We start from the raw sequence: 288358 nt of genomic DNA, 5'->3' as shown, positions 1-288358 counted from the left end.
TTGTGGCATGCAGGATCTAGTTCCTTTAACCAGTGGACCACCATGGAAGTCCCCAGATGCAAATATTTTAACAAAAGAAAAGTTAATCAAATGCAACACTGTATGAAAAGAATAATACATCATTATCAAGTAGAAATTCCCCACAGTGGAAAATTGGTTTAACAGTCAAAAATCAATGGATGTAATTAATCAAATTTATGGCATAAAAAAAAACCATATGATCATTTTAATAGATGCTACCTAGAATTAAGCAAACTCAAGGTCAAGGGCACAGTCCTCCAAACTGGCAAGTTGGCCCAAGACTTCTAACACCAACTGCAATGAGTTTGGCAAACTGCAAAGTCTGAGAGAACAGTCCCTATAAGACTGCCCTCACTTCAGACACCAGCCTCAAGTTCAGGGGTCTCCAGTGTTGCTCTCACTTCAGACCAACGGGCTAATTTCGGGGTCCCCATGGATTTCTCTCAGTTTTCACATTCACTAAAATGACTCACAGAACTCAGTAAAGCACTATACTTACTATTACAATTTTATTACAGCAAAAAGGACACAAATTAGAACCAGCCAAAGGAAGAGAGGCATAGGACAGTGTCTGGGAAGGTTCTAAATGCAAAATTTCCATCATCCTCAGGGAAAATCATACTTTCAGCAATTCAGCAAACTGATGTGTAGCAATATGTGTGCAATATTGCCAACCCAGAAAGCTCATCTGAACTTTGGTGTCCAGAGTTTTTATTGGGGTGTCATTATATTGGTACGATTGATTGAATCATTGCCTCTGCTGCCCAAAGTTTGGGCTGACATCACATGGCTCAAAGTTCCAGCCTTCTAATTACATTTTTGGTCTTTCTAGAGTGGCCAGCCCCAACCCTCAGTGATTTCATTAGCATAAACTATCAAGTGTGGCCCAAGGAGCCCATCATCAACAACAAAGACATTCCTATCACTGAGGAACTTCTAGGATTTAGAGGTTACCTTCCAGGAGCTCAGACAAAAGCCAGATCACTCTCTGGATGAAGCCACATAAACCTTACTAAACAGAGGTAGAAAAAGCATTTGACAAAATTCAATATTCAATCATGATGAAATCTCTCAGCAAAGTTAGAATTACAGGGAATTTTCAAGTTGCTAAAGGACATCTACAAAAACCTACATCCAACGCTATACTTAATAGTAAAAGACTAAATTATGTCCCCATGAGATTAAGAAAAATACTCAGATACTTGCTTTCATCACTTCTCTTCCACATTGTACTGGAAGTCCAAGCTATTGCAATCAGATAAGAAAAAGAAATAAAATGCATAAATCTCAGAAAGGAGAACATAAAAGTTTCTCTATTGGAGATAATACAATTATTTGTGGAGAAAGTACCAGGGAATCCACAAAACAACTGGAAAAATTATTTGAACAGGCATTTCACAAAAGAAAATATACAAGTGGAAAATTAGCTCATGAAAAGATGCTAAACATCATTAATAAGCAGGAAATGGAAATTAAAACCACATTAAGATACCACTACACACTCATGAGGTTATCTAAAATTAAGAAGCCAGACCACACCAAGTGTTAGTGAGGATGTGGAAAAACTGTAACTCTCATAAACTGCTCATGGTAAAGTAAAATTGTACAACCACCTTGGAAAACAACTTATCAGTTTCTTAAAATGTTGAACATATACTTACTTAGATATTTATCCTAGAGTAACAAATATATATATCCACACAAAGATTTGTGCACAAATGTTCACAGTAGATTTATTTGTAATAGCCCCAAACTGGAAACAATTCAAATGTCCATCAACAGACACATGTATAAACAAACTAATATATTCATTAAATGGAATACTAATAAAGAATTTAAAATGAAGGAACTATTGATACACATAACAATGTGGATGAATCTCAAAATCATTATGATCAGTTTAAGAAATCAGGCAAAAAAGTACACACGCTATATTGTTCCACTTATACAAATTCTAACAATGAAAACTTATCTATACTGACAGAAATCAGATCTGTGGTTGACTGATAAATGCAGGTGGAGGAAGAGATGTATTACAAAGGGTCCCAAGGAAACTTTGGGGGTGATGGAAACATTTATTATTTTTATTAACGTCGATGCTTTCTCAAGTGTATACATACGTCAAAACTGATCGGATTTACACTTTAAATATATGCACTTCAATTACACACCAATAAAGTTGGGAGAAAAGGGCAAAAAATAAATAAAGCTTGTTTTGTCAGATCTGTCAACATTTTCTCATACATATCTTCTGTTTCCAAACTAAAATATTTGTTTGCCATCCAGGAGTGCAATGTTTATTTGTATTTTCTTTTGTTTTTTATCACTTGATTTTTGAAAAATATTGAACTCTTTACTCACATTAGAATTTAAATGAGAACTTTAAAAACAAACTGGATTTAAAAGTACAGTGGGAGAACACAGAAACTATTAGGTTGTACTTGTGTCTTATTTAACATTTGGAAATAAAATTCCTAGTGAGCTAAATGGTGTCAATGAGGACAGTACACCTCTAATTGGCTAATTAGAAACACAGTCAGCATGTTTTACCCTCAAAATGAGAGGGAAGTGTCTCAATTACCCAGCAAGTGCCTGAATGTGCCACAATTAGCTAATTATTGAGGACGTTAATTCTGTGCTTGATCAGTCAGGCAGTCACTAAGAAAGCAAATGCTAGCATCAAAAATCCAAATCCAGGGCCTCCCTGGTGGCGCAAGTGGTTGAGAGTCCGCCTGCCGATGCAGGGGATACGGGTTCGTGCCCCGGTCTGGGAGGATCCCATATGCCGCGGAGCGGCTGGGCCCGTGAGCCATGGCCGCTGAGCCTGCGCGTCCGGAGCCTGTGCTCCGCAACGGGAGAGGCCACAACAGTGAGAGGCCCGCACACCGCAAAAAAAAAAAAAAAAAAAAAATCCAAATCCAGAACTTCCAGAAGTTAATTTTAGTTTGCATGTTCAAGTAATGGAAAAAAAGTACTGTTTGGGGGTGGGGATATATATTTCTAAACACCAATCACACTTGGTTGAGGAAATTTTTGCTTGAATTAGGAACGAATGTCAACCGTCCTTTTTCAAATATTCTATTCTACTTCATCTATAAACCATCAAAACTTTTCCATGTTTTAAGTTCTACCTCCCCAACTTTTTCTAGCACCCAGAAGGGAACAGAACCATAAGCGAAAAGGTAATATTAAATATATTCCTACATAAAAATATAATGGTGTATATAAGGCAAAATGGTACTAAGCTCTGTTAGAGAATCCCTTAACAACAATATATTATCTGACATTTCTTGGAGTTATGATGTCCCCAATCATCACTGGTCATTACTCCTGACAATATTATTGGATCTTGAAATATTGAAATTAGAGGTAGTTTGGTGAGCCTGGATTTGTCTCACACTGAGCTGCACTGTCACAACAAATGGAACCTAAGAAGACTCACGGCACACGGTAACGGGAACCTTTAGGATTTGGCATCAGACAAAACAGAATTAAGTTCACGATTAAGTCCTTTGCTTTTCAAAATAAATGTAATTGTTCAGCTCTTAGAACTACAATTTTCTCATCATAAAGTAGATATAATGCCTGCTTTGCAGTGTAAGCAAACTATGGTAGCTGTCCATCAATGAAGGTTTACTGTGTTGAGTTTCAGGGAGAGATAACGCATAGTTTTGGTATATGCCTCACGTCCTCCAGCATTTGGGATCACTGATTACTTTCCTATTAGAAAAAAAGTGGGGAGGGGAATTCCCTGGCAGTCCAGTGGTTAGGACTCTGCGCTTTCACTGCCGAGCGCCCAGGTTCGATCCCTGGTCAGGGAACTAAGATCCCACAAGCCGAGGGGTGCAGCAAAAAAAAAAAAAAAAAGACTCCTCAACATTCTATCCTATGTGAGTACAGAAAGCCCAGACCCATATTAAGTATTTGTGATAATTCCCTAGTGGTGATGGCTTCCATTGCCTCTCTTGTTGCCTGTGGTCCATTCCCTTGAGCACTCTCTCCAAGCTTCCTCTTGAAACCTTCCCTCTTCCTCACTTCCTGTGTTCAACGTCCCTTCCCTCTAGCCTCCGCCTTTCATCCAAGCATGGAAACACCCCCTTGTCTTTCACTGCCACCAAGTACTACTGATGCTGTTGTGTGCTAATAAACTTTCTTTCCAGCTTTAAGTCTTCAAGTATTAAGTTGTTATAGTTATGAATTTATTCTCATATGTGAACACCATGGACTGCTAACCTCATAATCACTATCTGAAAAATATTCCCGATTGTTATTGACCTTGCTCTAGCATTTTTGCCCAAAGACTCAATTATAATAGATTGATTAATTCTCACCCCATGCCCGCTCTGTGGTGTTAGACTGGTGTCCTTACCCTCTTCATTTTTATGAAGAGGAACAGAGAAACCATAAAACATAAGACCAAGTCATAAAAATCCACTTGGTAGCAAAAATAAAACCAGTCCATGGGTCCCTTCATTAGATGGACTTTTAGTGCAACTAGACTATTTATTCATGCAAGAAATATCTGTGGAGGTCCTGCTAAGTGCTGGGGACTGTGCTAGGTTTTAGGAATAATGGTGAACAAAATTGTCATGATTCCTGCTTCACAGGGCAGGGAGTCAAGTGAATATAGACATAGAAAAATAAATCTGAAAAGGACCTTGAAAATCATATAACAAAAGTGCCTTGTTTTACCAACAAAACCCCCAGAAATGAAATTACTTGCTAAAGGCTACACAGTCGGTGGCTAAATCCAGATTTCATTATGAAGGATTTAATCTCATCTCTGACATTAAAATATTGTGTTATATGATCTCCAAGTTGCACACAGTGATCTTTCTAGAACGCTTTCATGTACTTACATGGAACATGAGCCCAAAATGACTACAGTAGTAGTAGCAGTAGTAGTAGCAACATGTCCTGAGAGTTTGCTAGGTTCTGTGCACTCTTAATGCATTTATTCATTCAATCATCACAACTCTTCAAGGTAGATATTATCCCCACTTACAGATGAGAAAACTGAGGTTCAGCGAGGTAAAGTAACTTGCCAAGGTGCCTCAAAGATAGTAGTACTCAAAGCTTGCCCTCAAACATGCTCAGGTCTTTCTTATGACAAAATCAATATTTCAATCTCCACACAGATATTATACAGACTAAAAGTTCATGAAAGATTTCTTTGGACTTCTGATCAGGATATGAAAAATGTGTAGTGTAATTGAAAAGAAAAGAGGTCCCACAGATGACACAGTAGAAGCAGCTTTGTAACAAGCTCCCAAACTCTTTGGAAGGTTGGAAACCATGACATATCTACATGGATTTGGTTAGCTCTGGACTTTGCTAAGTGCATTTTGGCACTCATAATTTTTTTGTGCTTTACCAATTAATACGTTGTTAAACCAGTTGAAAGTAGATTTCAATGGTTTCTTTAGCTCTTCATATTGAGCACAAAGGTCGACACTAGTATTCCATAAATAATGATTCACTCATTCTAAAATTTTTTATTGAGTGCATACTATGTTAGCAATGCTTGTAGTGCTCAGAATGTAGTGGTGAACAAAATCAACATGATGCTGATTCCCTGTTTGCAGGAGTAATGATTTTAGTCTCTCCTTCCAGTGAGAGTCCTATTAGCTCCTTCTCTTCTGTCTATAGACTCTGGTCTTCCCCAGCTTGAAATAGGCACCCTTCCTGCCCTATTCTTTCACCACCCCAAAAATATATTTTTTCCTTGACATCTCCTCTTTCTCAACTTCCAACTTCTTCCCATTTCTGCCTCCAAACACTCTGCTGAAGCTGTTCACTCAATGACCCTTTGGTTAACAGAATAAACCAGGTAAAGGGGGGTATGGTAGGCTGAATAATGGCCCCCAGTGATATCTAAATTCTCATCCCTAGCACCTGTGACTGCTTCCTTATAGGGTAACATGGACTTTACAGATGTGATTAAGTTAAAGGATCTTGAGATGGGAAAATCATCCTGGATTATCCAGCTCAGCTCTAGATATTATTACAAATATCCTTAAAAGAGGGAGGCAGAGGGAGACTTGAAGACAGAAGAGGAGAAGGTAATGTGAAAATGGAACAGAGAGAGCTTTGAAGACGCTACACTGCTGACTCTGAAGACAGAGGAAGGGGCCAGGAGCCAAGGAATGCAGCTCTAGAAGCTGGAAAAGGCAAGGAAACAGATTTTCTCCTAGAGCCTCTGGAGGGAACACAGCCATGCAGAAACTTTGATTTCAGCCCGGTGAAACTCATTTCGGATTTCTGACCTCCAGAACTGTAAGAGAATAAGTGTATCTTGTTTTGAGTTAAGTTTGTGGTAATTTTTTTAGAGCAGCATAAGAAGCTAATACAGGGAGTCGGTCCAAGACTCTTCACCCAAATCTATGTTCCCCTGGTCTTCCTGATCACACAGCTAGATGATACTTCTCAGCTTCCCTTACAGTTTCTCTTGCCCGGCTTTATTAAAACTCTCTACAGACTTGAAAGATGTCACGTATCTTGAAATTCTCTCTTATGGATCCCTTGATTCTTCACTACTCTAATCTCTAGGACCACACTATCTCTGCCTCCTCTGAGTAGGTCCTCACTCTTCCTTTTCTCTACAATTTCTGCTCTTCTCTTTGTATATCTCCTCTGTGACAATCTCATTCTCTCTGAGAGCTTTATGTATCACGGTGATGCAGATACAACCAACTCCACAGACCCACTCCTAGTCTTTTACTTTTCCAAATAAGTTTACCCATCTATTGACCCACCAGAAATTCAAATTTATATTTATTCAAAAAATTCAACTTTCTTTTTCTTCCCTGTGTTTGCACCTGGCACTATCATTCTCTCAGTCAGATGGAATCAAAACTTAGAGTCGTCTTTGTGGAAGGATGGGGCTTCGCATTAATTTTTGATATGAATTTCTCACAGTCATTCAATTAATATTTAATGAGTATATACCATATTCCAGGTACTATACTAAGCTACTGATACACTGATGTACTAAACAAAGTATCTGCCCTAATGGAAGTGATTCTCATGCAGAAGGTATACAATAAACAAATTAACAAGTAAATATGTATAATGAGGGGTGGTAAGTACCACAGAGAGCAAGAAAGCAAGGGAAGAGGATATGGCAGAGACTGCTAGCTGTTTATCCAATATGTATTCCAGAATAACACTTCCCAGTTTCCCCTGCAATTAGATTTAGCCCCGTGATTAAATTCTACTAAGTGGAATGGAAACAGAAGTGGAATGTGTCATTTTTAGGCCAAAGCACTTAAAAAGAGGTGTATCCTTATGTTTGCTATAGATTTTTTTCATATATACTCTTAAAGGGATCCAGCATATACCATTGTAGCATAAGGATTATTTTGAACTGAAGACATATGAGAATCAATAGATGCAGGAAGACTTGTGGGGGTTTTTTTCTTTTCTGAGCTTCCCTTGGCAGCCCAAAAGCAAAGCCTCCCAAAAGAATTCAATGGTCATAAATCCCTTCCGCAGGAGTTTTGCAGCCAGGGAAGATTGTCTCCTATCACCCGAGGAGCTGGCACTGGGATAAGAAATTGGCCTGGACAGGCAAGGGCTACAAAACTGTCATATCTCCCACCTATTCTCCTAAAGCCCCATTTATCTTCCTAAAAGCCACTTATTTTCCCACAAGCACCCTTCCCCTTCCTCTATTAAGATGGTATATGAGCCCCAAATTCTATCTGCCTCTTTGAGTCACATTTTTCACGGGCTCCCATTTACACACATGAATAAACATTGTCTTTTCTCTTGCTAATCTGTCTTTTGTTGATTTAATTCACAGGCCCTCTGTGACTTAACCTAAGAGGTTGAAGAAAAGTTTTTCCTCCTAGACACTATCCAGATTCTTGTTCTCATCTGATAACTGAATTTGTCATATATGTATATTAAATGTTATCAGGTACATTTTCTGCATCTATTGAGATGATCACATGTAATTCATTGCATTAATTTAATCTACTACTTTAATAGATTTTTCTCTTTAGGTCATTTATTTAATAGATATTTATCTATCCTTGCATTCTTAGAATGAATCCTACTTGATCATTGTGGCAGAAGCTGCTAATTGGCCACCAAAATTTACTCTCCCCTACCTCCACAGCAATAGCGTTGAAGCTGGGACTGTGGCAGCTGAGCTATAGACAAGAGTGCTGGTAAATGTTTAAAAACTGGTCCTTGGATTGGGGGAGCCATGATTTGTAGCATTTGCCAGTTTCTGTGCTGTACTTACACTATGGCCAATTTCAAGCTACCAGTGTGACATCACTAAATACAGAATTGGAAGAGATTTTCCCAGAATGCCACTGTCTAGCATATTTTCCAGACAGACTGACTTGCAGTTAGATGTAACTGAGTAACTAGATTCTTGCCAGCAATATGAGAAAGAAATTGATGTGTGCAATTTCTTTTACTTTAAGACAGCAATCAAATATATCCCATACTCTCTGCAATCAAATATATCCCATACTCTCTCTTTTCTGTCACCTGGAACCCACGGTGACCCATTTTTTACAATACCATGCAGATGATACCGATGTTCTAGTACAAGTACGGTCCTGGACCAGTAGCACTGTAATCATCTGGGCATTTTTTTAAAGGCAAACTCTCATGTCCCACTCAAAACCTACTAAAGGGGCTTCCCTGGTGGCGCAGTGGCTGAGAGTCCGCCTGCCGATGCAGGGGACACAGGTTTGTGCCCCGGTCCGGGAAGATCCCACATGCCGCGGAGCGGCTGGGCCCGTGAGCCATGGCCGCTGAGCCTGCGCGTCCGGAGCCTGTGCTCCACAACGGGAGAGGCCACAACAGTGAGAGAGAGGCCCACATACTGCAAAAAACAAACAAACAAAAAACCTACTAAACTAGAAAGTCTGAGGGTGGGACCTAGCACTCTGGATTATTTAAAGCTCTCTAGGTGATATCTGATTTGCACTAAAGTTTGAAACCCACTGCCCTAAGCAATAATAAAGCAACATAATTGAAGGAACCTGGGTCCCTGAGTGAACACATGGAACAGCCAGCAAACCTGGAGCCTTGTAGCATCAGCATGAAAGAGGAATAAATGTTTATGTTCTTTAAGCCACTGAGGTCTTTTTAGTCCAGCAGCTTTGCTTCACTTTAATTAATATAGCTTTGATTTTTTTCATCAGTGCTGAATTTTATTAATAATGTATTAAAATCATTTATTTATGATTTAATCTACAAAAATTCCATTTAAAACTTTTGCATTTACATTTATAATTGAGACTGATGTATCTGTTCCCTTTATATCTGCCCTAGTCCAGTTTTCATATTAAGGTTATACTGACTGTTATAGGTTCATTTTGTTTATTTATTGTTTTTCTTTCTCACTCTGCATACCATTCCCTGTGCAGGATCTCTTATGATTATCTCCACCTCCAAGACTTACAGTGTTGGTGTGGAGTCTCTGTTCTATGAAAATATGGGTCAGAGCCCCTCACCTGCCAGTGGCCAGCTTGGTTCATTTCCTGGTGATGGGGTCGCATCTGTGGTTTTCCACCTCCCAGGCCTCCTACTTGCCCAAAGCTGACAATGGTCAGCAGCGCTTTTCTTGTGAGAAATATTTTAATGACATTAAAGTGAACAATCATAATTCCCTACATCAAACATGATTTAGAAATGTAAGTTGTTAACTGGATATATTTACAAGTCTGATTCTTCTTAACCAAAATTTAACTTACAGAATTTTACACTAAGATTTTTACTTAGATTTTTATACTAAGACAGCAAAATATGCTTAATCTTATAACATGTTTGCCCTACCTGGCTCCTTATTTACAGTAGCTATGTGCAATAGATTGTAAATATTTTTTTAACATTTCATTCCTTATTTTAACTGAGAAAGGTAATTGACCAGTTCAGGAGTTTGGATTTCACAAAATTCTTATAAAATACTATGCATTCTTACATTTCCATAATGTACGAACAGACCAAGAAATCAAGGCTTATAATTTTTCTTTCTACATTTTAAGCCTATGCTGTTTCCCAGATTTGGGCATTTCCTTGATTCTATTAAATTCTTCTGTAATGCGTCTGCCCCTCTTTTGCCTGCCAAGACTGTGATGATCTGCAAACAGGTCTTCTTGGTCCATTTTATTCTCTCTCTAAATGATGTTACTTTCTACTACCATAGTTCTAACCATATACCTATGTTGCTGATAATATCTGAAAGTCCCCACTTTCACCAGTGCCTAAAGAGTGCATTCTTAGTGTCAAATTCAAGGTCCTCAAAGGTCTGGTTTATCTCTAAGTCTTACTCACCCAAATACATGTGAGCCCAAGAGGACGCTTTCCCACTTCATGCCTTTAACACTGCCTTTCTACTCACCTCCAATGTCCTTGCCCACCACTGCTTATAGATATCAAAGTCCTACCTGTCCTTTGAAGCCCAGGTCAAATGCACTGCCTGACATCTGTCTTCCATAAATGTTCTAGCTGACAGTTGTTTCACCTTCTGAAATCCTATAACATTTTTTGTCTCCCTTCTGGCAGTTTTTAGTGTTCTACTTTGTACTTTAGCTCTCTGTGTCACTTCTGCTTTTGTACACCGATTTGGGTCTCTTTACCCTTGATACACCCCAATACCCAATGCTTGTAGAAGTGGTCATGAGTTGAGTGTATAACTCACGTATTTTCTTTAGTTAAGTGGGAGAAAAATAACCATCGCCACCCCTAACCACCACTGTGGTTTGCTCTAGTCAGACTGGGGACTCTAAGAATTTGATCCAGGACATACTCATAAATTTCAAAGTTCAAATTTCATAGCTTCTGGCAGTTCTTTATACCACTAAAGGTATCTCAAGGTTAATAATTTAGCTAAATTTAGCATAGCACATTGGTGAGTTTTTAGATATGCAAATGATGGCTATTATTGAAAGAATTTTTACCTAAGGCTGATTTTTAATGGGTCTCTGTTACTCAAAACACTTCTGTCTTATCTTTTCCTGTTTGGGGCCCCTGCGCAGTAAAATTTTTCCAGATCCCTGCGATCTTTGAGTTATGGACTTCCTCCGTTACCTTCAATCTCTCCTTCCAAACCAGCCAATTCTTTCCTTAGCTCATCCCTTTCTTGCAATATCTTGATAATGGCAGTCAAAAAAACCCAACATCCACTGCTTTTCAGTCTTGAACTTCAGAACTAGACGTTCGGTAGACACAAGATCTGACTTCAAGTTCTTTCATGGTGGTAATTTTACCGAAAACATCAAGACGGAACTCCAGGGTTTCTGTCTGTTGTACCAGTTTTCTCACCACCCAACTGCTAAGTCAGTGTCACACATCCTAGGTTTCCTTACAACAGCACACCACTTAAATGATATAGGAATTCATACCTTGAAATCCACACTAGCTGCTGCAACATATAAATTCCAAAAATTTCACAACAAAAGCTTATTTCTCACTCACATAAAATCGAGTGGCTGCCAGGAGAGAATTCCATTCCATGTAGTCATGCAGGGACCCAGAGAGAGCAGAGAAACAGGCTCTCACAACTTCCACACAAGGCTTGCATGGCTTCCAAGGTTACCCTGGATGTTATCATCCCCTGGAATATGGGAGAAGAAAATGTAGGAACTTCCCTGATGGCGCAGTGGTTAAGAATCTGCCTGCCAATGCAGGGGACACGGGTTCGAGCCCTGGTCTGGGAAGATCCCACATGCTGTGGAGCAACTAAGCCCACGCACCACAACTAACTGAGCCTGTGCGCCTAGAGCCCGTGCTCCGCAACAAGAGAAGCCACCGCAGTGAGAAGCCTGCGCACTGCAACAAAGAGTAGCCCCTGTTCACCGCAACTAGAGAAAGCCCACGCGCAGCAACGAATACCCAATGCAGCCAAAAATAAATATATAAATTTATTTTTTTAAAAAAAGAAGAAAATGTGGAGTCATACAGAAGATTTTATGGAACAGGCCTGAAAACTATATATATATATATATATATATATATATAATTTCTCTGTGTACAGTCTATCAGCCATAACTCTATTAACTGGCCATAACTAACTCCTCAGCAGACTTAGAAATGCAGTCTGGCCATGGCCCAGGAGGAAGAGGATCCAGGTTTGCTGAATCCATCACTCATGTCATTGATATGGTGACTCATGGACTTGCAAGGAAATTTGTAACTGTAAAGTGAGAAACAGTGTCTTAAAATGGAAAGAACTTGGTCTTTGACATCAGACAGATTGAGGCTTAAATCTAGGCCCAGGCACTTATTACGTATGTGACCTTGATTGATTTTATTAACCTCTCTGAAACTGATTTCCTTGTTTGTAAAATGGAGCTATATATAGTCCCTACTTCATATAGAACTCTGATGAAAAGTGAAATAATATATTTAAGAACATAACAAAGAACCTGCCAAAAGCATCAATTAGTATTTATATCAGAATTATTGAAAAAATTGTGTGAGGAATTCGAAGTACAACCTGATATCAGTTTCACATTCCTTATTTAAACAAAAAATTTTAACTTAGAACTGATATTTATGAAACTTCCAGTTATCAAATAATTCCTTCCTGCTATGAAGAAATACCTAGGCCTCCAAAAGTCAATGAAAGGGAATTCAAAAGATTTTATATAAAAATAAATATTGCTTCACAGATGTTCCAAGTAGAACAAAACAATAAGCCACGTGAAATACTTGTGTAAGGATCAGATTTTATAATTTGCAGAGGTGTACCCCAAAGGTAGCAGAGCAAGTTTCTTCTTGGACAGGGTTCATTTGTTTGTTATCTTGCCTATGTCAAGACAAAATTAATTTTAGACCCAAAACTAAAACATTTTCCACCTTCCATTTATAAATAGAAATTTTCTGCCTATGAGCAAGTGCAGGCTCGAAACACACTGAGTGTGTGCGACCAAAGCTTCAGGTGTCTTTGTAAATCGCCAGAAAAGGTTCCTGGCATGAAACTTGCCTGTAACCACATCCTGCCAAGGAATGTCACTACCTCTTCGCACCAAAGCAATATGCCATCAATATTTTTCTCATTTTGCCACATTTAATCCCCAATCCTCATTGTGTCAAAAATCTCTCTGAAAAATCCAAAGTTCACAAAATTGGAAAACATGTTAGAAAGTTTCAAGCAACGAAATAGAATGTGGTATGTATAGTGTGTGTGCGTGTATAAGGAGTGATTGAGAAAGTACAGCGAGTGAGCTTCCTGGAAAATAAATCCAAAATATTAAAGTTGGCCCATTGGAATGTGGAATTACACATACTCTTAAGTGCTGTTGCCACGTATAGATTTTATTATTCATATTGAAATTTCAGGAAGATCATTTTCCAGAATCCAGTGTTTCTCTTTTCTGTCTATAGTCTGGGCCGTTTAGTTCCTGATTTTTTGTAAGAATGGTTACTCATGCCCAGATGCTGGTTTTGTTCCATCTGGCAGAGTAGAGGGATAGAGGTGAGTGCTTAGACGTGAGGGAGGCAGAGGATGTGGTAACGTTTGCTTTCTTTCCCTGCTTTTGGTGGTAATGTCCACACACAGTTACTAAATTTATGGAACTGTTTTGACTCATGAAAATCATAGTTTCTACCTGCCTCATGCTTCTTTCTCATTGCTCTAAGAATCAAAGTTTAAGGTCTATTTGGGATCACCTACTGACAATAATTGTCTCTGAATGATCTTAAAATACCAAATGTCAATATGTACAGTTGAGAACTGGTATCTAAGTAGGAAATGAGCCCCAACAGGATGTGAACATGAATTTATCCTGATCATGTTAAGTAGGAAAATCCAGCCACAGAGTGGGGTGAGCCTTGCCGGTACAACACAGGGTTGGCAGGCAGATCCAAGGTCAACCACCTGGCAGTCAGGCAGCAAGAGCTTCACTCAGGTTGGTTATACCCAAAAAGCAACTATTAGTATGTTGGGGAATCCCTACCCACTGAAGGTTTTAATCCTTTATAAGAGCTAATAAATAAACCCCTCATGATATGTTTCCCTTTACAGTGCCTTACAACTGTTAGGACTTCTTCATGAATATATTTCATTTGTTCTTCACAAAAATCCTATGAAATTTCTTATTAGGCATCACTAACCCCACTTACAGGTGGTAGAAACTAAGTCTCTTAAATTTCCAAGGTCACAGAAAGATCCAGAGCTAGAACCCAGCTCTCCTAATTCCTAGCCCAGGGATTTCAAGCAGTTGTCACTCACTTATAAAGGGAAAGGGCCCTTCCTTCTCCCTGGATGCACCTGATATTCAATCAGGCTTGAGTTCCACTAAAATCCCACTTTTCTGGGTGCATGTTATTCCAAGGAGTCAGGGTTAGAGGCCAGGGCAACAGAAATCATGACAAAAGAAAGGAGCAAGGTATCATGTCATTTAACCTCATTACAGGCATTTGCTTTTTGCAAGACCTTTAGGAATCCCTCAAATTCAATTTGGTTCATTTCAACAAGTATAGAAGGAGACTTTAGTCTCTCATCCTAACATCCCAACCCAGTAAGGCACACAGAATAGGTAGAAAAGGGAGGAGATCTTAAGAAGTAGTATTGTTTGTAAGTCATCTATGGCAAACTCTATCTTCCAGAGATGACCACAGCAATACCTCCCACTACATATGCTCTTCTTACCATGTGTTATGGACTGAATGTTTGTGTCCCCCCCAAATCCCATATATTGAAACCCTAACCCCCAATATGATGGTATTAGGAAGTGGGGACTTTGGAATCTAATTAAGTTTCAATGAGGTTATGAGGGTGAGGCTCCCATGATGGAATTAGTGCCCTTCTAAGAAGAGGAGCAGACACCAGAGCTTCCACCCTCTGCTATATGAGGATATGGCAAGAAGGCAGCCATCTGCAAGCCAGGAAGAGGGCCCCCACCACGAACTTGCCAGCACCTTGATCTTGGACTTCCCAGCCTCCAAAACTGTGAGGAATAAGTGTCAGTTGTGTAAGCCACCCAGTCTATGGTATTTTGTTATAGCAACTGAGATGATTAAGACACTGTGTAACCTTGACAGTTCTCCCATTAAGTGGTAGTCTGTAGGGTTCCCATTCCCTTGAATATGGGTGAAAATCTGGGACAGCTTCTACCAATAGGGTGCAACAAGAGACAAAAGTGAAGCTATATGACTTGTGACGCTATATCATAAAATGTCATAAACACCTGCCTTGCTCTCTTGGGATGTTCACTCACAAAAATCAGCCTCCGTGCTGGGAGGAAGCCCAAACTATCACAGAGGAAGATTCGGTGAAGAGGCCCTGGGTACATATTCTGGTCGGACAGACCAACTGAGGTCCTAGGCAAAGGTGAGCGTCAACTATAGACTTGTGGGTGAGATGCCTGAGACGATTCTAGTCTCCAGCTATTGAGACACTCCCAGCTTTGTGTTTTCCCAGCTTAGACCCTAGAAAATGTGGGACAGAGACAAGCTATCCCCATTGTGCTCAGTCCAAATTACTGACCCAAAGAATCCATGAGCAGAATGTTTTATAACACTAAGTTCTGGGGTGGCTGTTGCAGCAGTAGCAGCCGGAACACTGTCCCTAATGTGTGACTGAAAATGGTTCCCTACCTTCATATCCCCAACATGCAAATAAGTGGACAGGTGAGGTGGGTGAGATGCTTACCAGAGACCAAACAAGCTTCTACACGACCTCACACACAGGAAAAGACTGTGTCCACTGCTCGATGACATCAGCGTACCTTGTTACTGCCCATCAGTCACACTGTACATTATTTGAACCATTGTGTGAAAAATCCCTTCCTCTCATTCTAATAATTAAGTCCTTGCTGAGTCAGCCCTTCCTTAACTGATCAACCACCAAGGGAAGCTTTGATCTTCCCCAGAACCATGGTCCAGTAGCAATTTTGAGCAAATGACTGCAGTAGCAGCATTTCTTTTCATCCCAGGGACAGTTACACTCACTCATTATTTGCCAGATAATTCATGAATTTTGAGAATCTTGCTCTAAAGCAATATTATGTGGATCCCACGTCAGTGGATCAAACATCCTGTAAGACCCTGGATAGTGATACTCTCTGAAGCTCTGCAGTCAGAAAACACAAATTTATACTCACAATATGTATTGATCTCAATCAAGATGAATCACTATCCCTTTCGGGATAGAAGTCCAAAGCAGTGGACTTGTAACCTAATGCCTGGTTAGTTTTCCTGAGGGATGGAGCTGTATAACAGCCATTTCTCTACTGCTGGCAGCTTGGGCATTTGGTAGCAGCAGTAGCTAGGTCAGCCTTGGTGGGCAGGAGCCCATGCATAGCCTCCACCTCTGTCACATTAAAGACTCCAGTCATGTGTCCAATTAGAGGGTCAATGACAGAGGTTGACTGACTTTAAATGGTCAAGGTATTCTATCGACTTGGTTGCTCAGTGCCAGTTCTGTGACTGATGCTCTGTGGTAGGCAAAAAGAAAAGTTTTCACACATTATGATACTTCCAAAGGCCCATTCACATGCTTCTTCCTCAGTCCTCCTTGTCCCCTATCCTTCAGTGCTTCAGGTCATTTGCTCCACCTCATGAGTCCATGTGTAGTCTTACCTTGGACTATCTCCTTCCACACAAAGTGGATGACCACATAAACAACCCAGTGCTTTGCCCAATGGGAAGATTTCCCCCCACTTATATCTATCAAAATCACCCCACAGTGGGGCTTAAAGTAGCATCAGTCCATTTCAAGCTCATACTGACACATCAGGCTGACCCAATAGTGAACGGAGCTTGGCCTTTGTCATCATCTGTGATCAGTTCATAAGGTACACGCCAAGTGGCCATGGGTGTGAGCTGAAGGAGAGGCCTCAGTACTCAGTGGTGGATGGCATGCAGTGGGTATAGACCATCTACTCATCAGCTAACTCAGGGCCACTGGCCCTTCTCATGCCTAACCCAGAATGGACAATTTACTATATCTTATTGCATCTTATTACAGATTATTGCTGGGCCCACCCAAATTTATGACTCAATGGGTGAGAGAACCCAGCTCACAAGGAATAGCTGTGGCCATATAGTCACTTATGTGACAGCCCCCTGGTCATATACTCTGTCTCTACCATGTCCAAGCAGCAAGCAGGAGCTGCTTTCTGAATGGTATAAATCTGTGCAGCAGATGAAATGGACTTGCTCTAGAACTGTATTGCCCAATATGATAGCCACGGACCACATATTGCCGGAGTCCAGCTCCAGCGAGTCCAGGGATACCCAAGGGATGGATAGCGTCGGCGAAGGAAATAAATCTATTACACTTCTTAAAGTATCAGCATCGCATGTTTCTCTCTCTCCTTATTGTTTACAATCACAGGTTTATATATTGTAGTTGATTACATTACCAGGTACGTGACCAAACAATCTTAGCACAATCAAACCTCAAAATATTCAATAAAGATTTTTTTAAAAAAAATATCCCCTAGTTTCTAGATGTCCTATTAAAATATTTCCCCAAGTTCCCATTAATCACAGGTTATTTCTTAGTAATCAAGTCAAGCAGTTATATGATTATTTTAATTGTAGAAGTTGGAGCTACTTGTTCCTATTTCTCTTCTTGCATGGGCAACCTTTTACAATGGTTCCATGAAAATATTTACAATATACCCTGCATGCCCTTTCTTGTTGTTTCCTCCAACTGAGACAGTGTTTTCTCCTTATCCTAGCAACCAATTCTGCTCTAGGCATTTGCTTTTCTATAATTAATCTTCCTTTATAATAGAACCATAAATTTCCTATGTCATCAGGAACTCCGGCCCATGGCCATAACTCCATACTAGCGGGAGTTTTTCATAAAAACATCCCCTTAGTTCCAGGCTCTTAATTCTTTACCCATTTCCCTGGGGCTTTAGTGGGTACTTCCCATTCTGTGGTAGTTTCAGGAGGGGGAGTCCTTAGAGGAATTTTTCTTTCACGTGGAGCAACATCCCCCCAAAATTGCCCCTATATGTAAATTTATTATCATAAAACATAACAACAGAGCTGTAGTCCACCTTCCTGGCATGGCGCTGCCTTGCAGTTTCGCCTTCCGTTGCTTCATGACTTTGTCATGGTGCAATGGCTCCAGGATGGCTTCCGACAACATATGGCTATTTAAATTTAAATTTAATTAAAATTAAGTAAAATGATAGGTAGATAGATAGATAGATAGATGACAGATACAATAACAGTGGCCACATTTCAAGTGCTCAATAGCTATATGTGGCTAGTAGCTACCATATTGCACAGCGCAGATACAGAACATTTCAACATCACAGAAAGGTCTATTGCATAGCACTATTCTAGAACCCCAGGGTTCTACAAGGTGATTCTCCTTTGGGGCCTGCTATAAACTCTCCACAGTGTCCTTGCCCACCACAGATGCTTTTAGTCCTACAGGATCTGCCAGGTTGTATGGTCTAGGTGGCAGGGCTGTTTACACCATAGCCTAAACCTGCTGCAGACTCCCCTAGACTCAAAACTGGCAGCTTCCTATGTTTTTCATTACAAGGAATAGAGCAGTGTTCTCAAATACGGAATGTATTGCCTCCAGAAATCAAAGAAGCTTACCAAGTATTGTGCTTCTTTCTTAGCAGTGGGGGATGTGAGAGGCAACGTGTCTTTTATTTTGGATGAGATGTCACAGTATGCCCTAAAACTCTGGATCCCCACAAACTTCACTGAGGGTCCATGAATTTTCATAGGTTTATCACACACCCTCTGGAGCACGTGTCTTATCAAGTACTTGTCACTTCTTGCTTATCTGGTTCAATTACCATGTCATCCATATAATGGATGAAAGTGATGTTCTACAGATGGCCAGATGAGACAGATTCCTTTGGACTTTGGTGACCGAAGGTGGAAGAGTTAATAATACTGACCTGGGGGAAGACCCTAACTAATGACGGTCATTCAGTGTGAATCATTTAGTTTCTGTAGGGGTCAGACTAGGGAATTAAATGGGGATTTAGCAGGACCACCACCCCTACATTCATTAAGTATTTGAAAGAGTGGCATTAATATTCCCCCCAGGATATAGGCTTTATTTTGATTTACTATCCGGGCTAGGGCTAGGGAACTGGGAGGAGAGGTAAGGTTTAAAGACTTCCAATTGGCCTTCTCTTCTATGAGATGTCTTACCCATAACAATGAACCAATGTCAGAGTTCTGCCAACTGTCAACTCTGTTCCTTTGAATTATACATGGGGGATCAAGGAAATAACATCTGTGTGGGCCCACGGACCACGTGGACTCACAGTAAGCCAGTCCTGAGCCAAGACTCCATTCACTGCCCAAGGAGGTCATTGTGACACCGGGTCTGCAAGCACCAATGAGAATCAGACTCTGTCCCCAACGCAAGTTATCCTCGTAAATGTCTATAAGTCCATTTGGGGGAAGATGCAGAGAATTACTACGGATTAGACGTGGCATGGGGTTGCAGGGTCCTTCTTCATAGGGCTTTGGCCTCCCCTTCAATCAATGGTTCTTGAGTATGAGAACTGGCCTAGATCCCAAAACTAAACAATGGATCTTGCGTCTTGTTGGGGTGCTTGCCCTTAGCTTCCTGGGCATCCATCCTTGGTTTGTTCTGATTGTATCCTTGTGGGCTCCCATCTGTCTTGCCTCTAAGAACACTGTTCCCATTCAGCATCTTCATAGCTGTCTGCAGATTGAGACCCCTGGCTGCAACTCTGATTTTGCCACTTATTGTGAGCCGTTTGTATCTCTATTCTGACGGTTATACTGCCACCTAGACTCTAATAGTGCAGATTTTTATCACCCCCATTACTATCAGGAGCCCAGTTCTACAACATCATCTACTGTCCACCCGGTCTACAGAGCTTCTGAGCTTCTCAGTGATTCATTATTACTTGAGAAAACTGAGTGTCTTCCGGACTCTCCCACAGAATACTGTCAGGTATTGAATTTTCTGGCCTTAATGGTTAACCCACTATCACATCCCCACTTCTATTAGTCTTTTGACCCCTTCCTCCACCATTTGACAGTAAATCTGAACTTTTATTATCATTAATCAACTCAACATCAGTCTCCTACCTACTCCTAATTTCCATTAGAAACTCAAAAGGCAGGATACGAAAACAAAGGCAAATACTTTAGAAAATAAGCTGATAGAATGGGTAGATACAAGTAAAACCAATTGCCTAAGAAAATTTGATTTCTATTTCCACATATATTGCTTGTCCCTATCTCTACAATTTGAGGAAGATGGCTACCTACCGCACAACCATGCAAATTCGATTTAATATAAACAAACTGATAAAGAATCTTTAGGTCCTCAGAGAGCAAATGTCTTGGAAAATTTACCAAATGGGTCCTTTGTATTAAGAAATCGTGTCACTATTTGTTGATGTCACAATGATAATCTAATAGAACTCCAATCTGCCATATAAAGAATAATTACCTTCCAAAGAACAGAGGATTTATGGATATGCAGCTACTATTAGAAACTTGCTGTAGAAACTGCAAAATTGTAGAAAACCACCTTCCACTCTGCAAAAATTAATGAGACAAACGTTTGCTTTACCCTGGAGCAAAACGGGAATAATTTATTTCCTTGTCTCTATTGGACTTGCTGTTGAAACAGGCCCTAATTTCACCCTTGTGGGAGGCCTGCTCCATTCTGGTACTGGGTTAGATACTGACCGGCAAATTCCATTTGTAATCTTCGTGGGCTAGCATCTATAGTACACCTCCAGCCCCAGCCTAAACAGAGGATATCCAAACTTGTAAATGGTTCATTCTGCTCCAACCAAGCAGAAAAACAGATTCTCATAGGAAGGTGCTGCTTAGGCCTGTAAATTAGATTTTAAAACTCAGTGATTCTTAACTTTTCCTGAAAAGAAAAGTTAGCTAGTGGAAGATGGCTCCAGAAGAGATTTGGGCTAAAAGGGCTGTACCCTCTGTGACCAGATTTGAAAAAATTTAGGTATATATATCCATTGTTTAGAGCAAATTTCATGGAAAAAAATAGGCCATTTGGAGATCTAACCTCCTTTCTATAGGTAGGGGAATGAACTGTGTATCTAGATTAACGTACTCTCCCCACCAAAACGTAGAATCATCTCTTTTAGTGTCCATCTAGCTTTCAGGTTAAAAAGAAAAGCTGACAAAAATGTGAGTTCTGTCTGTTTTGCTGATCAGTCATCAAAGCCAGACTCCAGCTGTCATATGTGAACAGAAAGACACATATGTGAACAGGTTTAGTCTCATAAAATGTATTCTGGAATCATTTTGGCTTGGTTTTGGCAGGGGATGTTGTGGGAGCTGGACCAGACTTGGTAGAAGCACTGATAACTTCCTGTCAGGTTCTCAATGTGGGTTAAGAAAAGGAACTAGTAAAGAGATGGAAGGAACCCTTTGGAAAAACAGAATAAAATAAATAGATTTTTTTTTTAACTACCATACTGTTGGACTCAGTGGAAATATGAACATTATACAGGCAAAGGAGAACCTTTCAAAGGATTGTCTGTTTCCCATATTACTTTTCTCTCCCTTTAAGCTTCAATAAAATAACATTCCTATTCCTGGCAAAGTTCAAGTGAATTTTATTTGGGGTTAGTTTGCCACACTTAAATTGCTTCAGGGTTTCTATGATTGGAATTTTGCTTCCTCAGTAGCGCCGCAATAAAATCCCTATCTCCTTCAAGTAGTAATTATCAAAGAACCAGGACCTTACCATCCAGCCAGCACAATGCGGGGATTGTAAGAAGTACCTTAGCCTTCTTATACCACTCTCATTAACACGAGATAATCCGGGATCTTTTGATGCCTAGGAAAAAAAAAAGTCGTCAGTAGGTTACCTCTATCTCCTGAGCTGAGGCTTCCCAGTGGGTCTTTGGAGAGGACTTAATCACTATGGCCCTCAGCTCCACATGTATCCTTGATGACAGTCAGATTTATCTTTTCCCTCCCTTAAGACATGAGTGATGAAGATGAAAAATGAACAGTCCTTGCCAAATGCACAGTCCTTAGAGTTCTCAGAAAGTAAATGCTGTGTTTCCAAAATAAGAACTACTTCTGATAAAAGAAGATAAACTTGTTGCTTCCCTCCAGTTCCCCTCATTCTCACTCTGCACACTCCTTCTTTGCTCTTTCAATCATTTCACGTGCCAGTATTTGGACACAGTGCCTGTAAATGGGAGACATTAAAAGGATTGCTTTGATGTCACCAAAGGGCAGTAAGCTGCCTTCCAAAAAGAACGGTTGTTTTCCAGGCCTAACACACCTGACTGAGTAATCTAAAGGCAGGAAAGAAAATAACCCATTGTGTAAAGTGGGGGTGATTTTAGCTGCAAGTAACAGAAAACACAACTGAAAGTAACTGAAAGAAACAGCTGTAATCTGTTCTCGGAATTAACTGACTGCTGATATAAGGTCAGCCACTCGATGCTGTTTGGGCTTGGGTCTCTAAGAGCTCCTTGACCTTTTACTCAGTTTCAAGATGACTGTTGCAACTTCAGGTATCATGTCCATACTCAGAAAAGGAAGATGAGAAGTCAGTACCAATAGACTTGTAAACTTTCCCAGAAAGTTCTCGTTGGCCAAAACTGTGTAACAGGGCCCATCCTAGCTGCAAGGAGGCTGCAAAAGTATTTCACTTTCCTGGCCTCTGTAATGGAAGGTGACAAAAGGACCATTTTGCCAACCAATCAACAGTTTGCCACATCCCTGAAGATATTTTCCTCAGCAGTTCAGCCATAAGAGTGCCGTATGGTTTATCTTTCAGGATGCTTCTGAGTAAAAGAGGAAACTGTTAATAATTATGACAAGGAAACAGGAGCTAAAGGGACTGTCCTGGAGAAATTGGAATATGTAGCCACCTCCATCATAGACGAAATGTTCTGAGAAAGTAACCCCTCTTCCTTCAACGATTTGACCAGGGAATGGAAAACCTGCTTCCCAGGTGAGTACAGTCTCTCAAGCTGGACCCAGGGTCTCTCAATGTCCTTTCCTGTTTATGCCTCCTCCTGCCCCCAGTTTTGAAGAAGGCCAGAACACTTTCCTATGGGAGGCTATGTTAAGATCATTTGGCAAATAATGCTCAGAGGCACTTTCTTCTCTTACCTCTGTGCAGATGAAGGCTTTTTAGACATTTTGTCCCTACCTGCCACCCTGACCGTGGGAAAGAAGATGACATTGCCCTATAAGGCAAAGAGATTCTCAGAAATCAGACGGTTTTTTCCATTTGAAGTGGGTGGCGGTGGTGTCCCCCTGACCCCAACTGATTTCAGAGTGTGTTTCCAAACTGATGTAAACAAAATGTTTACCAACGGTAGACATGGAAACCTCTCAGAGCATTTGACTTTTCCATCCTGAGTTTACACCTTTATTCATTCAAAAGGACAGAAAAATAATCTGGGAGTGAAATTTGTACCTGGCACTCTGACTATAAGGTACAAAAGGTTATTTCTAATCTTACGAGTTAGAAATAGTTTCTGATGCCAAGGTGAGTCCTAGAATACTAACAAATGGGTGACTCTACGACCCTGAATTCTAGTTATTTTTATATGTCTTATCTTTCCAACTTAAGATTTTTCCTTTCTTCCTTCTACTTCCGGCTTTCCAAACTTTCTACTCTAAACAAAATACAATGTTACTTTTATTTTTATTTTCTATATGCCTTTTCCTGATTTTTTTTTTTTCTTTTTTTGCGGTATGTGGGCCTCTCACTGTTGTGGCCTCTCCCGTTGCGGAGCACAGGCTCCGGATGCGCAGGCCCAGTGGCCATGGCTCACGGGCCCAGCCGCTCCGCGGCATATGGGATCCTCCCAGACCGGGGCACGAACCCGTATCCCCTGCATCGGCAGGCGGACTCTTAACCACTGCGCCACCAGGGAGGCCCCTTTTCCTGATTTTTGAAGGGATACACACTTGCTGGGAAAAAATCAAATATCACAGAAATTAAAGAGTAAAAAGTGAAAGTTCTCTGTAATCATAAACCACCACCTTTGCCAACTCTTAGAGAAAACCACTGTTAACATTCTATGTGTGTGTATCTTCTTATTCTATGCATTATTAACATATATATGTATAAATAATTACTGAGCATACACGCAAAACTTTTTTCACTTAAGTGTCTACTAGTATATTCTACATCATTCTCTTTAATGACTGTATTGTGTGCCATCACTTCTAATGGTGTGAGAAATACTTAAGATATGGAGGCCATTGTGGATTGTAGCAGTTCCTTGGATGGAAAAAAAATGGAGAATTTTATATAACTATACTGAAAAAAGTATTAGGAAACAACACTTTACTATGGAGCAAAGTATACAAATAGGCTGCAATATTCTCACATAAAATATTATTGTGAAATAAGACTTCTCCAAAAATATCTTCTATTTTCAGAGTGAGGGTAGAGATAACTTTGCATGAATGTCACACTCCATGGTTTGGGGAAGATCTAAAAATAAACTTAATTGATTCTTTTATTAGAATGGATGTCACTTGAAGGATCTTTTATCTTTAAAAACAAACCCCGAAAATGACCATTTCCATGGTCTAGATTCAATCACATACATTAAAATAAGTCATTGTTTTATACAGAATGTTAAGATTCTCCACATATTTGATATTTTTCTCTATGAATACATTGTTGTGATGGCATTTTCCCATAAGGTGTTACTTTAAAGCCTTCTTTTTTCACCAACATTGTGAATTTAACAAGCACACGCTAATTAAGGAGCTTAAGTTAATCTTCCTTCCTCTCCAAATCTTAACTATCCATCCAGATTTTTACAGTTCATTCTTAGGCTTTAAGACTCCCTAGAATTTAGAGAACGTTTTCCTTCACTGCACTGTGACTATTTACCTACTTATTCTAATCATTTACTTTTTCTACTAATTCATCTATAACACAAAGATCACATATTCTGTAATTCTATACTCTTTTCTTCTAATTCCCCAAAGCATAAACTGAATGAATCTGAAATATATGTATCTGTGTGAGGTTGATTCTGTTTCTCTCACTGGGGGACAATCTTTCTCCTAAGTTTATGATGCCATATACCCTGGAACACCTGACATGATAGTTACTTAAAATTACACAGTAGAGTTTAGGGAAGATCGAAACAGAAAATACTCAAGGAAGTCTACTTAGGCTCTTAGCATCTCTTTTAACTTTTCAATAAGGTGCTTTTGAATAAAAAAGTGTTTGCTTTTTAATACCTTCACTCTTGTCACCCAATCTCCAGTAACTGAAAGTGTGATGCAAACACAAAAGCTTAAGGGTCAGTGTGCTAAAACCTATACCTACCCTCTAGGGCAGCAGTTCTCAATGTGTGGTCCACAGAGCCCTATGGTTCCCAGGAGACTTTCAGGGACTTTGTGAAACACGTACAGGGGATCCACAGGGTCAAAGCTATTTTCATAACAAAACCAAGATTTTGGGACTTCCCTGGTGGCACAGTGGTTAAGAATCCACCCAACAATGCAGGGGACACGGGTTCAAGACCTGGTCTGGGAAGATCCCACAAGCCACGGAGCAACTAAGCCCGTGTACCACAACTACTGAGCCTGCACTCTACAGCCAGCGAGCCACAACTACTGAAGCCCGTGCACCTAGAGCCCATGCTCCGCAACAAAAGAAGCCACCACCATGAGAAGCCTGCACACCACAACAAAGAGTAGCCCCCGCTCGCCACAACTAGAGAAAGCCCACACGCAGCAACGAAGACCCAACACAGCCAAAAATAAATAAATAAAAATTGTATTAAAAAAAAAAACTAAGGCATTATTTGCCTTTTTCATTGTGTTGACATTTGCACTGAGAGTATAAAAGCAATGGTGGATAACAATGTTGGTGCCTTACAATAAACCAAGACAGTGAGTGGCGTCAAACTGTACCAACGTCCATTGTACTCTTTATCAAAATGCATTTGCAAAAAAAAAAAAAAAAAAAGCCAATTCCACTTAAGAATGTCCTTGATGAAGCAATACTCTTAATCTTATTATATCTCAACCCTTGAGTACACTCTTTAATACTCTATGTGCCAAAATGGTAAGTACCCATAAAGCTCTTCTGCTGCATATCTACTGCAATGGTAGTCTTGAGGAAAAGCACTTTTGCAATTAAGTTGCAACTGAAACCAGCTACTTCTTTCCGAAATATCACATGTACTAGAAAGAATGACTGACAGACAAACAATGGTTATTTAGACTTGAGTATTTTGCAAAACTTTTTCTCAAAAATGAATGAAGTAAGCCTGTTGCTTTGAGGAAAATGGACTGCATTTGTTCCTGATGATAAAACTGTAGCTTTCCAGCAAAAATTGGAATTGTGGAAAATGTGTCCATCATAATGACCTTGACCTTAAAGACTTTTCTGATGAGGTCAGTGTTGATATTCATGAATGTGACTTTTTCATATTTTATAATGAAATGTACATTTTGAAGATCCAAATAACTCAGTAAATCAATATTTTCAACAAATGACCAAGACATAATGTTACAAAATCATGTATAGGTAAAAGGTCTATTCAAAGTGTAATATAGACTAATGGATTTTAATATAACAGAGTATTAAAAGTCCATTGATATGGTTTTAGAGTCCATTTTGCAATTAATCTTTAAGAAATTCTCATCTGTCAAATTTTGAAATAGTATCAAAGCAGAATACCACAACTATCTGAAACGACTATTAAAATTCTCCTTTTTTGTACCTCCAGGTTGTGTACAGCTGGATTTTCTCCATATACTTCAATCAAGAGAACATACAGCGGGGCCTCCCTGGTGGCGCAGTGGTTGAGAGTCCGCCTGCCGATGCAGGGGATACGGGTTCGTGCCCCGGTCTGGGAGGATCCCATATGCCGCGGAGCGGCTGGGCCCATGAGCCATGGCCGCTGGGCCTGCGCGTCCGGAGCCTGTGCTCCGCAACGGGAGAGGCCACAGCAGTGAGAGGCCCGCATACCGCAAAAAGAAAAAAAAAAAAAAGAAAAAAAAAAGAGAACATACAGCAACAGATTGAATATATATGTAACAATCCAGTTGTCTCCTATTAAGTCAAACATCTAGAAGATTTGCAAAAATAAAATGATGGGGCTCTATTCGCTATTTATTTTCCTGGAAAGTATAGTTTTTTTTTACCATAAAGTAAATGTTATTTATATTAGCAGATAGTGCACTTATTATTTTTAAATATAGTAATAAGAGAATATTTTTCAATTATCAGTTTTAATTTAATACAGTAAATATTGATAGACAAATATTGATAGATAGTTCTGTAAACAGAAACTCCTCAATCTTTTTTTAAATAAATTTGTTTGTTTGTTTGTTTTTATTTTTTGCTGTATTGGGTCTTTGTTGCTGCATGTGGGCTTTTTCTTGTTGCAGCGAGCAGGGGCTACTCTTCGTTGGAGTGCATGGGCTTCTCATTGCGGTGGCTTCTCTTATTGCAGAGCATGGGCTCTAGGCGTGCGGGCTTCAGTAGTTGTGGCACACGGGCTCAGTAGTTGTGGCACGCAGGCTCAGTAGTTGTAGCTCGCGGGGTCTAGAGCGCAGACTCAGTAGTTGTGGTGCATGGGCTTTGTTGCTCCACGGCATGTGGGATCTTCCCGGACCAGGGATCGAACCTGTGTCCCCTGCATTGGTGGGAGGATTCTTAACCACTGTGACACTAGGGAAGCCCCCTCAATCATTTTTAAGAGCATAAAGTCCTGATCAAAAATACTGAGTCCCCAGGGAAAACTCCATAAAATTTTTTTTAAAGTGAGCGATTTCACTGACCAATGCAGAAACTAAAAGACAGAAATCGAATCAATTTTTACTATATCTCTATAATACTTAATCTAGATTAGGTTCTTTCGGTTTCAAACAACCATCTCAAGGAGAGACCACATCAGCATGACTACCAGTCATTTCAGTTCCAACAACCATCATCAACTAAAAACATCCCTGTGGATTCACTGGTTCAAATATCTGAGAGATCAAGACCATTTGTCTCAGCTGACAATTATCGTCTCTGTGAAGATTCCTCCATCTAAAATCCTGACATGGGTCACTGGTCAGCCTATGGATACCCAGAGTGGTTCAATAAGTGACCACTCTAGAAGAAAGAGCCTCCTGACACTGCTTTGGAGAGCAGAAAACTTTGAGTGAGGCCAGTTAAAGCCAGAAAGAAACAGCTAGTGTAACAGGAAAATGGAGTGACATGTCCAATAACTCTATTCCATAGCCTTAGGCACCAGAGACAGGACAAGTTATTGTGACATCGACCAGCCTCACAGAATTAATCCTAGGACCGAGAATAGAATCTGAGTCTCCACTTGCATTCCAGAACCCTTGCAGTTAACTCACGTTTTGGCATCTTTCTCAGTGTTTGATGCATGAGAGGTCATCCCTCTATGATGACTTCCCACCCCAGCATCCACCAGCCCTGCCATATGCTGACCCTAAACCAATCACCTTCCTCTGCTTTGAATTACACTACTCCTCATAGTTCTGTAGAAATAAGCCAGTCATTTGCATCCTCTCTTTGCCATAACTAGGAGAAGGAGAATAAAAAAATACAGGGAATCTCAATTCACCAAAACTGGAAGATGCTGAGGTTGTATATAATCTTCCTTGCAGCTCCTTTCTTTCGGAAGCCTTTTGATCTGCACTCTACTTCTCCCTCCTTCTCTGCTGTCTTCTTACAAATAACCTGGACTTTCCATCAGGGATGTTGAAGAGAAGACACATGGATCTACTGATAAAACAATATTGGCTTTGTTGTACAGCAGAAACTAACACACCATTGTAAAGCAATTATACTCCAATAAAGATGTTTTAAAAAACAAAAATCAATATTGGCAAAAAAAAAAAAAAAGTGTTGGTTAGCAAGACTGTTTCCCTTTTTCTGGGAAAAAAAATCTTATTGTTTCCAAGAGCTTTAGAGGCACAATTGACTGCACAGAGAAAGCTACAGTCAAAGCAAAACTTTTCAACCATTCTGTAACTGACATGTCACAGTGGTAGGGAAGAGAGTATTGGAGTCTTTGACCTTTAAGGGTCTCCTTCCCTTTCATTCACTCCTTTCTGGAAACATAAAATTGTTTCAATTTGACGCTAAGGCTTACCAAGGCCCAAGCAGAAAAAATAAAATAAAGGTCTTTTGAGGACTTAAAAAAATGACACCAAAGCTTTCCAATTGCACTTCAGAGTAACCCGTTAACCCTGTTCCAACAAGTCCCTCATTCTTCCTTCTCTCTCTGTAGCATACTCCACTGTGTCAAGTGTACATCCGTCCTCAGCTTTTGCAGAATTGCCCAGGTGAAGGGCATTTTGTCCCCTGATCAGCACGTAGCCCACTGCCTGGCATGTGGTAGATACAATACGTGTGTGTAGAAGGTAAGGATTCAATGTATCACTCATTCTGATTAACCCAGATCTCACTTTCATAAAAGAAACATTGAAGCTGCAAGTGAGACAAAATTATAAAGAAGAGAAGGTGAAGGCTTACTCAGGAAGTTTTTTGTGTGTTTGTGTAAACCAGTCTCATAAATGACAAAAAACTATTAATTTTTAATTTAAAAAATTAATCAGCATTACTCCTTAAGCAGGCTACATTTTTGCAGATATCTTATTTCCTCAGCTATAACATCAACTTCTCTAAGGCAAGAACTGTTTCAAAGCACATAAAAACCATAGGTCCCAGATTCTCTAGGGTTGTCCAAATTTCATATAACCACATTTCTTTTTCTGTAAAGTCAATATACTTAATACATAACCAAGTGTTATTTAATTTTTATCTTTCCTGGACTTTTAGTTTAACCGAGAAAAAATTTAAAGGATCCTTCAGATTGTTCATCTATCACTTTATACCCTTTTTCGCTTCCAGAGGAATGAGCACAGAGACCTGCATAAAAAAGAAGTTCACCATGTTTATTGATTACTTAATTAATCACTTAACCAATTAGTGGATGAGTTTGTAATGAAGTGACTTCCCTAAAAACTCTTTCCTGTCATGGAAAACATAGAAATTCAAATTTTCTTTCATTTTAAAATATCTTTAAGGAAGATAATACTGTGAAGACTATCCAAGATAACACAGTAAAAATTATCAGAGCCAAGAAGCGCTGAACTGAGAACTTGAAAGAATTTATGTGCCATCCTATCCACCTGCCATCAAAAAAAAAAAACCCTTAGAACTATTTTCCTATACCTAATAAAAAGTTTATTCCCAAAGGGCCCAAAGTGGAAGGAAGTGGAACAAAAGGTGATTATAAAATTTTGGCCGAAGGATTCTTATCATTTTTTGCAAAATTATAGCAGAGAAGAAGGAAGGAGGGAGGGAGGGAAAATATGGTAGACTTATGCTCTAAAATGGTATTTAATATTCCTCCATGCAATCATTCCCAAATTTCCACCAAAATACCTATGAAGACACAGAAAATGATAAAACTTCTGAATATAAAATAATGAGGCTGACAATCAATCAATTGCCAACTACGGGAGGAATTTTCACTGTCTAGGAAGGTGATGGTATGAAAGCTGACCCTGCAGCCCCCATGGCTCCCCTCCTGGTCAGCGGAAGCCACTCTAAGAGCTGCACTGTCCAACACTGTAGCCACTAGTTATGTGTGATATTTAAATTTAAAGTTACTAAAATTAAATGAAATTTAAAATCAAATTCCTTAGTACTCGATAGCCACAGTGGCTGGTGGCTGCCATACTGGACAGCTCAGCTACAGAGCATCCCTATCATCACCTAAGGTGTACTGGCCAGGTATACTTTTAATCCAGGATCTGGCTGGGCTCCGCCTCTTTAACGTATCACTCCCTTTTATCAACTCACTAAGGCAAAACTTTTTCTTGGATCTCATTCTTGGTCTCTACTGAGTCCTTGGAACCAGACACTTCAGATCATCCCCCCGCTCCTTGATCTGCCCCTTTCTAGGAAACTGGCTCCGATGTCCCTGTGTTCATGTCCTGCCCATTCCCACACAGAGCCCAGAATGTCCCTGCCACCGCCATCTGCCCATTACCTCCTGCATGGAGGATGGTTAGACAACAGTTCACAGAGGACTTGGAGTTTGAGACTTCCACTGGATCCCGCCTCAGTGGCCTGCTCTGCCCAAGTACCTGCCCCTGTGCTGTCAAGAAACACATCCCTAAAAGCTTTGAGGTGGAGTTTCCCATCCACACAGGAAGAATGCAATCCTAGAGCAGAAGCTCCCAGAAACTTGCTGTTAAGAGTGAAAATTAGAGGGGGACATCCTCAATGGTTAAGACTCTGTGCTTCCACTGCAGGGGACACAGATTCGACCCCTGGTTAGGGAACTGAGATCCCACATGCTGCGTGGTGCAGAAAAAAAAAAAAAAAAAAAAAGTGGACCTCTAGAACCCCATAAGCCAATAATGGGTATTAAAAACTCTGAGGGAAAAACATCTGAGAAAAAAAATACAAAGTATATAGATGCAAAGGGCTCATCACATATTAAGAAAAATTAATGAGAAAAAGACCCACATCCAGATATTTCATAATTATTGGTAAACAGGAAGAAATATGTCAAGTATCCAGATTTTTAGAAAAAAGGTTATCTGAAAAGAAATAAAAATCAAATTGGCCTCAGACTTTTATGAAATAAATACCAGATTTCAACAGAGCCATGTCAACATAATTTTGGCAGGAAAATGTTTTAATCTAAGAAATATTTCCCTATGTTATTATTCATGGGTAAAGAAAAGGAAGACATAAAATAAACTGCCCATGTTACTGTTTTAAAATAACTTTAAATAATTAATGGTTATAAATCTTGTTTGGAAATGAACATTGTCAATAATGTATATATTTGTTTATATACACAGTGTAAATATATACATTATATTTTATATAAACACCCAGTATATTATATGTATTTATACATTTTATTTATTATATCAAAAATGTAAAGAAAATAGTGATAAAAATAAACTAGACCAAATCTTATGTTATAAAAATAAATTCTACCTTTGGCTCGAGAAAATAAAAGTAGTATAATCTTGTCTTGAGTCTCAAAAGATAACATTTTATAGTTTATTGACAAATTTAAAAATACACAGCAGAGAATCCTTTTTAAAATTTAAATGGGTTGTTATGTAAATACAAGTCACAAATCAAAAATAAAGCAGTACTACCTTAATATTTAAAGGGGTAAAGAAAATTAAGAAAAAAATATTCAGTCTCATTCTAAACCAAGGAAACATACATTTTTAAATACTACTTTTCATTTACCAAATCGCCAATTTAAAAATAATAATTACCCTTCCATGTGAGGGTGTGGCTTGCTCATAAATTGCATCTAATAGACATGCACTGGTACAACTTTTCTGGAAAGCAATTTGGAAATTCATATTAAGAATCTTAAAATGTTCATACACTTTGATAATTCAATTCTACCTCTAGGATTCTATTCTATGGAAATGATCTCAAATACTGGCAAAGACTGAATCTCAGAGATGTAACCCCCTAACAAAAAAGAGAAAAAAGAAAAGAAACATTTCTAACAGAACAAGAGAATAATTAATACAATATAGCACATCCATAAATGAAATACTGTGTTTCACATCTATTTAAAATGTAGTTTTTCAATAATTTAAAAAGAAATGAGAAATTTCTCACCATACAATGTAAGTAAAAAACAAGCAGGATACATACAAAATATGTATACATTTTTTAAATATTATAGTGGTTATCTCTAGAAATGAATTTTATAGTTGATTTGACTTTAAACATTTCTGTATTGCTCATATGTTCTACAATGTGTCCATATTGCTTTTAAAATCAGGAAAAATATAAATACTTTTTACCTGATGTAAAACTAAAATTATGGAGTCAGCATCCAAATGGCTGCAGCCTGACTGAATCCATGTGAAATTCATTACCCCAATGTGACAGCTAATTTTTCATCAAGCCCACTTGTGAATAACCCTTCATGACTTCCTCCACTGTGTTCCACACAATTTAGCACTTGATTGTATGCTGTCTTTTGTGCTGTTTGGGGTTCTTTACTATTAATGCGTATGTGTTAGTGTTCTGAATTTGGTAAACATTTACAAAGCACTAGTTCTGTTCCAGGCTCTGTGTTATGCTGCTATGTTAGTTTGTTTTTTATTCAGTTAGCACAACAACTTTAAATATTCTTAATATTAGCCAATTTTCAAAGATGTCAAAACGTTAAGTGACAAACTCAGAGTGGCAGAACTGAAATTTAATCATGGGTCTCCTGTTTCCAGCACTACATGGTTGTTCCACTAAATAGCTTTTGCATTCCAAGAGAATATGTGTTACATCTTTTACTTTTTCTTCTCACCTAAGCTGACCAGAACACTTAGCGCATACTTGTGGTTTATTTAATTTCCTAACAGAGGTTACCAGATGGAAGGAGTGCCACAATCCTCAACTTTCCCATCTGTGGATAACACCGAGCAGTGCTTATCTAATTCTGGATCTGTGCTGCTTTGCTTACACACCTGTTCAGAGGTTGATCCTGAACATTTGCCTATGTGCTGAATGCTATGGAAGATGCACATGTAAGCATGGAAGGATAGAGAAAAGCACAAGTCAGGCGTGACTTTATCAGAGAAACTTACAAGCACGGGGTGTATAAGACTAGGCACACAGTCCTCCAAATTGTCAGCATCCCGAGGAGAGGTTATGTGGAGGGCAGGACATGACATGGGTTGGGCTCCAGGAGGGGTTCCCTGTCCCCCTAAAACCCCACCATCTTTTATAAGACAAGCAAGAAGGCAGCCTTGCAAATGTAGAAGTAATCACATGCCAGTCATTCCTTGAGAGGAGAGGAGATTTTGTGCAGCGATACCCAGATGAAGGTAGGAGGTGGGGTCGTTGGTGCCGTCTAGAGCTTTGTCAGGCTTTGCCTAACCAAGCCCCTAGCATCACCTAGAGGATAATGTTCTCCCTGCAGAAGACGTAAGACAATGTTTTAGGTGATGTGGAATAATTCACTTTACCTTTCTGCTCTTCCACTGTAAAGTGAGAAGGTTACACCAGCTAAAAGCCTTCCATGCCCCCCCAGACTAGATTAACTGGGTGCCCCTCCTATGTGCTTCTACACACAAACCCCTATCACAGCTCCATGAGTATCTGTATTTGTCTAACTCTTCTTTCAAGAACACAACTCTTCCTTCAACTTGCTCTATTTTTTTTCACCAATGTATCCTCAGCACCCAATGCAGGCAAATAATAGAGAATCAATAAATATTCATTCATTAGAAATGAACATGTAAATGAATGGATCCCTTCCAGCTCTTATATTCATATGTCAATCAAATACTACGGTGTAACAAAGTTTCTGGGGGCTGTAGGCAGCCTCTGAGGCAATTTAATAAAATAACACTTGGGCAGCTATGTCCCTGATCCTGTTTACCTGCCTGCAACTTCCCTGCCCCTCCAAGTTCTCCTCAACTGAAGAAGGCTCATCCACCCTCAGGGTCTGGAGAAACCAAATTTGAACATGGTATCAAATATACTGGTCTACCTACTTTGCACCCTAAGTCCTTATAGCTTCTGATCATATCCTGTGTCAGTAGCCCCAGGCAGGGGCTGGAGAGAGGTCTTGGTTAGGACTCAGAAGCTGTAGGCTAACCAGAACCAAGGTGGGCTCATATCACAGCTGGGTGGGGCAGAGAAGGCTGTCTCTGATCATATAGAGAGTAGAGACCTCAAGTAACAACAGTCACTTCAATAGGGCATGAAATAAAGACAGATGCCAAAACCTAGAGACGAGGGATAAAGCAGATGTCAGCAGGGTCTGGCAGAGAAGCGCAGCACTTGTACCAAGGAACTCTCTCCCTACAGACTGTGAGGCTTCTCTATGTGTGCAATGCCAAACTGCAACGGCAAAAAGATAAAGGGAGACTTTTTTGGAGTAAAGAAACAAACAGCCCTGATAAGAAATCTGACTATTAAACTGACTGAAGACCTTTAAGGATAAGTTTGGTTTTTTTTCTACTAGTAGCAAAAATAAGGGTTCTGGTGACTTTTTCCCACCATCCCCAACTGTAGACAAATGAGGGATACTAGCTTTAGCACACATCTGAGATACAATGTAAAAAACTGAACCCTGCCATATATCCATGGCGTCCAATTCTCTCTACCTCCTGTACTATTTATTGTTCTCTGTATTAGCTCCTAATATATCCTTCACTTCCAATCAGGAGTGATTTCTATTTCACGACTGTGAATTATTGAGATTGGAAAGATGAGGCCATAAAACTAGTAACAACGAAGACCTTGAATATCAGATTCATCATGAAATTGGAAGTCTTCCCCCTTTCAAAAAGAATTTTGGCATCTTTCTTGTAACTGACATGCCTAATCCAAAGCCATGTTATTATTCCCATTTTTCTCTGCTAAAACTAGGAAAAGTTTTCCTGAAGCATCTTTTCTTACTTTCTTTCTTTCTCTGTGTCCTTGTTTTACATGTTTTAGATGCAGTGGTTTAAATACTGATTATAATTTTGGAAATCTCAAGCATTTTAATAAATTTTAGAGGAAGAAGATTTTCAACAGCTCAGCCCACATTGCTCAAACCTTGTAACATAGAAACTTATCAACTGGCTTAACCTTAGGCCACAATGTACGACTGCCTTGGCAGGAAACTAGAATTTCCTTTTGACAAGGGATGGATTAAAGTTTCCTTTCTAGGAAGCATGCTCACAATGGCACTCTGTTCAGAGTCAGGCCAGTGCAGGTGTGACCTGGCAGGATTTGGGAGGCATAATAATAGAAGATATTGTTATAATTGGAGTCATTTCATTCAGATTGTACAGGATGAGCTTCTAATCTACTCAAGCAATAAAGATTGAATAAACTGCATATTCTCAGGAGGCCCTAATTCCTATGAAAAATAGTGTACTTTTGAAGCTCATAAGTTATCCCACTGTTAATTTTCTTCATCCTGCCGTCTCAGCTTAGTCCTACCTTGGGGCTTGCATTCCTTCTCAACTAGACCTAATTTTATGCTCTGACAATTCCCCCAGAAACGTACACATGCATTTCAAGTTGTGCTGCCTAAATACTTCCCTTGACAAAGCATCAGCTTTTATTCTAACACAAGTTTCTTCCTTTTTGTAGCATTTACCCTTGGGAAAATTTGTGTGAAACAATCTCGGTAAAAGCAAGATAGATACTTTAGGCTCTGAAGCATCTAAACAAAGATGAGAGTGTCTTGAGAATATATGAAGGCGTTAGCAGAGAGCTAGAAACTCTGACTCAGGCTAGTCTTGGCTAAGTCTACAGAACAGGAATCAGCAAACTGTACTGTCCGTGGGCTAAATTTGGTCTGCTGCCTGTTTTTGTAAATAAAGTTTTATTGGAACACAGTTACTCTCATTTGTTTTCATTTTCATGCTGTCGATGGCTGCTTTTCAACTACAATGGCAGCGATGAGTAAGTGACCATACTGCAAAGTGACCAGCCCTGCAAAGTCTTAAATATTTAGTATCTGGCCTTTGATAGAAAAAGTTTGCCAACCTCTGATCTAGAACCTGGATAGTGGACACACCACACACTGCCCATACCCCTCCCTCCTGACATCACTAATCAACCAAGGCCTTTTTTCCCAGTGAAACTGATGTGACCTCAGAAATCCTTCTCAATATAGGCAGACACCAATATTCACTCCAAGTTGCCACCGTTGGCTTGGAATAAATAATCTCTTAGGGTCATGCAGGGCAACAGAAAGGAAATCTCATTCCTCATAAACTATATAACCTGAAAATTAAATTCAGGTTGTTCTCTAACAGTCTATTCTTTCTAGATTTCTATTAAGTTAGATATACTATCTACATATGTCTGGGTTTATAAACTAGATCACTGGGCCGGTAGAAATCACAAGGGATCATTTAGTTTTCCCCTTCTATCTTTGAGATTCCCTAGAACTTGGTAACCATACTGAGCCATTTCCAAGAATGGCTAAGAATTTTTCCAATCATTAGGGAAGGAAAAAGTCACCTTCCATAGCAACCTTAGACTGTCTAATGAATCTCTCTATTTATTTTTGCTCTTTTTTTTAACTTCAAACCAATTTCATCTTTCTCTGTCATTGTAGAAAGGTCATCATGCTCAATACTCTTCCTCTTAATCAATTGCCTTGCCACAAAGCTTTTTTGTTTTTTAAGAATCAGGCTTACAAGAACGTTTTCACACTGGTGCTTCCTAGCCATGAAAAGAGAATATAATTGCATTTTTCCTTAGCCACCCTCCCTTCCCTAAGCATATGCCCAGAAAAGCTACAGGGGAGCAATAATTTATCACCAGGTCTTAAAATGAAGATTCTTCAGCAGCTACTTTACTCTTCTCTAACTAAATGAGAAAGCACTTAACAAAAGCACTTAAAAGTGCCATGGAATCCCATGATACAGGAAGAATTATTTATCCTCCACTTAAGGACCACATAATGAGATATTATTAATAAATGAAAATTGATCTTCCTTGGAAACTACAAAGCTCAAATCTCTTTCCTACCAATGATAAGGTCTCTTTCTCTCTCCAGCCCACAAAGAGAAAGCAATTTCACTTCAGATGGCCCCAAGACATAAATCAAAGGTTTTATGGCTCTGCTGCTGGGTTCTCTTGTGATGCACTTGGCCGGTATCAAATTATAAGCACCGAATCAGTTAAGTGTTGAAGGTTATTAAAACGTCCTCACAGTTCCTAGCGTATCTGAACAGTAAAGTAATCCCTCGGGGGTAGATGTTGCTTTGTGAAATTTATTTTCACAAAAGCAATGTTGATGATAGTTATTAGCACAAGTTATTCTTATTTTTTCATATTCTTTATGTCTTTACTCTTTAATTGGCACTTCCAAACTTCAAGCTTCAGAATACAAGATGTACTCCCAAGGTGTAGGAAATGGCTAATGCTCTGAGACTTTGAGATGTTTAAGCTGAAAGCAGAATGGAAATTAGGACTTTTTTGAAAGTTCCAAAATACCTCTTTCCAAGGCATCTCTGAAACACATTGTCACCGAATAGTCACCCTTCCTTTGTTAGATCTCAACTTCAAAATATTTTTCATTTTCCTTAGGAGGAGGGAAGGGACCTCCCTGTTGGCGCAGTGGTTAAGAATCCACTTGCCAATGCAGGGGACACGAGTTCAAGCCCTGGTCCTGGAAGATCCTACATGCCGCGGAGCAACTAAGCCCGTGCACCACAATTACTGAGCCTGCGCTCTAGAGCCTGTGCGCCACAACTACTGAGCCCACAAGCCACAACTACTGAAGCCCGCGCACCTAGAGCCCGTGCTCCACAACAAGAGAAGCCACCGCAATGAGAAGTCCATGCACCGCAACGAAGAGTAGCCCCTGCTCACTGCAACTAGAGAAAGCCCGCGTGCAGGAACGAAGACCCAACACAGCCAAAAATAAATAAAAATAAATAATAAAAAAAAGAGGAGGGGAACAGAAAAGATAAGAAATCCCTCCACAGCCATGCAAAAATGCTCTTAAAATAGCTGTGAGCCTTGTTACATTTTATCAAATGACCCAAACACTAACATCCTGCTCCTAAAATCCTGCCATGATTACAAGACAGTGGTGTCCTAAGGAGTGCAAAGAGTCGAGCATCGTTAACTTGGGAAATCAGAGACATGAAAGCATGGACACTCAGATCTAAGAGTGAACTTGATGGATTGTTCAGCATGAAGGTTAAATGACTTGTTGAAGGTCACAGAAGAGGATTCAAAGCAGCAACCTTATGAGACTATTCTAGGCACTTGTCTTCACTCTCTGGCACTTTCTATAAAGCGTCAATTCTATCTCCAGCTTCTGGTAACTAATGACCACAGCAGCCACCAGCACTGAAGGTGAATTCTACACCGCAGCAAATCGCTGTTCTTCTACATTTGACCAGAGAAGGTAAACTCTTCTGGGCCCTTCTAAATGGCTCTAGATCATCAGATGAGAAGACATCCTCATTATTTCCAAGCTTTCTTCCTAGAATTGTAAACTACACACTCTTTAAATCTTTAAAAATTGGGCTTTCATGTTTAATCAAAGTTTATTAAAATCTGAGGTGCTTCATCCATTACCTGCTGCAGGCTGTCCACAGATTCTTCTTTTTACCTTTTGAATCATTTTTGCCCTATTGTGAAGAGAGGTGCTGATTGGTAAAGTGCCAAAGTTTGTGTTGGCCAGATATACAAGAAACAAATGCATTTTAAGGAAGAATGGCCTGAGGAAAGAAGACAGTGATAGTCACGGTAGAAAAGGAAATAAGCATTGAAAACTCCTCTCTTTGTCCTGCATCATTTCTCTCTCCTATAACAATCAAATAAAAACAGAGCAAAAAAAGTCTTCCCCTGCCAACTACAGCCATATTTCTTTGCAAAAATCTTCAAGAGTTGTCTCTCCTTGCTATTTCACTGCCTCTAATTCCTTGCTCCCATTTCTCTCCAACTTACATCTTATGGGCTTTCATCACCCATCACACCAATGGAAGTGCCCTTATTTATGAAGGTTACCAGAACCCCCCACTGTTCAATCCAAAGGCCAGATCTCGGTCCTCTAGGTACTTGACTTCTCACCAGTTTTTAACACAACTGAGTTCTCCCACCACCTTGGCGCACTCCCTTCACTTGGCTACCAGACCCCACATTCCCTTGGGTTCTGTCCCACCACCTTGGCTCCTCCATCTCCATCTTTTGCTGGTGGCCCTTTGTCACCCTGACCTCCCAATCCTGGAGTGCCCCAGGAGCTCCATCACCTATCTTCTATCCTTAATCATTCCCTGGGCCCAGACTACCAACTTTAAATGCAACCACTATATCAAGTCTCACATGGATCTCTCCAGCCCACACCTCTCTCTTCAGAACCATGTAAATTTCTAATGGGCAGCACAAGTTTAAAATATCCAGAATCAAAGTCTTGATCTTCCCCCATCCCCTGAACTTGCTCTGCCTGCCGTCCACTGTTCCCGTCAAAGGCAACATTCTGGCGCTGGTTAGACCCAAAACCCCGAAGTCGTGCTTGACTTGGATCTTGGATCTTTCTCTTAAATCCTACATCCAGGCTGTCAGAAAACGCTGTCCACCTTCACTCCTTCCACTGTTAGCCCCCGTCAGTAGCATCTCCTTGGCGACACAACAGCATCCTAACTGGTCTCCTTGCTCTCTTGCTCCCCAGTCTGTTCTTACCACAGGCACCCATTTAACTTAGAGCAAAAGCGCATGTTATGGTTGATGGCCAGGAAAGCTCTAATAACCTGCCTTGCACCCACGCTCAACCCTCCCTCCACTCCCTGCCCTTCACTCTCAGGATTCATCTCCTATCACTTCCGCCTGTGCTCGCTCCACTCCAGACACTCTGGCCTCTTTGCTGTCCCTCAGTGCTCCAAGCAGCCTCTGCTCCAGGGCCTATGCACTGACCATTCCCTCTGTCTAGAACGCTCTTTTCAGATTATCAGCCTGGCACACTTCCTTGCCGCCTTTAATTTCTGCTCAGATATCCCCTTTCTTTTTTTCTTCTTCCTTTATTGATTAACAATGCTGTGTTGCTTTCAGGTGCACAGCAAAGTGATTCGGTTATACATATACAGGTATCTATTCTTTTTCAAATTCTTTTCCCATTTAGGTTGTTACAGAATATTGAGCAGAGTTCCCTGTGCTGTACAGTAGGTCTTTGTTGGTTATCCATTTTAAATATAGCAGTGTGTCCATGTCAATCTCAAACTCCATAACTATCCCTCTCCCCAACCCTTACCCTCCCCCCGCCCCCAACCCCGTAACCATAAGTTAAGTCAGACGTCTCCTTTCTATGGAGGCCTATCCTGAAAACCGTCTTGAAGATTACAACCACCCCCTGTCAACAATCCAGTGTCCCTTATCTTGCTCTAGTTCTTTTCTCTATAATACACATCAATGTCCAATATTCCATTAAATTCACGTATTCATTATGTTTATTGTTTATTGCCAATCTTCCCCCATCAGAATGCAAGCTCCGTGAAGACAAGGATCTTTGTTATTTTTGTTCACTCAGGTATCACAAACACCCAGAGGAGACTTGGCATGTAATTGGTGCTCAATAGATGCGTTGAAAACTGAATGAATGATGAATTAGAAGAGCCAGAATATAGAATTTGTGAATGGCAGAAATCACATAGTATAAAATAAAAAGAAAAACCAGCCTATGTCCAAATCTGACTATAAATCATGCATTATGACATTTTTCTCCTTTTCCAAACATCACCGTGACCTCCTTGCACTGTCCCCTTCAAAATAACTAAACGTTAACAGTGTTCCTCTTGAGCAGGCAGGTGACAACATACACCTTTACTCTCTGGAACTAATGAATCTCTCTGGGAGGGAGAGGATTTCCTCTATTCCAGACCCTTAGAGCAAAGAAGATGAGGCCCTCCAGTGAACCTGAACTCTCTGAGTAATCAAATACAGAAAGATCATTTCTTCTCATAGTTAAGTCAGAACAGATTTTTTGCCCTTGACAATAAAATTTAAGTGGCTGCCATGGTGTCAGATTTTGTGTCAAAACTTTAAGTGTTGGGGGAACAGTGAACTGATTATTCACATATAGAAAATGACAAATGGTAGCACAAGAAACTAGTTTCCTGGAATAATAATATAACTGGGTGCATGAAAGGCCACAGGCATGAAATCAATACACTAAGCCAAATAATTCTCTTAACCTGAGTCTCTCTCTCTATTGTTAAAAATCAGATAGTTTGAGATGTGCAATTATAAACCTGGTGATTTTTAAACAATGGGAACTGATCAATTTCCTCTTTTTGTCTCCACTGAATGGACAAGCATGACTCATTCAGTTGAGATAAGGGCAAAGATTCGGAAATTGACCCAAATCGTGTCTGAAGCAGCACTTACTCTCAGAAAGGAAGCAAACCCACTTGAGACTTTCAAAGTTGCATTTTAGGGACTTCCCTGGTGGCGCAGTGGTTAAGAATCCGCCTACCAATACAGGGAACATGAGTTCTAGCCCTGTTCTGGGAAGAGCCCACATGCCGTGGAGCAACTAAGCCCATGAGCCACAACTACTGAGCCTGCACTCTAGAGCCTGTGTGCCACAACTACTGAGCCCGCAAGCCACAACTACTGAAGCCCGTGCACCTAGAGCCCATGCTCCACAACAAGAGAGGCCACCTCAATGAGAAGCCCGTGCACGGCAACGAGGAGTAGCCCCTGCTACTCTTTTCTCTAGAGAAAAGCCCGCGTGCAGCAACAAAGACCCAACGCACCAAAAATTAAATAAATAAGTAAGTAAGTAAGTAAGTAAATAAATAAATAAATAAATAAATAAAAACTATTTTATTAACAAAAAATTGCATTTTACTTACCAGCCTGTCGTGCTAAGCAGTGGATGAGAAAGAGGAAGATGGCTGATGAAGAAGAAGGGGAGGAGGATGGTGTGTGCAAGAGTGAAAAAAACTTATTTATGAAAAGAAAGCTGAAGTCTCCCATTTTTGCTTTTTCCTGAGTTCTAACTATAGGTATAAAATATCTCATGAGATTAGCATTTTTCATATGTCTGTATTTACTGTTCTGTTAAATAGGTAGGTCTTTAATAGATAGGTCTTTTGTCCATTTTTCTATCAGACCATTTATCTTTTCTTCCTGAACCATAATGTCTATGTATTATGGATTTTAACAAATACTTATGTGTGCAGGAAATATCATCTTACAATTTATTACTTGTATTATAACCTCTATTAGGTATCTTGATGCACAGAGATTCTCTGTTTTAACATTGTTAATTTTATATAAGTTAGCCTTAATGTTTAGCACTTTTCTCTATTGCTTTTAAAAAATCCTTTCTGACTTTGAGATCATAGGATATTCTCCTGTATTTTCTTCTAAACATTTTAAAGATTTGTCTTTCACATTATGTCTTTGGTCTATCTAGGATTGATCTTTGTGTATGTTTGGTGGTATGTATAGAGCCACAGTGATTTTCCCTCATGGGTAACTCTCCCAGCACCATTTACTAAACAGTTCGTCTTTGCTAAATGATATGCAGTGTCAGCTCTGCTATAAATCAGGTTTCCAAACACACTTAGATCTGTTTCTGGACCTTGTGACAATACCACACGATTTTCATCAGTATAGCTTTATATTAATTCTTACTCTCTGCTAGACAAATCCCACCACCACCACCTGATTTATCCTCATGAGGGGCATTTCGACTATTCTTCACTCTCTGCATCTTCATACACACTTTAGAGTGAGCTTCTGAAATTCCACAGAAATCCCTATTTTGATTTAATTGATTTGAATCCATAGATCAGTTTTGGAAGAATTGACATCTTTATGATATTGACTCTTCCTATCCATGAACATAATATATCTTTCCATTTATTCAGACCTTCTGTAAGTCTTCCAACAACTTGCATATTTTTTGGTAGAAGTCTGATACGACACATTCTTGCTGCTATGGTAAATGGTACCATAACTTTAATTGACTTTTCTAACTTTTAGTACTTTGTGTAAAAATGCAGCCCACTTTTTTAAATATTGATCTTTGACTTAGATGAGCTTATATTTCTCAGCCTTCCTTGCAGTTACTGTAGCCATATGTTTGAACTCTGGCAAATGAAATAAGGATGGAAGGGAAACAAGCCACTTTTAGGCTATCCCATATAAACTTCCCATGTGACTGTTCGTGCTTCCTTCCCCTGTCCACTGGCTAGATGTTGATACTCAGGGTGATCTTGGAAATTAAGTGCTGAGACTATCTGTTGTCCTGGGTCCCTGAATGACCACACTGTAAAGAGCCCCCATGTGCCATACACACCTTCTTACCAATTAGGATCACCTGTATTAGGCTACTGAAAGAAAAAATAAACTTTCTGAATATCTGAAAGCTGAATATCTGAATAGCTGAAATATCAAAGTTTGTAAAAATTATGTTGTCCAAATCGTCTGCTTATCTTAACACTTACAGAGAGAGTGTGTTAAAATTTCACTATGATTGTAGACTTTTCAACTTATGTTTATAATGTGCAAATTTTTGTTTTATATATTTCAAGACTATGTTATTAGGAGCATTCAGGCTTAGAATGTTGCATCTCCCTGATGATTTGAAACTTCCATTCACTGTGATCCTCTTTGTCTCTAGAAATGCTTTATGCCCTAGAAATCTACTTTGTCAGACATTAATATAGTTATGCCAGTTCTGGGGGGTGGAGAGGGGGAAAAAAGTATTTGAGTGACTTTATCTTTTTCTATCTTTGACCTTCAACCTGACTCTCATGATTAAAAAAATCAATAAATAGGAGATAAGCCCCTTTGTCAGGAGAAGCAGAAAACCACTGAAACAGACCTGCAATGACTATAGAATTAGAATTATAAAATCACTGTGCTTAGTATGTTCACGGAAATAAAAGACTGTATGGACATATGATATGGGGAACAATGCCATCAAACTTGCCCAGGTAGATTAGAAAAAAGCAAGGCTTAGAGACATGAAAAATGTAATAATTGAAATTAGAAATTCAAATACTAGACTGTACAGTACAGAAAGAACTGGTAAACTGGAAGGTTTCCCTCTGTGGAAATTCTCGGAGGCATATGCTGGTACTGTACTCCTTCAAGAGGACTTCTGTTTACTTCTAATAAATACATGAAACGCTAACAAGCTAAGACCACTTTAAACTAGATTTCCAACCTAGAGCTTTGGGGACCATACAGATAATGTAAATGTTTGCCCCAAGCTCCCATGAGATATTTGTCTTTTGCTTACTTGCTTAGAGCCAAAGCTAAAACAGACAGACATACCCACTATCTCCTTCTGTGGGGTGAGTGTTGTTTCTCAGCTTTTCCAAAGCTTTACTAAAGTGATCACTTTTGGAAACTCAACTTTATTGTATGTGAGGTGCAGCAGGTGGGAGGAGAGGATATGCAATCAGACCTCATCCTCTGGTCCTAAGCTTTATCTTTTGTTTCCCACAAATATGACCATTAAATACCCATTCTAGATCCCCAAGAATGAACAGATAATCTAGGACAAATGCAGGCTTCAATGCTGGCTTAGCCCTTTGAGTCTGTCCTTCTCCCAATTTCTTGCCTCAGATTAATTCCTTTACTTTCCTGAAAGCACAAACATGAGATAATTTTTTTCACTTTTATCTATCATAAATTTGTATCAGTAAAGTATACTATGAATGTCTAGTTTGCTCCCATAAATACTGTTAACTGATACATCAGCAAAGATTCAAATTCCCAGGAGAAAGTCTGCAACCTGGGACCTGTTTTGTGTGGCATACCCACCCCTCAGAGCAATGTGAGGTTTTTTAATTAACAAATCCACCATATCCACTAAGGAAGGAGTAAATATTCAAAACGATTGTCAGTAGCTGGAAAGAGGGAAAAGGGAACTGGAGGCTGTTTAGTCAAAAACTAGACGAAAGGCACTTTCTTGGCTACAATTTATGTTCATCAGTATTACTTAACAAAAAGAACACATTTTTGAGTCAGACAGACCTAGTACAAAATCCTGGTTCTAACACTGTCTGTGGAAGTGCATTAGTTTTCTATTGCTGCCATAACAAATTGTCACAAACATAGTAGCTTAAAACAATACAAATTTGTTACCTTACAGTTCTGTAAGTCAGAGACCTAACACAGATCTCACTGGGCTAAAATCAAGGTGTCTGCAGGGCTGCATTCATTTCTGGAGGCCACAGAGGAGAACGGCTTCCTGGCATTTCCAGCCTCTAGAGGCCACCGCATCCATTGGCTCCTGGCCCCCTTTCTCCATTTTCAAAGCCAGCAATGTCACACCTGTGACCCTTCTTCTGTCATCTCATCTCTTCCTAACCACAGCCAGAAAAGTTCTTTGCACATAAAGACCCATATGATTTGACTGGGACCACCTGGACAATCCAAGTTCATCTCTCAATTTAAAGTCCTTAAACTTAACCACTTCTGCAAAGTGCCTTTTGCCATGTAAGGTAACATATTCACAGGTTCTGGAAATTAGAACATGGACATCTTGGCAGGGTGGGGTGGGGGGGTGCGGCCTACCACAGTAACCATAGCAAAGTTAAATAAACTTTTCTGGGTCTCCATTTTCTCATCTGTAAAATGGGAGTGATTATACCAGTGTCTAATAGTCCCTGGCAAATAATAGAAATTTCATAAACTCATTAAATGGAAGAATAAATAGGTACATTATGAGGTTATTGGGAGGATTAAATTAGAGGATGTAAGTAAAATATCTAGTACAGTGCTTAGAACATAGACTTGCCCCCAAATCAGCTACTCCTATTATCCACAGGGCACCATTCTAGATGCTTTAAAGAACTAATCCAAGCCCATGAAGCTGTAGAATCTGGATGACATAAACATGAGAACTCCCTAAATAAAGGCTGCAGTACTGAAGACAAGATGTTCTTTTTTAAAGCACCCAACTCTGTGTTGAACTCTAGCCTCAACTAAACTACTGCTATGCATGAGTGAATATATTAGCACTGAATTCACTCTGGCTTGAATTCACACGGCAAAACTACTAACTGTTGGGCAGTTCTCTCTAGTTCACCATCTGTCTAATGTTAATTCCTTTGGACCTGAAGGTCCATGCTCCAGACTGCGTACTCTTTTTCTTTTTTCTTTTCTGTTTTTTTTTTTTTGAGTTAAGCAACTGCCACAATTAGATAAAAAGACATCCTGGTAGGTTTCACTGTGACACCCTTCCAAACCTCTTAGCTACCATTATGTTTCTCTGAACTTAAGAAATCACAGTATTAACCAGAAATGTGCTCTCTGTGATCAAAATGAGAGCTTACTCCAAATGAGCTCCCCAAAACTAGCTATCTCCACAAATGTGGATTTATGTTATGCCTCTATTTCAGAAAGAAAAATCATTAGTTCCTTGACGCTGTCATGTTAATACAGATTTGTGGGTCACCATTCACATAGCATGACTGTTATCGCTTGCCAATTTATGTAGTTCTAAGCATCCAAATATTCAATACATTTCAGAGTACACTCTACGGGCCAGAAACTTTTTTAAGTACCAACCAAGAGAAGTCTTTGCCCTAATAAACAAAACAAAACAAAACTGACCATCTAGTTGAATACCCAAATGAAAAAATTTTAATTGATAATATAAATCAGACTGTAAAAAATCCTTAAGCAACATATTTTAAGATTAGAGAGAATGTGTTCATATATAACTAGTTTCTAAAGATCTCCACCATAGTCATTCTGTACTCTAGCTCCAAGGGCTAACATATTCCAGTACTCTGAATATATGTAGCCAAATAGTCTGGGAGTTTCAAGACGTATGAGTCAAACACATGGAGAGATATAATACTTAAAGTTTATAAGCAAATAATAAAGGTATAATTATGTTAAGCAATTACTAAATTAAACTAATATAATTATCTAGTAGAATAAATTGCAAGAAATAATTTTAGCTCTGCTTTTATTCAACTTAATCATTGAAAGGTACCATATATAAAAATCATAGCTCTGTGATATTTGATTACTTGTTCCCTCATACACTCTCCCCATGGCCTCATAATAAAATGGTGAAATTCCAAGAACCAAATGTACTCTGACATTCTGAATTTTTTTCAATCTAGGTAAGGTAACAATAGCCCAGTCTGTTGGTCAGGATAGGCTAGTTTATGTTATTGTAAAAAAATAACCCCCAAATCACATGGCTCAACATGACAGATGTTTATTTTGACACAGCCCCATCGTCCTCCCTGAGCGATGCAGGCTGGTGGTGCTTCCACCATCTGGGACATCGTCAGCCAGTGGAGCATGGAGAAAGGCGCTTGGAAAATCCCATCTTGGTTCTAACAGGCTTCTGCCTAGAAAAGACCCTCATCACTTCTGCTCTATTTCTCTTGGCCAAATCAAATCATGTATCTATGTGTAACTTAAGTGCCCGGAATGTGCTTGGAAGGAGAGAAGAATTATTGGTGAATATCCTTAATGATTAGGATACAACAGTCATTTTCCAGCTAAAATTAGCTTCCATATAAAGTAATGTACACTACCTCTGATACTGGTTCTTTTTTACTTTCAAATATCGACATCTTTCAGAACCTTAAGTTAAGATGCTCCTCTCTACCATATGAAGGATTTACTTCCTAAACTGCTAACCTCTAGAATGACTCTGTGCCTATTCAGACACCATAATTTATATGTGCAGCATAATGTCTTACACATAAATACAGACTTGCTGTTCGAATAAAATAAAATTCCAACAGTGTTGCCATTTGGTCATAAAGCTCCTATTATATTTAAGAAATGCATTCATTGACAGTTTGACAGATAATTATATTTTACTCCGTAATAGTATCAGCTAAAAATTCAAAGGACTTGTAGAGCAAGGGCATAGCCCTGTTGGAAACCAGAATTCAAACTGAGCCAAAATGGACTTCCTGATATCACAGGGTGAGTCTGCAACACAGCCTACCAATCACTAAGCATTAGGATGATTTTTACATTTTCTCTTCTAAAGAGAAGGTCAAAGCATTATCCTCAGGATGAAAATAAAATTCCACCTTGGAAAAGTTTGTTTTTAAAATGATACGGAAATAATTAATTTGGAGATGATAACAGCATAACTCGAATCAAACCATGGGGTCTAGGATCATATGAAGAAAGTGATCCTCCTTAGGTACTTTTATGGAAGTATTGAATGATCAAGAAAATCACATGGAATGTTTGAAGGAGTCTGAAGTCTGTTCTGGATTCAACCTTCCTAGTGATGCACTCTTCTATTTTCATTTCTTATTGATTCCATTTCTTTTACTATTAATGGTAGTTTGTAGAGGCTTCCTTCAGGTATACACTAGCAAGGCATAACCTTGCTGTGGAAAACCCAAACTGTAAATGAAGGGCAATGGACAACAGAGGAATACTGCATCCTGACCAAAACTTAGTATTGATGGAGCACATTTACAAACACTGATAAAATATTTATTACTTTGCTCATAAAGTTCAGGCTTTTTTTTTTTTTTCGGGGGAGGGAGGTTGTACTTTCGGGAAATTTTAAATGAGACTCGGAAACATCTGGGAATTTTCAGCACTGCAGACAAAACAATAAATTCACTCTAAATCAGAAAGCAAGTAGGGTAAGGGCAATAGAGAAGCCTGCCAGGAAAGGTGGGAGTTGGGGTGAAGAAGAATGTCCCAACAGAGCAAAGAGCACCTGCAAAGCAGCAGAGATAAAAGGATGAGTGAGCATTACATGTGCAAGCGTCTGAAAGACGTTTAGGGAGGTGAAATTCTGGAGAAGTAGGAGAGAGGCAGTGTTGAGACTAGACCTTGCACAGCTTTTTAAGCTCTTGTCAAGAATTTAGACTTAACTCAAAGGGCAAAGAAAAACCTCTGAAGGATGTTAAGCAGACACATGGCATGAGTATGTTCATGGTTAGGCTATTGTTTAATATAAAGACAGCATACATTTAACATAGTCATACCCTGCTATATCCATTTTAGTTACAAGAAACCAACTTTATCCAGAGTTCCATTTGAAATCCGACCTCAAATTAAGAGGCATTTTTTCCTCATCTACTGGGTATCTAAGTTCACACTGTCCAACCAGGAGAGGCGAGCCACGAGGCAGTTAACTTTATTTACACAACGTGCCGTGTTATTTTCAACGTTCCTTTTGGAACATTTGGTTTGGTTTGGTTTGGTTTCAATTAATTTTTATTGGAGTATAGTTGCTTTACCTTTTGGAGTATTTTTGTTTAGCTAGTTTCAGCAGTAGTTTATGACAGTGATCATTTCTTTTATTGTTCCCTCTGTGATGTCAATTTGTTTAGTGGATGTGATATGTTTGCATTGTTTTTATTTCCTTGGTGTTTACTGTTTTACTGGGATTTTTAATTAAGTTTAATTACTAAACACTGAATATCATATATGCAGGTTCCAGTAGTGAGCATATTCTTAAATGTAAAAAAACTCCATAATAGTTATAAGAGAAATTAACAAGAGCAGGTATACACCCTCATTACAGAGAAATTAATGCAGAGAAAATTGCCTACTACTGGATGTTAAGATAACGCATGTTTTCCTAATGTTAACTATTGGAGCAATCATTAATTATTGAAATAACTGAGTTTATTTAATAGGATTTGTCATTTTAGTTTAAAATGGATGTCCATTTGGGGTTGCAGTGATGCACGGAAATGCCTTTCATTTTTAAATAATGATAATTATATATTTATTTTGAAGAATACACAGACTGCTTTGGAGAAATTTTATCAGGGGGAAAGGCAGATGGTAAGAGTAGATGTCCATTCTGGCACATAACTGTAAATCAACTATACTCCAATAAAAATTTTTTTTAAATATATACGAAAGACCAAAAAAAAAAAAAAGAGTAGATATCCCTTTGCCAACATTTGTCAACAGCAACACAACTGACAAGTTAAACCAGATCATTCTTTGTTGTGAGGGCTGTCCTGTGCATTGTAAAATGTTTGGATCACCCCAAGTCTCTACCTACTCAATACCAGTAGCATCCCTGTGCCTAGCTGTGACAATCACAACTGTCTTCAGATTACCAAATGCCCCTGGTTTCTGAGAACGCTGCCCTGAACCCATTAGGGGACCAACTGAGCAGCTGCAATAGGTGGCCTGCACTGAGAGGTGACAGCAGGAATGGAGTAGAAGAGGCTGAGCAGATGTATTTGGGAGGGAAAAGCATCCGGATTGGTGACAGACAAGATATGGGAGATAGTAGAGCAAAGAGGAAGTAAGGGTAACGCTCATGTTTGTACCACGATCAACTGTATGGCGCCATCTATTGAGCTAAACTAGGACTGAGGGGGTGTTGAGGAGGAAATCATGAATTTAATATTTTGGAGGTGCCAAAGACGCATTAAAATAAAGACTTTTGTTAAAAACAAAAAGTTTAGGATGATCATTTTATTATTCTTCTTAAGTTTTTTGGGGGGGGGTTGGGGGGGGGGTTGTTTTGTGGTACACAGGCCTCTCACTGTTGTGGCCTCTCCCGTTGCGGAGCACAGGCTTCAGACGCGCAGGCTCAGCGGCCATAGCTCACGGGCCCAGCCGCTCCGCGGCATGTGGGATCCTCCCGGACCGGGGCACGAACCCATGTCCCCTGCATCCGCAGGCGGACTCTCAACCACTGCGCCACCAGGGAAGCCCCCTCTTCTTACTTATTTTTATATGCTGTTCTTATTCTAGGCATTTTGAGGGAAAGAGAAACCAGTGGAGTGTAAAAAAAGAAAGGGAAATAAAGTTTCTTAAATACTTAGATTATTTTACTCGTTTTTATTTTTAAAAATTTGTATTGAGGCATAATTGACATACTAGTTTCTGATGTACAACATAATCATTTGATATTTGTATATATCGTGACATGACCACCACAATAAGTCTACTTAACATCTGGGATTATCATTTCAATGTTGAATTTTACCGGCATAATTCATAGAATATTTGCTCTTACTCAGATCCTACGTCTAGTTCTCCTTCTCTATCAATCTCGTAACTGTGGGCGTCACTGAGAGTTTTATTTTCAGCTCTTTTCTCTATGTACTATCATCCAGCTTTAGACTTCAAATATCATTTATGATGTGTGACGCGATTTTTTATGAATTCCCTCAAGTAACTAGTTTTACAGGTGGTGCGCGCGCGCACACACACACACACACACACACACACACCCTTCTTGGCACACCTAGAAACACATAAAATACAGAATAAGTATTTTTCTTTAAAATTATAAAAAGTTTAGTCATATTATGTGAATAGACTCCATTTAGACACCTGTTCTGCAAAACCCAATTACCTAATTTATGACAATCCTTTATTCCTTTCCCACAGCAAAACAAAAGGCTCTTGCGGGCCCTTGCTTATATGTTCAACTTTCAAGCATTTTCTTAAACACCGGTGCATGCAATGAATCTCATAACTGGCCAGAAACTCCTTTTCATCTCTACTTCATTCAAACTGGAATCTCTCCTCTCTCTCAGTGCTGGCTCCATCCTCCTACCTGCTGTGATCTCCTCATTCACAGTTTTTCGGAAAGCCTCTGAACAGGCAGATCTATGATTTTTCTAGTCTGCCTTCCACAGGCAGCATCCATGCTGCAGGAGCTATTGTGAAGAGTGGGAAAACAATCTTTCTGTCCTTTTTATCCTTTTCACCATTGCTTCTATCTATGTGTTGGATGGGCAGTTCTCATGCCCAATGACCAGTCTTCCAATTCTCTTTTACAAGACAATCCGAAATTATTGTCTCATCACATGCGAGATTACTCTGAAATCCGTATCTCTGGGCTTCACCTCTGTCCTGCATCCCAGCCCTAAATTTTCAAATCCTGGACACATGTCTGAGCCTCATACTACCAAACTTCTCCCCACCCACTTAGTTTCCACCCTCGCAACAAATGGCACCACTTAACTCAGTTGGTTTGGCCCCGAACGGTTCACAGTTCACTCACCCACCCCATCTCACCCAACCACTCCATTAGCAAGTGCAGCTGGCTCCACGTTCAAAACAGTATTTAGATTTCGACCACTTTTTACCACTGTCATCACCACCTCCCGAACCCAAGCCACCATCACCACCTACAGGAGCTTCCTCACTGGCCTCACCACTTCCACTCCCACCTCCACTGAGTCCACTCTCCTCCCAGCAATCAGAGGGATCTGTTCTAAAGGCAAATCAGAGCATATCTTTTCCTCACTCATCGCTCCTCCTGTGTGCTCAGAATGAAAGCAAAGCCCTTATGTTACAAAACCCCTGCTACCCCAACTGGCACGCATCCTCTACCTTCCCATCCCTCAGAGACACGGACTTGAACAGGCATTGCTCATTCCTGCCCCGCAGCCTTTCCGCCCGCTTTTCCCTCTGCCTGGAGTTCTCTTACTCTGGGTGCTTTTATGACTGGCTTCTTCTCATCACTCAGGTCTCTTTTCTTGACCATTCTAACCGCTCCCTTATCCCAGTCACTCTCTTTCCATTGCCTTCTTTTATTTTCCATTTGGTGCTTATTAGAATCTGAATTTTTTTCCTGCTTGGTTTTTGTCAGTGTTCCCCTACCAGAAAGCATGCTCCATGAGAGCTAGGGCTTCATCTGTCTTTTTTTGAACCTCTGTATTCCCAGCACCTTGAATAAGGTAAGACACTCATTTACTCATTAAATAAATCAATATGCCACAGACAGCCAGACTCAACCATTTCAAATTCATCTCATTTTTTTCTTTCATCAAAATCGTTCATCCCCCTAAGGTCAGTTTTAGTTAAATGGCATAACCATCTACTTTGTGGCTAAAAATAGGAGAGTCGACTTTACTCCTTTCTCTCAGTTCATACTCAATTATTTCTCAAGGCCTTTCCATTCTACCCCTAAAACATCTGAAGTCTACCCCTCCCCTTCCCTTCCCTTCTCAAGGTCCAAAACATTTAAAGTGGCTTCCTAATGGGTCGTTCTCTACCTGCCATTACTGAGTCTCTTAAGCTACTCAACAAAGTTACATTTCATAAAATATGGATCTTGTTTCTTCTTTAAAAAGGTTCCAATTACCCACAGGAAAAAACTTTTAAATTCCGTAATACGGCTTCTGAAACTATTCTCAATCTGGTCCATTACCTTCTTTTGCAGCTGTGCTTCTATTTAGTTTTTAAGCTTCATTTCTATGGACTGACATGCACTGTGTGCTTCTTTAGACTGAACCTTCTGCCATTCCTTGAAAACATCATACTCTTTAAAATAGCTATGTATGGGCTTCCCTGGTAGTGCAGTGGTTGAGAGTCCGCCTGCCGATGCAGGGGACACGGGTTCGTGCCCCAGTCCAGGAGGATCCCACGTGCCGCGGAACGGCTGGGCCCGTGAGCCATGGCCACTGAGCCTGCACATCCAGAGCCTGTGCTCTGCAACGGGAGAGGCCACAACAGTGAGAGGCCCGCGTACCACAAAAAATAAATAAATAAATAATAATAAAAAAATAAAAAAATAAAATAGCTATGTATTTGTCCAAGCTATTTCTATGGACTGGGATTCCCCTTCTTCTCCTTTTCACACCGTGAAACCCATTTATCTTCTTCGAATCCAATTCAAATACCATAGCCTCTGTGGAATTCCCTTATCCTATCTGTCAGAAGTTAATTCCTTCCCCTGTGCTCCTATAGCCCTGTCACGGGCGCTTCTATCACAGGGTCTTACACCATCTGACCTAAATTAAGGCTACATTGTGTGTGTCATCCCAGTAAATTACGAGCATCTTAAGGGGTGGAGACTGACTTGTTCACTCGTTCATCTTCATAAGTGTCCCATGAAACCAAGCAAATTCTCTGGATAGACAGGCTCTCTATAGATGTTTGTCGAGGTAAACTCAACCTCTGAAGAAGCAGGGAAGCCTCCGGGACCATCTCAACCGGAGACTGACAGGCACGGTCATTTGCTGACGAGCACTAGTAGCTTCCCTGTCTTGTGCTGGGTTCCTCTGTTTCGGTCCCTTCATCGATCTTCACATCCCACTCTGACATTCCATCATCTTCTCCCCACCACTTCCATCCTCATTACAGTATTCTAGCATTCTAATTATATTGGTACTCTTTTCATATAAGGTACCTTAACTCCTTTTTCAAAGAACACTTGGCAGTAGAGATTTATTTCATTTAAATCGCTGGTTAACGGGGCTCATGCATCACTTCAACTGGCAAGCAGAAAGCAAATGGTGAAGGCCAGAGTTTGAGCTAGCTACTTATGGATTCAGACTGGATCTTTAAAGGTTCAAGCAGGAACAGCCAGACATCGTGTGTCTACTGATGTATGCACTCGGAAGCACAAAAAACCACCTATGTGATATTATTGCCCCAAAAGTTGAATTTGAATCTAATCGAACCTCAGGAAAAAACTCCCACTACAGAAAATACAAGGAAGAACAGAACAAGTTAAATAACATCACAAAGAGAAGAAAAAAACAAAATGGAGTAAATTATACAACAAAACTGATCTAGTTTTTGTAAGAAGTCAACGGGAAAAGGTGGAAAAAAGATTTTTTTTAGAGTAAAGAAGTTAGAAACCAGTGTCAAAGAAAGAGAAAAAATAGAGCTTTTAGCAGGACCCACCTATCATGAAATAGGTCTAAGCAGCTATGGAAAACAAAGAACATTTCTATAACCCCTTGAGTCAGAGACCCTGCTTTCCTGAGCTGTGGCCTCAACGAGAGAAAAGTAATATGATCACTAAGTTTTTCCTGACTCTTCCACTCATCTTTGGTAAATCTGCCAGTTTCTGTACTTCGGTTTAATTTTCTGCAAAACTGAGAAAGTAGCTAGTGGAGTATGGGGAAAAGCAGGCTTTTCAGTGCACTCAACTGACTGAAGGTCTTTCTTCGAAACAGGTGACACCCCGAGCATCAAACTCTGTTAGAGCAAATGAACTAGTGGCCAAATTCACTGTTAAGCAACCAAAAACAGCTTTCCTGACTTGCCTCACTGAGTTATAGTGTGTGACTGAGAAGTTTAAAAAGGAAATAAAAATAGTCAGTGCAAAAGACTCCCCAAAAGGCTCTCCATTAATTGACCTTCCTATTTAAAAATGTAGTATCTTCCTTACCACTGCCAGCTTCTTGGGTCCTACTGATGTCACAGTCTACCTGTCCCTGACTTAATTTTCCCATGACCTCCCTGGATGCCAATGCATATGGTTATAGGAGAGCAACCAAGTTCTGAAAAGAAAAAAAAGAGGGGGTGGGTCATTGCTCTTTCCTCCCCTATGCCTTCATGCTTCATCCTCAGATAATGCTGAAAGAAGGGGAAGTTCAAGTATCTGCCCTATGCTTTCAAGTGGAAAGTAAGCGCAGAAGAAATACATTTAAGCTAAAGTCACTGAATGACATGAGGCTATTTAAAACTGTTACTTATTTTTAGGTGTTGCTGTGATGCATGTAACCATATAAGCTTGCGAGAAGCTGTGATGTGATAGAAAGAGCAGTAACCCCAGGGTTTTGCCACTAGAGGGAGCTGGGGGGAGCAACTTCTCTGGTTCACAGCTAAAAGGGAAAGCATGCAGCCTATCACACCTGGAAATGGGGTAGTGGACATGGCACTTCGTGATGACTCTAAAATACTATCTAAACGTTAAGAGCTGTTACTACAAAGTTTGTTGCACCCCTGAATATTAATGGCTATCATAAAGTTGCGTTAGAAAAAGAGACTATTTTGTATTGACCATGTTCCCATCCCAGTACAATGAAATGACATATATTTAAACAGACTTCAAAAGACTATAACTTTATCTCAAGTTTTATATAAAAATAAAAAGAAAGTCAAATCCCTACAAGTCTAGCAATCGAAATTCTTAAAACGTGGAGGACATTTCTGGTGTATGGATTCAATAAATTTGTCAACTACAATTACACTTAACAAATAAAATAACCTATCATATTGGTAAGCAGAATGTGCTTGCTTTCCTTTTGGGGTGCCCATAGATCGTTAATTCTCTGAAAGATAAAAGATATATACCTAATTTCCTTAATCAGATGAAAAAATATCAAACCCTGTAAGTATGCCAACACTTGCACTCAACAATAAATTAGGACCTTAATGTTTTTTATTCTAACAGCACCTGTTGCTAAATGTTATCAAAGATCAAGTCGAAGTCATGTTATCCAGTAAATAGGAAAACCCACTCTTTTCTTATTCTACTATTTGCAAATGCATTCTCCTTTGACATAATAATAATAATATGACCTGGCATATGTTATGCACATATTATGTATCAGACATTATTCTAAGTTTTCCACACATATTAACTCATTTGTATTGTATATATTAACTATAAACAGTTTTCACTCTATTTTAATTAACTTGGGATGATTTTCTCTTTATCACCTTATGTTTTGTTTTATCCACATTTTTGCCAATTCTGAGGGAGAGTGCAAGATGTTCTCATCTACTATCAAAAGGGGGTTCCCACCCCAGTACAATGAAATGACATATATTTAAATGGACTCCAAAAGACTATAACTTTATCTCAAGTTTTATATAAAAATAAAAAGAATAATTTATCCTCACCACAGTATGCAAGTCAGTGGAGCTAAAATTACTATATAATTACTGAATCCAAACTTCTGAAGTAGAAATGAAAAAAAGTGGGTATCTTTCTTTATATAAATGACAAAAATATATTCTACTTCTCATTAATAGAACATATTAGTTATAGTTTTCTTCCAGAAAGTTAAGAATCTGTAAGGAATTCTCTATACCTTAAATTCCAAAAAAAGATAATTTCCATCAGATTTAATTTTGTAATCATATCTCTACTGAGATTAGTCAGAGATTCAGGGAAATTAAAAAGAGGTGGGCAAATGTAGATGGTTTGAAATAGCCACCAAAGCCAGGAAATAAAAAACAAATAATTTCAAGATTCAAACCTGAAAATTGCCATCAGTGCATTTAAGGACCTGACACACCTTCATGCTTGTGACCTATCCCCTGCTCACTGCTCACCTGGCTTCTGACTATCACAGTCGATGGGGTAGGTGGGAACCTGCCTTAGCCCCCTGCCCCCACCCTCAGCCCAAAGGCTGCTATAAACAGAAAGCTGTATATCTTTCTCCAAAAGCTAAGTGATCTCTTTAAAAAGGCACAGTGCACATGGTATAAACACTGTGCTTAGCAGGTTACAGGTAATTATCCCAATTCTTTCAAGGCCACCTATGAAACAGTCACAGTTACTCTCTGTATCAGTGAGGAAACTGAGGCTTCGATGGGTCAAGTACCTTCCTGAAGGTCACACAGTAAAGGACAAAGAACAAAATCAAATCTAACTCTGTCCCATCCCAGAGCCCACTTTCTTAACCTCAACACTGAATTGCCTATACGTGACAGGCTCCAACAGAGAAAATTATAAATCGGGTATTGACTGCCTGATTCAGGTAACTTATGCATCTTATTTTATAGAATAATGTATCTCACATGATAGAGAATTACCTATCTTTTGAGATAATTACTCAAAAGTATAAATCTCTGAAAATCTCTGTTGATTTTGAAGTGTGTGTCAAGGATAACGTTTATTCCAAGTATAAGCTTTGATTACTCTTATAAGCAGTAGTATCATTGCTTATGTATTAAATTATTCAGTGATCATTTAAATTCATGAACAATATCCAGTTCTAATTAACGACTCTAAGGAACTGTGTAAGAGTCTTATTTGTGCTGTTTTCCCCATGCTATTTTTAAAAAGATTATCCGAATGTAGTGATTTAAGTATCATACTGGAATTTAGGAAACTAAAGAGGTAGACCTCTTCAGCTCCATTACTAAATTTTTCCTAAAACATTATTTCAGTTTAAGTGCCCTGCACATTAAGAAATGTAATTGGCAGAATAAATGGACCGTGTGTGTGTGTGTGTGTGTGTGTTTAAAGTGAATTGTAAATAACATCCTTTTCATTATAAATTTAAGAACCTATATGACTAATCATTTCTGAGATAAAAATAAATTTGCCTAAGTAATTGTTCAATGAAAAAAAGGTACTTATTTACATCTTTCACTATTTGCATAGCTATTCATCATATACTTTTAAGTTTTCCTCAAATTCTAAAATCCCTGGTCCATCCCTTGTGACAGCATGATGTAAATTCCAGGGATAGTCTGGTATCATCATCAATACATAGCATCAAATATAATAGCAAGGAAATTTTGCAGGTGCAGGTAACCCTGGTCTGCGTGATAGCTGCAATCCTGGGTCCATCTTTAATTCTAATTACCAACACTCTCATGAAAATGATGACACTGGTCAACCATGGCCTAGGTACTTCCATAACTAGCTGTTCACCTTAATGATGACTTTCTCTACAAGACCTTTAGGTTTAGAACTCCAGAACTGGGATCACCTCTCTATATACCAACCTGCTTATTTTATAAATGAAAAACTGAGAATGGGGGATATAATTTGCCAAAGGTCACTCCTTTTATAAATTTGACTTTGATGCTGAGTTTTGTGGAATCACATGAGAACTAAGCTGAGTCGAAAAACAATCAGTGCACCTTCTGGAGAGGCTCAAATTTGGGAAATTCTATATTAATTAGAGGATCAGTGGGTGGGTTTTAATTCTAGTTCCATATTTCTCTAACCTTCGGCAGTTCGAATAAATTCATGGATCTCAGTTTTCTTTTCTATAAGGTAGCAAACAATTACTCTTGAAACCTCTGATATCCTTGAGCAAATGAAGAAGGCAAAAATGTTTATTTGCAATTGTTGAATACAGAAGAAAACTTAAACACTAGATTGGAGGCATTTTAATTAGAATATAATAGCTAACATTTATTGATTATTGACTATGTTCTAGATACTGAGCTAAATGTTCTACATGTGCTTATTTTATTTAATCCTCACAACTTTGAAACAGATTCTATTACATTGATGTTGCAGGTGACAAATTGAGACTTAGGTTAAGTAACTCAGCCAAGGTTTCCACCTATTAAATGGAGCAATAAAAATTTAAACCTAGATTGTCTAACTCTAAAGCAATGCCTTTCAATACTGCACTGCCCTCTGGAGAACTCATTTTGCTATCATATTTCTTAACCAGTCACTCTTCTGGACTTTTTTTTTCTTCTGAGAACAAACATGCTTGTCCATGACTCCTGATAAAATCCAATTCCTATCTCTGTGGGCAACCATTCACTCCATTTCCGTTCCTGCTGGCATCTGTAAATTAGCATCTGGTAATTATCTGTGTAGGAAGCAGCAGACAGTGTACAGAACAATGTAACTGTTCCTCAGATTCCAACATGAGAATTTAGCATTCCTGAGTCATAAATCAACCTACGATGGCTCACCTTGAGGATGTATTTGCTTTAAAAATAGGCTTAACTGCATAGCTGTGGACAAATACACCTTCATACACCTGAAACAGTAAATCCTCAATCTTCGAGGAAAAAAAAAACAGGCGTTCACACCTTATCCTCAAAGACAATTGGTTCCCACTCTGTTTGAACAGATGGTGAATTCAATGTGTGGGCATCTGTCCTCCCCCAAGAATGTACTATATTCAATTCCAGAAGTCATATGCAGATACTTGAAATGCAGCCCTAGAAATAACTTTCATTCAAAAGTTAAGATTTAGACTCAGCAGCAGAAAAACTTCCTAAGAGGCCTAAAATTTCACAGTTATGTTTAATTACATTCCTACATGGTGGAACACTCATTATGTTTTATTTTAATTTATAAACATTGTTTCTCTTTAAGGGAACTGGAGGACATGGGAGAGATGAAACTGGAAAAACCCAAGAGAACAAGTAATCTTGGGCTTAAGGCAAAGGGTTGCAAACTACAGGCTATTGGCCAATCTGCCTGCCATCTGTTTTTGTAAATAAAGTTTTATTGGAACTCAGTCCCACCCATGTGTTGACATATTGTCCATGGCTGCTTTCACACTACCGCAGCAGAGCTGAGTAGTTGCAGCAGAGACTGTATGACATGTGAAGCCTAAACTATTTATTATCTGGCTTTTTATAGAAAAAGTCTGCTGACCACTGGCTTCCATGATGAAATGGAAATCTTAATGTACACACTTCTTTGGAGTTTCTTATAAGAATACATTTGTAAATGAAAAAGCAGAAGTGTTCAGGTCAGGTTACCCATTTGATCTCACTTAAGAAATCAACCTAGCAATTTAGAATCAGCTCCTCTGACATCAGTGCCATTAGCAGATGGTTACTGTGCTGTTCCTGTAACTTTGTACTCTACCATCAAAATGGTTCAATCCTCCTGGTAGAGGTATCTCATTATACTAAGTAGTACTTATTAAAATAAGATGGGAAGGGAAAGAGAGGAAGGATGCCAGGCACAATGGATAACACATTTGAGGGCATGGAAGACATCATTTGTTTCACAGTTGTTCCTAGGTCTGGCCTTACTGTCCCCTAACGAAGTATGTCAAAATATAGGAGACCATGTAAACCAAGGCTAATCCAGGGGCTGAGATCAGGTCTTAAAAGTGAAGAACAGAAAACATGACTACTGATCCTTTGGTCCAAGTAGAGATGGAAGACAGATTCAAAGAAATAGCACTTAACAAAAATGAGTCAAGGGCTTCCCTGGTGGCGCAGTGGTTGAGAGTCCACCTGCCGATGCAGGGGACACGGGTTCGTGCCCCAGTCCGGGAAGATCCCACATGCCGCGGAGCGACTGGTCCCGTGAGCCATGGCCGCTGAGCCTGCGCGTCCGGAGCCTGTGCTCCACAATGGGAGAGGCCACAACAGTGAGAGGCCCGGGGACCGCAAAAAAAAAAAAAAAAAGAGTCAAAGAAATAGCACTTAGCATAAGCGAACCAGATACTGTGAGAAATGATGGTTACAATTTGCTACTGAGGCTCTCATCTTCCTTTGGACTCCTCCAAAGTACCTATCTGCTTTATTTCTGAATGATGTTGGGATTCCACTGAGAAAATACCAACATAAATTGAGTGACAGACCACTAAGGAAAAACCTAATTGATATTTTAACTTTGAAACAGTAGACTCTTGAAATTCTAAAACTTAAAAGTTTCCTGAAGCCCAAATTGGTATCGCACGCTTTGTAAAGCTGCTGAACGGAATAAGTCATTGAAGTAATGAGTGAGCACAGCTGACAGCCCCGCTCCCATATCTCACAATAGCTTTATAGTTCTGCATTCCCCTTCTAGATAAAGCAACACTCCTAAAGTGATTATAAAAATGGTGCCCCCAAGGAAAACTACCTGCTAGTGCTCATAAAAGAAGAGAGAAAAAGTAAAGAAGGCTAAGGAAATGATAGTTCTAAAGCCACAAAAATAGAAGGCTTCTATGAATACGTGCTGTATAGTGATAGTCATGAATGTGAGCTTTCTAAAGCTCTACTGGGTCTACTCCATGCTCATGCCCAGAGAGGGAGCAGGACAGGATGCGTATAAAGACAGAAGAAATCTAGTTGTGGTCCTGTGCATTCTGGGACTTGAAGGGTGTCATGTATACATTGGTTCAACATATCAAAGAACTGGGCAGTGGGCTACGGATGCCTCCATGGTAGAGAAGAACATATATGTGAATATGTCAGATCCCAGAGGGAAATTAACCGTAAATCAAGTGCAGGGAATAGGGGCAAATACAATCTCTACCAACTGTATGTTGACATACAGTGAAATGGAAAGGACTCAGCACATATGACAGTCAACAAAAAGAAAAAGTAGCATGGAGGCTATGGGGAAAAATAAAGCAAGGCAGTGAAAGAAACTGTCATGAAGGTCAAATGAAGAATAAATATCCGGAAGTTATTCACTACAGGATCCCGCAGGAAATTTCAGATAACTACTTGGCACTCTCAATAAAATATAAAACATGAGAGTAGTGCTATACGGAGAGAACATGTTCGAATAAGAAATTTAAAAGAATAGATACATGTACATGTATAACTGAATCACTTTGCAGTACATCTGAAACTAACACAACATTGTAAATCAGCTATACTCCAATATAAAATAAAAATTAAATTAAGAAAAAACTAGAGAGGAAAAAATGTGATGAAAATGTAATGGGATGAGATGGGGAAGATGGATCGGCGGGGGTGCAGGATTCCACTCTGAGAATTCACCGGGATATTAATTATCTGCTCACCAGCTTTCTTAATTTTTATTGTTTATTTTTATTACTATTATTTTCCTGTCTTCTGATGAAAACATGTATGCATTCTGGGGGTATACACCAACCACTGGGTCCTAGGATATGTGCATATTCAATGTTAGTAGATACTGTCAAATAATTTCCAAAGTGGTCGTGCCAGTTTACACTCGCATCAGCAGTGTGTGAGAATTCCAACTGCCACCCGGCCCGCGCCCACCCCGCCCCGTCCTTGACAACACTTGACCTTTACAGCCATTTTCAATTTAGCTATTCTGTACGTGTATATGTATGTATCGCCTTGTGATTTAAATTTGGATTTCCCTAGAAAAATAAATAAGGAAACAAATTTCGATTTCCCTGATGGCTAGTGAATTTGACCACTATTTCATATGTTTCTTACCATTTGGATATGCTCTTTTAGGTTTGCATATTTTGCCTGTTTTCTACTGGTCATTCTGCCTTTTTCTTATTAATCTGAAGGCATTATTATATTTTATGGATACAAGTCTCAAGTGAGGCTTGCCCTTTCACTATCTTAATCATTTTTTGAACACATTCTTAATTTTAATATGGTCCAATTTATACACAATGTTTCATTTACGACTGGCCCTTTTGTGTAGTATTTTGTATTCCATTAAGAAACCTGTCCTCGATGGATCTAGAGACTCATACAGAGTGAAGTAAGTCAGAAAGAGAAAAACAAATATCGTCTATTAACGCATATATGTGGAACCTAGAAAAATGGTACAGATGAACCTGTTTGCAAGGCAGAAATAGAGACACAGATGTAGAGAACAAACGTATGGACACCAAGGGGGAAACTGGCGGTGGGTGGGGATGGTGGTGTGATGAATTGGGAGATTGGGATTGACATGTATACACTAATATGTATAAAATGGATGACTAATAAGAACCTGCTGTATAAAAAAAATAAATAAATTCAAAAATTCAAAAAAAAATAACACCAAAAGCACAATCCATGAAAGGAAAAAATTTAAAAAAAAAAGAAAGAAATCTGTCCTCAACTCCCTCTTCCCAGATTATAAAAATAGTCTGGGGAGTATATGATAAAGACAGATAAAAGAAATCACTACCATGACCCTTGAACTGGAGGGTTAGGGACACTGACGGGGCAGTCAGAAGTCCACATATAACTTACAGTCAGCCCTCCGTATCCAAGTACCCATATACAGGGATCCACAACCACAAATTCAACCAACCGTGGTCATGTAGTACTACAGTATTTACTATTGAAAAAATATGTGTATAAGTGGACCCTCACAGTTCAAACCCACGTTATTCAAGGGTCACACACAATGTATGTCCCTTAAAGCAGACCCTCTCCATTTTAAATTCTCTGGAGTTTATCAGGCCTGGCTTTTCCAGTTGGGGAGGGGATGCAGTCAAACTGTATACCACAGAACCCTTCAGGTAACCCTCCCTCCCTGTGTTTAGCCCCTTGACTCAATCTCATCCTCGTGGTACCTGTCGCTGGCAAATCCTGAGCAGGTCTAAATTCTCATCAGCAGCATTTGGTTTCCATCTTCCTCTGTTCTGCTTTCAATCCATCAAAAACGTGTTGACATCTCCTGTCCATTGTTGGCTCTTCTCCCATTCTCTAAAATCCTATGGTTTCACTTATTTTACTATCAATTTAGTGGGAATCGGGAGGGGCAGAAAGACAATGTCTTCAATCCATCATTTAACAGCACTTTTATCCTTACCTTTTTTTTTTGAATAATTTCTTTTTCTTATTGGGGTATAGTTGCTTTACAATGTTGTGTTAGTTTCTGCTGTACGATGAAGTGAATCAGCTATCTGTATATATATATATCACCCTCCCTCTTGGATCTCCCTCCCTCCCTCCACCCCCCATCCAACCCATCTAGGTCATCACAGAGCACCAAGCTGAGCTCCCTGTGCTGTACAGCAGGTTCCCCCAAGCTATCTATCTTACATATGGTAGTGTATTTATGTCAGTCCCAATCTCCCAATTCATCCCACCCTCTTTCCCCCACTCCATGTCCACGCATCCACATCTCCTTCTACAAAGGTACTTATTTTCCCAGCTGCCCATATTCCTACGTGTTCCCTTTTAGCCCATGTGGTCAACTCCCCATTCTTCCCTCATCCTGCCCATCTTGATCTCCTGTTAACCTCTTTCTGTGGAGAACGTCCTGGACATCAGATTCAGATTAAGAATAGACTAGACAGGGCTTCCCTGGTGGCGCAGTGGTTGAGAGTCCGCCTGCCAATGCAGGGGACACGGGTTCGTGCCCCGGTCTGGGAAGATCCCACAAGCGGCAGAGCAGCTGGGCCCGTGAGCCATGGCCGCTGAGCCTGCGCATCCAGAGCCTGTGCTCCGCAATGGGAGAGGCCACAACAGTGAGAGGCCCGCGTACCGCAAAAAAAAAAATAAAATGAAGAAAAAAAAAAAGAAGAAGAATAGACTAGACAAAGAAACATTAAGCATATTTTGAATTTGGTGGGTTTTTTCTGAGAAGCCATCTGACTCCTTCCCTTGAGGAGAGGCTGCCGTCAAAGTCCTAGGGAGCAAGTCTGCTTTGGCTGCCAGCCCATCCCTCATGCAGGTCTCCCAGGTCACAGTTAGGTCCAGTCAGCTTATCATTCCTGGAATGTTGAGGTCTCCATGGTAACTATTTCCATGGCTCCTCAGTTTTTCCATTTTTAATAAGAGTATGGAAACCTGCAAACTTTTCTATAATTCTCTCTGAAATTTCTTTCTGCTTTAGGACATTATACTAATCCCAGCATATATCAAACCTGAATTCCTGAAAGGTTCTTTGGACGTGCGCACTACCTAGTACCTGCATATACACATACCTTCTCTAGCTACACTTTCGTCCCAGGTGCTCTCATCTAGTTTACGGCTTTAAATACCATCTCTGTGCCACTGGCTCACACATTTAAAGTTCTGGCTTCAAGACATGTATACAACTGTCTACTACACATAGCTACTTGGTTGTCTAATCCAGCCAAAACCAAGCCCTCAATTCCAACACATTTCCTCCAACTTGTTCCTCTCGTAATCATCCCATCTAAGTAAATGGCAACTCCATCTTTCCAGTTGCCCAAGCCAACTAAATATCTTGGAGTCACATGGATAAAGAAGATGTTTGTTTATATATATATACACATATATACACACACACATTGACAGATATACATAATGGAATACTATTCAGCCATAAAAAAGAAGGAAATCCTGCCAGTTGTAACAACACAGATGGAAATTTAAGGGCATTATGCTAAGTGAAATAAACCAGACAGAGAAAGACAAATACTGTATGATCTCGCTTACATATGGAATTTTAAAAAACCAAACTCACAGAAAGAGAGATCAGATTGGTGGTTGCCAGAGGAGGGGGAATCACACGAAGGTGGTCAAAAGGTACAAACCTCCAGTTACAAGATAAATAAGTTCTGGAGATGTAATGTACAGCATGATGACTGTGGTTAACAGCACTGCATTGTATATTTGAAAGTTGCTAAGAGAGTAGACCTTAAAAGTTCCCAGCACAAAGGAAAAAAAAAAATGTGTAATTATGTGAGGTGATGGATGTTAACTGAACTTATCGTGGTAATCATTTCACAATACATAAATATATCAAATCATATGTTTTACACCTTAAACTTATACGTTATATGTCAATTGTATCTCAATAAAACTTGGAAAAAATAAATTTTAAAAAATATCTTGGAGTCAATCTGGATTTCTCTCCTTCTCCCACACACCATAATAAATATACTAGCAAATTCTGTTGGTTCTATCTCAAATATATCCACTTCTGCCCCCTTCCACCCTATCATTCTATCCCAAGCCACCATCATCTCTCCCCTGAAATATGTTGAAAGCCTCCTAACTGATCCCCTTGCCGTCCATCCCTCCCTTCATGTAGTCTAGTCTCAACAGAGAAGCCAGAACAATCCTTCCAAGATTTAAGTCAGATCGTGTCAGTCACCTGCTCAAAACCTTCCACTGGATCCCCATCTTACTCAGAGTAAAAGCCTACAAACCACAGGTACCCTGGATCCCATATCCTACCACTCTCCTGGCTGCCTATTTCTCTCCAGCCTGGCCTTCTGCCATTTGTTAAGAACACCAAGTGCTTAACAAGCCTCAGGGTCTTTGCACTTGTTGAACCCTCTACCTGGAATGCTCTTCCTCCAGACAGTCACAAGGATAACTTTGTCCTTTAAATTCCTGTTCTAGTTTTTTCTTATTAGTAAGCATTATTAGTAAGCCAATTTATATAATTTAGCAAACATTCCCCAATTCTCTGCCAGGGCACACACACACACACACACCCCTTGCCTAATTTTTCTCTGTAGCATCTATCACCATCTAATATGCTACATGCTTACTGTGTATCTCCCCCCATCCGAATAGAAGATCCACCTGATTACTTTGTTCACTGCTCTATTCCTAGCATCCATTCTAGAACAATGCTAGGCATAGAGAAGTCATTTAATAAATACCTATGGAGCGAATGCATGAATGCATGCTAGTATATGTATAGATTTTTTTCTGAGAAGATACAGAAGAAAAGCCTAAGTGGTAACCTTAAGAGAAGGAGAAAAAGAGAGATGGAGGGTAAAGTGGGAAGGGAAGTTTTGTTCCTCTTTCATGCATTAATATATTCTTTGAATTATCTGCATTATGTCATACAGTAAACTGTATTATATTTTATAATTATATTACATTTTGTTTTGGTGTAGTAATTCTGTACACTAAAAATAATAAATGATTTTTAACAATAAGACAGATACTTGCAATAATGCTGTTTCCCCTACTTAAGTGGCCCATCCTTTCCACCCGCCACCACCCCACTGCCCACCAGTCTTCTCCCTCCAGGAGCCCACTCTATGGCAGCCATGACCCACTCTAAAGGATCTGCAATAATTACAAGAACACAAAGTCAGAAGAGCGCCCTTATTACCAACAAGCATCACTGCCATGGACTCTGGGATGGCCCCAGCCTGAAAACATTTCTGAGTCCACCTCTCTTCCCCAGCGTAATATCCCACCCATGAGTTATAGTACCTTCTTACCGTATGGTTCCCATATATGACAGCTTCCCTTTTATATCCACCTCCTTCCCCTGGGATCCTTCATCTTAAGGTGCTGAGGGCCAGCACAGCACAGGTGGGCCGAAGACCTTACCCATCCTCCTTCCATCCCCTCCACTTCTCCCCTAGGTGTACTTCTCACTGATCTATTTCTCCTCCTTTATTAGGTATTAAATCTTATTTATATTGTTACTTTTCTGAATTATCGATTTATTCACTTATCTACCAGTACCGTGCAAATATAAATGTTATAGCTTTATAATAAGTAATAATGAACATTTTAAATAGAATCCAGCAGCCGCATAGCACAAGGAGATCAGCTCAGTGCTTTGTGACCTCCTAGAGGGGTGGGATAGGGAGGGTGGGAGAGAGACGCAAGAGGGAAGAGATATGGGGATATATGTATACGTATAGCTGATTCACTTTGTTATAAAGCAGAAACTAACACACCATTGTAAAGCACTTATACTCCTATAAAGATGTTAAAAAAAAAAGAATAGGAAAACAGACAATCCAATTAAAAATGGGCAAAATATGTGAATAAACATCTTACCAAAGGAAAAAAAAAAAAAGAATCCAGCACGATGGTTTCTGCCGCATTATATTTCTTTTTCAGCATTTTTTCAGTGCTGTTTTTAGTGCTTCATTGTCCAGTGGAGAACAGGGTTTATCTCCACTCTGGAACTCATGTGTCGTCCATGTATTTGCTATTTATTTCTCATTATGTTTAATTAACATGATCTCAGCATTTTTTAGTGTGTCATAGGCACCTGTTTATTCTTCCAAGTGATGTTAAAAAATATTTTGGTCTGAAACACAAATCTCTCAATATCAACAACACTCAAAAAACAAACCATCAAGGTCTCTATATAAACCCTAAATGTTCAACAGAAGAGTCTTAATCACTCGGGGACATGTAGGTGTTTCCTAATAGCCATTCTTCTTTGGTCATAACGGGTTTGGCTGGAGCAAGCAGAACAAAGGGAAAGATGAGAGGGCGGCAGCCTGGGAAAAAGAGGCGAAGTGCTGAGGTAAGAATATGAGGTTCCTGACATTGGGTACTTCCCAATGTGATAAGATAAACCCACATCACCGGAGTCTTGTGGGACTGAGGTAATCAAAATTATGTTATGGCTTATGCATAGAATGATGAACGGATGTTTTCCATCTCCTCTGAGGAGCCAGCAAGTAGGAAAGGGCACACACTGCAGCATAAAGTATGTAACAGTGTTTCTGCAACTTTAATGTGTATCAGCATCACCTACCGAATCAGGATCTCTCAAGGGGAGGGAAGAATTTGCATTCTTAGCCAGCACCACAGGTGACTCACACAGAGGAGGCCAGTGGACCACATTTACATAAACCACAGGCATAAGTGAACCAGAAGGAAGAACTTCCTAGAAGTTGGAAATTAAATCTCTGGAGTAAGATGGTGGGAATTCCTAAAGAAGTAGAACAGGGATCCTGCTTTCCTAGTGACCTGTGCAATAGCTCTGGGATTTTGAGACAGAAATGTTCTTTTTTTTTTTTTTCAGAATAAAACCTCATTGGCTGCATTGGCAGGAGGTCAAGAAGTAAAAACCAGAGTGGAAAGAGGTCTAGACATGTCTGTATGACATAATCCTACTCCCTCACTTTACTGAAACTTTCAAGTTTAAAGACATAATGTGCACTACCTGGCCAGTAATATTCAAATTGGTGGTAAAGTCAAGCCTGAGTTTAATGCTTTTTGCAGTCAGCATGTGTAGTAAAATGCAGTTCTCTCCCTGAACCTTTTCTACCCACTCAGCATTAGGTGACTATCCTGCAGTAGTTGAAGAACTGGATTAAGCCACTTCCAGGGTTGGGACCTGATTGTTTTAACCTAATCGGGGTGGTTAAGGTGAACCAGACCTTAGCCACTGTGTAAATAGCATTCCTCAGGTCAAAGCGATTGATTCAGAAATGAGCATCTGACCCAATTCAGGCCATTTAGTTTTGGGGGGAACATTACTACAAATGAAGTTCCCTCAGTCTTCTGAGAGCCCATCTTCACAAAGATTGATGCTAAGCTTTGAAACATCTCAGTATCTGATTGAACTGAGGTAATCAGTCCCTGACCTGACTGCCTTCCAGAAGCAAAAGTGTATCATCACTGGAGAAAAATAACAGTGTCCAGAGCCTCAACTTCTTATTATAATTTTTCATGCACTATGTAGAGCATACAATCTAAAAGTATCAGGACCAAAAAGATAAGAATTATCTGAAAATTAAGAAAAAAACAAACGACAGAAACAGACCCATAGGAAATCCAGATATTGAATTTGTCAGACACGAAATTTAAAATAACCTTGGGTGACATATTTAACTTAAACAAGCAAGATGGAAAATTTCAAAACTGTAAACTTTTGGGAATTCCCCGGCAGTCCAGTGGTTAGGACTTGGTGCTTTCTCTGCCAGGGCCCAGGTTTGATCCCAGGTTGGGGAACTAAGATAAGATCCCAGAAGCTGTGTGGAGCAGCCAAAAAAAAAAAAAAAAATTATAAATTAAAAAAAAAAACTCAAATAGAAATTCTGGACCTGAAAAGCACAATTACTAACATTAATCAACTGAAAACAGATTTAATGACAAGAGGATATAGTCGTCCCTTGGTATCCATAGAGGGATTGGTTCCAGGACCCCATGCAGATACCAAATTCCATGGATGTTCAAGTCCCTTAGATAAAATGGCATAGTATTTGCATACAACCTAGAAACATCCTCCTGTATACTTTAAATCATCTCTGGATTACTTATAATATCTAATACAATGTAAACTCTATGCAAATAGTTGTAAATACAACATAAATGCTATGTAAATAGTTGCTGGTGTACAGTAAATTCAAGTTTTGCTTTCTGGAACTTTCTGAAATTTTTTTTCTGAATATTTTCAATCTGCCATTGGTTGAGTGCATACATGCAGAACCCACAGTATGGAGGACTGACTGTAATTCACAAGAAAGTATCAAGTGGCTAGGAAGACTCGATATTATTAGGATGTCTGTTCTTCCCAACTGGAACTAGAGATTCAATGTGATACCAATCAATATCCCAGCAAGTTATTTTGTGGATACCAACAAATTAATTCTAAAGTTTACATGGAGAGGCAAAAGACCCAGAATAGTCAACACAATATTGAAGGAGAAGAACAAAGCTGGAAGACTGATGTTACCAAATGTCAAGACTTACTTTTAGCTACAGTAATCAAGGAAGTGTGGCACTGGCAAAAAAGCAGACTAATAGATCAATGGAACAGAGTACAGAGCCCAGAAGTAGACCCACATAAATATAATCAACTCATCTTTGACAAAGTAGTAAAGGCAATGCAAAAGAGAAAAGATTGTCTTTTCGACAAATGGTAAAAGAACAACTAGACATCCACATGCAAATAAATAAATCTAGATACAAACTTTATACCCTTCACAAAAATAACTCAAAATGGATCAGAGACCTAAATGTAAAATTCAAACTATAAAACTCCTAGACGATAACATAGGATAAAGCCTAGATGACCTTAAGTATGAGGATGACTTTTTATATATAACATCAAAGGCATGATCCAAGAAGAAATAACAGATGAGCTGGGAGAAAATATGTACAAAAGACACATCTGATAAAGGACTGTATCCAAAATAAGCAAAGAATTCTTAAAACTCAACAATAAAAAAACAAACAGCTTGATTAAAAAGTGGACCAAAAGTCTTAAAAGGTACTTCACCAAATAAGATATACAGATGGCAGATAAGCATATGAAAAGATACTCCACAACATATGACATCAGGGAAATATAAATTAAAACAACAATGAAATATCACTACATACCTATTAAGAATGGCCAAAATCTGGAACACCGACAACTTCAAATGCTAGTGAGGATGTAGAGAAACCGGAACAGTCATTATTGATAGTGGGAATGCAAAATGGTACAGCCACTGTGGAAGACAGTTTGGCAGTTTCTTAAAGAACTAAACATACTCATACCATACAATCCAGCAATTGCATTACTTGGTATTTACCCAAAGGAGCTGAAAACTTATGCCCAGATAAAAACCTACACATGGATGTTTATAGCAGCTCTCTTCATAATTGCCAAAATTTGGAAGCAACCAATGATCTCCACTATGTGAGAAAATATAAAAACTGTGAAATATTGTTCAGTGCTAAAAAGAAATGAGTTATCAAGCCATGAAAAGACACGGAGAAAACTTAAATGTATATTACTAAGTGAATAAAGCCAATATGAAAAGGCCTACATACTGTATGATTCCAACCATATGACATTCTAGAAAAGGCAAAAGCATGGAGACAGTAAAAAAAAAATCAGTGGTTGCCAGAGGATGGGGTGGGGGTGAGGGGAAAGGATGAATAAATGGAACACAGAGGATATGGGGGAGCAGTGAAAATACTCTGTGTGATGGTATAATGATGGATACATGTCATCATACATTTGTCCAAACCCACAGAATGTACAACACCAAGGGTGAATGAACCCTACCGTAAACTATGGACTTTGGATGATTAAGCTGAGTCAATGTAGGCTCGTCAATTGTAACAAATGTACTACTGTGGCAGGGGATATTGATAATGATGGAGGCTAAGCATGCATAGAGGTAAGGAGTATACAGGAAATCTCTGTACCTTCCACTCAATTTTGCTATGAGCCTAAAATTGCTCCCCAAAAAAAGTCTATTTAAAAAAGAAAATATCCAGAGTGAATCAAAGAGAGAAAAAATTTGAAAATATAAAAAATTTGAGACCAAAGGAATATAATAAAAATATATAACACATGTAATCAGGCTCCCAGAAGAAGAGATAGAGAATGGGAATAAAGCCATATCTGGAGTAATAATGCTACAAATAACGAAAGACATAAATCCACAGATTCAAAATGCACTACAAACCCCAAGCAAGATAAATACAAAGAAAATCGTACCTAAGTACATCAGAGTAAGATGTACCTAGTTTATTTACAGAGCTAAAACTGCTGAAAAACAAAGGTAAAGAGAAATTTTTTTTAAAAAAAAAAGATTACCTTCAAAGGAGAAACAATAAGATATAGGACAACGTTTCAAAAGAAATAATGAAAGCCACAAGATGATGAAATAATATCTTCAAAGTGTTTTAACCTAAAATTCTATACACAGTAAAAATACTTTCCAAAAGTGAAAATTCGATAAGCTCATTGTCAAACTAAAACTGGAAGCATTTATCACCAGGAGACCTAAAAAAGAGAATAAGAGAGAGACAGCAAGAGTGAAAGCAAGAGGCCTGAGCAGAAGAGAGCTACTGCAGCCTTCATCTACCGTTTCCTCCCCCAGGGCCAAGTGCAGTGACCAAGCCTAATGAGTGGACAGGATCAGCTGCTGGTTATCGAGCTTCTACAAAGTAGCCCTCACTATACACAAAGCTTGAGGCATGTTGTCTTATCCTCACAAAAGGAGGTAAATATGACCTTCAGCTTGCAGATGAGGAAACTTGTAAAGCAAATTGTTCTAACAGCCTAGCTAATAAGTGGCCAAGCTGGATTTAAGCCAAAAAGTCTGATCTCAAAGGCTATACTCTTAACTATGATGCTAACCCCTCACCAAACAATCCCAAGCACCAATGCTGTGCCACACAAGGCTAGAGGCTTTGTAGGCATCATCTCATTTTCGCCTCCAGACAACTCCATGAGTAGGCATTAGCTCTGTTTTATGGATCAGGAAAAGGCATCAGAAAGCACCTTGCCCAAAGGCATAAATGTCAGCACTGGACTTCAGATTCTGATCTAAAGTTAAAAGTCTGGATTATTTCAATGTTTAAGTGTATGCCTTTTGTAAGTGAGCAAAAAAACCCAAAATCTCGAGGCTACTGAGCAGATCTGGGCCTTGCTAATTCTGAATGAGATAGTTTGTCTTCTTATCTCCCCTGGTTCTCTATACCTTTCCTCGCCTCTCCCCTTCTTTTATTACCGCTTCTCTACTCTACTTCCTCAAAGCAGCTACATGTAAAGGAATCCATGTTTTACACTTTGGGATGAATATAAGACAATACTTTAACTTTCCGGGGACATGCACTTTTAAGTCTCATTACAAATTGCAGAATCAAGGGCCTTGTCCCCAGTTAAAGAATTTTTATTTTTAGCAAATGGGAAAATTGGCAGGAGAGATTCTACAAGTTTTGCCACAGACTATCAGCTTTCTTCTGGCTCTGTGCAACTGGGTATCTGATAATTTCCTAAACAAAAAATTTATATATACTATATAAAATATACATATATGACAAGTTTTAGGGATTTTTGTTTTGTTTAAGACAGTTGGGGATAATGAGAAAAATATTCTACTGTTCTTCTGTCTTAGGGTTTCTTCAACTCCCCAGTACTTATCATTAAGATAATCCTGAAATGTTAAATCGTCTTAAGGCCACCAATCAAACAGGATTAGGAGCCCTACCCTTACGACCTCATCTAACCATAATTACCGCCTAAAAGTCATATCTCCAAATACAGTCACATGGCGGAGTGGGGGGGTAGAATTCAGTCCACAGGAAGGACTAAGGGGTGCATTAGAGAGGTCAGGTCTGGGAATAAAAAGCAGCTTGTCTGGTTAAGGAACAGAATTTGATCACTATGCGATTGTGGCACCTGGCTGTCTGAACTAATCTTTATTGATTGCTTTCTCAAATTCAGCGTCCTGGAGGAACAGGGAATAAAAAATCAATACATTAAAAATGTAAAAAAAAAAAAAAGTTTAAAAAAAAGCAATACACTTTTTTTTTTTTTTTTGGCTGCATAGAGTCTTCGTTGCTGCGCGCGGGCTTTCTCTAGTTGCAGTGAGCAGGGGCTACTCTTCGTTGCGGTGCGCAGGCTTCTCATTTAGGTGGCTTCTCTTGTTGTGGAGCACAGAGCTCTAGGCACGTGGGCTTCAGTAGTTGTGGCACATGGGCTTAGTTGCTCCGCGGCATGTAGGATCTTCCCAGACTAGGGCTCGAACCCTTGCCCCCTGCCTTGGCAGGCAGATTCTTAACCACTGTGCCACCAGGGAAGCCCCTAAAAGCAATACACTTTTGTAAGGCACATAATCAAGCAGTAAATGCTCAAATGGATTATTCAATAAAAGGGTAATTTTTTTTTTTTTAAGTTTCTATCCTGTCCTTTCTACAAAGCAGCCAATCTTGGCTTCTATTAACCGTCTTCCTTTTGTCAACAGTGTTAGAAAAAGAAACTTCTGCGGAGCTCATTGTTTTGTTTCTGTGAACTGAGCCCGCCACCCAGTGGCAAACATGGAAATTGCAGAGACACGCGCAGCATACAGTACTTCCGGCAAAGGATGGCCTTTCATTGAACAGTGTAACATAGTCACTGCTAATTACAGCTTCCACCTCCAAGACAAGAAACCCCTTCTGGAAATAGTTTAATCCTAAAATGGCTTTGTCTTGGCCTTTCTAGGTTGAGATGAGGATAGAAAACAGGTGGATAGTGGGGTTTGTGGGTAGAATTATAGGTGGAGAGAGGGTCGGCACTCAGCTTTAACTTCCCTCCCTGCTGTACCCCTCCCCCCTCTCCTGAAGTCCCACCACCGAGGGTTTCAGCAGACGTCTGCCCATCCAAAGCCTCCCATCTTTGCCGACCTCCACCCACCACTGCCGGTGCCAGGCCTGCCCAGTCTTTTTTACTCCCTCCAGGCACTTCCCGTTCCTTTTAAGGAGACATAACTAAAATCTCTCAGTCTCATTTTCTTTCCTCCCAAACTTGCTCCTTCACTGGTATTTGCGTTCTCAGGGATAGCGCCACCATCTGGTCATCCCCATGGTCCAGGCACCTGGGCCCTCCCATCCCACACGCTCACATCCCACGGTCTCTGAGTCAGGCCCGGGCTACCACTTGACTGTGTTTCCAGCCTCTCCTTTCCTCTCTCTTGTGACTATCACTATAGCCCGAACTGATTTTTCTGTCCCATTCATGTTCCATCTGCATCCCTGCAACCCATTCTCCATATTGCTGCCAAAAAACTCTATACAAAATTGTACTCCTTGGACTTCCCTGGTGGCACAGTGGTTAAGAATCCGCCTGCCAATGCAGGGGACATGGGTTCGAGTCCTGGTCCGGGAAGCCCATGCGCCACATCTACTGAGCCTGCACTCTAGAGCCCGTGAGCCACAACTACCGAGCCCACATGCCACAATTACTGAAGCCCACACGCCTAGAACCTGTGCTCCGCAACAAGAGAAACCACCACAGTGAGAAGCCCGCACACTGCAACGAAGAGTAGCCCCTGCTCCACAGCTAGAGAAAGCCCGCGTGTGGCAAAAAAGACCCAATGCAGCCAAAAATAAATAAAGTTATTTTTTTAAAAAACTGTACTCCTTGCATACTTTTTTGGAGCAGCATATTAGATAATGCAGCTAGGCATGATTTGAGAAGAATACTCCTTACAATAAATATAAGCTAAACCAAAGAACAAAATGAACGGAGATGATAAATGTGAGTATGAATGATATATATGTAGGTATATACATGTACAATGCATAAATACACACAGAGACACATAGATATATCAAAGAGGAAAAAGCCTTTCTAAAAATAATACAAAATCCAGAAGCCATAAGGAAAAGATTAACTTGACTACAGACAAGTTTAAAATTTTGATAAAGAAAAATAATGTAATAAATGTTTGGGGGCTTTCTTGACCAAACATCAGGGAACATGCCCTTTCCTTTGGCATATTTTAAATAAATACAAATATAACCGGTAATGAAAAAATTCAGAATTCAAAAAGACAGCTATCAGTCAGAATCTACTGCTCAAATTATTAATATCTACTCAAATTATTAAGTGTTCATCAAGTATCACGAGAGCTGCCTTCTCAAACCACTGCTGGTAGGGGTTCTTTCTTTTCGTTCAAATGTCTAAATGGTGTAGACCTCCTTTCAGCCATTTTACGAACGACCAGCTGAGAGGTCTGTCCACGATCAAGCCCCAATTATGAGAATTGCTTCCTCTTACCCAGGAGTGAAGCTACCTGACTCCCTTTTACATCCAAGTTGATGAGAGTGATGAGATGAAATTATAACTTCTCTTATTTGGGTCACTTTCTCAAAGAGCAAAAGACGTAAGGAATTTAGAGTATGTTTCATTCTTCTGTTCCTTTCTCTTCTTGCAACTTGTATAAATTCACTTTTTGTAATGAAACTCCTCAGGCCTTGCTCTGAAAACAAAAGTGGCAGCCCATCAAGCCCCTGTCTCTCCAGGTGAAAGAAAGAGTGTCAGACTTAAAAGGTAAAGCAAGAGTCTTCACCTGGACATGCAGGATTTTCCAGAAAAGTCTCCTGACAGAGGTACCAAAATATCAGCTTTAATAATCTCCTCCCCACAATGCCTGATGGCCCCAGCACAGGTCTGCCCTGACTCAGCTACCTACTGACTTAACATGGAGAAGCTAGAAAACTGGGGAAGCCCAGAGCAAGGAAACCTACTAGATGAAGGTGAGGAGCACAATGCCTGATGGGAAAATCTTACAGGAAGCAGGACAAGGAACCAGGTGGTGCAGGAGCAGTGACCTCTGGCAGATTTAACCCAGTCCTGACAGAAGAGCAGGATCCAACCGACAGATTTGCCCCTCCCTGGAAGCAGGAATCATGGGGGAGAAAGTCCCTTCACAAGAGGCAAAGATAATAACAGATAAGCCTTTTCTTCATCACCACCACCACTAACACCTCCCCACTCACACACACACACACACACACACACACACACACACACACACACACAGCCTTTACTCTCTTAGCTCAGTGCTGGAACAACCAAGTCCACAATGAACTGGGAACATGGCTCATGGTCTCTCTCTCAGGAAGAAAGTCTGCAGCATACCAGAGCAGTTTTGCTTCCACTTTCACGAGCCCTCTCTGTCTACACCTATTGCCGCTCTTTATCTTCCTTGGGCTCACATGGAGAGGATTTTTGTACCTCAAGGCTCTAAAATGGCCAAAACAGAGCATTTATTGAATTAATTTCAAGGCCAAACTATATCCCCAAGCCTAAATTCACTTCCTACCTATTTCCCATCTCAAATGATGCCCAGCTGCACTGTAACACAGCTGCCCAAGAAGTGTGCAAGAAGCAAAAAGGACATGTTTTTTCAGCAGCAATACAAATATGCACCAAATTTAGCCAATATGAATCCCCTCAAACAGTAAGTGTCGAGAAAGAAACTGGACTCCAGAAATAAAATCCTTTTATATATTATAGCTGAAAAAAATCTGTCCCCAAATTTGTCCCCCTCCCAAATTCTATTCTGCATTGCCTTAGAGAGAATCTCACCTCCATGCCTGGGTGGAGTCAGGCCCCGGTTTCGGTAGCTACGGTCTAACTTTTACAGAATCTATTCCTTCATAACCTCCAAGTTGAATTAACCAAACTCAAATCTCTCCCTTAAATCTCTTGTCCAAAGAGTCAGAGTAAATAGGAAAAATGAGACACCAAGCATCAGCACCCCAGGAGCAAAATGTAGAAAACACAAATGGCCAGCTCCTACCATACCTGCTCCAAACAAAATAATCTTCTCAAAATGCAGTATTTTAAAAATCCAGACTCACATTAGGAGAAATATACCATCAAGAAGAAATTGTGGGGACTTCCCTGGTGGCGCAGTGGTTGAGAGTCCACCTGCCGATGCAGGGGACACGGGTTCGTGCCCCGGTCCGGGAAGATCCCACACGCCGCGGAGCGGCTGGGCCCGTGAGCCATGGCCGCTGAGCCTGCGTGTCCGGAGCCTGTGCTCTGCAACGGGAGAGGCCACAACGGTGAGAGGCCCGCGAACCGCAAAAAAAAAAAAAAAAAAAAAAAAAGATTACTCTCAAGTAGATGTAGCAAACAGACTTGAGGACACAGCGGGGAAGGGTAAGCTGGGACGAAGTGAGAGTAGCACTGACATATATACACTACCAAATGTAAAATAGATAGCTAGTGGGAAGCAGCCGCATAGCACAGGGAGATCCACTCGATGCTTTGTGACCACCTAGAGGGGTGGGATAGGGAGGGTGGGAGGGAGGCTCAAGAGGGAAGAGATATGGAGATATATGTATACGTATAGCTGATTCACTCTGTTACACAGCAGAAGCTAACACAACATTGTAAAGCAATTATACTCCAATAAAGATATTTTTTTAAAAAAGGTTACTTGCAAGTCACTTTCGGATGAAGTGTGCATTTTGACTGTGTTAAGATATTGTACTTACGGAAAGAATGTAAATAACTAGGTAATTAACATATAAGAAAAATGAACTTACTGACTGTCCCATCACAGAGCAGTTAGCATAACTTTAAACTACATATGTTATTAGATGGGTGAATTTTGAGTCTGAAGTAGGAAATATTGGAGCATGAGTCTTGTCCCGACATTGGTCCACATCAATGGAATCCCGGGTATCCAGCAGGCAGACTGAGGCCTTGGTGCTTGAGAAGAGCTCTCCAAAGACACGGGAGGCTCTCAGAGGAAGGGGACACCGGGACCTGGCCCATCATCCTCCCCATCACAAGTCTGCCACAGGACAACCTTGGCCCTGCAGGAAGTGTAGAGCTGAACTGACAGTTACGTCCAGCATGACCCAGGGAACCACCGATTGCAGATCCTTTTCCCTTTTTGTCTAGGTAGGTCAATAATTCTTTTGAAACTGTTCTTTTCTCTCTTAGGTTCCTGCACATATTGGGTCCGACTGTTGGCTTTGGTCCCATCACTACTGTCAACACTTCAGCCCACAGTTGGTGTCTTGGTGCAGCTGGATTTTTTCCACGTGGACTATGATAACCGCAGAACCAGGCCAAACTGGCCCCCTCCTGTTTCTAGCAAGATACTGTACTGGGTCGTCTTTCAGAGACAAAAGAACAAAACCGCAAGTCATGCAGCTGAAGCATGCACAGAGGAGAAAACTCTGATCTCAAACAACAGCCGGAATCAAAGCTCCCCAGCCCCGCACCTCACCTCTCACAGAATGAAAGGACACAGACATGACCAGAACCTGAATGCCAGAGCCCTTTGGGGCACGAAGGGTCCGTTGTCCATGAAGATGCGGTACGAAGCCACTTTACCACGTCTTACCATAAATGCCAAGCTCCAAAGCCCCCCCTAGAAACCTACCCCCCCCCAGCACTTCCGCATCCAACTCTCCTCCCCTAACTCATCGAAATTTGACAGAAGCCCAGACTGGGGAGACACATCTGAGCCTTGCCTCCTGTCTCCTTTCTTGGCCATCCTGCAATAAAGGCTTTTCTCTCTGCAGAGGACCATTGCGTCCCGTGGTATCTGGTCTTCCCCTTGCGGGTAACACCATAAATGAACACACTAATTCTATGGGGCTCCTCAGACTGTACTCTGCTTCCTTTGACTTTCAAACACCCTGACCTTGGTGAGAATACTCTGACACCCCTACCGGTCCCTGAGACCTCAAGGATCCTTGCCTTGATTTACCTCTGCGCTTGTTTCAAAAGTACCTGGTATTTGACAGAGATGTTCTGCATCTGCTTTGAGAGATATGCAATGGCCAACCACCCTGAACTGGCTCGGACTTGACCACAGGAACGCGCCTTTGCAGATGAGACCTGGAGGTGTCCACAGTGACCTCTGCTTCCTTACCATGCTAAGTTCTCCGCCCCAGGTGAGGATTTGTACTCTGAGAGGCACAATTAGTGCCCTGTGCAAAGAAGCCTGGAAGACTGCACATGTCCCAGCTGCCCACAGCCCCACCCCTGGAAATCTCCGCCCCTTTCCTAGAGCCTTGATGACATGTCTGCCTCCTAAACCTTAAAATTACCCTACTCCCCTCCCTTCAGAGGGAAGGTGCATTTAGAGCACGAGCTCTCCTTCTCCATTCACTGATCAATGAATAAAGTTTCTACTCAGCTTTATCGAACCTGGTTTCCTTTGATTGGCATTTGCAATTCCAGGGAAAGGACCCATTGAGGGGTCACTGACCCATCGGGGATAGATAACAACTCTCTGCTTCAGTAACTGACCCGATATCACTACATTTCAGAATGTGAGTCCTGAACACACACGGCACACTGTGAGTTCAGGACATCAAAGGAGCAGTTAGGGAGAAAAGCTGTTAGGGGCTGCTGGTGGGCCTGACTCTATAAAACAGCAGGTAAGTTAAGAGCACATTTATCCAACAGCTAAGATCAGGAATTAAACCTTAATTCTCTATAAGAATAGCAAGTAGAAACTGGATCGCGTTTAAAGAAAAGTGGGTATCACCACTGAAAAGTGAAAAATAAATCAATTCTTCAATCACATTGGCAAAGTTTCCCAGGGAGAAAATCCAGTGGTGTTTTCTTTTTTCTTAACCTATAGCCTCAAACTCTGCCCACCCTACTCATCACGTACAATCACACACACAGACATGCACGCACACATGCACACATACTCACGTATGCGCACACTGCTGCAAAATATTTAAATCCCACCACCAACTTCAGTTATATCGGTACACTATGCCTATCAACATTTTAGCTTCTGACAAATGCAAAATATTTTTGGATGTTATTTATTCTATTTCTTCTTCCAATACTTCCAATACTGAGTGCATTGAGTATTATTTTTTAACCTCACTCAATACTCATTATGTTCTCTCTTCTTCATCAATAAATCAGACTTTTTTTCCATGTAAGCAATGTCTCTTCAACTCATTGTCCTAGATAAGTTATCATAACCAAAACTTCTCAAGAGAAGAGATCTGCATTAGCTTTAGACCCCTTTCAGAGTTTTTCTAGGACTCTAATGGAAACTCCAAGGCAAATACAAAAAGTCTCCCTTCGTGTGGGAGATGAAGTCATTTCTAAGGGACATATATTAGAAGGGAGTCTTCTCGTGGGAGCCTGTCCTGTGAGACAGGAAAAAAGATACTCTGACAGCCCCTCCGAACAACAAATCTTCTGGGCATCAAGTCACATGACCATGTGAACATAGCCTAATTAGACACAGGAATAATCCTCTACCAACTCTTATCAACTAGCAGGTACATCCACAAACTCAACACTTTCCTTATTTCCCATTTAGTTGCAAAGAAGTGTCTGTCATAAGACAATCATGATCTTTGTTCTGCTGGGTGTCTTCACATAGCTGGGTTCTTCCCACCTGTTCCATGAATGGACACACAGACATACAGTTACTTACAGGCAACCCTCTCACCTCCCGCAGATCAGTGCAAATACATTCAGTATTTGGCTTCAGCTACTTCCTAGTAAGTCAATCATACACTGGAAATAGGACCTTTAAGCCTGCCGATGAAGAAAGCACCACAGTTTGAACTATGATTGTTGAAGGAAGCTAGGAAAAGTAATTTCATTTACAACCTGTTAGTTAGTTAACATAAAACTTATGTTTTAGACATCAGAGGACTGGGCATAAAATAATGAAGTTACTGATGCCCCTACAATCAGCGAATAGTTAGACAACTTTTTTGTTTTTTGGCTTAAAAGTATATACTTTATTTTTTTACAAGATGAGTATCAAAATCGAAATAACTCCTTGTCTGTATTCAAATAATTAAGCCATTTTAGGGGATCTCACAAGAGAAACTTTTCTTTTAAACAAAGACCTATAAATTGTGATATAGTCATGCCCCTAATTTACACCATTGGTAAATTTCCATGTTTATTTGTTAAGGTATTTTATTAAAGTCAAGCCTTCTTGTATCACCTAAAAAGGTAGTGACTACTCAAGAACCAGAGCTTCTGACAACAAAGGAAAAGCCACCTCTATCCTCCTCCAGGGCTTGCTGTCGCCTCAGAGAAAATGCTGATGGATTTGGGGTGTAAGAAAATATAGGAAACTCTACTTCTTATAACTTAAGATACAACAGGAGCTCCCCTGGAAAGCCCATCATAGTAACACTCCACTAGCAGCCTTTCTTAGCCACAGGGAAAGGCCTGAAGGATAGATCACCATCTCCTTGCTACAACAAGCTAAAAAAAGGAAGGTTCTGGATTCCCCACTCCCTCATTTCTTTCTGTGGCCTCTTTATTTTTTTGCTGTACGCGGGCCTCTCACTGTTGTGGCCTCTCCCATTGCAGAGCACAGGCTCCGGACGCACAGGCTCAGCGGCCATGGCTCACAGGCCCAGCCATTCCGTGGCATGTGGGATCCTCCCGGACCGGGGCACGAACCCGTGTCCCCTGCATCAGCAGGCAGACTCTGAACCACTGCGCCACCAGGGAAACCCTCTGTGGCCTCTTTAAAAGAAGATCCTTAGAAGTGGATATATGTATATGTATGGCTGATTCACTTTGCTGTAGAGCAGAAACTAACAACATTGTAAATCAACTATACTCCAATAAGACAATTAATTTAAAAAATAAAATTTTAAAAAAGGAAGCTCCTTAGGAAGTCTGTCCAACTGAAGCCTTTTTCATTGTCAATGTTATTTAAAGCTATTATCCATCACGGTCCTAAGGAACAAAGCTATTGTTTTCTCTGCTTGCTGCTCTCAAACAACAAGGTGACCTCAAGCCCTGTATTGTGAGAGATCACAAATTCCGGCTCTGTAAGGCATAGAGCACATGAAACCTTAAAGCAGATGGCCTGAGCAGTATCACAGCCAGTAAAGGCTCTTCTAGGAAATCAGCTCACAGACCGAAGTATGCATCCAAGGAGAGATAAGTCCTAGAGCCCTTCTGGTGACCCTGAGTGGAAAGTGAAATGGATGTTTGTTCTGCAGATGGATTCTCTTCTCATTCTGTTCTCGGCGAATTTAAGGTTCATTCTTCATCGTGAAAGAATGCACAGACGAAGTGACAGGTAAGAATCAGATTTATTTAGAGAGGAACACACTCCACAGACAGAGTCAGACAGAGTGTGGGCCATCTCGGAAGGCAAGAGGCAAGATGCTTCAAAATATGATGTGGTCAGTTTTTATGGGCTGGGTAATTTCTTTTTTTTTTGTTTGTTTGTTTTCTTTTTGTGGTACGCGGGCCTCTCACTGATGTGGCCTCTCCCGTTGCAGAGCACAGGCTCCGGATGTGCAGGCTTAGCGGCCATGGCTCACGGGCCCAGCCGCTCCGCAGCATGTGGGATCTTCCCGGACCGGGGCACGAACCCGTGTCTCCTGCATCAGCAGGTGGACTCTCAACCACTGCGCCACCAGGGAAGCCCTGGGCTGGGTAATTTCATAGGCTAATGAGTGGGAGTATTATTCCAACTATTTTGGGGAAGAGGCAGGGATTTCTGGGAATTGGGCCACCACCCACTTTCTGGCCTTTTATGGTTAGCCTCAGAACTGTCATGGTGCTGGTGGGTGTGTCACTTAGATGCTAATGTATTACAATGAGCATATAATGAGGCTCAAGGTCTACTGGAAGTCAAATCTTCCGCCATCTTGGACCTAGTTGGTTCTCACTAGTCTTTGTCACGTACTATGGCTATGTCATTCTTTTAAAGGTTGTGCCCTGCCCCCTTCCCTCCTGTTTCAATTCCATTCCCTGTGGCCATTATCCTGGGAATGTTTGGAGGCTGGGTTGATATAAACAGGCTACTAAACAATTGGTGGGTTTGAAAGATGTGGATTCTGGCTACTTACCAAGATCTGAGAGAGCCTTAGCTTATGCTGCTGTCAGAAGAAATAGAAGAAAAAATAGAACAAATAGAAGAAATCCATACAGGACCCCCCAAAAAACAAGCATCAAATAGGCAAAGGGCTGCTTCTCCCCAGGAAATGGGAACTGGTTTGAAAGGAGTAATTCAGAAATAAAGACGAATTTCAGATGGAGCCTGAAGGGGTTCCCTTGGGAACCATTTCGGAAAGCTTGAGCTCTTTAAGAGCAGCCTGGGAAAGGGGAGTGGGTCGCCCTTTTCTCTCACAAATTAAGTACAAGCCTCCTGGATTCCAGGCACAGGCAGGCAGCATTTAACATGACAAAAGGCAGAAAAGCCTCAGCTAATTACAGTCCCAGGAGGGAAGCAGGTGGCCAGCACTTTCTGGTCTCCACACCCTCGCTGTCACAGAAAATGAGTCACAGTGAACCTAGTTCGGAGCCCCCTGAAACTACATTTATTCAGGAACCACTGTGTGGGCCAGCCCAAGACAAAACCGTGAACCAGGTGAGGGTGGCCAGGTATCCTCCCAACGTACACTTTTCCAGCCCCCGTTGGTTCCTGAGCAGAAGCGGAATGTTATCTCCTCTCCCCTGAGATATATGATTTTCCTGGTTTGTCATATCGCTAGGATGTTTCAAAGAGAATTAGCATCAGGACCACCTCTATCCAAGTCACAGAAACACCTCCAAGCTCAGGACCCAAATCTGCATCCGCAGGTTGGAACTCTCTCCTTAATTCCCATAGTCTGTCTCCTTTGCATTTTTACCTGCATGTCTCAGAAGTACCTCCGAACTCAGCCTAGACACAACTGAGTATCTCCCCAGTCCAATCCTACAACACCTCCAGGATTCCCTGCCTTGGTTAAAACACCACCATCCAGGGAATTCCCTGCTGGTCCAGAGGTTAGGACTCGCTTCCACTGCAGGGGGCCCGGGTTCAATCCCTGGTCAGGGAACTAAGATCTCACAAGCAGCTCGGCCAAAAAAAAAAACACCACCATCCAACAATTCACCGAAGGGAGAGTTCCTCCTGTAGGGAAGCAAAATTTGCCACCCCAAAATCTGTCTCTTTGGCATGAGGATTATTTTAGGCTTCTTGTTTTTTTAAAAAAAAAAAAGGTTCAGGAATAACTTTTACCTCTTTCCTCTTAACTGCCTAAAAGAATTTGGATAGACGACCTATCCCAGGCAGAGAGCCATCTGTAGTATAATAGGAAATAGGTGTGGTAGAGAAGAACCTAGCAAACTGCGTGTGTTACAATTTTTCTCTGTGTCCCATTGTTTCTACATGGCCCAGCAAACGTTTGTTTACCAAACATTTGCTCTTTTTTCATCTTTCTGTGACTTGCCTTCCTTCCTTTTGAAGTCCCATACCCCTGTCCCCTTCTCCTTAGTCCAGAATGACATACAGTAAGTCCCCTACCTACGAACCTTCAAGTTGTGGACTTTCAAAGATGCAAATGTGCCCCTGTATGCCAGCTGTTGTACTGTACTACTGTACTTTTCAAGGTACTGTAAGATTAAAAATGTTTTATTTTTTGTGCTTCTTTTTCATGTATTATTTGTGTGAAAAGTATTATAAACCTGTTATAGTACAATACTATATAGCCAATTATATTAGTTGGGTACCTAGGCTAACTTTGTTGGACTTACAAACAAATGGGACTTATGAACGTGCTCTCAGAACGGAACTCATTAGTATGTAGGGGACTTACTGTATATACCTCATTTTGCCTGACTGTTTTTGGAATCTCCCATGTTTGTGCAGATTCTCCATACATATATAATTAAATCTGATTTTCTCCTGTTAACTTGTCTCAAGTCAATTTAATTCATAGACCAGCCAGAAGAACCCAGAAAGGGTAGAGGGAAATTGTTTCCTTCCCCAACACTCCCCTCAATCCAGTCTCCAAAGCCTAACAATCTTCTTATCTTTAAAATGTGTCTCGGACTTCCCTAGTGGCGCAGTGGTTAAGAATCTGCCTTCCAATGCAGGGGACATGGGTTCAATCTCTGGTCCAGGAAGATCCCATATGCCGTGGAGCAACTAAGCCCGTGCGCCACAACTACTGAGCCTGTGCTCTAGAGCCCACGAGCCACAACTACTGAGCCTGCGTGCTGCAACTACTGAAACCCATGTGCCCAGAGCCCGTGCTCCGCAACAAAGAGAAGCCACCACAATGAGAAGCCCGCACACCGCAGTGAAGAGTAGCCCCACTCGCCACAATTAGAGAAAAGTCCACGTGCAGCAACGAAGACCCAATGCAGCCAAAAATAAATAAATGAATAAATTTATATTAAAAAAAAAAGCATCTCTTCTCTCTAACCTCATCAACTCATTACTGAGAACCTTCCAGGTTACAAAATTGAAGTAATTCCTTTTAGTTGTGATTATTACTATTATCATTTTTGGTTTTGGCTATTTGGAAGAATCAAAGATTATTTTTATTTTGGAAGTTAATTATTTCTCTAATAAAAGTGGAATAAGTGAGGCTTTATCTGGAACTCCTGAGAAATAAGACCACTACTTTCTTACAGAACTTTCTTCAAGGAACATATATCAATTGAAACAGAAAATGACTCATAAAGTTTATGTACATTCACTAAACCAGACAGCACAGAATGGCACATATATATCATACACCCAGGAGAACTCTGACCATGATTTCTGCCAAGCAGGCCAGTATTTTAGACCATGTGATGCTGGCTATCTTCTATGTGCCCTCTTATATTTACTCTCAACCTTTCTCCACCCCAATGTGGGCCCCAGGTGTTTGGCTGGAAGAGATTGCATTAGTGATTGCCTTCTGGCTTCTGGTAGGATTTAGCCAACAGAAGCATCGGGTTGAAATCAGAGGAGAGAAGAAGTGAAGTCTCTCCCGTCCCCCTCAACTCCCTCCCTTCCCAGTCGCTTTGACGGGCTGCCTCATCCTCCTCCCAAAGGGGGCGCTCTACCTGGCAGCCTTCTCCCCAGAGCATCCCTCTCTGGGTTCCAGGAACCACCTCCTCCCCGTGCCTCTTCAGGCCACGATGGCATCAGCTTCCCACAATTACTAACCCACAGTCCTACATTATCCTCTCTCAGTTCCTTTCAACCTCACCTACGCCTGGGCAAACAGTCCGTTATTAAACCCTCCTCAAAATGACTAGTTTGAGGTGCCATTTGTCTCCTCACAGGATCCAGACTGATAAAGTAATTGTTGCCTGGAGTGGTCCTAGGAAAAAGACTGTAAAGTAGACTTCTGGGATTTGAAAAGTTCACAGATAGCTTGTTAAGAGAAAATGGGATTCAAGTCACCCACGGCAAGTGCTGGCGTCACAGTTACTGAAATTATCACAGGGCATGGGATGCCCTACAGGTTGGCAAGTTGTTGAAAAGGAAAATGTCCGGGACTTATCATTGCTATGGTAACAATCACGCTCATAAAATTAATGGGATTGATGATAAAGATAAAGTGGGGTCAGCTGGCTTCTGATGGCCCTAGAGAGCGTACACAGAGAAAAGAAGAAACTGGAGTTTGTGATAATCCAACTCCAAACACAAGTGGAAAATCAGAGAGATTCTATGTTAGGATTTATAGAGTGTCTTATCCTACGCAGTCACAGAGAAGATACGGCTGGGTACCGCAAGCCTGATCTTAGGAGACGTCAGTTATAAAACCTAGAAGTCTCAGCCCCACCACGTCTCTGCACCAAGATACGGGTATCAGCTGGTGGAGAAGGAGTGGGAACCTGAGGTACAGGAGCGGGTCACCCGAGCAGTCAGAAATAAGGCTGAGAATGTTGAACCTTCCTTAAGAGTGGAGTCAACCCCTTCCGAGGGAGAAAATAAATTCAGTGACCGTTCCTGTACCTGCTTTAAAAATAAATGCTTCTTCTCCTCAGGACCCAGCCCTTCAAACTTTTCTTGTCTTCACATTCATAATGGGAGTTCAACACTAACAGAACCCAGACAAAGCACAGTGTCTGCTACAGGATTCTGAACAGCACAAATGCAAGTGATCTGAAGAGTGTGACACCAGGAGAACTGAACTATAAAGCTTGACTGGACTGCATTTATTGACAAGGGTACACTTCCCCAGGAATTAGAATTTAATGAATTGGTTTCAGCGCCCGGGAATAGCGTTAACAATCTGCTGGACTGGTTAACTGAACCCTGGACTCAACAGTGACAAGCAGTCAATGAGGTTAAAATGACAAAAATTCTCTGGTTTACTGAGATGGAAATGTGGGACCAGATCTATTAGGAGCAACCTACTCAGCACCCCCATCCTAATCTTAGCCTCTAAAAGGACCAGAGGAGGGCTTCCCTGGTGGCGCAGTGGTTGGGAGTCCGCCTGCCGATGCGGGGGACGCGGGTTCGTGCCCCGGTCCGGGAGGGTCCCGCGTGCTGCGGAGCGGCTGGGCCCATGAGCCATGGCCGCTGGGCCTGCGCGTCCGGGGCCTGTGCTCCGCAACGGGAGAGGCCACAGCAGTGTGAGGCCCGTGTACCACAAAAATAAAATAAAATAAAAAAAATAAATAAAAGGACCAGAGGACACACTCTTCACCAAGACATTAGGAAATTAAGAGAGTCATTGATGAGATGGGAAGATATTCACTGGTGGGGAAGCGGGTCCCCAGCGCATCTGAGAAGCTCTGTGGTAGCTATCCTCTATACGCCATGGGAAACCAGGGGAGATGCCACAATGGAACTGCACTCGCTGGTTCCAGTGGAAATGATGGGATCCCTGAATGAAAGAAGACAGATGGTAGCCTTTGCCAGCACAGACAAGGTGAGCACAATTACCACAATAAGCCACAAAGGCCAAGTTGTTATCAGAGGGTTTAGATTCACAGGACTCTATAGGATCATATAATTGATCATGAAATCCCCAGAATATAAAGGATGCTGCTTTGCATTTATAGGTAGAAAAATTCTAGGTCTGCTGGGAAGACACCTAACTCAAGTTGCTGTAATGAGGAGTTTGTTGGCCCAAGTGTTACAGTTGAGGGATGGGAGAGAGGGAAAATCTGTGGGGGATTTGAAATATCCACCACTGTATGCTATGTTCACTCTGAAGAAAAGGTTTAGCTAAAATGTAAAACCACAAAGAAATGGACAAATTCTTGGAAAGGTACAATTTTCCAAGACTGAACCAGGAAGAATTAGAAAATATAAACAAGCCTATCACAAGTAATGAAATTGAAACTGTAATTAAAAGTCTTCCAAAAAACAAAAGTCCAGGACCAAATGGCTTCACAGGCGAATTCTATCAAACATTTAGAGAAGAACGGACACCCATCCTTCTCAAACTCTTCCAAAGTATAGCAGAGGGAGGAACACTCATTCTATGAAGCCACCATCACCCTGACACCAAAACCAGACAAAGATATCTGAAAAAAAGAAAATCACTGATATCACTGAAAATCACCAATATCACTGATGAACACAGATGCAAAAATCCTCAAGAAAATACCAGCTAACAGAATCCAACAACACATTAAAAGGATCATACACCATGATCAAGTGGGATTTATCCCAGGGATGCAAGGATTCTTCAATATATGCAAATCAATCAATGTGATACACCATATTAACAAATTAAGAAATAAAAACCATATGATCATCTCAATAGATGCAGAAAAAGCTTCTGACAAAATTCAACATCCATTTATGATTAAAAACTCTCCAGAAAATGGGCATAGAGGGAACCTACCTCAACATAATAAAGGCCATTTATGACAAACCCACAGCAAACATCATACTCAATGGTAAAAAAATGAAAGTGTTTCCACTAAGATTAGGAACAAGACAAGGATGTCCACTCTCACCACTCTTATTCAACACAATTTTGGAAGTCCTAGCCATGGCAATCAGAGAAGAAAAAGAAATAAAAGGAATACAAATTGGAAAAGAAGAGGTAAAACTGTCACTGTTTGCAGATGACGTGATACTATACATAGAAAATCCTAAAGATGCCACCAGAAAACTACTAGAACTAATTAATGAATTTGGTAAGGTTGCAGGATACAAAATTAATGTGCAGAAATCTCTGGCATTCCTATACACTAACAATGAAAAATCAGAATGAAAAATCCTCTCCCGTTGCGGAGCACAGAAATTAAGGAAACAATCCCATTTACCACTGCAACAAAAAGAATAAAATACCTAGGAATAAACATACCTAAGGAAGCAAAAGACTTGTATTCAGAAAACTATAAAACACTGATGAAAGAAATCAAAGATGACATAAACAGATGGAGAAATATACCATGTTCTTGGATTGGAAGAATCAATATTGTGAAAGTGACTATACTACCTGAAGCAATCTATAGATTCAATACAATCCCTATCAAACTACCAATGGCATTCTTCACAGAATTAGAACAAAAAATTTTACAATTTGTATGGAAACATAAAAGACCCCGAAGAGCCAAAGCAATCTTGAGAAAGAAAAACGGAGCTGGAGGAATCAGGCTCCCAGACTTCAAACTATACTACAAAGCTACAGTCATCAAGACAGTATGGTACTGGCACAAAAACAGAAATAGAGATCAATGGTACAGGATAGAAAGCCCAGAGATACACCCATGCACCTATGGTCACCTAATTTATGACAAAGGAGACAAGAACATACAATGGAGAAAAGACAGCCTCTTCAATAAGTGGTGCTGGGAAAACTGGACAGCTAGCTACATGTAAAAGAATGAAATTAGAACACTCCCTAACACCATACACAAAAATAAACTCAAAATGGATTAAAGACCTAAATGTAAGACTGGACGCTATAAAACTCTTAGAGGAAGATGTAGGAAAAACACTCTTTGACATAAACCACAGCAAGATCTTTTTTGACCCACCTCCTAAAGTAATGGAAATAAAAACAAAATAAACAAATGGGACCGAATGAAACTTAAAAGCTTTTGCACAGCAAAGGAAACCATAAACAAGACAAAAAGACAACCCTCAGAATAGGAGAAAATGTTTGCAAATGACAAAGGATTAATCTCCAAAATATACAAGTAGCTCCTGCAGCTCAATATCAAAAAAACAAACAACCTAATGCAAAAATGGGCAGAAGATCTAAATAGACATTTCTCCAAAGAAGATATACAGATTGCCAACAAACACATGAAAGGATGCTCAACATCACTAATCATTAGAGAAATGCAAATCAAAACTACAATGAGGTATCACCTCACACTGGTCAGAATGACCATCGTCAAAAAGTCTACAAACAATAAATGCTGGAGAGGGTGTGGAGAAAAGGGAACTCTCCTGCACTGTTGGTGGGAATGTAAATTGATACAGCCACTACGGAGAACAGTATGGAGGTTCCTTAAAAAACTAAAAATAAAACTACCATATGACCCAGCAATCCCACTACTGGGCATATACCCTGAGAAAACCATAATTCAAAAAGAGACATGTACCAAAATGTTCATTTCGGCTCTATTCACAATAGCCCGAAGATGGAAACAACCTAAGTGTCCATCATCCGATGAATGGATAAAGAAGATGTGGCACATATATACAATGGAATATTACTCAGCCATAAAAAGAAACGAAATTGAGCTGTTTGAAATGAGGTGGATAGACCTAGAGTCTGTCATACAGAGTGAAGTAAGTCAGAAAGAGAAAGACAAATACCATATGCTAACACATATATGTGGAATTTAAGGGAAAAAAATGTCATGAAGAATCTAGGGGTAAAACAGGAATAAAGACACAGACCTACTTGAGAATGGACTTGAGGACATGGGCAGGGGGAAGGGTAAGCTGTGACAAAGTGAGAGAGTGGCATGGACATATATACAGTACCAAATGTAAGGTAGATAGATAACGGGAAGCAGCCGCATAACACAGGGAGATCAGCTTGGTGCTTTGTGACTGCCTGGAGGGGTGGGATAGGGAGGGTGGGAGGGAGGGAGACGCAAGAGGGAAGGGATATGGGAACAGATGTATATGTATAACTGATTCACTTTGTTATAAAGCAGAAACTAATAAAAAAATTTTTTTTGAAAAAAAGAACAACCCATTTGAAAAGGGGGCTGAAGACCTAAACAGACATTTCACCAAAGAAGACATACAGATGGCCAAGGGGCACATAAAAAGATGCTCAACATCACTAATTATTAGAGAAATGCAAATCAAAACTACAATGAGGTATCACCTCACACCGGTCAGAATGGCCATCATCAAAAAATCTACAAACAATATGGGCCTCCGTGGTGGCGCAAGTGGTTGAGAGTCCGCCTGCCGATGCAGGGGATACGGGTTCGTGCCCCGGTCTGGGAGGATCCCATATGCCGCGGAGCGGCTGGGCCCGTGAGCCATGGCCGCTGAGCCTGCGCGTCCGGAGCCTGCGCGTCCGGAGCCTGTGCTCCGCAACGGGGGAGGCCACAACAGTGAGAGGCCCGCATACCGCAAAAAAAAAAAAAAAAATCTACAAACAATAAATGCTGCAGATGGTGTGGAGAAAAGGGAACCCTTTTGCACTGTTGGTGGGAATGTAAATTGATACAGCCACTATGGAGAACAGTATGGAGGTTCCTTAAAAAACTAAAAATAGAACTACCATATGACCCAGCAATCCCACTACTGGGCATATACCCTGAGAAAACAATAATTCAAAAGGACACATGTATCCCAATGTTCACTGTAGCACTATTTACAATAGCTAGGACATGGAAACAACCTAAATGTCCAACAACAGATGAATGGATAAAGAATATGTGGTACATATATACAATGGAATATTAGCCACAAAAAGGAATGAAACTGGGTCATTTGTAGAGATGTGGATGGACCTAGAGACTGTCATACAGAGTGAAGTCAGCCAGGAAGAGAAAAACAAATATTGTATATTAATGCATATATGTGGAATCTAGAAAAATGGTACAGATGAACCTGTTTGTAGGGCAGGAATAAAGACGTAGACATAGAGAACGGACATGTGGACACGGAGGGGAAGGGGAGGGTGGAACAAATTGGGAGATTAGGTTTGACATAAATGCACTACCATGTGTAAAACAGATAGCTAGTGTGGACCTGCTGTATAGCACAGGGAGCTTGGTGCTCTGGGACAACCTAGATGGGTGGGATGGGGGGGGTTGGGAGGGAGGTCCAAGAGGGAGGGGATATAGGTATACATATAGCTGATTCACTTCATTGTACAGCAGAAACTAACACAACATTGTAAAGCAATTTTACGCCAGTAGAAATAAATTTTAAAAAGTAAAATTTTAAAAAAAGGGTTAGCAAAGGGCTACAGGTCTTAATACAGAAAGAGTAGCACCCATACTACCAGGAATAGATGAGAAATCAATCTACGTCTACCAGGAATCAATGAGGGTGCTTTTTCCAATCATAGAGCACCCTCATTGATCCGAATTGAGGGATTTTTCTTTGTCTTGGTTTTTCTTTCATAGGATGGAACAATTTTTTTCCCAGTGTCCTTTCTGTTCACACTATCTACAAATGTTTTTGTCAGTAGGTGATTGGCTGGGGAGTGGACCACCAAGCTGTTTAATCTGCAGTGCCACAAGTTTGTGTCTCATTTTTGTTCTAAAGCCCTTTTGGAATATTCTGTAAGGTGGTGTTGTTCAGCTAAAGGAGATATTTCCCATTCTGTATTAGTCAGGGTTCCCCAGAGAAACAGAACCAATAGGAGTTATCTATATCTTTATCTGTACATCTACATATCTATATCATATATATGAGAGAGAGAGAGAAAGATTGTAATGAATTGGCACATGTGATTATGGAGGCTGACAAGTCCCCAGACCTGCTGTCAGTACACTGAAGAGCCAGGAGAGCTGATGACATAGTTCCAATTCAAATGCCAGCAAGCTCAAAACCCCAAAAGAGCCAATGTTTCAGTTCAAGTTCAAAGACAGGAAAGAAACGGCTGTCCCACCTCGAAGGCAGTCAGGCAGGAGCCATTCCCTCCTACAGGAGGGAGTCTTTTTGTTCTATTCAGGCTCTTAACTGGATGAGGCCCACTCACACTAGGAGGACCATCTGCTTTACTTAGTCTATCGATTCCAATGTTCGTCTCATCTGGAAACACCCTTACAGACACACCCAGAACAATGACTGACATCTGAGCACCCCATGGCCCAGTCAAGCTGACACATAAAATTAACCATCACATTTTCTAATTTCTGCTTTTAAATTGTCTCCAATTTTAGGTTTATCTCCTAACAAAACGAGATGAAAGGATGCTGTTCCAACAGCACCTTCTTTAACATTCAAATGTTGTTGGAAGGTATTTTCTAGTCTATCCCAAAACTCTTCTACAGTTTCATTTTTTTGTTTGCCTGACTGACTTGTGGTTCAATCAATTTTTGTTGGAAATGTTTCAGGTATGGGTTTAAGAGACTTTGACCTAATTTTCTAGCCCTTTTTGGACCTTGAGGTTTATTGTGAAAAGAGGGATCCTACAGATCCCAACAGGACCCGGGGTTCTGAGTTAGTCCCATCAGCTTTAGCCATTCAGAATTTAGCATCTGAGGCTCCACCTAACATGTGTACAAGCTGATGCAAGTCAGATAACCCTGGGTCCTATGCACCCAAAAGAATTCTAAATTCTTCTGTGTATATTTTCTAGTCATGTATGGGTTTAGGGAAATCTTTCAGCATAGCTCTTAATGTAACTCAGATCCAAAGCTGAAATTCTACAGTTGCTTTCATACCTGGCTCATGGGAAGGATGGATCTTCAGAAGCAACTGACATTTGGGGTTTTTAGGAGCACTGCTGGAAAAAGGTAGGGTCTGGACATGGGGAAGAGGAGAGAGATCAGAAGGTTAAGGGGCAAGTGGGCTGGAGGATACAGGGAGGAAAACAAGAGTGGGTGGGTTTCCAGGGGAGTGAGTCTAGTTGTTTTGCTTACATTTGTCCAATTGCTCAATAGCCTTGGCCAAAGAATCTTTTAATGAAGCAATTTTTTACTCAGAATATTTTTGGGGAGGCCTCTGCATACCAATCCAAACAACGCAGCCCACTGGGCCTTTGAAACCTTTTCCCTTTTCTTTTCTAAAGCACCTCTTCAATGAACAATTTTGTTCACATCAAACGTTCCCTGAGTGGCCACCGAAGGCCCAAATAAACCCCGGTACAGTTATGCCATTTAGAAAGAGAAGCATAAGAATTAGTATTTTGATAAGAGCATATAGAAGATGTAGGAGTTTTTCCTGACAAAGGAGAGGATTTAGACTTAGACAACCCCATGAAATGTGGCGACGGTCGGCATGAACATATGTAAGTCCCCCCTTATCTGCAGGTACAAGATTCCCGTGGATGCCTGAAACCGTGGAGAGTACTAAGCTCTATACATGCTACGTTTTTCCCTGAACGTACATACCTATGATAAAGTTTAATCTATAGATTAGGCACAATAAGACTAACAACAATAACTAATAATAAAATAGGACAATTATAACGATATACTGTAATAAAAAGTTATGTAAATATGGTCTCTCTCAAAATATCTTATTGTACAAATGTATGCCTTTTCCATCTTTAACTAAGCATTTATCACGCACTGCGACCATAACTTTTGTACTCTGAGGTGCAACAGTAAATCTAACATGAATTTCTTTTTCCTTTCACAGTGTCACAGAGAGAAGATTCGTTCTTACCGTAGATCTCAGCCACCTCAGCATATGATTTTCTTTCCTTCTCTGGCAGAGAACTTTCATCTTTTCACTTCAAGGAAGCACTTTACAGCTTCTCTTTGGCATATCTGAATTGCCAGTGTCACTATTCTGGCGCTTTGAGGCCATTATTAAGTAAAATCAGGGTCACTTGAACACCAGCACTGCAACACCGCGAGGCGCTCAGGGACAAACGGCGGAACGCGCCGGGCAAAGGGATGATTCCCGTCTGGGCGGGACCAAGTGGGATCCCGCGAGACTTCATCACGCTTCGCAGAAACGCGCTCGATTTAAAACTGGTGGAATTTTCCCTTTGATATGGATATTTTCAGACCACGGTTGACTCCAAGTAGCTGAAACCACAGCAAAGTGAAAACGTAGACCTGACAATCTGTACCCCTAACCTCCGACCGCAGACGGAAAACCAGAGCATGCTCTCTCTGCATGAAAGCCAAGCTCTCTGGACCCAAAATGGACGTGGAAAGCAAACCCTCAGCTGGTTTTATTGGCGATTCACAGCCAAGCTTGTCCAAACAGATGCCAGTCCAGTGAGAACTGCAAAGTCTGTGAGGTAGGTTCAAACAGCAGGTTTATGTGTTCTGTGTGTTCCACTGTGATTCTCCTTAGGACAAACACTTGGAGACAGCACAGCACAAAACAGCAACACGAAAGACAGCTAGGTGTGATGAAAAGGAACGGCCTGACACCGCCAAGGATGCTAAACAAATGGGAACCGATAATGAAACCCGGTACCAAACTGAGAGTTAGTCAAGAAACAACGCGTAGAGAGCGGAGTTCAGACCCAGTACTGACTGACCATGTCCTCCCGGACTCGACAAGCCTCCAGCAGAAGGGACGGGGGTCTCTGTGGGTGCTACTGACCCTGGGTGAAGGCTGGGGTCTGCAGTGACAGACAGTACAAATCAGGTCTCTGCGGGACCTCAGGATAACTGTGAAATAAACCAAGACCACCAAAATGAGAGCAAGCAGCAGCTATTTATCCGGAGCCTGCTGGAGCAAGGCAGGCAGCCACCATCACTTGCGTTTGACAGAGACTCGAAGGCAGGCAGAGGAGGGGAAAGCTTTACAGCGGACAAAGGAACGAACTCAAGTACGCCCTGACTGGAGGCTGCTGGCAGGCGGAATCTGCAGAAAGACTAACTAGGAGGGGGGCATCCTAGGTGATTGGCGAGGGCGCGTGTTTGGTTTTCTCTAGTTGGTCCTAAGTTGGAAGCAGGGACAAAAATTAGGTTAGCAATCAAGTCCTGGTTGTTTGGGGCCAACTGTTACAGGGCTTGTTGTTTGGCTTCCTGGATTGTTGGCTAGAAAACAGCAGTCTGATACCCACAAGTCTGACTTGCAGATTGTACACTGGCTTCCGGTAGGTAATGGGTTGGTTTCCTGGGCCAGCTGCTGTGGATTGTGGGTCAGAGTTCTGTCTTTACATATGGTCTGGCCACTGTTTGTGTGTTCAGTCTTTCACAACCTTATAGTGGAGGTACTATTATTCTCATTTTTGCAAATGAGCAGAGTGTGACACAGTGCCACAGTTCATGGTAGAGCAAGAATTCAAACTAAGGCACTCTGTCTACAGTCTGTGCCCTCAGCCCCGCAGGCAGCTGCCTCCAATGTTCCCGTCTTGGTGGTGGGTCCATTCTAGAAATTTCTTTCCTGCAAAAAAGTTTAAATCTCTGTTCTTCTCCCCAGTTTTTTGGGGTCCTACCCACCCTTTTTTTTTTTTTCTGGCCACACTGCACAGCTTGTGGGATCTTAATTTTCAAGACCAGGGATTGAACCCGGGCCCTCGCCAGTGAAAGAGCAGAGTCCTAACCACTGGACTGCCAGGGAATTGCCTTTTTTTTTTCTTTTCTCCCACGCATTTTTGCAGCTCAACCAAAGAAGACGAGAGCTTGACTTTGGCATGCTAAAGCACAAGGCCATGTAGTGTATTGTTACATTAGTAACTAATGAAATCTTTTTTGTTTTTTAGCTTTATTTGTGATTGTCTTCCCTGATAAGACTAAGAAAGGAGAATTTTTATGATCAGGTTCCCTGGAAGCAGACCCTGAAACAGAGATTAGTATGCAGTAAGTGTATTAGAGAAAGCTCTTGGACACAACCCCTGTGTGAGGCAGAGGAGGGAAGCAGAATGAGGAGGGAATGGGAGAGAAGCTGAGCTACAATGTGGCCTTGACAAAGGTCTCGGCCACCCCCGGCCCCCTGGGGCACAAGGAAGCTGCGATGGCCTTTCTGAGTTGGCCTGCACTACAGCAAGGGCGTCTGGCCTTCTATTCCTCCAGAAACTGGTCAATAGATCAGGCTGCCCCCAACAACAGCTGCGGGCAATTTCCAGAGGGAGTCGAAGGCTACAGGCTTTTCTGGCCGCACTCCCAGAAGCTGGGAGAATATAGGGGAATCAGTGTCATAGTATCAATGACAGAAAATATGTGTGAAGCAGAAAATATCTTTAAGAGAGCAGAAGCTCTAAGAAATTATTCCTCAGAAACTACTAACGATTTAAAAAAGGTCTTGAAAGTGCTAATTGCTGGTGGTGTCATAGTTGGCTTCACTAAGATGCAAGCAGTTGAGCCCAAGAGGAACAACCCCTGAATGCAGATGTGACAGCCATCTGGTTAAGTGAACTAACAGAAATATGTACCCTGAAATGTCAGGGGTGGTGGTTTATTGCCCTAGTTTGTTCTGAAGATATCTTGGGTCCCAGCTTGATCCTCATTCACGCCGCAAACTTTACGGTTTCCTTAGGACACCAGTATAAGTGCCTGAGATTTGGTTCCTGAATTGGAGTTAGACCAGAGCATGGGTAGGTCAGTGAATCCTTTGGATTTAAGAGTGGCTTCTCTACCTACTCGAGGTATAAGTTTTGTGATCCCTGAGCCAGGGACGTCTCCCTCGAACTCTGGGTAACTCAGCGGCGATCTGGAAAGAGACAGAAAGCTCCTTGAGGAGGGGGCGGGGCAACAGAATGGAAGAAGAAAAGGGAGTGGGGCAGGATTACAGGGAAGAAAAAGGGAGAAGGGAGAAAAAAGAAGTAAAATAAGACTAAAAAGAGGGAGGCTGCTTACAGTGTCCTACCTGAACACCAGGGACAGATTAGAAAACATTTCAAGATTCTTTCTTATGGCTCTAAGATTAAGTTGGCTTTGCAAGTAATTTCCTGGTAGAGATCATATGCCCCTCTCCCCACCTACCAAGGCTGGTTTTATTGGGGGAGAATAAAACATTATTCTACCGACCAGCATTGTCCTAGGGGAGAAAGCAGGAAACCTTTGTAACATTTCCTACCCGTCACTTTTAGCAAGTAATCTACAGAAAGACACAAATCATGCAACCAAACCCTCCCCACTTATAATAAAGATGGGTGAGAGACAAAGCCAGGAAGAGTAACACCCCATAATAACTCAGTAGGGAAAGCTGAAAGCAATCTTTTCAATTCACACTAAAAGTAAGGTTATGAAAAGGAATCATCTATTTTTCAAGTGATTTGCTCTTTATAACAAAGTGTTCAATGCAGGGGAAAAAACGCTTAACAGTTCAGAAAATAACTTTGAAAGTTCATATACGAGAGCATTTTCTCAAAATGCTTCACCTACCAAAAAACCTATACCATTTGTGGGAGAAAATGGAGTTTTTCAAATGTTGAAGAGCCCAATAAATGCATCTTTTAGATTTTCTGAATATTTTAATAGAAAATCCTTCTCTTTATGACACTGAAAGATCCCTTAAGAATATTAAGCATACATTTCTTCCAAAAGTGCAATAGTTTACGATTTGGATTTTTCTACTTCTTCACAGGTCTCTTAGCAAAATATTTAGGTTCTCCTGGCCTCCTGCTCAGACAGCTGAAGTCTTTATAGTTTCAGGCAGGTTTTGGAAACTTGCTTTTTTGACTTACAACTACTTCTCGTATCATTTTCTAAAAAGTCATTCTTACACAGACTTAGCTAAAACTCAGGTAATCTGAAGCACACTCATATTGGAAGGATGTTAGAAAGTATAACCCTTGTGCTATGTAACAGGATTATTTCTTCCCTTAGTTTTATTGTTTGGAGTTCAACTTATAAAAACTTAGAATATATGAGGGATCCTTATAATGATTAAAGGTTACTAAGACAGCTCATAGGTATTTGGGAGCCAATTAAATATTGGTTATTTGCACAAACTTGTTCTTTGTGGTCACTTCTGAAGAGGTTTTTGTTTCATTTCATTTCTCTTTATTTTGATATTTAGAAGAGCCTCCTTCCTTGGTGCAGGGAAACTTTCACTTTTGTATTAATCCATCAAAGTTTTTTTTCTTTTTTTTTTTTACATACTTAAGCTGGAAATTTTATTGAAGCAATTCATAAGGTTGAACCATTTAGCCAAGAATCTGCTGTACATTTTCACGGTAGGGGGTGGGGGCAGGGAGACAGTTTCTAATTCCCTTTCCTTCTTACCAAACTCTGCTTCTAATACCATCACCAAGTCTGCCTCCCCTGGCGATGACGGTGTCATCTCTAAATGTGGCACATCTTACTTCTTTATTTAGTGTTAGGTGACAGTACTGTTACTATTTTCATAGATATAAAAAAATGGGTTCATGTAGGCAGACATTCCCCAGTGACCATAAAATATTATACAAAGTAAAACCCCAGTTTCATCGACATTCTGGGACCCTGGGATTTCACAGTCACGGTGTCTCTAATTTAGCGACTTCTCCACCTCAACAAGGTCCTGAAATTTTATATGACCTATTTCTATAACTCGTTCCATTTTGTGCAGTATTATGTATCCCCTGGCAAACATCACTTGGCAGGAAGGGACTCTCGGCATAGAGCAAAGTACCATATCACAAAGAAGGCAAAATGCCCACAGAAAATGCAGGGATACATTGATGCATGCAGTCTGTCCCAGGCAGGGAGGGTAAATAAAAAATGATCACTTCAGCTGTGCTCCTGTTTCCTAAACGCCAGTCTTGTAAAGTGTGGACCCTTGCTGGGCTGGTGAAGGTGACGGTTCGCGATTTCATCGGCCTCAGGGCTAAGAATTTAATTTGCTTTTCCATCAAGTTTTGAAGTGATACTACTCTCCTTTTCCCATGAGCACAGAGAGACTGACATCAATGCAAAAGAGAGAACTGGTTTGTCTCAGTGTTAGCAAATCGCCCCAGTTGTGCTTAGCATAGACATTGGTGAAATTCTAAGGTCTGTTTTGTACTAAACCAAGAAAATAACTAAGGTGCTCAGAGAGTTTAGAGGACTCAGCAGAAGTTTTCATTTCAGTAGATCCCTCAAGGTTTCACAAGGGAGGTGACATTGGAACTGGGCTTTGAAGGGAGAGCAGGGTTTCAGTTGATGGAGAGCATTCTAGAAAGCCAGAGCAGCATAAAAATGCCAGGCACCACGGCAAACGTGGTTGGGTGCAGGTGCACAGACTTTTCTTTTTTTTTTTTTTTAAACATCTTTATTGGAGTATAATTGTTTTACAATGGTGTGTTAGTTTCTGTTCTATAACAAAGTGAATCAGCTATACGTATACATATATCCCCATATCCCCTCCCTCTTGTGTCTCCCTCCCACCCTCCCTATCCCAACCCTCTAGGTGGTCACAGAGCACCGAGCTGATCTCCCTATGTCATGCAGCTGCTTCCCACTAGCTATCTATTTTACGTTTGGTGTATATATGTCCATGCCACTCTCTCTTTGTCCCAGCTTACCCTTCCCCCACCCTGTGTCCTCAAGTCCATTCTCTACATCTGCATCTGCGTCTTTATTCCTGTCCTGCCCCTAGGTTCTTCAGAACCTTTTTTTTTTTAGATTCCATACATATGTGTTAGCATACAGTATTTGTTTTTCTCTTTCTAACTTACTTCACTCTGTATAACAGTCTCTAGGTCCATCTACTTCACTACAAATAACTCAATTTCCTTTCTTTTTATGGTTGAGTAATATTCTATTGTATATATGTGCCACATCTTCTTTATCCATTCATCTGTTGATGGACACTTAGGTTGCTTCCATGTCCTGGCTATTGTAAATAGAGCTGCAGTGAACACTGTGGTACATGACTCTTTTTGAATTATGGTTTTCTCAGGCTATATGCCCAGTAGTGGGATTGCTGGGTCATATGGTAGTTCTATTTTTAGTTTTTTAAGGAACCTCCATACTGTTCTCCATAATGGCTGTATCAATTTACATTCCCACCAACAGTGCAGGAGAGTTCCCTTTTCTCCACACCCTCTCCAGCATTTATTGTTTGTAGACTTTTTGACGATGGTCATTCTGACCAGTGTGAGGTGATACCTCATTGCAGTTTTGATTTGCATTTCTCTAATGATTAGTGATGTTGAGCATCTTTTCATGTGTTTGTTGGCAATCTGTATATCTTCTTTGGAGAAATGTCTATTTAGATCTTCTGCCCATTTTTGCATTAGGTTGTTTGTTTTTTGATATTGAGCTGCACGAGCTGCTTGTATATTTTGGAGATTAATCCTTTGTCGTTTGCAAACATTTTCTCCCATTCTGAGGGTTGTCTTTTTGTCTTGTTTATGGTTTCCTTTGCTGTGCAAAAGCTTTTAAGTTTCATTAGGTCCCATTTGTTTATTTTTGTTTTTATTTCCATTTCTCTAGGAGGTGGGTCAGAAAGGATCTTGCTGTGATTTATGTCATAGAGTGTTCTGCCTATGTTTTCCTCTAAGAGTTTTAGAGTGTCTGGCCTTACATTTAGGTCTTTAATCCATTTTGAGTTTATTTTTGTGTATGGTGTTAGGGAGTGTTCTAATTTCATACTTTTACATGTAGCTGTGCAGTTTTCCCAGCACCACTTATTGAAGAGGCTGTCTTTTCTCTATTGTATATTCTTGCCTCCTTTATTAAAGATAAGGTGACCATATGTGTGTGGGTTTACCTCTGGGCTTTCTATCCTGTTACATTGATCTATATTTCTGTTTTTGTGCCAGTACCATACTGTCTTGATTACTGTAGATTTGTAGTATAATCTGAAGGCACAGAGCCTGATTCCTTCAGCTCCATTTTTCTTTTTCAAGATTCATTTGGCTATTCGGGGTCTTTTGTGTTTCCATACAAATTGTGAAATTTTTTCTTCTAGTTCTGTGAAAAATGCCATTGGTAGTTTGATAGGGATTGCATTGAATCTGTAGATTGCTTTGGGTAGTAGAGTCATTTTCACAGTGTTGATTCTTCCAATCCAAGAACATGGTATATCTCTCCATCTGTATCATCTTTAATTTCTTTCATCAATGTCTTATAGTTTTCTGCATACAAGTCTTTTGTCTCCTTAGGTAGGTTTATTCCTAGGTATTTTTTTCTTTTTGTTGCAATGGTAAATAGGAGTGTTTCCTTAATTTCTCTTTCAGATTTTTCATCATTAGTGTATAGGAATCCAAGAGATTTCTGTGCATTAATTTTATATCCTGCTACTTTACCAAATTCACTGATTAGCTCTAGTAGTTTTCTGGTAGCATCTTTGGGATTCTCTATGTATAGTATCATGCAAACAGTGACAGTTTTACTTCTTCTTTTCTGATTTGGATTCCTTTTATTTCTTTTAATTCTCTGACTTCTGTGGCTAAAACTTCCAAAACTATGTTGAATAATAGTGGTGAGAGTGGGCAACCTTGTCTTCTTCCTGATCTTAGTGGAAATGGTTTCAGTTTTTCACCATTGAGAACAGTGTTGGCTGTGGGTTTGTCATATATGGCCTTTATTATGTTGAGGAAAGTTCCCTCTATGCCTACTTTCTGGAGAGTTTTTATCATAAATGGATGTTAAATTTTGTTGAAAGCTTTCTGCATCCATTGAGATGATCATATGGTTTTTCTCCTTCAATTTGTTACTATGGTTTATCACATTGATTGATTTGCGTATATTGAAGAATCCTTGCATTCCTGGGATAAACCCCACTTGATCATGGTATATGATCCTTTCAGTGTGCTGTTGGATTCTGTTTGCTAGTATTTTGTTGAGGATTTTTGCATCTATGTTCATCGGTGATATTGGCCTGTAGTTTTCTTTCTTTGTGACATCTTTTTCTGGTTTTGGTATCAGGGTGATGGTGGCCTCGTAGAATGAGTTGGGAAGTGTTCCTCCCTGTGGAAGATTTTGAGAAGGATAGGTGTTAACTCTTCTCTAAATGGTTGGTAGAATTCGCCTGTGAATCCATCTGGTCCTGGGCTTTTGTTTGTTGGAAGATTTTTAATCACAGTGTCAATTTCAGTGCTTGTGATTGGTCTGTTTATATTTTCTATTTCTTCCTGGTTCAGTCTTGGGAGGTTGTGCTTTTATAATAATTTGTCCATTTCTTCCAGATTGTCCATTTTATTGGCATATAGTTGCTTGTAGTAATCTCTCATGATCCTTTGTATTTCTGCAGTGTCAGTTGTTACTTCTCCTTTTTCATTTCTCATTCTATTGATTTGAGACTTCTCCCCTTTTTTCTTGATGAGTCTGGCTAGTGGTTTATCAATTTTGTTTATCTTCTCAAAAAAACAGCTTTTAGTTTTATTGATCTTAGCTATTGTTTCCTTCATTTCTTTTTCATTTATTTCTGATCTTATCTTTATGATTTCTTTCCTTCTGCTAACTTTGTGGGGGTTTTTTGTTCTTCTTTCTCTAATTGCTTTAGGTGTAAAGTTAGGTTGTTTATTTGAGATGTTTCTTGTTTCTTGAGGTAGGTCTGTATTGCTATAAACTTCCCCCTTAGAACTGCTTTTGCTGCATCCCAAAGGTTTTGGGTCATCGTGTTTTCATTGTCATTTGTTTCTAGGTATTTTTTGATCTCTTTGATTTCTTCAGTGATCTCTTGGTTATTTAGTAGTGTATTGTTTAGCCTCCATGTGTTTGTATTTTTTACAGATTTTTTCCCATAATTGATATCTAGTCTCATAGAATTGTGGCCAGAAAAGATACTTGATATGATTTCAATTTTCTTACATTTACCAAGGCTTGATTTGTGACCCAAGATATGATCTATCCTGGAGAATGTCCCATGAGCACTTGAGAAGAAAGTGTATTCTGTTGTTTTTGGATGCAATGTCCTATAAATATCAATTAAGTCCATCTTTTTTAATGTATCATTTAAAGCTTGTGTTTCCTTATTTATTTTCATTTTGGATGATCTGTCCATTGGTGAAAGTGGGGTGTTAAAGTCCCCTACTATGATTGTGTTACTGTCAATTTCCCCTTTTATGGCTGTTAGCATTTGCCTTAAGTATTGAGGTGCTCCTATGTTGGGTGCATAAATATTTACAATTGTTATATCTTCTTTTTGGATCAATCCCTTGATCATTATGTAGTGTCCTTCTTTGTCTTTTGTAATAGTCTTTCTTTTAAAGTCTATTTTGTCTGATATGAGAATTGCTACTCCAGCTTTCTTTTGACTTCCATTTGCATGGAATATCTTTTTCCATCCCCTCACTTTCAGTCTGTATGTGTCCTTAGGTCTGAAGTGGGTCTCTTGTAGACAGCATATATACAGGTCTTGTTTTTGTATCCATTCAGCCAGCCTATGTCTTTTGGTTGGAGCATTTAATCCATTTACATTTAAGGTAGTTATCGATATGTGTGTTCCTATTACCATTTTCTTAATTGTTTTGGATTTGTTTTTGTAGGTCTTTTCCTTCTCTTGTGTTTTCTGCCTAGAAAAGTTGCTTTAGGATTTGTTGTAAAGCTGGTTTGGTGATGCTGAATTCTTTTAGCTTTTGCTTGTCTGTAAAGGTTTTAATTTCTCCATCGAATCTGAATGAGATCCTTGCTGGGTAGAGTAAGCTTGGTTGTAGGTTTTTCTCTTTCATCACTTTAAATATGCCCTGCCACTCCCTTCTGGCTTGCAGAGTTTCTGCTGAGAGATCAGCTGTTAACCTTATGGGGATTCCCTTGTATGTTATTTGTTGCTTTTCCCTTGCTGTTTTTAATATTTTTTCTTTGTATTTAATTTTTGATAGTTTGATTTACATGTGTCTGGGCATGTTTCTCCTTGGATTTATCCTGTATGGGACTTGCTGTGCTTCCTGGACTTGATTGACTATTTCCTTTCCCATATTAGGGAAGTTTTCAACTATAATCTCTTCAAATATTTTCTCAGTCCCTTTCTTTTTCTCTTCTTCTTCTGGGACCCCTATAATTCAAATGTTGGTGCATTTAATGTTGTCCCAGAGGTCTCTGAGACTGTCCTCAATTCTTTTCATTGTTTTTTCTTTATTCTGCTCTGCAGTAGTTATTTCCACTATTTTATCTTCCAGGTCACTCATCCATTCTTCTGCCTCAGTTATTCTGCTATTGATTCCTTCTAGAGAATTTTAAAATTTTATTTATTGTGTTATTCATCATTGTTTGTTTGCTCTTTAGTTCTTCTAGGTCCTTGTTAAACGTTTCTTGTATTTTCTCCATTCTATTTCCAGGATTTTGGGTCATCTTTACTATCATTACTCTAAATTCTTTTTCAGGTAGACTGCCTATTTCCTCTTCATTTGTTTGGTCTGGTGGGTTTTTACCTTGCTCCTTCATCTGCTGTGTATCTCTCTGTCTTCTCATTTTGCCTTACTGTGTTTGGGGTCTCCTTTCAGTAGGCTGCAAGTTCATACTTCCCGTTCCGTTTAATGTCTGCCCCCGGTGGCTAAGGTTGGTTCAGTGGGTTGTGTAGGCTTCCTGGTGAAGGGGACTGGTGCCTGTGTTCTGGTGTATGAGGCTGGATCTTGTCTTTCTGGTGGGCAGGACTGTGTCCGGTAGTGTGTTTTGGGGTGTCTGTGAACTTATTATGATTTTAGGCAGCCTCTCTGCTAATGGGTGGGGTTGTGTTCCCGTCTTGCTAGTTGTTTGGCATAGGGTATCCAGCACTGTAGCTTGCTGGTCATTGAGTGGAGCTAGGTCTTAGAGTTGAGATGGAGATCTCTGAGAGAGCTTTCGCCATTTGATATTACCTGGAGCCGGGAGGTCTCTGGTGGACCAATGTCCTGAACTCGGCTCTCCCACCTCAGAGGCTCAGGCCTGACACCCGGCTGGAGCACCGAGACTCTATCAGCCACCCGGCCAGGTATGTGGGGAGTTTCTTGCCTTTTAGGAAGTCTGAGGTCTTCTGCCAGCGTTCAGTAGGTGTTGTGTAGGAGCTGTTCCACATGTAGGTGTATTTTTGATGTAGTTGTGGGGAGGAAGGTGATGTCCACGTCTTACTCCTCCACCATCTTGAAGCTATCAACTTTTCTTAACTCCTGACAGATAATAAAATATCCTTCAGTTAACTTTTAGTCATAAAAATAGCTTCAATTCAACAGTTAAAATACCTAGTCTCATATTAACAGTGAAAGTCCCAAAACTTGACTTAGCGATACATTTTCTCCATCCTTCAAATTTTGCTGCCTTCAAGTCAGAAGTGGGGAAGGGGGTGTGTGTTTCTTCTGCCCTTTACTGTCTCCTAACTACTTCCTCTCCTACGGGGAAGCTACAGTCTGACCCCTCCGGGGCCAAAAGTGGGTGGCAGTCAAGCGAGGTTCTTGCTTGACTGGTATTTCCAGATGGGTCTGGCTGTTAATTACACATGGATTGTGGTGGTACTTTCCATGGGCTCATCAGAAGGTCCCTGAATTTCCCATGACCCCAGAAAGCTCTCTGGCAACACCTTCAACCCTTGGGCATCCAGAGGTACACTGCCAGCCTCCTCGTGCTGAGTTTTCCTCACTCTGTCAGTCAACCCTACACCACAGGCCCCCAAAAGACCCCACACCAGGCATCTCTCCCACTTGGTCCACATGTATCCACAGGGAACAATCACACATCCTTTACTCAAACTCTACGGGAGAAGGCTGCTCCCAGCACAGCAAGCACCTCTTCCAGCTCTGACACCAGAGCAACTTTGAGTCCTTCACCCACCCTCTGGAATTCCCATGCAGCTGTCAGACCCCAGTCCTCTGTGTCTCCCAGATGTGGAGAACACATTTCAAAGCTGTCCAGTTCGCTCCATGGAAACCCTTGCAAATTAGAGTTAGAAAAGGAGACTGTCACCTCTTTCCCAAAGGGAACAATTGTCTGTGCATACATATCCATCACTGGAAAGATAGAATAAATGACATTTATTTAAATGGGATCACACCACTTTTTAAAAACGTATTGAATTTAATTTCACTTGAATTTAACGGACAGAAAATTGTGAACTCAAGTCAGTGTTCCTTCTTCTCAAGAGATATTGTTTCTTAAAATATCCTTCTAAGGATAAGAAAAAAATTGAGGAAAACTTAGTTTTCAGTCATTCTTTTTTTTTCTTGTATTTTTAAATTTTAGACATAATTGACTAACTTTCTGCTATGAAAGAACAAGTTCTCCCATATCCCTTCTTCCAACTGCTTGATTTTTCTTAGTTATATTATTGTTTTACATTGTTCAGATTTATATCATTTACTTTGTATTCTGTAACCATGATTCTTATGGGTTTTAGTGTGAGATCTGTATTTAAATGGATTCAAGGTACCTACCAGTGATTTTATCACAGGGTCTCTATTCTTATGTCCTTTATTTTGATTCAACTCTTATTTTTCTAGATTCATTGATAAAGAAATTTTTTCTTTTTTTTTTTTTTTTGGCTGTACGCGGGCCTCTCACTGTTGTGGCCTCTCCTGTTGCGGAGCACAGGCTCCGGACGTGCAGGCTCAGCGGCCATGGCTCACGGGCCCAGCCGCTCCGCGGCATGTGGGATCCTCCCGGGCCGGGGCACGAACCCGTGTCCCCTGCATCGGCAGGCGGACTCTCAACCACTGCGCCACCAGGGAAGCCCCAAGAAATTTTCTTGAGTATTGCATGTTGTGCATGCTTTGTGTTAGGCAATGCCTGCCAGAAGTCTTTATTTGAAGGACATCTTCATTGGCTATAATATCCTTTGGTCAAAATTTCTTTCCTTCAGAATTTTATGGATATTATTCCATTGTCTTCTGGCACTAAATACTGGGGAGGTGGGGGAGGTAAAAGGAGAAGAGAAAGAAAATGAAAATGAAAAATGAAAAGAAATACATTTAAAATCAAACTAGGACCTTTTTTGTTTGTTTAAAGTTGGTTTGGCTTAGGGTTTAAGAAATTGTTATGAAGGTGCAATTCAATTCATTATTCCGGAAATTAACCTGGCTGGTTCAAGTTTGGCATTCATGGTTGGTTCACTGTGTCTCAAGATTTTGATTTATAGGAACTTGTATAGTCATGTGCATGAAAACACACACAGACACACAGACACACACAACCAGTAAGCACTGGATCCCAGCAAAAATGATAAAGATGACTTGCGAACGGGTAAGGTTTAGGGTACAGGTGAGGCTACGGAAACCTGTTAGGGTCAGGGTACGTGTTAGGGCACGGGTTAGTGTTAGTGTACGGGTTAGGATTAGGGTACGGATTAGGGTAAGGGGTAGGGTTGGGGTTAGGGTTAGGTTTAGGGCCTAACCTGTTTCTCATCACAAATCATTTACCTGGCTTAAAAAGTGCCCATAAAGGACTTCCCTGGTGGCACAGTGGTTAAGAATCCGCCTGCCAATGCAGGGGACATGGGTTAAATTCCTGGTCTGGGAAGATCCCACATGCCATGGAGCAACTAAGCCCATGTGCCACAACTACTGAGCTTGCACTCTAGAGCCCACAAACCACAACTACTGAGCCTGCATGCCACAACTACTGAAACCTGCGCACCTAGATCCCGTGCTCCGCAGCAAGAGAAGCCACCGCAATGAGAAGCCCACGCACCACAACGAAGAGTAGCCCCCACTCGACGCAACTAAAGAAAGCCCACGCACAGCAACAAAGACCCAATACAGCCAAAAATACATAAATAAATAAATAAAATATTTTTAATGCCCATAAAACTGGTGGCTTCTGATGTGGTACATATATACAATGGAATATTACTCAGCCATAAAAAGGAATGAAATAGGGTCATTTGTAGAGACGTTGATGGACCTAAAGACTGTCATACAGAGTAAAGTAAGAAAGAGAAAAACAAATGTCATATATTAACGCATATATGTGGAATCTAGGAAAATGGTACAGATGAACCAGTTTGCAAGGCAGAAATAGAGCCACCGATGTAAAGAACAAACGTATGGACACCAAGAGGGGGAAACAGGAGGGGTGGGATGAATTGGGAGATTGGGATTGACATATACACACTAATATGTATAAAATAGATAACTAATGAGAACCTGCTATATAGCACAGGGAACTCTTCTTCACTTCACTGTACAATGGAAACTAACACAACATTGTAAAACAACTATACCCCAATTAAAAAAAAAAAAACTAGTGGCTTCTGAATAGCACATTTCATCACCAAAGTCAAGGTTAGGGCTATCTGAATTAAATATGTTCTTCCCCATTAGGGAAATTGAAATTTGGAAGCTGGCTAACTGGTAGGTTCTGAAATCACATATCTCTAAATGCAAGGCAATTTTCTTTATTATGTTATCTTGAATTAGCACACTTGAAAAATTAGTTACCTTTTTCATATCGTTAAAGCCAGGCAACACATTATTTTATTTATAAGTCAGTACCTCAGTTCACTTGACAGAACTCTGAGCAGACTTACTGAATGATCAGCAGGCAGGGATCCTGGCATATGAATTATGGAGGAGACCTGCCAAGGTACACAGCAGGATTCGTTAGTAAGGATATAACAATCTGGTTGTAACATTTTTGAAGGGCAGAGTTCATCTGATTAATTAGAAAGTTACAGTGGAAACCCAGAGCATTTCTGGGAATTGATGGTCATCTGGGAAAACTAAGAATTTCGGACTTTGTTTACCCCCATTATGCCCAGCCGCTCACTAATCCCTCTGGAATTCCATTTTGCTGATCTTACTGTACTGTTGGAATCACTTCCGCAGTCGTCCTCCAGCCCTTCCACCACCACGACCACCATCACCTTGCCATTTGAAATTAGAGTCCTTGAAAGAGAATGGCTGGGTGATGCAGTTCCTGGTGTTGGTAGGAGAGAGGAGACGGAAGTGATACATACCCTAGGCTTCAGAGATGCTCTCTACGAGAGTGCAATTCTACCTTCAAGACCTAGAATCTGTGTGGAGACTAGACATAATCATGAGATTCATGAAGTGATGACTAAGCACTGCTCTCATTCTGTATAGGAGGCTGTGGGTTGAGTTCTCTGTGGTGGGGAGGGCCGGGGTAGATGAGAAAAGAAAGTTTAAGAAGCTCCTTTCTAGACTGTGGGGACCCACAGACTTTTTTCAATACAGGTCAAAAGAAGATTTCCACTTGAGATCAGGTAAGTAAATCTCATGCCCTGTAGGTAGGAACTGATGAACGGACTTAGATTCAAATTCTGGCTGCTCTATAAGTGACTAAACAGATCCCAGTTTTTCTGTGGCTTATAAAAACTGGCTCAGAGTAAACAACTCTCCCTTTCCCTCCAAATCCTGACACATTAGCCGAGCACCACGTGAAGATAAAACCGAAGGAAATTATATCTGATTTTCCTGTGTACCGTTCTCACCTGACATTTCCAAACGTGAGCACTAGGTGGTGCTCTTGAACCACTGAGGTCAATGTTCCTTTAGTTACTCCCTGTGCGAAAATGATGAGACAAAGGTTCAAAAAGAAAGAAACGGATGGGTTCTTGGTGCTTAAAACTGTATAATTCAAAGGAGTCTATAAAAATAATGAACTGACCCTATTAGGGACTAAGACAAAGGGGGTTTAGGGGCCTTGCCAAGTCCCACATCTCCTCTAAGGCTTAGGGTTCCAGCAGCCCCCTTTTCTCTCTCTTTGTTCCTCACTCTCCTGGGTACACTGCACTCCCCAGCTTAAATATCCCTACCCTTAATCAGCTGCAATAAACCTCTGAGGAAATTTAAAATAGTTTATATTCAGAAATGTTAAGACTGTGCCTTGGATAACCGATTCATTAACCAGGGTATTTCATCAACTTCCAAATATTTTATTATTCCAATTATTTTCTTAAAAGTTTCTGGAATACCCACCCCTTTGTATCTTTTGTTAAGTGAAAAATACTTACTTTGGGACAATCTATCCAGTGCCCTTAAATATTAAAATTACCTAACTCCCCTTTCTTTGACCAAACCACTAGGCAGCTTCTGATTATATGTAATGTGGCTTCCCCTGTAGCCTTCCTATAGGCAAAGAATGAGAACAGCTAATGTTTATTATTCCTACAGCATGCTTAGAACTATGATAAAGGCTGTACTTCACTTAATTCTCCAATCACTCTAAGCCTGCTCCCTCTTCTGTAAAATGAAGTTGATAAATGAGGCTTAGAGAGGATTGATCTGCTCAAGGTCGCAGTTACAAGTTGTCAAGCCCAGGCTAACTCCAAAGCTCAGCAAGGCCTTCCCTGACCCCGTGTGAAACACGATCTACCCCTTCCAAGCTGCTTTGCTCTATCACGTATCACCACCCGAGACACAACATTTTACTTGTTTCCTTTATCATTGTTATGTCCCCAGCACCCAGAACTGTGCCAGGAACGTAGGAGGTACTCGATAAATATTTGCGGAATATTTACTTCCATCTCTGTCAACTTGGATGAGAGGCTGAATCTGCCATTGAAAGAAGGAGCCACTTTGGGGCCTTGACACCCCCGATTTCTGAGCAAACACAGTAAGGGGCACATGCTGGACCACAGTGATTTCTGCAAGTAGTGTCCACCAACTACTATATAGGGAGGTAGACTGCCTCCCTCTGGACACCCAGCCACTAACTAATGAGGAGTGTTTCAGTCTACAACTTCAGACTCCTACAAACATGTATCGAATGGATATGTTGGGGTATAAACATCTTTTACTTCTTCTAACTTCTACCAAGTATCAAATCGCTTTTCCCCTTGAGTGGTGGCCCCCTTTATATCTCAGACCAATCTCAGAATTTTCTAACATTTGGGGACGTTAGAACAGCGTCAGTTCAGTTTTTGAGTCTTCAATCGCTTGTCTGCTTCCAAGTTCTCGTCACATCCGCCTCCGACTAGACAGGTGGTTCCAGTTGCCTCTTTCACACCCCCTCCCTCTTCCATGCACTTACCTTTTGGAGTTAAAGTAGGGGAGAAAGGGAAGAAAAACAAAAGCATGTCACTGACCAGCAGGATTGCTTATTCCCTTTCTTTTTGTTGTGGTTCCTTCTCTGGCTAATTGACTAGAGGTGGCTCAGTCTGTTGGCAGGTTATCCAAATGTCGGCTCTCTTTGGGGTTTATTCGTTGGTCCTCCCAAGGGTTCAAGGGGGTTAACCCCTCTCCAAACTCCTGCCAAGTGTTCTTGCTGCTGGGATGCACTCACCCCTCAGGTCACCTTCTTCTGAGGGGACCATAAGGATGGCCTTTAAACCCAGCTCCTTCCAAGGGGTCCACTCAACCCTCGGGAAACACACACTCTTGCTGTGTCATGTGGGGGAGGGCAGGCTGTCCCGCTGGCCCTTGTATTCTCAGCCCCACCATATTTCGAGGCTCCAGGAGCATCAGGTACTCCACTGGACCAGCAGGTCAGAGCTTCCAGAAAGAGACCATCACACTCCTTAATCTAGTGCCTGGTTCCAACACCTTCAGTCTTCTAGAAATAAGGATGGGAGGCCCAAGTGAAAAGCCTCCTTCCTCACGGTAAAGAAAGGATGAAAGGTTTGTTGCCCTCTGTTGCCTTGCAAAGCAAGTTCTCTCCCTCACCCAATACTGTTCTTTTGCGAAGTGCGAATGAGGGAGAAGTGATGGTGCCAGTTTTGCTAAAAAGACACTATAATTCGAATAGCTAGAAGGGCTCTGAATTTAGAATTTGGAGCATTTAGTATCTTTTGTTATCAATTCTAGGTTTAGTCAAAAGTCAGAAAAAAAAAAAAATGAAAGTTCCACTTGAAAAATGGCAAAGTCCCACTTGACCTCTAACCCCACCTGGTTACATATCCATGAACTGTGATCTCCTTCCTGACATGTATATTATGTGTACACAAACAGGCCAGTACATGACTCCAACTCTACATGTTATCCTGAAGGTCAACTGCACAGGTTGTGACACACAGCAAATGCTAAATAAATTATTAGTTATGATTGCTATCATTATGATCCCTTCCTATGATCTCCTTTTTTTTTTCCTTTACAGAGAAAGATGTCTTTCACACATTTCTTCTTATATCTTACTGAGTATGTGAAAAAAATGTTGTGTTTCCAGGGAAGTTTCCCTGGCGGTCCAGTGGTTAAGTGGACTGCAGGGGGCACAGGTTCGATCCCTGGTTGGGGAACTAAGATCCTGCATGCCATACTGCACAGCCAAAAATTAAAAAAAAACAACAACAACATGTTGCTTCCTGTAAGGAAATACTTTGTGAGATGCTCTTCTATTAATTCTTCACAGAGTAAACCTTCCCTTCTCTGAAGCATGGGAACCATATTGCTTCTTCTTCTCCTATTTGTTCCATCTTTCATGAAGTCAGCATATTGTCTTGCAAACTATAAATGCAAATATTTATTGACTGAAACATAATGAGTACATACTTCTCAATAACCTTTTTAAATTGAGTTAGAAAATGAAGCTGGACATGAGGCTGAAGTTTTATTAATTTTTCTGAAAAACAATGAAAGCTCTGGGTTTAATGAATAGATATTAATATTAACCTTAGTATTACTAGTAAGTATAATATTAGATTTTTTTCTTTCTCTTATAGGGAAATTTGTTGATGATACTATTTCTATGCAATAACAAATTTTAAAACTCATTAAATATCCCAATAATGTTTCAAACGGTAGGATTTCAACTTAAAAATAACAAGCATATATTACTAATTTTTCAATGATACGTTTTAAATGAGTCACAAGAATAATCTGTTATTCTAATGAGCTAAAATATCTCAAGCGTTACAAATGCTTACAATATCAAATATGTACTTATCATTCCTTAACCCTAAAATATTACAACCAAAGGTTTAATTTACTCTGTATTCTACTTATTTCTCAGCTTTTCTGAGGTTTAAACATGCTTACCCAGTAAGGAAGTTAACTACGTTATCCCAATGATTTTTGGATTGCCTTCCCAAGCAAAATGATGGGGACGTCTTCTCAGATAGCTGAGATGGCTTCAGTTCGCAGCTCCCATCAAGACTGTAGCTAACTTTCTTCTTCTTCTTTTTTTTTTTTTTTTTTTTTTTTGCGGTACTCGGGCCTCTCACTGTTGTGGCCTCTCCCGTTGCGGAGCACAGGCTCCGGACGCGCAGGCTCAGCGGCCATGGCTCACGGGCCTAGCCGCTCCACGGCATGTGGGATCCTCCCGGACCGGGTCACAAACCCGTGTCCCCTGCATCGGCAGGCGGACTCGCAACCACTGTGCCACCAGCGAAGCCCTGTAGCTAACTTTCTTACAGTGTTTTTGTTGGTTTTGCATCTCCTTGCTCCCCATAAGATAGATGAATGTCTAGTTAGCTCTAAAATGATTTTAAGGTCATTCCACTGGATCTTTCATGCTCTCAGTTAATTCTAAAGCACCCTCTTTGAATAGGAAGAATCCTCTATTCTTTTCTCCTTCTAACTATCTAGACCACAGTTTTCCGAATTCTAAATAAATGTCAGGGATTTGTCTGACTCTGTTATCATGGTCCTATGGTCCAATGACAAGTAACACAGAAGAAAAAGTAATTAATATTTTTGGAGGAGACAGCATAAGAATAGTACTCTAAAAGAAATTCCTTGGGGATTTCCCTGGCGGTCCAATGGTTGGGACTCAGGGCTTACACTGCCGTGGCCCGGGTTCAATCCCTGGTTAGGGAACTAAGACCCTAAAAGTTGCAACCCAGCCAATAAATAAATAAATAAATAAGTAAAATTCCTTGTTTTTAAGAACGAACCCAGCCAATAAATAAATAAATAAATTCCTCGTTTTTAAGAAAGAACCTGGGAAAGAAGGAAGGAAGGGAGGAAGGAAGAAAATTCCTTGTTTTTAAGAATGAACCCGGCCAATCAATCAATCAATGAAAGAAAGAAATTCCTTGTTTTTAAGAATGAACCTGAGGCAAACTTGAGGCCTGAGGCTGCTGAAGAAACATGCTTCATCCAGGAAATTAAAGTTCAGTCCATATATTCTTATGGTAAATACTCTGTAATGTGCTGAGGTCATTTTGTACCAGTTATTTGCACCTGGTGATGAGGTAGATATATATGGCACAGCTTCCAAAACACACTCTGGTGGTAGGATGTCAGGCAAGGGGAGGAGGGAGGCGGGGAGGATAAAAAAAAAAAAAGAAACGGAAGGAGCTCATGGAAAATGGAGAACTTGGGGATCTAGAAAGCCTATGCCTCCGCCTAGGAGCAATAACCAATCATATTTTCTATCAGTCATTCTTGTCAGTAAAATTGATATTCCACAGGAAAAAAGCAACTAATTCAATTCACAACTCAAACAATCAAACAAGTGCTTTTCTAGAAGACAACCATCATACTCTGGTATGTAGCACAGATGCTTTATGTGTATTTGCCGTTTTATCACAATGAATGTTGAAAAAATATGTTTAAGAAATGAGAATTAATAAAATCAATAATTTGCTGCCACTGCCTTGATCTGCACTAAATTGCTAGTGGTTTTACTCACCGCGTCTATGCACTCTCAATGCAAATCTCAACATAGTACAAAAGGCAAATATTATATCATCTTGGTATTATAAAAATAGTTTTGCCTCTGCAGATCCCCTGAAAGGTCTCAGGGACTCCTAACGGTCTGCAGACCACACTTGGAGAATCACTGCACTATAGAAAGCCCCAAAAAAGATTCTGTGGAAGTCTATTTAATGACAGGGAAAACCATGTTCATAATATATTCAAGTGAAATATAAGTATCAAAGAATATGTTTGTGCTCAACTCTTCTAACTGTACTTCTAGAAACAATCTGAAATACAGAAAAATGACAAAACCACCAATAGGAAGTGATTATATAAATTATAGTATATTCACCAAATAGCATAGTAGATAGCTATAAAAAACAACTAGACCGATATATATAAACTGACATGCAAAGATCTTCATGATAGATTAAGTAGAAAAAATATGTTGCAGAAAATTAAATACAGCATGATCTCATTTGTGCAAAAAAAAAAAAAAGATTTATGTCAAAGAGTGTTCTGCCTATGTTTTCTTCTAGGAGTTTCATGGATCCTGGTCTTACGATTAGGTCTTTACTCCATTTTGAGTTTATTTTTATATATGCTGTGAGAAAATGTTTTAATTTCAGTCTTTTACATGTAGCTGTACAGTTTTCCCAGCACTACTTATTGAAGAGACTATATTTTCCTCATTGTATATTCTTGCCTCCTTTGTTGTAGAGTAATTGACCATAGGGCATGGGTTTATTTCTGGGCTCTCTATTCTGTTCCATTGATCTATGTGTCTGTTTTTGTGCTAGTACAGCACTGTTTTGATGACTGTAGCTTTGTAGTATAGTCTGAAGTCAGGGAGTATGATACCTCCAGCTTTGTTCTTTTTTCTCAGGATTACTTTGGTTATTCAGAATCTTTTGTGGTTCCATGTAAATTTTAGGATTATTTGTCCTAGTTCTGAGAAAAATGTCATGGGTATTTTGATAGGGATTGCATTAAATCTGTAGATTGCTTTGGGTAGTATGGACATTTTAACATTCTAATCCAGGAACATAAGATATCTTTCCATTTTTTTGTAACATCTTCAGTTTCCTTCATCAATGTTTTCTAGGTTTCAGAGTATAGGTCTTTCACCTCCTTGGTTAAGTTTATTCCTAGGTATTTTATTCTGGGCAACTTTAAAACTTTTGTTTTCTTACTTTCTCTTTTTGATAGCTCATTATTAGTGTATAGAAAAGCAACAGATTTCTATAAATCTTGTATCCGGCAACTTTACTGAATTCAGTTTCAACAGTTTTTTGGTGGAGGCTTTGGCATTTTCTATATATAAATATCACGTCATCTGCAGAGAGTGATACTGGAATATTACTCAGCCATAAAAAAGAATGATATTCTGCCATTTGCAACAATATGGACGGACCTGGAGGGTAATACGCTCAGTGAAATAAGACACACAGAGAAAGACAAACATTGTATGTTATCACTTATATGTAGAAAAAACAACAATAAAAAAGAATGAATATAAAAAACAGAAACAGACTCACACATACACAGAAGAAGCTAATGGTTACCAGACGGAAGAAGATAATGGGGAGGGGAGATAATGGGGGTAGGGAATTAAAAGGTACAAACTACTGTGTATAAAATAAATAAGCTACAAGAACATATTGTACAGCACAACGAATATAGCCAATATGTTATAACTTTAAATGGAGTATAATCTACAAAAATATTTAATCACTATGTTGTACACCTGAAATGATTATAGTATTTTAAATCAACTATACTTCAATATAAAAATTAAAATTAAAAAAAACAAGAATGGGGGCTTCCCTGGTGGCGCAGTGGTTGAGAGTCCGCCTACTGATGCAGGGGACACGGGTTCGTGCCCCGGTCTGGGAAGGTCCCACATGCCGCGGAGCAGCTGGGCCCATGAGCCATGGCCGCTGAGCCTGTGCATCCGGGGCCTGTGCTCCACAACGGGAGAGGTCACAACAGTGAGAGGCCCACGTACCTCAAAAAAAAACAAGAATGTATGTGTAGCTACACATGCAGAGGCACGTAAATGCAGAGGAAATGACTAGAGAACAAAACGTCACATATTCAATAGGAGTTACCTTCTGGAAAGGGGCTGGTAATGGGATGTGGGGAAACGGGTATATGGGGGACTTTAATGTTTTAAGTATAGCTTGAATACTTTACAAAGAATATTCATTCATGTATTATTCATGTAACAAACTAAGAAAAGAAGTGAATATAAAAAGGCTTGGCAGGGCACTTTCCTGACGGTACAGTGGTTAAGACTCCGCACTTCCACTGCAGGGGGCATGGGTTTGATCCCTGGCCAGGGAACTAAGATCCTGCATGCCGCACGGTGCGGCCAAAATCAATCAATCAATAAATAAAAGGCTTGGCAGGATACATGAAAGGGGTTAACTGATTACCTACCAGTGGAACTTTTGTGATTTTTTTTTCACTTTTCTGCATTTTCTAATTCTTCTACAGCAAACATATATTTCTTCTTTATTAATGACAGTTATTTTTATTTACAAAAAGTCGATTAAATGCCATATGGTGAACTGCTTAAAGTTATATCAACTATCATTTACCCAATTCAGTGTCAGTATGTGTTTTGTATATTTCAGTTAATGTGCTACATAAAGAGATATTAGAATCAAATTCTGACATCAAAAATTAAAGGTGCTCAAGGTAATTCAGTATATGAAAGTTTAAAATACATACCTTTATAATATTCAGTACTAAAGACTTTTTTTTATTATTTGAAAAATAATAGAAATCGTATATAATATACAAAATGCATAGTTGTCTAGTGCAATTGGTCTCCTTTGTTATATTCTTTCCTCTATTCACACAGAACCCGAAATGTTTCATTTTCACTGGTCTGGTCCACTAATATCATTTTAAAATGTGTATAAGAGTTTCTTCTAACAATAGAAAAAACAATTTGTAAAATAACTATGCGTTCTTCATTTATAAGACAGAATTTTGGTAATATAGGAATATTTCATATCACACACATAATCACTTACAACTGATAATCTGTTATCTATGTTAAATCACCGCACATTACATATTCCAAACATACTGCTGAAGTAAGTAAAGAGATTAGAAAACAGGGCAGTAACATGATTTCTTAAAGCAATCTCATAAGAAACTAAGATTCTGTTCTATGAGGTACTCACTCAGGCTCTCAGAAGACTCAACTTTATGTGAATTGGACAAGGCTGTTTTAAGACACCAGCTGTTCAATAAATAGGTGAGTTTTACTTTGAGATTAGAATAATTTTTAAACAAAAGTATTACTCCCCACTCTTTTCAGAAATGAAATACAGCTTCCCTCTTAAAACACAGCAAGACACACATAATTCCTCTGGCAGTTGCCAGTTTAACTAAAAAGACCCTTCTTTTTAGTTTTGGCCGTTGATTTCTTGCTGGCATCAGGTAAGGTCTCATTTCCTTTGGCAAACCACCCAGGTAATTTTCTCTTTGAGGTTTCAGACGAAGTCTATAGGAAAGAAACAGAAAAAAAAAAAAAAATATATATATATATATATATATATATATATATATATATATTTGTACTGCTGAAAATGTGTCTCAGTTGCAAAGTAACATAGGTTATTGAATATACACCCACAAGCCTTCCCTTTCCAAATAAAACAAAATAATGATCTACAGAATTTATTTCTGGATCCAAAAATAAACACATGAGAGAGAGACAAAATCAACTATATCATTTTTTTAGGCAATTACCTGCCATGCTGTTACCTATTTTTAGACACTCAAGTGTAGACTCTCATTTGGAAAGGAAAGAACTGGATATTATTTCAGATCTATGTCCCATGGTGTATTTGCTTTAGCTTGGCCAAAATGGTGAATTTAATGTTCCAAGGAAGGCATCTGCCTAAGCATGTGTACACACACACACAGAGTTATATTAGGCATTTTAAAAAGCATACAACTTGTACATCTACAGTGGTAGACAGACTAGGAGAGTGGTTCAAGCATCATCAGGACCTTGCAGAGTTGCTGAGACATAACAGGTACTCAAAAAACATTTGCTGAATAAATGGGGGAAAAAAAGGGGTCTGTTTCATAGACTCTTTTGAGAACCTGCTAAAAACTAGAGGTCCACTTATGAGAAAAAAAGACAAAGTACACATGCACGATATTTTGCCTAATTTTAGGGGACCTGTGCACCAAATGAAGCTTCAGAACCCTAGTTAAAGGTACCTGAAAACAAAATTAAACCCAAAGGCAGTGGTTGTATACTTATATTATCTGTACATTAAATTAATTTTAATAGGTAATTTAATACCTATTAAAACTTTTAATAGGTAAGTTCTATAAGCTCAAAATGGTATTAATTTGTGTTATCTCAGCTTGAACTCTAGCTCCTTAAACCAACATGATCGAGAAATCATTCTAACATGACTATACTTTGGAATCTGGGAGAGTTAATCTATTTATTGGAACTATTTGAGGGCTTTAAGGTAAGGTGGTCTCATCTAAGTTACAATGTGTCTGTTAGCCTAAGGTATACCAGTATAATTTATTCCATTTCAAGAATGAAGACTACATCTATGAATTGTTTGTTAACTGCTTGCTATGTTTTATTATGTTTTCTGTGTTTAACAATGGCTTCAAAATATTTAAAGGTGGGAAAAAAAGTAAAAAATCCTTGACAAAAAAACTGTGTGACCTTATATTTTTAAAAGGTAAAAGCTGCTATCTATTCCAACTTAAATAAATCCAGTGCCAAAGAAAGGGCTATTCACACTTTAGCAAAAGCTAAAGAAAAAAAAACAGCCAAGATAGCAACTTTTCTCCCAGGCACCTATTTCCTCACAGGGAAGACAAGACCAGGAGAACAGATTAGATTTATACACACTGTATGATACTATAATGATTGACTTAGAAATAATAAGTATTAGGGATATAAATTGGCATGGATAAAAGGCATTTGGGTAGAGATGAAATTGGCCCAGAAGTACTCTTCCCCCCAGAATTTTATTATCAAAATCCCTTGCAGCCACAGACAACTATCATTGCTTGCAATTAGAGTTTACGGGCAATTGGAGGAAGGAAACCAGTTAAAATTATAACAAAGCCAAAAAGTAAAACAGAGTACAAGATCTGAACAATAACAGAGCCAAGGAAAAAACCCGAAGTCCTGTTGTAGCCGTAGCCTAATACTATGGAATAAGCAGGGACTTTAAAACCAGACAGGCTCTGTGATGACCTAGATGGGTGGAATGGGGGAGGAGGGGTGGGAGGGAGGTCCAAGAGGGAGGGGATATATGTACGCATATAGCTGATTGACTCCGTTGTACAGCAGAAACTAACACAACATTGTGAAGCAACTATACTCCAATTAAAAATAAATAAAAATAAATAAAATAAGCCTAAGTAACTTAAAAAAAAAAAACAGAACTAGGTTTGAGTTCTAATTGAGTCATTTGCTACATGTATGACCTTATGAATGTTATTAAAGCCTTGATTTCTTCACACAGAAAAAGAGAATAACAGTATATAATACTGTATCACTGGATTATTTGGAGAGTTACAAAATATCAAAACACATCCTGATTTATTCTTGGTATTCATTAATTGGTAGCTAATATCATTTCAAGTCTTTTATCTCCTATAACATTTTTATATTGATAGAATATGATATTCAGCATTTATCCTATCATTATAAAAATGAGCTTATTTCATTGAGAAAGGGGTAAAACGCTTGCTTACACTGAATGTATCTTTTGAGTCTCAACAATAAGTATCTGGAGGACTTTAATTATGAGGTCTAATAACAGAAACAACACTTTTCAGTGACTATTTCCTTCATTAGTAGAAGGCTAAAATTCCCAGCAATCATAATGAAAATTTAAGTAAGTATTTACTTAAATTGAAATAAGTACTTACTTGGTACTCCAAGTTCTATTAATAAGCCACTATCATTAAGTTGAGAATATAAAACATTAACTCATTTGCTGATAATATGTACCCATATATATGTAAGCAAATACGTACATTATATTTGCATTTAATTTCATCTAAAAACTAAGATAAATCTAGGTATATTAGTTATCAAGCATAATATATTTGTCATGAAAACTATTTTATTAAATCAATTTTACCTGTGAATGAGAATCTACAAAGGAATCTTCTGTTTTGGGATCGCTGAATGGCTGATTCCAGGAAGTTAGTTTTAGTGAATTTCTGTGACTCTCATCTTTCAGTGAAAAATCACAAGAATGTTTTCCATCAACCTTTAAAATTTTTGTGGAATACAAAATAGTTACTACATGCACTATTTCCTTAGGAAAATAACAAACTATGCCTAAAAAAGCAAAGCTTAAGAAAATTCATATTATTCTGAGGTACTGAATTTTAACAATAATGATTATAATATTACCCCCCCCCAGCATTTTTCCTGAGTATCTTAAAGTAGTTTATAAAAATGTTGTATGTTTTAATTTATAATGAAACTCAGTGGCAGGGCATGAGACCTCTCTCTCTCTTTCTCTCTCTCTCCCTTTCTCTCTCTTTCTCTCTCTCTCTCTCTCTCTCTCTCTCTCTCTCAGGCAGTCAAGAAAAATAAGATGGAAAAAAGTGGCATATTGGGAAGATGGTGGCAGCAGCAGCATAGTTTTTTAATCTCTCTGAATCCCAGCATTAAAACAGATAGAATTAGGGAGCAAAACCAAAAATTCATCATCTACATTTACAAAGAAACTAAGTTTATTAAAGGTATCCTCAGGAAACTGAAACTACACGCATGTGAGGAAAAACCACCAACAGCCCTAAGACCTGCATGTACAGCATCTGTGTGGGAGAAAGCAGAGGCAGGCAGTGAGGTGCCTGAGAACAGGAGAACCAAACAGCCCACAGGCATACACTGGAAAGGTTTATTTGAGAACAGCATCTGAAAAGTGGGAGGGCCTTTGCTCAATGCAACAGCAGGCGATGGAAAGGGGTCCACAGCAGTGTCTTAAGTGACTAGAGCAGCTGGCACCTATTAACTTCCAGGTGAAGGCCTGACCCTGAGAACTGCTGGGGTTAAATCAAAATTAAGCAGGACGGGTATAATAGAGGCAAAGGGAAGAGAAAGTCCAGGTAAAAGTGGCAGAATGGGGTATGTCATAAACCAAGTTTTCCTATTTTGAATGCTACATAAAATCAACAGGAGAGCTCTGGGAACTTGGAAAAAATATCCTGAAGCATGCCGTCTTTTGAAAGTGCAGGAGAACTAATTTCACACAAAAAGGAGCAACAGGAAGTTATGAGGTCAAATCTGACACCGACTTGCTAACATATAGAAAACTGTAACCTCCTAAAATGAGCTGAAAAACATTAAGAAAATAATTCAAAACAAACATCATAAATTAAAATCAGAAAAATTCAAAAGTGAGGGGAAAAGCTCTGGAAAGAATTAGAAATAAAAGAAAAAATTATAGAAGTGAATATTAAACTATAAGGAACATAGCAATAAATACAACAGATTGTGTCCAAACAGAAACAGAAGGTGAAAAAAAAGAAAAGTTTAAAGAGAAATGAAAAGCCAAAAAGAATTCATGAGAAGTGACAGATATTGTAGCTCAGTAAAGAAGATCCAACATATAGAGAGCAGAAGTGCGTTAAGAAGAACTACAAAGCAATGGGACAAAAATACCAAAAGGTAAAATTTTTAGAAACTTCCTGAAATAAACAAAAATTTTAAATCTACAATTTAAGAAAACTTTCCAGAAATAAAAAATGCCTACACATTTGAAGAATCCACTGTGTACCTTTGTATATTGAATCAGAACTACCATTATCAAGACATAATCTTCCTCCAGTAAACATAGGCATGATTGAGCTTCTATCTTAACCGCAGTCACAATAGATGTAAATCTAACAATGCATCAACTAATAAGAAGAATTTGTTTTGACATTATTTTTTATTAGAAACCTCATAATCATAAGATGAAACAGACTAAGAGATACAACCCAGGTCAGTAGAGAAGATGAATGTTAACACATGAAGGATCCTGAAACCAGGCCTCCAACAGACTCCACAGTGTTCAGAGTAGCTTTCTATACTGGAAGGCAGACGAAAGAAAAACACTTTGGCTGGCTCACTCACCCCTTAATCTACTTCCTAGCCCCAATATTCTTGTTCCCCTAAATGGGGAAAAAGAAAAGGCTGAATCCGGTAGGCTTAATTTCCACCCACTTAAATACCCACCCCCCCAAAATACCCCCACTCTTTTTTCAGAATATGATGTTATTTCAATAGGAGGAAAGCAATATTAATGTGTGGTTATAACAGTATTTCACTATAAATGTGCTTCAATATTCAGGAAAAATAACAAGTTACACCTTTTCCTATTGACAGATACAGCTGAGAAAAAAATAAGGTCTTAGGCACCTGGTATACATTTCAGAAATAAAAGGCTGGGAATAGCAGCCAAATTTCACTACCACCTGCCCAACGTGTATCTCCTTTAATGCCCTTTTTTTTTTTAACATCTTTATTGGAGTATAATTGCTTTACAGTGGTGTGTTAGTAATGCCCTTCTTATAGCTAATTCAACTGCCAAAATAATGTAAAGAATTCCAGTTAATCAAATTTCATTAGGTTATCTAGTACATGACTATATACAAATCTAGCTGAAGGACAGAATTTTAAAAGATCAGTTCCTCTTACTTTTTAAGCTATTGAGAAAAGGAGTTTAACTGTTGGAAATCCTATAGAGATTACTTAGAACTGAAATAAAGTCCCTAATTCTCTAATATAAATAGTAGCAACCACCTACCACCATGCTGAATTTATCATCTAGGAACTAAAGTAATTTTTGAGTAAATTATAGTTTTCACAAACTTTTATCATGGAACTTTAGACCTGGAAGATATTAAAGGTCAAATTTTCAAGTCTTTTCAATCATTTAGTAGAGTCACAATGTCAAAGAATAGTTATTCTCTGATTACTACTTATTTATCTCATATTAACACACAGCAATAATATTCAAAGCATTTGATTTTAATAAAATATACCATGTAAAAATAATACTAAACTCAATGTCTTTCTCTGATCATGCAAAAGTGCACTGGGATATGGCCAGGACCATGAGCTACAATTATCCTTGTACCTGAGAGATTCAATATAACAGGAACAGAGCCTGAGGAGTAACAGAATGATAGACAAATTCCAATATCTGGGGAGGTATATATCATAGAATTTGGTTTTATTTTCATTAACCACATAAACTACCATATGCTTACAGCCAATATTAAATATATCTATGAAAGAAAGAGAATTTCCAAACTATATAGTCAATATAAGGTAGAGGTAAAATTTAAGCTGACATTCCCATACAATAAGCTAAATAGATGGACTATATTCCTCTTTTCCCGGTGTTTAAAAAAATCTCTTTTCTCAGATCGGATTTATGAAAAGCAACGGAAATACAGCACCAAGATTTTCTAAAAAGTAACCTTCTATCAGAATTTATAACAGTTCAAAAAATACAGCATTCTGGTATTAAGTTATGCAAATTGAACTATCTGACACTATATGAAAATTCTACATATAATTAACACCTTGGTATTAGTGCCCACTTCTTCCTTCCTTCTCTTAGAATTTGAACAGCTCTCTTCAGAGTTGGGGAAACATCTCCTTTTGCTGGAATCACATGAAGATGGGCATAGCATCCTGTTTTCGCAGTCTTTTTCCAGGATCTCAGTTGCCATGTAGATAAGGTAGGTGTCAATGCTTTCAGGAACATACATTCTAATTAGTTTAATTTTATTTGTATCTGTAAAGGATGAAAAAAAAAGATTTAAAAATAAATTACACAGAACACTGCAGAAAACCTATGAGCTGGAAATAGTGACGTTTTGTAGAAAGGAAGGAGGAAGGTGGCCAAAGAAAGTGTTCCTCTTTCAAATGCCTATCCCCTTACAGAACAGAAATGGAGTAAAACATGTCCCCTCACTCCTGCACCACCTGCACCCCTGCCTCCAAGACCCAGAGTCAGGTCAGGCTATCGACTCTGTTGAACTTCCGTTTCAAACCGTCTTTTGAGGGCTGCCCTGAGAATCAAAACCACCATCCACAGAAATTCCAAATATCAATTATAAGTTAATTTTTTGAAAATAATTTAGCCTTAAAATAGAAGCTAATCATACTTGTAAATAAGATGCTAATAAAAAGGATTCTTTCAATGGCTATCGAAGCATAACAAAACACGTCAACTATTTTAAATGCCTATTATTTAAATAAGTTTTCTGGGAAAGATATTTTATTTTCAGATCTTATTTGCCCTAACTTTCCACACAAGTAAGTGCTGAAAATATCTATTGGAGAGTGAAATAATGAGCACCGCCTGCATTCTTTCAGTGCTTAAAAGAGATCATATTACCCCTACTTTTGTGGCAGGTCCCTTGCAAGCCACCCTTAATTTTCTAGTTACATGCACATAAAGAATGAAAGAACAAAATTATTAAAAATACTTTCCAGGTACCTCATTAAATACTTTGCTTCATTTATTATTAAGCATAGTTAGAATCTCTACTCCATTAAAGAAGAAGCTTAAAGTCATGTAAACATGGAAAAAACTGAAAGAATAAAAAGGTACAGAATTCCTTAAAATATTGTTACAAGGACAAAACCTACTTAGCAAATAAGATAGCATGAAAATAATAGATATAATTTCTCAATTCACAAATACTCTATTTTTAAGATTAAGATTATGCCATAATAAAATATAGAAAATTCTCAATTCAAGATTGTGCAAAATTTAAATGCCAACAAACTTGTTCATTAAAACACCAAATTACGTGATATGGCTACAGTTAAGTAGAAGATGAAATATCATATCTGAATCATTAGTGTGGCATAGATATCTTCATTTCTTATTATAATTTATAACTCAACAATGTTTCCTCCACTAAGAGAACAAATAGTATTTTATCAAGGAAAAATAAGAATTCAAAAATAAAATTTCACATCAATAAATGATATATTACAGACTATAACCATACAATCAAAAGAAATAAAGTTTAGAGCTCATGATACTTACCTTTCTCAATTTTGGCTTTGGAAGTAAATTACAATAATATATTTTTTCGTATTATTTGTACAACCTATATACAGTGTATTGACAGAAAGATGAAGTAAGTGTTTAATAAGTATAATTTAAATTCCATTGTTCTTTGGAATTTCAATTTAATATTTAACTGAATGAAAATTTATTTGCTATACTCAGTGTATAATAGTAAAGACAATAGGAAAAAGGGAAAAAAAGTGCACAAACTCTTTCAGAGAATACTGCATACTAGCAAACAGCTCATCGAAGATATATCTTTCTCTAAATCCTAAGAGACAATACATACATAAAGGAAAAAATAATTCTAGGGTATTAAAATCAAGAAGGCATCTGAGTCTTTGACTTTCTCTAAAATACTATTTCATTCTGCATTGGAGAAGGAGAGGTTTTATACAATCCCAATTCTAACCCTGCAATTAATTACTGTTGTCCTTCCTCTTCCTTAATTTCTAGTAAAATGGCTGCTGAAGTTAGAAAGACTGGAGAGTGACCAGGAGAGCTGGCTAGCTTCCTCACAAGGTGACTCACAGCTAAGTGACCTTGGATATTTTATCGCAGTACAGGATTTGGCCCTCATGTTTTCAGATTTACAAACCTACTTTAACCTTAATAGAGCCACATTAACCAAGCTCACAAAATGCCAATTCATTAATTTCCAATTATGAATTCACAACTATCATATAGATAAGCACCCAGATTAGCAAGACTAGAACATATTTTCCCTATAGACAGACCTACATGGGAAATCAAATCATAACTAGAAAGCTGTGATACAGAAGCAGAATTAGTTGTTAAGGTATCTCCCTCAAATAAGATCTTGACATAAGCTATCAACAGGCCCTGAAAACGCTTGGAAGTCTCATTGACCAGGATTAGAAAGTGCATATTTCTTTCCTTTAAATAGTTGGCAGTACAACTTTAACATGGTATAGTAAAAAGAGAAACTTCGGTTTCCTGGAACTAACTTAGAGGACCACTGCCCAAACTTGCCTCCGTCTCTATCCTTGCCTCCAAGGTTGAGCAATGGAAGGAGAGATGGAGGTGTCCTTCAGTCAAGTCTTGCTCAAGCCTAGAACAAATGCTGCCTTTGAAGGTGACTTAAATACCTTTGTTCTGATCAGTTAAGTATAGTATTAATTGTGATCTGTTTTCCCTTATTTCTAAATTTGGGGGGAGAACTGTATACTTGTTCCTGAGTGGGAAAGAATTTGAGGTAACTAGTTTAACTATTTGCACTGCAGCTTTGGAGATAAGGCTTTTTGTATGTCCACTGCTCTGTCCTAACAGTCAAAAAAAGTTTATCAGATTTACTGAATTATAACACACCTAGTTTACATTTAGGGTGTGAAAATCCTTCTAATCCACCTCATCTTTACTTCTGTAAAAAAGGGATCATAATTTTAAAATAGGCCTATTTTTAAATTTTCTGCAAGGCAAACAAAGGGGCTTGATCTCCATGAGCACAGTTGAGGTTCTGTAGCAAAGTGGCAGGAGGAAACCCTTCTACAAGGGGCCCAAGAGAACTCAGTCCATCCCTTCAACGCCACAGTGCCTGACACTATTGACTGTATTGATGAGAAAGGCTACTTAGGTAAAACCAGTGACAGGGAATCAGGAAGATTTAGAAAAAAGCTAAGAGTCAGTGAGCTATGGGGAATGAATGTGTGTTTTTTTCAAGTGATGAAGTAGAAATTAGAAAAGGATGAAAGAGCACTGTTTGGGGGACGGGTGTGGAAGTTGTAACCTGAAGCTGAAAAAAAAAGCAAGAATTTCTCAGACTCAGACTTCTCTCTGAGTGATAATGGGAAGAAAGGTTGTTTTTCTAAAACAATAAAAAGCATTACAAAAGTAAAGTTTTCATAGTAGCATAAAGGGTTAATGCAATCAGAGTGAAAAATATTAGTGGATTGCTTGTTTACTTCATCTGGGTTCAATGACTCAAGTCATTAAGGCTGCAGACCAGGGTCATGGTTATCACCTGAGTTGATGGGAGGGTTTCGGATAACATCAGCAATAATCTTCTGAATCTCTGGAGTCAGACCTGCTCGCTCCAGATCGAGTGGGTAGCCAGCTTGCACCGCTTGGGACAAGTGCATGCCAACTGCTGTGAGAGGCAGAATCCTGTTCTCAGCTACACTCTTCTAGAGAAATAGCAGCAAAACAACCAGTGAGTTTTTTTTAAGTTTCCACTATACTGTATAGAAATACAAGGTCCAAAACCTTCAGGTAGTAAATGTTCACTGAGAAATAAACAGTGGACTAAACCTTCATTTAAATTTCTCATTTTAACTAATTCTTTAAAATGACTCACATGCTAGAACTCCACAGGTGCTACTTTTTATACTTATTATATTGAATAAAGCAAAATCCCCCAGGTTTAGCTAAGAAATCAATCCTCATCCCTCTGTAATTATTCACCTTAAAAACCTATTAGTGACAGAGTAGTCATTCTATGTAAGTCTAATAGCTGCCACAACCTTTTAAAAATACAGTAAACTGTTACCCAATAATATATATACTTGAAATAACACACGGTACTTCAGTTATATGTATTTCCAGGAAGACAAATCATAAAATGCTTAGCAATAACATAAGGCTCCAAATGTACTCTAGAAAAGGTTCTCAAGAAGAGTTTAAAAAGTGCTTTAAATTGGCTCTATTCATAAAATAATAATAACCACAATTTACAAGTGGCTGTCATCATTTGCCTAGCATTGAATTTAACATGAATTGTGCTAAATTAAGGACACTGTTACATATTTATGTAGCTTTTAAACAAATGTAGCTCCAAATCCATTTAAGATGTCTGTTAGATAAAACATGCTTTTAAACATTCAGAAAGTTTAGTCACTCAGCTCTAAATTATTTCATGACACTTTTTTAACACACCTTGAAAGTCTGAATTTGGACTGTATTTGTATGAATGCTGTTATTTTCACAAAATAGAGCATTTAGAGCAATATTTTCATCCTTCAAAGGAAGGTTTTAAGTTACTTTCACTAAATGTCTACACCTTTTCTACTAGAAGATGTGTACCATGTGTGCATAATATCAGGGTTATTTGATACCAGGCATCGTATTACCTAAAACTAATTGTATTATTCCTCCTGATTAATTAGTCCTTAGGCATGTTTAATTTTGCGGGTAACTGGCAAGACCCCCTCAGACTCCTGGGAAGTACAGATAATTACACCACAATATTTCACAATAATATACAACCAAATAATAGCAAAAGACACAAATGAAGATATACCACTCTTCACATTTTTAACCATGAATATGTAATATAATACATGAAACTTCATATCCTGGCTAAGTATGAGAATACAATTTATTTTAAAAATTTGGAGGCTATTCCATATTTTCTTAGTAATTATATACAGTTATACCATACATATTTGGTCAAATTGTGTATATACAAGCATGTTTTACATGTACATGTAAGCTACTGTTTAAATAAGAGAATGAACTTAAAGTTCCTATTTATCATGTAATATGTTTCAAAAATAGTTCAATGGAATTATTTGGTTCTTTGTGTAATGGCTTTTGTACTTTTAATTAAGGAGTTTGGCTATGTAAGTAGAACATATATTAAGTGACTAAGATAAGCTATGGACTGTTTATTCTTATTTATATTGGCTATTAACCAGAATAGAAAGTGTGTAACATAGCCTAGTGGATGGAGACACAGAGAACAGGAAAAGCAGGCCCTGGACCATACAGCCTAATCTAAACCAATTTAACATCAGAGAGGACAGGAATGCAAATTAGTGAAACTTCGCTGGAAGCCTCATTCTGTCCCTATTCCACTAAGATATCCTCTTCATTTTGTAGATTTAAAAAATCTCAACAGCCTTAAGGACTTATGCCAAAACAATGAAGAAACATTAAGTATGGCCATTGTTCACAGTAATCAGATTTTTTTCAAAGAGCATCAAGCACACATGGTTAAAAAAAATAGAACATTGCACTAGAGGAGACAGAGTGAAAAGCAAGTTTGTTATTTTTTTTTAACTTATTTCTAGCTTCTTCGACATCCTTCAGAGATATTCTATGCACTTTTGTATACATACCCAAGGACATGTGAATATATAAGCATGCAAATATATATACATACACATTTATGTATGTTTTTCCCAGTGCTATGTATCTTCCTTTTTTTACTTAACAATGTATCTTGGAGATTATCTCTTACCAGTACATACAGTTTTAGTTTTTTAACTATTAATCCCATTAAAAAAAATGGAGTCTTAAAATATGGCTTCTCCAATATCCCTAAGCTATAAATGTGTTTATCAGTACCTCTGATACAACCTCTATAAGATAATCATGGTCAAACTATACTTGCTGTTTTTACTTAATTAACAGAAAAGGGCTTAGCAGAAAAAGCAAATGACATTCTGTTCTAAAATTAATTATAAAATGAAACCACATAAAATATTGTAGGATTAGAAGAAATTTATCCCAAGTCTCAACTTTGATATTGAAAAGCTGATAACACACGTTTAGATAAATTTAAAAACTCCCTCTAACTTGAAAGTAACACTTACCAAACACATTTTCTTTTCTTGGAATAAAGAATATGTGATGGCTGCAGACTGTGAAAGTGAGCTTGCTTTATTTTTCACCACCAGACTTTTCTTCTGTTCTTGTGGTTTTGTACTTGAAAAGAGGTCTGTCTACAAAATTTTAAATGTAGCACAAATGATCAAATAATATCATTATAATGATTGATAGAATATCAACATGATCATTAGCTATTAGGGAAAAAAATAACACAAATAAAACCTCTAAGGAACAGCTCCAAATTCCCTTTTTATGAGGAGCTCAAAAAGGTTTTTTTATTTTTTACATATTGATTTTAAAAGGTAAAATAAGGTTAGAGGGAATAAGTTTTGAATAAAATATTTGTAATTACAAACATGGTTGTAAAACTAGAAATTCCTAGTCTTCCCTTTAAGCCAATAAGAGGGACTAAAAATGAACTATAACGTGGACCACTCTGCCTCTAAATTAGTCCCCTAATCCCCCAGAAGTGAACAGCGAATGAATGAATGAAGCTTTAATTTCTATCTACATTTGAAGGTAAAATAAATTCTTAGTCTAAAATACAGTACTTATTCAGATTTAGAAACAAAACCTCTCAACAAAATAAACAGACATAAGCAGGTTTGACAACTGTTACTTCAGAATCATCTTAAAAATTAGGTAACTAGTGGTTATCAGTGGGGAGAGAGGTGGAGGAAGGGGCAAGATGGGAAAGGGAGTTAAGAGGTACAAACTACTGGGTATAAAACAAATAAGTTACAAGGATGTAATGTACAGCACAGGGCATATAGCCAATATTTTATAATAACTTTAGAGTATAATATATAAAAATATTGAATCACTATGTTGTACATCTGAAACTAATATAATATTTTAAGTCAACTATACTTCAATTTAAAAAATTGATAACATGTTTTTATAACTGATTTACTATAGAAACTATCTGATTCATTTTCTGTGTCCAGCATAGAAATAAAAAATGCTGCTTTTGAAGGGTGTTTTGTAATTGTCAAAAAGTTTATTCTCTCAGAACTCCTGCAAACCATAGTATTTTACCTGAAGACTAGTTATTTGACAGAAATGTTTGATGACTTCCAACAGAGGGGCCAACATCGTAGCTTTGCCTTCAGAAACACCATCGATCCTTTTCACATTTTCAACTGTAGTAGGTCTGTCGTTTAAAAAAATTAAAAAGTCAAGAAACCACTGAAACGTTACCACTCCAGCAACACAGCTGATAGATATTTAGCTTCAATACTGACACTCAATAAACATGGATTTTTTTCCAGCAACCAAAAACAATGTATAAAACAAGTAATTGTGTTTTATGATTCTTAGAGGACAACTAAGAGGCTAAGAAACTCAGAAGAAAAGCTCATTCATTATTTACAAAGTTTTTACCTGTAACAATAAACTAGCTAACTAACTACTTCAGGCTTTTATTATTTCTTATTGTGTCCAATATGAAGAGAATGTCTGATGTCTTCTTTCTAAAAATCTGCCAATCTAATGATTACTCCTTTTCCTTTAAATATCTTCACTGAATATTAAAATGTGGTCTTTGAATATTTATTTTTAATGAAATAATTATTATAAGATATATGCACTATGTAACATTATTAGAAAATTCTTCTCTAAAGTAACATCTCTTGAATGAAATTTAGCAACAGAAACAATTTTTGAAAAGGAAGTATACAAGATGAGTACAGTTACCAAGCAACAATTCTTTGGAAATAATTTATTCTAAATATTTATTGACCACCTAGTGATTATTAGGCATTGTGCTAGGTGCTTTGGAAAACACAAAAAGATGAGGAATATAACATCTTCATCACAGAGTTTAAAATCTAGAAGACACATATACATGAATACCAATAGTAACAAAAAAATAAATAAAGCATTATGTAATAAATGCCATAGAATCATCTTTTAAATTTACATTTAAAAGTCCTTTATGCATTCCACAGAGCAATCACTTTGCTGATAAAAACATGGAAGGCTTCATGGAGCAAATAACAATAAAGCCAGATCTTAAAGGATTTCCTAATACGAGTTTTGGGAAACCAAGGAAACTACAAGTCAGAAGCAACATTCTAAATAAGTATATGGAAGTTGAGAAAGAGACAAACAAATGGTAAACAATCTAGGTAAGATTAAGCATTAAAATTCTGTGACTCAGATGGAAAAGAAGGTTTAAGTCCATAAATGGAAGGCCTTGAATTGTGGGCTAAGTAAGTTAAGACAGTGGGAAACTAGTTAAGCAGAAGTACAACATGATAAAGATTAATTTGGTATTCACATATCAGACGAAACAGAGAGAGAGAGAGGCTGAAGAAAGAGTAACTAGTTAGAGGCTTTTGCAACAGTCCAAGGGTAATGGTCTGAACTACCACGGTGTCACTAAAAAAAGAAAAGCATAGACAGACACAGAAGAAACACTGAAATGAAAAAGTCTAAAAACTATATAAGAGAAAGATGGGGATATATGTTAGAAGAGTAAAAGTAGTATCAGAGGTATTAAACAGGCATGACTAGGAACATGATAGTATGACTAACAAAAATAAGGAATTCAGAAGGAAGAGTTTTGGCATTTGCATGAAATGCATGTACGGAGGGTTGGTGGGTAGTGAGTTAGATTTTATATACACGGGATCTGATTGCTGAAAACAGTTGGTTTCATGTGGGACTAAAGCTCAGTGAAGAAACAGATCATTGGCAGCAACATGGGAGATTTGGGAACCACCTCTTGGATGTGACTGCTGGAGCCATAGTCATATTATCGCTAAATGATGTATTTTACAAATCTATTATGTTAGAACAAAATAAGTTAGAAATATGCAAATAGTTTACCTCATTTGGGCCATATCCACCAGTATCTTATTTGTTGCCAGAATAGCTGGAGGAGCATTCATTTTATTGGCATGTTTCTGCCTAGCTTCCACCAATTTGCCATATAATATATTCTGAACGAAAAGCAAAGAAACAACATTTGTTTAAATGTACTTAGAAAAATCCAGCCCTTTATTTTTAGAGCTTCAGATATTACATTTCCCCCTTAGGATGAAAAATGAACTGTATCTTAGACTCTTAGCTAAAGAACAATTTTTAAAATACTGGCAAGAGAATTTTAAGCATGCATAGACTCGTAACTATCTTCTCAAAAACTAACTGCCTTTTTACAAAAGCCATACCTGAGTCTCCTGCTCTTCGGCTGAAATAACAGGTTCTGAGGACTTGTAATATTCTCCTGGTGATGTCACCATGATGCTAAAACATTTAAAAGAAAAGAAATAATAAAAGCTTTTCTTTTTCCAAGTTCACTTTTTATTTTGCCCCCAAAATGAGAATATCTTTCCAAAACAATATTAACATTTATTTGTCACAATACCAGTAAGGCAACTGTTACTTAAATGACAGCCTAGATTTGAAACATTTTGTATCAAATACATTCATTATAGAGGTAAAGTTAAAACTATAATTTGAATCAATCACAAAATTGGTGCAATTAAGAACAGCATTTGCCTCCTCCTCATCAATCAAATACTTTGAAAGAAAATACTCCTTATCTATACCAAAGTAAAATTTTTCTAACCAAGAATGATACAATCTATAATTCTTCTTGTGATAGCACTATTTTTTGGCTGTTGAGGAACATTAGCATGTAATTAATCAAATTATTCACATTTTTCTTCAGAATCAAACTAAAAAAAATAAGCCAAAAGGAGTAATTTTGCCTTTGGCTCCTCGAAAGAAGAATTTAAAACACCCAATTAGCAATTAACATGGTATGAGAGGTGCAAGACAGCAAACTAGATAGAAAACCAGGTTCTACAAGAGGCAATTTCACAGATAAATTAATTATAAAGAGGAAAAGTTATAAAAATGAAATTGTATAGAATAGCCTATGTAAAAGGTGTCAAATTTAAAGAAATTTCTGCTTTTGGAGGGGAAAGAGAAGAACATGTTTGATATTTAAGAAATGTTTATAAATTTCCCTGTTTCAAGAATTAAAAATTTACAGTGTAAAGTAAGACTTTATTTTTACAATTATCAGATTTTATCACTAGAATAAAGAGATCTGAACATGAGGAAAGAAAACTCCAGTTCAAAGAATTAGTCATAGCAGGTGACTCAAGACAACTATAAATTTGTTTTAAATAATAAGATATTTACCTTTATCTTAGTATTTATGGAAATCTTTATACAAATGGACTATTTGAAAATTAGTATGTTAAATTATTTCACAAAAAAATTTTATTATCATATGTACTGGCAAAATTCTGTGTAACATATCCCTGAAGCAGAAAAATATGTGGAAAATGTTTGCTAGAAAATGTTTTGCCTATGAATGCTATTACAAGTGCACAGAAGAAAAGTACAAAATATATAATAAGGGACTTCCCTGGTGGTGCAGTGGTTAAGAATCTGCCTGCCAATGCAGGGGACACGGGTTCGAGCCCTGGTCTGGGAAGATCCCACATGCCGCAGAGCAACTAAGCCCCTGTGCCACAACTACTGAGCCTGTGCTCTAGAGCCCGTGAGCCACAACTTCTGAGCCCACGTGCCACAACTACTGAAGCCCACTCGCCTACAGCCCATGCTCCACAACAAGAGAAGCCACTGCAATAAGAAGCCCATGCACCGCAATGAAGAGTAGCCCCCGCTCGCCGCAACTAGAGAAAGCCCGTGTGCAGCAATGAAGACCCAACGCAGCCAAAAATAAATAAATAAAAATAAAATAAATTTATTTTAAAAAAAGGAATCTCAGTAAGTCTGGAATAAATTATGATAGAAAAATCATGAAAATCTTAAAAAAAACAAAATATATAATGAATATCATTGAAGAGGTAAGTGGAAATCTTCTAACCATGAATCAAGAAAAGATTGCTACACATGATTAAAGAAAGAGAACAAGAACAAATAGTTCTTAGAAATGAACAATTTGATATCTAAAATTAAAATGTCACCAGATGGGAGGGGATATAAAGTCAAGGAACTCTCCAAGAGAGTAAACAAATAAAAACAGATTGAAAATAGGAGAAAATAAAAATTAATAATAGCTTACTCAGGCATTAAAAACAACGAAATAATGCCATTTGCAGCAACATGGATGGACCTGGAGATTTTCACACTAAGTGAAGTAAGTCAGACAGAGAAAGACCAATATCATTATGATATCGCTTATAAGTGGAATCTAAAAAAAAAAAAAAAGTGATACAAATGAACTTGATTACAAAACAGAAACAGACTCACAGACTTACAGAATGAATTTATGGTTACCAGGGAGGAAGGGTTGGGGAGAGGGATAGATTCAGAATTTGGGACTGACATGTACCCACTGCTATATTTTAAAAAGATAACCAACGAGGACCTACTATAAAAGAAAAATTAGTAATAGGAACACTAAACAAGTAAAGAAAATAAAAAAGAGATTAACATCAAAGAAAATTAAGAGTGGTGGCATAATAACACAGATTGCCTTAGTGTTATATAATATTTGAGTAGATACAATAATGTAAAAACAAATTATTAATTTGACCAAAAATTGAAATATAATTTTGTTCTAAGGAAGGGGGGGACGTGACATTGATGGAGAAGAAATGAAGGAAGGGGATATGGGAGACAAGCCCTAATTTACCATTATAGGATGTCAACAGAAAATTTCTAAAACTGGTAAGTCAAAAAAATAGTAATCTAAGCATGTCACTTAGAAATACGGAGGCAACCTCATACCCGTCAGAATGGCTACCATCCAAGAGTCTACAAATAACAAATGCTGGAGAGGGTGTGGAGAAAAGGGAACCCTTGTGCACTGTTGGTGGGAATGTAAATTGATGCAACCACCATGGACAACAGTATGGAGGTTCCTCAAAAAACCAAAAATAGAGCTACCATATGATCCAGCAATCCCACTCCTGGCCATATACCCTGAGAAAACAATAATTCAAAAGGACACAGCCAGGGCTTCCCTGGTGGCGCAGTGGTTGAGAATCTGCCTGCTAATGCAGGGGACACGGGTTCGAGCCCTGGGCTGGGAGGATCCCACATGCCGCGGAGCAACTAGGCCCGTGAGCCACAACTACTGAGCCTGCGCATCTGGAGCCTGTGCTCCGCAACGAGAGGCCGCGATAGTGAAAGGCCCGCGCACTGCGATGAAGAGTGGCCCCCGCTTGCCACAGCTAGAGAAAGCCCTCGCACAGAAACGAAGACCCAACACAGCAAAAATAAATAAATTAATAAACTCCTACCCCCAACATCTTCTTTAAAAAAAAAAAAAAAAAAAAAAGGACACAGCCAGAAAAAACAAAAACACTAATACAAAAAGATACATGCACCTCAATGTTCACTATTTACAATAGTCAGGATATGGAAGCAACCCAAATGCCCATCAACAGACAAATGGATAAAAAAGATATGGTGTAGATACATACAATGGAATATTACTCAGCCATAAAAAAGAATGAAATTCTTTGCTATTATGAAATTCTGCTATTTACAACAACATGGATGGACCTAGAGAATATTATGTGTAGCGAAATAAGTCAGGAAGAGAAAGGCAAATACTGTATGATATCACTTGTATGTGGAGTCTAAAAAATAATACAAATGAATGTATATGCAAAACTCACAGGTTTTGCACCAAAGGGAAAAGGGGGGGGTGCTAATTAGGGGTATGGGATTGAAAGATACAAACTACTATATATAAAATATATAAGCAACAAGGGTGTATTCTATAGCACAAGGAATTTCAGCCATTATCTTGTAATAACTTTTAATGGAGTATAATCTGTAAGAATACTGAATCACTATGCTGTACACCTGACACTATATTGTAAATCAACTATACTTCATTTTTAAAAAAAAGGAAAGATGAGTTATTGTCAACAATAGCCCTCTTAGCCTTTTCTCCACTTTTTTTCAGCCTTTCAAAATGTACAATAAATATTAATAAAATATATGCTGAAAAGGTGTTTGTTTTTTTTGGCCGCACTGCGCAGCAAGTGGGATCTTAGCTCCCCCCCGACCAGGGATCAAACCCAGGCCTGCTGCATTGGAAGTGCAGAGTCTTAACCACTGGACTGCCAGGGAAGTCCCAAAAAGGTGTTTTTAAAAAAAGAAATATGGAGGCCAATACCACAGAAACTGGTCAGAAGATCTGAGGGTGATTGCTTCTATAGAACAGAATAAAATGGGTTTGAGAAGGGTGTGAACTGGTGTGCTTTGTTATATGCCTTTAAGTCTCAACTGACTTTTAAAAACATTCACATGTATTATTTTAATGAAAATTCAAATGAAATTTACAATAATAGTTACTGATATGTAAGCATCTTCTTCACTTCTGTACACTAAGCCCATATATTAAAATTAACTTCTGGACCACTCTACAGGTGTCTCAAACTTAGTATGTCTATCACTCAACTAATTTAACCTCATCCCCTAAACATGCAGCCCTTCAAACCTGTCTTCCTCTTACATAGCCCAGTGAAGGAAATGGCAGCACTTACCCACCATCAAAGACAAAAACCCAAGCTTCACAGTCAAGTCCTCCATCTTCCTTAACCTGCCTATCTTTTCAATCACTGAGTCCTAACAATTCCATCTCCTAAATATCTTACAAATCTCTCTCTCCCCACCCACTGCCACTTCCCTTGACTAATCTACCATAGCCTCTTGTAAACAACACAGCAACAGCCTCCCTATTTGTGTCTCTACAACTATGATCCTCCTGCAGTCCATTCCCTCCACAGCCAGAGTCATCTACCACGGGTTGGCATGCTAGGAGTGCACAGGCCAAATCTGTCACATGTTCTGGTAAGACTTGTAGTTAAGAATGGCTTCTTCTACATTTTTTTAATAGCTAAAAAAATCAAGAGGAGAACATTTTGTGACATGTTAAAATTATATGAAAATCAAAACAGTGTCCCTAAATAAAGTTTTATTGGAACACAGCCACACTCATTCATTTACATATCATCCATGGCTGCTTTGAGGCCACAATGGCAAAGCTGTGTAGTTGAGATGGAGACCACCTGACCCTCAAAGCCTAAATTATTTCCTATCTGATCCTTCATGTTTGTCAACCCCTGTTCTCAATCATAAATTTGATCATGTCGCTGTTCTGCCTAAAACCTTTCCTTAGCGCCCAACTGCTTTTATGATCAAATGGAGTGCTTGAAAGGAACTGGATATTTGAGACCCTGTTCAACTCTCCAGTCTTAAATTTTCCCACTCCCTTGCTTCCCTCTATCAGGGAATTAACTGCAAACTGCTGAATCCCTCAATTGTGCCATACCCTCTCTTGCTTTCAGGTTTTAGTACATGGACCATCCCTCTGCTTAGAAAACATCCCTTCACTTCACCCAACTGCTACTTAAGCCTCAAGTGTCACTTCCAAAGTGTCTCCAAAGTGTTACAACCCTGGATTGTAATTTTCTGTTCCCTTATGTGTATATTCCACTAGAATATAAACTCTGGGAGGGCCAGTGACTACGTCTCTATTATCCTCCACTGAATCCCAGTGCCTAGAATAGTACATGGCACAAAGAAGATGCCACAGGGAGTGTTTACATGAAGAAATGCTTCAGCATATTGAACAGGTATATTGTTTTGCACACTCCTTAAACCCTCTGTTTACATTAAACACAGTATATATATACCCAAACAAAAAGAAATTATCTGGGGTGGGAGACTGGTATTATGGTAAATGTTTCTATCAGATCCAAAGTAGTATGACCTATCTAAGTGAGCAAACCCTTAAAGAACAGACCATTTTCTTTCACCTGCTATGTATGTAAGTGTAGTCCACTTAATCTGTGCATATGTCCTAACAAGTTCTTTAAATTCTCCATTTTCAGACCTTCTGTAATTCTGTACATTCTCTACACTTTTATTAAGTCAGAAAGTCATTAAGCTTGAGAGCACAATAGGTGCAATACCTTTATTCTCTACCAACCCCAATATCTACCATTTTATGTTGCCATAAGATCTTTTTTTTTAAATGGAGTCAGAATATATACATATTTCATACAAATATAATATAATAATAGTGTTTAGATGCTAGAGGTTGACAAATATAGATCTGAAAGTCAGCTCTGTTATTAGATGGATGCTCCTAACAAGTTAGTTAACTTCTTAACCTTTAGTCTCTTCAACTGTAAAATGGGAATAAATAATAGTAGCTAACTCATAGGTTACTGTAAGAATTAAATGAGATATTACTTATAAAATGCTTAGCATTTAGCACAGAATCTGGCAAATAATAATGCCCAGAAGTGTTAGCTATTAAATTAATATTAAAACTATCATTTTATAAGTCTGCTTTAATAATTATAATATTAGAGGCTTATGTTTTCATTTCCTTCTGCCAATGAAATAGCCCAACATCTGACAGACCTTTCTCTCTAGGAAAGAATGAGAAAAAGTGCAAATAAAGTGAGTATAGAAAATAAAGATGTGAATTCTGTACCTTTTTTCAGGAATGTTCCTCCCAGAAGAAATTTTATCACGTGCTTTGTAAGAATACATCTTATACACGCTGGACTGCTTTTAAACATATAAAGGTCCATTCAAAAAAAAAAGAGAGAAGTTTCAAAAAACTTTTAAAAATGAAGAAAATAAGATACAAAATATTACAATAATTTTTCCTTTTACTAACCAACTCATCAAATAAATCATCTGAAAATAAGCTCATGAATTATCAACTTCTAGGGCTCTAAAGGCAGTTAGAAATGCAATGTAATATCCCATTCCTCCCAAATCTATAGAGAATATAAGATCAAAAGAATTCTTAGAGACATAGCAAGAGCCAAAGTCACAAAAATGATTCAATTACATTGTGTATACTTTAATAAAGCAGAAAAAGTTCACCAGAAAATTTAATTCAGCACATTTGTCCATCACCCCATCACCCTAGTATCCTCATTAGTGGAAGTCAGCCTGTGGATAAGTATTTAATCTGTAATAGTTACCTAAGATCCAAAACAAAGCAAGAAAAGGTGTGTATGTGTACGTGTCTATGTAATTATAATGAGAACATCTAGGAATCAGGCTTATTTTACCATCAACTAAAAGTATTATGATATCCAAAAAAAGATATTATAAAAAGTGTTATAATATCCAAGCCAAATGAGTTATAAAATAGGCTTAAAAGAAAAAAAATAAATATTACTTTCTCAGATACATCTGTTCTATTAACCCCAGAAATCATATATTGCATATTTTATTCTGTTCATATCATTTCTCTTTCCACACTTTATATCTTGTTATATATGGCATTTTCCTCTTTGAGTGGAAATAAAACAGAAAAATTTTAAACAGGAGTTGCATCAATAAAGAATGAAATAATAAGAACCATCTCTTTAATAAAAACAAACCTCTGAAGTTAATTCAATTGGTACTTGATTAGAGGAATGTTGCTCAGTGCCGGAAGATACAGCTTTAGAACTGAAAAATAATAAAATTAAATTATCTCAAATGTTAAAATGTAATTTTCTAATACATGAATCATCACACCTCCACTCTTAGAAAGGCAGATACGGTTATATTACTCTTTTAGAACTGATGCTTTTTTAAATTGATTTTTCCCCTCCAAAGAGCTTAAGCTCTTCAAAGTCTAGATTTAAAACTCTTTAAAGTTTTTTAAGTTTAAAAGTAAAACTGATCATCTAAAGTACAACATAATGGTTATAGTCAATAATACTGTATTATAAACTTCAAAGTTGCTCAGAGACTAGATCTTAATTGTTCTCTACACAAAAAAGAAGTGCTATTCAAGTGATGTGATAAAGTATTATCTAACGCTATTGCCATAATCACAATGCAATATATAAATGTATCAAACCAATACTTGTACACTTCAAACTTACACAATGTTAAATGTCAATTATATTTCAATTTTTAAAAAAATTGAAAGATGATCGATAACATGTAAAGGTACTAAAAAGTAGGCAACACGTGTATTCCCTTCCTGTCCTCTATACATAGGAAGGAAATATGGTATATAGATTCTTCAACATTTACCTCAATGCTGCTTCTTTATTTTATTTATTTATTTTTTTATTTTAATTGAAGCATAGTTGATTTGCAATATTGTATTAGTTTCAAGTGTACAGCAAAGTTACTTAGTTATACATATATGTATGTATATATCTATATTCTTTTTTTTCCTGATTCTTTTCCAGTATAGTTTATTACAAGATACTGAATATAGTTCCCTGCGCTATACACTTCTTTAATCAAGAGGAGAGCAGCTTTCTAAGTACTACAGTCATCTACTTCCTATTCACCAGGACAGTGTTCTATGATTTATCATTCTCCCTACTGATTCCCACACCCAAACTGACTAAAAGAGGTATGCAAAAATGATTATCTTTACTCATTTTATTTTGTGTGGTACCTGTAAATTGGCACAAAATGAATCATTTAAATAACAGAAAACCCAGAAGTTAAAAAAAAAAACTGAAAAATGAACCTTGGTAGAAAAAACTTCCTTGGACACAATTCTTCATTAGGTTGAAGGATAAGGCTTTGAGGGGATTCTGTTTTGGCTTCAGCTAGCCAATTTCTACCCTATTGAACACAAGAAGAACCTTTTAATGCACAGTGAGAAAATTCAATCAAACAGGCAGACTTCTACATTGTTTACCTTTTCTGTAAGGGTGCAAATCTTTACAAATTTGCTTTGCCCAGGAACTTCTACCAAGAATCCCTCAGTTATGAGCTGATGGGAAAAAACCTTCCACCAATTCTCTGTGTGATCCTTGCCAGTGCCAAAGAAACTGTGACTGCGATATTTATCTTCAAGACGCTGGGAATTCTGAAATTAGGCATAAAATCAATTCCTTAAAATGTTTATTTAATTAAACAGGAGATGTAAAACACGAAACCGTCTATTGATTCTTTGGCTTTAACACTAAATGTCAGCCTTAAAAACCTACGGAATTTTTATACCCCTCCTGCTTGCTCTGATTACTTAAGTCACAAATAAATACACTCAAAATAGTGTTCCTTTTCTGTTTTAAATAACGGCAGGAAATTTCATATATAAATCACATGCACTTCCCAATGCATAGGTTTGGATATATTTGGAATATTTAACCTTTGCTATTTAGACCTTTTATTAACATACTCACCTTATTGTTTGAAAATCATGATCATAAATCTACAGCTCAAGACTTGAAGCATGGGTGTTAAAGGCAGTGTGACCCATAGCTGCTAATCAGTGAGTGCAGTGCCAAGACTCAGGTTTCCACTGCATTGTTGTCATTACTGTGCTTTTTGTCCGTGCTGTTTCAGCAAAGTTTACTTAATCATTTCTGATTTAGCTGCTTCACTGAGATACATCAGAAAAAGCAGGTGCATGCTAGACAGCTGATGCTTTTGAGATATTTTTCCCTAAGTGACCAGAGGATTCCGATCGGAGACTCTTCACAGCCGTCAAGGTCTAGAAATATTGGGGAAGCTAGCCCATCATATGCAATCCTCTTCTCCTCTAATGGAAATGACTATCCCCACCTTCACTCTCCACAGAGAACTTTTTCTATTCACTTTGCCCTCTGATTACCCCTTTTAAATTTTTTATTTATTTATTTATTTTTGGATGCATTGGGTTTTCGTTGCTGCCCACAGGCTTTCACTAGTTGCGGTGAGCGGGGGCTGCTCTTCGTTGCGGTGCGTGGGCTTCTCATTGCGGTGGCTTCTCTTGTTGCCGAGCACAGGCTCTAGGTGGCTTCTCTTGTTGTGGAGCACGGGTTCTAGGCACATGGGCTTCAGTAGCTGTGGCACGTGGGCTCAGTAGTTGTGGCTCGTGGTCTCTAGAGCGTAAGCTCGGTAGTTGTGGCGCACAGGCTTAGCTGCTCTGTGGCATGTGGGATCTTCCCAGATCAGGGCTCGAACCCATATCCCCTGCATTGGCAGGCAGATTCTTTTTTTTTTTTTTTGCGGTACGCGGGCCTCTCACTGTTGTGGCCTCTCCCGTTGCAGAGCACAGGCTCCGGACGCGCAGGCTCAGCGGCCATGGCTCACGGGCCCAGCCGCTCTGCGGCCTGTGGGATCTTCCCGGACTGGGGCACGAACCCGTGTTCCCTGCATTGGCAGGCGGACTCTCAACCACTGCGCCACAAGGGAAGCCCCCTGGCAGGCAGATTCTTAACCACTGTGTCACCAGGGAAGTCCCTGATTACCTCCTTCATCCATCCTACACATCTCAATACTACTTTTTTTTTTTTTTTTTTTTGTGGTATGCGGGCCTCTCACTGTTGTGGCCTCCCCCGTTGCGGAGCACAGGCTCCGGACGCGCAGGCTCCGGACGCGCAGGCTCAGCGGCCATGGCTCACGGGCCCAGCCGCTCCGCGGCATATGGGATCCTCCCAGACCGGGGCACGAACCCGTATCCCCTGCATCGGCAGGCGGACTCTCAACCACTTGCGCCACCAGGGAGGCCCTCAATACTACTTTTAAATGTGTATGGTACTATATGAACACAGGGCTCTCTGGAGAATTGCTTCTATCTAATGTATTTGCAGTGAATACAGCAGATTGTAATTCGAGGGTCATTCTGCCTTTCCTCCACTGTAACTTCTACCACAGAATCTGGTAAGTTACAAACACTATTTCTCAAACTTTGTTTCAACTAGGCTTCTGGATGTAATTTAAGTTCACTAAACAAAGGCATTTTTGCATGACATCTACATGCAGGAAGTGAGGCAAAGGGGTCTACTTTGCTATGTTTGCAGGTATGCATGACTGTGGAGGGGTTTGCTTTTTATGCGAAAGTGTTAGCAAAGAACCTAGCATACAGCTTCTAGCTTCCTAAGTAACAGGAGACATTCATTTTGTTGATACAGATTATAGAAGGCAGCTCCCAGATCAAGCAGAAGTAGAACCTTCCTGATTGTTATAGCTCCCTATTCAGCGCAGTTTGGGGTCAGGCACTGACAGATAACTTCTTAACCACAGAAGAGGCAACTGCTTCCATGGCAGATTATTTTGCAGTATAATCTTATCAACAATACTCTAAGCCACTTAACATCCAGTAATAAATACCTTTCTGTTTAAATTCGCTAGACTGATCATGAGTTTCATAACAAATACTGTATTTTAGATTATATTCATGTTTCAAAAACATTCACTCCTTGAGTATGTCAAGAAGTTCCTGTATTCTAAAATTTTCAATATTAAATACAATTTAAAATTTTAGAAATAGGCACATCCTGTCACTCAACATTTTTATATTTCATCTATACTCTAATGATGGTTTAACAATCAGTGCATATTCAAATCCAGGGAACAAAATGAAAAGAATATACAGAATGAGTTCCAGCAGACATAACTCAGGCACTATAAGCCTCACTATATTACAAATGTATTGGTTTTGTTCAACTGATGAAAACGTTATGGTTACAAGTTTATGATTTTGGAATGTTAAAAATGTGAATACAAGTGAAATAACCTAAAAAGACTGATCCCTCACATAAAGAAATCTAGGCTGAAATTAGATTAGATTAGGAAAGTTCCCATCAGAGACACATCAGTGCCTAGATACACTGAGCTTTTTTAAAACACAGACTTGGGCTTCCCTGGTGGCGCAGCGGTTGAGAGTCCACCTGCCGATGCAGGGAACGCGGGTTTGTGCCCCGGTCCGGGAAGATCCCACATGCCGCGGAGCGGCTGGGCCCGTGAGCCATGGCCACTGAGCCTGCGTGTCCGGAGCCTGTGCTCCGCAACGGGAGAGGCCACAACAGTGAGAGGCCCACGTACCACAAAAAGAAAAAAACAAACAAACAAACAAACAAAAAACCCACAGGCTTCTTATAGGTTTAGTTAACAGGGTCTGTAACACGCATTCTAAAAATAAAAATTGAAATTGAATTTTGTATTAAAATAGCTAAGTAATAAAGCTTTAGTATCATGGTGATTATATTTACAAAAATTGTACTAGAACAAGATTCAGAGAAACAGAAACACCCATGTACAACGTGGCACCTTTTTCCACAACAACCTCTACGACCTACACTAACTGACTTTGGTTTGATTTGTGTAGAATGTTTAAAATCAAACATCACAGAATTTCAGATCTGGAAGGAACATTGGAGCTCACTGATCTATCTCGTCATTTTTACTCAGATACAAACAATCAGAGGCTCAAAGATGTTAAGAGGTAGCCTAAGGTCATAGAGGTAAGACTAGGACACAGTCCTCCAGACCACTACATCAGGGATATATATACACACAGACACACAGACACCAATATACATACATATACATATATACTGATTGTAGTTAGTGCAGCTAGACCACCTGGGTTCAAGTCACAGCTCCAGTACTTACTAGCTTTTGGATTTTGGGCAAGTCAGTTACTTAACTAACCTGTGTTTCTATTTCCTCAGCCGCTATACAAGTATAATAATACTTCCTATCTCTTGGGGATGTCGTGAAGATTGAGTAACCAGGACAGGACAGAGCCTGGCTCAATAATATTAACCTTATTTTTATGAGTTAACAGCTGATCCTTTAACTTAGCCTGCCTTCCTTAACATAAAAGCAAAAGCCCTGACTCAGTATCGAGTCAGTTTTCCCAGAACATTTGTAATGGCATTCTACACCTGCTGGGGGCTTACCTTTATAGTAGGAGAATCTACTGCTTGCAAACTAATAACACCAAAGATATTAAGTTGCCTAACTAGTACTTATTAGCAATCTGGACACTAAAAATTATTCCTCTAGCCTTCCCTTTCATAAGCAGAAAACAACCTGAAGTGAATGAACACATTTGCTGATATGAAGAAATGAGATGTTCTTCTCATCAGCAGGGGTAACTGTCCCTTCCCCTCGTGATCAATAATCATTGTGAATACTGTGTACTGTGTGAATAAATTTACACTGTCATGTTTCCACAGCAATCACCATACACAAAACGAAATATTTCTGCTCTTCGACATAGATCATTTTGTTTTAAAGAAATCATATTCTCTTTTCAACGAGAAATCCAAATTTACCCAAGTAACATTTCTGAAAAAACAGAATAGGGATTTTCAACAACAAATGCCTAAAAAAAAAAAAACCCACACGTCTAACAATTTCTTACTCTGAGCGAGGCATCTTCCATTAATTACTTATATGTTCTAGTTAACTTAATTTTCCAGGTTAACCCACTGACGAAGTAAAACTGCTAAGGATGAGAAAGCTGCCATAGCGGATATAGGGATTTGGGCACTGATTTTAAGGAGTGCACAATTCTACATGCACATAACCCTTACCAATCATAAATCTTCATTCTAGTATCTCTAGATCATTCAACCTAAAAATACAAATTTAAAACTGCATGTGAACAGCATAATAAAACAGACACAGCACTAGAACGTTAGTTAGGAAAGCTGTCCCTCATCCTGCTTCTGGCACAAAGTAATGACCTGACGTGACACAGGTCATTTAACTTTCTGGGACTTAGTATTAACCGCTGTATAATAAGGTGGTAGAATTAAATAATCTCTTTGCTCTAAGAGTGTCCACTTCTATGGGACAAAGTCTCAAAAATGGAAATTATCAACCCATTCTTTTCCTTTACAAAGCAGGCTGGAAAAATTAGGGTACCAAATGGATGCATCAGGGAGTCTGGAAACCTATGAATGGATCAATGTGTGTTAGAATAAAGGGAGCCGACTGGCCAGAGCACAAGTCCCAAAGGATCACTTTCTAATAAAAGCCAAATCTTCGCACCATTATCTGATAGAGAAAACAAACAAACTTGCCACTTCTCTGAATTAACTTCTTTAAAAATCACGATTGCTTGTTGTGGTAGTTCTTTCCGCTGGGAATGCCACATTCCTCTCCACCTTCTTCCCTCGGGTTGGCTCTGAATGCCCAACTCTACTCTTATCATCCACAGAATAGAAAGCGCCAGTGATACCATAACAAAGACTTCTCTAGTTTCACAGCCATTAACAAGCACTCTCTCTTCAGAACTTAAATAATACTTTATATCTATTCATATGTCCCCGATCTCTTTTTATGCTGCAATATACTTATTTCTTCTCAAGTAACACCTTCCATACTAGATGATGTCTCATCTAATTCCGCTTTGAATTCCCCACAAAACAGAGTACAGTAGCTCCCACAAAAATAGATGTTTTGGGAATTCCCTGGCGGTCCAGTGGTCAGGAGTCCATGCTTCCACTGCAGGGGGCACGGGTTTGATCCCTGGTTGGGGAACTAAGATCCCGCATGCCATGCAGCGCGGCCAAAAAAAAAAAAAAAAAGTTTAATAACTAGGAGAAAAAAGTAGTTATAAACTCTTAAGAAGTTTTAGATTCCTGTGTTCTTAAAGTGCAAAATAAGTCCATAGTTTCTGTCTATATTTTAACTAATTTTTTTTTCTTTTGCCTCTTTCCCAGTTCCTACAGGCCAAGGAAGTTCACAGCTGCCGCTTCAGAGCTTAAAAAGCTCATTTCTGGGACTGTTATTCTATGTGAACAATAAAGCCAAAATATAAAGTTACAATAATTATCTCTAGGAATATATTTCAACCTGATGAAATAGCTTGTCCGAAAAATTAAACGGATAACCCTCTCCTGTTAGAAAGTTTGAAAATTATAAAGGGTAATTAAAACTAACAATAGTTTTCCAGTGGCTGCCTATAGTCAAAGCATCTTTTATCAAAAGTGTCCTCTAATTCTGGAGCCATGATACGGTTTAGCACTTTGATAACATGATCAGGAAAGAGGTTTCACTTAATCTCCTGATTATGCAAATTAATGACTGTGTCTGTTTTCTAATCTGTAAAATTAAGATAACTGCATATCTTAATACTTAATTCACAAAGGTATTTAAAGATTTTTATGTGGGGCTTCCCTGGTGGCGCAGTGGTTGAGAGTCTGCCTGCCAATGCAGGGGACACGGGTTCATGCCCCGGGAAGAGCCCACATGCCACAGAGCGGCTGGGACCGTGAGCCATGGCCGCTGAGCCTGCGCGTCTGGAGCCTGTGCTCCGCAACAGGAGAGGCCACAACAGTGAGAGGCCCGTGTACCGCAAAAAAATAAATAAATAAAATAAAATAAAAAGATTTTTATGTGGTGAGCTATTTAGACCCCTAAAACAAAGTTCCTTAGGCAATACTTCTACTATTTAATTTCCAGCAAAACTTATGCTTTAAAAACAAAATTTTAAACTCCATTCACAAACACCTGAATGGCCTAAATAATCATTTATGGTATTTTTAAACATCCTATGTAAGAGAGGAGACTCATGTGCTGCTGAAATATTTGTTTCATATGTACAAATATTATTTGTTTAAATAAACTCCAAGAGTTTCAAGGTTAAGATACTTAACCATCTTACAAATGAAAATTATCTATAAAGATATTAATTTTTCCTAAATTAGTTAAGGTAGATGATTCACTAAATTCTCAAAGGAAATAAAATTATAATTTAAAAAATGGTATCCCAGTAGATACCAAGATCACTGAAATTGGGGGGAAAAACTTGCCTTATTTTCACTGTAGTTAATGTCTACAAATTTTCGTTAAGTGGTACTTTTTTAAAAAGTTTTACACCTTTATCTAGCAAGGGTAATATAAAATTTCACAAAGAATAAACTTCTTAATTTGCAGACTCCCAAAAGAGATTGTTGGTATAAGCGGTCTGACTTGGTTTTCAAATAATAGGTGAAATCTGATCCGTCTTGCGACCAGTTCAAGTTTGTCTAGGAGCCCATTTCCACTTAGCTGTTGATACTGGATACTGCTGGATTACACCAAATTAAAACAAGGATAATTTTTATAAATTATACATTCAGCTGGGATACACAGGTTTTAAAGATGACAGAGACAAGAAATTTTCATAGATCTCAATTACATTAAATCTATCCCTTGCAACTTAAATTCTTTTTTTAAAAAAATATAGCAGCACTCATATCAGCTAAACCAAGTACCTTAGGCAACACTTCTACCGTTAAATTTCTAACCAAACTTGAGATTTAAGAACAAAATTTTAAACTCCATAATCTAAAAACATCAGTACCTGAAGTTAACATATTTTTAGCATTTCATTAAAAGTATTTCACGGGCTTCCCTGGTGGCGCAGTGGTTGAGAGTCCGCCTGCCGATGCAGGGGACACAGGTTCGTGCCCCGGTCTGGGAAGATCCCACGTGCTGCGGAGCGGCTGGGCCCGGGAGCCATGGCCGCTGAGCCTGCGCATCCGGAGCCTGTGCTCCGCAACGGGAGAGGCCACAACAGTGAGAGGCCTGTGTCCCGCAAAAAAAAAAAAAAAAAAGTATTTCACAACTGGCTAACTTAATAAGTCCCCTTCGAAACAAAACAAAAACTCAGAAAGTAAATATTTACACAAAGTATTTGAGAATTTAAGAAATGAATGCTGACCTAAATTATTTTTAAAATTCTACATACAGGGCTTCCTTGGTGGCACAGTGGTTAAGAATCTGCCTGCCAATGCAGGGGACACGGGTTCGAGTCCTGGTCCGGGAGGATCCCACATTAGTTGCTGTGGAGCAACTAAGCCTCTGAGCCACAACTGCTGAGCCTGCATCTAGAGCCCGTGAGCCACAACTACTGAAGCTGGGGCACCTGGAGCCCGTGCTCCGCAACAAGAGAAGCCCGTGCACCACAACGAAGAGTAGCCCCCGCTCACCACAACTAGAGAAAAGCCCACACACAGCAACAAAGACCCAACACAGCCAAAAATAAATAAGTAAAATAGATAAAGAAAGAAAACAAAACTTAAAAAAAAAGTTGTACACACACAGTGAGAATTTTAATCTCCACTTTTAGTATATTTTTAATAAATATACGTAGTTGCAAAGGATTCTATCTCCCATTTTTGGTTTATTCAACTAACGTCAATATATAATACTTAGCTTTACAGACTTCTAAATCAGGAATAAAATCATATAAACAAAAGGACTACAGAAAAAGCTCTTTGGCTATAAGGGTCATGACCTACTCATATTTGTACCTGCAACTGTTAGCATAATGCTGGCACACTAATTACTCAAAAAAAAAAAAAGTAGGAGAATTAACTATTCATTGGTGAAGAAAAAAACTTTCTTAGAATTTTAAATACTTCTGATTAGAAATAAAATAGAAGGAAAGAAAAAATATACTACCAAATATTATTAGTGAACTTAGACATTTACAAATAATCACTGAAATTTAAATTTTGCTCAAAAAATTTACGACTTCACAGGGCACCAAAAGATACAAATTTGTTCTACCTGTCCCTTGACACAATGAAAGTAAACTTTTCTTAATTATCCTATAAAAGACCAGTCTAGGGATTCATCCAACTGCAATGTAATAAACTGAAACAGACAGCCTGGAAGCAGTGTCTTAATGATACACACAGGTTTTGTCAAAGGTAATGAATGCAGTGCTTAAATGGAACTTAATATGACTCTCTGAGTTCTGATAACTAAAGCCAAAGCTATAATCGTAAAACAGCAAACCTATGAAGAAAAGTGTAATAGGAGTAAAAGAAGAACTCTGAAGGTGACTCACAGACATACTTACAGATCCTCGGAGAAATAAAATTGGAACCCCAATTCCAAACTTTTCGCCTAAGATGGTCACGGCAGATAAGAGCTGGAATGCTTGTGGACCAAAGTCCTGTAACATATCATCTGAGTCATCAATGGAATAGCAGCATTCCAATCTAAATAAAAAGAAAATGTAAAGAAAGCTTAGCCAAGGCATGTACCTTTAGAAATAAAAAGATTTAGTGTAACAGTTAGCCCAGTAAAAAAATATCTTAAATGTGCCAACTGCTTCAGAAGATACAAATAAAGTTCAATACAGCTGAGAGCATGTAAAGTATGTAAAACATGAAATATAAACTATAATATAGCATCACAGGTATGTTATATTAATGGTTCTCGACGCTAGTGCCCTAGGATCCAAGTTTCACAGGAGGTACCTTGGGCCATAGAGAGAAACAGGTTCAAGCAAGCAGAGCGCAGGATTACAGCTCAAACAGATCCACTTGATCGACTGTATAAATACTGGACTTTTGTGTTAGGTTTTGATGGAAGAAAAGGTTTATTGCCCACCCCCACCCCTGCCGCAAAACTTCTGAACTGAAAAAACACATCTCCTATGCAAGAAGTTGTTAAAGTCATACTTTAAAATATGACCAAAGATTATAAGCTTTTCATGTAAGTCCATTTAGAAGTTAAATTCCTAAGCCATCTTTCAGGTAGAAATTATCATTAACACAAATTAATGAAATTCTCATTTGTATTAATTCTCATTAATACAAATGAGAATTCTTTATGGCATGTTGAGAACAAAAGGACTCAGAGAAAATCAACTAATATAGTTCAACTACCTAATTCTGTTGCTTTCTTTGTAATAAATATCTTTGAAATAGCAATAAGAATATAGTATTCTAGATATAATATATTTTTAGAGAAAAAAAGGCTATGTTTAGGTTTATTCTCTATTTTAACTTCTTTAATAGGATACTTAGTTCATTTATTTTCTTTTCTAATACGAGTATTTAAAGCTATCAAATTCCCACCAAGTATCACCTATGCTACAGCATACAAGTTTTAATGTATATTGCTGTAATTATCAGTAAGTTCTAAAAATGTTTTAATTTCCAGTTTGAGTTTTTTCCTTGATTGATGAGTTACTTTAGAGTGTTATTTTAAATTTCCAAATAAATGAGAATTTCCCTTTTTATCCTCTTGTTTACTTCTAATTCTGTTGCATTCTGGCCAGAAAATGTGGTGTGTTTGAAACCAATACACTGAAAACTTGAGACAGGTTACAGTCTAGTACAGAGGTTAGAAAACTCTTCCTATAAAGGGCCAGACAGTAAATAGCTTAGGCTTTGTGGGCCAATCTCTGTGTCACAACTACTTAGATCAACTCTGCAAAAACAACCATAGATAATATATAAACAAAAGGGCAAGACTGTATTACAAAAAAACTTTATTTACAAAAACAGGCAGTGAGTGGATTTGGTCCATGGGCCATAGTTTTGCCAACCACTGCTTTAATATATAGTACGTTTTTAAATTTTTATTTATTTATTTATTTATTTTGGGCTGCGTTGGGTCTTCGTTGCTATGCACGGGCTTTCTCTAGTTGTGGCGAGCAGGGGCTGCTCTTCGTTGCGGTGCGCAGGCTTCTCATTGCGGTGGCTTCTCTTGCTGTGGAGCACGGGCTCTAGGCACACGGGCTTCAGTAGTTGTGGCTCACGGGCTTAGCTGCTCTGTGGCTAGTGGGATCTTCCCGGACTAGGGCTCGAACCCGTGTCCCCTGCATTGGCAGGAGGATTCTTAACCACTGTGCCACCAGGGAAGTCCCTATAGTTCATTTTTATAAATATGCCATCTATGTTTGAGAAGTGTAGTCTCTAATTCAGCGCTTCCCAGCCCATGTGCTACAAATGGATTATAGGTGTGCTGAAGGTTAATCCCTTGAGATCTTAGGGTTCTGAACAGAACCTAGACTCAATTAGCCATTAACTATGTGGGTCACGAAGTAAAAATGTTTGAGACACATTACTCTAATTGCTTGGTAAAGGCTTCTACATACTGCATGTCCAATAAATCAAACTTGTTACCATATTGACCAGATTTTCTATTGCTTCCTAATTTTTTGATTTCTTAACCTACCAATAACTAAAAATTATATCAACCTCTCCTACTTTGATGGTGGAATTGTTGATTTCTTCCAGCTTTTCTGTCAGTCTGTGCTTTACATAGTTGTAGGGTTTTTTTTTAAGGTGCATAGAACAATTCTGTCCTCTTGGTGGAAGAACCATTTATCACTGCATAGAGACCCTCTCCATCCCTAATAAAACTCCTTTTGTCGGGCTTCCTTGGTGGTGCAGTGGTTGAGAGTCCGCCTGCCGATGCAGGAGACACGGGTTCGTGCCCCGGTCCGGGAAGATCCCACATGCCCCGGAGTGGCTAGGCCCGTGAGCTATGGCCGCTGAGCCCGCGCATCCGGAGCCTGTGCTCCGCAATGGGAGAGGCCACAACAGTGAGAGGCCCGCGTACCACAAAAAAAAAAAAAAAAAAAAACCTCCTTTTGTCTAACAGTAATACAGCTACCACACCTAGTATATGGTTAGCTCAACTACATACACCATTTGTATTTTATTTTTTCAATTAATATATAGTTAAATTGATTGTATGTCTGTGTGTGTGTGTTAAGGTCTACAAATTTAAACACATTCATAGATTCTTCTAACCATCACCACAATCAGAACATGCAACAAATCCATCACTGCAAAATACTCCCTTGTCCTATTCCTTTGTAATCATAAACTTGACCCCATCCCTCTAATCTCTGGCAACCACTAATCTTTTCTTCATCTCTACAGTGCAGTTTTATGTTTGAGAGAATATCACATAAATAGTAGAACTGGCATTATTTCTTCTTTTTGGGGGGTAGAATTTGCCACTGAAATCATTTGGGCTAGGGAATTTTATTTTCGGAAGTTTTTAACAAGGATCCAATTTCTTCAACAGTGGTAGGATTATTCAGGTTATGTACTTCATTGTGAGTGAGGGTTTTTTTTGTTGTTTTTTTGTGTGTGTGAGTGAGTTTTATTAGTCTGAGGTTTTCAAGGAATTGGTCCATTTCACCTAAATTACTGAATGTATGTGCACTGAGTTATTCATAGTATTTCCTCATTATCCTTTTAATGTCTGTTGTGGCTAGAGTGAAATTCCTTCTCTCAGTCCTGATATTGGTAATCTGAGACTCCTCTTTTTTTTTTTTTTTTTTTTTTAGAACTTTCTATCAGTTTTATTGACCTTTTCAAAGAATGAGCTTTTGAGTTCATTGGTTTTCTCTAATTGTTTTTGTTTTCTATTGATTTATGCTCTTATCTTTCCTTCCTTCTGCCTCCTTTTAGTTTTCTTTACCCCTATTTGCTAGTTTCTTAAGGTGGAAGCTTAATTACTAATTTGAAACCCTTCTTCTACTATAAGTATTTAATGCTCTAATTTTCGCTGTCAGTATCACTTTAGCTGTACCCCATACATTTTGTATTTTCATTTCACTCAGTGCAAAATATTTTCTGATTCACCTTGAGACTTCCTCTTTGACTAATGGATTATTTAGTAGTGTGTTACTTAATTTCCAAGTGTTTGGAGACTTTACTGTTATCTTTCTGCTGTTGATTTCTAGTTTCATTCCATTTTAGTTAGAAAATGTATTCTATATAAATACAAATCTTTTAAATGTGTTAAGGTTTGTTTTATGATCCAGAATACAGTCTCTTTTCATGAACATTCCATCTGTACCTGAAAAGAACGTGTATCTGCTGTTCTTAGGTGGAATATTCTATAAAAGTCAATTAGACAGTTTGCTGACAGTCCTGTTCCATTTCTTCTATTTTCTTACTGATTTTCTGTCTACTAGCTCTATTAATTACTGAGAGATGCTGAAGTCACCAACTTTACTTACGGGGTCTCCTTTCAATTCTGTCAGTTCTTTTTAAAGTATATACACATTTAGGATTAGGTGTTCTTGGATATAATGGTTATCTTTGTGTGTCAGCTTGGCTAGGCTATGGTACCCAGTCATTTGGTCAAACACTAACCTAGATGTTGCTATAAAGGTATTTTGTAGATGGGATTAACATTTACAATCAGTTGACTTTAGGTAAAGGAGCTGACCCTTGATAATGTGAGTAGGTCTCATCCAATCAGATGAAGGCCTTAAAGAGCAAAGACTGAGGTTGGCTGGAGAACAAGGAATTGTGACTCAAAACTGTAATGTAGAAACCCTGCCCAACTTTCCAGCCTGCTAGGCTGCCTACAGATTTCAGGTTTGCCAACCCCTACAACTGCATGAGCCAATACCTTAAAATTAACCTCTCTCTCCCTCTCTCATTATCTGTGTGTGTGTGTGTGTGTGTGTGCGTGTGTGTGTACACATATGTGCATGTATTGCTCTGGAGAACCCTGACTGATACATTGGTAAACTGACTCTTTTATCATCATGTAATGTCCTTCTTTATCCCTGCTAATATTCTTCCTCCAAAGTCTCCATTATCTGACATTAAAAGTAACAACTCCAGCTTTCTTTTGATTAATGTTTTCATGGTATACAGTTTTTATCTTTTTATTTTTTTTATTTATTTATTTTTTTTGCGGTACGCGGGCCTCTCACCGCTGTGGCCTCTCCCGTTGTGGAGCACAGGCTCTGGACGCACAGGCTCAGCAGCCATGGCTCACGGGCCCAGCTGCTCCACAGCATGTGGGATCTTCCCAGACCGGGGCACGAACCCGTGTCCCCTGCATCGGCAGGCGGACTCTCAACCACTGCGCCACCAGGGAAGCCCTCTGTTTATTTTTAATCTACCTATATAATTATACCTATAGTGGATTTCTGCGGACAGCATTTGGTTGGGTCATATTTTTAAACCAATTCTAACAATTTTTGCCTTTAAATGGTATTTTTAGACCATTTACATTTAATATAACTATTGATATGTTTAGATTTAGGTCTACCATTAATTGGTTTATCCATTTATAAAAGTAAAAGATTGTAATACTGTTTGCTTTGTCCTCTTTTTTAATAAATAAATTCATTATTTTGTTTTTAAAAAACTGCAATACAGGGCTTCCCTGGTGGCGCAGTGGTTGAGAGTCCGCCTGCCGATGCAGGGGACACGGGTTCGTGCCCCGGTCCGGGAGGATCCCAGATGCCGCGGAGCGGCTGGGCCCGTGAGCCATGGCCAAGGGGCCTGCGCGTCCGGAGCCTGTGCTCCGCAACGGGAGAGGCCACAACAGTGAGAGGCCCGCGTACAGCAAAAAAAAAAAAAAAAAAAAAAAACTGCAATACATATCACTCAACAAAAATTCAATTAAAAATTATTTGCAAAGGAAGAGAAACAAAGACTTTTAGAATGTCCATCTAGAAGAAGAAAACATTACCTGGACCTGCAATTATCACAGCATTTTTCAGTTCCCATAATTCCCAAGGAGGCTTTTCGTAGCTGTTTGTCTTCAAAATGAGACAAGATGAGTCTACCCAAGAGGAAATTTTAAATTAAATAAAAGAACAAAAACATATATGTTAAATTCATTGTTGAAAATAATGAGGTGAAATCAACATTAATTGATTCAGCTGAGACCTCATTATTTGGCTTCAGTTTACTGAGGCACAAAGCAAGTTGCCTTAAAAATTCAGCACATATGTAACACCATCAAATACTTTTTAAATACTTCTAATTACTTTGAAAAACTTTTTTCTTAAGAGTATTATCTATAAATCCTTGTTATTAACTGATATAAAGTAAATAATACTTACTGTCGCCTACACCTTCTGGAATAAAGATATTTTTCCATCTTTGCCATCATCTTTAATTTGTATAATCGAAACTTTTCATTGCATATTTCACTAAGGAGGCGCCTGTCAATTAAAAATACCACAGTAGTATTAAAATTGTATTAGCAGTTTTATTTCATTTATTTATTCCTGTTTATTTTTCATAGCCTATAACATCCACAGTGCTAACAAGATAAAGAACACTTCTATCATCTCAGAAAGTTACTGTGTCCCTTCCCAGTCAATGCCCCCATAAGAGGTAAGCATTTTTCTGATTTTTATCAAAATTACTTTTGAAAGAATTCTACCCATGTCCAAGCATCAATTTTTTAGCTGCCTATGAAAAACTGTTAAAACCCTAAAGTTCTTCATTTTGACGTATATGCTACTTGCTTTTTTGGCAATCTTTCTACTGTATGTGAATTTTTACCTTTTCCCAGTAAAAGGTTATTCTTTAAGTTATTTTATATGAGAAACTAAAGGCATCTAATCTATATAAGGAATACTGAAAAAGACTCATGATCTAAATATGAGCCTTCATCACTTTAGCTCTTCAGAGAACTTCTCAGCCCTCTAAAAACTACCTCTTTGTATTATGGGGTATTACAGGACACCAATAAAGTATCAGAATTAAGTTCCTTCCTCAAACAATTCTAACCATTTTTTCCCCATAATACTGAATTTATATAAACTTTTTAAATAACACTAAAGATGTTTTTTTTAAGTTAATGCTGCTATACCTCATCCTGACTCTGTTAATTCTACTCTCCTGTGAAGAAGTTCCATGACTATCGTATATCAGATGACAATCTTCCAAATAGTCTTTGCATATCTTTCCAAGAATAAAGAGAAATCTGAGTTGAATAGGTTTCAAATATTTCAAAAGAAAACAATAATTTAGCCACAAGATCTAAGTGATAATACTGATCCTCATCACTCATGTTTTGACTATACAGCCTTCTAACTGATAAAAATACCTCTGTACAATTCTCAAGGATGATACCAACAGGGAATCCAGTTAAGTGAGTTCTGGGAAGTCTGGACACACAAATGATCTCTTATTCAAAAACATTCTTATCATCTGACACCACCAACCACCATGCCTTTCCATGTAATTTCCCTAAAAGTCTCTTCCAATGATTGACTCTAGTTCCTAGGTTAACCATCTAACCTCATTATTCCTAGCTCATGGGCTAAATATTAGTTTCCTTTTTTGCTCTGTTTTGTTTGTTTAGCTCACCTCTTTCTCCTCAGATAGAAAGAACAAGGGAAACAATGCCCACACTATGAGAGCTAGATCTTCCCTTATGTTTGGTTCCCATGATCTACATTTAACTAATCTCATCAGTTTCAGTAACAAATTGAAGAAAATAAAGTAACAAGTCTCTAACAACAAATCAAATGAATATTTATTCTTCTTTTAGGACCATCAAAATAGTTAAAGTATAATATTCCACAGAATAAAAACAAGTTGAAAAAGAAGAAATATTCTAAAAACAATACCATAAATAGAAATCAGGTGGAGCCAGTGGAAGATTTGTTAAACTGAGATTAATTTGCAAATTATTCCCTTTAAACAAAGATTACAGTAACTATTGGGTTTGACTGTTTTAAATAATGGCAGGTGCAGACATTGAGACTTTGCCAATAAAAAATATAAAATTGCATATTTACACTGATGACTGGACAAGTTTCTTCTCTCAGTCACAGGATTCTAGCATAAGACAAACTAAAACTTTTGTGAATTACAGTGATCTTTTCATTTGAAAAGCAGCTATTCGATTTATTCTAAAACTTTGTTTTTTCTAATAGAAGAGGTTTGTCACAAGGATGTCAGAGATCTGGGCCTCAATCCTTGCTGAAATGTTTTTTAATGCTGATTAACCCTATAGTTTTATTTCCTTTAATATGGATGCAAAGAACAACCTGTCTGTACTAAAGATTCAAGAGTGGATTTCCTGGCACCACTATTTGATTACTAATCACTGTTACTCTCTGTTAAATCTTTTTTGTGTGTGTGTGCAGTACGTAGGCCTCTCACTGTTGAGGCCTCTCTCGTTGCGGAGCACAGGCTCTGGACGCGCAGGCTCAGTGGCCATGGCTCACGGGCCCAGCCGCTCTGCGGCACGTGGGATCTTCCCGGACCAGGGCACGAACCCGCGTCCCCTGCATCGGCAGGCGGACTCCCAACTACTGTGCCACCAGGGAAGCCCTCTCTGTTAAATCTTAATGAGATAACCATTTAAAATATCTTTTGAGACTCAGATACACAGGAACTATATCTATTGATGAACCTGCCAAGCCACATTATAAAACTTGGGCCGTTAAACGGTCTTCAGCATCTTTAACACAATGAACAAATAAAATCAGAACTGTTAGGAATCAACTTATGTTTGATGCAATCCCAAATTTAATTGTAGCATGCAGAGCTGTGTTCTATCCCAATTATTTTAAATTAGTTTATAAAAAGCTTCACATAGACACCAGTGTCAAAAGGAAAATAATAATTGTTCTGTTTAAGAAGATGGTTTATTGACTGTATGTTAAGAAACAAAAGTTAGTGACTACTCTTAAAAGAAGCTTAAAATTTATAGCAAACATTCTTACCTAATTAATCCCTATTCTTCTTTTATATCTCAAGTTAACCCATTACTTCCTCAAGGAAGCCTTATCTGACCTTTATAACTTGGTAAACACACACCCATAATATACTCACTACTCGATGCAATTTCCTTCATAGCACTTAACACAGTTTTAATTTTATACAAATTTGCATTATCCTTTTCAAAAAAACGTTTGGTTATTGAAATTTTCAAACACAAAAGAGCAGTAAAATGAACCCTATGTATCCACGCTTGTACAATTCTGCGATTAAGACCTGCCATTCCCATTATACAGTAAACTCTATAAAAACAGGTACTATATCTGCTTTTATTTACCATTGGATCCCCGGCACAAAGCATAATGCTTGGAACATAGTGAGTACTCCAAAAAAATTGTTGAGTAATAAATAAAAGCAAAAACTGTATTAGATAGGCACTCTCATCATTTTAATAAGATGGCCTAATAGGTCCATCCAAGAGCTCAACTTATGTAGCTATATGGAGGTGCATTTTGAAAACACCTCATCTCGGCAGGCCCATCAGTTACCACGTATAGGTTTTTTTTCTTGAATTTTTTTTTCTTATGGATGAAGGAATAAGTTGGTAAACCCTGTCCCTAAAACTTTGCAAGATGAAGTTTTCCTCTCAATATCAATCTCACAGAACATAAATGCCAACAAGATACCTGTTTAGTATTTAAGTGGAATGGTTTTTCCTGTATCTAAACACTAAGTACAATATTTTTTCCATGGCAGTCAGTCAGTACAGGGCAACATGATCATTCACACACTGCCAAGGAGAGCTGGCATGCTCTCTTAGAACTAACAAAGGAAACAAAAATGGTAATTAGAGACAAACTGGGATTGGTAGAAGTCATTTAGAATAAGCACCATGGCAGCATGAGAAGAAAAAAATAAAAACAAAATAAATGGTATCTAAAGTAACTATGGCTGAAGACATATCAAAACTTGAGAGAACCTGAGGAGAAAAACAGCTCATTGATGAACAATATTAAAAAGTGTTCCATAAGATCTACGTTACATTCCCAGTATAGTGATTTTAGTTAACTCTTCACACTAAATGAGGTATAGAAGAAATTAGGTCATCTCCTCTGGGTAGCAACACACCACGAAGTTCTTCTTAGACATCTTCTGTTTTCTTTTGGTTTTAAATGCACTTATACATATTACTTTAAATTTTGAATGTTGTCTCAAATACTTTCGGAGCTTACGTGGAAAGAAAGAAATCTGCAAGCGTGAAAGCAATAAATGTTTTTACCTATTTGTGTTAATGTCTCCTGGAGCCCAAAGTACATGACAAGAACTTTGAAGTCCATCACGGCCAGCTCTACCAATCTCCTGGTAATATGATTCCATTTCTTTAGGAGCACCGTAATGAATGACTTGGCGAATGTCAGCTTTATTAATGCCCATTCCAAAAGCTATGGTAGCTATTACACACTGAGAATAAAATAACAACATAGTTTGACAATCATTTAGCAGAACTAAAACCTTACATGTTTACCTTTTGGTAAGAATAATTAGTTCATTAACTAATTAACTAAAGTCATGGCATGAAAATGAATTTAATATAATTTCAACCAACTGCTTACAGATTAAAAGATTATCTGCCCAATTTACAGATTAAGGAATGGTGACCATAAAATAGGATTTGTTCCCTCTCTATTAAAAGAAGCAAATAGGGCCTCCCTGGTGGCGCAGTGGTTGAGAGTCCGCCTGCCGATGCAGGGGATACGGGTTCGTGCCCTGGTCTGGGAGGATCCCATATGCCGCGGAGCGGCTGGGCCCGTGAGCCATGGCCGCTGAGCCTGCGCGTCCGGAGCCTGTGCTCCGCAACGGGAGAGGCCACAACAGTGAGAGGCCCGCATACCGCAAAAAGAAAAAAAAAAAAAAAAAAAGAATCAAATAAAGTGGTTTCTCTGAATGCATGAGTACAAGACACAAAAGAGGCTCTTAAACTATTTATTACATTAAATGAGCCTTTGGGATAATATTATGAAGTTTCAAGACTGCATAGTATCTTAATATTTTCTAGCATTATTCTAAGGTAGAAGGAAGCTTCTCATTAAAGAAAATGCAAAGCAGAAGTTAAGTTCTTCTCAATTTGAGATGACTAGTCCAGGCTTATAGCGACAGGGTGTGGAAATGATGTTGATGGTGATGATTTAAACCTACTCACATGGCTTGAATTTAAATCTTCCCAAATAATCTGTATGACACCCACTGAAACAGGATTCCAGTCATTATATGAATCTCAGCTGTAACACTTCACAATAACTTCATCAATACCCTTCCTTTCTTCAGTTTTTCTCCTTCAGATCATTCCTACTTGGTGCTCCCAGTCTAATGTTTCTATAATACTATTATCTTGCTCAAAAATATAGAGTAGTCTGTCACAGTGGTTTCCAAATTCTGTTCTGCAGAACTCTGAGGATTCTAAAATACCCCCAGGGACTGACTTGGAGATAGGGAAGCTCTTGGACCCCTTCATCCGTCACATCAACTTCAACAAGAATGATTCTACTTTAATCTGTTTTACCTATTAGATAAAATTTCATTTAAATAAAGAATTCTATGGCTAAAGTAGTCTGGGAAACCTAGAGAAACTTCACACCAATCCCAGCTTGCCTCTTTGCAAGTTTTAAGGCCCTCTACAACGTGGCCAAACAACCCACTCAACTCTTTTCTTACGAGTCTCCACCATTCCTCCCTGCCTTTTTACCTATACTTTGTGCCCTTCCTACTCCATACTCCCTTCTTCTCCAACCACTGCAAACCACTCACAATTTCCTGAACCCAGTACGTTCTCTCATATCACAGTGCCTTTGCACATGCCAGTCCTTCTTCCTGGAATTCTATAACCTATTCCTTTTCCCTCATCACCTCCTGGCCTTGCATACTTGACAAACTGTTATTCACTTGTTCAGATTCTATTCAGATTGCTTCTTCCTGGGTGAACCTACCCCATGACACAACCTAACTTAACAGCCAGCGTTCCCTCCTCTGTGCACCTAAACACTATTCTATATACAGGCTGCCATTTATACTAGCCTGCAATAATTTTCTTACATATCTATCTCCCACATTATATACTGATTCTATCAGAGTGACTGCTTTATGCTCATCAGAAAGAAGGTATTCAAATGTGTATGTATGAATAAATCACTTGGCTGTACACTTGAAATGTTTTTATATACCTTTTTGTTTTTCGATTTTTTAAATGCAAAATGAATATTTTTCATGATTAGACTTAAATTATGAAATTCAATTCCAACTTTAAAGAAATTTTTAATTAATTTTTTTATTGGAGTATATAGTTGATTTACAATGTTGTGTTAGTTTCTGCTGTACAGCAAAGTGAGTCAGTTATACATATATGTATATCCACGCTTTTTTAGATTCTATTCCCATATAGGTCATTACAGAGTACTGAATAGAGTTCCCTGTGCTACACAGTAGGTTCTTATTAGTTATCTATTTTATATATAGTATGAAATTAACAACACTGTAAATCAACTATACTCTAATATAAAATAAAATTTTAATTTAAAAAATTTAAAACATTTTTAACTAAAAAAAAAATTAAAAAAAAAAAGTTGATTGTCCCTCCTGGAAAGAAAAGAAGAAGAAGAAGAAGGTATTCAATAAAGATTTTGTAAATAAATATTAGAGAAATATCTGTTTCCACTATGGGGAACAGACAGTAATGATGATCAATCTTCACACCTGAATTTCATCTCTCATGAATCTATGATGAACTTGTTTCCTTAAGTTAATACTCAGTCCTGCATGGTATGTTCCACAGGCTAACTTCAGTTTCTTAAGTTCAGCTGTAACTTGTTCTGTCATTCTTCTAGAAGGACAGTAGATGATAGCTGGACCTTCAAATTCCCAAGCAGAACTAAAGAAAAAGAAGAGCAAAAGGATAAACATATACATATAGGCTTCAGACCAGTTTGGGTTTCACCTAATTTAATTTTCTCTTTCTTTTTAAAATTTTAATTTAATTTCATTTTAATTTAGTTTTTAAACTTTAATTTTCCTTTTAGTAAAAAACTAAAAGGAGAAAGCATATAAAAAACAATGACATATTTAACAAATACCTGAAACATTTTAGACACTCAAACGTGGAAATAAATTCCCCATTAAACCCAAACAACTTTGACTTCACTTTTTTGTTCAAATTAAAACCAGAGACAAGTTTATTTATTGAAGCGGAAGCCTTGCTAAAAACCTGTAAACTAATGGAAATGCAGTTACCGTCCTTTGGAATTGCAAAGCACTAGATTAACAATTAGTCTTCATTTATATAAGAAATGTAATGTTTACATAGGAGAAGAAATAAAATTTATATTATTCTTATTCCCTCTTATGATTGTAAAATTGAATTTCTATATCTGTTTACTAAAAAAGCAAGAACTTTCATGCAATAGTAAAAGATCATTTTTATAGTTCAAGGAAGTATTTACTAGTATCTTGAGGCTATATGACCATTATAGAAAATAACATCTGTTAGAAAGCCTGTTTTAGAAACTTGCGCTTACTTATTAAAAGTATAAATAATGATCTCCATAGAACATTTATTTAATTCCTCAACATATTCATTTATGTAAATACATTCATTTATGCTGACCTAACCAATATAAAAAGAATATACTATTTAGATTTAGGAAAAGTTATTTTATTTAATTTTTAACGTGCAAAACCTGTGATACAATTTCAATTTTTAGGAATCTATTTTACAAACACACACATCTGCCAAAAGATACATATACACAAATATTCACGACAAAACAATAATAGTGAAAAATAATCTAAATGTTCATGATCATATACATTCATACTACAACATGTGAAGTAAATATTTAAAAATTAAATGTATATAAAACCTTTAAGAAGGACTATGGTAAAAGTCACTGAAAACTTAGAGGGGAAAAATTAGACAGTAACTTTACTCTACGAGTCTTACTGAATAATCTACTCAAAGCAATTTTTGAGAGTGACCAAATGGACTTCCATGTCAAAAATTCATAGTAGATAACTTCATAGAGTGAAAAAAATGCAAATTATCTTTTTAATGTATAAGAATCTCATTTAAAAAACATTTTTCAAAGAAGGAAAAATTGTACACCAAAATGTGAATATTGTAACATCCTAAACATTAAACATAATGTATAGAAAGATAGCAGCAATACTTTATATAATAGGAGAAAACTGCAGAAAAAACTGACATACTATAGCAACCTAACAACAATAACAACAACAACTGGGAACACATATTTGCACAGTACAAAGAACAGACGCCTAAAACGCTAAATGCAAAAGTATCAACAGTAATAATAACTGAGGAATGGGACTGGAAAAAAATCTATGTACTCTTCAATTTACATGCATCTGTATTGTTCAAATTGATACAAACAATGTGGATCACTTTTTACATTAAAAAAAGCAGAAAATACAAAAATCTGAACTTATAGAGCAGAAAAATCAAAGCAGTAAAAATTCCTATTGATTACAGCAGTGAAGTGGCTGGTAAAAGGACCTCACTCCTTGTCTTCTCTGAAGAAAGAATTCAGCAAAGAGACCAAGATTGTGAAGCAGATACAGCATTTATGAGAAGCAAAGTATATGCAGAAGAGCACATGGGCGAACTCTCAGAGCTAGCTGCACCCAATAGGGGTGACTTAGATCGCATATATGGGGCAGTCTTCCAGGTTTTCCCTAGCCAATCATCTTGCTTGTGCCCATATTTGGCCTGACTCAGGTTCCTTCCTGGTCAGCTCGAAGGTTTCTGGGAGGTTGGCAGGACATATTATGGGCTGGTGTCTCTTCCCTCCTTTGGCCCCTCCCCTAGAGTTGTGTTATCTGGAATTCCTTAGGGGACAACTGAGGACCTTCTCTACACATGTATTGGGCTGAGAAATCCCCTTGACCACAAGAATGAGGAAACTGTGGTCTCAGGGCCCCAATGCTCCTTCTGCCATCTTATCTCAAAGTGACAGCAGAAGACTGGCTGCAGCTGCTCAGCCTGGGGCCCATCTATCACCTACCTCAAATCCCGTCTGAGAGGTGTGGACCCCAAGGAATCTTTATTGGGAGGATGAAGGGGGAAGGTCCTTCTGTAGCTTCTTCAGGCTGCCACTGGGCTCATGGACCCTACCTAACTGGTGCCGTGGAACTCTCACCCTGCCTTGTCAAGGGACCCCAGAAAGGCTTCTGCTGTTATCCCAGCAGTATCTGTTTCAGGGACTGGCTAGCATCCCTGCATCACCATCATCTTGACATGGAACTGCTGCAAGCTGGAAGAAACAAACTTAACAAGCAGATTTAAAAGGCATGGGCCAAAGATCAGGAAAAGGATTATTGCAACTAGAGGCCCAAACAGGGGTAAGAACAAGGTTACACTTGGTAACACTCCTCTGATTGCAGTCCAGATAGAGTCAGTGCTTGGGTATCCCTGTCCGAAGGAATGAAGCCATCTGGCATGGTCAGATGTCCTCTTCTACTAGCCTAGTGGTGTTGATGTGGGTACAACATGTCTTATTAATAACTGCAAATACCCCTCTCTGTTCAGCCAGAAGAAAGTCCAAGGTCAGTCTGTTATCCATTACTACATCAGCTGAGGAACTAACAGACAACAAAAGTTTGGAAACTGCATTCCCTGTGGACCTACTCAGCGTTAACAAGGTTATCCAGAAGTCTGCGGAGCACTGCTTCATGGCAAGCAAAGCCTTCCCAAGGGGACGCCAACCCAACAGCAGCTCCAATCCCTGCCAAAATGAGGCCAATTGCCCTTTTGCGCCAGGGGTGGGTGATATTATGGATGGTAATACCTAGGTTCCTTTGATTACTCAGTTGGCCTAACGTACACTGTCCCATAAACAGAGCACTGTCTACACAAGGAAAGGCTACAGCTAATCCCGGGAAAGGGAAAGAGGGATTGGGGTTGTTCTGATGAGGCAATGGGTTTATGTCTAGACCACAAAGGAACAGACATCCAGAAGGGGCACATGCCTGACGCACTGTTGTAGAATTAAACCAATTCTCTAGAGAGCCTGCCCAAGAGGGGATCCCGTTACAGCTTGGGGAGGGAGGCCCACCATTATATGAGGGTGCATGAGGGGTGGGGACCCTTCCGTAGGCCTTGGGTTGGGGGGACCTACATTACACTCCAGACAATTGGTGTTTTTCCTGCCCAGTAAGTACATATCCCATCTGGGCTTTGTCCTTGTTTTTTAGTCTTTGATTGTATTTATGGTGAGGGCACCAATGGGTGAGATTTCCACCTGTATCTTTGTCAGGGCGGGTGAGAACAATTAAATTGTGGAGTAACAGAAGCATTGATCAGATTCTGAAGGTTCCCCAGAGTGTTACTGCAAGTTTTCACGCTGGTTGCATAGGGGCAGCGGCAGCAAGACAAGCTAGTCTTATTGCAATTTAAAGTAAGCGTGTGGTTCTCATCAGATCTATTGACGCGAGGGGTTAAGGTCTAAGCATGGAAGCTGCGCTAGGGACGGACTATGAACTTTAAGAGTAGGGTTAGAAGGACCCTCAGTAAGGTAAGGTCGTCACTGCTAGGTGTAAAGATTAGCTTGTTTTTAACCCATAGGCATCGCTCTGAGGATAGGGATGACAGATCCAGCACTGGGGCAGATTTTATCCCTGAGCTGTAATTCTTAAGAGATTTACTACTGTGTTGGATTCCCATTCCCCTGACGTGGATCCCCAAAAGAGGGAGAGAAAAGTTAGGGTGATTGATAACTTCATCATGGCATCAATCAGGGTTTTAATTTCGGAAGCAAACAGATAGCAAGTAGCAAAGAAACATCAAAAGAAATCATATAGTAAACGAAAGCCCAATAGCAATTATGGTGTCCCAGCCTACCATCACTTATCTTGTTTCTGTCACCCAGAGAGTCCCAAAGGAATCCATGTCAAAGCGAGAGTTTACTTATCAATGCGGTTGTCATTGGCTCAGGGATCACCTTCTAGAAGGGGTATTTGAGGGTTTGGGGTAGGTTCACAGGAATAGCTGGGATATATGTCTTCGGGTTCCTGTAACGTATCAGTGGAGGCAGGTTTAATCCTGGACAGACGGACCCAACTCGTGACTCCCTGGAGCTTAACTGCTGTAGGGGTGCTCAGCGGGACTTGTTAAGGACCCTTCCACTTTGGGAGTAGCTGGGCATCAGGGGACTCATTCTTTCAGGTCTTTAAAAGCACCCAGTCCCCAGATTTACAATGGAGTGACTGGGGCTGTTATCTGGGAGCTGGGTTCTGTTTCCATGTTCTTTTATGGCCATTTGGACCTGGCCCAGGTTTATAATGTATTTAAGATGGGCTTGGTTTCTGGGTCAGTTAGCATGTCCAGGGTGAGGAGTGGCCTTCCATGTGTCATTTTCAAAGGGACTCAACTTAATAGCTGTTTTAGGGCCCCCCCTGACCCTTAGGAGAGCTATTGGCAGCAGGCGGTACCACGGTTCTGATGTTTCCTGACACAGTTTGCCCACGGTTTTCTTTAGGGTATGACTGGCCTGCTCTGCCTTCCCTGAGGATGGAGGTCTCCAGGACGAATGCAAGTGGTATCTGATTCCTAAGGCCTGTGAGAGCTGCTGGGTAACCCTGGCTTTGAATGAGGGTCCACTGTCACTCTGGAGGTGGCGGGGTAACCTGAACCTAGGAGTGATTTCTTTTATTGATAGAAGTGTTCTAGCCACCTTGGTTGCCTTTTCTGTCCTACTGAGGAAGGCCTCTGCCCATCCAGTGAAAGTGTCTTTAAATACTAATAAGTATTTGAAGCCTTGGGAAGAGGGCACCTGACCGAAACCCATTTGCCAGTCCTCTCTTGGGTAAGTCCCACGTCACTGGGCTGGGCTAACAAGAGGGGTTGGGGGTGCGGCTTGAGGCTGCCTCCGGATTATGGGTGGTGCAGAGGGCACAGGCTCGAGTAACCCTTCTGATTGTCCCTGGGAGCCCGTTCCTGTAAAAAGCTGGAAAACCACAGCAGACATGGCATCCCTCCCCAGATGGAGGAATCATGTGGCCCTTTAATAATTTTCCATTGGTCAGAAGGAGGTATGAGCAATTTTTGATCTATGTGCCACCAGCCATCTATTCCCTTAGTTCCCCCTTGGTCTCGTGACCAGGTCTCTTAGGAAGTTGAGTATCTGGGTACAATGTTAGAAGGGGCAAGGGATGGGATCAATGCCATTTCTGTTGTGGGTATCAGGGCTGCTTTCTTTGCTTCCTGATCTGCCCTGTTGTTCCCTTGGGTAATTTGAGAAGTTCCCTTTTCATGTCCGCGGCAGTAAATGACTGCTACTTGTCTTGGTTTTTGAACCACTTCTATGAGATGTAGGCTCTCAATCCCATATTTTATAGGGGAATTTTCGGCATTCAAAAGTCCTCTTTTGGGCTTCCCTGGTGGCGCAGTGGTTGGGAGTCTGCCTGCCGATGCAGGAGACACGGGTTCGTGCCCCGGTCCGGGAAGATCCCACATGCCGCGGGGCGGCTGGGCCCATGAGCCATGGCCGCTGAGCCTGCGCATCCAGAGCCTGTGCTCCGCAACGGGAGAGGCCACAGCAGTGAGAGGCCCGCGTACCAAATAAAAAAAAAAAAAGTCCTCTTTCCTTCCAGATAGCTATGTGGGCATGTAGAATAGGGAAGGCATATTTTGAGTCTGTGTATAAATTTACAGTTTTTCCTTCCCCTAGGGTTAAGGCTCGGGTTAGAGCTATCAGTTCAGCCTTCTGGGCTGAAGTGTTGGGTGGCAAAGGTTTCACTTCTGTGACACTATGAGCGCTCATGATAGCATACCCTGCCCTCCTGACCCCGTCCTTAATAAAGCTACTGCTGTCAGTAAGCCATTCTTCCTCAGGGTTTTCTATGGCTTGATCTGTTAGATTAAACCTACAGGCACAGACCTGGTCAAGGGTTTCAAGGCAGGAATACATTAGTTCTGGGCTGTCAGCAGGCATCCGTGCAGCTGGGTTGAGGGTGCAGCAAGTTTTAAGGGTTACCTCTGGGGAGTCGAGGAACAAAGCCTGGTACTTAGTAAGGCAGCCTCCAGTTAGCCAATGGTGGCCTTTGAGCTCCAGGATCCCTTGTACTTGATGGGAGGTCTGGACTTCCAGTGGCTGTCCAAAGGTAAGCTTGTTAGCTTCTTCCTATGAAGCAGAGGCAGCTACTACCCAAAGGCAGCCAGGCCAACTTCTAGTTGTTGAAAAAATAGCCTATAAGCTGAGGAACTTCTCCAACTTCTGTATTAGGACCCCCAGGGCTGAACCCTGCTTTTCAGCCACATACAAGATGAATGGCTTTTTTCAACTGGGAAGACCCAGAGCAGGAGCTTTCGTGAGGGCCTGTTTGATACTATTAAAAGTTTTTTCCTGTTCCCCAGTCCAAAGTAATGGTTCTGTATCTGGGCCTTTAGTAGCTTCACACAGGGGCTGAGCCATTAACCCAAATCCTGGGATGCCGATTCTGTAAAATCCTGCCATGCCTAAAAAGGTACAGAGATGTGTTTTTTTTGTCTTTGGAGCACTTAGGCCTAATTTAGCTTGTTTTCTGTCTGGAGATAGTTGTCTACTTCCAAGGTTTATAATGTATCCCAGGTATTTAACTTGTTGCTTTGAGATTTGTGCCTTTTTTCTGGGGACCTTGTAACCCCGGGTCCCAGGGAAATTAAGAATTTCAGTGGTGTTCTGATCTGAGGCCTCCATGGAGGGGCTACATGTTAATATATCAAATCTACATACTGTAGAATAGCCCCTTCTTTTAGGTGCATTTCCCTTAGTTCCTTTCCTAGGGCCTGGGTGGACAAGTGTGGGCTGTCCCGAAGCCCCGGAGGCAGTACTGTCCGGGTGTATTGCATCTGGCCCAGGTGGGAGTTAGTCCACTAGAAGGCAAACAGATATTGTGAGGAGGGATGAACTGGGATGCAAAAGAAGGCATCCTTGAGGTTGAGCACAGTAAACCATTTAGCATCCTCAGGGACCTGGACGTTACAAGGATTGGCCATGAGGGGGTGTGTACGAACCACAGCATCACTTACTGCTCTGAGGTCATGCACTATCCTATGTTCTCCATTTGGCTTAACAACGGGCAGAACAGGGGTGTTACATGGAGGCTGACAGGGCACCAAGAGGCCATGTTGTAAGAAGGTATCTATGAGGAGCTGTAACCCTTTTTTGCTTCCAGTCTTATGGGGTACTGTCTCTTGGTAGGGTACGTGGCTTCTGGCTTAAAGTTAATTTCCACAGGTTGGGTGTTTATGGCCCTCCCAGGGACTCCTCTGTCCCTAACTGGTTCACTGGTTGGAGAATACGGCTGGGAACAGGCCCTTGCTCTTCTTGTTGATCTGCCTTAGTCAGGGTCAAGATAAGGGGCTGCTTGGGGCCTCCTAACTGTAATATGGCCCCAAGGGAGCCCAGAAGGTCTCTCTCCAGTAGTGGCATAGGACACTTAGGGACAACCAAAAAGGCATGTGAGATCAAACACTGCTCAAATTGCCAAGGGAGAGCCCCAGTGAAGTAATGGGTGCAAGGCTTTCCGTCGACACCAGTCACTGTGCAGCTTTTAGAGGAAGGGTCCAGCGTGAGAAATCAGGCCAGAGTATGTGGCTCTGATATCAATTTAAAAATTGATCTTCTTATCTGCCACATCAAGAACGACCCACGGCTCCTTGATGGAGACAGACATCTCATGGGGGAGAGCTGCCAGAATCCCAGGGCCACCTCAGTTGCCCAGCACGGCCATCTCAGGAGTGGGGGCCCCTCTTCCCTGTCGGGACCAAAAGCAGTCCCATCTCCAATGACCAGTCTGTTTGCAGACTGGGCATGGCCTGGAGGGCTCCTCTGGCATTCACGGGCCCAGGGACCGGTTGACTTGCATCTGAAGCATTCGCCCTTGTTGGTCTTACCTCCAGACCGATGGCTGAACCTTCTTGGCCCCTTTGGGTTGCCCTGAAGTTGCAAGGTAACGTCAACTTCAACAGTGTGTCTGACAGCAAGGTCTACCAGTTTAACTTGCTTGAGCCTTGGCCTGCCTCAGCTCATGCCGAGTTCCTTCCTCCTCCTCAGTTTGATCTCGATTATTAAATACCCCAAAGGCTACGTCTAGGAGTTTGGGCATAGGGGTTTGTGGGCCTAATTGTAACTTTTAGAGCTTTCACCTAATATCAGGGGCAGACTGTCTGATAAAATGTTGTCCTAGCAGGGACTGACCCTCAGGAATGGAGGGGTCTATGTGAGTAAATTTTCTAAGACCCTCCACAAGCCGTCCCTGAAAGAAGGCTGGGTTTTCTTCTTTCTCTTGGGTCACTTCCATGACCTTTTCATAGTTGACTGCTTTTCTAATGCATTTTCTCATTCCTTCTAACAGGCATTGAACCATGTGGTTCCTGGCCCTCGTTCCCGCCAGGGACTTATAATCCCAAGGGGGATCCTGATTTGGGACTGCGTCCCCACCCATATCATAAATGTTGGGCTGGGCCCTGGAGAGCTGATCAGGGTGCCCCTGGGCTACTGTCCAAATCCTTTGCTTCTTTCTCCTCATGGGTACAGCAGGTAGATAGTACTATTTGGACATCTTTCCAGGTTAAATCAAAGGCCAGGGTTAGGGCCTGAAATCCTTCAATAAACCTACTAGGGTCTTCAGAAAATTGGCCCAGCCTTTGTTTGCACTGGGCTAAATCGGTTCAGAAGAAGGACACGTGTACTCTGATTGTGCCTTCGCCATTTGCCACTTGCCCAAGAGGGCATATTCTCCCTGATCCTCGGTGATAGGAAGTCCCACTACGGGTTACCCCCGTAGGACTAGTTTTTTCATCCTGGGGTACCAGTGTGTATAGAGGGGCATAGGGAGGCGGGGTTTGGGATTGGCCAGGGGGATCCCGAGAAGCAGGGGTACTTGTAGGAGTAGGAGAGACTTGGTTTCCTCCTGAGAGTTTGGGGGAGTTAAATGAGGACCGTCTAGAATGTCGAGAGAATTCTCTGATTCTCCAGGCCTCTGATTACCAGAGCCGCATAGAGCAGGATTCTGGTAAGGGGACATGAAGGCCTGGACATAGGGAAACTCAGTCCATTTTCCCAACCTACAGCAATACAGATGCAGTTGCAAGATGGTTTTATAATTTAGAGACCCATTTTGGGGCCATGTTTCTCCATCCCCCAACATATAAAGGCCAGGCAGTCTATAGTAAAACTTAAGCTTTTTTTTTCTTAGCCCATCTAATTTAAAAAGCTTCCAGTTCTTAAGGACACATCCCAGAGGTGTTTCTTCTGGCTTAGAAGGGGATCCTCCCATGTTGAGCAACCTGCAACCAAGGATGAAGAGGCTCACCTAGGAATGGAATCCAGTGTCTTGGAAACATTTACCAGAAGGCTTTAATTTGGAAGGGGTCCAGAGTGTCCCCTAGATCCCCATCAACCCTGAATCAGACGTCTCTGGTTGAACTTAGTTCCTTGTGCAGAGAAAAATGTTGCAGTTGCCAGGGATTCCTTGGGGAGGATATTTTGATTATATAGTCATTGTCCTATGATTATTTTTCTTACACTGGGGTGTATCCCCCGGGACCAGGAGTCTAAAAGATTCAGAACACGGCTGCATGGACTCAAACAGCCCAAAAGGCCGATGTGGAAGAGCACATGGGCAAACTCGCAAGGTGAGCTGCACCCAATAGGGGTGGCTTAGATCACTTGCATGGGGGCAGTCTTCCACGTTGTCTCTGGCCAATCATCTTGCTTTTGCCCATATCTGGCCTGACTCAGGGTCCTTCCTGGGGCATCACACGCACCTCTCAGTCTAGATGGATTCCAGCACAAAGGCTTCTAGGAGGTTGGCAGGACATATTATGGGCTGGCATCTCCTCCCTCCTTTGGCCCCTCCCCTTAGAGTTGTGTCATCCCGAATTCCTTAGGGGATGACTGAGGACTTTCTCTGCACATGTGTCAGGCTGAGAAATCCCCTTGACCACAGAATGAGGAAATTGTGGTCTCAGGGGCCAATGCTCCTCCTGGCATCTTATCTCAAAGTGTCAGCAGGAGACTGGCTGCAGCTGCTCAGCCTGGAGCGCATCTATCTCCTACCTCACTATTACAAAAGGATTCACTACTTTGCTAAGAGGTTTACTAAAGACTGTTATTTCCTCATAACAATTTCCTGAGGGGGAAAAGAAATCTATCATCATTTAACCATTAAATTAGATAGGTGAGAAGGGCTGATCTAATTTAAATGCACCATGCATATAGAAAACAAATAAGATCAGAGTTTAAGAAACATGTTAGCTCAATGAAGAGAAAAAATGTGAATACTGATAAACAAATGGCAGAATTAAATGAAAGGAAGAAAATGAAAATAAAAGGTAATACTTTGAAGTCTCAATTTACCCTCCATCTCACTGCTCATTAAGAGGTAAATTTCTATTTGCCCAAGATCTGCAGAGAGCATTCTGACTCTGAGTGGTTCCCTGCTACGACAACTCTTCTTGGAGGATTGAAAATGGGTACAAGATCTTTCCAGATTTGCTTTTAGAAAAACCACTGTCACATTCAATATCAAAATCTTTGAATGGTCTTGGATGTTATCTTAAGGAGTCTGGCCTTTAGTCCACAGGAAAGGAACACCATGACCCAGGGATGTGCTTTCAGATGATAAATCTGAAAATCAGGGAGCCCTGAGGAACAAGGATGTCTGTCAGGAGAGACTATAACAGTCTGAGCTAAACAGTAATAAAAACCTCAGTTAGCAGAATTAACATGAAAGATAGTGAGAAGAAATTATTTACATAAGATATCATAAGAGGACAATATAATCACATCAGGAAAAAAAAAAAGAGGGTCAGGGGGAAATGCCATCGAGATTGAGAATACTATGGACTGAAAAGGATCAAACATTAGGAAAGTAAATAAGGATCTGACTGTGGATACTCTAACCTAAAATAAACAGCCTTCTTCAAGAGAAAGTTTTACCTTTAGGACAGAAAGAAAGTGAAGTATGATGTGTATTCACTTTGGAGAGATCCCTAGAGCAGGCAGAACATCCAGAGTATATTCATTACATTCTTGCTTTAATCTGAATACAGGACAGTCAAGCCAAGAGTGAACTCTACATTTAAATTCATCCTAAAGGACCCCAAGAGTTACCATAGGGTTTCCTTACCTAGGGTCAATCTTCTTTTTACCCCTTTCTGAAAAGAAAAACACTAATGATATTCTTTAAACCCTATTCTCCTCTATTTGTTTTCTGTTTATATTGGTAGGACAAACATTATTTCCATCTACTCTGACTTAAAAACACAGTTCATAGCACAAAAGTTATAAGCTTTTCACTGAGAAAACAAATCAGGGAATAAGGCTCAGGGAAGCTTTCTTAGCATACATATAAAATGCCTCCAAGCGGGGCTTCCCTGGTGGCGCAGTGGTTGAGAGTCCGCCTGCCAATGCAGGGGACACAGGTTTGTGCTCCGGTCCGGGAAGATCCCATATGCCGCGGAGCAGCTGGGCCCGTGAGCCATGGCCACTGAGCCTGCGCGTCCGGAACCTGTGCTCCGCAAAGGGAGAGGCCACAACAGTGAGAGGCCCGCGTACCGGAAAAAAAAAAAAAAAAATGTCTCCAAGCAAAATAAATAGGAAGAAGAGCTAGTGACAGTTTCTTCATCAGTAAAATGAAAATAATATGTAGCTTACTGAGCAGTTATAAGGATCAAACTAGATCACTTATATGAAGCACCTACGACAGTCCTTGGCACATGATATGGGCTCAAGAAGTATTTATTATTAAGATGACTTTTTAAATTCCTTAATACTCAAGTTAGTCATATAACTAGTGAACTAAACAGAATTCAGATAAAAGACTCATTTGTTTTTGTTGTTTGTCAATTATTAAGTGTATGTCCCCTTCAAGTAACAGTATGGAGTATAAAAATATTAGAAGAATTAGTTTCTACCTTCCTCAGTCACTGATTATATAACATTACACTTGACTTGAACCAAAGCTAAGCAGAATTTGAAATATGTTAAATATACATTAGAAGGAAATAACTTTAAAAAATAAAATACATTTTTTAAAAAGAAGAAAATAGTTACTAAAATTTATCAACCATGAAATTCTCACCTTGTCTTCTGGACAAGAAATTGCTTCAGATCCTGAAGGATGTTTCCTGTTTTTCGTCCAACTTCTAAATACAAGTTTGGTCGATCAAAACCAGTACAGGTAATGTGAGGATCCGTCAGTTTTAAGCAACGTACAATGTCTTCTCGGATTGAAGAACTTGCAGTAGCAGTCACTGCAACAATTGGAACCTGAAATAAGTAAAAGTGATTTTTAACCAAGGGAAGAGCTCAATAATTCCCAACATCTACTGCCTCTTAGAAAGAGACTGGAAGACAATTACAGGAGGAACAGAGGAACGGGGTTAAAAACGCAACTTTAAAATTATTCTCTTTCAAAGAAGAGAAGACCACTTCCTTCATACCTGTTTCTCAGCCTTTTGAGAAATCATTCAAATAAAACACTAAATTTGTAAGATTTCTAAATGCAATCTACCTTATTAAATTAAGTCCATTTATTAACTATCTACCTCTCCATTTATTATTTTTACATTTATAATAGTGCTGGTACAAATGAGGGGTATGTTATGTCTTATTTTTCATTAATCTATCATTCACAAATTATAAACCCTTCATTCACTGAAAATCTACCTATACAAAGCCCAAGTCTTTTTTGTCTCCTATATTAAATATATTGGTCGATGGCTTTTCAGATCTATTGTAAAAGAAAAGTTCTCAGTGATCTGGATAACCTCTCACCAGTTATAGTGGGTTAATCATGGCATACTATGTAAAAGAAAAAAGGAGAGAATGAAACATCTATTATTAACTGATTCCTTGAGCAACCGAGTCATGTTCTATTTTCAATCTAGCGAAGACTTCTTGACTGCGTTAGCAGCCAAAGCAGGAGGCACAGCAGGTACCAGGAAAAACATGAGTATGTGATCCTTCAGAAATTCTAAAGTGGGATAACAACACACCTCCCATGAAACTAGATTTAATATTTCTGTCACTATTATCATAGGGAGTTCTAATCAACTATGCTATTATTTCATAATCAGAAAAATTGTTCCTATATCATTAGCTGCTCGATATCCAAGATTACAACTTTCTTAATACTCTTTTTAGCTTATTACAAATACAGTAAATAATATCCTCATAACATAGTTCTTCAGAGACAATACATCTACCTCACAAATCAGTTTAAGCAATTATCGTACATACATGAAAATTTAAGTGCAATTTGTAAAAAAGCAATTACAGAATTTGAAAAACAAGATACAATTTATTAAAAACTATTTTTACAATCAATATAGCTTTGCTGAATTAAAAATTATCTCAAAGCTCATGTAAAAAAATCAATTAAGTTTGGGAGTAATTTTTTTTTTTTTTTTTTTTTTTTTGCGGTATGCGGGCCTCTCACTGTTGTGGCCTCCCCCGTTGCGGAGCACAGGCTCCGGACGCGCAGGCTCCGGACGCGCAGGCTCAGCGGCCATGGCTCACGGGCCCAGCCGCTCCGCGGCATATGGGATCCTCCCAGACCGGGGCACGAACCCGTATCCCCTGCTTCGGCAGGCGGACTCTCAACCACTTGCGCCACCAGGGAGGCCCTGGGAGTAATTTTTAAATGGGAAAAAATTATATCAAAATCAATGTGACCAGTAATTGGCATTTTTATATTCTCTATCCTTAAATTCTGTGAAATTATTTTAAAAATTAACTTAATTGATTTTTGGCTTACAATCAGACTGTTCTCTGAATTTAGAGAGTGTCTGCCTAACAACTTATATATGAATATGCCAATTTATAAAGAAGTTAGTTTCTCTAATCGAGGCTTAATATATATGTATATACCTGCTTTATGTCTTTATAGCGAATAAAAATATCTATAGCAAATATATGGCTGAGAATAAGGAAAGTTTAAACACTGAAGTTCTTAGGACATGCATATTCTCACCCTCACAACAACAAAGAGTTCCATCAATGTAAGTGCGTTACTCAATTTACAAATGCACTAAAAAATGCTTGTTGTTTAACTGCATATACACATAAAGACAGAAGTTTTCAGGATAGAGACTATTAAGAATAGAGGGCTTGATTTGTTTCTAAGCAATATAATGTATGAGTGGACAAGCAATGCTTTTGTGAAAAGAAGGAAATAAGCACGAACCATAGCACATGTTGAAGAAGTTAGTAGAAAAATCTGGCAAAAAGCAGCACAGTGGTGTAAAAATCTCGTTTAGAATCAATTGTCTGAGTTCAAAGCCTGCCTTTGCCACTAACTAGATGTGAGATCTTGAGCTGTTTATTTTTTTTTACACATATATATTTTTTGGTCACGCTGCATGGCTTGCAGGATCTTAGTTCCCTGACCAGGGATCGAACCTGTGCCCCCTTTGGTGGAAGCGCAGAGCCCTAACCAGTGGACTGCCAAGGAAGTCCCTTGAGCTATTTATTTCACTCTCTGAACTTTGGTATCCTCATCTATAAGATGGTTGCAATAACAGCAACAACCTCATAAAGTCACTGTGAAGACCAAATGGGATAAAAGGTCTAGTGTGCTGAACACAAAGGTCTAGTGTCTAGTAAGCACTCAAGAAGTGTCAGCTATCAGATATTACTGCAACAACTGAAAAGAATTCTACAAAAGAACTGCAGAGACATGGCCACTACTCCCAGACGTGCCACCGACTTTGGAAAGGGCTAACTTCTCTTGGCCTCAGTTTTTTCATCAAAATATGAGATGGAGAGGCCTACAGGATGTTTACCTCTCTTCTAACTTAAAAATTCTCACTTTGCTACTAGAAACTCCTTATTCTAGTGGCCTGCTAACAGGAAAAATCAATATAAATTCCCTCCTTTGCCAACATTCTAGAAAGTCACAGTTAAGAATGTTGCGGGCTTCCCTGGTGGCGCAGTGGTTTAGAGTCCGCCTGCCGATGCAGGGGATACGGGTTCATGCCCCGGTCTGGGAAGATCCCACATGCCGCGGAGCGGCTAGGCCCGTGAGCCATGGCTGCTGAGCCTGCGCATCCCGAGCCTGTGCTCCGCAACGGGAGAGGCCACAACAGTGAGAGGCCCGCGTACCGCAAAAAAAAAAAAAAAAAAAGAATGTTGCTTCCACAACTTAGAAAATAGAATAAAGTAATGGAATGTATCAAACTTAATGGAACAATATTTACTTTCACTTCAAAAATGAACAGAATATTCTCCCTTAGAATCTTTGATGCTTAAAAGTTATAAACTACAGTGAAGTGTAAAAATAACACACAGGCTGGTTAGGAGAAAGGTGTCCATACAGCCTGGTTTGCTGGGATACTCTCAGTTTATCCTGTCATCACAGCATAGCTTGCACCTTTTAATTTTCAAAAGCAAACTGGTGTGGGTGATAAATTACGCTGTCACTCAGTTATATCAAGTTCTGAACTCACGAAACTTGTTCTTTCAGTTGGCAAATCTTGGTTTCTTTGGTAATAAGTACCAAGTTTTGTTAAAACAAGCAACAAGGGGCTTCCCTGGTGGCGCAGTGGTTGAGAGTCCGCCTGCCGATGCAGGGGACACGGGTTCGTGCCCCGGTCTGGGGAGATCCCACATGCCGCGGAGCGGCTGGGCCCGTGAGCCATGGCCGCTGAGCCTGCGCGTCCGGAGCCTGTGCTCCGCAACGGGAGAGGCCACAGCAGTGAGAGGCCCGCGTACCGCAAAAAAAAAAAAAAAAAAAGGCAACAAAATGTAAATTAATCTTGTGACTATAAATTTAGGAATGCCTTAGATATATACTTGAATGGTGTCACATCTACGAATTCCAAGAACTATATCTGCTTCTAAATTTGGGTGGTACAGTTAATCTATGTACTCTATAATATCATGCTTCATTCATTCATTCATTCATTCATTCATTCACTAACTCCAAATAGTTCCTGAGTGTCTACTATGTGCCGATCTTTGTGAAAGGGCTGGGGAGAAAGTAATGGGGAGATCCAACATGTCTCACATTTCTCACAGTTCCTCTTATTTGAATTTCAGACTTTTAAGGCTGATGTAAAGCTTTCTACCTGGCTGCTCTTTCTTAAGACTCATTTTGTCAGATTCTCTCCAAATGGGAATCTTTATGCACAATGAGTTAATGATTTTTTGCTATTTTTGAACTTACTGAAATAATATGGTGTGAAGCACTGTGGGTTTACACCAGTTGTCCCAGGGTGATTGTGATTAGAAGAAAAAAAGCACTGAGAACAGTGAGGAAAATGAGAGTCCTACAACCACCAGGTGGCATTTCTCACCACTTAGCTAAGAGAATTCATGAAAACACTAGGGGAAAAAGGTTTTCTCAGCCATTGCTTGACGAACAACCTGTGCTACAGTGAATCATCCCAAGAAATGAAAAGAATCTAATGGAGTCCACAGCCTGACATAATAAAAGACTTAATTCAACACTGAAAAGTGTTTCAGAACTGCATAAAACATTTAAAACTCCTCTAACACAATCCTTCTAGAATCAAAGGCCCAGAAAAGGATTAAAGAAAGCAATCTTCCTAGTTTATAAAAGCTTACTTTAAACCATTCTAAATTAATAGAAAGCAGTCCTCAAGGTACCTGAGCCTAGTGACTTTCGCCATACAAATATCTTCTTTCTCTGTACAGGTACTATTAACACTATTAATCTTTCTATATTATTCATACTGTTCCATACACCATTTACTGTTTGGTACTATTGCTTCTACTTTTATAGGTAAATCTGAATCTAAACTCCTTTACTGGACTATGTGCTACTTTAGGGCAGAAACTATTTTAAACTTCTTTCGAGTCATTTGCTTTAGAAAACAGCATAGTGTCCTACTGTGAAGCACTGCCCGGACCTACCACTCACTGCTTGTGTGGGAAAGTTACTTCTCACATTCTCAGCTTTCTCATCGAAATTCATTTATTCACTTACCCCATTACTTATGGAACACTCACTATGTGCCAGGTACTGTTGTAGATTTTATAAACCAAATCAGCAAAAACCCTGCCCACAAAGAATATTCTAGTGGGGACCCACAGGCAATAGACAAAGTGTATTATTAATACGTTAAGTTAAACAGTGATAAGTGTTATTTTAAAAACAGGAAAGGAATATGAGGAAAGCTGATAGCTGGGGGAGAGGGGTTAATTTGAAATTTTGAATATGGTGGCCCAGGAGGCCTAAAAAAAAGGTAATATTTCAGCAGACTTGAGAAAAGTGAGGGATACACCATGTGAACTACCCAGGGGAAAATTATTCAGGGAGAGGGAAGAGTGGGAACAAAGCCCTAAGGTAGGAGCACGGTTGGCACCTTTGAAGAATATCAGTGAAAACAAACAGTAGGGCTAGAAGCCAGTGAATGAGGAGACAAGTAGCAGAGGATGAGGTCAAAGATAAAATAAAGGCCAGATCATCATTTAGGATATGTAGTGTTTGTCTTTATTTAGAGTGAAATGGTCTACAACCAGAGGGTTCTGAGCAGAAGACATGATCTGTCTGACTTAACATTTTTGAAATATCACTCTGGATGCTGTATCGAAATAGACTAAGGAGGGTAAGAGTGAAAACAGACCAACCAGGAGACTGCTGTAATAGCCAGGTGAAAGGAGACGGTGGCTTGTACCAGGATGGTAGCAGGGATCAAGAGGGAAGTGATCAGATTCTGTACATATTCTGAAGACCTCGTGAGATTTCTTTACTGTTTAAATGTGGGGTAGACTGTAAGAGAAAAAGAAGGGTGAAGAAAATTCCAAAAATCTTGGCCTGAGCACCAGAAGGATGCAGCTGCTACTAAATGAGATGGGGGAGATTGAGGGAAGAGCTGTTCTGGGATGGAGAGAATATCAGGAAGAATAGGTTACGTTTCAGATGCCTGTCAGGCATCTAAGTAGAGAGACGTTGAATAGACAGCTAACGTTTATGTAAATGTGTGTGTGTGTGTGTGTGTGTGTATATATACGCGTATTAATCCATAAAATGATTAAAATAAAAAATAGTAATAATAACAGCAAATGCTAAAAAGGAGGGAGAGAAACTGAACCACTCATACATTGCTGGTATCAATTCAGGGTGAGGATATAAATTTGGGAGTTGTCGGCATAAAGATTTTAGTTAAAACCATATATTGGATGAAATGACCAAGGAAGTAAGTACAGAGAGGAAAGAGAATAGGTCCAAAGACTAAGGTTTTAGGCATGCCAATGTTAAAAGGGCAGGGAGATGAAAAGAAATAAGCAGAGGAAACTGAGAAAGAAGAGATAATAAGGAAGGAAGAGAACCAGGGAGTGTGCTATCCTGCTGGTAAGAAAAGAACTGTTTCAAGAGGAAGGTAATGAAACTAGTGGGCAGTGGGGAGGGGCAACACAGGGGTAGGGGAGTGGGAGGTACAAACTACTGGGTGTAAGACAGGCTCAAGGATGTATTGTACAACACAGGGAATAGAGCCAATATTTTGTAATAACTGTAAATAGAATGTAACCTTTAAAAATTATATTAAAATTTTTTTAAAAAAGAAGAAAGTAATGAAGATATTTATGTTGCTGGATTGTTATGAGGGTTAACCAAGATAAAAACACTGACCCAAGGCCAGTCCCATAGTTGGAGCTCAATTCACATTACTTTGATTCTCTCCCAATATATCCTTGCTAAGTGTTACATTCAAGTTTTTTGTTCATTTGTTTTGTTTTATTGTAATGTCTGCTCCAATCAAATCTTTATGAGAAGAGCTAACAAAAAAGAAACTATATTTAAGATAGCTCTCAATAAGCACGCTTAATAAGAAATGAGGTTGGGGCCTCCCTGGTGGCGCAGTGGTTGAGAGTCCGCCTGCCGATGCAGGGGATGCGGGTTCGTGCCCCGGTCTGGGAAGATCCCACGTGCCGCGGAGCGGCTGGGCCCGTGAGCCATGGCCGCTGGGCCTGCGCGTCCGGAGCCTGTGCTCCACAACGGGAGAGACCACAACAGTGAGAGGCCCGCATACCGCAGAAAAAAAAAAAAAAAAAAAAAAAAAGAAATGAGGTTGAACTAGATAATCTATCAAAAGAATAACAAATAATTTCTAATACTTTTTTTTTTGGTTTACTCACATAAGCCAGTTCCAATAGGTGACAAACCATACAATTCAATTTATTTAACATTGTTGAAATAACAAAATTATACAAATGGAGACCAGATTAGTGGTCACCAGGGGTTAGGGTTAGGGGTGATGGGAATGGTGGGCATGCCTGTAAAAGGACGGCTCCAGGGAGCCTATGGTAATGGAATAGTTCTGTATCTTGATTGCAATGGTAGTTATACAAACATACATATGAGATAAAACTGTATAGGACAATATACATACATACCCACACACACTTATAAAACTAGTGAACTAAGAATAAACTGTAGCAATGTCATATACCTACTTGATACTATACTACAGTTATTCAAGATATTACCACTGGGGAAACAGTACATAGAACATCCTTGTACATTTTTTTTTTTACAATTGCCTGTGAATCCATAATTTTTCAAAATAAAAAATAAAATTTTAAGTTTTTAAGCTCTTCGTATAAAATATGCCATTCATATAGAACACTCATGTAAAACTTTCCTGTTCTTTATAATTAGGAAAGAAAGTGTGAGAACCAGAAAAAGTTTGCCAACTCCTGCTCTGTAGTATTCCTCAATAAGTTACAGGCCAGCCTTAGAAGGAAGTCAAGGTTAGAATTAAAAAAAAAAAATCTTTCCCCTGCTTACATCATCCATTTGCCCTTTCACAGAGGAATCTTCAGCTTTTTGGCCATTCCCCAATCCTGGACTCTCCCTTGGTAAGAAAGTCATTTCAAGACATTGCACTTGGCAAAACTTACCGATGGGAGTATTGCCTTTATGGAGCCCAAAGTTCGGAATGAATGTCTAAAATCATGTCCCCACTCAGAAATACAGTGAGCCTCATCCACAGCAATAAGTGTGATACCTATAAAAAAAGAAAAATATGTAAATGGAGAAAATAAAGTTCAAAAAAAGTAATAAACGCATCTAAATTGTTACCACCATCTTCATTAGAATATATAAATATTACAGAAAGTAGTATAAATAATTCAAATCAAAGTATTTGGTTCATATAAAAATATAAGCATAAATAACATCAGATAACACCAAAAATCATTATTGAAAATAGGCAAAGGGAGATATATGGATAAAAGGCATATGGATAAAAGAGAGAAATATATATTTTTCAAACAACATATTTATTGAATTTTAACTTTCATCATTATTCCTCAGAGAAATTAGTTACTTACTATTACTTTGTCCTCAAAGTTATCACTCATTTGCAATGATAATGCCCTAAAAAAAAGAGCTGTTCTCTTTCTCTTTGGTAATACTTTCAATTTTATCTCATGGATTAGCTATCAAAAGAGATAGAGAGGCTTCCCTGGTGGCTCAGTGGTTAAGAATCCTCCTGACAATACAGAGGACACAGGTTCGAGCCCTGGTCTGGGAAGATCCCATATGCCGTGGAGCAACTAAGCCTGTGTGCCACAACTACTGAGCCTGTACTCTAGAGCCTGTGAGCCACAGCTACAACTCCTGAGCCCATGTGCCACAACTACTGAAGCCCGCGCACCTAGAGCCCGTGCTCCACAACAAGAGAAGCCACTGCAATGAGAAGCCGGCGAACCGCAACAAAGAGTAGCCCCCGCTCACCACAGCTAGAGAAAGCCCGTGCGCAGCAATGAAGACCCAACGCAGCCAAAAATAAAATAAATAAGTAAATACAGTAAAAACGACAAAAAACAAAAGAGAGATAGAAAGACTCAGCGTATTTCATACTAAGATTAAATGCATCACTGATCACATATTACACTGCAGAGTTCCTCTGTAATGCCAGTTCTGGAAGACAGATGACATCCACGTTTTCTAATATAAAATGATAAGGGAAGAACCAAATCTCATTATGTACAAAGTAGGTAAGAAGGAATGTACTTTGTTCTCTTCCCCGAGCAACGCCTCTACTCTGCCCTCACACCACACACCCACACTGAAACAGAATCAACAGTGTGTAGTAATGCATTTCGGAAAAGGGTTTTATTATATAATCGTTCACTAAAACGTCTTCAGATATTTCAAAGTCGTGACAGTAGTGCTTTTGCCCTCGATCACCAAATTAATACTTACGACAAAAATAATATTTCCCTTCAATGGGGATGATCACTACTTGATGCTGATCTGAGAATCTATAATGTTTTGCCACTAGTGAGATGATTAAAAACGTGTGCTCTAGAGTCAGACTACCTAGATGCATAACCTGGCTTACTGTTTATATTACCTTAAGCATGTTACTTAAGCTTCCAAGTGTCAGTTTCCCACAAGGATAAGGTAGGTAATAAAAGTACCTAACATTGTTTAGTTATTCTGAAGATTAAATTAGATCATTCACATAAAACGCTAAGATAGGGGCTGGCATAAAAGACAGCTCAATAAAAAAAAATAAGCTATTATTATTATAGTTATTAAATTCCCACTATGTTCCAAACACTCTTCTAGGTATAAAATGATTAGTAAAATGCAATCCATGATTTTGAGGAGCTCACAATTCTAAAAGAGGAGACAGACAGACAAGCAAATAATTACAATTCATTGAGATTACCAAGTACAATGAGTTGGAGAAGAAAAAGAAAGAAAGAAAGAAAAAAAGAAACCTACTAAACATGAACAAATACAGGTTGATCACATCAAATTTCTATTTCCTGAGTGGCTGGGACAAATTCAATGGTACCACTATACTTATTTGGGTTTAGAAACTACATGACCCAGATTTTAAATTAAATAAATTAAAACAAAGATGACAGCTCCTCCTTTATTTTAAAACCTTCCTTATAATTACAGGTTTGACTAACTAGCTCATTTTAATAAGAATTTTTATTTATTTATCTATTTTTATTATTTTATGTATTTATTTATTTTTGGCTGCATTGGGTCTTCGTTGCTGCATGTGGGCTTTCTCTAGTTGCGGCAAGCGGGGGCTACTCTTAGTTGCGGTGCGCAGGCTTCTCCTTGCGGTGGCTTCTCTTGTTGTGGAGCACGGGCTCTAGGTATGCGGGCTTCAGTAGTTGTGGCACATGTGCTCAGTAGTTGTGGCTCGCGGGCTCTAGAGTGCAGGCTCAGTAGTTGTGGCGCACAGGCTTAGCTGCTTTGTGGCATGTGCGATCTTCCCGGACCACGGCTTGAACTTGTGTCCCCTGCATTGGCAGGCAGATTCTTTCTTTTTTTTTTTTTTTTTTTTTTTTTTTGCTGTACGCGGGCCTCTCACTGTTGTGGCCTCTCCCGTTGCGGAGCACAGGCTCCGGACACACAGGCTCCGCGGCCATGGCTCGCGGGCCCAGCCGCTCCGCGGCATGTGGGATCTTCCGGGATCGGGGCACGAACCCGTGTCCCCTGCATCGGCAGGCAGACTCTCAACCACTGCGCCACCAGGGAAGCCCGGCAGGCAGATTCTTAACCACTGCGCCACCACGGAAGTCCAACTAACTAGCTTTTAATGGAGTTAAACTTTGCCCTTCACAAGCAGCTGAGGCAAGCTTCTGCCAACTTCCACATTAAACGTGCAAGTCCAAGTGTCTGCCCAGGTCCAGGACATATTTCATTCTGGCACATCTGTCATTCAAGCTTACTTCCAAAGTTACAAGAAATTACAGGTGTGTTTGCTTTTAAGGTGTCTCTATGTAAAATTCTGTTTGCTGCTTCTGTTATAAACCCATATTACTTAAATAATAACACATCATAAAAATCATAAATCTGAATAGCTAAATGTCAAACTACTGTACAAATAAAATTCTGAGTATATTCCCTGCTGCAAGCGTTTTACAAATTCCTGCAAATAAAAGTTAAATAAAAGTATTTCAGGGGCTTCCCTGGTGGCGCAGTGGTTGAGAGTCCGCCTGCCGATGCAGGGGACACAGGTTCGTGCCCCGGTCCGGGAAGATCCCACATGCCGCGGAGCGGATAGGCCCGTGAGCCATGGCCACTAGGCCTGCGCATCCAGAGCCTGTGCTCCGCAACGGGAGAGGCCACAACAGTGAGAGGCCTGCGTACCGCAAAAAAAAAAAAAAAAAAAAGTATTTCAGAAAGAATTTATTCTATTTTGTTCAACATTGACAGTCAACCAAAAAGAGCATTTTCATCCATTTTATGCAGAGTACGCAGCTCTAATAACTGCAGTGTTCATAATTTAATCCTTTAGAAAAAAATTAAAATAGAGAAATAGAACTACCTGTCAAAAGGATCTAAGTAAATACTGGATTAACCCCACCACAAAACAAATACTAAAATGGAGCAAAACATATCCAGACCACTATGGACATAGACCCTAACTTTTGCAGTAAAACCATGGAATTTATATATCTAGGGTTGTTGGGTTTAATCTAAAGTGAAATATTCATAAGAACTTCATACAACCTAATAGGACACACATCAAATTTGTTTTCCATTTAAGGCAAAAATATAACATGCCAACAGGGGAGTTTAACAGCTGATGGATGCAATTTTTGATAATATATTTAATCAAATGATAATTTCTGCCCTCATTCTTTTGTTAATATTTAACACATATTAAAAGCTAAGTATTTGTTTTCACTATATTGTTAGAACAACTGTTAAATGCTTTCCTCGAGTTATATGCAAGTAACCATTAAATGAGACACTGCAATGTTAAAAAACTACCTGTTAGGAATTATTTTAATATATAATTATAAAATGAGATCATATTACATTAGAAAGCTAAGATCGTTTGGTTCAGCTGAATGTTTGAAATACGTGCAATTACAATAGAAGCCGTGACTGCAGCTCTTGGATAGCTGAGCCTAACCATCAACAAGCGAAAAACCAACAGAAATGTTTTAATCACAAAAAAGAAAAAAATGATACCAGCTTTTAACTAATTCTATATTTACATTTTCTAGGACACAGGCTCTGACTTACCATCTAATTTTTTAAATTAATCATACTCACTGATAGCAAATAATCAAACCAACCTGACTACACATCAGAATCACCTGTGAAAAAAACTACAGATGCCACAGCCTCGTGCCAGGTGCATTAAATCACAATTTTCAAGGTTTGAGGATCTGACATTTTTCTAAAGTTTGAAAGGTGATTCTCATGAACAACAAGGGTAGAGAATCACTACACTGACTTAATTTAGATTCAGAATATGAAAAAGAGGAAATTATAATTTCACAGAATCTAAGATTCAATATTTATTCAACAATACATTTAAATGCCTACTATGTGCCAGGCACTGCACTCGGGAAATATAAAGAAATAAGAACGGCATTTTTCCCTGAAAAGTTTACAGTCTAGCAGAAGAAAACAGATATATAGACAGGTAATTACAATGCAGGAGCCTAATTTCTATGGCAGAGGGAATTATAGGATACTTTGGGATAGGACAGGAGAGACACCACGTTGGAGAGACAGAAATTTCCTGGAGGAGATAGGGGGTTTTTTTGTTTGGTTGGTTTTGTTTTGTTTTGTTTTGTTTTGTTTGCGGTACGCGGGCCTCTCACTGCCGTGGCCTCTCCCGTTGCGGAGCACAGGCTCCGGATGTGCAGGCTCAGCGACCACAGCTCACGGGCCCAGCCGCTCCGCAGCATGTGGGATCCTCCCGGACCAGGGCACAAACCCGTGTCCCCTGCATAGGCAGGCGGACTCTCAACCACTGCACCACCAGGGAAGCCCCCAGGAGATAAGGTTTGAAATAAACTTTAAAAGAAGTAAAATCCGGTATCTATTCATAAGTTTAACTTTAAAGAATATCTCAATTTAATAAATACTTATAAAGATTCTATCATACCACTTACCAATATTAGCCTGCAGTTGCTGGAGTAGGTCCAAGTTACTTGAACAGAATTCTGGAGTTATGTACACAATCCGGTATTTGCCTCTGTAAAAACAAACAAAGAAACAGGAAAGGAAATATAAAAACAATCACCCAATGAATAGAACCGAAAACCAGGACACCTGATAATTTTTAAGTAGTATATTACACCACTCATTAAAAACAAAATGAATGTTATATGTATGTAGAGATGCACATATGCTGGTTCTCTGATTTCACTTCAATGCCTCAAAACAAACGTTGGCAATACCAGCCAGGGAGTATTCAGCATAAGGTGCCATTGGAAGCCAGATTCTGATTTCCAGCAGTCTAGCCCCAAAACTACAGTGGCTTGAGTTAAATGATCAAGCCTAGAGTAAACCTTTTTTATGTGTTAGCAATCCACCCATTATCCTACCCTTGACCCCCATCTCCATGATTAAATCCATAGCACCCATGTTTCTCCTGTGTACTCTGCTGTCTTGCCTACATCTTCTCGGGCCAGGGACAGACAGCATATGAAAGTCAAGTCAGTTAGTCTCTGTCCTAGAATTTGGGGGTCTAACCAAGAAACAACCAGTCAGTCTCCAAGTGTCAAGACCTGTAACATGTTAAAAAAAAAAAAAAAAAACAAAAAGAAGCTGCAGAGCAATCTATTTTGTGACTAGAAAAGCAGAGAATGCTCACCTCCTCATAGAGAAGAATGAGGAACACATACAGAGGCTATGGATAAAAAGAAAGCCCTACTGTAATTTTAATACCCATTCCAGTCTCTTCCTGAGGGCTGACTAATTTCTTTTCAGAGGGATCCACAAGACATTCCTGTATCCTTAATATAAAATTTAGTATTTGCTTAAACTAGTGTGACTGATTTCTATTCTGGGCATATAGAATCCTAATTAAGACAATGTCTGCAATAAAGGTTAGGGCTAGGGCAAAATATGTATAGGGTCTCTTTTCCATTCTACCAAATGAAGACATAGATCAAATTAAATAAAATGAAACAATGTTCTATATGAAAAGACAATGAAATATTTAATCTACTGTGTGCTAGGCATGGTGCTTTCACTAGGAATTGGAACAAAACAATTAAGAACAGAACAGATACGCTTTTAATCTCATGAAATTAACTCAGTCTAATTAACACAGGAAATCGTATAATTAGTTCTGACACCAGACTATTCAGGTTTGAATCTCAGTTCTACCTCTTACAAGCTAAGTGATCTTAGACAAGTACTTAACTTCGCTGTGCCTCAGTTTCTTCAGTGTGCCTCAGTTTCTTCAGTGTAAAACAGTGATAAGAATTATAAAGACAGCTAATTCTTAGATATCTAGATTCAAGGTAAACCCAATCAAATCCCAGTTGGCATTTTAGTTGAAAAGGTGATATTGAAATACTTATGGAAATACAAAGGACCCAGAATAGACCAAAACCAAAAAAAATTTTTTTGAAAGAACAAACGTGGAAGACTTGTACTACCTATTTCAAGGCTTATTACAAAGCTATAGTACTCAAGACACCAATCCAGGCAGACAAACAGATTGACAGAACAGAAAATAAAGAGTGTAGCAATAAACCCACATATATTTAGTCAATTTATTTTTCACAAAGGTGCAAAAGAAATACAGTGCAGAAAGGATAGTCTTTTCAACAAATGGAGCTGTAAGAAATGGATACGCCTATGCAAAAAAAAAAAAAGAATTGTAATCAATACCTGGTACAATATACAAAATGTACACAAAATGGGTCATAGATCTAAATGTAAAACATAAAACTGGGCTTCCTTGGTGGCGCAGTGGTTGAGAGTCCGCCTGCCAATGCAGGGGACCCGGGTTCGTGCCCCAGTCCGGGAAGATCCCACATGCCGCGGAGTGGCTGGGCCCGTGAGCCATGGCCGCTGAGCCTGCGTGTCTGGAGCCTGTGCTCCGCAACGGGAGAGGCCACAACAGTGAGAGGCCCGCGTACCGCAAAAAACAAAAACAAAAACATAGAACTATAACATTTTTAGAAGGAAATAAAAAAGAAAATATTTGTGATCATGAGTGAGGCACCAAAAAGCAACAGCAAAAGCAAAATCCATAAAACAACAAATTGACAAACTGGACGTTATGAAAATGAAAAAGTGATGCTCTTTAAAGGAACTGTTAAGAGAATGAAAAGAGAAGTCATAAACTAAGAGATGTTTGCCAACCATATACCAAATGAAGGATTTATATTTAGAATGTGACTATCAAAATTCATAAGAAAAAAAACAAAAATAAGGAATAGGCAAAAGATGTAAATAAACACTTCCTCAAAGATATACAGATGTCTAACAAGTATATGAAAAGATGCTCAACATCATTAGTCATTAAGGAAATGCAAATTAAAAACACACTGACATCCTATCAGAATGGCTAAAATTAAAGACTGGCCATACCAAGTGATGGCAGAGACAAGGAGGATTTGGAACTCTAAGACACTGCTAGTGGGAACATGAAATGGTACAACCAGTCTCAAAAACATCTAGCAGTTTCTCAAAAAGTTAACACAGAATTATCATATGACTCAGCAATCCTACTCCTAGGCATGTACACAGAAGAACTGAAAACATATGTTCCTCCTCAACATAATAAAGGCCATATATGACAAACCCACAGCCAGCATCGTCCTCAATGGTGAAAAACTGAAACCATTTCCACTAAGATCAGGAACAAGACAAGGTTGCCCACTCTCACCACTCTTATTCAACATAGTTTTGGAAGTTTTAGCCACAGCAATCAGAGAAGAAAAGGAAATAAAAGGAATCCAAATGGGAAAAGAAGAAGTAAAGCTGTCACTGTTTGCAGATGACATGATACTATACATAGAGAATCCTAAAGATGCTACCAGAAAACTACTAGAGCTAATCAATGAATTTGGTAAAGTTGCAGGATACAAAATTAATGCACAGAAATCTCTGGCCTTCCTATATACTAATGATGAAAAATCTGAAAGTGAAATCAAGGAAACACTCCCATTTACCATTGCAACAAAAAGAATAAAATATCTAGGAATAAACCTACCTAAGGAGACAAAAGACCTGTATGCAGAAAATTATAAGACACTGATGAAAGAAATTAAAGATGATACAAATAGATGGAGAGATGTACCATGTTCTTGGATTGGAAGAATCAACATTGTGAAAATGACTCTACTACCCAAAGCAATCTACAGATTCAATGCAATCCCTATCAAACTACCAATGGCATTTTTCACAGAACTAGAACAAAAAATTTCACAATTTGTATGGAAACACAAAAGACCCCGAATAGCCAAAGCAATCTTGAGAACGAAAAACGGAGCTGGAGGAATCAGGCTCCCTGACTTCAGACTATACTACAAAGCTACAGTAATCAAGACAGTATGGTACTGGCACAAAAACAGAAAGATAGATCAATGGAACAGGATAGAAAGCCCAGAGATAAACCCACGGACATATGGTCACCTTATCTTTGATAAAGGAGGCAGGAATGTACAGTGGAGAAAGGACAGTCTCTTCAATAAGTGGTGCTGGGAAAACTGGACAGGGACATGTAAAAGTATGAGATTAGATCACTCCCTAACACCATACACAAAAATTAGCTCAAAATGGATTAAAGACCTAAATGTAAGGCCAGACACTATCAAACTCCTAGAGGAAAACATAGGCAGAACACTCTATGACATAAATCACAGCAAGATCCTTTTTGACCCACCTCCTAGAGAAATGGAAATAAAGACAAAAATAAACACATGGGACCTAATGAAACTTCAAAGCTTTTGCACAGTAAAGGAAACCATAAACAAGACGAAAAGACAACCCTCAGAATGGGAGAAAATATTTGCAAATGAAGCAACTGACAAAGGATTAATCTCCAAAATTTATAAGCAGCTCATGCAGCTCAATAGCAAAAAAACAAACAACCCAATCCAAAAATGGGCAGAAGACCTAAATAGACATTTCTCCACAGAAGATATACAGACTGCCAACAAACACATGAAACGATGCTCAACATCTTTACTCATTAGAGAAATGCAAATCAAAACTACAATGAGATATCATCTCACACCAGTCAGAATGGCCATCATCAAAAAATCTAGAAACAATAAATGCTGGAGAGGGTGTGGAAAAAAGGGAACACTCTTGCACTGCTGGTGGGAATGTGAATTGGTACAGCCACTATGGAGAACGGTATGGAGGTTCCTTAAAAAACTACAAATAGAACTACCATATGACCCAGCAATCCCACTACTGGGCATATACCCTGAGAAAACCATAATTCAAAAAGAGTCATGTACCAAAATGTTCATTGCAGCTCTATTTACAATAGCCAGGACATGGAAGCAACCTAAGTGTCCATCAACAGATGAATGGATAAAGAAGATGTGGCACATATATACAATGGAATATTACTCAGCCATAAAAAGAAATGAAATTGAGCTATTTGTAATGAGGTGGATGGACCTAGAGTCTGTCATACAGAGTGAAGTAAGTCAGAAAGAGAAAGACAAATACTGTATGCTGACACATATATATGGAATTTAAGAAAAAAATGTCATCAAGAACATAGGGGTAAGACAGGAATAAAGACACAGACCTACTAGAGCATGGACTTGAGGATATGGGGAGGGGGAAGGGTAAGCTGTGACATAGTGAAAGAGCGGCATGGACATATATACACTACCAAACGTAAGGTAGATAGCTAGTGGGAAGCAGCCGCATAGCACAGGGAGATCAGCTCGGTTCTTTGTGACCGCCTGGAGGGGTGGGATAGGGAGGGTGGGAGGGAGACGCAAAAGGGAGGGGATACGGGAACATATGTATATGTATAACTGATTTAATTTGTAAAATAAAATTAAAAAAAAAAAAAAAACATATGTTCCCATAAAAACTTATACACAAATATTCATAGTACCATTATTCATAACAGCCAAAAAGTAGAAACAACCTAAATGTCCAGCACTGATGAATGAATAAATAAAATATGAAATGTCCATACAATGGAATATTATTCATCCACAAAAAGAAATGAAGTACTGATAACATTACACTAAGTGAAAGAAGCCAGACACATAAGGCCACATCCTGTATGAGCCCATTTATATGAAATGTCCAAAATAGGCAAATCATTGAGACAGAAAGATTAGTGACGGGAAGGGAGTGAAGGAGGGGACAATAGGGAGTGACTGCTTCATGACATGGAGGTTTTGGGGGTGGGTTCCGAAAATGTTCTGGAATTAGATAGTGGTGATGGTTGTACAACATTGTGAATGTACTAAAAGCCACTGAACTGTACACCTTGAAAATAATTAAAATGGTGAATATTATATTATGTAGATTTACCTCAATTAGAATAAAAAGGTTAAACATATATCCACTACATGACACAGTCATTCCACTCCTTGGTTTACACCAATGACATGAGAATATATGTCCATACAAAAATTTGTATACACTGGGACTTCCCTGGTGGCACAGTGGTTAAAAATCCGTCTGCCTATGCAGGGGACACGGGTTTGAGCCCTGGTCCGGGAAGATCCCACATGCTGCGGAGCAACTAAGTCCGTGTGCCACAACTACTGAGCCTGAGCTCTAGAGCCCATGAGCCACAACTACTGAGTCCACATGCCACAACTACTGAAGCCCGTGCACCTAGAGCCTGTGCTCCTCAACAAGAGAAGCCACCACAATGAGAAGCCCGCGCACCACAACTAGAGAAACCCTGCGCACAGCAACAAAGACCCAACGCAGCCAAAAATAAAATAAAAAATAAAAATAAATAAAATAAAAAGATATATAGGAATGTTCATAGCAGATTTATTAGTAATTTTCCAAAACTAGAAGCAGCTTAAGTGTCCATCAATAAGGAAATGAAAACACAACTGTGGTAATTTCATATAATAAAATACCACTGATTTTTTTTAAACTACTGATACATGCAAGAACATGGGGAACTGTCAAAACATGATGCTGAAGGAAAGAAATCTTAAAAGAGTTCCCATTGTATGACTTCATTTATATGAAGTTCTATAACAGACAAAACAAAAGCATGGTAGAAAAACTTAAAACAGTGGTTCACTTTAGGATGGTGAATAGAAGGACAGACTGGGATGGAACATGAAGGAACCCTCTGGAGTGACAGTAATATTCTATATCTGGCTAGGAGTTTAGGTTACATATTTGTATGCATTTATTAAAACTCAGTAAATGTATGTGTGTGTGAATGTGTATTAATATATATGTATATACAGGTTAATACATATATACACACACTTCTGTGTGCCTGAGACATTATTCCTGTTAGGAATTATGTCATGACAGGATTGGTGGAGCAAAAGACCTAGAAAACAGTCCCCACTCAGCCATTAATTCATTAGGTGACTTTGGGCAAATTCTTTTCTCTGGGCCTCAGTTTCCTCATCTGTGAAGTGAGACAATACTAGGTACTCTCCAAGTTCTCTTCCAAAACAAAATTTTACAATTCTATCATAATAATGCTAGCCTTCCAGTCCAAGAACTGAACATAACAGATTTCTTTGAGTTTGAAAGATTTTAAAATTAACGGTTCCATAAATATACTATAAAAAGGAAGTATATTTTTAAATTATGGATATTTTGCCCATGCATTAAATAAAAATTTTTTGTGTACAAAATTTTCCCACATACCACAGACACTTGACCACATGATCAGAAATCATATAAATTACTTACAATTTAATATCCTCTAGAACATTTTTTGACTGTGCTGATCCAAGAAAGCAAGCTGGAATGTTGGACATTCTGTAAGAAGAAAAACAAATATTCTGGAACCATGTGCACACTACAAATATCAACTTCATTTTTAAGTGAGAAAGAACGAAGAAATATAATGAGGTACACCCTCTTCTTTGCAATCTCTTTTTGTAACTCACTAATTTGACAAATAAATTCCTTCAAAGGCTGTATTAGAAGACAGGCTGTTAAGGTGGGTTTCCCAAAAAGACTGCAGGCTCAGATTAAAGAAATTTAAAATTTTTCACAACTAAAAACTACACTTCCATGTATATACTTCACACTAGGCTAAAGAAGGGTAACCAAAAGAGAAAAGAATTTTGTGATATGTAGTGTAAACTGGCATAAAATTTGCTTTTTAAAAATTTTTTTCAGGGCCATCTGGTAGCCTTGAATTACACAGAGAACTCAAGAAAGAAGATAAGCTCTTCCACCAAAGTGTCATTTATTACTAATAAAGACAAAGCAACACTTTTAGCAATGTGTTACTGCGAACTAGATTTTAACATACATGATAAATCAAATATTTCCTTCATAGGAGGAAAAAAAAGGGTGGTAATGTGGCAATGAAAGCATTACTCACTCAAGCTGGAGCACCTGGTCTACCATCAAAGAAATAAGGGGAGAGATGACAAGGCCAATCCCGCCTACATAAACAGGTGGATACTGGAAGCACAAACTCTTTCCATACCCTTAAAATAAAAATAATACATTCAGACAAATAAAACTAAATCCTTGGTACTTTGATTTCTTTTTACGATGTACTTGTGTGAAATGAACAGTCACTACTAATGTGCTACCTTCCTAAGAGTTAATTCATGCATAAATTTGAGCATCTACCCTCAGCTCACTCTCTTCTATATTTCACACCATTTGTATACATATTTGTATTTTTTTTTTTTTTTTTTTTTTTTTTTTTTTTTGCGGTATGCGGGCCTCTCACTGTTGTGGCCTCTCCCGTTGCGGAGCACAGGCTCCGGACGCGCAGGCTCAGCAGCCATGGCTCACGGGCCCAGCCGCTCCGCGGCACGTGGGATCCTCCCGGACCGGGGCACGAACCTGCGTCCCCTGCATCGGCAGGCAGACTCTCAACCACTGCGCCACCAGGGGAGCCCTACATATTTGTATTTTGAGAGTTTATGGAAAGACTAAGCATGTCAAAACCTTGAAGTTTTATTTTTTAAAGGATTAGATTATTTGCTTAAGTACAACTTACCAGTTGCCATGACAACAACATTATCTCTTCTTTCTTCCAATACAGAATGAATCACTTTCCACTGAACCCTGGAGGATGAAAAGCAAAAAGCTGCTCTGTTTTACTAACAAGAAACCCAAGGGACAAGTTGAAATCCATTTAACTTTTTCACTTCCTCCAGAATTTTGTTTACATTTTTGAGCTTCAATAAAAATATAAGAACCCTGGAACTTGAAAACAAAAGCCCCATTTGACCAACCTGCCATTCAAGCTGACTGAACAACTAGGACTTCTGTCCATATTTGTATTAAATTTTATTACATATAGCTAAAGTATACCATAAATTCCAGCTTCATCCTAGATATCCAACAGAGTCACTGATTTAAAATAAATCAGAGAAATGCTCTAGGTGAAAGGATTGACTAAGAAGGGAAATGAGGGAACTTTCTGGAGTGATTGTAATGTTCCATATTTTTAAAAGGGTTTAGGTTACATGTACACTTAAGATTTGCAAATGTTAAACACCTAAGGTTTAACCATTTCTTTGTGTGTAAATTTTAGCTCAAAAGTTTAAAAATAAATAAATAAATATTTAACTATAGTTAATGATTTACATGCTAAAGTAATTAGGGGGAAGTGTAAGGATGTCTACAATTTACCTTGAGATGCATTTTAAAAATTGAATGGATTAAAAAGTGGATAGAGAGAAAATCAATATATAATAAAGCAAGTATAATAAAATGTTAATAGTGAATTAATGGTGAATATACAGGTATTCATAGTAAAAAAAAAAAACCAACTCTAATGTATCTTTGAAATTTCTTTTAATAAAATGTTGAGGGAAAAATCAACTGGAAAGGTGATCTTAAATTCACTGATATGTACATTTATGTGCATTTTTCTATGTGTAGGACATAGTTTAATTTTTTTTAATTGTTTAAGATCAAAAGGAAAAATGAAAGAAATGCTTCCATGGATTAAATTTTAAATTCCCAAAACAGAAAAAATACAGTCTAGAGTTTTACATTCTTATTAGTTTTATTCAACTTTACTTGTTCTTCATCTCATTTGTATTCCTCTCATTTTAATACTTATAAATGTGCCCCCTTGGATGTAAATACCTTTGAATATGTTAAAACTGATATGATTATCACTGTTTTTCAAACTATTGTCTAATGAATTTCTATTACAACATGGTTTGGACAATGAGATGCACAGAACAGGCACACAGATACGTATATAATAAAATACAAGTCAGCATTAAATTAATTTATTAATGTCTCTACCCAGAACTCTCTATAGTAAGGAAAACCATTTTCCCCACTTATAAAAACAATCTGCAGATATGAATTTTACAAAAATATTACTTCAAAATAATTCTGTAGTCACTTAGAAAAAAATACAGTGTGACATGTATAAACTATAATGAAGCTGTGCTTTTACTGTTAAATGGATGGATTATTTGCCTTTTTTCCTTTGTGAAGAAAACAGTAAATATGCAACTTAATTAACTGAGATTATACTCACGGCTTAAAACTAGAATGGCCAAAGTAGGTCTTGAGGCAATTAATTTGCTCTGCAGTAGGTCCTGGTAACGAACAGTCTTAAAATAAAATGGACATTTACGTTAAAATAGAAGTACACGAAGTGAGAGGGAGTAAGTTTTATGTCACTGACTTCTTTTAAAGAATATAGTGGTAGGTACCAAAGGTCACTGTTGTCTTTTAAATCTACCCAATTTTGTCCTCTGGGTACCAGTCATGACTCCAGGTAAACCCTTTGATTAATTACCTAATACTAAGGATTAGAACTTTGTTGTGATTCAGTTTGCCAGCCCCATAAAAAAACAATGTTTTGGAATTTGCTATACTTTCAAAAACTAACATTTAGAGCCAACAATGGCAAGCAAAACGCCAATCCAAATTTTATAATATAACCAACTTTCAATCAATAGTAAGCAGAAATCACATTACTGCCACAAATAAAATCTACAGATAAAACAAGATCTTCATTTTAATTACCATTCCACCAAATCTTTGACCAAAATTCCAACTGCATAGCAGAATGGAATGACATTAATTTTAGCCCACTGATTTTCCTTTTTTCCTCAGGTTGAAGGGTTCATGAGGGGCCGAGAAAGAGCAAAGCAAAGAGTCAAGATAATTCATTTCTAAACAAATGAATATTTGTCCATATTTAATACAAGAAAACATAGGAAAAAAACCTTTTTAACATTTTCATGTATTTCCATCTAAAAAATTATTTTAAATTTTCCACATTTTAACATTGACGAAATCTAGCTCTAAAGAGTTCTACTCTATGAGAAGACACCCACATCTTGTCATAATGAGTACCATATCACTTAAATGACAGAAGATTCACTTAGTGGATTCTTTACTAGAGTTTGCATATACAGGATGAAAATTAGTCCATTTTGCTATCTGACACTGTGTCACTTATTTTACGTAATAAGCTCCTGAAGGACACTGTGTACCTATGCCATTTACAATAATGTTTAATATAAGTAATTAATTTACGATTTCTTATTATTTTTTATGATTTTGACAAACAAAATATAAAATTTAGGATGAAAAGTTTCACATCACCATGTTCACCAAATAACACAACACTTCTATTACTTTACTCTTCTAAATAGTAACATTGTGCTTTATGAAGACCAAAGCACTAAGGGATTTAATGACAAGTTTCTAGGACCTAATTAACTACATGCCACAAAATCACTGACCTCCAAAATGTTTATAACCTGGACGCTAAATTAAAATCAGTGGTAGGTATCAGAGACGAGTCATTTCAAACATATTACAGTGCTTACCTTCATCAACTTCTTCCTCTTCAATAGCTTCATTCTCATCTTCATCATCTTCTTCAGAAGGAAGACCCAGATTTCTTTCCATTTCTATGCATTTTGAATGATTTGGATCTTCTGTGCTACTATTTAGGATATCTAACGACTGAACGTTTAAAAGAATTTTTAAAAGCAAAATCATTGACAGTGTTGTATCTTTTTCAGCAAACACAAAAGGAGTATTATTAACAGAGCCTACAATCTAGTTCAAAGCTGGCAGATGTGCAAGCAATACCACAAAAGAACATGTGTGCTCCAGTTTAAATATGTGCTCAAGAATGGTTTCTAAGGCACAAGGCCAAAGAGGAATACTGCCAGCATAAACAGGGTTCATTAATACCATACAATGAACTGCCCCTAGGGAAAGTTACCATAAATTTTGAATTTAGATTATTTAAAACATTTTTTTCTTTATCATATTTCAATGCTTTCAATTCCCAAGTGGTAAATGTGGGTTTTAATGTTATTTTTGTAATGAGTTTCTCTATATCATGTGTCAGTCACATTCTTTTTGAGTAAACGTAAGGTTTAAACTATAAGCAAACAATAAATGTGTTTTTGGAGTTGTCAAAACAACAACAAAAGATTGAAATAATTTTAGGAAAGGAATATTACAAATGTGAAATAAAGTTTGTTTTCATTTTGGCTTCATATCTGATTTCCTCCCCTAAATCAAGGTTATCTATTTAACGAACCTAAGAATATTTCAAAATTGTTTCATCTGTAAAATTTCTAACTAAGAAATAACAGGAAGAATTATTAAACCACAGTTCTTCATTTTCTCTTTATATTAAACCTTCCATTTAGTAAGTTTGACTTTAAAGGTTTTTTTAAAAGTGTATTCATTTCAGGCCTACAAAAGGAAAAACAAGTGATTTTCTTCCTGATTTTTTATTCAAGTCAACAAACAGACTTAGAAAAGCATTTTGGAAATAAAGTTCTCTCATATGGGCACCCAGGTTGCCTTCTAAGAGGTTCAATATATAATATAAATTTGTGAAAGTCCACAACTATCCTATAAATACACTACTTTAACAGCACTCCTCGGAGAAATGGCTCATCACTAAAGGAATATGATTTAGTACGTACACTCTTTTATTATTGTTAGCTAATATTTATTATAAACACTTAGGAAATGCCAGGCTCTTTAGTAAACTCTTCAAAAGTAACACCTTAATAATAAATACGACTGTTAACTGAGTATCAAAAAGCTAAGAAACTTGCCCAAAGTCACACAGCTAATAAAGGGAGAAGCTAGAATTCGAACCCACATTTACATTCAGAATCCACATTCCTATCACTACCCACTACACTGCCTCAAAATTAAAGAATCAGTAACTTAATCTCATTTCATAAAAAGAAAAATCACATCAACCTAAAGATGAGGACTAACAAGTATGCATAATGGTGAACTTCTGTGTTTTTCTTCATTTTTCACTTTATTTAGCAAAATTTAGGCTTTTCTAATTTTCCATCCTTGATTCATAAGACCTGACAAAGAAACCCGAGGTCAGGTGAAGTAGAAAATACATAAATTATAAAATGATATTTTCAACTTTGATAACAAAATAGGAGAAAACTGAACCATTTAAAACATTAGAAAATTATATATAATAGAAAACAGCAAATAAAACCAAAGGAAGTAAAGAAGAATATGGAATGTATAAAAACAGAACTTCCAAATAAAAGTGGATACACATGGATGGGAAGAAAGAGAAACCTATTTCAATACTGGAGAGCTGAATCACTACCCAGTTTCCAGGAAAAGATTAAAAGTAAGTGACCTAAGAGGGAAGAGAAAACATACTACTATGTTTTCTAGTATGTAAAAATTAGTATACTACTCCTCCTCCTACCACTACTACTACGTTATTCATAGACCACACCAAGGTATAAAGAAATATGAAATGGAAAACAAAATCTAATGTTACATAAGTGATAGCAATCTCATTGTGGTGGGACCAGTTTAGAATTAGGCAATATTTTATTTAATTAATGTCCCTTGGAAAGAACTGGAAGTAATTTTCCATAATGTTGAACATACCTTAAGCATCTCCATTTCTAAATCTTCATCACTCTCAATTACATAAGATATATCCTCTTCGTTATACTTGGAAGACAAAAAAAAAAAAATTTCAAACATTAATTTCCAGTATAATTGACTCCATACCTTCTTTTCCACAAAATAAAGTTCCTATATGCTAAATAACTTTAGACTACTTCCTATTCTTCTCTAATAAATAAATTTATAACATATATTTATATGTTTATATGACAGGTAGATAGAAAGGAAGGGAGAGAGGATGGTAGGGAGGAATAAACATAGAAACAAAGAAAGAAACAAAGAACCAAGTAAAAAGAGAAAAAAAGAAATATAATTGGAAAGATAAACAAGATAGACAAACAGACATGAAATAAAGCCCACACTCTCTAAATGAGAGTACAGAGTGACAAGCTCACCTATGGTTAAAAAAATCTCAAACTGTGTCTCCCAAACTTTTTGAGTACCAGAACCTCTTTGCAATCTTGAAAAATTCTGTACAAAGCCAGGAACAACAGTTGTTCTCTTATAGCCACTGATTTTTAAAAGATAAAAAAAAGCTACTATGATTGTAATAATACCTTTAAATATTGTTATTTTGCAAATAGCATGTACAGGTGTTTGAAAAACAGGGTCAGATAAGTTATTTATTCAGCTATTGCCAATACCTGGTTATGACGAAACTACAATAACATGGCAATCCCCGCGAAGCAGGTGTCCAAGGATAGAAACCCGTACAAAAGAAACCCACAAAAGAAATACAGAAGGACCCTAAAAAAAGGCTAATCTTTAAATTGGAAGTAGGAAAAGGAAGTACAGCCTTAATTAACCTGCAAAAATTAAGTTTTAAAGAAGATTTTAAAGTAAGTTTTATACAAGGAAAGAAAAAATCTTTTATTTTTTAAATCATTATTTATTTGCTGTGTGGGTCTTTAATGGATTTTTTAAATGCTAATAATTATTACACAATAAAAAATGGCAATAATTGGAGTAAAAGATGTGAGTCAGATCATGAAATCCTGATCACAATTCTATGTCACTGTATGAAACGTATCACTTTAAAGTGAATACCTAATACAAAATTTCTAGAAAATCAAAAGGTAACGCAGATGTTAGCAAAAGATATTCCCCAAAAGAGGAATCTGCTTTACAAATGGTTGGTATGAAAACAATGTTAAAATAAAGTGCATTCATATACTGAATAGAAGTGATTACTAATATAGTTACCAAACACAGAGAAATACTGAGACTCTGTCATTAGAAAACTGAGGAAATAATCCTATTAAATGACTTTCAAATCTAATTTTAAAAACTTAAAACTTAGTTACTATAAAAGAAAATGTATAAAATTCTACCAAATATAAGCAACATATGTAATTTTTTTAATTAATGAAAAACAAATGAGGTAAAAAGTATACAGTTATGTCTCTTTTGTCTTTACAATAAAAGAAACACAATGATTCCTCCAATACAACTTTACTATTTCAAAAAATATGCTTAAGTTAGCCAACAGAAAAACATAATCTCACAAATTAAACTAATCAAATCGGAACATAACAACTAGAAACCTAAACATGAAGTTGAGAGAAAATATAGAATGTTTAACAATAATCTATCAAGAAAAAAATGTAGGTTTCTGACTCTAGAGGACGGTAAAGGTTAGTGTCAAGCAAAAACATCAGTTTATTAGAAACCTTGTCAGACTATCAAGTAAAGAAAACCCATATGAAGAAATAAAACTACTCTCAAAAATCAAGTTTGGAAGAGAATCCCTAGTAGATATGTAGGGAATCCACAAAAAGAAGAGGTATAGGGCTTCCCTGGTGGCGCAGTGGTTGAGAGTCCGCCTGCCGATGCAGGGGACACGGGTTCCTGCCCCGGTCCGGGAGGATACTACATGCTGTGGAGCGGCTGGGCCCGTGAGCCATGGCCGCTGAGCCTGCACGTCCGGAGCCTGTGCTCCGCAACGGGAGAGGCCACAACAGTGAGAGGCCCGCGTACCGCAAAAAAAAAAAAAGAAGAGGTATATATTAGGTAGGAGAAATGCTTAGCAAATTATAACAAGTGTGTATTGACACTAAAAATCTTTCCACTACAAAATGCTGCTTATTATAGTAAGTCAGGAGTAGCAAACCCAGTCCACTTTTTGCTTTTGTAAATAAAGTTTTACTGAAATGCAGACAGGCTATTTGTCTATAGCTGCTTTCACACTGAATTGGCAGAACTGGGCAGTTAACAACAGAAACCGTGTGGTCTGCAAAGCCTAAAATATTTACTATCTGCCCCTCTACAGAAAAAATCAGCCAACCACTACCATGAATGAAAATTGTTTTCTCTTTACTCTATTTAGTACCTCAGGAGATTTGCAAGTAACATCACCAAGATGTTTTTCCTGAGCCTGTTGTTCCAAACGTTGGAGTTCATCTTCTGTAATATCTAATGACATTAAACAAACTCTTTCTGGAGTCTCTTCCAACTTATTATCTTCTAGTCCATCTTCAAATCCATCTTCTTCTTGTTTTACTTCGTTTGCAAGTACATTTTCTCCATTATGTTTAATTAAATTATCAGGTGTTGTGTCCCATGCTTCATCTGTAATTTTAGTAAAAATTTTATGTTCTCTAATTTGTTTCTGTTGTACTTCACCAGCAGTGGGCTCTTCCAACGGTAATAAGTGAAAATGACTGCTGGGCCTCAGTTCATTCTCAGTAGAACCAAGTATCACCTTCCTCAATGAATACAGATTTTCTGAAATATCCTTCAATAGTACAGAAACCCTAAAAACAATTTTAAGAAAGGTGAGTTCAACTTTAATTGTGTTAACTCTAAGGACAAGTTTTAATGTTTTTTAAAAGAAGAAGATCTTCACTTAAAGGACACACTGGATTAAAGATGCTCTTCATACCCTAATACCCACTATATGCTTATAGCTTCTGGGCTACTCTCTAGTACAGCAAGGTACTTCTACATTCAACAGCTGACTTGCGTGCTTACTAAAGTGTCAGTAGTGTTTGGTCCCAAACTAATTGTTTATGGTGTCATTCCTTATCCATACCTGATATTCATGTTAAGCAGATATCCAAGGCTGTCAAACTGTATTTATAAATAAAAAGCAAATATGCTCTGAATGTGGCCTCACGCAGTCCACGGGAAGTGCAGTTAAGTGAACTGGAATTCATGTTTATGGCATGTATTTTGGCTGTTCAGAGGCCTTTTTTGTTCTCCCTTGGTTTAGAAGTGTAATCTAAATAAGTGAAGTAATACCGGAGACTTTTACAAAGAACCGGAAATAAGAGATTTAACTAGTTTTTGTTTTGACACTAATACTTTACAAGATATACCTTTATTAAAAATGAATCCAGGGACTTCCCTGGTAGTCCAGTGGTAAGGAATCCACCTTCCAAAAGCAGGGGATGCAGGTTCGATCCCTGGTCAGGGAACTAAGATCTCACATGCTGCGGGGAGCTGGGCCCGTGCATCACCACTACTGAGCTCGTGCACCTCAACTAGAGAGAAGCCCGTGCGCCGCAGCAAAGAGCCCGCGGGCCACAACTAAGACCCGACACAGCCAAAAATAAATAAATAAATAATAAATCTTTTTTTTTTTAAATGAATCCAGTAGTCCCCATTCTCAAATTCTAAGAAAACTACTTAGCTTTGATATTACAAAGCAAAGCATTAAGCACACGTTAATTTACATTCAATAGATATTCTAATTCCTAGAAAAAATCTGAAATGCATGTGAACAGTAATTTTTCATGTAAATGGTGATTTTTCTTCTTCCATGGAGGGAAAAATGTAAAAATGAATATGAAATAGCTTTATTAGTACCTTTCCCCAGTTGACAGTTATTTCTTTCAGAAATTCTCAAAGTTACATAAAAACTACTGAAACAAATTGCTAGGGGGAAAATCACTTTGAAAAAGAGCTGAATTTCTGTCTCATACTTTGAAATCCATCAAAATCTATCACAAATCTCATCCAAAAAAGAATACATTAACATTGCATTTTGTCAGAGTCAGAATTCTATTTCAACTAGCTGCTTCACATTCATACAAAGGATTTTGGCCTCAAAATTTTATTACCACATTATAATCAATCACCGTTCAAGAGCACTCCTGCTTTTAGAGGTTTAACAAGGGAGTCATTCAGCAATTAAGGACAGAGCCAGGCCTGATTCCAAGAAGAATCAGCTGCTGGGCACCAGTAGTCCAATGTCTGTTAATCCAAATATCTCAAGTTATCTAATGCTTCGGCTATAAAATAGTCTTTAAAATCTAAATGCCTCTTGTTTTAACCGTCTGCTGATTAGGTAGACTTCTTTATATAATAATCACTTAATAACCAGAAAAATGAGGCTACTAAAAGTTGCTTTTATTTATAGATTTCAAGTAACCAAACTATAAATATAATTAAATGAAAAATGAGCATAAACAGAAAGAAAGAGACAACTTTGAATCTTCAATATTTTCTTTCATGTGAACTTAGGAGTTTTATTTTGCTTTGCTTCATAAAACATCCTACAAGGCAGACAGAAAAGCCTCAAACTTTTTGTGTACAATTTAACAACTGGAAAGATATTTCTACATTTATACATCAGTCTGTGTGCATGTATGCAAGCACGAGTCTACCCTAATGAACAGTAATTCTTCATTATATATAGGAAAATGCAATAAGAACAAATAGAAGTGATGAAAACAGAAATATTTAACCTCTGTGGATTTTCCACTTTTTCAAAAGTATCAGGAAGATGCTTAGCCAGATCTATCATCTCCTCGGAGACTGAAATCAATTGTTTCTTCACGTCACTAGGTAGTACTTCTTCCTCTGGAAAAAAAGAATCAGTACTAATTTTCCAACTGCAAAGCAGAGATATTTATTTAAACAGTATTAGGGCTTAAATTTTCATTTTGTTTCTTTAAATGAATTCCAACAAAAAGACTTCCTTAACCTATCTCCAAATCACCTCAGTCACTTTATTTCCCTTCCAAATTTTTGCTCTTTAAAATTTTAGACTAAATTCTAAGTGATCTTCATTCATACATATTACAACCCAGTGGTTATCAACCTAGGCAGAAGGTGAAGGCAGAAATGAGAATCGGAACCCATCTGCACTATTTCAAAATCAGAAATCAATATAACACCACATGGGAGCCTACGTACTAAATACAGTTTGGTAAACATAACCTTACCTGACAGCCATTCCTCACTGCCCTCATTACCAGTCATCACAAAATAAAATGCAAGCCTTTCTAATCATTGATCATCTCCCAAACTCACAGCTTCATTCTGTCTGATGGGTCTCTATCAACACCACAAAACCTGCCCACCTTTCCCAAACCCTTTCCCTGCTTAGAATTTCTTACTCTTCATCACCACTTCTTGTGTCCTTTACAAGTCCACCTGGCTCCTCTGAAGCACTGGACATAGGATACACCATTAGCTATTCCTGCTTGCTGCAGTTATCCTGTCTCAAAATTACATCATTCATTGAAGATTTTGGCACCTGGTTCACTGTCTCTTCCTTCCCTACTACTCCTGTGATAATTCCTGGTAACCTCAACACTCACAGGTAACTTGATAATTCCTGGCCACCTAAGAGTACGGCCTTTTCAGTTCCTCATTCCCTCCATTTCCAACCATCTTTTCCTCAACTGACCTCAGCCACTCCTTCCCATAACCATACCCTTGGTTTTACAATTGCCAGTAAAGTCACCATTTCCAAACTTCAATTACAAGCATTCCATCCTCTGAACACTTGCATGCTATCTTTCTTTCCAACACGCTTTCCCCAATACAACAATTCTTTCACACTTTCAGGACCAAGTCCATTGACCTACCGCCTTTTCCTTACCCATTACCCTTGTCACTCCCCCCGTCACCCATGTCTTACGGTCCTTCCTTACCCATATTAATCATTCCTTACTGTGGACTGAACTCTTTTGCTCCTTCCTTCTTCTATGGCAAAACACTACTCTAATTAAACCCACTTTCTTTACCTACTTGATGCCTATACCCAAACAGTTGAATATAAGTTGAAAATAAAACACAATTATGATTATGACACTTTGCTTTAAATTCATGCACAGACCTCGACGAACCCTCAGCAATGACTGTTAATTATTCTACATTTCCCACTCTCCCACTCTCAAGATGACTATTTCATACCTCATTCTCTCTCTTCAAGCCCCCAACACCTGCCTGTCCCTCCTTTTACTCAGAGAACAACTTCACTTCTTACTTCATTAAGAAAACAGAAACAACAATGAGAATCATCTCGTCTTCCCCCACCTATCTGCTGATTAGTCTGTATTCATATCACTACCCCCATTTACAGCAAAATTCCTTGAAAGAAAGAATTGTCCACACTCACTGTCTTCAAATTTTCTAATTCCATTTTCTCCTAAACTGACTCCCACTAAGCTTCTTCCAAAAGCTGCTCTTAGAAAGGTTACCGACGGCCTCCACACAGTCAAATGCAACGGTTAATCCTAGTTGCTCATCTCACTCAAATTCTCAGAGGCACTGAAAACAGATGACTTACTCGGACTCACAACATTTTCTTCACTGGTTTCTGAACACCACCCTCCTGTGCTTCCTCCTCCATCATTGCCCCTTCACAGGCCTCTTTGCTGCATGCGCCTCATCTTCCTGACCGCAAGAGGTTGGTGTGCCCTTGACGTCAGTACTTGGGCCTCTTCTGTTCTTTATTCCACTCGCTCCCTATTTTCTCTCCTCTGGTTTAACTACCATCTGTATGCTGACGACCGCCAAGTTATATCTCCAACCACCTGAACGCACTCCAGAATCATGTTTCCAACTAAGATATCTCCTTGGATATGAATAAGCCTCTAAAACTTAGCATAGCCAAAACTGAAATCTAGATTTTTCTCACTCAAATCTGCTCTCCTCATAATCTTTCCACTGTTACTGACCCTCCCGTTCACTCAGTGGATCCAACCAAAATATCCAGATTGTTATCTCACTCTCTACATCTCACCCCCCACAGAGAATTCATCAGCAAGTACACACACCCTCTACCGACTCTCACCCCTCTGCTGCTACCAGCCTAATCCACACAATCATCATCTCTTGTCTGGACTATTACAGTAGCATCCAAACCGACTTCCCTGCCTAAACGCTTGCCCTCCTACAGCATCCAGAAAAATACTTTCAAGATAAAAATTTAATCATATCATTCTGCTGCTCCAAACCCTATAAGGATTTCGCATCACTCATCGTGGTATTTATTTTAATTAATAAAATATGAAGTCAGATTCACAGCCTATAAGGCCCTAAATGCTCTGGCCCAAGCTACTTCTCTGGCATCATTTCCTATTCCTCTCACTCTTACTCATTTCACCTCAGTTACACTCACTGTCCCTCAGACACTCTGCTCTTTCTTCCCCTCACGCCTTCCATGTTCTCCCCTTGGGCATCATTCCCTCACTCAGACAAATGAAGTAAAGAGGTTTGGTCTGTTTTGTTCAGTGCATTTTCGTTAGCAAGTGGTACGCTTGCCTGACCCATAATAAACACCCAACAAATATGGTATATGAATAAATGAATAAATATTCCCTTTCCAAACCAAGCTTCTTAAAAAAAAAAAAGTTACTTACACGAGCTTTCTCACTTTCCTTACATCTTAGTCCTCTATTCACACAAACGTGACTTCTCCCACATCATTCCACTACTCCACTCTTGCTTCCGTTATAGTACCTTCATGGTACCCAAGCCTGTGACCCTTTTTTGTGCCCCCATGACCACTCTCTCCCCGATATACCCTTTTGTCACCCAGTACACCAAAGCTGCTGCAGTAAAAGATTACAGATGATGGCCACATTGCCCAATCCAAGGACTAATTCTGAGTCCTCAGCTTCTCAGACTCTCAGGAAAATTTAAAACAGTTGATAACACCCTCCTACAAAAAACATGCTCTTTACTTGGTCTGCTGCACACCCCGCCTCCTCATTTCCTTCTGTGCCCATGGCAGCTCCTCTGGTGTCCCCCTCCTCCATGCAAACATTAAATACTAAGAGTTCCTCGAGACTCTCAGCCCCACTTCTTTATCTCAAACTCCTCATTCTTTACCTCTCATTCAAACTGTCCCCTGAGTTTCAGGCTGGGTATCTAAGTGCCTGCGGGCCACCACCTCCGTTTCGCTAGCTCGCAGGCTTCCTTCCTTTAACGTGCCTAAAATCAACCGTGTGCCTCCTCGACCCCAAACCCCGCTCCTCCTCTTCAACGTTTCTCATCACTGTTGCTCATGCCAATGGCACAGGACGGATCCTTGGCACATGGCTCACACCATCACATTAAATTCTCTTCATTCTACTGCCCTGTTCAATGTCTTTTGCATCTATCCACTTCTCTCCATCCTCAATACAACCAACCAAGCCAGGTCACCATCACCTCTCACTTGGATTATGGGCACAGCCTCCTAACAGGTCTTTCCACTGTGACCCTTGCCCTCCAGAACCCATTTTCTGCTCTACAGTCCAAGTTCGTGTTTTTTAATGTAATTCACGTCACTCCTGTGCTTGAAACCCTCAATAGCTCTTAGGAGGAAATGTAAACCTCTAACATGGCCTATCTGCTTTCCTTGTTCTGCTTCTCCTACACCCCCCACCCTGTCATATTCAATAGCTCACCGTGCTTTACTGCTTTCCGCTGCCTATAGATACCCCTTACCTCTGAAACTTGGGCCCTGCTATTTCCTGTGCCTTTGACACTTCTCCTCTGTTCTTCAGCGAGCTGACTCCTGCTCATATTTCAGGTCTTGCCGTAAACATCACTTTCTCCATAAAATATTCTCTAATACCTCCAAATATGCATGGATGCCTCTCCTATACGCTAACCGTAACACCTTTTTTTCCCACATCATAAGCCTCATCTTCCTACACTGCCTTTTTTTGGTTCATCTATATCCCCCATGAAGTTGCAGGTTTCCCTCTCAGGAAACAGATCGTGCCTGTCTTGTTCACTGCTGGATCTCCATTCGTAAAGGGCTGAACAATATTTAATAAATGAATAAAAATATATTTAACTACTGTATCATTTAGTGTTTATTAGCTACCATCTTGGGAATAAGCTAGCATTTTAAGAGACAAACAATGTGCAAAATCTTTTTATTTTCTGATGTTCTAATTTCTTGTATCCTTTAATAAAAGAAAAAACACAAACTTATAATACAAACCAAAAGTGGTCATTTGAAAATATCGTCTGTATATACACGGGGGAAATTTGAGAAAGGTGAGTTTGACACTGCTGGAAGGAAAGGAGGGAGGGAGGGAGGGAGGGAGGGAGGGAGAGAGGGAGGGAGGGAGGGAGGGAGAGAGGGAGGGAGGGAGGGAGGGAGAGAGGGAGGGAGAGAGGGAGGGAGGGAGAGAGGGAGGGAGAGAGGGAGGGAGGGAGGGAGGGAGGGAGGGCAGGAGGGAGAGAGGGAGGGAGGGAGGGAGGGAGAGAGGGAGGGAGAGAGGGAGGGAGGGAGGGAGGGAGGGAGGGAGGGAGAGAGGGAGGGAGAGAGGGAGGGAGGGCAGGAGGGAGAGAGGAAGTGGCCATTCTGTTTGGAGAAAAACAACAGAGTTATCGTATCCTGGAGAAAATTTAGAAATTTAAACCAGGGCACTATAAAGCATCTTATATACTTTAAATATTTATAGCAAAGATGTATAATCTCCAGACTGAGAGGTGGGTGCTTGTAACACTGATGTTATTAAGACCCAACTCTAGAAGCTTAATGAACAGCAATGCTACAAAGGAAAAGTAGTTAAGTCCTGCTTTGCTGCAACCAACATGCCTGAAGCCCTAAGCTTTGGCCAAATAGACCTCATCCTAATGTCAACACTGCTCAGACAATCAAGAAGTTGTAATAATACTAAATAGTTTGCACATGTGTAAATACTTTTTGGAGATAAACCTCACAAATGAGCAAATTCAAATTTTACCTTTTATTTTCAGACCATAACATACCTTCATGTATAGCAAATATCTGTACAGCAGCTCCCAAATTTTCTAATTTTTGATAAATGATGAAACCAGCCTACAGGAAAACAAAAAAATGATAACAGTATACTAAAGATCACCAAATAAAATTTCATGTCCCATCTTTACAAAAATCTAAAACAATGATTCCCAAGGCACCCAAAAAGCTGAATTCAACCTATTAAGTTATGCAAAGATCTAAATGTCTTTATTTATTCACCACACCAATTGTGAGAATGCAGAAGGTAGCTGTCTACACCTTAAAATAAAATTTTTCACATTTTAACATCCAATATTATGAGCAGGTAATGAAATCAAATAACTTATAAATGGAATCTAACAAAATACAATCAAGTAAGAGAAAACTGTTTGACTACAGATATCCATTCCCCATTATCTCATTATTAGCTGTTAGTCAGTGTATATACAGTCCTCCTTCTAATTACTGTTAATAGGAACAATCAAGTCACACGGATTTCTCATGAATAAAAATGCTACAGAACTTGTACTAGTTCTCAACAAGTTTTCTGATTTTTTTAAACAGAACATAAAGGAAAATTATCTTCCTATTTCCCCACAAAATTGAATTTTTTCTGTTTATAAATAAAAGGAGCTTCCATTCATAAAAACAGATGCAAAAAAGTAAACAATAAGATATTCATCTACAAATAAAAGTATAAAGGGAAAAAAAGGCCATTGGGACATAAAATACATTTCTTGTAAACAAACAAACAATAATGCTATATATATAGATAAGGCCAGATTTCATTATGTACGAATATGTAAATATGAAAATACATCTGACTAACAGCAGTAAAAAGCTAATTGTGGAGGCAATTTTTCTAAATTTTTACCACATTTTAAATATGAACATAAGAAATAAGGCCAGTTTCAATATAGAAACTGTATTGTAGTTATTTTTATTCTGTAGTGGCCTATAATAAAATACATCATCAATACCATTTGTTCTTGCTCAGTCTAAGCTTATACGCCTTTCATGTTTTCAGAGAACTCACATTTTTTACATACAAATTGGACATTATTTTGGCTTCATGACAATAAAAATAACTAGTATTAAACAATCTATTGATTGGTACTTGCTCATTAATACTCAGAATTACAAGTTTCACTAAATTTCTTCCTAAGCATTTTTAATGCCAAACTGATTTAAAAGATTTTAGTTAAGTTTGTGCCACTACCACAATAAAACTTTTATAAAGTAAGTTATTATAAAGTTTAACAAACAGATCATAGTCTAAAGATGTCTGGTACCTACATAAGCATCAGTGGCTGCATATAGTTTCTGGTCCTCAGTGAGGGGAAACTTACTCCAGTTGCTGCAGCGGATAGACTTGTCTTTCAGAAGCTGTTTACCAAAGAGGTGTTTAACCAAACCACTGAGGCTCCAGGTCTCTGTACATTTCAACTAAAAGCAATGAAAAATCAACTCAGCAAACATTATTTCCTTCTATTTTCAGCTATTCCTAATTATCTGATACCAAATGATCATGTCACACATAAAGTTGGAAATGTTACACCAAAATATAAGACAGAGATAGTCCTTAATAGATTTCCTGTCACTAAAAACCTCATTTGCAGTTTACATTATAAGAATTTAATACTGGAATTTCCCCAATGTAGGTATTAAAATTCTTGGACTGTCGAAGCATCATTCATAGACAAAAGTTGAATAGGTTGGTAGGCTTTCTACTTCTCAGCCAAATGAATAGTTGGCTAATATGAGAATTTAACTTAATGACTACATGAATAAAATAGGTGAAATATGGGATGGAAGGGATGGTCAAACTTCCACTAAGAGCATCATACCACAAGAGCTGCATTATGCTCTTTAAAAAAAAAAAGATATTGAGATAGATGGATTAAAGAGATAAACTTAAAATACAATATTTAAATTTGCATATATATGAAACAAAGTGAAATAATACTAAATATGGGAGAGGGTGCTTGCTTAAAGAAACTGTTTGCTAAGGCAATGGATTAGAACTGAAGGTTTTCATTATGGAACACTCACTGGGGACTTCTTTTTTTACAAAAACATTACATAGCCTACATTATTTCTTCAAAAAAAATCTAAAACAGATAGAAGGGACATTCTGTGAAACACAAATTTCTTGTTTGTGAAAATAATATACATATTATAGCTACCTTTTCATTGGCAACATCTGTCAGTTCCACAAAACTCTTCAATTTGATGTCAAAGTCACGTAGAAGTTTCCACTGATCTCCTTCAATTCCTACACCTGCCTTTTTAATTGCTTCATTTTCAAGCAACATTTTTAATCCCTGAGGGAAAACTGTAACATTTTTTTATTATTTCCATAGGTTCTATCAAATTTGATAGATTTATTTTCTACTTCTTACACATTCTATGTTTATACTTAAACTTCTGTTTAAGTTTAAATTCAGAAACACACTTAACTTGAGTGTTGCTTTTCTTGCCTAAAGCAAAAAGTCCTGATTGATAAATGACAGAAAAACATCTAACATAAATGCTACCTCTGTTATCACTAAAATTTAGCCCCTCTATACTTCAGTTCTCTACTCTCTAAAACAGGAATAATATCAATGCTTGACAGAGACGATGTAAAAATTAAATAAAACAGGGATATGAGTGAATTAGGTAGAACATAAATACTTAAATAAACATAAGGTGATGAGAGAAGCACCAGTTAATTCAAGAGTTTAATTTTATATGGATAAAGTTGACATAATACAATTATCAACCATATAAAAATGAAACAAATAAAAGAGATACCAACCTGACATAGAAGAAATATGAAACAAGTAACATTTGCTCTCTGACACACACAGCTGAATTAGTGCAACTCTGCTCAGTTTCCCTTTACTGTATGTTGGTGGCCATTCCATGTCAAATCCTACCACATCTCCATCAGACACACTCATGCTAAATGGGGAAAAATAGTGTAAATTAATTACATTAAATTTTAATTTCTACATAACTAAAGACATCATTCAAAATGTTAAAAGACAAGCCACAGACAGTAGAAGATATCTGTAATACGTATAACTGATAATGAATAGTCAGAAAATATTAAAAATTCCTTGAGGGGCTTCCCTGGTGGTGCAGTGGTTGAGAGCCCGCCTGCCGATGCGGGGGACACGGGTTCGTGCCCCGGTCCGGAAGGATCCCACATGCCGCGGAGCGGCTGGGCCCGTGAGCCATGGTTGCTGAGCCTGCACGTCCGGAGCCTATGCTCCGCAACGGGAGAGGCCACAGCAGTGAGAGGCCCGCGTACCGTTTAAAAAAAAAAAAAAAAAAAAAAAAAGGAGGGAAATAGGAACAGGCAATTCCCCAAAGGAAATCCAAATGGCCAATAAATTCAAATACATATATGAAGATACAAAATCTCAGTAGAACTCAGAGAAATGTAAACTGAACCTATACAATTTCACATCTACCTGACTGACAAAGCTTCACAATATTAAATGCTGAGAAGGGTATCTACCAGTGGGACCACTCACATACTGGTGAATGTTGAAACTGATAAAATCCTCTTGGAAAAAACTGACAATATCTAGCTAAAGATGTGTAAACAGCATGAACTGACAAGTTTTTCTCATAAATACATGAAACTCTCATATGTGCACACACAGAAATGTTTAAGAATGTTCATTGCAATACTGTTCCAACTGGCAAAAACGGACACACTACATTTCCATCAACCAGAGAATGAACAAATTGTAACATATTGAAACAATGTAACATTATATAAAAGTTTAAATAGAACTTCATATACCAAACCAAAAAGAAAAATTCTCAAGAATATAAAATGTTGAGTGAAAAAGAAGTGGCAGAATACAAACAGAGTTTGATAGCATTTTTTTTTTTTTTTTTTTTTTTTTTTTTTGCGGTATGCAGGCCTCTCACTGCTGTGGCTCCTCCCGTTGCGGAGCACAGGCTCCGGACGCGCAGGCCCAGCAGCCATGGCTCACGGGCCCAGCCGCTCCGCGGCACGTGGCATCCTCCCGGACCGGGGCACGAACCCGCATCCCCTGCATCGGCAGGCGGACCCTCAACCACTGCGCCACCAGGGAAGCCCGATAGCATTATTTTTAAAGTTTCTAAATGGGCAAAGTAATAGTATATGATATTTGGGGATATAAAATTATGAAAATTATAGAAAATATGTGAGGGAATACTAAACACTGCACTCGTGACAGAAGTTCTCTCAGAGGACTGCAGAGGAGAGAATCACAAAGGGCGTACACGGGCTTCAGTTGTATTTTATTGTTTCATGTCTTAATAAAGATTTGAAGAAAATTAATATTAAGATTTGATAAAGCTAGTGGAAGGAATATGGGTGCTTGTTATATTATTGTTTATATATGCCTATTTCACAATTTTTAAAAGTGAAAAATGTACTTAAAAAAAGTTTTTTAACTCAACCTCTGCTTTGGGCTAAGATGAAATAACACTGATCAGTCATAACTTTCCTTCATGAACAAACAGAAAATTGGACAAAATATATAAACAACAGTTTTCAGACACTAGACAATGGGCAGCACGGGACTATGCTCTCTGGGGGAAGGAAATAAATGGTAAGGCCTACGGCTGCCCCAGCTTTCTGCCTTGACCATTCCAGAGAACAGAACAGGGAGGAGAGCCCAAAGCAGACCACTGCACTGGGAGACAGAACTCACAGCCAGAGAAGAGGAGGCAGCTAGAAGTTGTGGGTAGAGTCCTGGGGAGGAGGGAGCTAGGCAGGAAAAGACGTGCAAGCGTGCAGTGACACTACGAGGCTAGACCAAGAAAAACCGGAGAACTGTAAGCTGGACAGCTCCTAGGGCTTACAGAGAGGTAAGAGGCATTAAAGTCCTGAAAAGTTGGAGTAGATTCTTTCTGATCACCTGGGGCAGTCAACAAAGACTCCAGAAAGGTCACACCCATTACAGGGCTAAATCATGTCCAGAATAAAGGCTACCATAGATATGCCCTAAAAACGCTTAAAAATAAGCCTCAAAATGTTAAGTCTGATCTTCAGGTAACTTAACTGCCTGACAGAGCAAAGTTCCTTTCCTTCAAGGAAGACAATAAAATCTAACATTCAACAAGGTAAAATCACAACATCCAATCAAAAATTGTCAGCCATGAAAAAAAAAAACTGGAAAACATGACTCATAAGCAGGATAAAAGTCATTTAACAGAAAAAATAACTAGTATAGTGGAATTAACAAAAGAGGATATTAAAACAGCTATTATAAACATGCTGAACATGTTCAAAGATTTAAAAGAAAACATGAATATGATAAGAGCCAAAATAGAAGATATTTTTAAAAAGAAATAAATGGAACTTCTAGAGATGAAAAATACAATAAAATTTAAAATTCACAGGATGGGATAACAGCAGAACAGACACTACAGAATAAAAAAATAAATAAGTGAACTTGCAGACAGAACCAAAGAAACTATTCAAACTGAAGCACAGAGAGAAAAAAGAATGAAAGAAAAAATTTTAAACACTGGAAGAGCCTCATGACCAACAACACAGTATCAAGCAATCTAACCTATCTGCATTGAGAGCGGCAAAAGAGGAGAATAACAGGAAGTGAGAAAAAATGCATTGGAAGAAATTATTCAAATATGATGAAACTATAAACCCACAGATCCAAAAAGCTCACTGAACCCCCAAGCAAGATAAACACAAACCACACTACACAAAGGCACATCATAATCTAACTGCTGAAAACCTGGAATAGCAAAAATCTTTAAAGTAACCAAAAGAGGTGAAAAATAAAAAAAACTTGCCTGGCTTCCATAAAACATACAATTCATCAGAACTACACTCTTCAAAACACGCTTATTGCCTTCAGATAGGACATACTATAGCATTGTCAAAGGTAAGATGGTAGAGTTAATACATAATCATAAATAACAGATTTTACCATCTCTGTGAGACAATTTAGTTCTATTTAATGAGTCCCAAAAGTAGCCAGATAACTATAGTGGGAGTGAGGACACCTGAATGCTGTTTCTAGAATACATCTACCAGGAGACCATTAATAAATAGCTTAACTTACTTCTGCTTCTTCTAAGCCAATGTGTAACAGTTTAAAAAAAAAAAAAAGGACAGGTATAATAACTTCAAAGATGTGCATGAATTCCCTATCTCTCCTTGTAAAATGCTTCAAGAGCCTTAGACTGCATTATTGCAGAGTACTAATTTAATTAGACAATTTAAAAAATACTAAGTCATTTTTAATGTTCTTTTTAAGGATCATTTGCTATAATTGTTGCTAACTAAATGCAACAGAGACAATCACAATCACTATTCAATATTACTATGTTGGTATTTTTAATGAAATAGAAAGGGGCGTTTTAGAGGTTGAATAGTTTTTGCATGTTTTTCCTAAACTGGTGTGTTCTATATATAACATCTTAAGTACTGAAAAGTCAAAAAATTAGCTAGAGTAACAGAAAGGCTTATGAATGAACAAACAGGTACATTACAAATTTAATTCAGTGATTTTAAGTTTTTATTTAAAAAGCAGAATTAGAACTTATCAGTGATATTTTACATGTATAAGTAATTATGTACTGAACACACCTCAACTATAAAACTCAATACACATACAAATATTACCATAATAGTTATATTCTAAGGGTCCAAATTCAACTGAAGGTAGGAAATTTAAATCTTTACCTAATATCTTCTGATAGGAAAGAACAATCATTAGCTTCATAACTGTACACAATGGATCCAGTGAATTCTAAGAAGGGGAGGTCATCTTCCAAAACACTCTTCTGAATAGATGCCTTGAGTTAAACAAAATTCCGAAAAGGCACAAATAAAATTCACATTAAATAATAAATATTCACTGAAATAATAAAGTTCACTGAAGCATTCAAATTATAGTTCTAAGTTTTATCAACTAATGCTCTATAGATTAATGAAGTCATACGGACAATTTAACAAAGATAAAGCTACCCACTGTAAAACTATTTTTCTAACAAATTTATTTGCAAACTTCTAATCCTATTTTCATAAAAGCATTTATTTTATTAAATTTTTCTTCAATTATATTAGTATTCTACATGCAATAATATTGCTATAAAATGCTGAAGACTGGTTGATGGAGCTTAAATCTATGAAGACTTAAAACTCACTTAACCATAAAAATTCACCAAAATAAATACTGTCTAAATTATTATCTGAATTGGAACAAACTGGCAAGGTCAACCATGTAAACTAGATTAAAAGGGAAAGTATAGAGTAAGAATTCTCATTTTTGTAAACCCAGTTAAAATTTAATCCCATTCATCCATTCAATGACTAGATTCTGGTTCATTCACAGAACAGCAACTCTAAATGCAAACAATGGCTTGAAGTTTACAAGTTAGGATTGACTCATTTTACAGTCGAATGCACATTAAATTTTCCATCTGAAAGAATAATCAATGAACGGCATACATACCTTTCTTTCTTCTACAGTATATGTCGTCTTCTGCGTAGACATCCATTCAGGAAGTTTCCGCTGCTGTGTTGTTTCCAATGTTTTTTCATTCATCTTTAAAAGGTTCTAGTCGCAAAATCCAAAAAACAAGTACTTTGTGAATAAACACAGTCTTTGTAAGAAAACTCAGAGATAGACCTATCAATATGATTGAAGATCCAAATATACATGTTTAAATTAAGTTACAGCACCTAGGCCCAAATATAGGTTATAAGAGCTGGAATCGCAAAAGAAAAAGAAACATACAACATGCTAGCTCTAATGACCATACCTTTAGTATTTCCTCTTTTCAAAATAAGTGAGCCAGTTTAATTGAGTTCTAAGGTTCTAGCAGTTTCAAAATTTTATTATTCTCTGACTTTGATCCTTTTAAAAAATAATCTTTATCTCATTTACAATGAGAATATCTGGGTGTATAAACTGCTATAAATTTTTGACAACTTTAATTTTCTTATCATCTTTCCTAAGATCTAAGTAAACTCATCAAACTGTTAAACTGTTCACAGGTCTACCTGAAGAGAATTTTGAGACAGATAAGCTTTTCTATATTAAGGGTTTTTAATTATACTCTTGGCCTAACAAGTGAATCAGTCTCCCTAAGAATAAGAGTTTCGTTGAGAATATTTTTTTTAAATCTGTTACGAGCTTTGAGGGCTCTACTCAATATAAACCACACTTCAAGAATGGTTGTAGAAAATACAATTAATAGGAAAACCATGACATACTCTTTCTTTTAAAGATAAAACAGATCCATATCCTCATGTGACTTAATACACTAAACTGAAGTGGCCTTAAGTTCTTAATAAAATTCTTCAAACCCCAACCTTAGTTCCTGTTATCTCAAATTTCTAGTAAAGGCACAGCAGTTTTTAGTATACACCTGAAGATTATTATGATGAAACAATGTCAATATGAAATAATCAAAGCAACTATTTATGATTATGGGATAGCCTGTTATCCCTACTGATATTTAGCAATACAAATTCTGAAAAAATTAAACAATATCCAGCAAGTATCCATTTAAGTGCTCATTTTCCCAAGCATAAACCCCCAAAACTGAGAACACTAATAATGTATGAAAGAAAATTTTTAAAGATTACTTTGGCAAACAAGTTTTCCATACAGAACAAACTCCATCATTCTTATGCACTGGGAAGGAAAGGATCAACAGCAGGAAAGGGGAACTCACTGGCCCTACTGGGGAAGAAGGAATGAAGGACCTCCACCACCAAATGTGCTAATGACCTCAAACTGGATGGTAGCCTTGAAAATCTATCAGCGGTATCCACTAGCAGAAAAATACCTGAGTATCTATCCAGAAAATGTTAGCCAGATATAACTAACCTATCTAGGCTGCTTATCATAAATAAGCCTGGAATTCTGGCTTTATTAATTATGTCTGGAAAATGGGGGGTAGTCAGTATAGACTTAAAAAAACGCACATGTGACAGAAATCTCAAGGTATCTGGGGGACCCTGAAAAGGGAGGAATCCACCTAGATCTGTTAAGCAAAATCTGTGATAAACCATTGTCATGACTTCCCTAGCCCTGAGAGGTCTTTTAAAAGTTCAGTTTGAGACTCCTTATAAAAGTTTCATCAAAGCAAAAAAGCCTATACGATCAATTATAGTTATATTAATCATCAAGCCAAGTTTATTGAGACCAGTCTTATTTTGCAAACAAATTGGTCTTAATTTGGTTATATTTGGAAGAAATGAGGGTAAATTTAGAGAGAAAAAAGATTATGTTTCAATGAATATTAAATCCCGGAAATCCCAGTTTTGTTAATGGGGGTCTGTATTTACTAAGACTCACTTCCTAGATAGTTCCTTGCTGTTAGGTTATATTAATGCAAAGTTTAATTAAATTATTAAAAGGACACTCTAAGTTTGTTTTTGAAGCTTATCTCAGTAATCTTTTGGATGAAGATCAGATGCCCCATGACCTGCAACCAGGGGATTATGCATACTGGAAAAGACATAATTTAAAGGACTATCTCCAACCTAGACAAAAGAACTCTTATCAGGGACTCTTAACTAGCTCATGCATACTGAAACTGAAGAGAACTGATTCGGATTAATCCCCACTTACAAAGGGTCCCTACACTGGACTGGCCTAGAGATTATGGCTGACCTCAAAATCACCTTAAAACAATGCTCAGAGGAGAAACTACACTCACACTAGGATGAGAGGAAGAAGACATCAGAAGCAGACAGCTAGACCAAGATCCTGGACCTGGCTTGTATGATCCTTTATAACATTTTCTTGACTTCTTGGACCTCTGCATATGAATCAAATGTTTTCCTATCATGGGCATGATCCTATGCTAATTTTAAAAATCAATCCAGGGGCTTCCCTGGTGGCGCAGTGGTTAAGAAACCGCCTGCCAACGCAGGGACACGGGTTCAAGCCCTGGTCCGGGAAGATCCCACATGCCGCAGAGCAACTAAGCCCGTGGGCCACAACTACTGAGTCTGCGCTCTAGAGCCTGTGAGCCGCAGCTACTGAGCCTGAGCTCTAGAGCCCGTGTGGCACAACTACTGAAGCCCGTGCGCCTAGAGCCCGTGCTCCGCAACGAGAGAAGCCACCACAATGAGAAGCCACCCCCCACCCCCGCGCACCGCAACTAGAGAAAGCCCACGTGCTGCAATAAGACCCAACGCAACCAAAAATAAACTAATTAATTAATTTTAAAAAATTCTTACGGGGCTTCCCTAGTGGTGCAGTGGTTGAGAATCTGCCTGCTAATGCAGAGGACACGGGTTTGAGCCCTGGTCTGGGAGGATCCCACATGCCGCGGAGCAACTAGGCCCGTGAGCCACAACTACTGAGCCTGCGTGTCTGAAGCCTGTGCTCCCCAACAAGAGAGGCCGCAATAGTGAGAGGCCCACGCACCGCGATGAAGAGTGGTACCCGCCTGCCACAACTAGAGAAAGCCCTCGCACAGAAATGAAGACCCAACACAGCAAAAATAAATTAATTAATTAATAATAAAAAAAATTCTTACTTACGACTTTAATAATACTGCCAGCTATGTTATTTGTATTTTGCCTGTTTTACAAGATTGTTGTTTCTTGCATTACCAAATGCGTGACTGAGCCTCCAACAAAAATACATAGTTTTATATGAGATCAATAATTGTAATAGTGCAACTCTACATATGTGAAGATGGATGCAACAAGGCAGAATTTTTTTCTGGACCGTAACAGACTAGTAGGACAGGTGGTCCTTTGACTATTGTTAATAAGACCTAGTCCAGTAATAGCACACTGAGTGGACTATCAGCAAAATTTTTGCCAGACCTAGGAATGAGCCTTCCTAGCACCACAGGATGAAATGGTCATGAAATGCCTCCCAAATCATGGTCCAATTTATGACCGTGAGGGGGCCCTGTCAACTACAATTGGCACTTGCCATTGGCACTTGCCATCTACCTCTACAAGGATTAAACCATGTGCTGCTGCAGCAGCTGACCTTCAACACCCCCTGAAAGGAGTTCAGCGTGGAGAGAAGGAAGGAGGCCCTCTGCGCTCTGGGAAAAACTGGCAGAACAGGTCTTCAGAGAGTTCAATATTTTCAGGAGACAATTTTGTGAGCCCAAATCTTGTATCTCCTCATATCTGGAAAAGCACTAAAATCCTTCATGGTGACAACTGCTCCTCGTGGCTACCAAAGACCTTCTGCAAAAAATATGTGCTTGATTGCATGTACTTCCCCTTCACCAAAATCACATATATACTGACCTGCCCCCTTAGCTCTTTGGAGCAGTTTCTCAGAGTTATCTGAAGTGCTGTCTCCCAGGTTATAGTCCTCATTTTGCCCCAAATAAAACTTAACTCACAACTCTCACGTTGTACATATTTTTTAAGTCAACATCAGTAAGCTATGTAATTTAGAAAATATAAAACGGAGGAGTTTCAAAATGAAAACTTCCTTTGAGCAGTTTTTTTTTTTTTTTGCACACATTGCTCAAAACTATTCTGTTAATCCAAAACCATAACATGTACTTATGCAGAAGAAAAGGACATTTTTGGAATCTGTGCATGAGAGTTTGGGGTTCCTCCAAAAAAAAAAAAAAAAAAGAATATTCCATCTGCACTTGGTGCTCTTTGAATCATTAGCAAAGTTTGGCATTGGGGAAGATCTATGATTCAGTGAACCAGAATGGACAACGCAAATGTTAGTGCATTATATGTAATAAGATAAAATATATAAACTATATATGCTTTATTCATTGTAAGGCATTTTACAAATGTTAGTGGTTATTAATAAGTTTATATCTGCCACAAATCCAAAACCCTTGACAGGATAGTCAAAAGTTGATCCCAAAGTATGTGTATATACACATACATATACACACACAGACACAGACACACACACACAGGAAAGGAGAGTCTATTCTTAACCTTAAAATACATTTTTATTAAACTGGAAAACAAGTTTTTGCTACATGCAGAGTAGATCATTTACAAAACTGCCAGAAAACTGAGTTTTCTGAAAATAATAAACAACTCTATAAAAACAACTATAGGGGGCTTCCCTGGTGGCGCAGTGGTTGAGAGTCCGCCTGCCAATGCAGGGGACGTGGGTTCGTGCCCCAGTCCGGGAGGATCCCACATGCTGTGGGGCGGCTGGGCCTGTGAGCCATGGCCCCTGAGCCTGCGTGTCCGGAGCCTGTGCTCCGCAACGGGAGAGGCCACAACAGTGAGAGGCCCGCATACCGCAAAAAATAAAAATAAATAAATAAATAAATAAATAAAAACAACTATAAAATCTTGGAATTCTGTAATTCATTCATACCACCAAAACAGAAATAAAGTTCAATAACTCTTCCCTGCAGCCACCTATAACGCTAAAATCATTTTAATTTAAAATGTCTAATTTTTAGATGTAAATACTCTTTTTTGCATACAAAATTCTGTCTAGATACCTCCAGGCAAATAATTTGAAAGTAAAATTGTTTACAAACCTAACATTTGTGTCAAATTTACTTAGATCTTGGGACAGATAAAAAGCATACACAAAAGTAAAGTTGTAGAATAATTTGCAATAGGGAAATTCTTCAGCGTACATGAGGATTTTTTTTTTAACTTTTTCTTTTTTTTAAGATTTTCTTTTTTGATGTGGACCATTTTAAAGTCTTACTGAATTTCTTACAATATTGCTTCTGTTTTATGTTTTGGTTTTTTCGGCCCCGAGGCATGTGGGATCTTAGCTCCCCAACCAGGGATCAAACCTGCACCCTCTGCATTGGAAGGTGAAGTCTTAACAACTGGACCACCAGGGAAGTCCCTACATGAGGATTTTAATCATTGATCAGATAAAGGTTATTCTTGGGAGGGATCCAAGTCATTGAATAATAGAATTTTTAAATTATGTATTTAGCTGTTACGTGTTGAGTATGAACAACGTTGACACGTCTTTTTCTAAAATCAAGTCGTATCATTTCATAATGCTTCACTTTGAGCTATTAAAGGATAATAAGCTCCTCTTTGAAATAAATAATATATTTTGATTTGTTTTGGTTTGGACTTTCCTGGAATAATCTCGCGTATCTATCCACCACTACCTGCTACTTTTCAACTTTTATCACTTTTTTAAAGGCTGGCTTTAAACAACATACACCTGGGATTTTTGTTGTGGTTTATTTTTCTGGTTTTGGTTTTGAACAGCCCAATTTGAACACATCTGTCTTTCAATAAGGAGATTCATCTCATTCAGTTAGTGTAAGTACTTGAGTTTTCCCTTTCATTTACTTTGATTAGTATTTACCTTCCTTTCTTCAGTTTCCTCTTATTCTTTGTCCACTTTTTCCAACTGTGTGAAATTACCATTCATACTTTTTTACCATTGCCAGTGTTAAAATTTCACTTTTTTTCCATCCTATTACTCTACTATCTCAGCAAAATAGTAAAACTATATCCCTTCCCCACCAAGACCTGACGTTTGCACTGTCCCTCTACCCATCAAGGTAAACTCTTGGAATGTTTTGACTTCCCCACCCTTCTAACTACTGTTTTTTTGTTGATACGGTTTTGGCTACAGCCTGTAAGTTTTCTAGTATTGCCCTTCTACTTCAAGAATCCTTACTATTTTCTAAACATTTATGTTACCAATTTCATCATCCATTTTAATATGTTTATATAAATTTAAATATATATGTAAATGTATATATTGCTTACTATAGTTTCCTCTTCCCTTAATCTTGTCAATCTTGAATCTCTGTTCTGATTCAATTGTTTGGTCAGAGGTTTTTTCAATTATTTTCCTCAAGTAGAATATGTAGGTGATTAAGCACTGATCCCCTGCATATGTGAAAATCTATTTCAAACAGGTAAGAGAATGATGTGTTGGCTGAACATAACAGTCTCTCAGCAGTTTGTAGATGTTCTCTTACAGTGTTCTGCCTTTTAATGTCATAAGTAAGAAGTCCATTGTTTTTCTGATGCTTTCTTCAATTGTGGGTAATATTTTTCCCATCTGGCAGCATTAAAAATGTTTAAGGATTTTCATATTTTTAAGAGCCTAAGTGTACACTCTTTACTCTCCTTGGAATCACTGAGTCCTTGGAAAAGACTGCTTTCCAAGTCTTTACTTAAGATGAGAAAATGTTCCCCTTGTTATAGGCTGAATTGTATCTCTCCCCAGTACAAGATAGGTTGGAGTCCTAATCTTTGGAGATAGAGTCATTACAGAGGTAACAAAATTTCAATGAAGTCATTAGGGTCGTCCCTAATCCAAAATGACCGGTGTCTTTATAAAAAGGAGAAATTTGGACACAAGAGACAAGACATGCGTAGGTGGAGGATGATGTGAAGACACACATGGAAAAGAGTCATCTACAAGCCACGAAGGCAGGCCAGAAACAGGCCCTTCCCTGACAGCCCTCGGAAAAAAAACTGCCAACAACGTGATTTCAGACTTCTAGCCTCCAAAACTGTAGAATAAACTTCTGTTGAGTCTTCTAGTTTGTGGTACTTAATTATGGCAGCTGTAGCAAACTAATATACCCCTGTTACTAGTTTAGTTGTTAATTGCCATAATCTATTCCTTTTTTCCTTCTACAGCATTTATTCACATTCCAGTGAATTTCTTGCCCGAATTTCTTCTGCTTGTGTCTATTTTTTCCTACCTGATGATGTCCTCCTTAATTTTGTTCTATATTTCAAAGAGACTTCTTCCACTCTCCTTAATTTTGTTCTGTATTTCAAAGAGACTTCTTCCACTTGATTTCCAAGATGCTAATTTCATTCTCAACATTCTCAACTTCATTTCATAGTCCTTTTTCAATTTGCCTCCTGAATTTTTATAATGTTAATATCTCGATTGTTAGTTTCAGAAAGTCTCTTTGTAAAAAAAAAAAAGAAAGTCTCTTTGTACTCTAGTTGAGTCTCCCTAAATGTGCTTATAATTTCTTTCTTTCGTAAAAGTTATAGTCTAACTATTTCAAAGATCTGTGTCAATGGGAGCTTCCTATTTTGGATGTTCTGTTGGTCTTCTTTCCCCTGATGCTGGATTCCTTGGGTGGACTGTTATTTTACTTTACCCATATAACTCTGTTTACCATCAGCAGCCTCAGCTCTTAGGGTCCCTCAGGAAGCTGCAAACTGAGGACAAAGAGACTGTAAGTCTTCCACTGAAGCACTAGGAGGCAATATCTCTATTCACAGGTCTCCCCAGTTGTAATCTCAAGGTCTAGCCCATCAACACACTGAGCCCATCAGTACAACTCCTCTGGAAGTCCTCTAAGACAGGAAAGATCAAGTAGGCTTCCTAAGACCAATGAGTTGTTCAGTGCATTCAACAAATACCGATTTAATTTTCAACCATATTTGTTCTACCACAGTAATTCTATTGAGTATTTTATTTAGGAAATAATGTTTTAGTTCCTTTCTTACCCTCCAATTTTCCTTTTCCACTGTTTTCAGTTCTTTGATTAATATATTTCCTATTGAATCCATTGATAATACTTACAGGAACTTTAAGTTCTTTTTTGTGTAGAAATTCTTTTTTATCAAGGTTGTCAACTATTCAGCTTAGTAAGCTTGATATCTGTTGATTTTATTCAAATACATGATGACTCTCAACTGCCTGCTTCATTTAAAAATGAAGTTTTATACGGAAGTTGACAACATTTTCAAGTTCATGGCACATTCAGAAAATGAAACTATTTTTACGGCACACTGGGAAGGGGATCTGGGAGTGTGAATATGTAATTTTGGGAAATTTTTATCTTCTTTATAAAATTAAAATTTTCAAACTTTTTAAAAACAAACTTGAAATCATTTAGATGGAATACTTCTTTTTGTTTGTTTTTTGGGCTGCATTGGGTCTTCGCTGCTGCACGCGGGCTTCCTCTAGTTGCAGCGCGCGGGGGCTACTCTTCATTGCGGTGCATGGGATTCTCATTGCAGCGGCTTCTCTTGTTGCGGAGCACAGGCTCTAGGCGCGCAGGCTTCAGTAGTTGTGGCTCGCGGCTCTAGAGCGCAACCTCAGTAGTTGTGGCGCGTGGGCTTAGTTGCTCCACAGCATGTGGGATCTTTCCGGACCAGGGCTCGAACCCGTATCCCCTGCATTAGCAGGCGGATTCTTAACCACTGCACCACCAGGGAAGTCCTAGATGAAATAACTTTTGTATGTTATGCTTTATGTTTAAAATGGTTACACACAATTCCTGATTAAGACCTTTTAACAACACATTCTTAATATTCTGTAGAGCAATCATCACAAAGAAGCTTTGTTAGCACAAGTGGTAGCAAATAGCAAAAGAGGAGGCTTTGCTCCAATATACTGAAGACTCCTTTTTCACTGTTAACCAGCAATCCAACAATTCGATCCTTTAAATTGCACTTCAAGGATGCTGAAAGTCTTTAAATCTAATGCTTCTCCTTTTCTTCTACTGAGAAATACGTTAATTTCTTCTGATGATGTAAATAAGCTTCAAAAATGAATGTTTTTATATCAAGTATTTCAATGTAATGCGAAAAAGCTCTGTCTCAGGTACACACTGGCTTTGCTCGAATAATATTATTAATCCTTCTTTAGGATTCAAATAACACCGATTAAAAAATCACTTCTATGGGCTTCCCTGGTGGCGCGGTGGTTGAGAGTCTGCCTGCCGATGCAGGGGACACGGGTTCGTGCCCCGGTCCGGGAAGATCCCACATGCCGCGGAGCGGCTGGGCTCGTGAGCCGTGGCCGCTGAGCCTGCACGTCCGGAGCCTGTGCTCTGCGGCGGGGGAGGCCACAGCGGTGAGAGGCCCGCGTACCGCAAAAAAAAAAAAAAAAAAAAAATCACTTCTAAAATTATTTTAACTTCACTCTGGCAAAGCTGAATTTTTACTCTGGATCCATAAATTTTGTCAGTACATGTGAATATATTAATATTTTCCACACGATCACTGCACTTTTGATTAAGTTAATTCAAGTGCTCAAAATGTCAGTTAAGGATACCATTTTTTGAAGCCAATTATTATACTTCAACAAATCTGCAAAGTAAGAGTCATTCACATAGAATAATTTGAAATTTTCCCTTTAGCTTATAAATCTTCCTTTGGACTGTCAACACACTTCAGTAATGAAATAGCTAATCAGATTTCCTCACCTAAAGCTGAAAAGAAGGTACTGTAGCAGCTTGGATTTCATTAGATTCACCATTTGTATGACATCATTTAATGTAGAATTCATAACTACAGGCAAATTTTAATATACAAGAGCTTCTCTGTGACTAAGGCAACATATTACTTGGAATATCAGGTTTTTTACCTTGAAACTTAACATAAAGTCTTTATATCTTTCTGTTATTACCAGTCCCAAATTTCCACTGTCTCATATGTTTCAAAATATTCATTTTTCACTTCATTTTTCATCCCCGGTTGGTTTTGGAACTTCTTTACCAAGCAAATAATGTCCTTCCAGGCATTTTTCAAGGATCCTATACAGCCTTCTAACTGAGGACCATTGCCAATATTTATGAATTCAAAACTGCGATGAACACTTTTTTCATTAATCTTCTGGATTAATGTTGTCTTTGTGTCCTTGACAAATCTTCAACATACCTTCTAATAGAATAATTGAAAAATGGCAACTCTTCCACTTCCTTTGCCCCACTGGTCCAAACATAGTGTTCCGCATAGGCAGGGGGAAAAAAAGCAGATTTAGCAAACTAGTGAGGTAATCTGATCTTTATTCATTGTGCAATCCTGTAACTAGCTTCTTGAGTTCAATCTATTATTTCCTTTATCAATCTCTTAAATTCGTTCTTATTTTTTGCTCAAAGACGCTTTCAAAAGTTCAGATCTTTTGTTTAGTAAAATAGATGCTTTATGAAAAGGTACCAGAGTATTTTGTTTGACATCCCTACCTCATTTGATTTAGGCTGAAAGTGAAGAACTATGGGAACACCAAATCCAATTCTGAAATAATCCTTTACTGCCTAATTATTGATTAAATACTTAACTATTATGTTCAACTCATGAATCGGATGACTTTCCAGCTTTAATCACTATCTTAGACATCATAGTGGGAAAGCAGGTATCTATAGAAATTAAATCTATTTGAATATAAAGTACTTAAAATACTACAGGTCTTTAATTCCTTGGGAAAAGTTTTTTGTCGATTGTTTAGCCTGTCTGTATTATGAATATTTCTAAACAAATCCTACCCAAAAAAAATTTTTTAATTAAGGAGACTAAACAAAAACTAAGTGTACTGAAATAACTTATTTTCATTTAATTTAATAATCAAAACTTTTAAAGTACATAAATTATACTTTAGGGTAATCAAATATATTTTTAAATGAGTTTCTAAAGTTACAAGGCCTTATACTTCCTTATTGAATCAAATGAGTTGCATGTGTTCAATTAATCATTTTTAGACATAAACACTAGTTCTTTAAATTCTAAAAACAAACATTATGAAATTCTATCAAAATCAGGGTTTGCCATATTGTCACATCAAAAGCCCATAATAAATAATTAAAAGTTAAATAATAAGAAAATTAATAAAATTAATTGTAATCTATTAGAGAACACTAAATATCATACAATAATAATTAGCTAATAATCCTGCTCTTTTCTATGCTAGTAGTAAAATTATGAAAATTAAGACAATTAAAATTTAAAGAACGCCCATAACTTTCCCAATGATTAAATAACATACACATAGCCAATTAAAGTGATTAATAGATAGGAAATTATTTAACAGGAAAGTCAGAAGGAAGTACTACATGATACAGCCACAACACAACTCTTTTTGACCATGTTTACTATGCCTAACCGTACATGTTATTGAACTCAAGTAGCTAACAAAAGGATCTACATAAAGAATGTTCAGGACTTCCCTGGTGGCACAGTGTTTAAGAATCCGCCTGCCAATGCAGGGGACACGGGTTTGATCCCTGGTCCAGGAAGATCCCACATGCTGCGGAGCAACTAAGCCCGTGTGCCACAACTACTGAGACCACACACCTAGAGCCTGTGCTCCGCAACAAGGGAAGCCACAGCAATGAGAAGCCTGCACATCACAACAAAGAGTAGCCCCCGCTTGCTGCAACTAGAGAAAGCTCGAGTGCCGCAACGAAGACCCAATGCAGCCAAAAATAAATAAATGTATTTTTTTAAAGTGTTCAAATATAATTTTACCTAGTATAAATCTTTGAAAGTTTGCCTTACAAAGTGCTTTTATACTTGAAAATTATAAAAAATATGCAACCATCAAAATCTTGCATTACTATAACCGATATCACTATGCTGCAGCACAAATTGGAAGGCACTAACTTTGCTCCAGTTAACTCTTGCCAACGGTCAGTATGGACCCAGTGTTGCCAGACCTTCCAATTTTTCAAAAGAACTGGATGTTATTATGCAATCTTCCATCATATCAATTTCCAAGACCCAGTTTCCTGCAGGCCTCTTCATTCTAATCTCTGCTGTAGACAGATCAATACTAGCAGCTGATGTGAGTATCCCTAGAAATTTTAAGAGTCAATACCCCTTCATAAATCATCCTTTGAGTGAAATACTTGGGTACATTTTTGTAGGTGCACTACTGAATGAGTGGTTGAGAAAGAGTAGGAATAGGCCAACAAATGGATTTTCCTTCAAGAGGCCCACAGGAAACAGGGTGGTAGTCTGGGGCATCTACTTAATTAGTGAAGTAGGAAGTGAATTATCCTAAGACTGGAGCACATCCCCTTTTTCTCCCCACTTCTGAGTCTACTGTGTCAACTCATACTGGCCTGGAGCATTACTCCACTCTATGGCCTCCGCAATGATGCTAGGAACACTCACACAGCAAATCATTTACCTTCCCATCTGTAGAACTGTGAGTAAAAACTATGAACCCAGGGCTTCCCTGGTTGCGCAGTGGTTGAGAATCTGCCTGCCAATGCAGGGGACACGGGTTTGAGCCGTGGTCTGGGAAGATCCCACATGCCGCGGAGCAACTAGGCCTGTGAGCCACAACTACTGAGCCTGCGCATCTGGAGCCTGTGCGCCGCAACGAGAGGCCGCGATAGTGAGAGGCCCGTGCACCGCGATGAAGAGTGGCCCCCACTTGCCGCAACTAGAGAAAGCCCTCTCACAGAAACGAAGACCCAACACAGCCAAAATTAATTAATTAATTAATTTTAAAAAAAACTATGAACCCAGAGTGGGGCACTGGCCCAGTTCTTCCAGTCCATCAACCTATCAGCATCAATCAAATGCTTTAACAGTAAAGTTATTAAAAGGACTAGTTTGATGGTCTAGTGTGAAAATTAGTATGTCTAAACAGAACCTAGGGTAAATGGAAGATAAACCATCTTCATGAAGGCAGGCCAAGGGAGTTTCTTCACACAATACCAAGATATCCCTTCAAAATACTTCTCTAGTTTTCACACCACTTTACCTATAGTTACATTTTTAAGAATTAATCTTAAAAAAATAACCAGCATTCCCCAGAAAGATGTATATACAAGGATAGTCATCCATGTTATACACAATATTTAGAATATATATTATATAGTGCAATATATATTTAGAACAATAAAAGTTGAAATCAGACTATACATCCAACAATGGAAAAATGGTTAAATAATAATGGTACATCCATAAAACAGAGCACTATGCAGTCATTAAAAAGATGTTCTTATAATTTATCAAGTGAAAAAGGCAAGTTAGACTAATTTCAGAAAGTAAAGATGTATGTGTGTTTGTCTATATGCATATATTAACATATTTTATATATATATATATACACACACACACAAACACATTTTTCTTTTAAGATTTTTTTGATGTGGACTATTTTTAAAATCTTTATTGAATTTGTTACAATATTGCTTCTTTTTATGTTTTGGTTTTTTGGCCGCAAGGCATGTGGGATCTTAGCTCCCCAACCAGGGATCGAACCCTCACAACACTGCATTGGAAGGTGAAGTCTCAACCACAGGACCACCAGGGAAGTCCCCACAAACACATTTTTAAAGGCCTTTGGCAATGTATACCAAAATATAAGTGGTTATCCCACAAATGCAGATAGCTTTTTTTTTTTTTTTTTTTTTGCTGTACGCGGGCCTCTCACTGCTGTGGCCTCTCCCGTTGCGGAGCACAGGCTCCGGACACACAGGCTCCGCGGCCATGGCTCGCGGGCCCAGCCGCTCCGCGGCATGTGGGATCTTCCGGGATCGGGGCACGAACCCGTGTCCCCTGCATCGGCAGGCGGACTCTCAACCACTGCGCCACCAGGGAAGCCCGCAGATAGCTTTTAATTCTCTTCTTTATGCTTTTCTATATGTTCCAAATTTTCTATAAGAAAACGTGTTATCTTTTTGCAATCAGAGGAAACGTATGCCAATAAAAGTGGGAAAGATTTTTTTTGTTTGTTTAATGAACAATCAAAGTTACTTTTTTTTTTTTTTTTTTGCGGTACGCGGGCCCCTCACTGTTGTGGCCTCCCCCGTTGCAGAGCACAGGCTCCGGACGCGCAGGCTCAGCGGCCATGGCTCATGGGCCCAGCCGCTCCGCGGCATGTGGGATCTTCCTGGACCGGGGCACGAACCCATGTCCCCTGCATCGGCAGGCGGACTCGCAACCACTGCGCCACCAGGGAAGCCCAAGATTACATTTTTTTATACTATAGGACAAGAGTCAGCAAACTTTTCCTCTAAAGGATCAGATAGTAAATATTCCAGGCAGACCGTTGCTGTCACCAACTATTCAAGTTTGCCACTATAGAACAAAAGCTATAAACAATACTTAAGAAATACGCATGGTTATGTTCTAATAAAACTTTATTTATACACAGTGAAACCTGGATTTACACAAATTTCATGAAATACTGTTTTTATTTTTTTTTCAGCCACTTAAAAACGTAAAAACCATTAGGCTCATATTCAGTACAAGCAGCAAGTTAAGATGTGACCTACTAGCCAGTTTGCCAACTGCTGCTATAGAACACAGACAAAATGCTCTAAGACTAGAAAATATCCAATGCTGCTGTGATTAACAACCCACTATAGCTATTTTTTTAAATCACCACAATACATTCATAAAATACCTAATAAGAATGCAACTTCTTGGAAAAGAAAAGCTTTTTGATAAATTAGTTGCAAAATGAACCTCATTATAGCTAAATGAGTGAGCTTACTATAGGGTTAGTAATATTAGCCAATTAAATGTTAACAGATTATCTGCCAAAATTACAAATTATGTTTTGAAAGAAGTCCTCTTAGGTGATTTTATTTGACAGCAATTAGATAGTAGGATAAGCTATCCACTCAAGCCCCTTCTAGTTCATGTCAACAGAAATCACACCAATAAGATTTAAGATTTAAATTAGTAACAGATTTAGAAAATTTAAGACCAATCACAGTTCCAAATTAGCTAAGAAGGGATAACTTTTTCACCACCTAGCTTTTAAATCATACTATACACTTCTCTCTGGCAGAGTAGAAATTCATCTCAAAAGCACATTTTTCCCTTAGAATGGTGTCATCTTCTAGAGAACGGACAGACTTCACACCAGTCTCAAGAGAAAGTTGGGTTTCAGTGGATTAGCTCAGAGATTTCTTTGTTCCTAAAACCTCTAAGGTAAGGAAATTAATGCCTACTGTTACCACAGTAACCGACTTGCCTAATTGCTTGAGGGCTAATAAAGAATCCCAACCTTTTTGAAATGCATCCCCCAAAAAACAAAAATACACTGTTAAGTTAAATGGCACATGCAGATAACCATTTCAAGTCCAGGAAAAAATTATCAGTAAGTATTTCAATGCCTCACTCTGAGAGACAATTACATTGTTTAATGTGGACAAATTTTCAGATACTACCTAAAATGGTTCAATTCTGTTTTGTTCAAAAAATATGAAGGCTAACCTGATGAAATACACTGTTTTATAAACCTGATTATTTAATCAAAAATGCAAGAATTTTAGAATTATTCTAAAATTTTCTAACAAAATATCATAAAAGAGAAGTCACGGTAAACAAGCTAAAATTTCTATTTCTCACTTTGGGCACGGATGCAAATTTTACAAATATCCATTGAGTTTCACAAAGTTTCTCTAAGGAACAAAGCTGTATCACCATCACTGCACACAAAGGAAAACTACTAACAAAGGCTAGCTGATTTTGCAAAGGTCAGCAGAGTGCTCTCGCCTTAAAAATCATACTATGAAGAAGCAGGGAAGTACAGTGGGAAGAAATCTGGACTTGGAGTCAGAAAACCAATGTTGCATTGTATCAAGAAAAATTATCCAAAAGTTCTAAGTAAGACAAAAAGAAGGCAATATGTCCTTTCAGTGTCATACAGGAGCACAAGCCCACCCAATGATTATGTCATATGGAATATACATTTATTTAACTCATTATTTACTACTGATTAAAAACTCAGACTCTATGAAGTTACATGTTAACTTGTAAAATTTTATCTAGTAAAAATGCAACTGAATTCTGTCCAGCAGAAAAGATCATCTCAACGCCTATGGTTTTTACTGCCCCGTAGGACAGCCCGGTACCTAAGCTAGCAACTGTTTCAAAGTTCTTTCTCCAATGTCTTTATGTGATGGTAAATTTAATGTATCAACTTGACTGCGCTAAGGGTTACCAGCCCAGAGCTGGTAAAATAGTTATTTCTGGGTGTGTCTGGGAGGGTATTTCCAGAGATTAGCATTTGAATAGGTAAACAGAGTAAAGAAGACTGCCCTCATCAACGGTGGGCATCATCCAATCTGTTGTGAACCTCAATAGAACAAAAAGGCAGAGGAAGGGGAAATTTGCTCTTTGCTTGGGCTGAGATGTCCATTTTCTCCTGCCCTTGCACATCAGCACTCCTGGTTCTCAGGCCTCTGGACTCTAAGCAGGTCTCACACCATTGGCTCCTCTGGTTCTCAGGCCCTCAAATTTGGTCTAGAATAACACCACTGGCTTTCCTGGGCCTCCAGCTTGCTGATAGCAGATTGTGGAAATTCTAAGCCTCCACAATCGCATGAGGCAATCCCTCACAGTAAATATCTTTCTCTGTATCTATATATATATCCTACCGGTTCTATTTTTCTGGAGAACCCTATTACCTATATAATCTTTGCTCCGCTTTGAACCAATTTTATCTCCTGTTGGTTCCCTCATTATCGAATTAAACAAATGTGATGTGCTCATTGTATATTTGTATGAGAATTTGTCTTTAGTTTTTTTAGAAAAATATGCTGTGACACTTGGCCACTTAGTATCCATGTGATCTTGCACAAGGCACTACTTTTCTAAATTTTCATTTCTTCATCTGTAAAATGGGATTAAACTGCCATTATATTACTTGCCTTATTATATTACATTATTATTATATATTACTTGCCCTACTGACCACGGGGTTGATGTGAAGATAAACAGTGATAAACCTGATGTGACATCTCTTAAACTGCAGCTGTACATGAGTTGGCATACTGATAGGAGTACTGATAGATCTTTTACTGCTATTATACCTCATTCTCTTTAGTATACTGAGAAGGATCAAGAACCTATGGGTACAGAAAGAGATATCAAATCCACACAAATTAGACTAAGTATATAAATTTATCAGAAGTTAATTAAAGGTCTTCCCTGGTGGCGCAGTGGTTGAGAGTCCGCCCACCGATGCAGGGGACGCGGGTTCGTGCCCCGGTCCGGGAAGATCCCACATGCTGCGGAGTAGCTAGGCCCGTGAGCCATGGCCGCTGGGCCTGTGCGTCCAGAGCCTGTGCTCCGCAACGGGAGAGGCCACAACAGTGAGAGGCCCGCGTACCGAGAGGCCACAACAGTGAGAGGCCCGCGTACCGCAAAAAAAAAAAAAAAAAAAAAAAGTGAATTAAACACTGAAGTGCTTCATAGGCAGAATGTTCTTTTAAATGATAAATCCAGGGCTTCCCTGGTGGCACAGTGGTTGAGAGTCCGCCTGCCTATGCAGGGGACGCGGGTTCATGCCCTGGTCTGGGAAGATCCCACATGCCACAGAGCGGCTGGGCCCGTGAGCCATGGCTGCTGAGCCTGCGCATCCGGAGCCTGTGCCCCGCAGCGGGAGAGGCCACAACAGTGAGAGGCCCGCGTACTGAAAAAAAAATAAAAAATAAAAAATAAAAATAGGGGCCTCCCTGGTGGCGCAGTGGTTAAGAGTCCGCCTGCCGATGCAGGGGATACGGGTTCGTGCCCCGGTCTGGGAGGATCCCATATGCCGCGGAGCGGCTGGGCCCGTGAGCCATGGCCGCTGGGCCTGCGCGTCCGGAGCCTGTGCTCCGCAACGGGAGAGGCCACAACAGTGAGAGGCCCGCATACCGCAAAAAGAAAAAAAAAATAAAATAAAATAAAATAAAATAAAAATAAAAATAAAAATAAATGATAAATCCAAATAGAGAAAAGAAAATGGATTCATTTATACAAAAAGACTTCATTCTTACACATCAGATCTGATCCAAGGAGTACTAAATTTCAACATGCATCTATTTTATTTCTCTGTGTATTACACAAATTATATTTAGGAGGTTTCCAACTACAATCCAAGTTACAACAGTAATATACATACACTCATCTAACTTTTCATGTGTGTAGATGAGAACATAGAAAAAGAATAAATTTTAAAGACTGATAAATTATAAGATTGGATTAGTAAGTGTTTTCAAATAACCTAACAAAAAGCTTGTAAGACTAAAGCAGCTTAAATGATTCAGCAATTCACTTTGGTTATCAATGTCCTAAATTTGGTTTGACACTTTGGGTTTCACCTATACAGTTATGTTATTTTTACTAAAAGAGGCAGTTTCCAGTCAAAAAGTCTTTCAAATGTTATCAACAATGCAACAAACTTTAAAAATTCTGGGTTTGAGTTCTTTTATTATATTAGTTTCTGAAAATGTAACCTTGCCCTATGAGTTTATCTATACTTAACCAATATACTAGCAACTACTTTATATATATATACATATACTATATAGAAACATATACACATGCACATATACACATGCATGTACCATCTATAATTTATTGTAGAAGATATAATTTATAAGGTATTCTCCTGTACTGTTTTTGAGAATTCCTTCTACTTTTCAATGCACTAATAGGAATAGGAGGGGCAGAGTAAAAAAAGTAGGACCAAAGAACCCACGACAGAGCCCTCATTAAATTCCCTAATTAAAGAGGCTTTAATTAATCTATTGCTCGATTTCGGCTAATCTTAATTTCACTCCAAATAACCCAAGCAAGCAAACAAGAAAAGCCAAATAAAACCACCACTAGCATTTGGTCCAGCTACAGTAAATCACAGCAATTTTAAAAGTAGTGGGATTTTTTTTTTTGAGAGACCTACTTCTTTATAGGCATCTACCAAATTTTCATAACTGTCAAGTATTATGTAATATGTAATTTATAATAACAAAGTATAAATTAAAATTTGTATTAATAGTCAACTGAAATAAAATACAAATAGAAACAAATAAATACAATAAAATGCCATTAAAATGCTAGCAACGGGAAAAAAATAAAAGCTTCTCTCTATGCTGTGTCATTGTGAGAAGCCGCACTGCCCATAAACCAGGAACATGACTTTACCTGAACTGAATCCATGGCACAGTGAAGTGCTTTATAACTGAATTTCACTATCCAACTGAATAATTCATTATTTTTAATGAATTTCCTCTGTTCTGTAAGTAGCAATAGCCAGTCAGCTAAAATCAACCACTACAAACTGGGAAACTGCAGAGGAAGTTTTCAAGTAAGTCAATTTAAAACTTGCTTAGGCTGCCTATTTTTCCTTTTTATTTTTTACTCTTACTTCATATGGCCTGAGATGAAATTTTATAGGACTCATTATCAAGAGGACATTGACGGTTGCCTACCCAGCATCCATTCCACTCTGTACCCTTTGTACAGTACCATAAATTTAATTGAGATAATGACCAGTTACTCACAAAGCCAATGTGCTTCAAGACAGCTGCCCCTACTACCAGCTCCCATGGAAAATCCAACTGATCTGAAAGTAATCCCATTCCCCTTGCGACAATGATGATTCAGAAACTCAGACCTAAACTCAAGGCATTCCCTTGAATTTGGGTTAAGAATAAAACCTATGATCTAATTCAGGCCAATGAGATACAAAAGAAGGTGTTTAGGGGGTTTCTGAGAATAACGCGTCTTGCTCTTGTAAGAAAGTACCAGAAGAGATGCCCTATATTTGAGAATGGGAAGCCTGGGCCTTCTACAGCCGGTTTGCCATTATGATGGAAGCCAGCTTGAGGACGAAGCCAACACACAGAAGACAGCAAAGATGAGAAATGGAGCTACAGTAGATGGACTAAACCAGTCTTCAAGTCAGCCCTACCTCAGCCTTCAAGTTTCATTTTAATAATAAATTTCCTTATTTGTTAAGCCTGTTTGAATCAAGTTTTCTGTGCTTGCATTCTAATACACAAATATAATTGAAAATAAAAGTATGTGGCCAAATCTTTTCTTTCTTTAACCCCTTATCTTAAAATAAATTATAACAATAAAAAAACTAGCCACACAAAGGATACAATACCAAAAGTTTCATAACTTCATAGAGTTTCAAATCTTTTTAAATCAAAATAAGAATAAAATAACATTAAATAGCAATGTAACAGAAAATTATAACTGTTGGGGAAGCTAGTAAAGTAGTCTTGTTCAGGCTTCAGAGGCGGCACTAGGCCTCTCTCGGACCAGGCAACGACCCTAAAAACTGGCTAAGTGCCAAACTGCTGAGCTACATACAGGCCAGCAGGGGTGACGCCAGCACACCTTGTAAGTCATTAGGTAAGACAGGGAGTAAGTCTGGGGGCTTGAACCTTGAGGGCCTGGCCAGCCCCCGGGGATTAGACAACATTCCAAGACTTTCAAGACCAAGACATTTATGACAATACCAGAGCTGCAAATTTGCACGCAGGCTGATTATTATCAGCCTTCGGCCTGGTGCTTATAGTGGGACTCCTTGTAGCAAACTGAAGTCTCACCCGTGGGGTGGACGCACTGCCTGGGGCCTTTTCACAATTGGGACTCCAGATTGCTGTACCAGGGACTTCCCAGCGCTGCTTGGATATGGATGTAGGTGCTTCCCCAATTCGGGGATGTATAAACCTCTGTCTTTACTATTCTTTCTTAATTAGTTATATTATTTTTTTCTTAATTAATATACTGTATTCTCGTGTTAATTCAACAAACTCTTTAAATTTTTGCTTAACTTAGTGCAGAGTGGTTATTTTGCCAGCGAATCCTACGAACCTTGAAACCAAAAGTAAGGTTTTCGGCAAAACAATAACTTAAATAAATGGCAGTGATATTTAACTTTAGGATGCAAAGCTCTGTATTGAGCTGAAATTCAGCATTGTCAGGTAGAAAGAAAAATGCAGTATTTTACAATAAGACCAATTTAAGTGTGGGAGGAACAGCAAAAGATAAAATAGAGACAGAGTGAAAAAGAAACTGGAAAATTAATATATAATTCTGAAAGCAACCATAAGTTTACCCAACGCAAATCTTTCATAAGAACTTCAAATTGGCCTCTTCAGACAGGAAGCAAGTTTACGTGAAATGAGTAAAAGGAAAAGAACAGCAAGTTTACGTGAAATGAGTAAAAGGAAAAATCAGCAATCTTGTGATTGTACACCTCCCAGAAGGCAAAAGTTATCTTCCAGTCCAATTATCTTACCACCACACTCCAGTGCCTTCATTTCATGAATGAACAGCAAAAGCAGATCAGGTTCCTACTTCCAGGCATGGAAACATTCATTATTCAACAGCAGACGTCCCTGACACTGATGGTCTATCACATGGATAGGGTCCACTGTGAAATATGGTGACATATGTTCAAACATTGCTCATCTGTCCAAGTCACTTTTACTAACCTGGTGTTCTAGCCAAATAATGACTGATGGGTATTCCTTTTGACTTTGCCATATAGTTCTAATTGTTCTATAAAGAAATACCATGGACCTGTGCATTATCATTTTCAAAAAAAAAAAAAAGATCAGGTGCCAATAGGTGATGTCTCATGCTACACATCAAAATTTCCAGAAGCAGGGCTTCCCTGGTGGCGCAGTGGTTGAGAGTCCGCCTGCCGATGCAGGGGACACGGGTTTGTGCCCCGGTCCGGGAAGATCCTACATGCCGCGGAGCAGCTGGGCCCGTGAGCCACGGCCGCCGAGCCTGCGCGTCCGGAGCCTGTGCTCTGCAACGGGAGAGGCCACAACAGTGAGAGGCCCGCGTACCGCAAAAAAAAAAAAAAAAAAAAAAATTTCCAGAAGCAACAAACCTTTGATATTTTTTCCAATGGGCTCCTATTATTCCTACCACACACTAGGAAGATCCCATATCTCTACCTTCTCGGCCTCAGAGACCTAGAGAGAGGGTGAATCTCTGCCCTGCCCTGAAGAGCTAGCCTATCAGACTAAAGGTGGAAGATCATAAAATGCAGGGACAAGAACACTGGACTCAGAAAGAAGCAAAGCCTTAAAGAAGGGAAGGGAGGGAAGGTCACTGGTTCCAATTATTTTAGGGAGAACGTGAAACTATTCTAATTGCTTATTTCCCAATGAAGAAATTATTCAAAAACCATCCTCTTTCTTAATCCACCCATATATAAGGCATTTATCAAAAAAGAAAGAAAATCACCTTTAAAAGAGGCCGTGGGGGAGGACACAAGTTAATAAACCTCTATGATCCCCAAGGGCAGTACTGCAGAATAATGATGGTGTTGATGATAACAAAAAAAATGGTGATAATGATAAATAAAAAAAAATAAAAGAGGCTGACTGCTATGACTAACCAGCTTTCACATGAGGTAAGCTTAACTCTTATCAAAGAGCTAAAGCCTCCAAAATACTTTTCGCCCAGTATCACTTTGAGGTGATTTGATTTTATCAAATTTTATCAATTGGACTAAAAGGTTCAAATACTCCTGAGATGACCAGATTCAAGATAAACATATACAAATTAAGGTACTTTTCTATATGTGAGCAAGAATCAGTTAAAAAATATAATTTATATCTAAACTCAAGAACAGCAAAAATGACAATCTGAGGAATAAACCTAATATAAAATGCATGAGACCCATTTTAAAGACAACTAGAGAAGTTTACTAAGACATCAAAAAAGGGCTAGAGAAGACACACTGAGTTTCTGGATAGTCAGTCTCAAAACTTTAAATATATTAATTAAATCAATACACTCAAGAAGCAATACCAAGAAAAGACATCGGCAGGATTTTTCATCGAACCACAAGTTTATATTAAAGTTCACTAAGAAAAGAAATAGGTCAAGAGCAGTAAATATTTTTTTGGAAAATAAGAACAATAAGGAAAAGCTCACTCTACTAAACATAAGCAGTACACAAAAACAGTAATTAAAATAGTGTGGAATTGGTATAAAAATAGATATAAATCAATGGAATAAAACATACCACGTTCAGAAACAGAGCCATGTAAATATAGAAATTTGACATATGCTAAAGGAGGCATTTCTAATCTTTAAGAAAGAACAAAGTACTCAATAAACGAGGTCAACAAAACTGTCTAAAATTCTGGTATACCATTATCAGCAAAAAATTCAAAAGATTAACCACATACAATATTTGCAAGAGAACAGAAACTAGCCTCATCATTTTCAAAGACATTTTGTAGAATTTAACAGCACTTTATATTTCCATACCCTTCACCACATGCACATATAAACACAAAGATGTATGCAAAGGATGTTCGTTTTATCAGTCTGTAATAGCAAACATACTAAAAGCAATCAGTAGGGTAAATTAATAGTTAAATAATCAATGACATATCCATATATGGCATAATAAGCAGTCAGTAAAAGAATAAAATAGAACTATATGTATTAAGCTGACAAGTTCTGTAACATAGGTGCCAAGTGAAACAGGAAAAACTAAGTGTCAGTAGTAGTTACCATTTAAATTTGAAAATACAAAATGATAATACGTGTATTATGTAAATGCAAAGAACAATCCAGGAGGATAAGTATCAGTTAATAGGGGCCTCTACAGGGAACAGAATGGAATTGAGGTCAAGTACATGAAAGTAGAGTTTTAATATTCTATAGTTTGTTTTTCAACAAGCATATCTATCTCTCTCCCATCCTCACTCCCTCAGTCCCTCTCTCCTATCCACCTCTTTTTTTTTTTAATAATCTCTTACTCTTTTTTTAAAATTATTTATTTATTTATTTAATTTTTGGCTGCATTGGGTCTTTGTTCCTGCGTGCAGGCTTTCTTTAGTCGCGGTGAGTGGGGGCTACTCTTTGTTGCAGTGAGAGGGTTTCTCATTGTGATGGCTTCTCTTGCTGCAGAGCACGGGCTCTAGGCACGTGGGCTTCAGTAGTTGTGCCACGTGGGCTTAGTAGCTGTGGCTCACGGGCTCTAGAGTGCAGGCTCAGTAGTTGTGGCACACGGGCTTAGTTGCTCCGTGGCATGTGGGATCTTCCCGGACCAGGGCTTGAACCCGTGTCCCCTGCCTTGGCAGGCGGATTCTTAACCACTGTGCCACCAGGGAAGCCCATATCCACCTCTTTCTTGAAATCTGAGAGTAATATGAAGGGCCCCTGTAAGTAATGAAGTCAACAGTGATTTATATTTTTCTAACATGGAATCCTGAGGATAAACACAGTCTCATGAGTTTAGTAAAATCAAGAATGAGAGGAGCGAAATGTTGATTACCTGAATACAAGTAGGAAAGATATGGATAACAAACCCATTCAGCCTTCCCCATCCCACCCCCACGTATAACAGCAAAGCTTCTGGAATGGGACTGACCTCATTACCGGTACCAGGAATGAAATCCAATTGTTTTAAAGCCAATATGGAAATCCCACTCCCCTTGCTACACAATTGATTCAGGGACAGGAACTATAACCCAGGTCTCAATTCTCTGGTCTCCATTCCTGTCCATAATTACTAGGTCCAAGGTGGTCCAATTGTAACAAAGATCAGGATTCTCCTTCCATGGTATGGGAAGGGATGATTTTCCTCCTTCTAGATGTGAAGAAAGAAATACATAGCCATAGTTGATGCACACAGTCATCCTACAACCATATAAGACATCACCCTGAAGGTAAAGCATTTTCATGCCTTCTTCATGGAAGAGGAACAAATACAGGGCCAGAAGAAATAGGCAGTGCTCTGACTGAACATGCCTGAAGGCCACTCTATCTCAGGATGTGTCCACTAAATAGGCTAATAAATACCCTTTTAAAGCTGAAGTCACTTTGATTTGGATTTTCCATTTGTTGCAACTAAAAGCATCCCTGTTGATGGGATGGGATAAGTAAAACCTAATACCACCTCTTGATCCTATTTTTTAAAGACTATATAGAATTCCATTTTCTTTATCTATCATAATTTATTTAACTATTCCCTATAGATGACAGTTAGGTTGCTTGCAAATTTTATCACAGATAATGTTCAATGAATACCCTTGTGTGTATGTGTGTATCCTTAGGCATTCATATTACTATTTCCATAGGACAGATTATTAGACATGAAATTACTAGGTCACAGAGCACTCCTATTTCTCTGCCTGTCTTCTTAACAATAAATTTTTCACAACCCTGGGAGACAAGACAACCCAAAGAAGCTATACAGAAAGCTAAGAAAAACTTCTACGGAAGTTTGGTGAAGGACTTTACCAAATTGTGTGGCGCAGAATTTCGAACTGAAAACTAAGAAAAGATGTCTTACATCACCTGCCACTCCTACAAGAACGCTTTGGTCAAAGAACAGACGTCCATGAATGTTTATGGGTTGACTATGAGTTGCAATACAACCATATATAACTCAATACCTAATTTTCCAGCGTCAGATATAGATCAAGTTGATGGTATTTGAGATGGATATTAACGGATCGTTATCACCATCAGTACTGTAGCTGTTTATATCTATAGCCTACCTTCTTTCCCCCATACTTGCCCAGTGGCTTACATCCTTTAACGTATAATATCTGGGGAATATAATGTGTCTCAGTTTTCTGACTAGCTCTCCCCCAATAATTTTGCCTACACCCTGCTCTACCCATTTGTTCACATGAGAATACCATGTTATTAACAATAACTGAATCCTTCCATAATCTCAATTTCAAGCATCTCACTCTCAAATTAACATCTCCTATTTTTGAAGCTCATTCCCTCTAGAAACTCAATCTTTTGATCCACCTGGGACCTATAATCCAATGGTCTTACCTTTGCACTCTCCTCACCCCCAGGCAGTCCTTACTTTCTCCTTGGCCAGTTTAAATTGCAAAATTATAACCACTTCCTTGCCTACTTCCCCAATTTCATTGCCCACCTCTGGTTTCATCATTCTCTCCTGGCAAAACTCTAACCCTGAACAAAACAAATTCTCTGCCTGCTCTGTGCCTATACCTATGTAGTTGAATGAATGTAGCAGGTGAAAAACATAATCTTGTTGACTGATGTGTTTAAATTTGTGACCACCAACTTCAAGTGAACGCTTAGTCTTCCTAGCAATTCTACAACTTTTCCCTCATCTATTTACTATCCTCTCTTTCTAAGCTAACTATTTATACCTTCTCTTGTCTACCTAAACCTATCATATTTCCTCCCATTATCCCTCCCAGCTAACAACCATGCTTCAGATTTCACTTAAGCAATCAAAAAAGAATGTCCACAAGCTCCTACCCTGAAATTTATTCACATAATTGTATCTATGCCATATACTCTATTGTGATGGTTAATTTTATTGTGTCAATTTGAATGGGCCACAGGGTGCCCAAATATTTAAACATTATTCTGGGCATTTCTGTGAGGGTGTTTCTGGATGAGACTAACATCTGAATCAGCAGACTGAGTAAAGCAGACTGCCCTCCCCAATGTGGGTGGGCTTCATCCAATCTGTTGACGGCCTGACTATAACAAAAAGGCTGAGTGAGGGATAATTCACTCTTTCTGTCTGCCTTTAAGCTAGGACAGTAGTCTCCTGCCTTCAGACTCACACTTGGACTGAAACAAATAGTGTCTGCTCTCCTGGTTCTCAGGCCTTCAAACTTAGACTGGAACTATACCACTGGCTCTCCCAGGTCTCCAGCTTGCCATCTGTATACAAGATAGATAGATAGATAGATAGATAGAAAACTGGGAATTGGCCCATGCTATTATGGAGGTAGGTAGATAGGTAGATAGATAGATATCCCCCATGACTTATCTGTGCTCCTAAATCCAGCGCCTCCTTGTGTGCACTAGATTCCATATCCTCTCATCTAGTCAAGGGCATTTTTCACCTCTCTTCTGCATCATCAATTTCTCCCTCTCTACTAGTCTACCAGAAAAGTCCCAAAGTCCCATCAGTATATAAGCATATGCAATTTCTCCCATCATTAAAAAAAATCAAACAAATTTGACTTCACTAACTGCTCCATTCTTCTCCCCTTTATAGAAAAACTACTCAAAAGAGTCATCTATATTAGCATCTCCATTTCCACTCCTTCCATTGTCTCCATTTTCACTCCTTCCATTGTCTCTTCCCAGTGTTTAAAAGACACTCCACCCCCCCAAAAGGGCTCACTCATATCAAGGTTACCAATGACCCTCATGCTGCCAAATCTTACAGTCAGTCCTCATCTGGCTCAACACACCAGCAGCAGATGACCCAACGCAGCCAAAAATAAATTAATTAATTTTTTAAAAAGAAGACGGGCTTCCCTGGTGGCGCAGTGGTTGAGAGTCTGCCTGCCGATGCAGGGGACACGGATTCGTGCCCTGGTCTGGGAGGATCCCACATGCCACGGAGCAGCTGGGCCCGTGAGCCATGGTCGCTGAGCCTGCGTGTCCGGAGCCTGTGCTCCGCAACGGGAGAGGCCGCAGCAGTGAGAGGCCCACGTACCGCAAAAAAAAAAAAAAGACAAGTTTCATTGCAACAAATGGAACAACACCTATGTTCATGGAGAGAAATACTTAATATTGTTAAGATGTCATACTACCTAAAGCTACCTACAGATTCAACACAATCTCTACCAAAATTCCAAAAGCCTTTTTTTCAGAAATGGAAAAGCCAATCCTCAGATTCATATGGAATTGGGAGTTCCCTGGCGGTCCAGTGGTTAGGACTTGGCACTTTCACTGCCGTGGCCTGGGTCCAATCCCTGGTCAGGGATCTAAGATCCCACAAGCCACCTGGTTGCAAAAAAAAAAAAAAAAAAAGTCATATGGAATTGCAAGGGGCCCTGGATAGCCAAAACAGTCTTCAAAAAGAACAAAATTGGAGACTCAGAATTCCCAGTTTCAAAACGTACTACAAAGCTATGATAAGGGTTTAGTAAGAACACACAAAAATCTCCTACAACTCAACAACAAAAAGACAACTCAATTTAACAACAGACAAAGGACTAGAATAGACATTTCTCCAAAGAAGATATACCGATGGCCAATAAGCATGTGAAAAGATGTTTAACATCTTTAGTCATTAAGGAAATGCAAATCAAAACCACAGTAAGATACCACATCACATCACCACCTAAGATGGCTATAATAGAAAGAAAAAGGAAAGCGGAAAGATAAGAGAAGAAAGGAAAACAAAAGAGAAAAGAAAAAAGACAAGGAACAGAAAAAAGAAAAGACAAAAGAAAAGAAAAAGGAACAGAAAATAACAAGTTTTTGAGAGGATTTGGAGAAATTGGAACCCTTATAACATTGCTGGTTGAATGTAAAATGGTTCCACCACCGTGAAAAACAGTTCTGCAGTTCCTCAAAAAGCTAAACATAGGGACTTCCCTGGTGGCGCAGTGGTTAAGAATCCGCCTGCCAATGCAGGGGAAATGGGTTCGAGCCCTGGTCCGGGAGGATTCCACATGCCGCGGAGCAACTAAGCCCGAGCACCACAACTACTGAGCCTGCGCTCTAGAGCCCACAAGCCACAACTCCTGAGCCTGTGTGCTGCAACTACTGAACCCTGTGCACCTAGAGCCCGTGCTCCGCAACAAGAGAAGCCACCACAGTGAGCAGCCCGCGCACCGCAACGAAAAGTAGCCTCTGCTCACCGCAACTAGAGAAAGCCCGTGCGCAGCAATGAAGACCCAACGCAGCCAAAAATAAATAAAATAAATTTAAAAAATTAAAATAAAAAGAGCTAAACATAGAATTATCACATGATCCAGCAAGTCCACTCCTAGGTACAGACACAAAAAGAATTGGAAAAAGGGACTCAAGCAGATCCTTGTAAGCCAATGTTCAGTGCACCATTATTCACAATAACCAAAAGGGGGAAAAAACCCAACTGTCTGTCAAAAGATGAATGGATACACAAAATATAGTATATACACACACGAAACAGTATTCAGCTATAAAAAGAAATTAAGTGCTAATACATGGTACGACATGGATGAACCTTGAGAGCATTATGCTGAGTGAAATAAGTCCGATGCAAAAGGACCAATATTATATGATTCCACTTGTATATACTACCTAGAATAAGCAAACTCATAGAGAGTATATCAGAGGTTACCAGGGGCTGGGCAGAGGGAGCAATGGGGAGTTACTGCTTAATTAACCAGTTACAGAGTTTGCTTGGGGTGATGCAGAAGTTTTAGAAATAATGGTGACGGTTGTGTAACAGTGAGTGTAATTAATGTCACTGAATCGTACACTTAAAAAATAGTTAAATTAGCAAACTTTGTTATATATATTTTACAATTTTTTTTTAAAGATCATTCAGATCATGGTGTTTCCCTGACAAACCTCTCCAGTAGCTTCCCACCTCCCTCAGAATGAAAACCCAAATTTTCAAAATTGCCTACAAGGTCCTACACAATCTGTCTGACTTTATCTTCTACAGTTCTCTATCTCACCCTGCTCTAACTTACTGGCCTCCTAGGCTGCTCTTCGGACACACCATGCAGGCTCCGTCAGAGCCTTTGCACTTTCCTTTCCCTCAAGTAGCCACAGGACTAGCTCTCTCACTTCCTTCAGGTCTTTACTCAAAAATTATCTTCTCAGCCAAGCCTTCCCTGACCACCTACTGTAAAACTGCAGCTCCCTACCCCCACCGACACTCTTCACCTTCTGATATACCAGGCTTTTGACTCATTGCCTATCTCTCTCCAAAATGCAAACTCCAAAAACGAGCGATTTGTTTGTTTTGTTCATTGATGGTATCCCCAGTACCCAGAGCAGCGCTCAATAAATATCTGTTGAATTAACAAAGGGAGACCACTGTTCAACGGCATGAAAATCTAAATGCCCTACCCATACCGACCTTCAGCTCCCTAAAAGTTAACGCACCGAACTATACAAAATCCTTAGTACTCTGACTTAAAGACCACTAAATTAGCATCCTAAGTATTTTAATATCCTCTTCCATAGGGAGAATTTTTACATACTCAAACACATCCAGAAAACAAATTCAACCAGGGAAAACAAAAACAAAACAAACCATTAAGGATTCAATGCTTTGAACTCAAAAAATCCAACATAACTTGTTACACTACACAAAATGGGCTGGGTGCCTGGGAGGTGGAAAGAGAGAAGGAAGATGTCCATCTCTAAAGGAACATCCCACACACAGCCCAGAGGCCTGCTCTGCCGGACTGAGCACCGCCAGTGTCGGAGAAGGCTAGAATGATACCTCAAGGGTCTGGAGGTGGAAGAAGGGTTGGGGAGGACACGTTACCCTGAGAAGAGTCAGTTCAACGGGACTTCTCCTTCAGCTGGACGACTTGTGCAGCATCCCAACGGCATTGCCTGGAACCCAGTCACTCAGGCTGGACTGACCAATTCAATCGACCTAATTCCTGCGGAGCGTCAAGGCGCACACAGCATACGTCACTTCTGGGACACGGACCTTCCCACCCCTCCCTCCGGGGTCCGCCCGCCCCCAGTCCACCACTCCCAGAGCGCCGCGCTGCAGCCCCTCCCACCCTAGCCCGGCGGGCTACGCGAAACGCATGCGCGGAGGACTCCCGCCGCCGCTGAGCACTCCGGGAAGTGTAGTCTCCTTGTGGGTGCCGGTGGGCCGCCAGAGTCCTATGTCCCGGCGGAACCTGGAGAAGTCAGAACACTCTCGCCACCCGGGTTCTTATCCCCACCTTCACACCTGTCCGGTCACCTAGCGCTCACGCTCCGATTCCACGCGCTGGGCTTCCGTCAAGGCGGGCCCCAGGGGAGAGCGGATACCCGGTCTTCCCTTCAGCGGGCTGTGCTGGAGGAGGCGGGGCCCACTGCCCGCCTCCCACCGCCCCCCTCCCCGCCCCCCTCCCCGCCCCCCTCTCTCCCGCGGGCCGCGGGCCGGTGCCCGAACAGAGGCGGCGGCCCCCGCAGCAGCCGCAGGAGGGGCGGCGGCGGTGGGCGCCGCAGGCGATGCCCCTGCCCGGCTGCTCCGGCGTGGGGCAGTGCGAGCGGCGGCGGGGGAGCAGGCAGGGGGCGGCGGCTGCGGCGGCTGCAACAGAGGGGCCGAGAGCTGGAGGCGGCGGCGGCGGCGGCCTCGAAGGGCATCGGCGGAGGCGGTGATGGCAGCAGTGGTGATGTGAGTGTGTGCTGGCTGGGGCCCCGGGGGCTGTCCAGCCCGAGGCGGGCGGCCCGGCGGCGAGCGGGAGCGGGAGGCCAGGGGCGGCGGAGGGATGCTGTGTGCCCGGTGCGGAGCCGGGAGACGCCGCCCGCCGCCCGCCGCCCGCCGCCGTCGCCGCCGCCGCGGACCGTCCTGGCGCTGCGGCGGCCGGCGCCGCGCAAAGAGCGGCCAGCTGTGGGGTTCCCGGGCAGAGGCTGGGGCAGCGCAGGCCGAGGGGCGTCTGTGATTGTTCTCAACACTCCTCCCCCACCCCACCCCGTGTGTCTGTTTGTCACTTGCAGCTGAAGATGGAAAGAGCCAGGCGAAGGGGAGGCGGCGGCGGCGGCGGCGGCCGTGGCCGCGGCGGCAAGAATGTAGGGGGCTCTGGCCTCAGCAAGAGTAGACTCTATCCCCAGGCCCAGCACTCCCACTACCCCCACTACGCGGCTTCAGCCACCCCTAACCAGGCTGGAGGCGCAGCCGAAATCCAGGAGCTGGCCTCCAAAAGGGTGGACATCCAGAAAAAGAGGTTTTACCTAGACGTGAAGCAAAGCTCCCGGGGCCGGTTCCTAAAGATAGCCGAAGTCTGGATAGGGAGAGGCCGGCAAGACAATATCAGAAAGAGTAAACTGACCCTCTCCCTGTCTGTGGCCGCGGAGCTGAAGGACTGTCTAGGGGACTTCATCGAGCACTATGCCCACCTGGGCCTGAAAGGCCACCGACAAGAGCATGGTCACGGCAAAGAGCAAAGCTCCAGGAGGAGACAGAAGCACGCAGCACCCTCCTCACCAGTCTCTGTGGGGTCCGAAGAGCACCCTCACAGTGTCCTCAAAACAGACTACATAGAGAGGGACAATAGGAAATACTATCTAGACCTAAAGGAAAATCAACGGGGTCGCTTCCTAAGGATAAGACAAACCATGATCCGGGGAACTGGCATGATAGGTTATTTTGGCCACACTTTGGGCCAAGAGCAGACTATCGTCCTCCCAGCACAAGGGATGATTGAGTTTCGGGATGCCTTGGTTCAGCTCATTGAAGACTATGGCGAAGGGGACATAGAAGAACGCAGAGGTGGAGACGATGACCCAGTCGAACTCCCAGAGGGGACTTCTTTCAGAGTGGACAATAAAAGGTTCTACTTTGATGTGGGCTCTAATAAATATGGAATTTTCCTGAAGGTAAGTGAGGTGAGGCCACCTTACCGTAATACTATTACTGTTCCATTCAAAGCTTGGACAAGGTTTGGGGAGAATTTTATCAAGTACGAAGAAGAGATGAGGAAAATTTTCAACAGCCATAAAGAAAAGAGGATGGATGGCAGAAGGGCCAGTGGTGAAGAGCAAGAATGCCTCGACTAGAATGAAATTGAACTCCATCAGGCAAAAGTTAAAATCATAAATTGGCTAAAAGTACTGATCCATAATCATTTGAAGAAATTTTTCCTCTTTTTTTGGCCCTTTGTTATGAGTAATACCTCTAGTAGTTATACTTCAAGGAGTCTGATTCTCATGTTATGTTATCCATAAAACACTATAATTCTTTTGGGAATTTCAACCTTCCCAGAGCTAAATAGTTTAGCTGCTTCAGCTGCTCCAGACTATTGAAGTATGCAAATCAGCACAGTGTGACATTCTGACCTTCTAGATACCATAACTAAGATTAACATTGCACTATGACATAAGCCTAAAAAAAGATACATATACCTAATATGTAAGTGTGAATTTCTATTTAACAAGTTCCCCCAAAAAAGTATTCCATTCCTACTTCATTAAAAGCTGCTAGGATTACCTGTAGGACAGTTACCACAGAAACAGAAACTGACTTCTATTATAAATATATTTATTTACAAAAGTACGAGTAGAAATATATTAAATGTCCATTGGATAACTGAATATTAAACAGTACCATTAAAGGATCAAATCTTAGAGTTACTATAGTATTCTATAATTTCAAATTTTGTGGTGACCCTACAGTTTATACTTGCCATATCAATGCCATGAGAGAGTTTTAGTTGGTTATTCTAAGCTAGTTATAATCCCATCTTCACCTCTGATTATTGTACCATATATTATTATTGACTTTCCAAAGTTTCAGGAATTACTTTTATGTCACTGTTGCGTGGGAGGCTTTGCTATGGAAATCTTGATATTTTAGCTTTTCATGCTAATTTGAAGGTTGTGAGAGGTTCTTTCCCAAAATACATCATGGACTCAAGGTGTTATATTTTATGCTGCTGCTTTAACACTGTTTCAGAAGGGTTGGTGCACCAGTTACCTGATATAAAAATAATCTGTAATAATATTTTTTAGTAGCACTTTTGCAGTTGCTACCCTGAAGTCCATTTTAACACTTACAATATAAACCTGACTTTTAAAGGTGTTTTAATTCCAGGAAAAAAAAAAGTTTTTCTCTAAAAAGCATTTAGAATAAATGTACAATTTCAGCCTGGAAAAATATAATTTGAAGATTGGTTATAAACATATTTGAAAGAATAATTCAGGCATTTTTCCAAGGTGCTCTTTGTGATACTTTACACAAGGTTTACTTTACACAAGACTCACCCACTTACTGGTATTAAAAATTACTTTCCAGGAAGTGCCAGAGCAATTTTTCAACACCTAAGCAATTTTTTATACAAGTGGATATAATGTATATGTGTACCAACCCACCCTGTATTAACTGACTGAAATTTTATCTGTTGAGCTGCATTTTATCTGAATGAAATTACTGTCTTTTATCTTGGCTTTATTCACCTCCCACACAATGAGTCCATATAATTATGTTTAAAAGCCAGACACTGATTTCAACCCCCAAATATAGCTCTCATTGATGAGAGCTGGCTGCATGGATTGAGTTCAGAATGTAGCTCTTTTTTTATATGCTATAAGTCATTCACAATTATTTTAACAGTTGTTTTCCCTCCAGACGTTTGTCCCCAAATACACTTAAGTAAGGTCACTGAGAAAACTTGATGATATGAATTAAGAAAATTAATTTCACTGATTTACATTACTTAAGAACAAGCAATCAGTAACCTAGACGTACATACTGGTGTTGGCTTACTGATTGTATTTCCAGTTTCCTCAAGTAGTATGAAGGAATCTCCCCAGTTCATTATAATTGTGGGCCATCTGGATCACTGTGGACCAGCTGAAGGTTAGAAGATGGTGTTAGGACTAGAGTTAATAGCTCATGGCGGGTGTTGAGACTCTAAAAGTAGCAAGGATCTTTAAACAGTCCTCACTGTCAAATAACTATTCTAGGCTTGATAAAAAGTAGTTTTGGGGTGTATGAAGGGGTGGCGTACACTTGAATTACTGTACTACTGATTGCTTTGCTGCCATTGTAGTGCCTATTAATAATTAATAATCAACCTGTCAGATTTTGGCAAACTGGAGCTGTGAATATTCCAGTATTTGAGTGTTCCTATCACTATTGCTGTGACTGTATACTCTCTCTTAAAACCTTCCCTTCCAAAATATTTATATCTGTTAAGTCTAAATAATTTCCTTCTTGGTTTTTAGTCTGGTAAGGTTTGAGTGTGTGTGTGTGTGTGTATATATATATATATATATATATATACACACACACACACACACATCTATGTGTGTATATATATGTGTGTTATATATATATACATACACATGATACAATGTCAGACTTAAATATCTTTAACTCATTGTATATATATATTATTAGTTTAATTTTGCATTAATAATTTAAGTGAAAAATTGGTTAGGCAGCCAAATTTTCTACATTGTATGTATACTCCAGAGTTTTTACTATCTGAAAGCTACAAACTGGATAGATGCATTTGTAACGGCAGTTGAATATACTTTAGAATCATCAAGCCTTCTGCCAGTCCTTTTGTTTCATTTTTTTCAAAGTTAATGTTCACCGAAAAATGAAATGATGCTATGATTCTTTTTGATACTTAAAATTTCCAGTCATTCATTAGCCATAATCAAATAAGATCCAATCCAAAACTCTGGTATTAGGACAAGTACTGAGATGTATCTGATAAAATACGCTACTATTCTTATCTGTGCAATATACATTTTATTTATTGGCATTTGTAACATAAATGGAGCTGCAAGTGTACATGGTACTCTTCAAAATAATAGGATCCCTGCCTTGAAGACATAAAACTCTTAAGGCAACTGGATGTTAGAAGTCAAAAAGTGAGCATTAAAGTTAGTAACCAAAATTACTAGTTCACTATATAATTCTAAAACACTGATGATGTTTGCACATAATAATCCAAGCATAATGTGGTACAGGCTCAAAACTGTAATAATATAAGCTGATAGTATGAAATTTGGAAACGGGTCCCTCATAATCGTTGGCAGTGTGCTCCTACCAATTGAAAGCAGCACTAATCTGTTGCTTATATGCAAAAGGTGCAATGTATTATAAAAGTATTAAACTTTGCCACATTTTATAATTTTCCTTGTTAAAGCCCCAAACTGCCATGTCCCTTAAACTTGAGTCAAACACAAGCTTATTTGCACTAAAGAGCATGGCCAAAAAATAAATGACAGAGTGGAAAAGCTAATTGGAACCTCTTGAAGTAATTGGTTCTAATGGGAGAATTTCACATTTGTCTATTTGAAAGCTATATGGTCCAGGCAGACAATCTGTCAGTTCACTAATTTAATAATGCACTTTACCTTTTGTATATAAAAGATGTACATTTATGCCACTTGACCAGTGGGATGTGTTTCAATAACTATGTAGTTAGAATCTGTAGGGTGAGCTCTTGCATGCATATGTTTGTGTTGGAACTGCCGTAGTAACAAGTTTCCATTAAATCAGTGTAATGGAGAAGGGTAGAAAATGTTTCTGAAGCAAATCCCAATACATTTAACAAGGAATTTTAAAGTAGAGTTCATATTTGTATTCTTCAGGACTAGAATCAATAAAAAAAACTATTTCTAGCCCAGGTTAGTATTACAGTTGAGATTATATCTAATTGAGATTCCCCATAATACCCTGAAAATGAATTTTGGGAATTTGTGCAGACATAAAAATGTTTAACAATTCTGTTTCATTGTTGATGTGTGTTTAAATTAGTAATGAAAAGACAGTACATGATACTATATTAGAATTAAAAGTATGATTGGCTGATATGGCATCGTTAAGAAAACACCCAGACTAAAGAAAGTTCAAATTAAGGAAATGCAAAGAGCCTAAGAACAATTGCTAAAACAAATATGATATTATTTCAAAACTTGCAGAAGAACTAACTTTCACCAACCAAAAAGGGTATTAGGGGACTTAGTGTATCCTTCCATCCTGAAAACTTCCTAAGATATACCTTTGAAAACTAGATAATTGTTGCTTAATAATAGGTTGTATGTACTTTACTAACAACACTGTGTACTAACAATTCATCAAGAGTATACTATATTTACTGCATTCATTTTATATTTGTGGATAAGAATACATTATATATAGTGATCCTATCTTAATATAATCATGTATTTATATTGTAATTTTGCAAATATTTTCAGTACAATAAACATTTATCTGAGCTGCACAATTTGAAGAGGATGAACTTGGGATACACCCTCAGACGCTCAGTTTTAATAAGCAGCTACCAATGAAAGTTGATGTATGTATTATCATTCCTTTAGAATTTGTTTTACGGTTTATTTTAATACTTAAGTAAATAGGACTTAATTGCAAATTTGAAGTAGTGTTCTGGGAATCATTTTTTCATAAGTGTGAGGTTTTCTTTTTTCCTGCTTATTTCCAAATGTCTTTCACTGGAACTATTTGTAAAATCTTATTCCAAGCTTCATGTAAGAGCTTTGCTTAGTCATCACATAGTTTGAAGTTTCTCTTTTACCAAAACACCAAACATCTTTGGCAGGATAAAATCTAAAGTAAACCACAAAGATAATTTAAAATTGATTCTATGCCAACAGAATAATACAGGTATAATATTTATCACTGCCAAATAAGATTCTTAAAATCTTTCTGGAGTTTCCTTAAAGATTTCTTGAATTTCATAGAGAAATATTGGCTCATGGCTAGCCCATTAGAGGAAGAGAGTAGGGATGTTAGTATGCTGTTGAGACAATCCGTAGTCCACAATACTGTAGCAGTGAGGTACAGGGAAAGTATGTTTTTCCCAATTTCACGTCTTGTGAAAATTGAGTTTTTTGTTTTTGTTTTTTTTGTGGTACGCGGGCCTCTCACTGTTGTGGCCTCTCCCGTTGCGGAGCACAGGCTCCGGACGCGCAGGCTCAGCAGCCATGGCTCACGGGCCCAGCCGCTCCGCGGCATATGGGATCTTCCCAGACCGGGGCACAAACCCGTGTCCCGAACCCGTGTCCCCTGCATCGGCAGGCGGACTCTCAACCACTGCGCCACCAGGGAAGCCCGAAAATTGAGTTTTTAGATCACAGTTACTCTGTCATACCCAAATTTATGTAGAAAAACAATATATGTGTTAGTATATTTTCTTGTATAATGTTAAAAAATTAATCTTTTTTCCTTAATTTGACATGATTTTTTAAGTAATTTAAATTTATTTAGTCAATATTTTTGAATAAGGAAAACATGCATATAGTACAAAATTTAAATGGGCCAGATGGGTAGACACTGAAATGTAGCAACTAGTGTTACCAATTTCTTGTGTCTCCTTCTGGAGTTACTGTGCATATACAAGCATATGTATTATATATACAGATACTCTTCTTAAACATACAGTTGAAAACATATCGTATACACTCTCCTGTACCCAGTAGTATCAATTTTAGATCTGTCATTATAAGTGAATTTTTTTCCCCTTTTACCTAGATACCATACTTGATCTAGTTACCATAGATCAATTAAATGCATAGATAGTTACATTTAATTTGAACTATTTATGACACCAAGGGAACCTCAAGGAAATTTCAAATGACTCCCATTGGAATTTACTCAAAATGCAAATATATGTATATATCAATTTTTAAATGTATAAATATTCAGTTTCCCGTCCCTATTTGAAACCACTCTGCCCTCCTAGCTCCCTCTCTTCCTTCCCTCAAAAAAGTATTGGTCTTTTTCCTGAGATAATACAGTTCAGGATGTTAAGTTATTTACCCAAAGTGTATTTTAGATTAACTGTGTCCCCAAATGAAAAAAACCCATGTTTAAAAGCTTTAATAAATTATCACTGTTAGTCAGTTTTTACTATTTCTGTTACTATTATTTTTATCCAAAGACCTTGCCATTGTAAGAGTAAATCAGCACTAGAACCATAGCAAAAGGTTATGATCCTGCTGAAATCTTTAGATTTATTAACACGAGGGTTTATATTTATAATGAGAAAAAGTATAGTTATTAATGAATAATTCATTTAACATTTAGTCAAATCCAAGACTAAACAAAGGGTTAACGCTACTTCTGATTATTTAAAGCATTGATTCCCCATTGAGGGACCCAGAGTCCGTCAGATTTCCTTGGGACCAAAAGATACTAAGATGATTTGGGAAAAGATTAAAAACGTAAGGGCTATGAGGTTACAAGTACAACTAAGCCATCTCTGTTTTCTGCTGTAAGAATATAAAATAGCAAATATAATTGTTTGAAAATGAAATTAGCATAATTACTATTCCTGAAAATATAAACAAAGTTGCTTTAATAGTTCCCCAACCCCTCCCCCTCAAAAGTCAGTTCTCTTTTTATTCACATCAAGGAGGCACTTTAATGTCACTTTTCTAATAACCACCAAGAAAAAATTATCTGAAAAATTAAAGGTCCCATACTTGAACCCTGAAGGATCCTATATAGTTATGAATTAAAGCAACCAATTACGAGTATGTGGGTTGAGAAAGAATTTCTCAAATTAACGAGTATGTGGGTTGGTGTGTGTAAACTCTATGAAAATGTTAAAAGGTTTAAAAATTAAAGCATTGGTTTCAACTTTAGAATAATATCTCCATAACTGATGGCATGATTTTCTGTTTGTAACATGGAAAAAGTGTTGTTAGAAAACAAGATTCTCTTAAACATTTATTTTTAAAGCATAAAAGAGTTGGCTTCTTTTATTTTAGTGATGAATAACTCATTATCCTTTGCAGAATCTGTAACATTGGTAAAGATCACCAGGTATTTACTTGTTGAAGCTTAAAATGGTTTATAGATATTGTTCCTTATTTAAAAAGAGGGATCAAAAGGAAGGTAATTCACCTTCAGGAAGAGTTTTGCTTAAATTTAGGCTAAAAAATATTAATAATTTTCCATCCTTAATCAAGGAGTTTCCCATGTTGGCGCTTTCTGGTAAATTGTTTTCCAAACTTTACCTTCTTTGGAATATCCCTTGTGAGAAATTGCATAGTCTTACTGAGGCCAGTGGCATCTACCAATAAATAAAAGCTTATTGGTAATGAATTAGTGCTGCTACGGTGAGGTTAGTTTGTAATGTGAATATGAAGAAAATACTCACTTAAGTGGAATATACGGTTCCTTCTTTAGTGTTGACTTTTTTCTAAGATTGAATAGGCATTGCCTGTACTTTTATTTTACCCCTTTATACTTAGTTTCTGTGTTATTCTATTCCAAGTATTCATTGTTCCCAGGAAATATTAGGAGTAAAGAAAAGAGAAAGTAATCCCTAAGAAAAGTGTTCATAGTATTTAAAAGCTAGAGTCGCTCAAAGTGTAAAATTGGAGGGAAAGTGCTTTTGTTGGCTTTAGTCTTTATCAGAATAACGGTATAAATCTGATTACTTTATTTGATCTGATTAGAGGCCAAATGTCTTTATCTGAGACCCCTATATTTGGAAATATTCAGTATTTTATTTTTCTTAGAACAAATGATTCTGTAAGATAATACTCTTCTTCAGGATTTTATTTATGATTTGTTGTGGATTTGATGAAGTTGTTGCCTAGAGGCGGCAAATATAAAAGAAGAAATAGAGAAGAGAAAGGTGGTGGCTGATTATTTTGCTTGCTTATAACAAAAGAAATCAATCTAATAGAAATGAGATAAATAAGTCATTCTCAAAACTAAATCCCTGTTTATTTAACCTTTAAAAGAGCCTTTGAGAAAGAATAATAAGACCTAATTCTGCCAGTGTATGGCCTGACCCTGAGCAAATCCTTTCACTTTTGTTTGGTGGTTTCCTTATATGAAACATGAACAAGATTGTACTAGAAGCTAGGGTTTCCTCCTACTCTAAACTTCTTAAATTCTGTATTAACAGAATGTGAAAGAAAAAACAGAAGAATAATACCCGGATTAGAAAGTGTGAGTAAGAGATTCTCTCTTTATATTAAAAACAACTATAATAATGCACCAACCTGTGATGATGCCCAAAAGAGCATGCAGAAGTGTCAGTTTTATAACAGATAGGTATCTCTCTAGCCACACAATAAAATTTTGTTCCTAGTCCTAAGACCAATACTTACTATATAACTATCCTATGCTTTAATTTTTTTAAGAAATATTTTTATTATCTATATGAAGTCTAATTTTTTGGAAGTATCACTTGTTTTATACACTTGTTTTATAATCATTTTCTATATTGCACGTGACAAAAGAATTTTTAAAGTTAACATCACTTTGTGAAATGCCATTGTTCCTGAAATAACCATAAATTACATTGCTAAACAATACACTGCAACTGTCATTGCATTGGTCCCCGAGAATCAGGTCCTTCCTTTGACCCCAATTTCCTTGGTCCTATTGAAGATCCTATGTTACAAATCACGACATTTAACAAAGAAAATCAAGAACACTGAACTTCGAACAATATAGTTTTGCTATAGAGGACCCTACTAGGGTGTGCAAAGATAAAACATAATGAGTCTGTTTGTTTATTTGTTTGTTTTTAGCCTTGAGAAACTACAGAGGTTGATGATTAGAGGGGAGGAAAAGCATCACACAGGTTTTTGTCTCAGAGGCATTTATTTAGGCATCCCAGTCCTCCAGTCATTCATGCCACCACCACTGTCAACAGAGGGGATTTTAAAAGAGTGATACCTTTCTCCCTAAACCTGTCTTTTGGATGCCTCTTTCTTTATCAAAGACAGTGTTCACGGGCAAGGAAAGCATATTTTGAAGTGCATGTATACGTGTGTTTTGTCAATTTCAAAAAAAATAATAATATCTGTGCACATAAAATTTGATTGCAGAAACGTTTACTAAAACAGTCTTTAGCCTGGTGGTGGTTCACACTAGCCATCTGATCAACAAATTCTATAGAGTGAATTGGCTGTTGTAGAAGTTTTTTTCCTCTCTTCTCTTTCTCCTCAAATAGCAGATCGATTTTAGGTTCTTGATTGCTTCTTCTTCAGTGTAGTCTGAAATCTAAGTGGGATGGGAGGGAATAATTTAGTTTGGCAGTTCTTTACCCTGGCCATTTTGTAGAAATTTTCCTCAGTTTCCCATTTCAAACACTCCAAGCAACCTTACCAAAAGAACACACCTAAGTGACAAAATTACCCAGCAAATAAAACAACAGAATCATGAGATAATGACTTAGGAATACAAGACACCTAGTGGGTACACACCTAGTGTGTATCACACCTAGTGTGATAACTTTACTTATCATTTGCTAATTTACTTCAGAAACTGTATTTTATTTCTAGGTCTTTCAGACTAGCAGTGTGATTTATACCAATGATTGTCAGTCTAGAAATTTCAATAGGGTAAAATAGTCTGAAGGTTCAGTTGAGTTATTATGGGATTTTATCTATCACTGTTGAGTAAATTCCCCCCAAAGGGTAAACCATGCTATCATCAGGGGTAAAAATAGAATTCTAAAACTCCATCACTCATAACTAACCTCCGTCCCTGTTTTTTCCTCCCTTCTGTACACTGTACCCTGTTGAAAGTGGTTGAGAACACTGATTTCTCCCACTACTACCGTAGCCCCACTCCATCCTATTTATTTGTTCAGATGACTATTGAAACACTATAAAGAAAGACTAAAGCTGATCTTTGAAAATTTATAAATTGCCCTATGAACTACACTTTGGACTCTAAGAAAGGGCTCCTGCTTCACTTTACTTAACTAATTTCAACACTCTTAACTGTACTTCTGTATAACAGTTTAAGATGAGTAGAAAACATTTCGCTTGGGATGATATGGCCTAAAAGGGCAGTTACTCCTACTTTTCAGTACATAGTAGGTCTTCAGAAAATATTTTGACTAGCATGATTGACACGTCATTTCAGAAATGAATTTAGCCTCTAGGAAAATTGCACCATGACCATTTTTAAATAGAAGGTGGTAACAAAAGGAAGAGTCAATCAAGATTTATCAGTACTAATAACTATTACTTATTAAATACCTACCATGTTCTAGGCTTTGTTGGACCCCTTATATCTACTATCTCTTATCTTCGTTATTATCCCCATTTTAATATACTTTTCCAGAGGTTCAGAAATTGGTTCACTGTTTCAGAATATAATATATTTGAATCCTTACTGACACCAAGCCAAAGATTGTGCTCAGTTAGACCAGACCTGCCTCTGAGACTTACTCTGAAATTTAACTCCCAACCAATAAAGCACAGTCTACCCCAGCCACCACTGTAAATAAATCTGCCTCTGATTACTGGGATGTATGGTGCTAATAAATCCAATTTATTTGATTTTTGGTATAGCTTACAGTTTGAACCTCTAATCCCAACCAACTATTTCAAGTAAGTGTGAATAATTTTTTAAAGGGATCAGATGATGAGAATATAGATGATTATCCCAATTCTACTCTAAGGGCATAGAAGAGACAAATTACTGTTCACAGTGGGTCTACAAGTTAATTTTTCATGAAGCGAAGTCAACTGGTTATGTTAAAAAAAATCTTATCAATATTGGTGAGAGTTTTACTGGGTGATTTTTTTTTTTTTGCAACTTTTTCTGCCATCCTACTCCTGCGTTATTCCATTCATTTTCATATTTTAATTACCACGTTTCCTCTTTTTTTTTTTTTTCCTTACCTCCAGAGGGATAAATTGTGATGACTGCCCTGTTTACAGATCCACATTTTTCTCCATTACTCTAGGGCTTTGGATTTCAAACTTTAGGGGAATTAAGAATCAGCTAGAGGGTTTGTTAAACCAGATTGCTGGCCCCTACCCCCAGAGTTTCTGTTCGTTAGTTATGGGGAGTGAAGAGAGGACCAAGAATTTTTGTTTCTGATACATTCCCAGGTGACCCCATGCTGCTGATCTGGGGACCACACTTTAAGAACGAATACTCTAGGCTGATGTGATTTTACCTTAGCTACAAAAGATAGTAAAGAGAAACTTGGGTCAAAACAACTGTAGCATCTTGGTAGGAAAAAGATTCAGTGCTACTCATTCTGCTTTGAGAAATTTACAGATCTTAAAACAAGCAACTTTTTTTTTATAAATTGACTAGAGGTTAGGTAAAGAATTATTTTCCTCTCTTTTTTACCCTTTCATTACATGTAATAACTCTTATTAGTTCCCTCTGATTTTTTTACAGCTATCTTGAGATAATTCTGATAGGAATTAACAATTATGAATCCTTATATGAAAAGTTTAGCTCTCAAATTTATGGAGACTGAAGCATATTTTTAATTTATTAAATAACTGTGTACAAGCCTTACTAAAGGACGGTGAATAATTTCTATACTCAAGAATTGTTAATACAAGTTTTAGTGAATATTAAGTATTAGGACTTGAAGGGACCTTGGAATTAGTTTAGCCCCTTAAATTTACATTTTGTGACATACTCCGTGTAGCTCAAATGGTTCATAATTACGAAAATAAGCTAAGTAAACAGAAAATAAAGGTTAAAGCTTAAAATGCTGCTTGGCTCTTAAGATATATGTGGATAGGAATACATAAATTTCTTTTAAAAGCATGTAATATTTTCACCGTCTTCCTATGTCCTATCTATATGCATAGGATAGAGGAATTATATATATACTATAGTATATTTATGGTACTTTTTCAAATTAACAATTGGACCCATTGATTTAAATTTAGAGATACTTCACCTACTCATTGAGAATATTATTTGAAAACATAACTAACATATTTAAGAATAATTTATGTTTGCCAACCTGAAGAGATTCTATAATTAATGTGTTGATCATAATTAACAAAACCATATTTTATATATAAATCTGTATAATTAATATATATGACTATACATAGCCACTTAACAGCTATCATTTTAGTGGATCACATCCTATCAGAAACACAAAATTAATTCACATGTAGACACTTGGCAGTTCTGCAAGTTCATTAACTTCTATTTCCAACTTCAGTGATTAGTGCTCCAAAAACAATGAATGAATTCCTAATTTTGAAAAAGATTCCCTGCTGACATAACAGAGATACTCACCAACTCAAAAGGATCATTACAGGTGGTGTAATTTTTTTTAATATTCTCTATGTATCCTGTTTGTATTATAATAACAATTAAAATTTTAGGTTTAAAATATTTGTCTTAGAATTATAATCTGAGTAGGCTTCAGACAGAATAGAGATTTATAGAAGATTTCACCTCAATATGAGGACAAACTTGAAGAAGTAGTGTTACTCCCACCCCTGTTATTGGAATTATTTAAGGCAGAGACTAGACATACACTTAATGTAGGATGCATAAAGGGAATTAATAAATGAGAAAAAAATTGGATTGTTATTACTTTGAAAATTCTTTTCAACAAAGAGAATTTCTTAGGAATAATACTTAGAACTTTTGCATTCAGGTCTTCTGTTAATTTACCAGGTTTGATAAAGAAGTGTGATTTCAGTTTTTCTAGTATTATTCTAAAAAGAGGAAAAGTTTATCACTTCCTCGCACCCCTTGTTATTGCAAAACAACATACGAACCAGTTTTCAAATTTTCATGAGCTTTACTACTTAAATGAATTAGTTAAGACAAGTTCCATGAAATTTGCCCTACAAAATGAAGTATAACATATAATTTTTATAAGAAATGTTTCACTTTTAATCATTCTTTTCAGAAAGGATTATATGAAGGAATAAGTTTAGCATTTATATTGCTCTTTCAAAAGTACCTTCTACAGGTTTATTTGGAAAGACGTAAGTGATAGTATGGTAAATTGGAAAACCAAATTATTGGATATTATCCAATGAAGGTTTTCTTCATAAAAACCCGGAATAAATTCTGTTTAAAGGTTGAAGCGAAAAAACAATATTTTCACTCTTCATTTTTTTCTTGCACTACTAATTTAAGATGGAAAGAAACCATAAAGTTTACTAATTTCATCTCAGATAATCTGTATTAGAGGTCAGGTTTCCAAGTAAATTGATTACTGTTGCAAATAATACGTGCTTCTCTCCTGGAGAGTTTCAAGGCTTTGTAAAAGACAGAAGGCTAGCTGCGGCAATAATATCTAAATTCAGGGATCTAGCATGAATCAGTATGAAACTCGGTTCTCACTTGGAGAGTCCACTTTTTTCTTGTCATTTCTTCAGTTGTTTCTGCTTTCTATGATTCTGTAACATTTCCAAATTTCAAAAGGACAACTAATAATACCTTCAAGAAAGAGACCTGAGTAAGTTGAAATATATTACACCAAAGTCTATAAACTATATCTGTATTATACATTTCTAAATATTTAGCTAAGTAGATTTTACGCCTCTACAGAAATATTGTGTGTGTGTGTGTGTGTGTGTGTGTATAAAATTATGAAGAGAGACCAGTTCTTTCTGCATCCCCTTCCATACCCTGGAGAAGTAACAACAAATTTGTTTCATCTTGTTTGTTACTACAGTTGATTGGCTGCCCTAAAGTGCGGCATTGAGAATTTGAAATCTGCATCTAGAGGGAAAGAGAGAAGAACAGCATTCATGCCAAATATTTGCTATTTGTCATCTCTGCTTTAGAGCTATAATGTTCTCATTGTAGTTCTGAAAATTTCAAGCTTAGCCAGACAGCTGGCTCTTGGAGCACAAACTGTCTTGTGACTCACCTAGGAATATGTCTATTCTAATACTTCAAAGAGATGGTTTTTTTCCTTCTTGGCCATGTTGCGCGGCATGTGGGATCTTACTTCCCTGACCAGGGATTGAACCCATGCCCCCTGCAGTGGAAGCTCTGAGTTTTAACCACTGGACCACCAGGGAAATCCCCAAAGAGATTTTTTTAATCCAATGGTCCCTCCTTTAAAACAGTAGAGAATCTCTTCTGTGCCTCTGAAGAACTCAAAGAACCATGACCATGATGATGTCATCAAAAATACCCTTCAGCATTAAACTCTATATGTACCTTTAATGAGTTCTAACTTCCATTAAAATGACAACAGTTTCTCCCTTTCAAATTCAGCCCAGTCATTCTCAAACATTAGTGCACATAGCAATTAAAAATGCAGGCTTGGTCCTCATCCCCAGAGATTCTGATTTTGTTGGTCCAGAGTGGGGTTTGAAATTGGCTCTTTCTCATTCTGATACAGATGGTCTGGAGGCCATTTGTTGTCATGGTCTTAGACTTGCATCCTTTCTCCCATATCATTTTTCTAGCTGGAATTACTTAAATTATAATACTGTCAGCCATAACACCATGGGAAGATGATTTTTTGATTATGCTATTAACAAGTTATAGCTACGGCTCACTAAACTCAGAGAGGCTGAATACACAAATCCAAATATTTAAGATTGTGTGCTATCATATTGGCTAGCTTTCTGGTCAGTGATCACTGGGAATGCCAGTTTTCCACCACCTCCTAAATTCAAATTCAAACTACTTGACATATAACCACTGGTTGCATACTCCCCATATTTCACAACCAAAACATTCTGAGTCTTCCCAGCCCGAATCAAGTCCATAGGTAATTTGTCTTTTGCCTTCTCACAAGTTGACCCTCAGAGTCTTGAATGACTTTTCTCAACCTTTTTTTTTCAGATAAAAGTTAAAATTTATTAGGAGTAGAAAATATATCCTTAATCAATCTGAATGCCTCACTTCTGATCTTGTTCAACTTTTTTTTTTTTTTTTTTTTTTTTTTGCGGTATGCGGGCCTCTCACTGTTGTGGCCTCCCCCGTTGCGGAGCACAGGCTCTGGACGCGCAGGCTCCGGACGCGCAGGCTCAGCGGCCATGGCTCACGGGCCCAGCCGCTCCGCGGCATGTGGGATCCTCCCAGACCGGGGCACGAACCCGTATCCCCTGCATCGGCAGGCGGACTCTCAACCACTTGCGCCACCAGGGAGGCCCATGATCTTGTTCAACTTTTTTGTGTGTGTTTAAAAGAGCACATAACAAGAAATTTGCTGTCTTAACCACTTCTAAGTATACAGTTCATCAGTGTTAAGTATATTCGCCTTGTTATAGAGCCAATCTCCAGAACTTTTTCATCTTGCAAAACTGAAACTCTATACCCATTAAACACTCCTTATTCCCCCATCCCCATCCCCTGGCAACACCATTCTACTTTCTTCTCAACCTTTCTTTTCAATAAGCAAGATATTTTCTGAACCCTTCTTGCACCAATAATGGGTTTATAATTATTGCTACTTAGCTCTCCAAGTAGAATCCTGATAGCTTGTATTGTTATAATTCTCATGCAAAAAGATTTACAATTACAGGGCAATTGTGCTTATATTAAGAGCCCTTTATAATCTTTGGGTGACTGAATGAAGGGTATTTTATCCTGGAAGCTTTCCACTGATTTACAGGGAAAGGTAGCACTTTATTCCTCCTGAGACCTAGGGGACTCCAAATGGAATCTTTGTGCTTGTTTGTTGAAGGTTTGAGGTTAGAGTTACCAGGACAATTAGGCTTAAATCCTGGAATTTCCTAGACTTTTCCTATGTACATTCTAGGATTGTTTTCTCATTACTTATATAGTAGTATAGTAGATTGGAAATTTTTCTGGTGTTTGACAGTGTTGATGTTCACTAAATGATTTCAGAATCTTCCTTTAGTACAGTATGAAACTGTTTAGCTTTAAGTAGCTTCATTAGAAACATAATTTGGGAGGACTAGCCATAAATAAAAATGCATTTTCTGCAAATAAAGTGTTTCAAATGCTGTTTTCAAAATTATTGGCAGTTGAGAAAAAACCCAACACAAGAAACATTTTTAAAACTCTTCTTTTTCAGATTTTTCCTCAAAAAGTTTCTCTTACTCTGTTATTAAAATTTTTTAAGAACTCAATAAAGTTTGCAATCTTGTAAGCAATATCCATCTAAATAGCCAGAAATACTATAATTAGGGTTTTATGCTTATGATCTTGACATAAGGAAAAAGCCTACCATTTCTTGGCTTAAATTATTTTGGAACTAACACAAACACTAGTTGACCATGATTCTTGGATAATGATAACTGAACTTTTCTTCATTTTATGCATTTAACAATTCATAATATCAATGTATTCTTATGATTTTTTCAGAAAAAAATGCAGTTTACTTAGAACATTTAAAATAACTCCATAATTTTTGTAGCACCCAGATATTTTTCTTCAATGATCTGTTGCAACGGATTGATAATATTTACTTCAAAGAAAATTCTTTAAAATTGAATTTCATTATTCTCTTGATTTCCATTATAAAATCAAAAATGTTTTCTCAGAAAAGGGGAAAAAATTTTTTTGAGTTGAAAAGATTTAGTGAAAGAGGTGAAGTGCATCTGGTTCAGTAACATACTAAGCAATTATTTTTTTCTTTGCAGTGCTCCCATCATTTTAAGATCTTTCTCCACTGCCCACTGTTGTCACCCCTAAATCACAGAACTTCATTTAGTGTCACGCAGTCCTCAGGGCACATGCTGCCAACAACCCAGAACTTAACTTCTCCTCTCTTGTAGTCTCTGACATAAGCTAGGCATTAATATTTTGCCAATAGGAATCTTTGTGGGGTTTTTTTTTTGGCTGCACTGCACGCACCATGGAGGATCTCAGTTCCCTGACCAGGTTCCAAACCTGTGCCCCCTGCAAGTGCAAGCGCGGAGTCTTAACCACTGGACCACCAGGGAAGTCCCAATAGGAATCTTTAATGTAGTAAACTCCGGTGTGAAAATTCCCCATGTTCTGAGCCTTTTTCTGACAACTGTTTACCTACTTTATCAATTATAATGTTAAATTTACTTAGAATTAGGGATGCCTGTGTGATTTATAATAACTAAAACTAGTTTGTATTATTGTTCTTCAAACATTGCTAAACTATACTCCTATTTAAGGATCCTTTGGGTCATTAGCTAACTGTGCTATTTGGTTTGTTAATCACCACTTACTGTTTGACTCATTTTTTGAAAAAGACCCCAATATTCCATTTAATGACTTGCCAAGCTGGGATTCAAGCAGTACCTTCCATTAGGTGATTTGCTTCTAACGTGAGACATATTACAGAAAATCTACACTTTGATGGAAATTTTTTTATGTTTTATGTGGGAAAAAATTAATCTAGGTAAACACGAAACTTGATTCTTAAATTAGATTTTTAATAATTCAATTCTAAATGACAAGTTCGTTTTAATAATTTTGTTACAAAAATAACTGTAAAATGAATGTGGATGCCAAATTACTCACTACTGTATAATTGTGCTATAATTTATAAAGCCAAAATATTTTAGGTGTTTTTTATTTGGACTGTTATTTCAAGCATTCATGGAATTTAAAGAATCCTAAGGTCTCTCCTTTGCCCTCCGGGTGTGCAGAGGTGTGGTGTAGAGGCTGGGGGTACTGTGTTGTATGTTATCATTCAGAAGCCCTGGCTCTGCATTCTAGATAGGATTGGAGCAGGTCATTTCACTGCTGGAGACTACAGCTTGCTTATCAGTGTGGGCATTGTATCAGAAGAACCTTTCAATTTCTATATCCATGGAGTCAGTGAAACTTCTCCTAAAGTTACCTTCAACTTCCTTCTCTAGGCTTTTCTCATTTTCTCTGTATCTTCTCTATTTTATCTGACATTAATTGACCATCTTTCCTTCTTGGCATCGTTCATATTTAGTTACAGTTGCTTTGGTAAAGTGTGGACTTATCTTTTGGCCCTATACACCAAAAGCCTTAAATAGGCCATTCTTCCAGTTCCAAAAGATTTTTTTTAGACACAGCCTAAAACTTGATTAAATATATTTTAAAAATTTAAACTTACTTTCCCATAGCAAAATCCCATCTTTTTAACTTGAATTTAAGTTTAAAACCAGACACTGTTTTTCTTCCTCGTTTCTATTCCCCTCTACACCTAGCCCCGGGCTGATGACTTAAATCATCCCTCTTCACTTAATCACAAGTGTTCCTGTTCCTGTTTTGCCTTTGAAATCTTTTTTTTTTTTTTTAATTTAGTTTTGGCTGCGTTGGGTCTTCATTGCTGCGCGCGGGCTTTCTCTAGTTGCGGGGAGCAGGGGCTACTCTTCATTGCGGTGCGTGGGCTTCTCGTTGCATTGGCTTCTTTTGTTGCGGAGCACGGGCTCTAGGCGCGCGGGCTTCAGTAGTTGCGGCACGCGGGCTCAGTAGTTGTGGCTCGCGAGCTCTAGAGCGCAGGCTCAGTAGTTGTGGCACACGGGCTTAGTTGCTCCACGGCATGTGGGATCTTCCCGGACCAGGGCTCGAACCCATGTCCCCTGCATTGGCAGGCGGATTCTTAACCCCTGCACCACCAGGGAAGTCCTGCCTTTGAAATCTTGTTGCTTCAAGATCACAGTACTTTACAGACAACTCAAAATGGTGACAAGTGGAAATGAAAGTGATAATTTAAAAACCTGATAAGAAATACTATGTCATTGTATTTCAAAGATTGACTCATAAAGTAAGGTTCAGTAGAATATGAGATCTTTAATTTCCTACCCATCCTAAATTTTACTTTAGAAATATTTTTCCCTTGCTTAATAGATAAATGATCCTGTTCTTGTATTCATGCAGTGACTATTAGGTGGCTACTCTGCGCCAGCCCTTTTGCTATGGACTAGAGATACAGTGAACTACAAAAGAAAAATATTCCACTGCCATTAGCTTTACGTGAGCCATGTCCAAAGTTATTTGATTCAAAGCAGCTGTTGGAGCCTAATCAAACTGTCATTTTTTCCATTCAACAGATATTCATCTGATTATCTGCCACGGGCCAGGCAGTGTGTTGGTATATATGAGAAGTGTGTTTGGAGCTATTATAAAATGCTATATGTTATTTTCCCTTGAACAGTTTATTCTTTAAATATGATGAATGATCTACATTCTCTTATAGTGTTCAAAGTATATTTTACTGATGCAAATTTAGAGAACTACAATGATACTATTTTAAACAATATTTCTGCCTTCTCCGTTCCAAGTCTCTTTTGATGTCCTAGTATGAAAATAATAATTCTCTTTCATCTCATGTGCCTGTGTTCAAATGGTAATGACTTCCTGAGCTCTAGGTTGGAAATTGTGAAACCCTGTTCAGGTTCGTCATAAGACTGCTGTGATTTCTGTATGTCCATGGGGATTGAGTTGGGGAGAACGATGAGGAAGGCAAGGAATAGTAACATTCATGTCACGTATTTGCCCTCCCTGCTCCAGGCCTTTGTATTCATCCTTGCTTTAATTTTATTGCATTCTCATCGCATATACAATATCTTCATAAACTTTTCTCTCCATATGTCTGGATTGACAAAATCCATCGGTGTTCTCAGCTATGCATTACTCACCAATGTCTTAGCTGAATGGAATAAGCCTGATTCTACTGTGTCTTTGTAAATCACAAGTTGTAATACTTTTCACTGTAGATGCATTGCAGTGAAAAACCATTAGCGGATACATTCAACTAGTTATTGATACGAAAGATTCATTTATCCTGAACGTTTTTCTATAACTGATCATTAGCTCTGAAATATTTTCTAATTAAATTCAATGTTAGAATAATTATAGAATTTTAAATTATAATACTTTTCATATAATTTGACATCTTTTTCAGAGTTCTTTCATATATTAGATCTCATTTCGTCCTGATGAAAATATTGAGTTAGATTAGCTTAGGTCAATATCACTAACCTCACTTAACAAATGAAGAAAACAGGCCAAGGCAGGTTAAATGAGTTGCTGTAGATCATCTAGTGATCTAATAACATACCAGGGCTTATAAGGAGCTCACTGCTCATTGAGGCCTCATAATAACACTATAGAAAATTTAAATGGTAAACTTGAAATCAAAATCTGTTAGAATTAAACACATGTTTTTATAGCAAAATTAGGTTGTTTTTTTTTTAACACATTCTAGGTATTTTCCTGTTTTTGTTGTATCTTTAGGCTCAATTCTGCACTGAATCTACCATCCATTTTGGCCCTGGCAGTAGGCATATCAAGTCATTATATTGGTGTTCATGTCTGTATAGAAACCACTTGCCTGGATTCAGCCTCTTTGCCTCTAGTTATTGAGACTTTGACCCTCTCTTTCCTGAGCTTCCCACCTTAGTGAACCTTCCAGAACTGGATCCTAATAACTAGAATACAGATCCCTTCCTGTCCTGTTAACACAAGTCTTGTCATGGCACTGCATTGCAGTGTAGCCTTCAAAAAATGTTATTTAGAGAATTTAAGAGATAAAACTACTTCATTGTACAATAAATTCAGTTAATAACCAAAAATCAACTAGTGATTTTTTCCCCTACACTCTTATGAACAAGAGATAAATGACCGCACAATAAGTTAGAAGCAGGCTTTTTCAAAAACCCGTTTGAAAGGGATGTTCCAAGTTTTTATCAAATTAACTCAAGAACCCACATCTTCATTTATAACGTTATAGCAGTTAACAGTGCAGTAATCTCCTTCACACACACACGAAATCTAATCATGTTCACTATGTTGTATTTATTGAAGCAGAAAATCAAAATAATACATACTAGGAATATTTGAATTTCAATAGGATCAAAAGCATTGTGGTTAAAGCTCTACTGACTAGGAAATTCCATGGAGTAAATGATCTCGCTCCTGGCATTCCCAGTTAACCATGGCTTTGTAGCCTCACTGAGGAATTAGCAGGCTGAATTCTAAATTCTTACATGGAGATTGAATTTCTCGCTATACATATTCCTGTGGCCATAAAAGTTTCATGTGCCTACTTAGGCTCAATGTGCCTAAGTAATCACATAACTACAAATATGAGAAGGTCAATATGTCTAGGCTTATCATGAAGGAGCTTAATAGAAATTCCACATTTGCTTTTTGCTTTGTGAGGAATAAAACCACAATTTTAATTTAAAACAATTTAATTTTACTTAATTTCCTCCTCCCCCTTAAATAATAGCAATAATTTCAGCTGTATTTCTACGTACTTGTTCCCCACAGAGTTATCAGGCCGTGTCAGTGACCTAGTACAGAATGGTAAAGAGTACAGAACAGACTTTCATGTCAGCCAGTCCTGGGTTCAGGTTCAAATCCTGTCACATATTGTGTAATTTGGGGCAAAATTTATAACTTTATAGAGTTATTGTGAGAATTTATTCACTCAGCCTTTAGTTTATACTTACTAATGACTCTATTTTGGGGGCCAGGGGATGTATCAACAACAACACAGATAAGGTTTCTTGCTTCCCAGAACCTAGAGTCAGCCAAAATTTTCTTAAAGAAAATTAAATGTCCTGAAGCTGTTAGCAAAGTTTCTGTCACATAATAAGCATTTAATAAATATTAATAACATCATTATTAATTCTTCCCAACCCATAAAATAGATGGTTCCCCAGAAACGGTAACAAACATATGCAAAATTGGAAGGAAACCTCCTTTTACTGGAGGAGCTCTCTGGTAGAGCAGTGGCAAGGGAGTTGGGCTAGTTATAATCCCTTGAAGCTGTTTTCAGTGAAATATAAAAGCAAACAACTGTGTAGGCAGAAATTTCTTGGACAGGAAGCAAAAAGCCCTAACTTTTATCAAAGAAAAAAAACTACACTTCACCGCAATTAAAATTTTCTGCTCATCAAAAGACACCATTAAGAAAATGAATAAGCTATCCACAGACAAGGAAATAGCAAAGCATGGTTTTATTGCTGGAGGGAAACAAAACTGCTTTGTTTCATTTTTTAAAAAGACGATCATTCGGCAGTTTGCATAATTTGGGGACCAATTGCCCCACTGCTAAAAGTATTCTAATCACCCGTTTTCTGGTATTGGTGTAAGTATCCGTAGTAACTTAACCTATGATTTTCTTGTCTTAATCTGCCATTGACTTTTTTATTTTTGGCCTAAAGGAATCTTTGGAGTAACATAACACCCTCATTTTATAACAGATAGGAAAAATATTTAAAATGTCATGTGACTTGTTCAAAATCATTTAACTAGTCATTTCAGAACTTGAGCTAGACCTTATTAAATGGTCTTTCCACTACGTAATATCTACTTCTCTATTAGTTTGCTTCAGAATCAGTCGGAGATGGTATGTGTGATTCATTTAGAATGTGTTTGTTTTCTTCTCTCAGCTGGAAGAATTTTCTCACCTATCTATTTTAAAGGTGAAAACTATTAAAGATTATGTTCGTGAGTCATTTTTGATTCTGAAAAATAGCTTTTTTGATAGTTGATACACACTTTAACCCTTAGTTTCAATATGGTAAAGGAGCCATTATAATTGAGGCCCCAGTTACCATCAAGAAGAGGCCCCTACAGAACATTGTCTCAATACTGAGCTTCATTTATTTATTTTTTTTTGGCTGCATTGGGTCTTCGTTGCTGCGCTCTTCTCTAGCTGCGGCTAACGGGAGCTACTCTTTGTTGCGGTGCGCGGGCTTCTCATTGCAGTGGCTTCTCTTGTTGTGGAGCATGGGCTCTAGGCACGCGGGCTTCCGTAGTTGTGGCATGCGGGCTCAGTAGTTGTGGCTTGCGGGCTCTAGAGCTCAGGCTCAGTAGTCGTGGTGCACGGACTTAGTTGCTCACGGCATGTGGTATCTTCCTGGACCAGGGCTCGAACCCATGTCCCTGCATTGGCAGGCAGATTCGTAACCACTGCGCCACCAGGGAAGTCCCTCATATAACCTTAAACTATATTTTTTTCTATCTTCTAGCACTTGGCATTCTGTTTTTCTTTGGTACTTATGAACCTTTAAACCTCTCACTATCTCAGAAACTATTTACATGAAACATCACACAACTAACCATTCTATTAATTATGTAAGTTTTTATTGTTGCCTCTAGAGAAGCAAACAGTGTCCTTTAGTGTCAATTGAGCTTTTAAAAGGACATTTTTTATAGTTAAAAATTAGATTATCATGTATCGATTTATTGTTGTTTTCCAACTGTGTCAATTTATATTTATGCAATTTTTTTGTCAACAATATCAGTAGCAGCAATAATGACATGGGACTTAGGGATTTCAGAGCATTACTTTTTTTTTACTAAGTATGTGCCTGTACTTTTCCTTTTCAGTCATACTGAATTTTTAATGTATAGTAAGAAGCAACTATGTGAGGTAAGAAATGACAATTCCAGGGAAAAGAAAACATTCATTCATTGATTCAACAAATAGTTATTGAGTTCCTCCCACAGGCCAGGCATTGTGCTAAGGAAATTTCTTACTTTTTCCATGTCTTTCTTCTACTCTCTAGTGGAAATGATGAATAGTCGATAAATTATATATTTTAGATATCTTTGTATAACACATGGGTTTAGGACAGCATAAGCCTTTGGTGGGTTAGAATTGGAATTATAAAAAGAAATAATTTAGGGCCTCCCTGGTGGCGCAGTGGTTGAGAGTCCGCCTGCCGATGCAGGGGACACGGGTTCGTGCCCCGATCCCGGAGGATCCCACATGCCACGGAGCGGCTGGGCCCGCGAGCCATGGCCGCGGAGCCTGTGTGTCCGGAGCCTGTGCTCCGCAACGGGAGAGGCCACAGCAGTGAGAGGCCCGCGTACAGAAAAAAAAAAAAAAAAAAAAAAAAAAAAGAAATAATTTGGTGAAATAATTATCTGGCTTTTGATTACAGTTTTAATTTTGCCCTTAAATACTTGGCACCACTTGCCCCTGAATTCTCTTCAGGATATTACTATTTTCTTCTCAGAACCAATAGTACTTTTTCACTTCATTTTTGGAATCGTCTGATAGTGTAATAAGGTTATTTCTGTAGGAAGTTGGGAATTCATTGAATATTTTAACTCTGATTGTAACCTCTTTAAAGTCGATGAACATGGCCCCTTAGATTTGAAGTGGTGAGGTAATCATTAAAAATTAGGCCCCAACCACTGGCATTCAAATGGTTTTAAAATGTGATTTACTATATATACAATCAATTATGCACCAGGTAGCATAAAGTAAAATCTTGTTTCCTTCCCGCCCGAATGTTTTAAGTTCATCTGTCTGCTTTAGGTAGTAGTGGTACACTGTTGCCACACCAGTATTCACACATCCTTGGGGAACCAAAACAAGAGTGAAGGCCAAACTGCCATGATTACTTTTAAGTAGCATTGGAGCCAAAATTTTATCAATTTTTTTCCTGCATTTATAAATTAGTATTTTCACAGTAATAAATCTGACTTGGAAAATCTTTTACATTCTAGGATTTTTTTTTTAATAAATTTACTTATTTATTTATTTATTTATCTTTGGCTGTGTTGGGTCTTTGTTGCTGTGCGCGGGCTTTCTCTAGTTGCGGCAAGTGGGGGCTACTCTTTGTTGCAGTGCGTGGCTTCTCATTGTGGTGGCTTCTCTTGTTGCAGAGCATGGGCTCTAGGCGTGCAGGCTTCAGTAGCTGTGGCACGTGGGCTCAGTAGTTGTGGCTCGCGGGCTCTAGAGCTCAGGCTCAGTAGTTGTGGCTCACGGGCCCAGCCGCTCCGCAGCATGTGGGATCTTCCCAGACCGGGGCACAAACCCACGTCCCATGCAAAGGCAGGCGGACTCTCAACCACTGCGCCACCAGGGAAGCCCCCTCTAGGGTATTTTTTGGACATGAAATGTTTTATATCTTTTCTTAGAGCTGACACATTTATTATGGTCCATAAAAGAATGTGTCTTAATTTTTCTCCAGTTATAAAGAGCCTGTTTTGGTTTGGTGCCCTGATATAAAATCCATGTCCTCTGCAGAGTATTAGTCATGGACCCCATTCTAGGATATGTTGCTCTCTATGGGACGTGGTGAGGGTAGAAGTTCTGAAATGAAAAAAGAAGAATGATACCAGCCTTCATGATGCTTCTTCAGCAGGAGTATTTTGCTTAGTTGTAATGTTGTTGAACATTTTGTATTAAAGTATAATTTACATACAGCTCTTATTATACCATTTACATACAGCTCTTATTATACCATTCAGTCATTTTTGGCAAATATCAAGACATAGAACATTTTTCTCACCCCAGAAAATTCCCATGTACCCCTTCCCAGTCACCACCCACACTCTCCCCCTCCTCCTGACTTCCAGAAGCAGTCACCGATCTGATTTCTATTAGCATAGGCTACTTTTGTCTATTCTGGAATTTCATATAAGTTAACATGTATTTTTTGTATTTGACTTCACTCAGCCTAGTAGTTTTGAGATCAGCTGTTGAGTTCATCAGTAGATAGTGACTTTTTATTGCTAAGGATGCTTTTTTTTTTTTTTTTAGGATGCTTTTTTTAAACAGGCAAAAAATAAGCAGACCTTCACTGAGTATCTTAGTTGAATCATGGCAGCAAACCTGTAGTAAGAATGGAGGGGACAAAATACCCTTAAATATTAATATTAAATAACTGGTCCTAACGTTCAAACAACTCTCCCACCTTAGTTATGTGCATACTCTTTTGAGAGACTCTAAATTATTCTATTAAAAACAGAGATAATGGGCTAGTGCACTTCAGCAATTGCAATGGCCAAAGAATGGTTATTATTTATTTTACTTCACAGTTCTGCTTTGACCTCAGAAAGTAATGTGAAAAATAATTCCAAGTGAGGAGATACTTCTTATGATACCTCTATTATCAAAGCATGCCGGAAGGAATGCTCTCATTGTTTATTGATATGGTGATGCCTCGGTAGCTTTTATGCACTCTTAAAATTACATAACGTAGACCTTATGAATCAGTTATTATTGGAAACTCACGTTGGTCCATAGTTTTATACGTGGAAAGAGAGTGGATACAGTGAAAGCAACATCCAGATTGCATTTTTGTTTTCCTGAAAGTTCTAACTGAATTTACCTAAATTTTGCCATTTTAAGCAAAGAGTCATTGAGATTCTCAGGAGTGGCAATGTATTTAAGGGAAGATAATACTGTTATTCTAGTGAGCCTTAGTAAATTGTGTACCAATAGATCTAAAGGAGGCATTTTTACTATCTGCTGTTGTCTTTTTCAAGAGAATCCTATTCTTACCAAAGAGGGGTCTGAGTTTTGACGTAACGAAATAAAGGAGAGGCTTGAGCTGGCCTTTGGCTAGTCTATCCCAATCCATGCCATGTCCACCTTTAAGATTCTAAAAGGAGGAGCTGCAGAACCACAGAGAGATCCCAGAACACTAAGTCACATACCAAGAGCATACCCAACAGGGCTTTTCTTAACTTTATGGGAAGGTAGTAAGTCATTTTCAATGTTTATACAACTATTCAGCAAGAGAAGGAGTAATCATGTGGTACTACAATGCTGTATCTGTTCTATGGAAAAAGACACTCAAAGGAAATGTTTTGCCAGATTATTGAGAGAATATTAATAACATTTCAGATTATCGCCATTCTCTGAATCCCTCTTATCTACTTCTTTTCTCATTTCTTTTACCTTTCTGCCGCCACTAGATACATATACTTTCCTTCTCCTCTCCGATAGCTATTTTTCTCCTTATGGTTCCTAAATTATTGTACCACATTCATATTTCATTCTGATTATTCCAAAAATACTGAAATGAAACTCCCCTTTAACATGACCTACTTTAATGTAGAATTTGGCCTAAGTCTTACTCCTCATGAAAAGGCAGTTACATTTAAATTACCAAGAGAACCTCGTCAGTGTAATTTAACCCATAAGGAGGGTTTGAAGTGCTATCATACTCAGCTTCAAGGATATATGTTCTAAACTATGAAGACAATTAACTACTTTCAAGCAGTATGCATGAATTCTCTAAGCAGTTCATCATCCTTTTGGTTGTAGTAATTAATTTTAATTAACTGCCAATAATGTTTGTTGCCACGTGGAAAAGTGAGGATGTGGCCCTGGTTCCCATTTGAGTGTGTGGAATGACGTGAGTTTAATGTTCAAAGGGTAAAGAGGTCCTGGGTTGTGAAATAAAGAATTATAAGCCTGAGTTCCCAGTGAGTACATGCAGCCTGAAGAGTTTTGAAAAGTCCTAACTTAGCAGAAATTAAAGCTGATAGTAAATCATCTTTCCTCCACCTGTGTATTTATGCTTCTGGCTAATAAAAATTAGATTTTTGCTTCCTAATTTTGGAATGAATAATATTTTTGCTTCTCAGTCAAAATGTTCTAATTAATAGTGCTGTTTTTATTAACATGTACAGCAGTTTAGAGATTCAAACAATATCGTTACCATTTAGTGTTTTTACTGATGTGATTTAAAACCATAACTCTAATTTTTACAAGAAATCATTCCTTTCACCTTTCTCTCTTTGAAACTGGGAATGAGGGCATGCGTTGTACTTAACTGGTAAGACCTACTCTTTAGAGGACATGTTCAGGTAAAGTAGTGGGAGTAGGATCAAGCTCTTAGCTGCTAATTGTGCGACGACGTAACATATTGTAATATCCACACTATATTGACATAAGTTAAGTAGATGTATTTAGGATTTAAAAGGCTTTATATGGGGCTTCCCTGGTGGCGCAGTGGTTGAGAATGGTTGAGAGTCCGCCTGCCGATGCAGGGGACGCGGGTTCGTGCCCCGCTCCGGGAAGATCCCACATGCCGCGGAGCGGCCGGGCCCGTGAGCCTCCGCGTCCGGAGCCTGTGCTCCGCAACAGTGAGAGGCCCGCGTACCACAAAAAAAAAAAGGCTTTACATGGTGTTGCTGCAAAAGGAGGCCTAACGATGGTTTAAAGAAAACTTCTAATACTCACAGTTGTTCAAGAGTTCCAGAATATTAAACCTTACAAGGTTATTCTTTTTTCTTAAAAATAAAATATATTTTGATTACCATACAGATTCCCATCATATCAGAGGAGAAACCAGTTAGCAGAGCATAGAATTTTAGAGCTGGAAAAGACTTTGATATCGTCTAGTTTAATCTCACCATTCACCTAGTTCACTAAAATCTCTATCTTCTCAAGGATCTGAACTTTCCTGCACTTATTTCCAGAACACTGAAGAACACTAGTCCCCAGTTCCTTTCACCCTATCTGTGTAACTGTCCTTCCACTCCCCTCTGATATTCTCCACAGTCACGATAATGATTGCAGCTGGGAGGATTATTTCCTTGGTTCCTTGTGCCTGAATTAGCTTAAGAATAGTCTATTGTACGTAAAAGTCCAACTTCTCATTTAAATATTTGACAAAAGGCAAGGTGAATCATTCAAAGTGTTAGGAGTAGTTGTAGTAACAGTCGCGCATCATTGATACTCTGGAGGGCATGTACAATATGGGCTTTGCCATTGTGCGTAATACTACCCTATCATTTAAGACGAGTCATACTACCTACTCTCCTGTAAAAGAGAAGACGCAAGACTGGACAAGCACAGCTTTTCAGTTGGGTGGTGGAGTTGAAGTTCTTTGTTCTGTTTTCTCAATCTCATTTCTCGTTCATTAAGTCAACAAATATTTGTTTTGCATACAGCATGAGCTAGATAGTCAGCTAGGTCTAGATGTACAGCAGACAAGATCCAGTCTTTGGCCTCAGAGAGTGTCTGGTATAGATACATAGAATAGGACAACTACCTTTGGATTGGAGAAGATACATCTGTGTAGTTCTACCACTGCTCAAGCAATTTATTAACTTTGCCTTCCTCACAGGGATACAATGAGAAGTGACTGTTATAACCGATTGTGAGGCATTTGGAAATGAAAAGTGCTATAAAACAGCTGAATAATAGAAAGCAAGATGAATTATATGATAGGAATGGTCCTCATCGGTATATTCAATACTTACGTCAGCACTATAGCAGTGCTACCAGGGAAAAGCTAAATGAGGTAAATACAACTGCCTAGCTTTTGCAAAATCAAGAAAAAAATTCTGTGTGTTTTAGCAAGAAAGATTGTGGAATCATATTATTTTGGGTATTACATGAGCTAATATATAGTTGGAATATCATATATAGTGTGGAGTTTCCACACATCTGTAGTTTCTATTAAGAATATTATACATTTCAGTGTTATGTGAAGTATTTCTCTAGTTATTGTTAAATGCTACCACTGTCCAAGACTATTGCTTACCAATAAGAGATTATGTTCTCATATTCGAAAACTACAAGAAGGCTCTTTAAATTATATAGGAAGGATAACTGTCCTTTCTGTGACTAACCTATTATATGTTGGGTTTGGGGAAGTTGTCATCAGTGATTTATCATGCCTGATCCTTTCTGATTTTACTTGTTTTTAAAGTTTGTTACTTCTCTCAGAGGATTAGGATACCAATTTTTATATCCCATTCTATATCCTCAGAAGGTGAAGAATTTATAGAATTGGGTATTTCTTTCATATGCTTTTATGTGGTCATTTTTACACCCAAGGGAGAGTCTCAAACTGTAGAAAAAAGAAGAGGTCCTTTTTTGCTAGTCATTTAATATTCTATGACTATGAACTAATCGTAATGTTAACATAAGTTATTGTATTTTTTACCAGCATTTTTCACCCTAATTAAATGAGACACTACACCACTCTGTTTAGCCTGTGGCATAACAAAAAAGACAGGTGAGCTGTCATTGAGAATCATGATCTTACGTTCTCTCTCTCCTCTGAATAATAAAATTTTTTTTGGTCTCAGTTTATACTGTGACACCTCCCTAGTTTAACTTCATCACATTCAAGCAACAAAACTATTAAAATTCTAACCTAACATGGGTACCATCTATTTTAAAATATATATTAATATAATTATTACATGGTAAAGGGATCTTCTGTTTGTTTGTTTGTTTGGTTTTGTCTTTCCCTGATTCACCAAATTTAATAATATGGAGAGCTTCCACCACAGCTGCTTATTATTTGTTCCATATGTTGATGTTTTTGTCTCTAATGTCCTTTTGTCCTTATTATATTACATCTATACATTTCAATTTAGAATAAAGAGATAGAAGCATGAAAATTAATTACCCATGCATCAAACATTTTTGCTGTGCTTAATAGGAACGAACACTTAAGACTAGAAACCTTAATGTTTAATACTGTCTTCAAAACTCAGCTATTGCATATATTGTCACTTCAGCAATGGAAGAAACTGAGTATAATATGTAATCAGATAAAACAGGATAACTATGTTTAAAATAAAGCATATGATGTCTGTGCATTGCATGGCAGGGTGTTACTGAAATTTGCCTAGATAATCTCTCATGATATTTTCTGATTTTATGGGAATGCTTTGGCTATACTTGGATTTGAATCTTCATAATGACAAAGGTTCTTAATAGTTATTTTTTTAAAACACACTATACTGTTTTTAGAAAGTTATAATTCATCTTCCTGCTTATATTTGTGCTAAGTTTGTACTATACTATTAAAAAGAAAGGTAAATTTATATATACTTAGATTTTGAAAAGTAGACTCATGTACATTTTTTTAAATTTTTGGTAACTTGTGGCACTTTGGTAAAGGAATGTGCAATTATAAAAGTTTATGCCATTTTAATTTTTTTTTAATTCCCAGGAATTACTCTTACTAGGCTTTAGATTCAAAACCAAACCCAATTTTAAGATCAGCACTTTTTTCCTACTGGTAGTTCCTGTTTTTCCAATTATATGGAACATAAACTATTTTTTGCAATGAGTTTTACCTTTCCTCCATTCTAATCTCAAAAATCTTTAAATTTAAGGAACATTTTAAATTAATGCAGAGGTAATTAGAAAAGCATTTTAGATGTCTTGGCCATTTAATCTGGTGCCTGACTTTAGTAATTTTCTGATAAAATTAACTAAATTCCTGAAAAAGAATATTCAAACATTTTAATTTGTTTTCATTGGTTGTAACCAATTGAGTAGTTGATGTCCATACAGTCATAATTTATCTTAAAATATGGAGCTGCCAAGAGAACTAAGGACACAGCTGTGCTTAAAATACCCCCGTATCCTCCAAAGAGAAATCACAAGAAGAAAAAGAATTCTGTATGATATGGCTCTTATATATACTTCGATTAGGTTACCAGTATTTTACTGTGATACATCCATGGGTATTAGAAGCAAAATGAAAATAAATATAAATGCTTTAATATTAGATATTGGCATCAATATAGATTATGCATAAGGTATTGCAATAAAAATATTAATTGTGCCTATATTTGAAGAATTTATGTTAGATTTTCTGTGGCCTTTTTCATTCAAGGCTGCACAATCATTTTAAATGTAAACACAACAGAATATATGTATGAATGAAATGATGGCCCTGTTTGCCATGGGATTAAATATTCTGTTGAATTTTGGGGGGCATTGGCTGTTGTATATTATGACATAAACTTAGATTGTTCACAAGCAATATGTGTGTCTTATGTACAAATCACAGCATTTAGAAATTATACATCTTCCTTTTCCTCACAAAATGAATTCAGAATTTGTAATTCAAACTTTATCATTTTAAGCTGCTAATTATTAAAAATTACCTAATGTGGATCAAAAGAGTAAATGAAATAAGGACTATGAAAGAATGCTAATTAATAGCATAACCCCATATCGAACTTCTGATAACTTTAAGTTTCTTATAAAGCCTTAAAATATTTTAGTGAAAAATTAATTACTTGGAAATGAAGGCACTTTATTACCTTGAACTAAGCTATCTGTCTGTATAGAACTTGTCTAAAATCCCATAAAATATTCTTTATCCTTTTATAAATTTATCCAACTTATGTGTTTTTCTAAAGGTTCTTATACTTAAATGTAATAATTCAAACTATTTTAACTTAACAGAAAATTGTATTACATAATACAACCAATGAACAATACAGAAAAAAAACTCAAGCGTAACAAAAGTGTTTGTGGTAATGGCAAAACTGTTAGTCTAAGTTAGTCTACAATCATTTGAGGTTAAAATGTTGTAAAATTTGAAGGCTTTTTCATTGAACAATTTTTAGATAGCTTGTATTTTTTAAATCTTATTTTTAATTGGTACTACCTTGTTTTGAAATGTTGATCAAAGATAAGGGCAATCAAAACTATTAAGCCAGCCTTCGTTACTCAATTTTGTTTTAGTTGAGGTTTTTTTTTAATGTAACCCTAAAACATTAAGAAATTAGTGTTGCTTCTACTATGCTCAAGTCAGCCATGCCTGGAGAATTATCGAATTTAAATCAGTAATGTGGATGTACTGCTGTGTATACCTGTTTCCTCTTCAGAAAATTAGTACTTGATTTAAACAATAGATTTGGTTCAACAGAAAAAAAATAGGATTTTTTTTCAAAAGTTAAATTTTTTCTCAAATTACACCTTACATCTCTCTGACATTTATAAGGATAGGCTAACTTGTATCCAAAAATGTTTTTCGACAGAAGAATATTTCAAAGCAAACAAATTTTGTGCTTTGTTTGGGGGCAGTTCACTTAAGAAAAAAACACTTTTCTATAATTTTACTTATTTTTAATTCTTTCTCTCTAGTGGTCATTTTCCTATCATTACTTGTAAATGTTTTGCTAAATGTAAATCCTGCTTCATAGATGTAGTCATCATTACATGGTACAGAAATGAGTCAAGTTTATTAGAAGTCTACTCTTACCGAGGAGAGACTAAAGATAAATTCCATGTCAGTTCTTTGGTTTGTTTCTTTGTTTTCTTTTTTAAATAAGATATATTAACCCAAAGGTGTGTTAATGTCATGGCATGAACAATCTTAAATGTAGATCTATTGAGTATTTTGTGATGCTGAGTAACAGACTTTTCTCAAATCTCTGTGATGCTAGCTATTTTCCTTAGAAGGTTTTTGTTTAATGTTAGATTGTTGTTCTGAAAGATGTTGGTCCTAGTGGGATTTTTAAAAACTGGGAAAACAAATAAATGCATGTGTTACAAGTACAGAAATAGTGAATTGTAAACTTACCATATAGTACTGATTCTATTTTCAAAAATGTTTTTGCTGTTAATATATACAACATAAAATTGCTGCCATACTGTAATTAAGTACTTTTTCCTAAATGACCCTGTTATCACTATTCCAGAATTAGAAGTTGGGCAGATATATGATTGATTCATGTGTCTGCATAGATGCTTCAAGGTATATTCTTCTCTTGGGGAGTAAAAATATATTTTCCTTGGCATCAATGCACTGAGATCTGAATATACCTATATCTATTCTTATTGCACATTTCTTATACAGTATCTTCAAATATGCCAAAATTGGCCTAGACATGACTTAAAATTGAGGGTTTGTTACATGTTTTCTAACAGAAAGGTTTTCAATGAAACAGAAAGGTATTCATTATAGGTTTGTACTGTGAAAATAGTGAAACTCCCTTTAAAATTTCATATATGCTAAATTTAAATTAATATTTTTTCTTTAGCTCACAAATTACCCTAAATCCAGAGGGAATATCCACCCTTTTCACTGTTGTCAAATCCAGCATAAGGAACAGCCCTATGACACTACAAAAACAGTTGAGGAATAAGGAATAAGTCTCTTATGTCACACTTCAGAATAAAGGCATTCGGTGAAAGAAATGAACCGAAGTTCATCGTGAATGCAAGGCTTCTGTTCTTGACATTCCTCCGCGGAAGGGAAGACAAGTGTCAACACCACTGGCATCATTTTCAAACCGATCTTATGTGGAATATCTTCCACGACACTGGAGTACTTATTGACTCTATCAGGGTTTTTTTGTTTTGTTTTGTTCTGTTTTAATTCATCAAGCCTTTCCGTTTTCAAAAAACCATTTGTCAGCATTGAGGTAGAAGGACATAGATTTGAAAATACTTTCTTAAGAGATCATGTAACTATATAACTCTGAATTTAAAAACTGAGGAGGAGGGATCATTTCAACCCACCGCCTCTTACAAGAAACATGTTTTTAAATCTGTAACTGCTTTAGTGTTAACAGGGTACAAAGTGTTGTTTGTCCTGTATTGTACTTAGAAGGTTCTCATTGATTGGTGATTGTATTGTACTGTATGAAAACAAGTCATAAATTGCCTTGTATTGTTTATAGTAGACCATACCACATACTACTTCAGTTTTCATGTTCCAAATTTTTCAGTGATGCATGTTAACAGTTAGGTCCTAAAATTCTGTGGTGCTAATTCTTCCATATCCAATGGTGCTTTTGTGGATGCTAACTGCACACATGCTGAACAAAGCTTGACGTTTAAAACTTTCCTCCCTTCCTCTGTTTATATAAAGTACAGTAAAATAACTTGAATTTGTCTCGAAATATCACTGACAATCTAATAAACTGGTTTATATGTGTGATTAGTTTGTATTCTCAATTATTTTTCAGAAAGCAGATTAGTTCTGCTGGGCCCTCATATCAACAAAAAGTAGATCTTTTGCAGTGTTTATTTTGTTATTTGTGCCCAAAATTTATGGTATCTTTAGGAATTTAAAGCCAGTTGGCCTGGCTTCTAAAATCAAGTTCAGATCAGATCTATAAAAACTAGACCTATCAAACCTGGAAATAAGTAAGTTGAGAAGAGCACAAATGTTCTGAGTGTCTATTTTAATACTTTATTAATAAAGTTTTATCATCAGGTTGATATCATCTGGTCCATGAAATAACGTTTACATGGAAGCAAGTAGGCCTTCAAAACCTTTACTGCAACACAAAGACATTGAAAAAGCCATTCCTAAATGCTTATATTTAAAGTTCCTCTCCAAGTGTATGAAAATAAGGACAAAAAAATCAAATTGGAACTTTCCAGGACAAGCTGATATCACATGCCAGAATGGCATAATAGATAAGCCCATGCAGAGGGTTCACTGATTTTTAATTTTAGCTTTTGTACTAAGAATCACAGCATTAGGACAAATGAAGTTGCTCCTGTATCTTCATGAAGACAGAGAACTGTTTCTCCTAAACCAGAGATAAACTCAATATTAAGGCAGTGTGTGAATGTGCATGCTGACCTTGCTATTTTTCCTAACCCATGGGTAACCTTAAATTTTAAAAGAAAAGATCAAGATAAATCTATAAAGCTCCTCAAGCAACAATCATGGGTCTCAAATAGAAAATGATCAAACCTATTCACCTAATCGGGTGGGTCCATGAGTGAAATGACATTCCAATACTACTATGGTTCTTTATTACATAAAAAATGTAAGCTACAGTAATTTTGCCTCAAATAGTTATTAAATCATGTCTAACTTCTAATATCAGAAAGTGACGTTTAGAGAACAGAGCCCATATGAACACTGGGTTTGCATCTCCATGACTATCTTGAACAAATGCAGTATTTACTAAATCACAACCTCTCCCCAAAGACATTTCTTTCTTCTTCTTCTTTTTTTTTTTTAATATTTATTTGGCTGCCTTGGGTCTTAGTTGAAGCATGCGGGATCTTTCGTTGTGTCGCGCGAGCTCTAGAGCGTGCAGGCTTAGTTGCCCCACAGCATGTGGGATCTTACTTAGTTCCCCAGCCAGGGATCAAACCTGCGTCCACTGCGTTGGAAGGCAGATTCTTTCTTTTTTTTTTAAATATTTATTTTATTTATTTACTTTTAATTCTTTTGGCTGCGTCAGGTCTTAGTTGCACACGCAGGATCTTCGTTGAGGCATGCGGGATTTTTCGTTGTGACATGCGGGCTTCTCTCTAGTCGTGTCGTGCAGGTTTTCTCTCTCTAGTTGTGACGCATAGGCTCCAGGGCGCGTGGGCTCTGTAGTTTGCAGCACTGCGGGCTCTCTTGTTGAGGCGTGCAAGCTCAGTAGTTGTGGTGCGTGGGCTTAGTTGCCGCACGCATGTGGGATCTTAGTTCCCCAACCAGGGATCAACCTGTGTCCCCTGCATTGGAAGGCAGATTCTTTACCACTGGACCACCAGGGAAGTCCCCCCAAAGACATTTCTACTGTATATTTTTGTAACTACCTTTACAGGATTCCATCTCATGAAAACTAGCAATTAGTAAATGTGCTACAAAATAATTCCAGGTTTTCTTCAATAAAAAAAGAGAGAGAAAGGACAAAGAAAGTCTTAGGGTATCTTCATT

At 38.6% G+C, this 288358-nt stretch overlaps 2 protein-coding genes across 10 annotated transcripts; one reads left to right on the top strand and one right to left on the bottom strand.

The window, feature by feature from the left end:
• Window positions 1-116875: 116875 nt before the first annotated feature.
• WRN (WRN RecQ like helicase) lies at window positions 116876-250939 on the bottom strand. 3 transcript variants are annotated; one of them, XM_060085979.1, is made up of 36 exons: window positions 250831-250939; window positions 250416-250536; window positions 220245-220349; window positions 219473-219585; window positions 215570-215715; window positions 214956-215104; window positions 214066-214215; window positions 212778-212847; window positions 207518-207632; window positions 205159-205582; window positions 202809-202874; window positions 200732-200870; window positions 199426-199501; window positions 197920-197987; window positions 197287-197395; window positions 196644-196712; window positions 189914-189996; window positions 184922-185028; window positions 177135-177322; window positions 164748-164922; window positions 162280-162461; window positions 158381-158482; window positions 158005-158097; window positions 152615-152756; window positions 143738-143908; window positions 143564-143661; window positions 142467-142536; window positions 141560-141636; window positions 135285-135360; window positions 134944-135056; window positions 133150-133264; window positions 132096-132224; window positions 129524-129686; window positions 126038-126252; window positions 122593-122724; window positions 116876-119960 (listed from the first exon to the last, which is right to left on the bottom strand). In XM_060085979.1, exons 3-36 carry the CDS (start codon window positions 220335-220337, stop codon window positions 119841-119843), a joined length of 4338 nt encoding a protein of 1445 aa, XP_059941962.1. In that variant the 5' UTR covers window positions 220338-220349; window positions 250416-250536; window positions 250831-250939; the 3' UTR covers window positions 116876-119840. The 3 variants fall into 3 exon arrangements, with proteins under 3 accessions (XP_059941962.1, XP_059941964.1, XP_059941963.1); XM_060085981.1 differs by having other exon boundaries at window positions 141560-141633; XM_060085980.1 differs by having other exon boundaries at window positions 250839-250939.
• A 95-nt stretch (window positions 250940-251034) lies between these two features.
• Window positions 251035-286600, top strand: PURG (purine rich element binding protein G). Of its 7 annotated transcripts, none has more exons than XM_060086094.1 (4): window positions 251035-251267; window positions 251591-252469; window positions 256805-256905; window positions 285726-285786. In XM_060086094.1, the coding sequence occupies exons 2-3, from the start codon at window positions 251597-251599 to the stop codon at window positions 256895-256897; spliced, it is 966 nt and encodes a 321-aa protein (XP_059942077.1). In that variant the 5' UTR covers window positions 251035-251267; window positions 251591-251596; the 3' UTR covers window positions 256898-256905; window positions 285726-285786. The 7 variants fall into 7 exon arrangements, 6 of the variants coding, with proteins under 6 accessions (XP_059942077.1, XP_059942078.1, XP_059942075.1 ...); XM_060086095.1 differs by lacking the exon at window positions 285726-285786 and adding an exon at window positions 260491-260513; XR_009530807.1 differs by lacking the exon at window positions 256805-256905 and adding an exon at window positions 281048-281224 and having other exon boundaries at window positions 251036-251267; window positions 285726-285797.
• Window positions 286601-288358: the final 1758 nt, after the last annotated feature.

The sequence above is a fragment of the Mesoplodon densirostris genome, chromosome 20 (genome assembly GCF_025265405.1).
Source record: "Mesoplodon densirostris isolate mMesDen1 chromosome 20, mMesDen1 primary haplotype, whole genome shotgun sequence".
NCBI classification, from domain to species: domain Eukaryota; kingdom Metazoa; phylum Chordata; class Mammalia; order Artiodactyla; family Ziphiidae; genus Mesoplodon; species Mesoplodon densirostris.
This window is presented reverse-complemented; position numbering and strand designations above follow the sequence as displayed.

Bases quoted from the DNA above. Each gene is read 5' to 3' on its own strand.
- PURG (XM_060086091.1), top strand. From the start codon at position 251,597: ATGGAAAGAGCCAGGCGAAGGGGAGGCGGCGGCGGCGGCGGCGGCCGT.
- WRN (XM_060085979.1), bottom strand. From the start codon at position 220,337: ATGAATGAAAAAACATTGGAAACAACACAGCAGCGGAAACTTCCTGAA. The intron at 200,871-202,808 runs GTATGTTCAACA...TTAAACGTTCAG, and splicing joins TAGAAATGGAGATGCTTAAG to TCGTTAGATATCCTAAATAG. The intron at 122,725-126,037 runs GTGTTAATTATA...AAAATTTTAAAG, and splicing joins AAGTGGGCACTAATACCAAG to GTTGATGGAAAACATTCTTG.